The 288,358-nt window shown below is 44.0% G+C and overlaps 20 protein-coding genes across 21 annotated transcripts; 14 read left to right on the top strand and 6 right to left on the bottom strand.

Annotated features, from left to right (window-relative positions):
* Positions 1 to 245: 245 nt before the first annotated feature.
* LOC125490522 (histone H1B-like) lies at positions 246 to 1,407 on the top strand. The gene has a single exon (XM_048630017.1). It carries the CDS (start codon positions 332 to 334, stop codon positions 1,022 to 1,024), a length of 693 nt encoding a protein of 230 aa, XP_048485974.1. The 5' UTR covers positions 246 to 331; the 3' UTR covers positions 1,025 to 1,407.
* A 691-nt stretch (positions 1,408 to 2,098) lies between these two features.
* On the top strand, positions 2,099 to 2,669 carry LOC119694763 (histone H2A). Its single transcript, XM_038121869.2, has one exon. The coding sequence runs from the start codon at positions 2,200 to 2,202 to the stop codon at positions 2,572 to 2,574; it is 375 nt and encodes a 124-aa protein (XP_037977797.1). The 5' UTR covers positions 2,099 to 2,199; the 3' UTR covers positions 2,575 to 2,669.
* A 3,874-nt stretch (positions 2,670 to 6,543) lies between these two features.
* On the top strand, positions 6,544 to 7,073 carry LOC119694752 (histone H2B). The gene has a single exon (XM_038121855.2). The coding sequence runs from the start codon at positions 6,614 to 6,616 to the stop codon at positions 6,986 to 6,988; it is 375 nt and encodes a 124-aa protein (XP_037977783.2). The 5' UTR covers positions 6,544 to 6,613; the 3' UTR covers positions 6,989 to 7,073.
* Positions 7,074 to 8,393: 1,320 nt separating this feature from the next.
* LOC119690733 (histone H3) lies at positions 8,394 to 8,946 on the top strand. Its single transcript, XM_038106468.2, has one exon. It carries the CDS (start codon positions 8,465 to 8,467, stop codon positions 8,873 to 8,875), a length of 411 nt encoding a protein of 136 aa, XP_037962396.1. The 5' UTR covers positions 8,394 to 8,464; the 3' UTR covers positions 8,876 to 8,946.
* A 1,593-nt stretch (positions 8,947 to 10,539) lies between these two features.
* On the top strand, positions 10,540 to 21,188 carry LOC105388588 (histone H3). Its single transcript, XM_048630043.1, has 4 exons — positions 10,540 to 10,908; positions 17,413 to 17,434; positions 19,959 to 19,971; positions 20,698 to 21,188. The coding sequence occupies exons 1-4, from the start codon at positions 10,623 to 10,625 to the stop codon at positions 21,115 to 21,117; spliced, it is 741 nt and encodes a 246-aa protein (XP_048486000.1). The 5' UTR covers positions 10,540 to 10,622; the 3' UTR covers positions 21,118 to 21,188.
* LOC125490521 (histone H1B-like) lies at positions 12,481 to 13,543 on the top strand. Its single transcript, XM_048630016.1, has one exon. The coding sequence runs from the start codon at positions 12,573 to 12,575 to the stop codon at positions 13,263 to 13,265; it is 693 nt and encodes a 230-aa protein (XP_048485973.1). The 5' UTR covers positions 12,481 to 12,572; the 3' UTR covers positions 13,266 to 13,543.
* LOC125490534 (histone H2A) lies at positions 14,337 to 14,910 on the top strand. The gene has a single exon (XM_048630031.1). It carries the CDS (start codon positions 14,441 to 14,443, stop codon positions 14,813 to 14,815), a length of 375 nt encoding a protein of 124 aa, XP_048485988.1. The 5' UTR covers positions 14,337 to 14,440; the 3' UTR covers positions 14,816 to 14,910.
* LOC105388562 (histone H2B) lies at positions 18,791 to 19,319 on the top strand. The gene has a single exon (XM_011559501.3). The coding sequence runs from the start codon at positions 18,861 to 18,863 to the stop codon at positions 19,233 to 19,235; it is 375 nt and encodes a 124-aa protein (XP_011557803.1). The 5' UTR covers positions 18,791 to 18,860; the 3' UTR covers positions 19,236 to 19,319.
* Positions 21,189 to 22,781: 1,593 nt separating the features above from the next.
* Positions 22,782 to 23,270, top strand: LOC119690743 (histone H4). Its single transcript, XM_038106479.2, has one exon. The coding sequence runs from the start codon at positions 22,863 to 22,865 to the stop codon at positions 23,172 to 23,174; it is 312 nt and encodes a 103-aa protein (XP_037962407.1). The 5' UTR covers positions 22,782 to 22,862; the 3' UTR covers positions 23,175 to 23,270.
* Positions 23,271 to 31,034: 7,764 nt separating this feature from the next.
* LOC125490481 (WAS/WASL-interacting protein family member 3-like) lies at positions 31,035 to 31,766 on the top strand. Its single transcript, XM_048629770.1, has one exon. It carries the CDS (start codon positions 31,035 to 31,037, stop codon positions 31,764 to 31,766), a length of 732 nt encoding a protein of 243 aa, XP_048485727.1.
* A 7,639-nt stretch (positions 31,767 to 39,405) lies between these two features.
* LOC125490480 lies at positions 39,406 to 40,251 on the bottom strand. The gene has a single exon (XM_048629769.1). It carries the CDS (start codon positions 40,249 to 40,251, stop codon positions 39,406 to 39,408), a length of 846 nt encoding a protein of 281 aa, XP_048485726.1.
* Positions 40,252 to 41,183: 932 nt separating this feature from the next.
* Positions 41,184 to 53,312, top strand: LOC125490479. The gene is made up of 3 exons (XM_048629768.1): positions 41,184 to 44,345; positions 44,734 to 45,270; positions 53,025 to 53,312. Exons 1-3 carry the CDS (start codon positions 41,184 to 41,186, stop codon positions 53,310 to 53,312), a joined length of 3,987 nt encoding a protein of 1,328 aa, XP_048485725.1.
* Positions 53,313 to 85,431: 32,119 nt separating this feature from the next.
* On the top strand, positions 85,432 to 98,657 carry LOC105392829. Of its 2 annotated transcripts, none has more exons than XM_048629797.1 (8): positions 85,432 to 85,562; positions 86,302 to 86,545; positions 88,049 to 88,675; positions 89,140 to 89,240; positions 89,712 to 89,807; positions 90,747 to 91,553; positions 92,167 to 92,301; positions 94,871 to 98,657. In XM_048629797.1, exons 2-8 carry the CDS (start codon positions 86,311 to 86,313, stop codon positions 94,985 to 94,987), a joined length of 2,118 nt encoding a protein of 705 aa, XP_048485754.1. In that variant the 5' UTR covers positions 85,432 to 85,562; positions 86,302 to 86,310; the 3' UTR covers positions 94,988 to 98,657. The 2 variants fall into 2 exon arrangements, with proteins under 2 accessions (XP_048485754.1, XP_048485753.1); XM_048629796.1 differs by lacking the exon at positions 85,432 to 85,562 and adding an exon at positions 85,871 to 86,029.
* Positions 98,658 to 113,075: 14,418 nt separating this feature from the next.
* Positions 113,076 to 117,778, bottom strand: LOC119691954 (translation initiation factor IF-2). Its single transcript, XM_048629795.1, has 5 exons — positions 116,830 to 117,778; positions 116,241 to 116,422; positions 114,871 to 115,738; positions 114,340 to 114,557; positions 113,076 to 113,396 (listed from the first exon to the last, which is right to left on the bottom strand). Exons 1-5 carry the CDS (start codon positions 117,071 to 117,073, stop codon positions 113,364 to 113,366), a joined length of 1,545 nt encoding a protein of 514 aa, XP_048485752.1. The 5' UTR covers positions 117,074 to 117,778; the 3' UTR covers positions 113,076 to 113,363.
* A 6,559-nt stretch (positions 117,779 to 124,337) lies between these two features.
* Positions 124,338 to 133,048, top strand: LOC119691977 (kelch-like protein 30). Its single transcript, XM_038110886.2, has 5 exons — positions 124,338 to 124,584; positions 124,861 to 125,870; positions 126,541 to 126,893; positions 127,520 to 127,635; positions 130,414 to 133,048. Exons 1-5 carry the CDS (start codon positions 124,447 to 124,449, stop codon positions 130,549 to 130,551), a joined length of 1,755 nt encoding a protein of 584 aa, XP_037966814.2. The 5' UTR covers positions 124,338 to 124,446; the 3' UTR covers positions 130,552 to 133,048.
* Positions 133,049 to 138,400: 5,352 nt separating this feature from the next.
* On the bottom strand, positions 138,401 to 139,474 carry LOC125490514. The gene has a single exon (XM_048629949.1). The coding sequence runs from the start codon at positions 139,109 to 139,111 to the stop codon at positions 138,470 to 138,472; it is 642 nt and encodes a 213-aa protein (XP_048485906.1). The 5' UTR covers positions 139,112 to 139,474; the 3' UTR covers positions 138,401 to 138,469.
* Positions 139,475 to 146,625: 7,151 nt separating this feature from the next.
* Positions 146,626 to 162,177, top strand: LOC105395287 (nuclear pore complex protein Nup133). Its single transcript, XM_048629867.1, has 24 exons — positions 146,626 to 146,813; positions 146,894 to 147,006; positions 147,305 to 147,483; positions 147,753 to 147,948; positions 148,141 to 148,256; positions 148,720 to 148,909; positions 154,084 to 154,206; positions 154,417 to 154,554; positions 154,958 to 155,093; positions 155,398 to 155,482; positions 155,807 to 155,902; positions 156,248 to 156,357; positions 156,699 to 156,850; positions 157,077 to 157,198; positions 157,520 to 157,702; positions 157,981 to 158,132; positions 158,392 to 158,552; positions 158,794 to 158,927; positions 159,109 to 159,285; positions 159,435 to 159,512; positions 159,654 to 159,845; positions 160,328 to 160,435; positions 161,192 to 161,327; positions 161,763 to 162,177. The coding sequence occupies exons 1-24, from the start codon at positions 146,704 to 146,706 to the stop codon at positions 161,936 to 161,938; spliced, it is 3,363 nt and encodes a 1,120-aa protein (XP_048485824.1). The 5' UTR covers positions 146,626 to 146,703; the 3' UTR covers positions 161,939 to 162,177.
* Positions 162,178 to 162,357: 180 nt separating this feature from the next.
* Positions 162,358 to 256,551, bottom strand: LOC105383365 (spectrin beta chain, non-erythrocytic 5). Its single transcript, XM_048629868.1, has 86 exons — positions 256,410 to 256,551; positions 247,490 to 247,695; positions 245,821 to 245,993; positions 242,330 to 242,497; positions 237,843 to 237,959; positions 236,593 to 236,750; positions 236,237 to 236,352; positions 235,423 to 235,535; positions 234,798 to 234,985; positions 234,290 to 234,425; positions 233,967 to 234,053; positions 233,416 to 233,546; positions 232,569 to 232,791; positions 231,999 to 232,124; positions 231,526 to 231,605; positions 231,175 to 231,263; positions 230,163 to 230,316; positions 229,590 to 229,725; positions 228,927 to 229,139; positions 228,588 to 228,734; positions 228,320 to 228,490; positions 227,795 to 227,972; positions 227,236 to 227,408; positions 226,626 to 226,834; positions 226,225 to 226,404; positions 225,731 to 225,905; positions 225,252 to 225,364; positions 224,625 to 224,737; positions 224,331 to 224,455; positions 223,831 to 223,970; positions 219,017 to 219,119; positions 218,745 to 218,818; positions 218,550 to 218,643; positions 218,180 to 218,334; positions 217,632 to 217,740; positions 217,049 to 217,239; positions 216,576 to 216,798; positions 215,937 to 216,155; positions 215,448 to 215,623; positions 208,789 to 208,891; positions 208,441 to 208,586; positions 207,765 to 207,963; positions 204,408 to 204,485; positions 204,199 to 204,294; positions 203,716 to 203,835; positions 203,423 to 203,503; positions 203,135 to 203,297; positions 202,853 to 202,941; positions 202,592 to 202,705; positions 202,307 to 202,442; positions 201,830 to 202,027; positions 201,501 to 201,589; positions 201,112 to 201,386; positions 193,024 to 193,209; positions 192,597 to 192,738; positions 192,311 to 192,418; positions 191,732 to 191,890; positions 191,306 to 191,411; positions 190,810 to 190,994; positions 190,265 to 190,392; positions 188,428 to 188,540; positions 188,075 to 188,275; positions 187,511 to 187,685; positions 187,119 to 187,220; positions 186,870 to 186,980; positions 186,554 to 186,728; positions 186,125 to 186,316; positions 185,730 to 185,860; positions 185,290 to 185,429; positions 173,209 to 173,357; positions 172,815 to 173,020; positions 172,517 to 172,678; positions 172,207 to 172,355; positions 170,026 to 170,212; positions 169,683 to 169,818; positions 169,346 to 169,489; positions 169,039 to 169,155; positions 168,800 to 168,917; positions 168,022 to 168,188; positions 167,500 to 167,714; positions 167,172 to 167,296; positions 166,817 to 166,883; positions 166,535 to 166,623; positions 165,596 to 165,889; positions 163,852 to 163,939; positions 162,358 to 163,556 (listed from the first exon to the last, which is right to left on the bottom strand). The coding sequence occupies exons 2-86, from the start codon at positions 247,554 to 247,556 to the stop codon at positions 163,439 to 163,441; spliced, it is 12,315 nt and encodes a 4,104-aa protein (XP_048485825.1). The 5' UTR covers positions 247,557 to 247,695; positions 256,410 to 256,551; the 3' UTR covers positions 162,358 to 163,438.
* A 9,466-nt stretch (positions 256,552 to 266,017) lies between these two features.
* Positions 266,018 to 271,458, bottom strand: LOC105390750. The gene is made up of 6 exons (XM_048629886.1): positions 269,585 to 271,458; positions 269,164 to 269,271; positions 268,764 to 268,898; positions 268,377 to 268,491; positions 267,798 to 267,983; positions 266,018 to 267,205 (listed from the first exon to the last, which is right to left on the bottom strand). Exons 1-6 carry the CDS (start codon positions 269,903 to 269,905, stop codon positions 266,496 to 266,498), a joined length of 1,575 nt encoding a protein of 524 aa, XP_048485843.1. The 5' UTR covers positions 269,906 to 271,458; the 3' UTR covers positions 266,018 to 266,495.
* Positions 271,459 to 271,584: 126 nt separating this feature from the next.
* LOC105390751 (T-complex protein 1 subunit eta) lies at positions 271,585 to 286,831 on the bottom strand. Its single transcript, XM_048629885.1, has 14 exons — positions 286,694 to 286,831; positions 285,305 to 285,403; positions 284,874 to 284,969; positions 284,391 to 284,456; positions 283,685 to 283,760; positions 282,822 to 282,933; positions 282,008 to 282,141; positions 281,354 to 281,529; positions 280,575 to 280,729; positions 279,830 to 279,999; positions 275,149 to 275,283; positions 273,645 to 273,833; positions 273,020 to 273,144; positions 271,585 to 272,377 (listed from the first exon to the last, which is right to left on the bottom strand). Exons 1-14 carry the CDS (start codon positions 286,694 to 286,696, stop codon positions 272,276 to 272,278), a joined length of 1,638 nt encoding a protein of 545 aa, XP_048485842.1. The 5' UTR covers positions 286,697 to 286,831; the 3' UTR covers positions 271,585 to 272,275.
* Between the last annotated feature and the right edge of the window lie 1,527 nt (positions 286,832 to 288,358).

The raw sequence follows: 288,358 nt of genomic DNA, 5'->3' as shown, positions 1-288,358 counted from the left end.
AACGCGCCGCACGCGCCAACCCGCCGTACGCAAGCGTCCAACCATTAGCCCGCCCGCCCGACAAACGTATACACTACACATATATCGTATAAAAACAGTACACTGACATTGTTTTTTATTTAAAAAAATCATCATCATTCGACCATGGTTAGTGAAAACTTGGAACACATCAACTCGGAAAACGTCTCGAGGCACGCGGTCTGTCTGTGCGGCAATGCTCGAAATACGTGTCTCGAAATTTTGCTAGTGGCGACATCGTACGGTCGTTTTACGAACTACACTCCTTACTTGTTACTTACGTGTTACCTCAACCTCAATCAACTCAATCGAAATGGCTGACACCGCTGTTGCATCCGACGCGCCCGCGCCCACCACCCCCGCGAAGAAGCCGAAGGCATCCGCAGCAGCCAAGAAGCCGAAAGCGAAGCCCACGCACCCGAAGACCTCCGAGATGGTCAACAAGGCCATCAAGGACCTGAAGGAGCGCAGCGGCTCGTCTCTGCAGGCGATTAAGAAGTACATCGCCGCATCTTACAAGGTCGACGCTGAAAAGCTCGCGCCTTTCATCAGAAAGTACCTGAAGAGCGCCGTCGAGTCCGGCGCGCTGATCCAGACCAAGGGCAAGGGTGCGTCCGGTTCGTTCAAGCTCGAATCGAAAACTTCCGCAGCCAAGAAGCCAGCAGGCGCCGCCAAACCGGCCAAGAAGGCTGCCGCCGCTAAGAAGCCCGCCAAGAAGGCCGTCGCTGCGTCCTCCGCCGCCGCCAAGAAGAAGTCCGCCTCCGCTTCACCGTCTAAGCCCAAGTCTGCGGCTGCCACAAAGGACAAGAAAGCCGCCGCCGCTAAAAAGAAGCCCGCCGCGAAGGCGAAAATCGCCACACCCTCAAAGGCTAAAAGCGCCGCACCCAAGGCAAAGAAGACCGCCAAGCCGCCGACTAAGAAGCCGAAGGCGCCCAAACCGAAGAAGGCTGCCGCTCCCAAGGCGAAGCCCGCAGCTAAGAAGTCCTCCGCCGCCGGCAAGAAGTAAGCCGACGACGGTTTTTGTTGTGTTGCTTGCCGCCGCCGCCGCCGCAGTGACTACACGAAGCCATCGAACGTGCGCCATCGTGTTCGCACCGTATGTCGTCGGCACCGTTGGTGGTGTTGTTGTTGCGCTGTTGTATCATCTACTCGATACGCACGCACACGCACACAATGGGCGACTGACTACACTCGGACGACGAACACACGAGCCACGGTCGGTGAGTGCGCTAATACCGCACAACAAAAAGCCCTTTTCAGGGCTAACAAACAATTCGAGAAAACCAAATTGTTCTCTATTGTACTTTACTACGACGATTGTGTACTTACCTACGCCACGACGCAGGTAGGTACTAGGTACAAAATATATTAAATTAGGATAAGTACCTACCTACTTGTATGAAACTAATGTTGTAAGTACATAGGCCTCACCTGCCTGACTACTCTATACTATTGAAAACGAATTAAAAATCGGAGCGGAGCGTTTCATATAAGTACCTAAATACAAATAATATGTAAGGTGACATACATCATGCTTACAAAAATATTATACGCACATACATACCTAAGTAACTAAAATTCCCTCTAGCGACGGAACACTATTAGGTACCTACCTACGTAGGTATATTGAAAATGAAAATAACTTAAAAATCCCTGGGATCGAAACCTAGAGGTAGGTGCGACGACGAGCAAAGCGAGGAGGAGCGGTTAGGTGCACATGTTCGTTAAAAACTAAAGCGGAGCGCAGCGGAGCGGAGCGGAGCGTTTCATGTATAGTATGTAAAATACAAATTAGGTACATGTAAGGTAAGTAAGTACCTATACCGTATAAGTACCTACCATACAATACACCTGAGATACAGAATATGTCGAATTGTTATTTTATATTCAGTATTGTATATATCGTACTTAATATCAAAATAACCTTGTTAGTACCCATTATAAGTAATAGTAGACATATAAAATTAAAAAAAAAAAAGCACACAAGCTAACAAAAGTTAGTACACGAGCGATTTGTGACTACTCGACGCTTGTATCACCGTACACGACACCACCCGTTGATATATATATAGAGGGTCGCCGGTTGAGTAAGATACATTTCAACTCGTGAATTCGCTCGCTGCACACGTCGGCGCGCGCTCCATCTTCTGTCTCGCTCTATCAAGAAACAAACCAACAACCATGTCTGGCCGCGGCAAGGGAGGCAAGGTTAAGGGAAAGGCAAAGTCCCGTTCAAACCGTGCTGGACTCCAGTTCCCCGTCGGTCGTATCCACAGGCTGCTGCGCAAGGGTAACTACGCCGAGCGTGTCGGTGCCGGTGCGCCCGTTTACCTGGCGGCCGTCATGGAGTACCTGGCCGCTGAAGTTCTCGAGTTGGCCGGTAACGCCGCCCGTGACAACAAGAAGACCAGAATCATCCCGAGACACTTGCAGCTGGCCATCCGCAACGACGAGGAGCTGAACAAGCTGCTCTCCGGCGTGACCATCGCCCAGGGTGGTGTGCTGCCTAACATCCAGGCCGTGCTTCTGCCCAAGAAGACCGAGAAGAAGGCTTAAATCGAGTCGTCGTTCATCGGACACGCCACACTCCGCTGCTCGTGAGCTTTCACATGCACACGTCAGCGGCAAAACGGCCCTTTTCAGGGCCACAATATTATTCATGATTATTAAACACTGTTTCAACAAGACTTTACACGAACGATACATAACATTATATTAGGACTATGTAGGCATTTATATTTAGCTAGCTAGCTAGCTAGACAGACAATTCAATAATATACTACTACCTAGGTACCTGAATGTCTAATGAACTTACGATAATTACTTAAATGAAAATGAGTAAGTAAGCTTACACGTAACTTATTCGTGTTACTACGATTATATGATGTAATAAGAAATAATTTCATTACTAAGTACCTACCTAATTAGGTACTAACTTAAGTACTTACTTGCATATATTATTTTAATACTGTTAGTAGTAGATCTAACCTCCTACATACCTACTTATGTATGGTATCCTGGTAAAATAATGATTTATGAACTAAGTATTCATGTTTCAATGTTATAGATGGGTAGTTTAAGTTATGTAGCGCGATTTTCAAAGTCATAAAAATATATTATATTACTTAGGTACAGTTTACTTACTTAAATCATAATTGTAAAAATAATATACTTAAGTACCTACTTATATACCTACCAGGAGACTAAAAATAAGTAGGAGAGTTTTTTTTTTTAATTTTATGGTAAGTAATTGCGTTCATCATTAAACATAATAATAATACCTAATATATCTATTAAGTACATACCTAATATATGTAATAAGTATAGATTAACATCGTATCGGTTGTTATACTTAATAATTAAGTAATAAGTAAGTATATTACTGCTATTTTCATCTGGGGAATTATACCATAAACGTAAAAATATTATAACGAAAATGAACGCGTGCATCGATTCTGCCGTCACCGCCGCCGCCGCCGCCGCCGCCGCGTCGCTCGCTGTATACAGAATGCCGCAACGCGATTGGTCGAATGACGCGTCTGACTCATAACGAGCGCCCCTCGCCGCGCGCTCGTAATAAAATCCGACCGTCGGCCCGGTTTCAGGTAGGCCACCCTCGGTGGTACACTTATCTACTACCGTAGCGGACTTCATGTCTGTTGTGTCAATACCCCGGAGCTTGTCAGCCTCGAGGCCTCAGTGTGCAGGCTGGCTATGACCGGACATCCGGATCTGTATATTGCCTCTTGCTATCAGCCATCAGGAAAAGTAATTAAAACTGAGGACCTTAAGTCACTTTTGGATATGGGAAATAATGTCATACTTGCAGGGGATTTTAACAGTAAACATAAATCTTTTAACTGTAGAGTCAATAACCCAAACGGTTATATTCTTTTTAATTTCATGGATGAATACATGTTTGATGTGGTGGCTCCAATGGAGCCTACACATTATCCATTCAATCCTGAGCATCAGCCAGACATTTTAGACATTGCACTTTTAAAGAACATTTCTCTTTCTTTAAATAAGCTAGAGGTAATACACGAGCTTGACTCCGATCACAGACCGGTCATACTGGGTCTCGGAGATGCCAACTCCCTCTTCTCTCCTACCAAAACCATAACTAACTGGGATAGGCTTAGTCAGCGTTTAGGTTCGGCTAGTCCTTCTGACATAGCAAACTTACCTTCTCAAATTAACTCCACAGTAGAGATAGATACGGCGATCAATGCCTTGAGCGGTCACCTTCAAACAGTCATCACTGACTGCACCAGGCGGGTTCCTGCGATGACCCCTCATCGTTGGAGGTTGCCTGATGATATGAAGGCCCTGCTCAGGGCAAAGCACGCCGCCACTAGGGCACACGACCTCTTTCCAAGTAGGGAAAACAAGGATAGGCTCCGCTCTCTGCATCTCAAATGCAAATCTAGGATGAAGGCTCTACGTTCAGAGCGGTGGGATAGCCTGCTGGATGATATTAGGCCAACCCACACTGCTTTTTGGCGTCTTACACGCGCGCTTAAATCGGATACCGTAGTAGACATGCCCCCCCTGTCGAAACCTGATAACTCCCTCGCCTTCGACGACGATGAAAAGGCTGAATGTCTCGCCCTAAGTCTGGAGGCGCAATGCTCTCCTTCGGAAGAGCATCCCGATAGCACATTCATCCAAGTCGTAGACGAGGAAGTAGGACGTAGGGTTAGCTTACCTCCAGTAGATTCTCTCGACCTCGTGACGGTATCCGAAGTTAAGTTAGTCATAAAGGACCTTCATTGCAAGAAGGCTCCTGGCTCTGATGGCGTCTCCAACAGAGTCCTTAAGAACCTCTCAGCCTCGCTTATCCTCTTACTAGTAACCATATTTAATTCAGCTATGGCGAACTGCTATTTTCCAGACCTGTGGAAAATAGCAGACGTCATAGGAATACATAAAACTGGCAAAGCTAGAAATTTACCTTCTAGTTACCGCCCCATCAGTCTTTTAATTTCCCTAGGTAAGGTCTATGAGCGGCTGCTATCCGACAGGCTCAAAAAGATAGCATACGCTCAGGGACTCATCCCTAACGAACAATTTGGTTTTAGGGCCCAGCACTCTTGCGTCAACCAGGTTCATCGTATCACGGAATACATCTTAGATGGTTTCCATAGGAAGAGGCCGAAAGGCACTGCAGCTCTCTTCTTCGACATAGCGAAGGCTTTCGACAAGGTGTGGCACAACGGCCTCATCTTTAAGCTCTTCACGTTAGGCATCCCGGATCGGTTAGTGCTTATTCTCCACAGTTTCTTGCTCCACAGGTACTTCCAGTTTCGCGTCGAGGGTTCCAGATCATCTCTTCATCCGATTCGTGCAGGTGTCCCGCAAGGGTCAGTTCTAGCTCCTCTTCTTTTCTCCTTATACACAAGTGACATCCCCAGACATACGCATGTGTCGCTAGCATTATATGCTGACGACACAGCGATCTACTTAAGGGATAGGTTTAAAGGCAAAGTCCAGCACGGGCATCTCCAAAGCGCAACCAACGCCCTCGGCGAATGGTTTCGCAAATGGAGAATGGAGGTGAACCCGGAGAAAAGTACCGCAGTGTACTTTTCACGGGCTCTCCGCCGGCCCAACACTGCTCCTCAACCCAACATCACTCTGTTCGGCAAGCCTATCCCTTGGTCCGACCATGTCAAATATCTGGGTGTCACTTTCGACAGCAGACTGTCTTTTGCTAGTCATATACGTAGGGTTAGGAATAGAGCTTCTCTCTATTTAGGAAGACTAACTCCTCTGTTTCGAAGCAAAAAGCTCTCACTACGCAGCAAAGTGAGACTCTATCTAACTTGCATAAGACCCGTCATGACCTACGCTAGCGTAGTGTTTGCTCATGCTTCGAACAGATATATAAATTCTTTACAAGCAATCCAAAATAGATTTCTGCGCAGGGCGACAGGCGCGCCTTGGTACGTCCGCAATTTCAACTTGCACAAAGATTTGCAAATCCCTACTATCCGACAGTATCTCAAAGTCTCCTCAAACCGCTACTTCGACCAAGCGGTTAATCACACGAACCCACTAATTAGCAAACCGGCTAACTATCACGTTTTCCCTGAGTTCAAACAGAGGCGACGTCGTCCGAGACACGTTCTCTGTGACCCGGACGATGAGATCACTGTCCGTATTAGGGAGTTGCAAACCTTTGACTCCCCGACCCCTGCCTCGGCAACTGTCCCACTTAACTTTTACACACCCCGCCCCAGACCCGGGGGAGGGACTCACACTCGGACTCGGCCTTTTGCCGGTCCGAATCGTAGGGCTAGGATCCTTCTCCACCAAAACAGGTACTATACCCGCGTCAGGTACATTCCTGGCCGGTTCTCACCACCTCCATCTGGTGACGGGTCACTTAGGTAGGTCTCTCTTTTTAACTGGGTGAAGGCGCCTATCGGCGCCTCCCCCACAGTTAGGGTAAAACTGAATAAGTCCCTTATGGCCGACTTCAGTAAATAGGTTTCATTTAGAAAAAAAAAAAAAAAAAAAAAGGTTTCAGGTATTACGAGCTAAACACTCGCAACGTTCGCATCTCCGGTTTTGAATCCAGTTTGAAGCCACCATGCCACCCAAGACTAGCGGCAAGGCCGCCAAGAAGTCCGGCAAAGCCCAGAAGAACATCTCCAAGTCGGACAAGAAAAAGAAGAAGCACAAGAGGAAGGAGAGCTACGCCATCTACATCTACAAGGTGTTGAAGCAGGTCCACCCCGACACCGGTATCTCCTCGAAGGCCATGTCAATCATGAACTCGTTCGTGAACGACATCTTCGAGCGTATCGCCGCGGAAGCGTCTCGTCTCGCCCACTACAACAAGCGTTCGACGATCACCTCCAGGGAGGTGCAGACCTCCGTGAGGCTCCTGCTGCCCGGTGAGCTCGCCAAGCACGCCGTCAGTGAAGGTACCAAGGCGGTCACCAAGTACACCTCGTCCAAGTGAGGTGTGTGCCCCCAAACATAGCGGTGTACGGTGCCACTATGTTGTGCCTACCACCGAAACAAACGGCCCTTTTCAGGGCCACAAATATTTTCTGATGATTTACGATTGTTTCAATACTTACATACAAAAACGATTACTTACTTATATATCATAATATAAGATGATGTCAATATATAATATGTATATTGATGGTTACACTTACTTACTTGTGTTTACACACACTGTGGTAGGTACTCGCTACACTTAGGTAACGTATTAATGTGAAATATTAGGCATAATGTAAGTACTTATCTATGTAGGTACTAGGTACATACACGGACGGAGGAGCTGCGACGACGTGTTCACTGCACACGACGACGACGGATGGATTTGTATGAGTGACCCTGGAAAGGAAGAAACAAAAACGGACGTTTAGTTAAATAAAATTAAAATGTGAAAGAATGCGTGCCTACTCATTTCAGTGCACTGTATTATACTTACTTAATCTAAGTAAGCAAGTACCTACCTACATACATAATCGATAATGTTGTTTATTCTACTCTACATACTTGTGGCTTTTTAAATAAGTACATTTTCGGCAAAATACCATGGCATTATATTATTATTATTATTGATGTGACAACTTACATTTGGTTTGACATATAAGTAAGTACTTACCTACCTAAGTACTTATACAAAATTAAATACTTAAGTAAGTACTCTTACTTACAATGAATTCGTCTAGTTTGCGTTCTGGAATCTCTTATTATTTAGGTAATTAAGTACTTTACTTACTTACTAGGATTATTGTTTTCGTACCTATAAATAAGTAGGTACTTATAATTATTATATAAGTAGGTATGTTTCCCAGTCATTATGATTATACTAGGTAGGTACATACATACTTGCTTGCTTGCTTGCTTACTTACCTACCTACCTACCTAGATGTGTTATTTACAGTCCATTTAAACATAAGTAAGTACTTACTCACGTCTTGTCGTTGGGAGTGACTAGGTAGGTACCTACCTACTTACTTATGTTGAAAACATTAAATTTTAGAACATACCTAAATACTTAACTATGTACCTACCTACATAATAACATTTAAGTATAAGTATTCTTGTGATATATGCTTTTAATAAGGTGTTCATTATATATATTAAGTACTTATTATTTATATTATTTACATACTTAGGTATTTTTTTTTTTTTTAATTATATACCTAAGTAGGTACCTATACACTTACCTACTTATGCATGAGAAGGATGAAATAGATACTTACTAAGTACTTACATACTCAATAACGTAAGGATAAATTATTAGCCCGTACGTATGAGCCGAGCGGAGCGGTACCCCTCGCCCCGCGCGCCTCGACTTCGCCTTACCCCGCCGCGGAGACCGTACCGCTACTATAAATATAGCTGCACGAAACGCGATGGTTTTTATTCGTCCCCTTCTGTTCATCGCGCGCGCCCGTCGCTACGCTACGATACAACAATGGCCCGTACCAAGCAGACTGCCCGCAAGTCCACCGGAGGCAAAGCGCCCCGCAAGCAGCTCGCAACTAAGGCTGCTCGTAAGAGTGCGCCCGCCACCGGAGGTGTGAAGAAGCCCCATCGTTACAGGCCCGGTACCGTCGCTCTTCGTGAGATCCGTCGTTACCAGAAGAGCACTGAGCTTCTGATCCGCAAGCTGCCGTTCCAGCGTCTCGTGCGTGAGATCGCGCAAGACTTCAAGACTGACCTGCGTTTCCAGAGCTCCGCCGTTATGGCCCTCCAGGAGGCCAGCGAGGCGTACCTCGTCGGTCTTTTCGAAGACACTAACCTGTGCGCCATCCACGCGAAGCGTGTCACCATCATGCCGAAAGACATCCAGCTCGCTCGCCGTATCCGCGGTGAACGTGCTTAAGCGGTGGCTGCATCGTGCATTACGCGCACCTCGTTCGCTGTAACAAAACGGCCCTTTTCAGGGCCACAAAACATTCATTATTATACGCATTGTTTCTTTAAACTAAGACGAAGACGATTACTTACTCTTACTTGAGTACTTTTATCTTCGTATCTAAGTAGGTACTTACATAAGTAATTAACTAAATACATTTCTTACACCTTTTTTATGCAGTACTAGTACCTAGGTAGGTACGTACTTACTTTCGTATAAGTAGGTACAGTTTACCTATACATAAATAAATAACACACATAATAGCCTAACAAGAAAACCAATCACTAAGTAAGTACTACATAGTTTCTTTTGTGAACAACGGAGGGCGCCACATGCATGATTCAAGCAGATTACAAACTTATTTTGATTAACTGAGCACTGTTTTCACATTTAAAAATCAAAAAACTATGTAGGTACCACATCTATTCTAATCTACATAGATAGGTAGGTAGTTAAGTACTTACTTACATATTAAATTATAATAATGTTACTTACAAACGTGTTGTTGGCAAATCCTGTAGGAGCGGTACAATTACTCCAATGTAAAACACAGACACTTGTCACAGTCACCCACCACTAAGTTTTTTTCACTACTTTCTACCAAAACACAATTCACATTTCACGATAATTAAATAATTACGTATTTTTGTTCTTTTCAACACTCGCTAGCAACAGACAATGGCGCCGCAAGATGGCGGCGGCGGAAGCGTATTTATTACAATGTATGCACCTAGGTAAATACCTACCTAGACCTACTAATAATACAACTAGGTCTATCTAATTTACTCAAAAATCACTAAAAATGTTGTAGGTACGTATTATTAAGTAATAACTGAAGTATTTTATTTTTACTAAGTAGGTAGGTAGGTACTTATTTTAAATTTTGATATTGACAATTCAAATTATTGTGAATCATTGTTCATGAGAAAAAGTTAGTGGTAGGTAAATAGGTACCTAACCTAGGTAACAAGTGTGTGTGTGTTTAAGATTGGTGCTCCCTCCCTGAAGTAAGTCAGTAAAAAATAAAATATAAGTACTTAGGTAATACATAAGTAGGTACATATGTATAAAAATAAAATGTTGCGTAAGTAAATAGGTAAGTACCTATATATTATACTCTACGTTATGGTGGCAAAAGTTTTAAGTACCTACCTACCTAGGTAGGTTAGTATAAATTTCTGTAATTTGTGTCTGCTTGTTGAATGATTGTATTTAAGTAGGTACTTACTTATTTGTTTTGCATAGGTACATACATACATTTACATACATAGGTACATATTTACTTACTAGAATTGTAATTGTAATAGGTACCTACATACATACTTAGGTACCTCCTTACCATGAATAAAACTTACTTACTTACTTAACTAACTAGGTAAGTACCTAAATCTCGTCTCGTCTCGATGTCGTAATAATGTATTTATATATATAATAAACATAAATATTTAAATATTCAGACAATATAGGTAATAACTTAATATTGAAATTAATAAGAGTACAAAATCGTGTACGACACTATACTCATTCTGACCCGCTCTATCTCGCGCATCGCATCGCTTCGTCTCTGTCTGCGGCCCCGCGCCCCTTCGCTTTCCCGCTTCTCGTCCGCCGACGATATATATATCGCGCGGTGGGCCTGAATTTTTAGACAACGCTCCGGCTCCGTCGTGCGCACGCAGTTTGATCAAGAGAAAGCAGCAACAGCAAGTTCAAGATGACCGGCCGTGGAAAGGGAGGAAAGGGATTGGGAAAAGGAGGAGCGAAGCGACACAGGAAGGTTCTTCGTGATAACATCCAGGGTATCACAAAGCCGGCCATCCGTCGTCTGGCACGCCGAGGCGGTGTCAAACGTATCTCCGGTCTGATCTACGAGGAGACTCGTGGTGTGCTGAAGGTGTTCCTAGAGAACGTGATCCGTGACGCCGTCACGTACACCGAGCACGCCAAGAGGAAGACCGTCACCGCCATGGACGTCGTCTACGCGCTGAAACGTCAGGGACGCACCCTGTACGGTTTCGGCGGTTAAGTCGCTCGCACCGCACCGCGCACATCGTGTTCCGCAGCCGATACGGCTACGAGGATACCGTGTAACCAACAAAAAGGCCCTTTTCAGGGCCGCAAATTGTTCTTGTTTTACGTATAGTTTCTTCAAACTGGCAACAACGATTCATAATACCTATACTGACAATAATTATATTATTATTTATATGCATCATCATACACCTAGGTACATTATGCTTGCGTATTTACATTTACACACTGGCAGCAAAAGTACCTACCCACTTATTCTTACTTATATAGGTACCTATGAAAAATATTGGTCAGAAAAAGCGTGCGAAGCTTATAAAAGAATATATGTATGTATATAGATTTATGGGTAGGTACTTAAGTAGGTACCTACGCTATTAGTCCTCAAGAGACGACTAATAAGTACTTATAATATTTTAGTTTACCTAAATACCTCCCAAAAGACGTGGTAGGTAGGTATAATAGGTACTTACCTTTACGGTGCAATGCAACCACACGTTCGTTTTACCACGTTCATCTGCTTAGTAACCTACTACTACCTAATTAATTTTAAGTAAGTAAGCAGGTAGGTACTTACAGATGAAACTTTTTATCACACATTAATGTATTTGTACTTCCTTTTTTTTTAAAGTATTCATGTTTTTCTTGACATGGGACGACATACATAAATACTTACCTCGACTCGTGAATGAACACGAACATTGTTAGTCGTACTTACACGGTGTTCGTATTCTGCGTTTGCAGTTTTATATACTTAAGTAAGTACCTACCTACCGAATACTCTTGTGTACCTATGTATTTAGTATTTAGGCGCATATTATGTATGTACCTAGGTCATAATCTATCATACTTACGGTACCAAATGACCTATGCAGTCAAGTAGTACACCTACCTACTCGCTCTCGTTCTCTCTACCTACTTGTGTGTGTCTGTCTGTCTGTCTGTAAGTCCTTTACTTAGGTACGCACAAGTGAGTGCGATGATGCGTTTGACCATCATCTGCACGTGCACACTGCACGACCATCGGCCACCAGTCACCAGCCAGCCATCTCACAACACCGGCTGATGACTGCCTTCATGTGATGCCGCCGAGACACCGGTGTGTCCTACGACCGTTCATCTTCGACACGTCAAAAGTCCATCCGCACCCGCTTGCCGCGCCCGCAGCCGCCACCCGCCGGGAGCGCCTTCTCTTCGCCTTCACCGTGGACGTCCGCCTCACCGCCACCGTCGACACACGCCGAGATAAACGCCCACAAATCAGACCACGTACGAGCTCCTCAACGCCGTCTCCACATTTAACGCGCCGCACGCGCCAACCCGCCGTACGCAAGCGTCCAACCATTAGCCCGCCCGCCCGACAAACGTATACACTACACATATATCGTATAAAAACAGTACACTGACATTGTTTTTTATTTAAAAAAATCATCATCATTCGACCATGGTTAGTGAAAACTTGGAACACATCAACTCGGAAAACGTCTCGAGGCACGCGGTCTGTCTGTGCGGCAATGCTCGAAATACGTGTCTCGAATTTTTCTAGTAGCGACATCGTACGGTCGTTTTACGAACTACACTCCTTACTTGTTACTTACTTACGTCGTGTTACCTCAATCAACTCAACTCAATCGAAATGGCTGACACCGCTGTTGCATCCGACGCGCCCGCGCCCACCACCCCCGCGAAGAAGCCGAAGGCATCCGCAGCAGCCAAGAAGCCGAAAGCGAAGCCCACGCACCCGAAGACCTCCGAGATGGTCAACAAGGCCATCAAGGACCTGAAGGAGCGCAGCGGCTCGTCTCTGCAGGCGATTAAGAAGTACATCGCCGCATCTTACAAGGTCGACGCTGAAAAGCTCGCGCCTTTCATCAGAAAGTACCTGAAGAGCGCCGTCGAGTCCGGCGCGCTGATCCAGACCAAGGGCAAGGGTGCGTCCGGTTCGTTCAAGCTCGAGTCGAAAACTTCCGCAGCCAAGAAGCCAGCAGGCGCCGCCAAACCGGCCAAGAAGGCTGCCGCCGCTAAGAAGCCCGCCAAGAAGGCCGTCGCTGCGTCCTCCGCCGCCGCCAAGAAGAAGTCCGCCTCCGCTTCACCGTCTAAGCCCAAGTCTGCGGCCGCCACCAAGGACAAGAAAGCCGCCGCCGCTAAAAAGAAGCCCGCCGCGAAGGCGAAAATCGCCACACCCTCAAAGGCTAAAAGCGCCGCACCCAAGGCAAAGAAGACCGCCAAGCCGCCGACTAAGAAGCCGAAGGCGCCCAAACCGAAGAAGGCTGCCGCTCCCAAGGCGAAGCCCGCAGCTAAGAAGTCCTCCGCCGCCGGCAAGAAGTAAGCCGACGACGGTTTTTGTTGTGTTGCTTGCCGCCGCCGCCGCCGCAGTGACTACACGAAGCCATCGAACGTGCGCCATCGTGTTCGCGCCGTATGTCGTCGGCACCGTTGGTGGTGTTGTTGTTGCGCTGTTGTATCATCTACTCGATACGCACGCACACGCACACAATGGGCGACTGACTACACTCGGACGACGAACACACGAGCCACGGTCGGTGAGTGCGCTAATACCGCACAACAAAAAGCCCTTTTCAGGGCTAACAAACAATTCGAGAAAAACAAATTGTTCTCTATTGTACTTTACTACGACGATTGTGTACTTACCTACGCCACGACGCAGGTAGGTACTAGGTACAAAATATATTAAATTAGGATAAGTACCTACCTACTTGTATGAAACTAATGTTGTAAGTACATAGGCCTCACCCTGACTACTCTATACTATTGAAAACGACTTAAAAATCGTAGCGGAGCGTTTCATATAAGTACCTAAATACAAATAATATGTAAGGTGACATACATCATGCTTACAAAAATATTATACGCACATACATACCTAAGTAACTAAAATTCCCTCTAGCGACGGAAAACTATTAGGTACCTACCTACGTAGGTATATTGAAAACGAAAATAACTTAAAAATCCCTGGGATCGAAACCTAGAGGTAGGTGCGACGACGAGCAAAGCGAGGAGGAGCGGTTAGGTGCACATGTTCGTTAAAAACTAAAGCGGAGCGCAGCGGAGCGGAGCGGAGCGTTTCATGTATAGTATGTAAAATACAAATTAGGTACATGTAAGGTAAGTAAGTACCTATACCGTATAAGTACCTACCATACAATACACCTGAGATACAGAATATGTCGAATTGTTATTTTATATTCAGTATTGTATATATCGTACTTAATATCAAAATAACCTTGTTAGTACCCACTATAAGTAATAGTAGACATATAAAATTAAAAAAAAAAAAAAAGCACACAAGCTAACAAAAGTTAGTACACGAGCGATTTGTGACTACTCGACGCTTGTATCACCGTACACGACACCACCCGTTGATATATATATAGAGGGTCGCCGGTTGAGTAAAATACATTTCAACTCGTGAATTCGCTCGCTGCACACGTCGGCGCGCGCTCCATCTTCTGTCTCGCTCTATCAAGAAACAAACCAACAACCATGTCTGGCCGCGGCAAGGGAGGCAAGGTTAAGGGAAAGGCAAAGTCCCGTTCAAACCGTGCTGGACTCCAGTTCCCCGTCGGTCGTATCCACAGGCTGCTGCGCAAGGGTAACTACGCCGAGCGTGTCGGTGCCGGTGCGCCCGTTTACCTGGCGGCCGTCATGGAGTACCTGGCCGCTGAAGTTCTCGAGTTGGCCGGTAACGCCGCCCGTGACAACAAGAAGACCAGAATCATCCCGAGACACTTGCAGCTGGCCATCCGCAACGACGAGGAGCTGAACAAGCTGCTCTCCGGCGTGACCATCGCCCAGGGTGGTGTGCTGCCTAACATCCAGGCCGTGCTTCTGCCCAAGAAGACCGAGAAGAAGGCTTAAATCGAGTCGTCGTTCATCGGACACGCCACACTCCGCTGCTCGTGAGCTTTCACATGCACACGTCAGCGGCAAAACGGCCCTTTTCAGGGCCACAATATTATTCATGATTATTAAACACTGTTTCAACAAGACTTTACACGAACGATACATAACATTATATTAGGACTATGTAGGCATTTATATTTAGCTAGCTAGCTAGCTAGACAGACAATTCAATAATATACTACTACCTAGGTACCTGAATGTCTAATGAACTTACGATAATTACTTAAATGAAAATGAGTAAGTAAGCTTACACGTAACTTATTCGTGTTACTACGATTATATGATGTAATAAGAAATAATTTCATTACTAAGTACCTACCTAATTAGGTACTAACTTAAGTACTTACTTGCATATATTATTTTAATACTGTTAGTAGTAGATCTAACCTCCTACATACCTACTTATGTATGGTATCCTGGTAAAATAATGATTTATGAACTAAGTATTCATGTTTCAATGTTATAGATGGGTAGGTTAAGTTATGTAGCGCGATTTTCAAAGTCATAAAAATATATTATATTACTTAGGTACAGTTTACTTACTTAAATCATAATTGTAAAAATAATATACTTAAGTACCTACTTATATACCTACCAGGCGTCTAAAAATAAGTAGGAGAGTTTTTTTTTTTTTTTTTTTTTTTATGGTAAGTAATTGCGTTCATCATTAAACATAATAATAATACCTAATATATCTATTAAGTACATACCTAATATATGTAATAAGTATAGATTAACATCGTATCGGTTGTTATACTTAATAATTAAGTAATAAGTAAGTATATTACTGCTATTTTCATCTGGGGAATTATACCATAAACGTAAAAATATTATAACGAAAATGAACGCGTGCATCGATTCTGCCGTCACCGCCGCCGCCGCCGCCGCCGCCGCGTCGCTCGCTGTATACAGAATGCCGCAACGCGATTGGTCGAATGACGCGTCTGACTCATAACGAGCGCCCCTCGCCGCGCGCTCGTAATAAAATCCGACCGTCGGCCCGGTTTCAGGTAGGCCACCCTCGGTGGTACACTTATCTACTACCGTAGCGGACTTCATGTCTGTTGTGTCAATACCCCGGAGCTTGTCAGCCTCGAGGCCTCAGTGTGCAGGCTGGCTATGACCGGACATCCGGATCTGTATATTGCCTCTTGCTATCAGCCATCAGGAAAAGTAATTAAAACTGAGGACCTTAAGTCACTTTTGGATATGGGAAATAATGTCATACTTGCAGGGGATTTTAACAGTAAACATAAATCTTTTAACTGTAGAGTCAATAACCCAAACGGTTATATTCTTTTTAATTTCATGGATGAATACATGTTTGATGTGGTGGCTCCAATGGAGCCTACACATTATCCATTCAATCCTGAGCATCAGCCAGACATTTTAGACATTGCACTTTTAAAGAACATTTCTCTTTCTTTAAATAAGCTAGAGGTAATACACGAGCTTGACTCCGATCACAGACCGGTCATACTGGGTCTCGGAGATGCCAACTCCCTCTTCTCTCCTACCAAAACCATAACTAACTGGGATAGGCTTAGTCAGCGTTTAGGTTCGGCTAGTCCTTCTGACATAGCAAACTTACCTTCTCAAATTAACTCCACAGTAGAGATAGATACGGCGATCAATGCCTTGAGCGGTCACCTTCAAACAGTCATCACTGACTGCACCAGGCGGGTTCCTGCGATGACCCCTCATCGTTGGAGGTTGCCTGATGATATGAAGGCCCTGCTCAGGGCAAAGCACGCCGCCACTAGGGCACACGACCTCTTTCCAAGTAGGGAAAACAAGGATAGGCTCCGCTCTCTGCATCTCAAATGCAAATCTAGGATGAAGGCTCTACGTTCAGAGCGGTGGGATAGCCTGCTGGATGATATTAGGCCAACCCACACTGCTTTTTGGCGTCTTACACGCGCGCTTAAATCGGATACCGTAGTAGACATGCCCCCCCTGTCGAAACCTGATAACTCCCTCGCCTTCGACGACGATGAAAAGGCTGAATGTCTCGCCCTAAGTCTGGAGGCGCAATGCTCTCCTTCGGAAGAGCATCCCGATAGCACATTCATCCAAGTCGTAGACGAGGAAGTAGGACGTAGGGTTAGCTTACCTCCAGTAGATTCTCTCGACCTCGTGACGGTATCCGAAGTTAAGTTAGTCATAAAGGACCTTCATTGCAAGAAGGCTCCTGGCTCTGATGGCGTCTCCAACAGAGTCCTTAAGAACCTCTCAGCCTCGCTTATCCTCTTACTAGTAACCATATTTAATTCAGCTATGGCGAACTGCTATTTTCCAGACCTGTGGAAAATAGCAGACGTCATAGGAATACATAAAACTGGCAAAGCTAGAAATTTACCTTCTAGTTACCGCCCCATCAGTCTTTTAATTTCCCTAGGTAAGGTCTATGAGCGGCTGCTATCCGACAGGCTCAAAAAGATAGCATACGCTCAGGGACTCATCCCTAACGAACAATTTGGTTTTAGGGCCCAGCACTCTTGCGTCAACCAGGTTCATCGTATCACGGAATACATCTTAGATGGTTTCCATAGGAAGAGGCCGAAAGGCACTGCAGCTCTCTTCTTCGACATAGCGAAGGCTTTCGACAAGGTGTGGCACAACGGCCTCATCTTTAAGCTCTTCACGTTAGGCATCCCGGATCGGTTAGTGCTTATTCTCCACAGTTTCTTGCTCCACAGGTACTTCCAGTTTCGCGTCGAGGGTTCCAGATCATCTCTTCATCCGATTCGTGCAGGTGTCCCGCAAGGGTCAGTTCTAGCTCCTCTTCTTTTCTCCTTATACACAAGTGACATCCCCAGACATACGCATGTGTCGCTAGCATTATATGCTGACGACACAGCGATCTACTTAAGGGATAGGTTTAAAGGCAAAGTCCAGCACGGGCATCTCCAAAGCGCAACCAACGCCCTCGGCGAATGGTTTCGCAAATGGAGAATGGAGGTGAACCCGGAGAAAAGTACCGCAGTGTACTTTTCACGGGCTCTCCGCCGGCCCAACACTGCTCCTCAACCCAACATCACTCTGTTCGGCAAGCCTATCCCTTGGTCCGACCATGTCAAATATCTGGGTGTCACTTTCGACAGCAGACTGTCTTTTGCTAGTCATATACGTAGGGTTAGGAATAGAGCTTCTCTCTATTTAGGAAGACTAACTCCTCTGTTTCGAAGCAAAAAGCTCTCACTACGCAGCAAAGTGAGACTCTATCTAACTTGCATAAGACCCGTCATGACCTACGCTAGCGTAGTGTTTGCTCATGCTTCGAACAGATATATAAATTCTTTACAAGCAATCCAAAATAGATTTCTGCGCAGGGCGACAGGCGCGCCTTGGTACGTCCGCAATTTCAACTTGCACAAAGATTTGCAAATCCCTACTATCCGACAGTATCTCAAAGTCTCCTCAAACCGCTACTTCGACCAAGCGGTTAATCACACGAACCCACTAATTAGCAAACCGGCTAACTATCACGTTTTCCCTGAGTTCAAACAGAGGCGACGTCGTCCGAGACACGTTCTCTGTGACCCGGACGATGAGATCACTGTCCGTATTAGGGAGTTGCAAACCTTTGACTCCCCGACCCCTGCCTCGGCAACTGTCCCACTTAACTTTTACACACCCCGCCCCAGACCCGGGGGAGGGACTCACACTCGGACTCGGCCTTTTGCCGGTCCGAATCGTAGGGCTAGGATCCTTCTCCACCAAAACAGGTACTATACCCGCGTCAGGTACATTCCTGGCCGGTTCTCACCACCTCCATCTGGTGACGGGTCACTTAGGTAGGTCTCTCTTTTTAACTGGGTGAAGGCGCCTATCGGCGCCTCCCCCACAGTTAGGGTAAAACTGAATAAGTCCCTTATGGCCGACTTCAGTAAATAGGTTTCATTTAGAAAAAAAAAAAAAAAAAAAAAGGTTTCAGGTATTACGAGCTAAACACTCGCAACGTTCGCATCTCCGGTTTTGAATCCAGTTTGAAGCCACCATGCCACCCAAGACTAGCGGCAAGGCCGCCAAGAAGTCCGGCAAAGCCCAGAAGAACATCTCCAAGTCGGACAAGAAAAAGAAGAAGCACAAGAGGAAGGAGAGCTACGCCATCTACATCTACAAGGTGTTGAAGCAGGTCCACCCCGACACCGGTATCTCCTCGAAGGCCATGTCAATCATGAACTCGTTCGTGAACGACATCTTCGAGCGTATCGCCGCGGAAGCGTCTCGTCTCGCCCACTACAACAAGCGTTCGACGATCACCTCCAGGGAGGTGCAGACCTCCGTGAGGCTCCTGCTGCCCGGTGAGCTCGCCAAGCACGCCGTCAGTGAAGGTACCAAGGCGGTCACCAAGTACACCTCGTCCAAGTGAGGTGTGTGCCCCCCACATAGCGGTGTACGGTGCCACTATGTTGTGCCTACCACCGAAACAAACGGCCCTTTTCAGGGCCACAAATATTTTCTGATGATTTACGATTGTTTCAATACTTACATACAAAAACGATTACTTACTTATATATCATAATATAAGATGATGTCAATATATAATATGTATATTGATGGTTACACTTACTTACTTGTGTTTACACACACTGTGGTAGGTACTCGCTACACTTAGGTAACGTATTAATGTGAAATATTAGGCATAATGTAAGTACTTATCTATGTAGGTACTAGGTACATACACGGACGGAGGAGCTGCGACGACGTGTTCACTGCACACGACGACGACGGATGGATTTGTATGAGTGACCCTGGAAAGGAAGAAACAAAAACGGACGTTTAGTTAAATAAAATTAAAATGTGAAAGAATGCGTGCTTACTCATTTCAGTGCACTGTATTATACTTACTTAATCTAAGTAAGTACCTACCTACCTACCTACATAATCGATAATGTTGTTTATTCTACTCTACATACTTGTGGCTTTTTAAATAAGTACATTTTCGGCAAAATACCATGGCATTATATTATTATTATTATTGATGTGACAACTTACATTTGGTTTGACATATAAGTAAGTACTTACCTACCTAAGTACTTATACAAAATTAAATACTTAAGTAAGTACTCTTACTTACAATGAATTCGTCTAGTTTGCGTTCTGGAATCTCTTATTATTTAGTTAAGTAAGTACTTTACGTACTAGGATTATTGTTTTCGTACCTATAAATAAGTTGGTACTTATAATTATTATATAAGTAGGTATGTTTCCCAGTCATTATGATTATACTAGGTAGGTACATACATACTTGCTTGCTTGCTTGCTTACTTACCTACCTACCTACCTAGATGTGTTATTTACAGTCCATTTAAACATAAGTAAGTACTTACTCACGTCTTGTCGTTGGGAGTGACTAGGTAGGTACCTACCTACTTACTTATGTTGAAAACATTAAATTTTAGAACATACCTAAATACTTAACTATGTACCTACCTACATAATAACATTTAAGTATAAGTATTCTTGTGATATATGCTTTTAATAAGGTGTTCATTATATATATTAAGTACTTATTATTTATATTATTTACATACTTAGGTATTTTTTTTTTTTTTAATTATATACCTAAGTAGGTACCTATACACTTACCTACTTATGCATGAGAAGGATGAAATAGATACTTACTAAGTACTTACATACTCAATAACGTAAGGATAAATTATTAGCCCGTACGTACGAGCCGAGCGGAGCGGTACCCCTCGCCCCGCGCGCCTCGACTTCGCCTTACCCCGCCGCGGAGACCGTACCGCTACTATAAATATAGCTGCACGAAACGCGATGGTTTTTATTCGTCCCCTTCTGTTCATCGCGCGCGCCCGTCGCTACGCTACGATACAACAATGGCCCGTACCAAGCAGACTGCCCGCAAGTCCACCGGAGGCAAAGCGCCCCGCAAGCAGCTCGCAACTAAGGCTGCTCGTAAGAGTGCGCCCGCCACCGGAGGTGTGAAGAAGCCCCATCGTTACAGGCCCGGTACCGTCGCTCTTCGTGAGATCCGTCGTTACCAGAAGAGCACTGAGCTTCTGATCCGCAAGCTGCCGTTCCAGCGTCTCGTGCGTGAGATCGCGCAAGACTTCAAGACTGACCTGCGTTTCCAGAGCTCCGCCGTTATGGCCCTCCAGGAGGCCAGCGAGGCGTACCTCGTCGGTCTTTTCGAAGACACTAACCTGTGCGCCATCCACGCGAAGCGTGTCACCATCATGCCGAAAGACATCCAGCTCGCTCGCCGTATCCGCGGTGAACGTGCTTAAGCGGTGGCTGCATCGTGCATTACGCGCACCTCGTTCGCTGTAACAAAACGGCCCTTTTCAGGGCCACAAAACATTCATTATTATACGCATTGTTTCTTTAAACTAAGACGAAGACGATTACTTACTCTTACTTGAGTACTTTTATCTTCGTATCTAAGTAGGTACTTACATAAGTAATTAACTAAATACATTTCTTACACCTTTTTTATGCAGTACTAGTACCTAGGTAGGTACGTACTTACTTTCGTATAAGTAGGTACAGTTTACCTATACATAAATAAATAACACACATAATAGCCTAACAAGAAAACCAATCACTAAGTAAGTACTACATAGTTTCTTTTGTGAACAATGGAGGGCGCCACATGCATGATTCAAGCAGATTACAAACTTATTTTGATTAACTGAGCACTGTTTTCACATTTAAAAATCAAAAAACTATGTAGGTACCACATCTATTCTAATCTACATAGATAGGTAGGTAGTTAAGTACTTACTTACATATTAAATTATAATAATGTTACTTACAAACGTGTTGTTGGCAAATCCTGTAGGAGCGGTACAATTACTCCAATGTAAAACACACACACTTGTCACAGTCACCCACCACTAAGTTTTTTTCACTACTTTCTACCAAAACACAATTCACATTTCACGATAATTAAATAATTACGTATTTTTGTTCTTTTCAACACTCGCTAGCAACAGACAATGGCGCCGCAAGATGGCGGCGGCGGCGGCAGCGGAAGCGTATTTATTACAATGTATGCACCTAGGTAGATACCTACCTAGACCTACTAATAATACAACTAGGTCTATCTAATTTACTCAAAAATCACTAAAAATGTTGTAGGTACGTATTATTAAGTAATAACTGAAGTATTTTATTTTTACTAGGTAGGTAGGTACTTATTTTAAATTTTGATATTAACAATTCAAATTATTGTGAATCATTGTTCATGAGAAAAAGTTAGTGGTAGGTAAATAGGTACCTAACCTAGGTAACAAGTGTGTGTGTGTTTAAGATTGGTGCTCCCTCCCTGAAGTAAGTCAGTAAAAAATAAAATATAAGTACTTAATACATAAGTAGGTACCTATGTATAAAAATAAAATGTTGCGTAAGTAAGTAGGTAAGTACCTATATATTATACTCTACGTTATGGTGGCAAAAGTTTTAAGTACCTACCTACCTAGGTAGGTTAGTATAAATTTCTGTAATTTGTGTCTGCTTGTTGAATGATTGTATTTAAGTAGGTACTTACTTATTTGTTTTGCATAGGTACATACATACATTTACATACATAGGTACATATTTACTTACTAGAATTGTAATTGTAATAGGTACCTACATACATACTTAGGTACCTCCTTACCATGAATAAAACTTACTTACTTACTTAACTAACTAGGTAAGTACCTAAATCTCGTCTCGTCTCGATGTCGTAATAATGTATTTATATATATAATAAACATAAATATTTAAATATTCAGACAATATAGGTAATAACTTATTGAAATTAATAAGAGTACAAAATCGTGTACGACACTATACTCATTCTGACCCGCTCTATCTCGCGCATCGCATCGCTTCGTCTCTGTCTGCGGCCCCGCGCCCCTTCGCTTTCCCGCTTCTCGTCCGCCGACGATATATATATCGCGCGGTGGGCCTGAATTTTTAGACAACGCTCCGGCTCCGTCGTGCGCACGCAGTTTGATCAAGAGAAAGCAGCAACAGCAAGTTCAAGATGACCGGCCGTGGAAAGGGAGGAAAGGGATTGGGAAAAGGAGGAGCGAAGCGACACAGGAAGGTTCTTCGTGATAACATCCAGGGTATCACAAAGCCGGCCATCCGTCGTCTGGCACGCCGAGGCGGTGTCAAACGTATCTCCGGTCTGATCTACGAGGAGACTCGTGGTGTGCTGAAGGTGTTCCTAGAGAACGTGATCCGTGACGCCGTCACGTACACCGAGCACGCCAAGAGGAAGACCGTCACCGCCATGGACGTCGTCTACGCGCTGAAACGTCAGGGACGTACCCTGTACGGTTTCGGCGGTTAAGTCGCTCGCACCGCACCGCGCACATCGTGTTCCGCAGCCGATACGGCTACGAGGATACCGTGTAACCAACAAAAAGGCCCTTTTCAGGGCCGCAAATTGTTCTTGTTTTACGTATAGTTTCTTAAAACTGGCAACAACGATTCATAATACCTATACTGACAATAATTATATTATTATTTATATGCATCATCATACACCTAGGTACATTATGCTTGCGTATTTACATTTACACACTGGCAGCAAAAGTACCTACCCACTTATTCTTACTTATATAGGTACCTATGAAAAATATTGGTCAGAAAAAGCGTGCGAAGCTTATAAAAGAATATATGTATGTATATAGATTTATGGGTAGGTACTTAAGTAGGTACCTACGCTATTAGTCCTCAAGAGACGACTAATAAGTACTTATAATATTTTAGTTTACCTAAATACCTCCCAAAAGACGTGGTAGGTAGGTATAATAGGTACTTACCTTTACGGTGCAATGCAACCACACGTTCGTTTTACCACGTTCATCTGCTTAGTAACCTACTACTACCTAATTAATTTTAAGTAAGTAAGTAGGTAGGTACTTACAGATGAAACTTTTTATCACACATTAATGTATTTGTACTTACTTTTTTTTTAAAGTATTCATGTTTTTCTTGACATGGGACGACATACATAAATACTTACCTCGACTCGTGAATGAACACGAACATTGTTAGTCGTACTTACACGGTGTTCGTATTCTGCGTTTGCAGTTTTATATACTTAAGTAAGTACCTACCTACCGAATACTCTTGTGTACCTATGTATTTAGTATTTAGGCGCATATTATGTATGTACCTAGGTCATAATCTATCATACTTACGGTACCAAATGACCTATGCAGTCAAGTAGTACACCTACCTACTCGCTCTCGTTCTCTCTACCTACTTGTGTGTGTCTGTCTGTCTGTCTGTAAGTCCTTTACTTAGGTACGCACAAGTGAGTGCGATGATGCGTTTGACCATCATCTGCACGTGCACACTGCACGACCATCGGCCACCAGTCACCAGCCAGCCATCTCACAGCACCGGCTGATGACTGCCTTCATGTGATGCCGCCGAGACACCGGTGTGTCCTACGACCGTTCATCTTCGACACGTCAAAAGTCCATCCGCACCCGCTTGCCGCGCCCGCAGCCGCCACCCGCCGGGAGCGCCTTCTCTTCGCCTTCACCGTGGACGTCCGCCTCACCGCCACCGTCGACACACGCCGAGATAAACGCCCACAAATCAGACCACGTACGAGCTCCTCAACGCCGTCTCCACATTTAACGCGCCGCACGCGCCAACCCGCCGTACGCAAGCGTCCAACCATTAGCCCGCCCGCCCGACTCCCGACTCCGACTCCAGCATAATATACGTAAATTTGAGATCCTCATATTTATATGCGAGCATTGTTCAATTTCAATCATCTGTGATTGGATAACGAAGCCCTTCCCTGATTGGTTGCGTAGTTTTTGCCATACGACCAACGGCCAATCAGAACAAAACAAAATAGAAACGCTTTCCTATTGGCTGTCGGTCTCTCAGTCTCAAAGTCAAACGTCGCCGCGATAGCCGCAATAGCCCCAGTATCCTACTATCTTGGTATCGTCTAACTTCACCTTGCAAATACTATATTGAGTATAGAATAGCAGTAAGTAATTTACTAAGCAATCTGACCATTATTGCAAACATACTTCAATACCTATTACAGGAACCAGGAGAGTATAGGTACGTACTTATCTATAGAGATCATTTGCCATAAACCTTTGTATGGATTCGAATATGCTTTCAATTTCAGTCACCAAACACTATGTCACTAAAAATTCTACCATAATACAAAAATAAACGAGTCCAATATTAAGAATGTATATTTAAGTATACCTATCTCGTTAGGAAGCTAAAAGTAATTGTTAAAGTATATTTTCTAATCATGTACTTATCTGTTTTATACTTATTTTACAGCTTTAGAATTAGGGTTTGATCATAAATAATTGGGCCTTTGTTCTCCAACAGTAAGATCAAAAGATTTAATTACGTAGGTACGGAAAAACGCGGTTCGTCTGTGCGGCACTGCTGCGAGGTATATAAGTAAAATGTAGCGCTATATTTTTGTTATTTCGTTCGGACGACGACGACGCACTTCGGCTCTACTTCGCCAGTCGCAAGTTCGGCATCTCATACACCTTTACACCTGCCTATCTCAAGAAAAGCTACACAATGAAACATTGGAGTTAGTTATCAAACGACTTCAAGAAGCCTGAAATGAAAAGAAGCACAAGCAAGCAAGGAAACAGGAGACTAGTGGAAGCAAGAATTATCAGTTACTCTGTGGATGTAGCTGCTCTACTGCCAACCTCACCCACCTCATGTCAGATGCTCTGGTTACTCTTGTCATGTGACTAAATTATTTTTTGTTTCGAAACATTGCTACGATTATCTACCTACTATGGCGACCGAATGGCGTAGTGGTTAGTGACCCTGACTATATACTGAGCCGATGGTCCCGGGTTCGATTCCCGGCTGGGGCAGATATTTGTTTAAACACAGATATTTGTTCTCGGGTCTTGAATGTGCCCATAAAATGGCAATAGGCCCGCCCGCCCGCAGCCATTTGTACATTAGTACAAGGCGTGAGTGCGTGTTTATCTACCTACTATATATACATTAGGTAGTTGTAGAACATTCTGGCAAGAGAATGTCCTTGTTCCTAATGTAGGTATACTGAACAGGAAGGTGTATTGGTAAATGAACCTTAGTTACGATTACACTTTTCCCTCAGGACCTTGCATAAACATGTGCGACCAAATAAGTATCAATGGCATACCTCTGTCGAGTACACCTACATTTGTGGCGACATTGACATCATAAAAACTTGTCATCCTACTTTTGATGTGGCGACAGTGGCAGCACAAAATAACACAAATCTACCTAAACTTTGTGGCGACAGTGACAGCACAAAATCAACACATGAATCAAGTTTCATTTCATTTAAGTATTTCATGAACAATACAATACAATACTGACTAGGCATAGGTATTAGCACGGTTTCTTTTTCAGCCGACCTGCGCTGCGCTGCCCGATACCGATGCTATCCCGACTCTGCCACCCCGGCTGCCCGATCTTCTCGTCAGAAGTACCTACTTATGTTCCTTAACGAGCTTCCAAAATCTTCTACGATCCAGAGATAAGTTGCAGTCCTGACTTCCGGCCTGCGCCATCCAATCAAACATTTTTTATCATCAAGAGACGTGATAATAATTTCGTCAGAAGACTTAGAAGTAAAGTTGTGTGCTGATTTCGCTGGCAGTTTGCAACTGGCATATGTATGTACCTAACCCCCAAATTTTATTAATCTTCTGTTGCCCGTAACTTTGACTTTAACAATACCAGATATTGTACAGAGAGAAAAGAAAAGGCAGTATTTAATAATAATATTTAACAATATGCTATGTTGTTTTAGTGATCAGAGAGGTGGTCTCCACCACCATCCACTACTGCTATATTTGGGATGCATTCCTTCAGCAGGTTGGACGACCCAGGAGCCGAAGTGAATCATTGCTAATCGTTTTATACTAGGCACTAGCAAATTTAGTTTATAAATTATTTCCCGGTTTTTACAATGATGTAGGGTCGGTATTTTCATGGTATTCGTAGTCAAGATACGATAAATTAAAAGTGGAGGCAAGAGAAGAGATATAAGAGTGTAAAGGCAGACTGATAATGCCTGGTTACTTACTTTGGTGATCATGGTTTCTGTAACAATAACATGCATGAAAAGATTTAAATGGAATTAGTTAGGATGTACCTAGTGTTGTTGCCCAAGTGGATGGTACTATGTTGGGCGTTTTATTTTTCTTCCAGGACCAGGCATGAACATGTGCATTCAAGTAAGTATCAATGGCATACCTACCTTTCCTGCTCGTCAAGTAAAAACAACATGCGTGTGTGCGTTTGTATTTCCGTCAGCACCAGCAAGGTATCCGATCGACTGAGAAGGATTGTCCATTAACATCTACCATCTGGTGCTCGTGGTCGCTTCCCCGGAGCTGACGCCGGACCGCCACCTCGCCAGCTTCTACTGCTCCGAGCCCTAGTTGGGTAGGTTGGGTACAAAGACATGTATATGACACTAGATGCACCAAGCTTACTTACTGCGAGTGTCAAAAGGTTGAACTGACGATGGGACTGCGGCCTCGCCAGCTTCTGTTGCTCCGAGCCCTAGTTGGGTAGGTTGGGTATACAACACAGACAGTCATGTATGTGACATGCACCAAGATTACACGTAGGTATTTGCTGCACGTGTCAAAGGGTTGAACAAATTTTAAGCTTGACTTGTCGCCAGCGACAAATCCGCCGGATTGGTACGCCCGTGAATGTGGGCCTTTAATGTTCAACTTTAGCTGGTACTCTTACATTTATTTCCGTCCCAACCGTCATTATCCGTGTCAATAATAATAAATCATATGCGGTTTCTTGGAAATTAGTACATTTCTGGCGTCTAGAATATAACTGTGGTTGGGTAGGTAGAATTTACTCCACAGATTCACAGTGGCTGCTGGAGGTGGATGCTACGACTTCCGGGAGTAAGCGTTTGAAACGCGGCCCGCAGCCTCGGAGAACTGCATCGCTACTGGAACTTAACAAGGCAGGCGGCTATTTATGTCACCATGTTTCTATGTATCACGGTTAATACGGTTATTCATGTTGTGATCGCATTAAGAAAATACCTTTAATTTGTATGCCGCGGGAGAGACGCCACCTACCGGCAAGTAGCTAAACTAGCTGCTATACAATTTTGATCAAGAACGTCTCATTGTACGACAGCTATACTTAATAATTATGTTTCTGAATAAAGGGACTAACACTGAATTGCAGAAAGAAACTTTACGCCAATGTCGATCTCAAAATATATTGCTGCCTTGCTTTGACAGTATTATACACATAGATAGAGGCAGACAAAGATTTACTTTCTAGAACTCGGCATACACGCTGAGAGCAATAAGTTCTTTTCTCTTTTACCAGATGGCGTTACGAGTATCCTACATGGATAGTTTATTTAATAAAATTGTATGTAAAAAGACCTCATGATAATTTTATTAATTGATTTATGATAATTTTTATTTATTTGTTGTATTTTACGTTTGATTCCGTGTAATTTTAATTCTAATAACTAGTATATGTATAGTTGTGTATCATTCTATAATGCCTCACTAAAAAACAACTGCGTGTGTAAGCATTATTGGATTCAATAATAAATTTGGGCCATTTGTAAATTATAAGTCAAGTAGCTTATTCCCGAGAGCTTCGCTTAACAACCTTCCTCCTAATTTGCCTTGATTCTAGAAGTTAATCTAAAAACTGCTATAATATACTATAATAGGTACCTAATAGCCAAGTGAGGTAACAGAATTAGGTAAATATCGACTAATGTCGTTTAGTGTAGCGATCACAAATAATTCAATTTCATGCAATCGCTACGTACTTACCTATGTTGTAATTGTAATTCACTATTATAATTATATTGATAGTATCTCGCGATGTTCAACGGCGGCGGCGGCGGCCTTCTACGCTATTTCACTTATTTCTAAGGAATTCATTGATACATGGCAGGATTCGAACCCACGGCTTCATGAATGAGAGCCTTGTGCGTTACGCCACCACGACTCATAGTTGCAATAATAAATGGTAGAATCAAATTAATAATGAAAAACGAGTCCAGCGCCCCTAGCGTTCAGTAGCGAAAATAAATAACTTACGTTTGATGTTAGTTGAAGTCGTACGGACGTTTTGTGTGGAAGAGTAGGTGATAAAAATAATTAAGTAAGTAAATTAATCATAATTAACTAATACATGTAGTTACAAAACAGTTTTTTATTAAAACATTCCTATAAAATTCATGTAGGTACCTATACATTAACAATTTGTTAAGCTACCTCACAATATTCACTTTTACATTTCGATCCTTGCATTCGTTGATATTGACGCAAAATTGTCCGTATTTGTTTAAAATTGCAGTAAACTATATTATCTAGAGCAGTTGAGTGTGGATTAGCTCGTTATAAAGGTGGGTAACTAACTACGATACTTAAATCGTTTAGTTACTAACTTACAAAACGTATATAACCTATAGAAGTGAACTGTGTCGTATAATCGTTACAGCAGCTGCAACCTCGTGGTGGCCAGCAAGCAGCACCACTGCAGCCGCCACCAGCCGGCACGGTCACCGTGTGAACACGGCAGCAGCCACACATCGAAGAGAACTCCACGCTTCTGCAGTCGGCAACCCGACAGGCTCCCTGAGACGTGACAGCCAACGAGTCGCCGTCTGACCGAACACGCGGTCCCCCGGACCCAGGAGCTGGAAGGCCCTGGAGCAGCAGCCCGGGCCAGAGGGCAACCTGGCGGGCGGTGATGAGGAACCGATCTCCGACGTCCATACCCATAAAGATAAGTGCCCTAGGATCCTTCATTCCAGTTAACCTCCAAATCTATCCTATTCCTAGTCCTAGTAAATATTCCAAATTATTACCTATTTTATAAAAATTTACAAATGTAGTTAAAAGAAAATTTTCTTAACCGAATATCTAGTTCACTTGTGCATAAAATTAATAGACATTTTAATTTTTTTCCAACTACCTAAGTATATATTCAAACTTTCAAGCAATTTCGAGTTTTTTTTATCAATCATACCATTTCATAACTATAGATGCCACAGTCACATTTTATAAATTATTTCAGTTAAATGTTTCTACTAGAAATATACTTTTAATAAGTACAATAATAATAAGTCATGCTTTAAATCTACTTTATTGTGTTATTGTGTATTATCGAAATGAGATTTCTATTGTGGAATTTACATGCATGCTAGCGGTGGCTGCGCGAGCTCCAAAAGTTAATGTGAGTGCACTTAAATAGGGTACCTACATTTCATTAAGAACTATTAGCTTGAGCTGCAGATAAATGATAGGTGTAGGCTAAATTTATATTTTATGTACTTACTTATTTACACGGGCTTCGTTGGCTTGATGGGTTTGTTTTATAATATTTTCCCTCTATTTATCATACAATCATTTGCACTATTCAATCGTTAGATTAAACGGAGCGTTACTAGCAGTTGCAGTAACATTTGAAATATAGGTACTTATTGCATTATTTTTTTAAATAATTTGATTTTTGAGGACGCTCTGGGAGCTTGTTCCGTCCCGGGCTAGAATTCCGGTAGGAGCAGATATCTAGACTTCTGTACTCGGTCTGTGATATTCAATGTGTGTGATGCTCGAGTGTGTAGCTCTGAAAAAGTGCTTACTTATTTTTTTTATTAACATTTAATAATAATCTATCCAGACCGTTTTCGGTCACCGCGACTTTGAAATTTATAGTGACTTTGAAATTATTATAAGGTGGTGTTGACGACGAATGCTGAAAACAATACGCACCGCGGTAAACAATGCCAAAAACGGCCATGTTTATGCTGCGCTAAACAGATAGCGCTTGCGAGACCAATTCCGCCTGGGTCTTATTTTTTGTGAAAATTTTATTGTTTTATTTACCTTTTTGCTGTTTAAAATCATGATGATTACGTTTATTTTGTTAATGTACATAAGTTATTAACTAGTTTTAAGTTCAATAAAGAGATATTGATGATTGTGCAATGTTAGAAATTACTTAGTAAAATGTAAGGAAAATTGTTATAACTTTTTAGTTTATGTACCTAGAGTAGGTGTGTTTTATTTCCCTGCTAGATTATTTAGTAATTAAGAGTCGACTTCCACGACGAGTGAGAGCACCACTCGTCATCGTCAAGCGCGACTTGTTTGATGCAAGCAAGTCGACGCTGGTCACGATGCCCCCCCCCGTGACCCCTGCCCCGCTGCCCCCCCCGCCCATCACTACTGAAGATGCTGATGCATCAACCGGTGGTGATGTTGGGGCGCCGCAGCCGGAGCAGCGCCGTGCCGGCACCCGCCCGCGCTCACCCGACTCGTTCGAGGTCGAGAGTGAGGACAAGCGCCCGAAGGTCGCTTCCTCGTCCTCATCTCCCTCGGACGAGTCCAGCTATGAGGACAGCGTGTCGGAGTCGAGCAGTGCAGAGTTCGCTGCACTGCTCCGCCCCTCCGCTGCACCTACCTCACCCCCGCTGCCGTCCCTCGCAGAGGAACTATTGGCGGACATTGGTGTGGGCGCACTTCCGGACGTCGCGCCCACGTCCCCCGTGGGCGTGACGACTGGAATTTTTGGCCAGGGCTCCTCAAGGGACCCCCGCACCAGGCGCGCCCAACCCGCTTCACGCGCCCCGCCATCTTCCCCTCGCGCCTCACCCCCGAAGGTGCAGGGGGAAAATACTGTGTCGCCGGGTAACTCACCGGGCCCCACTCAGGCGTTTCCTGCAGCTTCAACGCCGTGGTTTGAGGCCCTGAGGTCACCGGCTCCATTTCCCCGGATGACCACCTCTCGGACCAGCCCAACTTCGCCCCCAGAAGACGCCCCCGCCGCCGCCACAAGGCGACAAGAGCACCCGCCGCTGGTGATGGAGCACCTCCCACTTCAGGGCGCTGACTCCACGTCTTACGTGTAGCTGGCGACTGGATCCTCTGGTGAGGGATCCTCCAGGAGTGCCCGCACCAGCCGCGCCCAACCCGCTCCCCCGGCGCCGCCATCTTCCCCTCGCGCCTCACCCCCGAAGGTGCAGGGGGAGAATTCTAAAAGCGAAACTTCGCCGGAGCTCACTCAGGCGCCTCCTGCGACTTCAATGTCGTGGTCTGAGGCCCTGAGGTCGCCGCCCCCGGCCCCCCGGACCACCACCCCCCGGACTAGCCCCACCCCCCCCCCCCCCCCAGCAGACGCCGCCACCGCCGCCACCAAGCGACAGGGGTACCCGCCGCTAGTGGTGGAGCGCCTACCGCAGTGGCCGCGTCATTTCGCGGCCCTGCACAAGCTGCTGGGCCACGCCCCGCACGCGCGCCCCTTCAACCAGGGGGTGCGCTTCTTCCCGCACTCGCCGGAGGAGTACCGCACCGTGCAGCGGTACCTTGAAGCGGCGAGCAAGGAGGACCAAGCTATATCCTACTATGGATATAGCTTGAAGCATGAGCTCCCGATGAAGGTCGCCATCCGAGGTATGCCAGCGGACACGCCTGCCGAGGAAATCCAGGCCGCGCTGAGGACAAAGGGCTTCCCAGTGCGGTTTGTGAGGGCCATCGCTGCTGCTAGGGGGAGGCCGGGCTGCCTCTTCCACGCGCAGTTTGAGCGGCTCTCTAAAGAGGAACTCGCGCAGCTGTACGCGGTGGACGAGCTCCTCTTCATGCCGGGCGTCACCATCGAGGCCTGGCGAGGACGAGGAGGACCACCGCAGTGCCACCGCTGCCAGACCTTCGGGCATGCGTCGGAGCACTGCCACCGCCCGCTTAAGTGCTGCTCCGGCGAGCACCGTGCCGGCGAGTGCCCCCGCCCCCGCGACCAGCCCGCTACCTGCGCCAACTGCGCGAAGCCGCACACCGCCAACGACCGGCGGTGTCCTGTCTTCAAGTGCGAGGCCAGGAAGCGCAACATAAAGCTGCCCCCGCCCGCCCCCACCGGACAGAACCCAGCAGGCCCCTCCAAGAGGAGGAGAGGACGGCGCCGAGGAAAGAAGAGGACGGCTGAGGAACCAGTCCAGTCGGCCAAACCCGCGCCGGCTGTGACGGTCTCGGCCCCCACCGCTTCCTCCGCGCCCCCTGCACCGACCCCCGCCCCCAGGAAGGCGCCCACCCTCGCGCCGCCGGCCAACAAGCCGACGGAGAGGGGCCAGCCCCTCCCCAAGAAGAAGAGGAAGAGGCGCCGCGGCAAGGCAACCCAGCCGGCCGCGGCCAGCACACCGAAGCCCGCCGAGCCCGCACTGCCGCCCTCGTCCGTCGCGACATCGTGCACGAAGAACTGGACCTGCCGGCGTTTGACACGACACGCTCAATAGGCGTGAGAGTCATCGCCGAGGGGACGGAGCTCCGCCTACGCTGCCTACCGCCCACCTGGTGACCTGCTGAACCCGAGGGACTTCCGAACGCTGTTCGACGGAGCGTCTCCTACCCTGCTCGCCGGGGATCTCAACGCCAAACACCCGGCGTGGGGGTCCCACTCCATCAACCCCGCGGGTAGGAGACTGTACGAAGATTCCGAAGATCACCCCTACGAAGTCCTCGGGCCCGGCGCACCAACGCACGTGCCGACAGACCCTCGTGCAAGGCCAGACGTGCTGGACATCGTGCTGCACCACCTCATGCCGTGGCCAGTGCACGTCGAGGTCATGTACGACGCGGACACTCAGCACGTGCCGTTGCTCATCACGGTGGGCATCAACTCGGAATTCCGCATCCAGAGGCCGCCACGCAGAACCGTGGACTGGGCTGCCTACCGCTCAACCATGGACGCACATGAAGAATCCCAACATTAGTAACTATAAAATCATACGGCATGACAGACTGTCGGCCACCCTCGGTGGTACACTTATCTACTACCGTAGTGGACTTCATGTCTGTTGTGTCAATACGCCGGAGCTTGTCAGCCTCGAGGCCTCAGTGTGCAGGCTGGCTATGACCGGACATCCGGATCTGTATATTGCCTCTTGCTATCAGCCATCAGGAAAAGTTATTAAAACTGAGGACCTTAAGTCACTTTTGGATATGGGGAATAATGTCATACTTGCAGGGGATTTTAACAGTAAACATAAATCTTTTAACTGTAGAGTCAATAACCCAAACGGTTATATTCTTTTTAATTTCATGGATGAATATATGTTTGATGTAGTGGCTCCAATGGAGCCTACACATTATCCATTCAATCCTGAGCATCAGCCAGACATTTTAGATATTGCACTTTTAAAGAACATTTCTCTTTCTTTAAGCTAGAGGTAATACACGAGCTTGACTCCGATCACAGACCGGTCATACTGGGTCTCGGAGATGCCATCTCCCTCTTCTCTCCTACCAAAACTGTTGCGGACGGCGAAGTATCCGTCCCCCTCGCACACACACTCCCTGTCTCCTTCCCACCCGTGCGATGCTCTGATTGGCCGAGCGCGGCGCTCGTTGAAACAATAGCGAGCGCCCATTGTCTCAAGCGCTCGGCCAAGTATAAAGGGAGGCCATTTTGGCTTGAAAAGTCAGTCGCAGCTCAGCAGCCACCGGAACACCTCTATAAGAAGAAGCCTCAAGAAGCCTGAAGCCGCCTGAAGCCGCCTGAAGCCACCTGAAGCCACCTCAAGGAAAAGCCGGGCAACCATCCGGCCCGCTGCAGCGCCCTCCACCGCGAATCCCGCGGAACCCGCTGACGTCACGCCGCTGCCGCCACCGCCGCCGCCGCTGACGTCACGCCGCTGCCGCCACCGCCGCTGCCGCTGACGTCACGCCGCTGCCTCCACCGCCGCCGCCGCTGACGTCACGCCGCTGCCGCCGCCGCCGCAAGCGCCCTCACCGCGGCCGCTCCACAAGTCGTTGGTCCGGGTCGAGCCGGCACCGCCGCTCCCCGGCCCCCTCTCTCGGAAGTGACAAGTGAAAAGTGAATTGAACTGTGATACAGACACTAGTGTATAGTTTTAATTCTTCGTTAACCTTTGTGATTTCCGTGTATGTGTGATTTGTGAACAATATACCCTCTCGTTGAGGAAGTAGATCGAATTGGTGTTTTTCATTTCCGCCTCAGTCCATTTCTGTCTTCAACAGTTTGGTCCTTCGAGCCGGATAGAGTCAGTGAAGTGTCAGTGAAGTTTCGTGAAGTGCAGTGAAGTTTTAAAATGGTGGTGACACGCTCGCAGAACGGTGATCGTCCGATCCCTCCATCTCGGGTGTTCGACGGCCGCCAGCTTCACCTTCCATCACCACGGACTCTGTCGCCCCATCCACGGTGGCGCCATCCGCGCCATCGTTCCTGCCAGCCGTATCCTCCACGGCTACTCCATCCACGGCCGCACCCGCGGTTTCATTCCCCCTCGCCGGGCCGTTTGACGCAACGCTCTACCGCCCTATGGTAGCCGGTCGCGAGACGAGGCCGCGAGGGACCTCCGTTGCCCCTTCCGACGTGTCCTCACGCATGCGCCTGGCCCAGATCGCTGCAGATGAGCAGCTCACCCAGCTGGCGCGAGCTAAGCTTCAGATCGAACGTAAAGAAATCGAGCTGCAAGAAGCACAAGTTCAGCGCCGCCTCGCGCTCGACATGGAAGAACTGAGCAGCCAAGGCAGTGCCCGCGGTGCGAACAGTGTTTGTGCCGCAGAGGCCTTGGACGACTGGGTGAACCAGACAACAGTTGATGTTAGTGAACGTCGTGATGCTAACTATTCGCGTCGCGACGCTGAAGTGAGTGACACAGTGAATGTTAATGTAACAGTGAGTGAAACTGAACGTCGCGACGCCAGTGCCCACTATGAGCGCCGCGACAATATTCCAATGCATGTGAACGAAAGTGAACGTCGCGACGCCAGTGCCCACTATGTGCGCCGCGACAATATTCCAGTGCATGTGAACGAAAGTGAACGTCGCGACGCCAGTGCCCACTATGTGCGCCGCGACAATATTCCAGTGCACGTGAACGAAAGTGAACGTCGCGACGCCGGTGCCCACTATGTGCGCCGCGACAATATACCCGTACTTGTGAGTAACAGTGAGCGTCATGTGACAGTGCCAGTGAATGTGCGTGAGCTTCATGATGAGTTTGGTGGCTCCCGCCCCGCCTGTGCTCCACCACTGACTCAAGCCGACGCCGGGCCCAGAATGGGCTACGCCTCCTACCCCACGTTCCCGCAAGTTTTCCCGGGTGAGTTTCCCACTTTCACTGGTAACGATGGAGCCGGAGTTGGATGGCTGCAATTCCGCGCCGCAGTCACCGACGCAGAAAGGATGTACGGGCTCACCCGGTATGAACTTATTTATTTATTTATTTATTTACTTAGAGACAAACAGTCATACAATTTATCTTTAAACATAACTAGGTAGTATATTTTAGACCTATAGTCCCATAAATAAAGTATTTATAACAATAATAAGCTTAAGATCGAAAAGTTAGTATTTAAGTTAGGCTTTAATCAGTTACATTCGGCATCTTATTAATTTTAGTGGAAACAAGTTTTTTGTACTTAGATAAAGAGGCTGCAAAAATATCTACATCAGATAACACATCGTTATAAAATTTGCACGAGCGTCTTATAAAACTATTTTGTACATAACAGGTTTTACACTTACTTATTTTGAATAAATGTTTTTTACAACATGTGCGCTCACGCCTTCGAGGTACACGAATGTTTATATTTTGTAATAGTGCGGGGGCATCGACTTTTGAGTTAATGATTTTAAAAAGAAAAATGGCATCAATATAGTCCCGGCGGTGTTTCAATAATTCTAGCTTGTATCGTTGAGCTGATGATTCGTAATCTGTATAGTTATTACCCATTCTGTAATCAAGTGACTTAACGAATTTCTTTTGTAATCGTTCAATCCTATCGATATGGTTTGCATAGAACGGGTGCCAGACAGGACACGCAAACTCTAAACGACTGCGGACATAACTATTATATAGAAGCCGGTATGTAGAAGCCTTTTTAAATGGCTTAGCAACGCGTAAGACAAAACCCATTTGTTTGTATGCTTTATTTAACATATTGTCAATATGGGGTATAAAACTTAATTTCGAGTCCATAATAATACCTAAATCGCGAATTTCATTAACTCTAGTTAGGCCCTTGTTGTTAAGCATGTAATTATAATGTAAGGGTTTTTTCTTTCTAGTGAAAGTAATAACACAACATTTATCAGTATTTAAGAATAAGTTGTTACTGCTACAAAAGAATTCAAAGTTTCTTAAATCATTTTGCAATAATATGCAGTCATTGCTATCACGTATGACTCTGAAAATTTTGGTATCATCGGCGTATAATAAAGCATGGGAATTAATAATATTTTTAGTTATATCATTTATATACAAAATAAACAACAAAGGGCCCAAATGAGAACCCTGCGGAATTCCTGAGCAAATAAACTTAAGCTCCGATGAGTAACCGCTTACAACAACTGCCTGAGTTCTGTTTTCAATGTATGATTTTATCCATCTAAAGAGATCGCCGTGTATACCGAGCTTCCATAACTTAAGCAAAAGTGTATTGTGACATATTTTATCAAATGCCTTAGCGAAATCAGTATACACAGCATCCACCTGACAGTTTTCACCCATGGAATTAAGTATGGTTTCAGTATATGTTAGCATGTTGGTTTCAACGGACCGATTTTTATAAAAACCGTGTTGATTAGGGTCAATATAACGATAAACAACAGAGGACAATTTATCAGTGACAATTTTTTCTTGTATTTTACCGAGTACACATAATTTTGAAATGGGGCGATATTTTTCTATGTCTTCACTAACATTTCCTTTAGGTATGGGGGTCACCCATGCCTCTTTCCAGATATTAGGGACACATCCTTCCTGTAAAGATTTAATATAAATTAAAGTGACTGGCAGAGCAAGGCTGGATGCACATTTATTTATGAAAATTGGATGAATCCCATCTGGTCCTGCACCTTTATTAATATTTACTGATTTTAGATGTTTGTAGACAAGCGATTGCGATATTTCAATCGAGCTTAAATCGATAACAGTATCAGAAGGGGGCTCCAGGTTATCTATATTTAGAGGTACCGATTTGGGTTTTTCAAAAACGGAGTAAAAATGGTCGCTAAATAAGTTACAGATTTGTTTCCCTTCAGTGGCAGATGTTCCTCTATAGTACATGGTTTGTGGTAACCCATTTTTTGCAAGAATAGATTTTACAAATGTCCAGAAGAATTTAGGATCATTATTGATTTTAGATTCTGAATAATTAATAAAGCTTCTATAGCAAGCCAATTCCAATTTGTTCACTCTTTTTCTTAAAATTTTATAACTTTCATAATCTAATGGATTCCCGTAATTTTTCCAACGCTTGTGATATTTACATTTTTCTTTTAATACTTTCCTTAGCGATTTACTATGCCACACTGGAAATGAATTGGAAGCACGCATCACGCGGCCGGGGATAAATTGCACAATAAGACCATTAAGTATTTTATAAAACTCAGTTATACATTCCTCTAAGTTAAGTGAAGCAAATGTTGAGTGCCAATTAATACTACTAAGTTCATTGTTAATTTCTATATATTTGCCTAATCTGAAACTACGCACAAAGGTTCTGGCTTGTTGAAGGGGTGGGATATATTTTAATTTTAGATCAATAGAAAGGGCATTGTGATGAGTAATATCTTCAGCTGTTAATGGGTCATCACTCCATGAGACGTTACAATCCACACTGCATAAAATTAGATCAAGTATATTGTTATTTTTGTTATGGATAGTGTTGCACTGTTTCAAGTTGGTCAAAGAAATAAATTCGGACAGAAGATTAACAACGTTATTACTACTAGGTAATAAATTAAACTGTCCAGTGTGAGGATCTAACCACTCTGCTTCGGAAATATTAAAGTCACCAGTAATCAAAAATGTGTCATTTGGTCTATCAATAATGATTTTTTCGGCAATGTTTATAAATGAGGTCAAAGCAGATATAAATAATGGACCGCGCGGAATATAAACACAGGCTATATGTAAATACGTAACTTCATCCTGTGGTGAGTCGTGGAGTGGTACGGAGACGTAGACACACTCGGCCGCCGCGGGGGGCGGGCACGGCCAGTCCCGGCGCAGCGGCCGCAGCGCGCTGTGCACGGCGATGGCCACGCCGCCGCCACGCTCCCGCCCACTGGCAGCTTCGGAGCGGTCGCAGCGGTACACTACATACCTACTATCAAAATACTCTCGATCGTAGAAATTAGACAGAAGCCAGCTTTCTGATATACAAATAAAGTCGTAGTTTGATTTAGCCACTTGTGAATAAAAGCCATGAGATTTAGTTCGAAGACCCCGCACATTTTGGTAATAACCGCTAAATATCTTTGTAGACATCTATGTAATCGGTTAAATAAAAGCATCTTAGATCTATTGTAACACTCGTAGACGTGATAAGCGGAGTAAAATAAATAGGTATGTTTTGATGAAAAATGCAATTATAAACTGTAAGCCAATGTGCATAGAGTACAACATAACTCGCAATAATTAAAAACAATGTGAGCGTAAAACAGTACAGTAAGCTAAGCCTATAGCAAAAACCAATAACTTTATAGCTATAGCAATGAGTTGCATGTAGAAAAAATATGTTGCAGAGTCACTTCAGTTTTTTCAAATCGCATTCATTGTTAATCACTACAACTTTTGCATTGTCACTTTTTCTCATATAAATTTTACAGTCCCTTACCCACAGGTAGGTAAAGTTTAACTCCGACTTAAGTTCCCTGGCACGCTTCAACAACAGTTTGTTGGCTGGAGTGAGGTGGTCACTCACGTACAGCTGGGCGGCGGGCCCGGGCAGGCCCAGGTCGGCGCTGGAGAGGCCGCGGCGCGCGCGCACGCCCGCCAGCAGCTGGTCCTTGGCGCGGCGCCGCGTGAACCTCACGATGATGGACGGGGGCCGCGCGTCGGGACGCTCCGCTCCACCTGCAGCACCGCCGCTCGGGAAACGACGAACACGATGTATGGAGTCCAGGTCACTATCCTGCATTGTTATGCCGACCTTGGCACAAATGGAATGCAGAATATTAATTAGGTTTTCCCCTTTGTTAACAGGGACTCCTGATATTTCTAGGTTATTCATTCGGGCATACTGGTCACGACTGTTATTTTCGATTTGGAGTTTGTTTATCGTTTCGTTGGCCGTCTTCAAATCTAGTTCCAGCTTAGAAACAGTAGCCATTTTTGTTTCCATAATGACTAAGCGATCCTCCAGGTTTGAAAATCGTGATTCCATCTCGTTCCATTTGGTGTTGAGATTCTGAATACCTATCGACGCACTAGAAATGTCGGCTTTCACGGCGGTGAATTCAGCTCTAAACGCTTTTATCTCGCTAATAAGTTCCGTGATGGCCGGCATCTCCGCGAGGGTAGACGTAGCTGGCTGCGCCGGCGCACTGCGACACGCTATGCAGCGCCACGCAGCCTTCTTCTCAGCACCCATTCTTCGATAACTGGTCTCCGCAACCCCGGCACAGTTGAAATGCAGAGTACCATGACATACCCCACACACCACAGCATCGGTCACAACATCTTTACATTTGGAGCAAATCATTGTTAATTTCTAGATGGTACGGTTCAAAATCCAACGCTAGCGATAGCGAATAATTCCGCTTAAAGAACCGGTCCGGCGACTCGCGTACACGTATGAGGATAGGACCGCTCGCGATGATTGCGAAACGCAGACTGACTATTACTAAGCTCCGCCGCTGCATACGGGGGGAGGCGAGTCGCAATATCGATTATCTGTTGCTGAAGGACGACGCTGACCCGTATGAGGTACTATCTTACCTAGAAATGGAATACGGATGTCCGGAGTTTTTCATAGATACCGCTCTGACCCGGCTACATTCCCTGCGCGCACTGAAGGCGCAGGCGTCTTCTAAGGACATTTCCTCCTTTGCATCCACCGTGTGTCGTGTAGAGCATACACTGAGAACGCAAGACAACGACCACGGCTACCTGACAAACCCTATTATGATGCAGGATGTAGTATCCAAACTAGGACCTGATTTCACCCGGCCCTGGTTCCTCTACTGCGACGCTCATCGCCATGAAGGTAAAGCGCGCTTTTCCCTGCTGGCTGAATTTCTGAAAGAGCAAGCGTCGATAACGGCGAGAAATACGGTGTCCGTGAACAACCCGTACTCGGCACTCTTCAAGGCTGCTCCACCGCGTCAGCCTACCCCAGCACGCCAGCCTGCTCCTTTCCGCCAGCCTGCTCCTTACCGCCAACCTGTCCAGTATCGCCAGCCCGCCCCGTACCACCAGTCGACGCAGCCCCGGGATTTCATCGCGGTTGCTGCAGAACAGGTACCGCGCTGTCGCTGCTGCGGTGGCAGCCACGCACTGACTAGATGCAAGAAGCTGCTGGCAATGGAAGTCCACCAGAGATGGGAGTGGATGAAGGAGTCCAATCTCTGTTTCCGATGTCTTGGTGAGAAACACACTCAAGACCAATGCAAGGCGCCGCAGTGCAACCTCGATGGCTGCACCCTTCCCCACCACCGACTCCTGCATGGAAAGTCGCGGGCGCCGCCTCCGCTGGCACCCCAGACGTCTGGCCAGACGTCAGCCCAGCCAGAGCCCCGATCACCACACTCGACATCCTCACAGTCGAGAAGGTATAGACGCCGCTCCCGTACGGGGGGAGCCACCTCCCGTGCGCCGGAGAACCAAGTCCCTGGTGTCGCCCCGACATCAGCTCCGCAGCCCGAGCAAGTAAATACTGCATGTTCCTCTTCCCTTCCAAACGTGCTGCTGAAGGTGTGCAAGGTCACCCTGACCGGACCCTCCGGCAGCGTGGACACTTATGCGCTGCAGGACGAAGGCTCCACGATCACCCTGATCGATGAAGAACTCGCCGAGGAAATCGGTGCGACCGGGCCCCAGAAGCCCCTGCGTGTTCGAGGCCTGAATGCCACCCAAGGTGACTCCAGGAGCCACCTCGTCACCTTCTCCGTACAAGGTACTTCCAACGAAAAATACCGCATAGAAGCGCGTACTTTTTCCAGGCTACAGCTGCGGAAGCAATCCGTGCCGCAAGAGGCCCTGAACTTTCCCCACCTCCGAGGCATGGATGACCTGGCCTACGAGGACGCTACACCACGCCTGCTAATAGGGATGGACCAGTGGCCGTTGATAGTTTCACATGACCTCCGCACCGGCAACAGAGACCAACCAGCCGCCTCCCTTACCCCCCTCGGCTGGATCGTCCACGGTCTTCTGCCCCGCCGTTTCCTGCAGTCAAGAGAGGACACCGTGCTGCACGTCCACACAACTTCTGAGAGTTCCTGCGGTTCCGACCTCCACCTGGAGGCGCTGGTCAGGCACCATTTCGCTGTGGACGCTCTGGGAGTTGCTGCCTTCCGAAAGAAGCTTCCCGAGCACAAGAGAGCTCGGGAGTTGTTCGAGGGGTCGGTGCGACGGGTTGGCGGACGTTTCGAGGTCGGCCTTCCCTGGCGTCGGGAGGGACAGCACATGCCGGAGAACTACCAAGCCGCCTTACGCCGACTGCGTGCGATCGAGCGAAAGATCGACCGGGATCCCGTGTTCGGGTCGGCGTATGAAAAGCAAATGGATAACCTCTTCACCAAGGGTTACGCTGTACCTGCCGATGGCTCAGAGGCCTCTCATCCCCGCAGGTGGTACCTCCCTCACTTCGCGGTGCACAATCTTAATAAGCCCCGAAAACTGCGTGTGGTGTTCGACGCCGCCGCTACCACCGGAGGGATTTCGTTAAACGATTGTCTCTTGGAAGGCCCGGACCTCTTGCTATCGCTTCCTGGAGTACTTTTCCGATTTAGAGAGCTGCCCATCGCGGTCTGTGCAGACATAGAAGAAATGTTTCTGCGCATTCAAATCCGGCCAGAGGATCAGCCTGCACAGATGTTCCTATGGAGAGGCAGCGACCGCTCGAGTCCTCCTCGGCAGTTCCGTATGACATCAATGCTTTTCGGTGCTACCAGTTCCCCGTTCCTGGCCCACAGCGTACGCAACAGGAATGCAGAAGACTTTGCGGCCAGCCACCCGTTAGCACACCGGGCCGTAACTCAGAGTCGCTACATGGACGACTTTGTAGACAGTTTTAATTCCCCCGAAGAAGCAAGAGAAGTAGTGGACCAGTTGAGGCACGTACACGCTCAAGCGGGCTTTAGCTTGAGAAGCTGGAGTAGCAGCGACCCTGCGGTGCTGAGGGACGTGCCTGAGGAGCTCCACGCACGCCAACCCGCTACGCTGCCTGTCGGTAGTAGCTGCGATTCCAAGATCCTGGGACTGCTGTGGGACGCAGCCCGGGACCAACTCGCGTTTTCCACGAGCATGTGCAGGGTGCCCACTGAAGTACGAGCCCAGACTCGCGCCCCTACCAAGAGGGAGGCGCTGAGCGCAGTTATGTCCATCTTCGATCCCCTGGGCCTACTCAGCCATTTTTCAATAACAGCTAAGATATTGCTGCAAGATCTGTGGCGCATGCGACTCGACTGGGACGAGCCGCTTCCGGAGGAGGAGGCTGCCACATTCGGGCGGTGGCTCCGTGGCCTGGACGAACTGGATGCTTTACAGATTCCAAGATGCTACGACCCAACACAGGGTCACCGGCAGCTACACGTCTTCTGTGACGCCAGTGAGGTTGCTTACGCTGCCGCCGCGTACTGGCGCGTGGAGCACCCGGATGGCAGCATCGCCGTCACTCTCGCCGCCGCTAAATCAAAGGTGGCACCCATAAAGGCGCTCAGCATTCCACGGCTGGAGCTACAAGCGGCGGTAATTGGGACCCGCCTCGCCGACATGGTGCAGAGGGAGCACCGCTGGAAGCCAGAGTCCGTCCACTACTGGACCGACTCCAGGACGGTGCTCCAGTGGATTGCCAAAGACGCCCGCCGCTATTCTCCCTTTGTGGCGCACCGACTCGGCGAGGTAGCAGAATACACGGACGCGGAGGCTTGGAGGTGGGTACCCACAGCAATGAATGTCGCCGACGACGCGACCCGTCCAAATTATTCCCCGGGCACGAACGCCAACCGGTGGTTCGTCGGCCCGGACTTCCTCCGAGGTCCAGAATCGAAATGGCCGGCCCCCATCAACAATCCAGAGGAGAGCGCGGAGACCTACGCCTGCCGAGAAATTTCCATTCCCCCGCACCTTCCTGACATCTCCCGCATATCACGGTACGAGACGCTGGTGCGGACCACTGCGGTTGTGCTCGCATTCCTGGACCGATGCCGCAAGCGGACTCGGCGAGTTGAGCTGCGCCACATCGAAAGGGCCGAGAGGCTGTGGGTGCAACAGGTGCAGGCGGAAAGTTTCGCCCCGGAAATGGAGTGCCTGCGCCACGCGAGACCAATTCCCCGCTCGAGCCGCCTGGTCCACCTGATCCCAACCCTGGAGGATGGTGTGCTGCGGCTGGACGGCCGCATCTCCGCGGCAACCGCATGCCCCGCCGCCAAGCGGCCAATCATCCTGGACGGCCGCCACCCCTTTACCGCCCTCCTCGTGCAGCGAGAGCACGAGACCGCCCAGCACGCCAACAATGAGCGGGTAATCAATAACCTGAGGCAGAAATTTTGGATTCTGCACCTGAGGCCGACGGTGAAGAGAGTCGCCCGGAGCTGCGCCCGGTGTACGGTGACGCGCTCAATCCCACAGACCCCACCAACCGGTGACCTGCCGCGTGCCAGGCTGGACCCCTTCACGCGGCCCTTCTCGAACTGTGGGGTGGACTATTTCGGCCCCATGGTGATAACCGTCGGCCGCAGACATGAGAAGAGGTGGGGAGCCCTCTTTACCTGCCTCACCACCCGCGCCGTCCATCTGGAGCTGGTGGCAAGCCTTTCGGCAGACTCCGCTATCATGGCCCTGCGACGGATGGCCGCACGACGCGGATGGCCGAAGACCCTATGCAGCGACAACGGCACCAATTTCCGAGGTGCCGACGCTGAGCTGCGCCTACGCCGACTGGGAGCCGGCCTTCCACCATGAAGCCCTACGTCACCGGACAGAGTGGCGCTTCATTCCCCCGGGCGCCCCGAACCAGGGTGGAGCTTGGGAGCGACTGGTCCGCTCCGTCAAGACCGCACTCAAGGCCGTGCTCGACCAGCAATTCCCCAAAGAAGAGCTGCTGCAGACGCTCCTGGCAGAGGTCGAGCACAGCATTAATTCCAGGCCACTCACCCACGTCTCGGTCGATCCGAGAGATCCCGAGGCGTTGACCCCCAACCATTTCCTGTTGGGGTCACCAGAAGGCCTCCCGTCCACCGGGCCCTGCCAGCCGACCGACCTGCGCGCCTTGCGACGCGTGCAAGCGCTCGCCGACTCTTTCTGGCGCCGTTGGGTACAGGAGTACCAACCCACTTTGATTCCACGCTCCTCTTCCCCATCCACGGAGCGCAACCTGCAAGTGGGAGACCTGGTTATAGTGGTGGACAATTCCCTGCCACGCAACACCTGGCCCCGAGGCAGAGTGGTAACGACGTTCCCCGGACCGGATGGTGTCGTCCGCAGCGCGGATGTGCACACGAAGGGAGGAATTTTCCGACGGCCAACCACCCGACTGGCCGTCCTTAAACTAGATACCGCACAAGATGTGAGTCCCTCGCCGTCCTCCAATTAAGGGCTCATTCCATATACGCCGGGGGAGACTGTTGCGGACGGCGAAGTATCCGTCCCCCTCGCACACACACTCCCTGTCTCCTTCCCACCCGTGCGATGCTCTGATTGGCCGAGCGCGGCGCTCGTTGAAACAATAGCGAGCGCCCATTGTCTCAAGCGCTCGGCCAAGTATAAAGGGAGGCCATTTTGGCTTGAAAAGTCAGTCGCAGCTCAGCAGCCACCGGAACACCTCTACAAGAAGAAGCCTCAAGAAGCCTGAAGCCGCCTGAAGCCGCCTGAAGCCGCCTGAAGCCGCCTGAAGCCACCTGAAGCCGCCTCAAGGAAAAGCCGGGCAACCATCCGGCCCGCTGCAGCGCGCTCCACCGCGACACCCGTCGCAGCTGCTGGGACTTCCGCGACCCCGCGGAATCTGCGACTCCCGCGACCCCGCGGAACCCGCTGACGTCACGCCGCTGCCGCCACCGCCGCCGCCGCTGACGTCACGCCGCTGCCTCCACCGCCGCCGCCGCTGACGTCACGCCGCTGCCGCCGCCGCCGCAAGCGCCCTCACCGCGGCCGCTCCACAAGTCGTTGGTCCGGGTCGAGCCGGCACCGCCGCTCCCCGGCCCCCTCTCTCGGAAGTGACAAGTGAAAAGTGAATTGAACTGTGATACAGACACTAGTGTATAGTTTTAATTCTTCGTTAACCTTTGTGATTTCCGTGTATGTGTGATTTGTGAACAATATACCCTCTCGTTGAGGAAGTAGATCGAATTGGTGTTTTTCATTTCCGCCTCAGTCCATTTCTGTCCTCAACAAAAACCATAACTAACTGGGATAGGCTTAGTCAGCGTTTAGGTTCGGCTAGTCCTTCTGACATAGCAAACTTACCTTCTCAAATTAACTCGACAGTAGAGATAGATACGGCGATCAATGCCTTGAGCGGTCACTTTCATACAGTCATCACTGACTGCACCAGGCGGGTTCCTGCGATAACCCCTCATCGTTGGAGGTTGCCTGATGATATGAAGGCCCTGCTCAGGGCAAAGCACGCCGCCACTAGGGCACACGACCTCTTTCCAAGTAGGGAAAACAAGGATAGGCTCCGCTCTCTGCATCTCAAATGCAAATCTAGGATGAAGACTCTACGTTCAGAGCGGTGGGATAGCCTGCTGGATGATATTAGGCCAACCCACACTGCTTTTTGGCGTCTTACACGCGCGCTTAAATCGGATACCGTAGTAGACATACCCCCCTGTCGAAACCTGATAACTCCCTCGCCTTCGACGACGATGAAAAGGCTGAATGTCTCGCCCTAAGTCTGGAGGCACAATGCTCTCCTTCGGAAGAGCATCCCGATAGCACATTCATCCAAGTCGTAGACGAGGAAGTAGGACGTAGGGTTAGCTTACCTCCAGTAGATTCTCTCGACCTCGTGACGGTATCCGAAGTTAAGTTAGTTATAAAGGACCTTCATTGCAAGAAGGCTCCTGGCTCTGATGGCGTCTCCAACAGAGTCCTTAAGAATCTCTCAGCCTCGCTTATCCTCTTACTAGTAACCATATTTAACTCAGCTATGACGAACTGCTATTTTCCAGACCCCTGGAAAATAGCAGACGTCATAGGAATACATAAAACTGGCAAAGCTAGAAATTTACCTTCTAGTTACCGCCCCATCAGTCTTTTAATTTCCCTAGGTAAGGTCTATGAGCGGCTGCTATCCGACAGGCTCAAAAAGATAGCATACGCTCAGGGCCTCATCCCTAACGAACAATTTGGTTTTAGGGCCCAGCACTCTTGCGTCAACCAGGTTCATCGTATCACCGAATACATCTTAGATGGTTTCCATAGGAAGAGGCCGAAAGGCACTGCAGCTCTCTTCTTCGACATAGCGAAGGCTTTCGACAAGGTGTGGCACAACGGTCTCATCTTTAAGCTCTTCACGTTAGGCATCCCGGATCGGCTAGTGCTTATTCTCCACAGTTTCTTGCTCCACAGGTACTTCCAGTTTCGCGTCGAGGGTTCCAGATCATCTCTTCATCCGATTCGTGCAGGTGTCCCGCAAGGGTCAGTTCTAGCTCCTCTTCTTTTCTCCTTATACACAAGTGACATCCCCAGACATACGCATGTGTCGATAGCAGTATATGCTGACGACACAGCGATCTACTTAAGGGATAGGTTTAAAGGCAGAGTCCAGCACGGGCATCTCCAAAGCGCAACCAACGCCTTCGGCGAATGGTTTCGCAAATGGAGAATGGAGGTGAACCCGGAGAAAAGTACCGCAGTGTACTTTTCACGGGCTCTCTGCCGGCCCAACACTGCTCCTCAACCCAACATCACTCTGTTCGGCAAGCCTGTCCCTTGGTCCAAACATGTCAAATATCTGGGTGTCACTTTTGACAGCAGACTGTCTTTTGCTAGTCATATACGTAGGGTTAGGAATAGAGCTTCTCTCTATTTAGGAAGACTAACTCCTCTGTTTCGAAGCAAAAAGCTCTCACTACGCAGCAAAGTGAGACTCTATCTAACTTGCATAAGACCCGTCATGACCTACGCTAGCGTAGTGTTTGCTCATGCTTCGAACAGATATATATCAATTCTTTACAAGCAATCCAAAATAGATTTCTGCGCAGGGCGACAGGCGAGCCTTGGTACGTCCGCAATTTCAACTTGCACAAAGATTTGCAAATCCCTACTATCCGACAGTATCTCAAAGTCTCCTCTAACCGCTACTTCGACCAAGCGGTTAGTCACACGAACCCACTAATTAGCCAACCGGCTAACTATCACGTTTTCCCCGAGTTCAAACAGAGACGACGTCGTCCGAGACACGTTCTCTGTGACCCGGACGATGAGATCACTGTCCGTATTAGGGAGTTGCAAACCTTTGACTCCCCGACCCCTGCCTCGGCAACTGTCCCACTTAACTTTTACACACCCCGCCCCAGACCCGGGGGAGGGACTCACACTCGGACTCGGCCTTTTGCCGGTCCGAATCGTAGAGCTAGGATCCTTCTCCACCAAAACAGGTACTATACCCGCACAGGTACATTCCTGGCCGGTTCTCACCACCTCCATCTGGTGACGGGTCACTTAGGTAGGTCTCTCTTTTTAACTGGGTGAAGGCGCTTATCGGCGCCTCCCCCACAGTTAGGGTAAAGCCCCTTATGGCCGACTTCATATAGTTTCATATAGAAAAAAAAAAAAACTAAAAGCCACACGCCGTTCAACGCTCCTGCCGAGCAGACGCCCCGCCGCGACGCCCCGCCGCAACGCTCCGCCGTCGCCGCCCCCGACCCCTCGTCGCGGTCGACCGGTGCCAGTCACCGCGCGCCGAGGACGGACCTCTTTGTTTCTCCACTCTTTACATACGATTCTTGGAAATCCACACCATTCTCGGGTGGTCGTATCGGCTGATACCTTGCGGTGTTTTACGAACCCGATTACGGGGCACTGACCCGGCTGCCCGATATTTCCCTTTTGGAAATATGAACTTACCGGACGAGACTGGAACCATCAGCCTTGGGGAGTCTCCTAGCTGATCTCCAGTTGTCTCCCTCCCACCCCGTCCTCATCCCTATTTCCTATTCCCATTGGGCTGTTTGGAGTCGGTCTACGGCCCGGCTTCTCGGTCCTTTGGGCTGTTAGCGTAGGGACTGTTAGGACCTGAACTCAGGTACACCGTAGGGACACTACCTGAACTCAGGTACACGCAGGTGCAGGTGCACTACTTGCACCTGCCTTACGGACTGTAAGGGTCAGTCGCAAGGCAGGGAGGTAAAAACCTTGCCAATATGCTCGACCAACTGTTAGATTGGATTAGGCGCGAGTACCCCTCTCTTTTTGAGAGGGCAACCGCAAAATTTTGACTGAGTTCGGCGTCGCCCGCACCCGCTTCACCCGCTGAGTTCCCTCTTTCGCCAGCTGAATCATTCTCAGCATCTCTTTCAGATGCACCATCACCCGCTCATCTCGCCGAGTTCTCGCCGCCGCCCGCTCCCGCTCCACCCGCCGAGTTCCCGACATCGCCCGCTGTACCTGAGCTGTTCTCCTTGTCCACAGATTCGTCGTCGCCTGCCGCCGTGTCGATGTCGCTTCCGTGCGCACAGCTAGGTAGTAGGTCGCACCCGAGGTTATGGAGGTAGCCACCATCTCCTTGGAGTCTCCCGCCTCTCCTGATGACGGTTTCACCACCGTCACCAGAGGTAAGGAAGGCCAAGTCGCCTTCGCAATCGTCTTTGCACGCCGCTAAGGCAGTCAAGCCCTCGACATCTCTTGTGTCGAGTCCCCAGGTCGCCCCAAAGGCTTTTAAGCCATATAAACCCCCTTCGCTGGCGATTCGCGACAAAGGTCAGTGGAAATCAGTTTCCCAGGCCCTTGCCGCCAGGAGGATAGGTTTTACAAAGGCCAAGAATGCCATTCTAGTGTCAGTACCAACCGCTGATGATCACCGTTCGCTTACGAAGTACCTCGATGAGCGCGGAATTGAATATTACCACTGGGAGCTTCCCGAGGATTGTCGACTTCGCGTCGTCATCCGAGGGGTCCCCAAGGAGATCGATTCCGCGCTCATCCGGGAAGAACTGCGCTCGCAGGGCATCCCGGCTCTGGAGGTACACCGTATGTACGGTCGCTCCAAGTCCAAGGTCTATGACATGGTCTTGGTCATACTCGAGCTTTCTCCGGAGGGCAAAAGGATATTCGATATACAAGCAGTATGTCAAATTTCAGGTCTTAGGATCGAGAAGCACCGCCGCCAAATGCTTGGGTTAAACCCCAACAATGACGTCGGCGGCGAAACCCCGAACGGCCAATTGAAACATTGGGTAAATATGGTATTGAGGAAATTGTAAATAAGTATACTTAGTTATATGTTTGTAAATAGTAATATTTCATTAAGTGGGTTAATGTAGTCTTAAGATGGTCTTTTTATTACACTAACATAGGTTAAGTTTAATGGGAGCTAACGCGTGTGAATTTGCCGCTAGGGGCGCTGGTGTTGACTAAGGTTAAGTGACATTTTACTTTTCATATAATTTGTTTGGCGGGCTTCGTGATAAATTATATTTTCGTTCATTTCCCTGTTGAAAAGTGATCTCTTTTCGCGAAATTATCGCAAATATGGATTATGTGCACGCTTTGAAATCTGAATTAAGGAAAAGAGGCGCATAAATAAGCGGTCTCAAAGAGCAGCTAATTCGGAGGTTAGTTTGTTTACTGTTTACAAACTTATTTTTTACGAAATGTATGCTTGTTTGCTTTGGTAACAGCTATGTTTTTTTCTTTTTACAGACACCAAGACTATGACCGTAACAGTAACTTGGTTGGAAACGTAGAGGACAGCATCATACAACAAAATGATAGTGTATACTGTTGAGTGGCCTTCAGAAACTTTGTATAGCAGTGTGAACACTAAAAATGAAACTCCAGATCTAGATATTGTCACCAATGAGTAACTACTTTGGAATTTATGTACAGTGTACATACCATCGCTCTTACGGTGAATGAAAATATCGTGATAAAACCTACATATTTAGATTTTCGAACCCACCAACCTGCAGAGGACCAGCGTGGTAGGAAATGGTCCAAGCTTAGGAGTGGAGTTTAGACCTTAAGGCGATATGCACAAAGGCTTCATTCTAGTGAGCCAGGTGCAGGTACTGACACCCCCACAAATAATAGAATACTTAGCCCCTGTTCCACAATGTCTGGTTAGTCGCTACCTGTCGGATTTATAAAATACATGCTGTCACTGTCTAAAAAATAATAACAGTAAGTGACAGCATGTATTTTATCTGTCAGGTAGCCACTAACCAGACATTGTGGAACAGACCCTTAGTATACTATACTACCATTATTTAGTTTCAACTAACAACTCAACCAGCATTCATTGTGTGGATTACTAATGTGTTATATTTTTTGTATAGCAGTGTGTTTAAACGGAAATGATAAATAAAAGTTAAATCAGTGTGTAATTCTTTTATTTTTATTGTATTTATTAAATGCCTAATCCTTATTTACATTATGTTCTTTCTGAAATTGGTTATAATGATTTTCACAAACACGAGATTGTCGGATAATAATTATTTCACAAGCCACTGTTTTAGAACTATTTTATCACTTGGTAACATATGTCCTCCTTTTCTTTCCGAACATAATGGATCTGCACAACATTGCGGCATAGTAACTCGATATGATGATAGTTATTTTATAATTAATAAGCTTATAAGATTCAAGATTTTAAAACTTTATTTCGCGCCAATTTGATAAAGTCGCCTTTGATAAGTTTGACAGCTATGGTACCTCTTGACCTCGGTCGACAGTGGCGCCAACTGGTGAGCAAAAAAACGGTAGTCCCCATTGTTACTAACACAATATGGCTTTTGCTGAAATAAAAGTTTATTATTGTTATAAAATATTAATGATTAATGAATAACTCAATAAAAAATAAAGCTTATTTCGTTATCACAAATTATTATTCGAAGACTGAAAGCATATTAGAAACAGTGCACTAGACACTACTCATTTTATTTTCTGCCTAGTCTATTATGTTTTACATAAAACAAATTCCCTCAGAAAAAACACACACACACGCACACACACACACGCAGACACGCGCGCGCGCACAAACACCATCAAAACACACACTACCTTATAATAATAAGTAAGTAGTATACTAGCCTTAGTAAGTATAGCAATGAATATTATTGAATTTTACTAGACTTGATGTTTTTAGTTATACAAATTAATGAATTACCTAAGTTTGAGCTATTCATTTATTCTGCTACAGTGGTAATTGTTATACCTACTTACCATGTTTAGCCTTCCCCGTATGGATTTCACACTAATTAATAAAATGATGGATAATTATTGGCTTACTTACACTTCTCACTTCGATGGGATCTAAAGCTAGAATTTTGATGAGAGATTAAATCCGCAAAAATTATTACAAAACGCTCTATTCTACTTTGGTTTTATTTTTTTGCACAAGTGAACGGAATTTTATATATTAACCGTCCTCCTGTCTACTTCCCTATTATCCTGCACTAACGACTAACGACTTCCTTTTCTCCTCCCCGGGGCACTTCATCAGACCAGAAGAGGAAGGCACCAAAACCTTTCACCGTTCGGGTCGAATCAACGATTCCCGAACGCTCCTACCTATGCCCGCCAGGCGCCTAGTCTGGCCCGACGTCACGCCTGACGTCATTCCCTGACGTCACACTAGAACATACTCCCTGAGACGTCGACGACCGCCACCGCGATGCCGACGCCCGCTGACGTCACGCTGCTGCTGCCGCCGCCGCTAACGTTACGCCACAGCCGCTGAAGTAACGTCGACACGGCGCTACGCCACGCCACACTGCACCGACAAAGCCCTCGCCACCCCCAAATCCAAGGTAGCTCCACTTAGACCTCCATTCCACGGCTGGAGTTGTTGGAGGACGAGGCCGCCCAGCACGCGAACAACGAGCGGATGTAAACAATCTGCCGGAACTGGATCCTGTATCTAAGACCGACGGTCATGCAGATGCTTGGTGACGCGCTGCCGAGAACCCCACAAAGGCCACCTGCTGCGTGCCAGGCTAACCCCCCTAACCCCTTCTTGCGGCCTTTTTCCAACTGTAGGGTCAATTACATGGGCCCATGGTCGGGCGCCGGCACCGACATGAGAAGAGGTGGATCGCCTGCTTCGCCTACATCTACACAGCCTGGGAGCTGAACCAGGTAACTCTGCACCACTGGATGGAGTGGTACTTCATTCCCACGGGCGCGCTGAATCAAGGTGTGGACCCTGCTGGGAGCGCCTCGCCCGCTCCGACCGCGCTCAACAAGCAATTCCGCAAGGTTAAGCTGCTGCAGACGCTCCCCGAAGAGGCTGAGCACAGCGACAGCTCGCGGCCTCTGACCCACTGACGATCCCGAGGCGTTTACCACCAAGCACTTCCTGTTGGGGTTAGCTGAGGGTCGGCCCACCACTGTCCTCAACACTGTGTGTAAAAAGTTAACTATAATATACTTATTAATATTTAGTTTTTTTTTTGATGAAGTGGTATAGTAATGTTTGTTTTTGCTAATTTATTTATTTAATTTATCGTATGGCTTCGCTGGTTACATAAAATAATTTATACAGTCACTAAAAACTACAATTATTTAAATACTTATGCATTTTTGCTAATATTGAGAGTAGATGTACATACGAGTACATGCATGTACGTAGAAACAGTTTAGTGGGAGAACCTAGGGACACTTTGTTCCATCTATTTTATTTTTCTTTGATCTCAATTAATACTTAATTGAAAGAAAATAAAGAAAGAACTTAAGTAACTTATGTACATCAAATTACTGTAAGCAACATCAAACATTAAATAATCTATGCCATTACCATTTATAAGTAACAAGCGTCCATTATAATAATAATAATAATAATTTTATTTATTTCGGATATCACAATCCATAAAATGTGTTAGTAACAATGTATCCAGACTATGTTAGTAAATTATATTCATACACATGCATGATATTATAAAATTAGTTACCTAGGTCCATTTTTTTTTTTGTAATATTAATTCAGATAATTCCTTTTTTACCATTTATAAGTAACAAGCGTCCATTATAATAATAATAATAATTTTATTTATTTCGGATATCACAATCCATAAAATGTGTTAGTAACAATGTATCCTTAGACTATGTTAGTAAATTATATTCATACACATGCATATTATAAAATTAGTTACCTAGGTCCATAATTTTTTTTTTCATTGTTTTTCACCTACTTATGTAATAATATGTAATAGATTTTATTGTTTCACATATTGTATTTACCTACCTATGGTAAAAGTATTACATATATCATCTTCTTTTTAGTTTAATTTTAATTTTATATTAGTTAGTTTTAGAGTTAGGGATTAATATTTTACCATGTATTGTATAATAATTGTTTAATTATGTTGTATACATATATTATATTACTAATGTGATAAATTAAAAAACAATTGCTGTTTAAGTTTTTAGTAAGTAAGTACAATCTCAGTTGGATATTTGTTTAGTTTTTCAGCTTTAGTTAATTTAAACTAGTTACCTAACTACCTGCAAACCTTTTAAGACTTGTTAGAATACTAAGAAATATCTTACCTAATAGTTAAAAAGTTAATATACTTAATAGTTATGTACTTTTTTTAATAAAGTAATTCATTGTTTGTTACTTATTTATTTTTTGTTTTGTTTAACTTTTTAGACTTAGATTTACAGTCAGGTAATCTTAATAATTTGAAAGCATTTGAGATTTAACGGTGGCTAAGTAAGTACATATAGGCTGCTCATTTAAGACGAGTTAATTAAGTTCATCATCATCATCATCATCAGCCAATAATCATCCACTGCTTGACATAGAGGCCTATACCCAAGAAGCGCCAAAACACTTGGGCCCTCCTCATCCAGCCACTACCGCCAGCTGCCCGGCTAAGGTCGTCGGTCCAGCGGGCAGGAGGGTGTCCCACGGTGTGTTTGCCTGTTTATGGTCTCCACTCAAGAACTCGTCTACCCCAACGGTTATCGGTTCTTATCCTATGATCAGCCCACTGCCACTTCCGCTTCGACCTTTTGACCGATGTCGGTAAACTTCAGTCCTCTGACGGATAACCTCATTCTGATACGATCCATCAGTGTTAACTAAGTTCATCATCATCATCAGCCAATAGTCGCCCACTGTTGGACATATGCTTCTCCCAAGGAGCGCCACAACACTCGGTCCTCGGCCATCCTCATCCACCACTACCGGCTACCCCTAAGGTCGTCGGTCCAGCGGGCTGGAGGGCGTCCCACGCTCCACGCATCTAACTAAGTTATTTTACTATGAAAGTTGCGGTATCGCTGGTTGTTTGGGTTCCTTCACATAGTAAGTATAATTCAAATTTTGCAGCACTTTTAAAAATGACTGAGCGATGAGTTATGTTATGGCTGAAAAACTGCTTCTTTTTTAATATTTTTTTTTTATACAATATCAAGATACATAGGATCTAAGTAGTAGCTGAATGCCGACTTTCTGCAAAATGTCTACTACTATAAAATTTGATAAAAATTATTAGGACTAAGTATGTCAACTTTCTCAAAATTAAGTAGTGATTAGAGATCTCTGCATGCAGCAGACTTTTTACAAAATTGCATTCAACTTATCGTAGGTAACTAGTTTGTTGCGATGAAAAAGTTCAGTTTTCTAGGGTCTTATAACTAAGTTTCTCTGAGTAAAAGACAGACTTTGGCAACCTGGAGTTGTCCATCCGCGCCAGTTGGCCACACATCTCAGGGGTAATTCTTCGAAATCCCATTCTTCGTCTGATTCATATGACCATTTTTTATTTCATTGTTAGCTCTATAACATGTTTTTTTATATGAAAATGGATATAGAAAATAACATATAATTGGAAATGGCACTCGTTTTTATCAAGTAGTTTTTGAATTATTGACGTTAGCTTTTTGCCATATGAATCAGAAACAGGAAAAATATCACCGTGGCAAACTATCTTTTTCTTAAACATATTTTCATTACTCGTTATTTTCTTGGATATCATCAATAGAAGAACTATACAAGATTACGCAAAATAAAATTAAAACTTAAAATATTGAGTTTTTTACTAGTGGCATGCAAAAAGCTAATCTGGGTAGACCCCAGCAGGGCAGCCCCTTATCAGCAAATTTATAAAAGTGTCAATATCTCAAAAACTATCGACATAATTAAAATTGTCATAAAGCGATATTCTGGTCACTCCTATTCTGACCCCTTAGCATGAATTTTCATCGTGAACGTGAAGTAGAATTTATCGAGTAATTTTGTATGAAAATATGAACAGCGCCCCTGGCGGTCGGTAGCAGAACTAAAATTTCCCTACAAAATTCATCGAGTAATTTCACGTCACGTTTACTATGAAAATTAATGCTAAGGGGACTGTACTATCAGCCCTCCAAGGCATGAAGTACATTTTTGGAACAAAAAAACCTCGTACAGGATAAGATGAGGTTTTTTACCGTATGAATCATATAGGTACATACGAATCAGGATTTTGCATTAAACCTTGGGTAGTTCATAATACATACACACTGTAATGTTGTATTTTTTTTATCATAAATATGTAACCCAAGAGCATTACATGAAACTCATATTGAAGAATCATACTTCGAAAATATATTTTTTACAGGAGAAATATTAATCAGAAGGGTACCTGAACCAAGACCATATGAATCAGATTTGACCTTCGTTTCACCCGGATGTAGGCATACTAGATCACCTCCATCTACTGGCTGGTCCGTTGGAGAGTTGGCTTCTAGCGAGTGAACAGCGAGCATTGACATATATACATTGGCATAAACAGGGTGTCGCAAAAGTCAACGTCATCCCTTAAAGGGCTGATAGGTCAGCTCATGAGAGGCCAGAATATCACAATATGACCTTAGTAAAAACTCGATAATTTTCGAGATATTGACACTTTTATAAATTTGCTGAAAATCGACACCTTGGATCAGTTTTTGGCGTGCCGCCGGTACAAAAATCCATATTGTTAGAATTTGTTTGGTGTTGCATCACCCTGTATTGATCGCAGTCAAAAAAAATATCGAGTAATGCTGTATGTTTAAAAAAAACACGGTGTGATGAGTGTTGTTTCGTGCTACTGACCAACAGATGGCGTTACTGGTATCGTAAATGGCTATTAGCTTCACATTTCATTAGCGGCGGTATGCCAAATAAAATGTATGAGGGTACTTCTGAGCCCTTAGCACGAACTTTCGTCGAGGACGTGAAGTAAATCTGACACGATGAATTTTGTAGGGAAATATGAACAGCGCCCCTGGCGGGCAGTAGCAGAACTAAAATCGGCAGCAGGAACTTTTCGTCGTGTAGTAACGTGTATGGTAACGTGAAGTCTTTTGCGGTTTGTATAGGAAATGGTAGCATGAATTTGATTTTGACATATCGTATCGTGAGTTTACTCGAAGATTTTCTCACTGCAAATTATTCAGTGACAACTATTTAAAATGGAAGTTAGAGCATTTATTTCTTTTGGTTTTCGTATTTTTTATTCATTACCAATATGCTACGACCACGTAGATACCCTACTAAACTAAACTAGTATTTATTACACGCAGCAAGAGACGTAGATGAGGAGGGTAGCCCAGAGGCAAAATTTACAAAAATTCATGGGAAATGTAGGGTTGTGATGTGTGTGATTGAAAATCGATGGCGCTGTTTGGAGCAAGACCATTATACAACTGTTCAGTGTGCAAAATCTGTTAAGTACAGCGTGCCGTATGTTGCATTACGTGGCCCTCGATTTTGGCGTGTCTGACCGTGATGACGTGGTGATTGAAGCTCGTGATGAATACCTACTAGACTGGAAGTGCCGAGAATCCATCGTGACGGATGAGATCCATGGCATCCATGGCACCAATAGCAGTAAGAAGTAGCAACACAGTACACAAACACCTATACTTACTCACGTTTTGCTTTGTAAGCTATAATTCGTAAAATTCTAATGTACCTAACTGTAGTTATGTGTAATTGTATTAATAAATACCATTATTGCTACTGTCTAGATGTGTTTGAACTCTACCCTCTCTAGAATAGTTAAGGACAGTTAGTTTTTGACTATAAACTTTAGTGCCAATTTCTCCATAGTCGGTTATCTAACTGACAGGGATTGATTTATTAATTATAAGTCATATCCATATAAAATTCACGAAAGATGTGTCAAAAATCAACCACTACTCCCTGGTTATGCTCAAAGCGACTACGGAGAAATTGGCACTTAACCTAACTAAAGGTAATAAGTCTCTTGGTAGGCAGGATTAATAGACTTCATTAATGATAAATCATCAACTTTCTGGGCCCACTTACTAAGGTAACTAGTTAATGCTTTTTAAAGAGTACCTAGGTATTAGGAAATCATTGAGAGACGAGGGGATAATCTGTCATGACAACCTTTTATGTTTAATGTTATGTTTCATGTTTAATTTTCTCCTTTGCTTATCACTCCTTGTCCCGTCCCTTCGCTATTGAGCTTGGCTAGTTCCTTCCACTTATTGAGGCACCACTGGCGACCTCTCCATCCGTGGGCCTTGGCGTTGGTATCCGTAGGCAAATATCACTGCGTTGAATTCAATAAAACAATAAACAAATTTAACAAATAATTATAAAAGCAGAAATTATGTCAGTGTCAATCATGTGTCAATAGATTGATAATTTGACAGATGACAGATGACAAATGTCAAAAAAAAAAATTTGGATGTGCGTTCAAATCATAGTTATCATCCATAGACAATTGTTAAAGTGCGTTTATAAGGAATCGCTGCTTACTTTGAAATTATTATGAAGGTTTTGAACTTAACAATCTCAGTGTGGTACAACCTTATTTTAACTCTGGTAACGTTGTAACGACCGGCACACGACGAAGGCTTATGCTGCCATTTCAATACGTTCAAAGTTAACGTGTAGTAATGAAATACGGAAACGATGAAATGTTCCTGCTAAGGGTACTGGTCGACCAGTGCAAAGGTACGACTAGTTAGTCATTTTGTGAGAAATTGTAACAGTATCGACATCTTTGGTGTAAGATTGATGAGATTTAAGTTTAATCAACTCTGCGTGTTGTGGTTGAATTATAGTTTTTGTGCATCTTCCGGAATAATAGGGGTAAGTTCTTAAGCATCCTTGTAGTAGACTTAGCTTAATACAAATGTTTATCATCCAATGTACTACCGTAACTTGGTGCTTAGTCCTTGTTTATTTATTTACAGCCTAAGGAAACGCCCTTATTATACACGGAGATATTATTTACGGATCTATTAAAGAAGACTTGGCCGCATATACTGTTGGACATTTTCACACGATCACTTATCAGCACAACAGCCTAGTCGGTGGAAGCTCGGACTGTGGGCCTTCGATCGGGAGTTCGAGTCCCGCGGAAGTCGGTTAGATATAGGTTTACTCCGGGTAAATGTCGGTTTCGTTAGGTTAAGGCTTTAGCAATATATACCATTGGAGTGACTGCTATATCCACTTGTATCATTTAAGAACCCCAATCATGACAATGGCGCCCAACGGGTTAATGTTTGTTTTTTGGTAGCAGTCCCTTCAATTGGTTGTTACAATATAAGGTGGTATTTTTATTGTTTATTATTTTGTATGCTTACTCTATTCATATTTATTTATTTACAATAATTCACTTTATTTGCTATCGCTTTCGACTAGAGTCAAATTGCAAAATATATTTTTTTGTGTAATAATCCGCCAATTTTTAAAGAAAAAGTAATTTTGGGTCTTTATTTTTTTTGAATGAATATAAAGTACGTTCGGCCATGGATCCCAACCAACTATTAAAAGATGAGTTAGAGTTTGAGCTAGCCTGTAGGGGCATTTACGATGTAAAAACTTGCGCACCGATGAGAAAAATATTAAAAGAAATAATTTACCAAGAGTCTTGTGGAACATCTTCCATAAAATTGAAAGTGCCTACTAATTGTGTAGAGAGGCCATTGGAGGAAATCGAAATCTGTGAAAGTAAACACCGGGCGTTAAAAGCCGCCGTTAATGAAATTCGCGATAGTCCGGATGCATATAATTTGAAACGCATCCGAACTCGGATTGAACACTTGAGCAATCGGGTAGGGTTCATCGTTCCTTCTGAAGAAATTTTAATAGACCGTCATGCCATAGTACGCAGCAACATTCGGGAACTTATGCAATCTCTAGCAGACTTACAAAGTTCTGATGACATTGAAGGCCAGGAGGAAATATCTGATGAAGTAAAAGAAATCCTACATAAGTCACTTGGAGAGGGAGCTCTAAGCATTATTCATAATATTGATCAGAAACCGTCTCCATCTTGTAATAATAGCCAAACAAACAGTAATCAAAAAAAGATAGAAAGACAAGGAAATTTTATGCGTACTTCTACCGTTGAAAAAGAAACCACAAAACGTAAACTAGTACCAATAAAGGACTGGGGTGTCAAATTTAATGGGGGCAGCAATCCAAGCATTAACGCCTTTCTCGAAAGAATCGAGGAACTAAAGGATGCTCGTAATGCTGATGATGATGATTTATACAGATATGCAATTGATTTTTTTGAGGATGAAGCCCTAATTTGGTATCGTGCCAATCGAGACATTGTGTCAAGTTGGAATGAGTTAGTAGATCTTTTGTTAGTAACATTCCAAAAACCATTTTATCAGGAGGAGTTACTTGATGAAATAAAAAATAGAACTCCGGCTAAGACTGAAAGTGTCCTCATATACGTGGCAATAATGCAAAACATGTTCAACAGATTACCGACCAAGCTCCAGGAATATCAAAAACTTGCAATTTTACAAAAAAATGTTCAGCCGTATTTTCAGCAAGCCATCTGCAGGGAACATTTTAAGTCTGTTTCTGACCTGGTTCAGGTACTCCGTGTGCTTGAAAACACCAAGCTAAATTGTGATAGGTTTAAAGAACCCATATTGAGTCATGGCTCCCTTGAGCCAGATCTAGCTTTTAAAGGGCAGGTAGGTAATGTAGAACATAGTGGACATAATAGTCATGACATTAACGTCATGGGGCATAACACTATTCAGCAGTCCAGCATATTAGCAAAACCCAACACTATGAAATGTTGGAATTGTAGATCTTCAGGTCACATCTTTAGGGAGTGTAATCAGCCGCAGCAAAGGCTATTTTGCTTTCGATGCGGTAAATTCGGGGTGACATCAAAAAATTGCCCGTGCTTGAATGTTTCACAAGCGGGAAACGAAAGAGCGGAAGACAAGCCTGCCAGTCGTCTTCCGTAAGAAAGGTAAACGATTATGAATGGCAGAGCTGGCTTAAAACCATATCTGATTTTTTCAATAAGAAAGAACTCTGCAGTTTCCATGTCAGTAAAAGCGATCAACGTTATTACGGTAAAATAACAATCTTAGGGCAAAATTTTGTAGGTTTACTGGATTCTGGTGCCACGGCCTCTGTTATTTCAAAAAACTTTTACGAAAAACTAAAATATTTCGGATTTGACACTCACATTGTCGCAAATGAGAAAATTTCAACCGCTGATGGTACCTGTCATGAAATTAACTCAATCGTTTATTTGCCCGTCCAATTTAATAACTCATATAAAGTAATTACATTTTACATCATGAGTCAATTAAATCATGACATCATCCTCGGAATGAACTTCTTCGGTGCTTTCGACTTGTGCATTGACACAAAACGAAACATAACCTCTAATGCGATTTTGAACTCAGACGTAGAAATCTCAGAAATCGACATCCGAACTTCTATTGTCCCTCGTGAGTCGTTGTTGCCTAATCAACAAGTAGTTCTTGAGTCATTGATTCAAGAAATGAAAACTGAAATAGGCACAGGTCTAGGCAGGACTCATTTACTGGAGCATAGAATAGACACTGGAGACCATTTACCAGTAAATCAACGCCAGTACCCATTTTCCCCACCAATTATGAAGGAATTGGAACAAGAAATACAGGACATGATTGAAATGGATGTTGTAGAACCTTCACACAGCTCTTGGCGATCTCCAGTACTCTTGGTAAAGAAATCAACAGGGAAAAATCGATTATGCTTAGACAGTAGACAATTAAATAAAGTAACAAAAAAAGATTCTAACCCTTTGCCAAGAGTTTCAGTTATCTTAGATAGCTTAAAAAATGCGCAATATCTGTCAACAATCGATTTAAAATCAGCATTTTGGCAAGTTCCGTTAGAGGAGGAGAGCAAGCAGAAAACGGCATTTGGCTTGGCAGGAAAAGGACTTTATCAGTTTAAGGTCATGCCCTTCGGTCTCTGCAATGCATCACAAACCCAGCAACGTCTGATGGACAGGCTGTTCCCGCCACAATTCGAGGGCAAGGTATTTTCGTATCTGGATGATATCGTCCTGGTGGATAGCAATTTTGAGAGCCACATAGCTTCATTGAAGTGGGTGCTGGAGCAATTAAAAATGGCGGGACTAACAGTCAACATGGAGAAATGTCAATTTGCTCGGTCATCGTTGAAATACTTAGGGTACATCGTGGATAAAGATGGATTAAGGACAGATCCGGATAAAGTAGGCGCCATACTAAACTACCCAAAGCCATCGACATTTACAGAACTAAAAAGATTCATTGGGCTCGCAAGCTGGTATCGGCGTTTTGTTCCGAACTTTGCCATGGTAGCCGCACCACTTCATGACATGACAAAAGGAGGTAAAAAAGGGAAGACCGTAACTTGGACGAATGAAGCTGAGAAAGCGTTCATGGACTTAAAAACGGCATTAACGTCAACGCCGGTACTTAAAGTTCCCGACTACAGTAAAGAATTCTCGATACAGTGCGATGCATCAAATTATGGGGTCGGAGCGGTACTCATTCAAGCTTTTGACGGGACAGAGATGCCTATAGCCTACACCAGTCGCAAGTTGACTGACAGGGAGTGCAAATACTCTGCCTCGGAAAGAGAGCTCCTGAGTGTCCTCCATGCCATTGAGCAGTTTCGGCCATACGTAGAGGGCAGTCACTTTAAAGTTATCACGGACCATAGTGCTCTTCAGTGGTTACACAAAAATAAAGATCCTCATGGACGATTGGCCAGATGGGCCATGTGTCTCCAACAATTCGATTATGAAGTCACACATCGAAAGGGAAGGGATAACATTGTTCCGGACGCACTTTCTAGGGCATTGCCTGAAGAAATAAGCGTCATCGAGATCACACCCTCTGATAAAGACGATTGGTATAAATCAATCGAAAAGGGCATCAGCGAAGGCAGCGCTTCATCTGATTGGGAAATAAATCAACAGCAGTTGTGGAAATATCTGCCATTGAAACAATTCCCGGACGAAAATTACAGCTGGAAACTTGTTATTCCAGAGAAGCTCCGCAACCAAGTTTTAAAGGAATGTCATGACGATCCAACTTCCGGACATCTCGGAATGAAGAAATCGATAAACAGGACTCGACAACATTACTACTGGCCATCATTAATACAGGACGTAAAAGATTATGTCAGGAAATGTCAAGTGTGTGCCAAACATAAGGTCTCTCAGCTTCCGCCATCGGGAAAGTTAGGATTACATAGAGAGGTAACGGAACCATTCCAAATGTTATCAGTTGATTTGATGGGTCCTTTTCCTCGGTCAAAGCATGGTAACACTATGCTTCTGGTGTTTTCTTGCTGGTTTAGTAAGTTTTCCTTGTTATTTCCACTTAGGAATGGTAAAACATCGTTAATAACAAAAATCTTGGAAGAACAAATATTCTTAATATACGGCACACCTAAGGTTATTATTTGTGATAACGGGAAACAGTTTACTTCAAATGAATTTAAAGATTTGGCAAATACATATGGAGTAGAACTTTGGTTCACACCATATTACCATCCTCAAGCAAATCCAACGGAAAGAGTAAACAGAGTAATAGGTACAGCTATCGCTTCGTACATCAATGACAATCACAAGGAATGGGACCATTACATTCCACACATCGGGCACGCATTAAGAACAGCGGTACATGAGGTAACTGGTAAGACACCAGCTTACTTAGTATTTGGGCGAGAAACATCCGTTCATGGCACGAAATCTAGCCATTTTGACTCCAGTAATCCAATTGATTTTAACAGAGATTCCATTGAAGACAAAATTAAACTAAGAAAGGAGATATTCGATGATGTGAATACTAGGTTAAAGAAATCATATGAAACAAATAAACAATATTATGATAAAAGGCGTAGGGTTTGTGAATATCGCGTAGGAGAAATCGTTTGGAAGCGTACCAAACATTTGTCAAATGCAAATAAAAACTTTATGGCTAAACTGTCCCCTAAATTTGAAAAAGCAGTAATTACTGAAAAAATCTCAGCAGACGTGTACAAGCTTAAAAACTTAAGAGGTAAAGATGTAGGAAAGTGGCATTCCTCGGACTTGAAGCGTCTAGGATGAATCCAGGTTGGATTCTTTTGAGGAGAGGGGATATGTGATGAGTGTTGTTTCGTGCTACTGACCAACAGATGGCGTTACTGGTATCGTAAATGGCTATTAGCTTCACATTTCATTAGCGGCGGTATGCCAAATAAAATGTATGAGGGTACTTCTGGTCGACCAGTGCAAAGGTACGACTAGTTAGTCATTTTGTGAGAAATTGTAACATTATCGACATCTTTGGTGTAAGATTGATGAGATTTAAGTTTAATCAACTCTGCGTGTTGTGGTTGAATTGTAGTTTTTGTGCATCTTCCGGAATAATAGGGGTAAGTTCTTAAGCATCCTTGTAGTAGACTTAGCTTAATACAAATGTTTATCATCCAATGTACTACCGTAACTTGGTGCTTAGTCCTTGTTTATTTATTTACAGCCTAAGGAAACGCCCTTATTATACACGGAGATATTATTTACGGATCTATTAAGGAAGACTTGGCCGCATATACTGTTGGACATTTTCACACGATCACTTATCAGCACAACAGCCTAGTCGGTGGAAGCTCGGACTGTGGGCCTTCGATCGGGAGTTCGAGTCCCGCGGAAGTCAATTCTTTTTGTTTTTTATTTTTGCCTTACAAGCATTATTTTATTTGCTCATCATTTTAAATGGTGTATTGAACGGTAATTAATAGGTTTTAGGAATTAAGTTAGATTAAGATTAGTTTTAATTAGATATAGGTTTACTCCGGGTAAATGTCGGTTTCGTTAGGTTAAGGCTTTAGCAATATATACCATTGGAGTGACTGCTATATCCACTTGTATCCTAAACAAGTTAGATATTAATCTAACTTGTTTAGGATACAATACGATATAACTCGGTAATGATTGGGGTTCTTAAATGATACATTAATATGTTTCAAAGTGTTTTTCGGTATCGTTTGGCCGTAAACGAAATCTCGCAAGTGTCTCTTACAGTATTTACACCGAAACCATTACAAGTTGTAATAAAATCAGAGATTTGGGAGTGATAATGGACACTAAGTTGATTTTTGGTCACCACATTGAGAGCGTGGTTAATAAAGCATATAGAGCTCTTGGTTTTCTTATACGGTCTTGTAAACATTTTAAACGAATGAAATCGATCAAAATGCTCTATTGTGCTTTAGTAAGAAGTCATCTCGAATATGCATGTCAAGTTTGGAACCCACACTATGAGATCTACAAATTGAAGCTGGAATCCATTCAGAAAAAGTTTATTCGGTACTTGTGTTTCAAATTTAAAATCCCTAGAATAAGTTACGAATTCCATTGTAATCAATTCCATTTACTTCCTCTTTATATTAGAAGAGATGCGTCGGACATCGCATTTCTCCTGAAGTTATGTCAGAATCTCATTGATTGTCCTGAATTATTAAATAAAATTTACATTTTAGTTCCCCAACGTCAAATCCGCCGTAAGTTAATTTTGCATGTGCCGGTGGTTCATACGAATTACCGTCGTAACTCATTTCTTTTAAGAGCATCCCACTTGTTTAACTCACTGGCAATTGAATGCAGTGATATTGATTTATTTAATAGTGATGTCAAGAGCATTTATTATTTCTTAACTGATAAGTTTAGTTCTAAGTTTGTCTAGCTTTTTTTTTTTGTGTTGCAATTATCTTACCTTTAAGAATGTAGGTTTTAGTTTTATTAAAATTTTATTCGCAATTGGTTGTACAAACAGCGGCTTCCCTGGCTTTTTTAATTTGTAAGCTATTAGTGAAAACTTTTAATTGGCTTTTTGTTTTTTACTTTTTACTATATATAATAAATGTGTTAGCTGTAAGTTTTCTTAAATAAATAAATAAATAAATAAAAAAATAAATTACAACGGTTTTCAAAGTCATAAAAGGTAATCGTATTTTTTTATAAACAAGTATGCGACGAATCGTGGGTCCATATGGATGGATGCAACAAATCGAGAAACCCTTGGATTTGGAAACGGAAATGGAGAAAGCAAATGCTTATTGACCTTGATGTATTCATTCAACAGCTTGGGATAAGTGTCCTGGCTAAGTTGAAGACTGCTGACGGTAGTATAATTGCCTCTAATCTGAAATTTCATGGGGAAATTGAAGGTTTCTACAGCTTTTAGCTTCACTTGCTCACTGATTACAGAGCTCCATTAACACGCCACCACACTAACGATTTCCTAGATGTCGACAGAGGTAAGATTAAGATAGTCCTCAAACAGCTCAAAAAGGACAAAGACGGAGATAGTACAGCGCTTTTGCAAGCTATTACTATCCTTGAACAGCCTCAGAAGCTTTTCAATTCGCTTTTTCATACTGGCACAACACTAGAGGCGTGGAGCAAGAACTTGGTGTTGTTCTTCAAGAAGGATGATAATACCTTATTAAAGAAGAATAGACCGATTTTGTTTATATAAGTTATTGTATAAGGTCATCACGAACCGTCTTTCTATCAAGTTCTTCAAGGACTATAAGAAAGCCTTTGATTACATCGAGACCTGGGCAGTTCTGGAATCCCCTCGTTATATCGAGGTGTTGAGATGAGATGCCTCCCAAGTCCAGGACCACAAAACAAGAGAAGACAGGGGGTGTTATATTATATCCCGAAGCTTTTTACCACTCACTCTCATTCTCACTCTCGATGGCTCGTTGACCCGAAGTGGATCTTGGCCTCCGCTACCAAAAGACGCCACTTCTCTCAGTTCTGCGCAAGTTCTCGCCAGTTGTCCGCTTTGAGCTCGCGCAGATCCTTCTCCACCTCATCTCTCCAGCGATACTTGGGGCGACCGACTGGCCTACGCCCAACTGGTCGCGCTTCGTATGCCATCCTAGCCGCCCGATCCTCTCCCATTCTTTCTACGTGCCCGAGCCAGCGGAGTCTTGCATCTTTAGTCTCTCCAATTATGTTGGGCTCGGCCATTCGGTTTTCGAGTTGAGCATTTCTACGGATCCTCCAGGTGCCATCATCGCGTTTCGTGGGGCCAAAGAGCTTACGTAAGATTTTACGCTCTGTGACCAGGAGTTTATTCTCTTCACTTTGAGTCAACGTCCAAACTTCGCACCCGTACATAAGGATTGGCCTTACGACTGTTTTATAGATGCGCAGTTTTGTAGTTCTTGATAGAAGTTTGGACGTGAGTACTTTGTGGAGGGCAGCAGAGCATCTCAGCGCATTTCGGACCCTAACCTCGATCTCTCTTTCTCGGGTATTGGCATCCGTTATTGTACACCCTAGGTACTTAAACCTTGCGATACCCTTGTAGGTCGAAGCCTATGGTCGAATCCTTGAAGCTTTTTACCAATGCAATGGAAATGTCTTCAAGACGATGGACCTTTCACATCGCCATTTCATGTTATCACAGTGGCAATCTGCAGAAACTCAGTAAAATGCATTGCGGCCTTAGTGTAGCAACAATATTATTATGTCTACCTTGGACAAACTATTCGACTAGGCAGAAGGAACTTCGAAAAGGAAGCTGCAAGGTGCATTCAATATGTTACTGGATTGGACTGATATGATAGGGGAAGTTTTGTCAAATTTTCACATCAAAAACCTGAAAGGCCAAGGTCTTCAGTCAGTGCGTCTTACTGGTAAGACGTGGTTGGATTGGTCCACCGATTCAAAACCGATGAGTGGGCATTAGAAAGTCCTAAGCTTGGTGGTTCTTTGAAGGACGATATCAGAAATGAGGTAGGTAATCCGTAAGAAAACTCGAGTGACCGATATAGCTCTTAGAATCAGTATGCTCACGTGGCAGTGGGCCGGCCATAGCTGCTGAAGAACCGATGACCAGTGGGGCAAACCAGCTCTAGAGTGGAGAAGACCACGAACAGGCTAGCGTAGCGGGGGATACCTTTAGCTGGACCAACGACCTTATACAGCTGGCCGGTGGCTAGATGAGGAAGATCAAGGACAGAGTGCAGTGTCACTGCTTGGGAGAGGTCCAGCAGTGGACAATTACAGACTGCTGATGATGATTGCCTTGATTTTAGTGATTTTTCTGAAAAGAAACAAGAAAGAAATGTTTACCGCACCAGTAAGTGCCAGTTACTGGTGCGTTAGAAAAATCTATGCAAATTAGTAACTGGCAACCCCGTGCCAGTTATTGAAACAAAGCTAACTAGACACTGGTGGTTTTTACAGTGCACTTTAAATCGTATTTTCTGTCGATAGAAGGCATAAAATAGCTTAAAATTACAAAACCCAAAATATTAGTAACTGGCAGGGGGTCACGTCGGTTTAGGCAGCACTGACAGCTCGCGATCTTATTGTGTACAGATACAAAATCACTGCACATTGGTTGTCATTGCACTTTTTCAACTTTTATGACACCAACATAATTTGATTTGAAATTGAGGAAGCATAATTCTTCCAGTATATTCAATACATTAAATTAAATTAGATAGTGTGCAATGTTCTCGTGACATTACAGTCTCGTAAAGGTCTGATGAGGAGCAGGAATATAGCGAATGGATCTAAGTGATGACAATACGCACGAACATTAGGTTAGGGATCAAAAATACAGTCTCTTGGTGCTGGTTGAGGTATGGTTTCGTGAGGATCTGATGAAGGCAGTAACACGGTGGTGGCTCAATTTTATTTCAAAGATGTTAATAGCTAAAGGCATCGAGTTTGGGCTATTAAGTATGTTTTTCAGAGAGAGAGTAAGAGATTTTATTTTTCCTCTGGATGTGTTAGGTTTACTGGGTTTACTAAGTTCATTCTGTTAATGGCATCAAGTTGTTATGTGTTCATAAGTAATAATTATTTATTAACAAAATGCTGTTGGTTCTCCACGAAAATGTAAAAATAAAAATAAAATAAATAAAAATAAATTCGTAACGTAAAATTGTCAGTGATGGAATTTCTTCTATAGACAGTAGCTACAAAAAAAAACAACGATAGATGGCGTGATTTGAAGATAAAGATACATTTATTCGACACATAGACAGCAACAACAAAAAATACAGATTTAAAGAAAAGAAACACATACTTATACAAAACAAAAGTATCGTAGGCGGGGACCAGCAGAGGGTTCACCATTTAGCTGAATGTTACTTAGAAAACGGCCTTGAGTGGCGGTCAAGTTTTTTTATTTGTAACTTTTTAGTTGTTTTTATTTTATGAAATTTTACGTCAGTAGTTCATGATCATTTTTTATTTCAATAATTTTGGTGTTGTTATTTAAATACCTTCAATATGCATATTTTTGTAATGTGAAAATCAAGCCTTTTCATTTGATACCTTACACGGCAAAGTTGAATTATTATTTTTTCGATCATCACGTTATGTCCTCTAGAGGGCGCTATGTACAATTTAATGGAACGTCACATAGCCTATAACCATCGCGCCATCAATACGCTTCTAACAATACCTCATACATCAAAATCTATCAAGCCGTTTAGGCTACAGGAGGGAACAAAGAAACAGACAAACATACATACATACAATCAAAAAACATTACCCTCCTCCTTCGGCAGTCGGGTAAAAAGGAGTAAGACAGGGGGTCATTCTGAACTTTTGCTCTACGAGTTTTGGAAATTAACAAAAAAAAACCTTTTTCATAGAAACTTTGTTGGACATGTGACTTTTTACCATGGAAAACGAATATTTTTTATCGCGAATTTGCAAATCTCGTAGAACAAAAGTTGTTCAGAATGAGCCCTTGAGTCATCCCCTTTTGGCTTAGTATAGCCCTTTTGCGTCACTATGTATTTACTTTGCTTTGTCGTCGGGGTTCAGTTGGCTGGAGGATGCCCGAAACTTATTATCTACACACTTTAATACTTGTAGTTACCTTTCTACAAGTAAATACCACATTTGTTTGAGAAAGCTAATCGGGTTCCGAGTGTAGAGTAAAGTGGCACCCCTATTAATTTCTACTCTTTCCTGGTGCCTACCAGTGTAAGTAAGAATTATACTTACTTACCCTAAAATCACCCAAAATGTACTTGAACATAATTGTCAATAAAGTTGGCGAGTAAAAGTTTATCGACCCACTGTGCAAACTTACATGTGTGCGTGTCACTGCGTGTGCTGTGTGAAGAGCATTGAAAACCCAAAATTGGCGCGGCACGTCACCCTGTACGGGCATATTTACTTTTATATATCATAGTGCCAGTTACTGACGCATGCCAGTTATACCACGATTTACCCTACTACTTATTTTATTTGTGAAAGGAAAACTCATTGCCCTTCGATAAAAAAAATATGTTAATAAATCAAAGGGGAAATGTGTTATGAACATTTTGTTAAAAATAGCTAGCTTTTTCCGTTTAGGAGTAATTTTATCTTCCACTAAGCATAAAGCTAAACTGCGTACTTATTGAAAAAAAATATGGTGTTGTTATCTTAATTAGGTACTTACAGCTAGAAATATACTCAACGCGGTCGAAAATCCGGTCCCTGGAGAATCACCCGTAGCTGTCCTGCCATGTACTTAATAACGTAGGCACTCCATGCCGGTCATGTCGGTGCGACGAAGAATCTCCGAGATGCATACATTCTCCCAAGTGACTCGAATTATTATAATATACTGTGTTGCAAAAAGGGTATACTAAGCCGAAACCTACATGTGCAGCATTATGGTATCTATCTATCTATCATGGCGAGTTGGCTTTCCGCATTTAGCCTCTTAGGTGTGTCATTATGCGTGAAATACTTATGGGGTGACTTTTAAAAAATTTATCATCGCCATGTCTTGTAAAATAATGTGTATTCATTGCCGTGGCCTGGTTATTAATTTCCGTGGCCAGGTTATTCATTTCCGTGACATATGTTTTCATCGCCATGGTATGTATGATTAGGCAAATAAAAATATATTTACCATCTTTTGTAATACAGGTAATACCGATCACTGGAATTACCTACAGGACTTGTCAAATTACCTCTTTTTGCAGTTCGATAAAACGGGCGCGTATCGCGATGTATAAAAACTAAATGTATAATTTATCATTAACAACAATCACAAAATAAGTATTATAATTAACGTTATGTGTAAATATGATCTGTTTTATTTCAAGCGCCCGCTTCTCATGCAAGAGATGCGGGTGCAAATCCCGGCGCTGACATGTACCAATGAGTTCTTTGAATTTAAGTACAATGTATACCATCGCTCTTACGATGAAGGAAAACATCGTGAGGAAATCTGTATATCTAGATTTAGCACATCTAGATATGTGAACCCACCGACCCGCAGTGGACCAGCGTGGTCGAAAATCATCCAAGATTAAGAAGGTAGTTTAGACCTTGGGGTATATATGTACAAAGGTTCCATTCCAGAGAGTCAGATGCAGGTACTTACACCCCCAGCAGATAATAGAATAGCATAGAATATACATCTCCGCAGGAACTCAGCTGGATGCCAAGTGGCCTAAATGCTGCTTGCCAACGTGTAGGTCTCGGTATGAACTTGGGCAAGACGAAAGTCATGTAGAATGTTCACATCAAACGGGAGCCGGTGATCGTTGGCGAGACAACTATATGTCTACCTCAAGCAGACTATTCGGCTAGGCAGAAACAATTTCGACAAGGAGGCTGAAAAGCGCATCTAAATGGGTTGGGCTTCATTTGGGAATCATCGTCACACATATGCTCCTCGGCCATTCCTCAGAGCCTGAAGACAAAGGTCTTCAACCAGTGCACCCTGCCAGTGATGACGTATGGTACAGAGACGTAAACACTGACAGTGGGACTGGTCCACCGATTTAAAGTCACTCAGCGTGCTATGGAGAGAGCTACGCTTGGGGTTTCTCTAATGGATCGTATCAGAAAAGAGGTTATCTGTCACAGGACTAAGGTTACCAACATAGCTGTCAAAATGTGCAAGCATGTAGGTAGCCGGTAGTAGCTGGATTAGGAAGGCCGAGGACCGAGTGTTGTGGCGCTCCTTGGGAGAGACCTATGTCCAGCAGTGGATGATTATGGGCTGATGATGATAAAATACATTTCATATTATTATATCAATTAAAATATACTTTCATTTAGCATAGAGCTCATAAAATATTCTATCATATCACGTAATCTGTGTAAAATTACACAACACCATCAAAACCCCTAGCACCAAAACCTTAAGATAGGTGCGGTGACGAGGAAAGCGAGGAGGAGCGGTTAAGTGCACATGCTGTGCCTCACTTCGCTGTTGACGAACATGTGCACCTAACTGCACCTATCTTTAGGTTTTGGTGCTTTTGGTGGTTTGTTCGGTGATTTGTAATTCAGCACAGATCATGTCATATCATAATGTATTTTATGAACTTTACATAAAATTAACCAATATAAAATTCTAGTGCTTCCCCGCGGACTTGACTATATCGTCTGTCCATCTCGCGGGGGGCCGCCCAACGCTGCGCGTGCCGGTACGTGGTCTCCACTCGAGGACTCTTTTGCTCCACCGACCATCAGTCCTTCGAGCAATGTGTTCGGCCCACTGCCATTTCAGCTTACTGACTCCATAGGCCATGTCGGTTACTTTGGTTCTTCTACGGATCTCTTCATTTCTGATTCGATCACGTAGAGATACGCCGAGCATAGCCCTTTCCACAGCTCGCTGGGTGACTCCGAGCCTATTTAAGAGGCCTAAAGACTACGTCTCGGCACCGTAGGTCATCAAAGGCAACATGTATAATATTATACTTTATGAAAATATAGATGTCATAATAGGTAAGGTTAATTATATGTTGTGAACGATATGAATGTGAAATTAAACATTTCGTTGTTCAACCCCATAATACTACTTAAAGAATTCCATACTACATTATTTATTATTTTATACATACTGTCGTTCTTTCTTTCGTTCCAATATCTATCCAAATATTTCTACCATACATAATCTGTCTAAGTTTGCGTTTCCCTCACAGTTTTTTTTATTGCAGTGGATTGATTCTTTTATATCCATAGCACAGTTCTTTCATTGCCGTGGACGTTAGTTTCATTGCCGTGGATGTTTTTTTCATTGCCGTGGACGCTTATTGTTCGGGACCCAGTGCCCTGCTGATGTGGTTTCCTAGTATTCCTAGTGTCCTATCGAGGGAGTCCTGGGGTTCCAGTAATGAGAGAGTGGACTGTATTTTTATGATGGTGTATTCTGGTTCACAGTAAGAGCCGCGTTACAATATTTCGGATAAGTAGATGTGTTCTGTATGAGATCCAAAAGGTAAGAGAGCGAATTTTGAATGGTTTTGAGTGAAGTTATACAAAATGAATGAATGTTACAATGCGATACAAATTGAATGAAGTAAATAGTTGAATGAATGATTATTATGAATGATTATGATGACGCGGTGCTCGAACATGCTCCCCGGGTTGAACGCTGTGTTCAAGAAGTTGGCAGCGGGCAGATGTTGTTGTAGGCTCGCTGTATGGTGCCCTTCTTGGTAAGGACGTCGACGACCCTTGTGATGCCATCAGTGCCCGGGTGGACCTTGATGATGTGTCCCAGTGGCCAGAGTAGTGGTGGCATCGTTCTGTCCTTTACTAGGACCAGCGTCCCTTCCATCAACTGCTCTGGAGAAGACCGGTGCCATTTGGTTTTCTGCTGTAGCAAAGACAAGTACTCGTTAGAGAACCGGTTCCAAAAATGTTGTCGTATCTGCTCAACCCGCTGGTATCTTGGCAGCAGCTTTATGTTGGCATCTGTGACCTGCGGATGAGGAACTGACATGAGAGACCGTCCAATGAGGAAGTGAGCGGGGGTAAGGGCTGTGAAGTCATTGGAGGGATCTGAAGGGAGCGGTGTTAGGGGACGAGAGTTTAAAATAGCCTCTATTTGACTTAAGCAAGTTGACATCTCCTCATATGTCAAGTGAGCTAGACCTAGAACTCGTCTCAAGTGGAATTTTACTGATTTGACAGCTGCCTCCCACAATCCTCCGAAATGAGGTGTATATGGTGGGATGAAGTTAAATTTGATACCGTCATCAGCAAGTTGGCCAGAGATATCATCAGAGGTATCTCTTAAAAAGCGTTGTAATTCGTTAGAAGCGCCAACAAAGCTGGTTCCCTGGTCGGAGTGAATATTCTGAGGCCGCCCGCGGCGAGCGATAAAACGAGACAGAGCAGCCATGAACGCCTCCTTTGTGAGCTCTGTAACCAGCTCTATGTGAACGGCTTTCACTGCAAGGCAAACAAACACAGCAATGTAACATTTTATTAACCTACAACCTCGACCTTTGCGATCGGCTATCAATATTGGCCCAGCATAGTCAATCGCAGTGTTAAGAAAGGGAAACTGCAAGTGAACTCGAGAATTAGGCAAGTTCCCCATTATGGGTTGTACAGTAGCAGCTTTGAATCTGCAACATTTTGCACACGCTCTGGCAGTACTCTTAGCCAGGTTTCTGCCTCCTAGTGGCCAATATGTTTGCCTTACGTTGGCTAAGAGTAACTGTGGGCCGGCGTGGTGGAGATTGATGTGATGTAATCTAAATATGAGCTTTGTTATGTGATGTTTGCTACATAAAAGAATGGGATGTTTTACATCAAATGAGTAAAATGAATTTTTAAGTCTGCCTCCCACACGAATTAAACCATCCTCATCTAAAAATGGAGAAAGAGAAAGCAATCGATTTTCTAGAGACATGAATCGGAAACCACATCATGTTCGGGACCCAGTGCCCTGCTGATGTGGTTTCCTAGTATTCCTAGTGTCCTATCGAGGGAGTCCTGGGGTTCCAGTAATGAGAGAGTGGACTGTATTTTTATGATGGTGTATTCTGGTTCACAGTAAGAGCCGCGTTACAATATTTCGGATAAGTAGATGTGTTCTGTATGAGATCCAAAAGGTAAGAGAGCGAATTTTGAATGGTTTTGAGTGAAGTTATACAAAATGAATGAATGTTACAATGCGATACAAATTGAATGAAGTAAATAGTTGAATGAATGATTATTATGAATGATTATGATGACGCGGTGCTCGAACACTTATTTCATTGCCGTGAACGCATGTGTCATCGCCGTGGCACGAAATTTTTGATCATCTGTATCTCGTTAAGTTTTTAACTTATCTGCTAGCCATTAAGTAAGAACACTAACATTAACAAAAACTTTAATATAAGCGCTTTTTCAATATAAAAAACCTAAAAATAAAAAAGTCCACGGAAATGAAGATTTTTTAGGACTTGTTGAAATCCACCCTTTTGTTTGTTTATGTAGTAGTTAAAGTATGCTTTTTTTTTTTTTTTTTTTTAATAAATGATTATCACTCCACAGACTTTATGTCCGTGCCTTTTGAAGAGTGGTAATTTTTATGAGATAGTTTTTAATTCTTTTTTCTACTTTCTACTCGGTAAGGAAGTTTAGTTTATATATATTATCTTTTATATATATTTATTTTGTCTTTAGTTTATATATTCTTTCTTTTATATATATATTGTTCTTTTTCTCTTTTTTTTTCACTGCTGGGGGAAAATCCACATGGACACCTGGGAAGAGGACCCAGGTAGTGTCGGGCGTTAACCGACTAAAAACCCCCAGCCGTGTATCTCATTATACAAGAAATGTCTTTTTTTTTTTTCCTTTTTTTTTTTTTTTTTTTTATTAATGTTTTTCAGAGTCACACTTACATTAGTAATGGCAACAAACTTAAGAAGGACAGGGCCAATGCCAGCTTTCTTCGGAGAACTTAGTAGACACCTGGCAATGGCTCGGCCCCTCAGTCGTTATAGGTCATGTTTTGCCTGATGTTAGTGTGTGACTCTGTTCTTAAAGATAACTTATTTTAATTGTTAGTTTTTATAATAATTATATAATAATCAATTTGGCCTATATTTTGAGCTCTTAACCAAAATTATATTTTATGTTTTATTCCGCCCCGTTATGCCTTCTTAACATTTCCCCAGAAAGTGCAATGACCTCTTCGTCTCGATTCTTAACTGCCATTTTTAGATTGTACTCGAGGATGCGTTTCTTTGGCGCTGTTATTGCCGTTTTAGCGAGGTTGCCGATAGCGTCCTCGGTGTCATCCGCATAGTAGGTGCAGGTGGTGGTGTGCCTCGACAGCGCCACTACTGCGTGAGGTACGCTATCATGCAGCTTTATTTTATCTTTTGTTCTAATGATAATAACGGATTCGTACGTCAATCCCTGTGCTTCGTGTATGGTTAGGACGCGTGAGCCCATTCCTTCACCATACCCTTGGCTGGTCAAGGTCTCTTTTTCTTCCTGTGTATGCACCAGGAACAGAGTGTTGGTTTGGGATTTGGGAATTACTGCGTCTGTTAACCTTTTCAGCTGCAGGGATTGGATGCGCGCTGTGGCTGCGTATATGCCTGAGTATACTTCCTTTAGGGCGTATGCAACATCCATGGGGTTTCTGTATGAGCACAACAGCTCCTGGGTGATGTTTGCTACCAGTGTTGGGCGATTGTACCTAAGCTCGAATAGGTTCTCTCTGTCGATATATGGTAGCTGATTGATGTCTCCGATCAGAGCAATATCACAGGCACGAGACAGGTGGGCGGCCATTACGATTGCCCCGAAATGGTTCATCAGGGCTTCGTCAATTATCAGGCGTTGGCATCCGACATGTTCTCTAAAGCCGTTTACCAGGACTGATGCCATCGTACGCACCCTAGTTCTGACCATGTCACCAATACGATGCGCTAGCCTGTTTCTTATGTCGATGGCCGCCTCAGTTGTTGTTGTGATAATGGTGTCTTTGCTCACATCGAAGTTATTTATCACCCAGGTTGTCTTCCCACATCCAGGTACCCCGTTCACCCAAGTGATAGTGGGCATCGTCCAGTGATTCCAGTTGGTGTTGATGGTTTCCACTTTTGCTAGGATTTTATCTTCTAGCATAATCCTGGTGCACTGGGCGACGACCACTATTTGGTTGTTGTGTGGGACAGTAAATTTTGAGGAGTTGCATTCCCAGGGTACAAATCCGCTTTCCTCGCTGTAAGCCGCCATATACGCTCCAGTCATTCTGCCTCTGAGGACTTGGCAACTACCGTTATCGTATATGCAGGCTTCGGCCTCCTCGAGTAGAATTTTTAGCCGGCCTTCGTTTTCTTGCCTGTAAGTCTGCATGATGGTTTTGCAGGACAAGAGGTTTACCTGCTTTGTGGCGGTTGTTATTGCCACAAATTCTATGACGGCATTCTCCAAATGCTCTTTAGGGGAGGTTGCTGTTTTTAGCTTCGGTGGGACCACCTGACCCATGTCGGCTCTTGTTATGGTTCTTTGGGCCGTTCTTTTTCGGATGGGGCCTTTGGGGATTTGGCGCCACTCAGGTGTCCTCTGTGGTTTCCCCATAAGGCTTTGGGCAGCTGATTTGAATGCCTGAAGGAACCCTTGTGCGCGCCCCTGCGAGATTCTGCTCTGCATCCTCATATTTATTTCCTGCTGTTCAGCAGCAGCGACGGACTCGGAAGCCATCCTCTCCTGTAGGCGTTCTGATCCGGTGACCGCTTCAGTTTGTTGGTGGTTGTTGTTCCTCACGGGTATGTGTCCACTGAGAAAGCTTAGGTCTTCACCTCTGTCCTCATACACAACTATTTCGTGTTGTTTTGAGGCTTTTAGGCAGCCCAGCTGGTCAACAATTTCACCTTTCTTATGCTCGATCACCATTGCGTCTACGCTTATTATCTTGGGGACGTTACTATCTTGTGCTCTCTCTCCAAGCATAGTGAGCCATGAGCATGCCTGGACAAACGGGGTGTCATCGGCCCATTCCAATAGTGCGATGGTCTTGTTACGGCATCGTACTAGTCTGCAGGACTGATCTCCCACTAGTGTTACCGGCAGTGCGTCATAGGCTTTACGTTTCATGGTAGCTTTGGATGTGCTTCCATTTAGGAGAGAGGCTAGGCCGGGTGATATGGCTACACGCTTTCGCGCCCCCGAGACGCAGAAGCTGATGCCGAGTCTTTCGCTGCTACTGTCCATGAACAGAGCCACACTTCGGCGTCTTAGTCCGGCTTCTCCTTTTTCGCCACAAGACAACAGCTGGTTTGTCGCTGTTGCTTTTGGAGTCACTTGTTGTGGTGCTGAGATGGTCGGGTTTGATGATTGGACTACTGATGTTGATGTTGTTGATGTTGATTGGGCTTCAGGGCGAGAAATTGTGCTGTTTCTCCTTGCTGCTACTCGGAAGATTCGATCTGCGTATGATAGGAAATGAGGTCTGTGATTGGTGTCTGCCAGAATATCTTTTAATTCCGACTCCACCAAGTTCCTGTCTATCAGTGTCTCCAGATCATGTCTTGCAGCAAGAAAACGGGGGCAGTCCAGAATGATGTGCCATACCGATTCACTGATGTTGGGGTCGCAATCACATCCAGGGCTTCCTTTAAGTTTGAATCTGTACAAATATTCTCCTATCCCCCCGTGTCCGGTCAGCATTTGTACGTGAGCGGGGGTCAATTTAGAAGTTCGCGTAATTCGGTATGCTTGGTTGACATCCGGTAGAAATTTACGCGTGACTGCTCCTGTACTCGAGGTCGCGTATCGATCTTGCCATTTTCGGACCGATTCCTCTCTGATCTTTTTTCTGACATAGGACAGGGGGACTTTGTCATAGTCGTGGGAGGTGCTGTGTAGTGCTGCTGTTTTGGCGAGCTCATCAGCTCTTTCGTTCCCGGCAGTTCCTACGTGCGCCCTCAACCAGAACGTTAAAGTATGCTTGCTTTTCGCTGAATAATGCGTTGTTGACTTGGGATTTTAATTGTTTGTAATATTCTTTGTGAGCGTCTAATTTAGTTTTTTTAAATCGGCGGTGAGCTTCATCTCGGAGTCTCATCATAAGCTTAACATTATCCGTGATCCATGGGTATTAGAATTCTTTTATTTGTACAGTTTTTTCAGGAGCATGTAGATCAAATAAACCATTAATACAGTCACTGAGAGCCTCGATCATCTTATTTACGTCCTGCAACATTTTAATGCCGTCAAAGTTAATTTCGTTAAGGTCGTTGTTAAAAATGTCTAAGACAATGTCGTTCAGTGGTCTATACTTGACCCATCTTGGAGTCGGTTTATTTTTTTTAATATGAAATTGAACCGAAATCTTTGCGTGATTGCCTAGTGATGGAACATGATCGACCTCCACAGTTCACAGTACGTACTCTGGCGTCAGTACACACAATGTCTATGAGCGATTGAGCGTGGATGAAGTTTTTGTAAAATGCGTCGGTTCTGATATTATTTGTGTAAGACTAAAACTGTGCACAAAGTCACGGAGCTGTCTGTATTTGTCAGTTGTTATATTTAACATATCAATATTAAAATCCCCAGCCAGTATAATCTTATCATATTGCGAAAAAAAAAGAGATTGATGTGCTTAGTCCGTCCAAAAAAATATTTACATTCTGTACCGGACGTCGATATGCGGTTCCTATTAAGATTTTGACCGAGTTAACCGTGCAACGGAGCCACATTTGTTCTACTGAGGGGGTTGGAGGGTGAGGACATACTCGTACGCTTAACCCTTGTCTCACGTAAAACCCTACCCCTCCTCCTCTGTCGGGGTCGCGGGTGCCGCGAGCGCGACGAGGCCGGGGCAGGTGTCGCAGACGATACCCGGGTATCACGGGGGCCTTGCCTTCCTCTTGAGCACGTAACCAAGTTTCATTAATAGCCATTACGTCCACTTTGTGTCGCTGCATTGCTACAATAAATTCATCATGTTTGGTACCTAGTGATCCCGCATTGAAAAGTCCAACTGAAAAATATTTATCTATCGGCATTTTATATTGTGTAATAAGTATGAAATTATATTGTATAGGTGGTCAAACATAGTACCTACATATTATATAACTATAATGCAAGTCAGCCCGTCTTTCCGCAATTACCACCGAGAAACAGCCACAAAGACACAAAAAGAGTAACATTTTAACAGTAGCAACACAAACATACAAATACAGATACATATAGGCAATAGTAAAACAGGTGCGATCTCGCTAGTTAACAATAATACATTTAAGTCGCATAAATAGCAACAATAGGCATACAGATCATAGACCGACATATTCAAGACACCAGGGCTGAACCAAAAACCCGTGTCAGGTCTCCCTCTGAACGAATCCAGTGACGAGCTTTGCCTTCCTCCTGCCGGGCATACACCCTACCCTGCTTCGTCCACACAAAGCGCCAGTGAAGCTCGGCTGTCCCATTTTAAAACACAGTAACAGCCATGAGACAAAATATTCAGGAGAGCCAAAAAACATTTTTGTCCCTTCATTTCAATGCCCTGGTAAAACTATGACAGATATCTGAACAAATGTAAGCTTAAAAGAAGCGGCAGAACCTAGGCTTTACATACAATACTATTTCATTTAAATATAACTAAAATTGTTGCTGTAATGCACAAAAGAAAACACTTACTAGGTTTTATATGGATTTCTCACCCTAAAACCGCCCTCACTGACCATTTCAAAACCTAGTAAGAGCCATTATTGTGTAATTTAAGACAAGTTAAGTATATTGAAATTGCAATAATTGCGTAATAATTTCATTTTTTATATGTTTGGGATCCTTCACATATTATAAATCCAATTTTGCAGCACTTTTACACGACGGCACTATAAGTATAGTGCCACAAACTTATCTGTTCCGGTGAGAGCGAACTAAATTGGTCCATATAATCTATGTCATGTCAATATGAAATTCATTAGTAAGTAATGAGGTATGGACCAATTTAGTTCGCTCTCACCGGAACAGATAAGTTTGTGGCACTATAATAGCTGAAATACGGGCATATTTTTATGTTTTTTTTTTGTTTTATGTAAATGAATTAAATAGCCATATTAAGAAGGCTCTAACATGAAAATTATTTATGGCTGCCTTCAATTAGACAATATTTCCTAAATTTCTATCTAAAAATCAGTTTTCTCTTATTTATAACTTGTTTTTTTTTTGGTTTATGCAAAATAGGGCTAGTAGAAAGGTTCTGACGAGAAAGGTCTCTATGGCTTTTATAAAGAAGACAAAATTTACTTATGTTCTACTTTTAATTCAACTCTCTAGGTCTCATTGGTGCAAAGATACAGGTTCTGAAATGTCTGATATTTTGTTCGAAAAAAGTGATAGTAATAATGTATGCCATTTGTGACTTACTAAAATTAACGGACGAAAATTGTCCTTTGCTGACCATTTCAAAACCTAGTAAGCGCCATTGACCATTTTAAAACCTAGTAAGTCATTTTCACTTACTGTGTTTTAAAATGGTTGGTGGCTCTTACTATGTTTTGAAATGGTTTTCGTGGCATTTTTTATTTCGCAGGGTGGAGTTACTAGGTTTTTAGAAATTTTATTTTCGTTTCTAAGCGGTTTTTTGATATTCTGACAATGCAGTTTTGTGCGGAATCGCCTAAAATAATATATAAATCAAAGACCCGTTTTTTTTTAAAGTTGGCGGTTACTGTGTTTTGAAATGGGACAGCCGAGCTGCTTCTTTGCTTCACGTGCCCTGTTGAAGAGAAGCCGGTTGGTTTTGGTCAGCCGGTCGTTGACGTAGAAGGGGCGGGGGGCGGCAGACAGCCCTAGGTCGGCGGTGGTGGCTTCCCGGCGGACGCGAGCGCTTTTTATTAGCTCGTCCTTGAGCGCACGCCGCGTCACTCGCACCACGAGAGGCCGAGGCCGCTCCGCTGAGCCGCCCGCCCCCGCGCCCTCCCCGCTCTCACCCGAAGCTCGGCCGGAACGATGACGCGGCCCCACTCGCTCGGCGCTGACTATATCCCGCTCATCAAGCTTGACGCCAAGTTTAGTCGCGACCAGGGCCACAATTTGCAATGGGTTCTCGCCGTTTTCTTCCGGGATTTGACTGAACTCTAGGTCGTTCAGTAGCATGTCCTGGTCTTTCTCTTGTAATTCTAATTTTAAGTCAGCTATCATTTCTTCAAGCTTCCCAGTTCCGGACTCTGCCATTTTGGTCTCTAATTCAACTACTCGGGCATCCATTTTAGTCAGCCTGCTATCTGCTTCTGACATCGCTGACCTGAGATCCGACATCTCAGTACGAAATGTTCGTATTTCCTCTCGGACTGCGCGGAGTTCGTCCCTGAAGAGGGGTATTTCAAGGCCTAGCTCGACCTTGGTCTTCTCCGTCAGGTCGCTGGCCGCGGTGTTGCCGGAGACCTCTGCAGTGTACACCATCTCATTGACGTCAGGTTCTACTTGTGAGGGAGCGCCTCTGACCGGGGTGTCCGCCCTGTTGTCCCTAGGGACATGTCGCTTGCATTCGACGCATATCCAGGTGGCGGGAAGCTTGTCCTTTTCAGTTATAGACCGAGGCAGGGCAGGTGGTAAATCACCTTGCATTTAGCGCCCCCTGTTGGCCCCATGAATTTTCCGCAACCGTCACACTTAGCCATAATTAGTTGTAGGTACAGTAGAGCGATCCGGAATAAACGCAGCACATTCTATTCGATAGTCTATTCGAAATTGCTGTCAACCTGTCAACAACAAAATGGCGGTGTATATGTCGCAGCCGGATCGTATAACCCGCCATATTACATTACGGCTGGCCGCATTACAACACAGGGCCGCTTTGTAATGCGGCGTATCAACGTTTAGCCGCATTGTCATTTCAATACGTTCTTCAATACGGCGGCCCACGTTTAGCCGCATCGTACTACTACTGAATTGTAGGGTAACCATGTCCATACTAAGCATGACATTACAGGTGAAGCATTTTTGTAATCATAATAGAGTAAATCTATCATATGGTAAGTATCAAAATACTGTTCATGGGCACTACTCGGATTGTAGGATCTTCGGAATTATTATTCTTCATCATCAACATCACTTCTGGACGTAGGCTTCTCCCAAAGCACGCCACTGGATGCGATCTACAGCTTTCCACATCCAATCATAACCAGCCACCTTTCGCAAGTCGTCACCCCATCTAGCCTGAGGGCGTCCCACACTACGTTTGCCTCGTCGCAGTCTCTTCAAGATCAAATAACCTTTGCCGGCCACATTTATATTTTTTGACCCAGTAGCATTATCTGGAAATCCGCCGACCAGCAGAATCCATGGTCACTTTAGCTGATTGATGTGCGTTATAACTTTTGTACGTTTTTCACTGTACCGCATTGATCGGAATAGAAATTATTTAATATCACGTGAAAATTGTTCTTGAAGTACTGTTTACTAGCATATTTAACACGATTTCTTCGTTTTAATCATCATCAAATATCTGTATCCAACGCCATTATTGTTGTTATGTGAAGCAGCGCCACGAGTGTTAAAAATCAAAACTAAAATCTTTCAAAGCGGCGGCTAATCTCTCGCCGTATTACATAACGGCCAGCTGTATTGAATGATGTATGATGTCGAATACAATCCGGCGCATTATCATGCAGCCGTATTCAATACGGCTAAACGTTGATCCGCCGCATTACAAAGCGGCCCTGTCTTGTAATGCGGCTAGCCGTCATGTAATACGGCGGGTTATACAATCCGGCTGCGACATATAGATTTGCGAAAGTTTGACAGCTATCATTCCATAGGTCATTGTCAGAATAATATTATGTACTCTGTGGTCATTCTTTTCGAAACTCATTCGAAAGGTAAAAAGTGTTCGAAAGTGCTGTCAAGTTGACAATAGTCGCACTCGCATTCGATTCTATTCGTTAGCTCGAATTTTCGTGATACGGGTACAGTTAAGTTGAATATAAGCGTATATTGTAGTACCGCGAGTGGATGCTAGATGGCGCCAAAATACGTCCGATGATTTACGTTATAAATAAGTATTGGGTAGACTTTGGTCACCCATGATTATTTTGTGTCAGCATTTTGTGAGTACTATTTCATTGCCCGTGAGTGTATATCTTTAGGTCGAAGTGGCGAAAGGGCACTGGTTTCCTTCCCCTTTTCTATAACTATAACTATACCGAGGCACGGCCTTTACAGTCGTGACTCGTGAGCTTATGATGTATGTAAGTATGTATAAAATTATGTAACAAGCAGACACATACGTATGTAGATCTGCAATAATTGAATAAGACGTATTAATAAGAGGTATTTATTAATAAATTTACTTATATACCTATTACTTAAGTACTTAATATATTACTTACTTATCTGAAAAGTTTAAAGTCCATGCAATAAGTAAACAAAATCATCTTCAACGGAACATTGAGTTGCCAAGACAAGTAGTTATGCTACTCACCACTAGATGGCGCTAAAAATTGTAGAGTCATCCACTGGGAAATTGTAGAGACCGTTCAAAATAAATATAGAGACACAGAGTATCAGAATAATAACTACAAATAGACTTAGCAGAGGCAACTATACATACTTAGGGCTTTCTTTATCATCTTAAAAAAATCTCTGATTTTTTCTATGCGTTAGTATTTTTATAAAAATAAAAACATTTAAAGTTTCACAATACGGGGATTCTACGGACTTTAGGACTTTTTTCCATAGTCTCAATGAGCAAAAAAAAATATGACAGGCGTCACATTAGCGTTAAGTTGCGTACACACCGGCCCAACAAAGGCCAACGAACGGGTTTCGTTGGCCTTCGTTGGTGCAATCTGGACGGATTAGCGAATGCCAACGATCGCTCGTTGGCGTGTGCCGGCGATCCGAAGCGTGGCGGCAACATCAAAGAAATCGAGCTATTTGAACGAATCCTGTTTGGACGGTCGCCGAAGGCCAACGAACGAACGCTCAGTTGAAGCAAGAGAGCGTAGCGTGCAGACGTCCAATTTGATAATTACTTGGATATTTCCCGCCATTTAGATCATGCAGAAAAACAAAGAATGGAGTAACGACGATATGTTTTCAATTATAATGATGTTGTCGTCGTCCATGATTAAATTGCGAATGAAAGAGAAAAGATCCGGAATCAAGTGCCAACGAACGTTCGTTCGAGCACTAATTGTATTTGGACGTATTAACGAACACCAACGAGCATGCGGAGGCCAACGCTAGCGAACGATAAATATCCTTAGTTGGCCGTTCGTTGGCCCGGTGTGTACGCAGCTTTAGTATGAATGAAAACACAAACTGACAAACTTTCGTTGTTGGGATGTTGAGTGGGGTGCCTCAGAATAATAACGTCCTCCTCGTTTCGGTGTTGCTGTGTGCCCGTGTGTACTTACCCTAAAGTAAAACCATAGATATATTATTTTTTCTTTTTTTGTCGAATCCTCGTCGATTGTCGTTCGTTAAGAAACTTTCTTTTTGAATCCTCGCCTCCCAACAGCAACAGTTGCAGCCACTGCAGCGATCAAATGGCGGCTCCGATTCGACATAAAAAGAGGTGAGAATAGTTTTAAAAGTGCAAATTTATACTAATAATTATATTCTTGATCTTTGTTTCATCTAATTTATGACCATAGTACCTACTTGGTAACTTTTTGCATCGAATCTTTCGGAAAAAAACGGCGAACCCACCGCCATTTTTTCTTGCTATAATTTTCTTCCTTCCTATTTTACTATTTTTGTTGATAAACATAAACTACTTCTGTACCTAATTAATCTAAACTGATTAACCTGTAATCTATCAGCATGGTAGGTACCCCATTTGTGATACTGATAGCCACCCCAACAACGCAACCAAAAAAATATTCCACGACTGTCTTTGGTAGGGACTTTACGTGGACTTTACGGGCCTGTCAGTGCTCAAAATAAAAACACATCGGTTTTTCAGGCGGCGGCGGCGACTAGAATAGAAACTAATATAAAGTTAAAAACTTTTCTATCTGCTAAGTTAGAATTTTTGTAGAAGTAAGTATTTTCTTCTCCACACTTAATATAAATTCCTTAAAAAACTTTACTCGTTGCCTAACTCAAACTAATCTTTAATGAAAACAAAGGTTATGTTCATCGAAATTTTTCTACTTAGATGGTTATGTTCATTATACAATTTATAAGGTTATTAGATACAGTCTGGGTACAGTACTTATGTCTTGTTTAAATATTGTAGTAGGATTTAAGAGAGATTGGAGCTGGACACTTCACAACTATTTCAAGTGACCAAGCCACATTTATTGTTTCAGAGCTGTCCAATGGAAGAGTCACAGAGCACATTCATTCTGTACAGAGATAGTGAAGAGAAGCTGGGTTACCCGGTGAGACTGGACGGGTTGGACGCTGGACTGCTACCGCTGCTGAGGATGCAGAGAGCCGCGGGGGACCCGGCGCTGCCAGCGGGAGGGCCCCCGGAGCTGCAGCTGTACGAGGACCAGTATCACCAGTACTGCAACTTCCAAGTTGTGGTCGACAATAACCCACAGCCCAAAGGTAAGTTTTTTATTCAAATTGATCATATAAGGACCTTGGCTTTGCATCTTGCCTTATTTCATTTACTAGACTTGGTTTTGCATATAAAAACCTTAATGTGTTCTTGAGAAATCAGACACAATTTAATATGTATATGTCTTGGAAGAATCCACTGCTGTTGCATGACATAAACATTTGCTTAGGACATGTGGGGATTGATTGATAGAGGCCAGGGCAACATTATTGGCTGAATTGTATTTAAGCAGTACCTATTTATTCCTAACTAGATTACTCATTATGAGAAACTAGGCCATCTACAACTAACTTACATCTACAATGAACAGAAAAGAAGACCATCAGACAGACAGTAAATAGATAATTTTACTAAATTTATTCATTATTAGAAACTCTTTAGTTTCTTACAAGAAAATTCTAATAACTACTACTACACTACACATTTAAAGCCGTTTGTCAGTCAACTGAGTGTTTAGCATGTGTTTTAAAGTTTAAAATAAAATCACAGTTTTATTCCTAAATTTTTATTTTTATTTATTTATTTATGGTTTTATTGCACAATTTACAAAAGTAGATGTACAATCAGGTGGACTTAATGCTAAGAGCATTCTATATACAACACAGATTTCTTAATGTCATAATTCACACGTTATGGCGTCTATATTTCAAAAATTGAGTCCATACAAAAAAAGTTTATTAGTTTCCTATGTTATAAATTTAAAATTCCAAGACGTAGCTATGAGTTTCATTGTAACCAATTCCACCTTCTTCCTCTTCAAATCAGGCGTGAAGCAGCAGATTTAATATTCCTCACTAGACTGGCTCAGAATAGTATTGATTGTCCAGATCTACTAAATAAAATCAATCTGTTAGTCCCCTCACGTCCGTTACGTCTCAAATCATTGTTGCATGTTCCACTCGTTCATACCAACTACAGGCAGAACTCGTTTCTTTTGAGAGCTTCGCGCTCTTTCAATACGCTTAGTATCGACTGTATGGACATAGACATGTTTTGTAGTAGCGCTCGTTCTATCAGCTATAATCTAACTAATAAGTTTAGCTCAATTATTTATGATTAGTAGTAACATTATTTACTTAAGGGTTATTTTATGTAATACTCATATCATATTGTAGGTATAAATAATATTTTATTTAGCTTAGTTTAGTTTCGTGTTTCCAGTTAGGTTAGTATGTTTGCATAGGTACATAGGAATCATTTGTGTATACTCTGTTATCAATTAGTGAAAACTAGTAATTGGCTTTCAACTGTTTATTTTTAGTGTTATACTGTTAAATTTTAGCTGTAAGTTTTCCATAAAATAAATAAATAAATAAATAATGAGCATAACGGCGGGATCGTATCGAATGAAGAACGAGTCAAATGTGGCTGGACCCAGTTATTTATCTTTCACTATTATTTTTCTTTGATCTTACTTTCATAACATTCACTGGCTATTTCGGTAATAATTTGGTGGCCAATACACAAAGTATCTGTAATTTTCCTTCCAGCTTCACCATCGGACACTCCCACGACATTCTGCTACATCTGCAACATTCCTGTGCCGTCTGTGCACGTGGGCGAGCACGAACAGAGCGAGATGCACGTTAACTATCTCAGACTTGCGCAAAACGGTGTTGAGAGGATCAGCAAGCAGATGGCTCAAGAGATCAGTCGGCTGTCAGCCCCGGAGCGACAGGAGCCCCCTACTGGCGACCGGGCCCGCTACTGCGCCGCGTGCAACCGCTGCGCCTGCGCCGCCGACATCACGCACCGCATCGCCGTCAAGAAGGACCGGATGGTGGCCACGTTCTACAAACTGCTCACCGACAGCTTCGTCATAGACTCCAATGTAGTCAGCACCATGAGGAGCGAAGTGAATGGGGCGACATGCAAGAGATGTCAGAAGCAGGAGGAACGGCAGGCAGTTTACAAACAGTTGAACAAGGAGTTCGTGGAGATGTTTAAAGATGCCCTCCAGATCGGGGAGGTGAAGGAGCCCAAGGTCCAGGAGAAGGAGCCCAAGGTCCAGGAGAAGGAGCCCACGGTCCAGGAAGAGGAGCCCACGGTCCAGGAGGAGGAGCCCACGGTCCAGGCAGTCGACTCGCTGGGTGACTCTGGTCAGCCGCAGTATATAGGTAAACAATTTCATCATTCATTATCACTAGCTTATAATTGTCATTATCTCCACGCTTGGCTCACCCAAGACCTGAGTACCAATCTGTCTTTAAGTATAGGTCTGCCCAGTCGGGCATCAAACTCGGGACCCTCGGCATAGCAGTCAGGGTATCTAACCAGTTAACCACTACACCATTCGGTCGCCATCCTAACGTTATTGGTAACATAATATTATACGCTTTTTTCCGAAAATGACATGGAATGCTTTCTGCGCATCATTCCATGTCAAATGTTACACATACTATATACTTTATATATTTTTACTCTATATACTCTATATATTTTTTATTCCACCTAAACTGGGACTAGCCTGTACTATTGGAGAAAATTATGTTTTTGGCTAGTGGTTACATGTAGTGTTCACAGTACAGACATGTGAGTTAATATCACCTGCGTATTAATGTTAGTGTTATTTTGCCTGCAGAGGTGTCGGTGGAGGGCGCGCGCGCGGCGGTGCCCCGGCTCGCCTGGCACGGCGTGAAAAGAGTCAACTCCACGTACTTAGACTGCTGTCTGTGCGACAAGGTCGGACACACTGTCACCTTATAACCACAGTTAAAGCTAAAGTATTGTAATGTGTACACTTCAATGTTTAATAATACTGCCTCTGGCTGGGGATTGGGGATCGAACCTGGGACCTTCGGTATTGAAAGTGTTAAAAAATCGCAGTCTTTATTTTCAAGAGTTTATAACATACATACTCACAATGGTAATGCCTGAGTAGCCAGAGGAGACTGGCAATGGCAAGCGAGCCACCCGTTTTTGCTGTACATTTGTACTCACCGGCAGTCAGGGGCGCTAACCACTACACCATATTTCGGTTCTCAAATAAACTTAATCTCTTACCCTCCATGAAAAGGTGGTCTGGCAGGGATTGCTTTTTGTGCCCTAATTAAGTAACAACTTGTTAAGTTGTTTTTTGTTTTTGTTGGTGTTTGTACACCCAAAAATAGTAAAATTAACAATTAATCCATAAAATGTGTTGTATTTCCCCAGATATGGGAGTCCACTAGCGGGGTGGAGGCGCACGTGGCGTCGCCGCGGCACGCCGGCGCGCTGCGCCATGCCGTCGACCAACACGGGCTCAGGAAGGTGAGCCATCCACATTCATTCAACACTAAACTTTGTAACATATACCACAACCCTGACAGCTGGAGACAAATCCCTCCTATACTCAGCTGTGTCGCTGTGTGTGTTGTGTTTATTTGGCAACAATTATAATTATTTTTCATTTCCGATAAGTGCTGGTCATACTCTTCTTCATTAATTTAGGTCTCTGACCACTCTCCAATAATTTTATTATATTGTACCATCTAATTCCAAGTCAGGCAGATTACGACCCGGTGGTATGTAGGTTAAGCATATCTGCAAGTCGCTTGAGGAGGCCAAACATTTACTAGGGATAATTAACCAAATACACTCAAGGTCATCGCAGCAGGGAGCGGTTGCCCCTGCAGCCGCCGCGCCGCCGCCTGCTCGCCCGGACCACGGTCGCGATATTTATAGCTACTAGTTCTGAATCAAAGAAACCATCACCAAACTTGAATTATTAGAATTATGTCATAGTTACAAATCGCAACATGATTGAAAAACTTAGCATATTGTTATGTATGTTAACACAATTTGGTAATAAATATTAAGGCGGGTACTGACCAACGTTTCGAGGTGTAATGTAACATGTTACACAGCAAGCATTTGTGCAGTCAGTACGTAGTGTTACGGGGAAATAGAACACAGCGTTGCGTAACATGCTGTGAATGTTACATTGAAGTCCGTAACGTTGGTCAGTACCCACCTAAAGGTTCGCCAAAGAATTATATCTGTTGCAATTATTAAGTTTAAACTACGGAATAGTACCTTTAACAATAAATACTGGCACAACCTTACGGACTAATTTCTTGTTAATTAAATTAAGCGGTAAAATAGCGGTACATCTACTACATACAGTGATATTTTTAACTGAAGTCTTCCCACCATTGGATTTTCACCGAAAATAAATGATGTTTAATAGTGTCTCCGACCAATTTCCAGCTGGATCGCGGCGGGTCCCACTGCGTGGTGTGCGACGAGGTGGCGATGGACGCGGGCCACGTCGCCGGCGCCGCCCACCGCGCCGCGCGAAAGCTGGCCCAGCACCGCGCCGCGCGACAGCGGGCCCAGCACTGCGCCGCGCCGCCCGCCGCCGCCTCTCCGGACCCACACCGCACCCACTCCCCCACTACTAAACCATATCAGCCGTACCATTGCGATGTGTGTAACGTTACAGTTACCAACAATGTCAAGAATGTGACCGAACACAACTCGGGGAGAACTCACAAAAACAATATGAACAAGAATTGCGTTAGTTCAGCAACAGCCAGCTCGAGCAAAACACTGCCGGCTACGGCGCCTCCCGCGAACACAAACACAGCAAGAACTGATGCGGAGGCACTGGCTAGGATCACCGGCAAATGCACCATCTGTGACGTGGAGGCCGGCATTAAGAACATTGGCGACCATCTTAAAGGAAAGCTGCATAAGCAAAAAGTTGCCAAAAATAAGGCGAAACAACTCCTTACTCAGAAGCAACAGTCGCCGCAGGGAGTCGCGCCGCGAGCTCCAGTTGCTAATAATGTGCCGAAACCGACGCCGAGCCGAGACGAAAAGGAAACAAGTGTAGCTGCGAAACATCTGGTGTTCTGTACGATATGCAAGACGACGGTGCCGAATAACTTGTACAATCTGAAGACACACTTCAACGGCGCTCGCCACAGTGCTGCAGTGAAGACGTCGCTGCCGGCGGACCGGCGTGAGAGAATGGAAGCCCTGGCGTCACAGGAGTTCAGCAATGATGTACAGGTGAATATTACTATAGAATAAGGAGTACATACCTAATTATTACTTACATTTTATTTAAATAAAAATAAAACAAATTAATTTTATTTCAGACTTAATAAATTACACACAGGTTTTTTATAGAAGTCTAGTCCAGTCAAGGACTAATGTGTAGAGTGCGTGAGCAGGTCACTAAGCGATTCCTTCAGAAACTTGTTCAGGGGGCTTATGTGTAGGTTGTTAACATACCAAAAGTCCTGACTCCTGATTTTTGAGGGTATAGCTCGAGAATGGTTAGGAATTACAAAAAAAACATAATGATATAAAAGGTTTAGATAATTTTAAGAAATCCATTTTATTGCCTAAAAATATTTCTCTCTGATGCACCGTTTTCGAGATATAAGCGAAAAACACAAAATTCGTACCTTTACTGATGAACGTCAATTTTTACAAACTAGGTACTCTAAAAAATAGACTAATGTATTTCATATTTATTTATTTCAAAACAATACAAATTGTGTAGAAAAATTCTAATAGCTAAAATAATTAAAGGCATAAACACATTGAGAAATAATTACCTAATTAAAAGTAATAAATTTATCACATTTTTTTTGTCATTGTTATGTATTGTTGTCAGTTGTCGCGGGCACTCGGCCGGGACGTGGAGGCGGCGTGCGGCGCCAGCTCCCACGTCGGCTGCGCGCTGTGCGACGCGCTCCAGCCCCGCGACCGCTTCCACCACCATCTCGCCACGAAACACCACTTCGACAAGGTACGACAAACATTTACCTATTTATATCATCATCATCACGTCCCCACTGCTGGGGCACGGGTCTCCTTCCAATGAAGGAAGGGTTTAGGCCTAGTCCACCACGCTGGCCTAGTGCGGGTTGGTGGACCCCAACACAAGCAAGCTTGTGTTGAGAGAGTTGTCGGGTAAGTAGGTAACCCGACTGTCAGATGTTTTCAAGCCGCCCGAAGGCCTCTGACTAGGCTTAGCGACTGCTGCCGAAGCAGCAACCGGGACCCACGGCTTAACGTGCCGTCCGAAGCACGGAAGCGTCTAGAAAGAACCACTTGAAGATTTATATAATCCTGCTAATATTTTAAATGCGATGGTTTGTGAGTATGTATGTATGTTTGTTACTTCTCCACATCAAAACGGCTGAACCAATTTGAACGAAATTTGGTATGGAGTTAGCTGATACCCTGGATTAACACATAGGCATTTTTATCGCGGTATTCCCACAGAAAAACCTTTTTAAGACCAAGTGAACCTCGCGGGAACAGCTAGTATAATACTATTACATCTTACACTGTACACTGTAGGCAGAGCCTGTGATATGGGCATCGCACAGCTGATACATTTACATAGATAGATACATATTTAACACCCAAGACCAAAGTACAAATATCAGCCCCGACCGGGAATCGGACCTCGGGCCCGGGACTAATAACCACTACACCATTCAGTCGTCAATTAGAAAGAAAGAAAAACTTTATTATTGTTTGTGTTTAATTAATGTCTCGTTTCCTAAGTATATTTTTTATATCTCTTGTCTCTTAGATTGTTAACCTTTTCACATTAAAGTAAAAATCGCTCAGTATTGTATACTGCATTTTTCATGCTAAATATGAAAAAATGTAGTATACATACCTACTGAGCGATTTTTGTCACGTCTTCTTTTGCGCGTCTTGCGCCCCGTGCTAAGCTGGCTGAACCGTTTACATTCAGAACAGTAGTTATCCTGATTTAGGCCAGACAGTGTTCAGGGCACCTTATATTCAGAAAGTAAATGTTTTTTTCTATTTCGTTGTCAGTCAGTAGCGGTGTTAGCTCAGTCGGGTAACCGCCCGCTTCTCACGCTAGACAGTTGGGGTCATATCCCTGCGCTGACATAATATGTAGGTACCAATAGTTCTTTGGAATTTATCGCTCTTACAGTGATTGTACTCTCACATCTAGCTGTGCATTGTATTCATTCAAAAAGTCTCGGCTCGCGACCTTTATCAAGCTGCGTACGGATTGCGCGTACCCTCACTATACGGTGCACATATGGAGTTATACGGTCACTATATGGAGCCCTCACGGTGCACTGCACTCTCAGAGGATTGAAAGTATACAAAGGGCTTTCACCAGATACTTGGCATTCACTTCTACTGGGATATCGCACAGGAACACCTACGACCAGCGTCTAAACTTTTTCTACATAAAATTATTTCTGATCTAGTATTTCTACACAAAATTATTTCAAACCAAATTAGCTGTATTCATCTTTCCGAAAAAAATCATCTATCAGTGCCATATATAATCTTTCTAGAAAACCAATAAATGAAATCTTTCATATTAGTGCTTCTAAAACAAATACTGGTCTGCACGCTCCAATTAACAGAATTTGCCAGGAGTACAACGAAATTAGTACTAAGCTTCCGAACATAGATAGATTTCTTTAGTGACAGTCTACCGAAGTTCCAAAGTGGAATACTGCAACTATTTTCAGTTTACGTTAAGTATAACTATAGTATGATATTAACTAGTACCTAATTTAAATTAACGGATTTGCAAATTTTAATTTTATTAATTTTTAAGGTTTGTTGATTAAAATGTTGTATACGCCTGTAACTGGCATATCGTATTAGATGGTCTTACCTTCTTTCAATGTATCTTTTAAAACTGTAATAATATGTATGCTGTTGGTGTATCTACCTATAATAAATAAATAAATACCCTGGTACGCATACTCAGTTTACGCGTACCTGGAACGCCTAGTCCATACCTGCAGCTACGCGTTCACTCTTGGGATACGCGTATCGCGCGAGCCACCGCCAGTCGGTTTTTGGTCGCGCGGCAAAGAGGACGCACGCGGCCAGCTACGCTATATTTCGACGGCAAAATGAATAAACACGCGTGTTCTTCGAGCTTCAATAATGAAAATATTATCAGAATGACCTTATGAATTTCACCCGGTCTTGTGGGATAGCACCCTAACTGATTATCGAAATAATGATTTACGCCAAGATGCATGGAAGGCAATTTCAAATGAACTGAAAAACCGCTAAGTTTGTCGGAGCCATGGCGAATGACTGGGGCTCGCGCGGGAGCGCTCTGGATCGATTGACCTCGCGTACAGGTTCGCGGCGGTCCGTACAGGAGCTGCACGCGTATCCAATGTACGCGTGGGCAGTGTTTGCCAACTACCCGTAAACCGGGAACGTGCTTTCCGTACGCACCTTCACGTGAATGCAAATGTAAAGCGAAAAGCGGGTGACTCGCTTGCAATTCACCTCTGACTACCCTTTCGTGCATTACAGTTATGAGCATAATTATGTATGTATTTCAGTTGTCGGAGGAGGCGTTCTACTGCCGGCTGTGCCGCGCGGCGACGCACTTCCCCTTCGCGCACGCCGCCGGACCCGAGCACGCCGCCGCCGCCGCCGCCGCCGCCGCGCCGCAGTAGCCCAGCCGGGGTACCCCAGGTATAAGACACCCCGCCAGCCAGCCGCCACCACACAGTGACAACAACCTAAAACAAATACTTGGTAAAATTTAGCATGAGCCCTATGACAGCAGCTCTCAAATGAGTACATTTTAGCTGTCATTTGTTCGTTTTCAAGTGAAAACCATTTTCATTTAAGGATCACTGTTCATCAAACGTCATAGGACTCGTGCCATATTTTACAAAGCATAGGTATACCGTAACATTCACGTAACTTTACCAATAAAAGCCAAACAGGATTGTTATTGCAAATCTTAAGACGAGGACTAAGGACTTTTTCACTCCACGCTACGGTATATTCATTCATGTATATGCTGTTGGCGCATCTTTTGTAACCGAAAAGCCGATCTCAGCTTTTGGTAAATAGAAAAATCAGAGGTAAATTAGTCAAGTTCCGTGAATGGAACATAAAAACGAATCAGATTCTTTGAAGATATATTTGTTTTTTTTTTGTAGGATTAAGAAAAAAAAGTTACATATTTTATAAGGGACATACCAGATACATTTTAAAATACAACTCATGTTTGTTAAGTAAGATTTAATTTTATATTCTCGTTACCTTGCACTAGGTCAAATAATACTATTGAATACAATACAACTGTATAGGTTTTTACAGTCTATCTATAAAGTCGATTAATTGCCTTTATTTGAGCACTTTATAGATGGGCTGTACTTACAGTAACTTACTAGAGTACTAACTTTATCCATGTTATTTTTAAGTTTAAACGGATACACGATATATTGTGATTGTGATATAGTGCCTACCCAGGTAGTATTTACGTATTACTTATTGATTTTTAGCTATTTTATACGAATGATATATGCTAGTAAAAGTCGGCTACTAGGGTTTTTTATCACAGTTTTTATAACTTTACATTTGAGTATCCAGTCGTGCGTAATATCTACATGTTCAAGCAGTCAGTGGGACTGTATACTTGTATAGGATGTTTGCAATGACAATGATGTTGTGACGCACGTCATATTTATATTTTGTTGGTATTTCAGTCTTCCTATAGTTCTAGGATTTAGGGGAATCGTATCAGCGAAATGAAAGGAGACATGAGGAAGGGACATTTTAAGGACATTCTGAAAAAAGGGGAGAAAGGGATATTATAGACCTGAAGGGAAGTGAGGTGCCCCTTACTTATTTTTCGCTACCGCTAGGTCGAAGTAGCGGTTCGCTATGTCGAAAAAGAGAGCCGCTGTACCTTTCGGCCTCTTCCTAAGGAAACCATCTAGAATGTATTCGGTGATGCGATGCACCTGGTTGACGCAAGAGTGGCGAGCCCTGAAACCAAATTGTTCATTGAGAATGAGGCCCTGAGCGTATGCTATCTTTTTGAGCCTGTCGGATAGCAGCCGCTCGTAGACCTTACCTAGGGAAATTAAGAGACTCATGGGCCGTTAACTAGAAGGTAAATTTCTAGCTTTGCCAGTTTTATGTATTCCTATGTCTATTATGTTCGCCATAGCTGAGTTAAATATGGTTACTAGTAAGAGGATAAGCGATGCTGAGAGATTCTTTTCTCGTAATTGTACGCGAATACGAGAAGTTTCTTGGTCTTATCGCGCAGATCTATGTACAGGGATTTGGTAAGATAACATTTGCCCTCGATTCTGTTCACACTTTTCGTAGCCATGTCTTTTCACGAATCTCCTTAGTTCAACTGAGTTGTTAACCGCTCCTACTCGAGTGCACACGAATTTTTAACCGGCCAATCAGTGCATCGCACGGGTGGGAAAGAGAAAGGGAGTGTGTGTGCGAGGGGGACGGGCACTTCGCCGTCCGTAACACTTGTGGAGAAGGCCAGATGGTCCAGGGCTGCGTCCCACAGCAGTCCCAGAATCCTTGAGTCGCCGCTACTGCCAACGGGCAGCGTAGCCGGCTGGCGTGCGTGGAGCTCCTGAGGCACATGTTTCAGCACTTCGGGGCTGTTACTGTACTGTTTGACTGATTTCTTCAATCGTTTGTGCTTCACTGCAGCTCACTGGAGGCTTGAGCCAATGACCTTCACGTGCCCCCAACAGTCAACTTGAACCGACGCACCGTACACGCAGATTGCCCGCAGTCGTGTTGTTGAGCTTCACTGGCCCCCCTGGTGTCTTAGAAGGTCGTAGCTCGGCGAAGGCTGACCCTATGGTCTGCACAGCCTACGACAGTCGTCCTGTGACCTCCAGGTGCCGTACTCGGTGACCCACTTCGTTCGGGAAACGAGTAGATAAAATCGGCCACCCACGCTTAGGCTTTCTTCAATTGCAGGTTCCTTTTTCAACAGGATCCGGAGATTTTAAGAATGCTAATGTTTTCATTACGTAATACATTTAGGTACTATTTAATACAGTAATCAGTCTTATTTACCGCTTTTATGGGTATTTTCAATACAAATTTCAACAAATAACTTTCTTATGTACCTAACCTTATGTATCTAACGAAACTAAGTATCAGTCTTTGTGTAGGGTGGCGTCATCTGCTACGTTCATATCTGTCTGTCTGTGATTGGATATAGCGCGGGGCTGTAGTCTGCGCGATAAACAGAAGGGAACTAATAAAATCCATATTTTTTGGTACTGGAATAATGGACGTAGTGTTGGTGGTAGTTGAAGAGGATCGCTTAGGGAATCCTATCTGTCAGCAGTGTTCAAATGAAACAAGTATACGGTTTTTGATGTTGCTGCCCCCGCAATGTTTTTATGCAGTAAAATTACTACTAACTATAGTTTCTACTAAGTACCTACTTAATTAGGTTAAAATATACATGAAAAATAAACTTGACAAAACACTTGCCCCTTATAGAATTAACATAAAATATAGTAAACTTCTTTATCATGTACTGAACTTATTATCTATTGTTGCTGTCTTGCGCTCGCAGCTCGCATTATCTATTATAATCTTACAATCTAACTTTATTGAGTCTACAATTAAACGACTTGTATTAACTATTGAAATCCCCCACAAGAATAATGTTTTTCCTTCTTATCTAAAAGTGACTTAATGTCAGTGGTGTGATGGTCGCCCAGATACACATGCCGTAGGATTGGCAGTTGTGGCACTGCGTGGGACTCGATCTTGTAGGGCTTCTCAATCCTGAGCCCAGAGATTTGGCATATGGCCGTTATGTTGAAAATCTTTTTCCCCTCAGGGGAAAGGTCAAGAATGACGAGGATCATGTCGTAAATGACCCGCTTGCCTCGCCCGTACATGCGGTGAACCTCATGCACCGGCAGAGACTGCGCCTTCAGATCCGACATGATCTCCGCAGAGTCGAGTTCCTTGGGAACTCCCCGGATCACTACCCTTAGGCGGCGGTCCTCTGGGAGCTCCCAGTGGTAGTACTCGACCTTGCGCTCGTCGAGAAGTCTGGTGAGAAGGCGATGATCGCTAGAGGTGGGCACCTGGACCAAAATACCATATCTGGTATTTTTAACCTTGGTGAACCCTGGTTTCTGACAGCTTTCGCTGCCAGATGAGGGAGCTTGGACTTCGCGTTCCGCTTGGCTCCAAATCATCCAAGAAATGAGCATTTTATTGGTCTTGGTTTCTCCTAGTAGCGGCAAATGGGCTGAGGCTATTCCTTGCCGCTCAGACCCTCTTCGGTCAAAACTGGCTTTTTTCCTGACAATTTCACACTGGTGAAAAGCCATTCGAGTGTGAAATTTGAGCTAAATATTTTTTAGCTAATCTGATTCTAAGTTAGTCCTTTTACTACTTTTTTTCCCCCGTCATTTCACACTGGTGAAAAGCCATTCGTGTGTAAAACCAAGATTCGGTGCGGTTTCCATTCAGCGGTGTTGCATTATCCACCGCGGGGGCGCGGGCACTCGCTGGTGTTCCACTAGACACTTCACACTTCTCGAGTTTGATGCCGGTGATGTGGCAAATCTCTTCCACATTGAACACCTTCTTGCCTTCCGGTGTCAACTCTAGCACGATAAGGACGAGGTCATATGGCGCCTTTCATCGACCGTTATACATCCTATGCACCTCTACCACAGGAAGGGACTTGGAGAGGAGATCCTCCTTGACCTCCTCAGAGCTGATCTCCTTCGGGAGTCCTCGGACTTCGGGAGTCAGCGAGCGACACGGGTGTTCTCTATGAGCGCGGTGCGCAGACTAGCCTTTAGGTTAAAGATCTTTTTCCCCTCAGGGGAAAGGTCAAGAATGACGAGGATTATGTCGTAAATGACCCGCTTGCCTCGCCCGTACATGCGGTGAACCTCATGCACCGGCAGAGACTGCGCCTTCAGATCCGACATGATCTCCGCAGAGTCGAGTTCCTTGGGAACTCCCCGGATCACTACCCTTAGGCGGCGGTCCTCTGGGAGCTCCCAGTGGTAGTACTCGACCTTGCGCTCGTCGAGAAGTCTGGTGAGAAGGCGATGATCGCTAGAGGTGGGCACCTGGACCAAAATACCATCTCTGGTGTTTTTGGCCTTGGTGAAACCAATTTTAATTGCGGCAAGGGCCTGGGAAATAGAGTTCCAGGAACCTTTGTCGCGGAGCATGAGAGATGGAGGGGCTCTCGCCTTCGGACCTTTCGGAACAGCGGGAGCGGGAGCAGAGGGCGAGGGAGAGGGAGTAGGAGAGGAAGGGGGGAGCTGGGTTCTGACAGCTTTCGCTGCCGGACGAGGGAGCTTGGACTTCGCCTTCCGCTTGGCTCCGACGACGGTGAAGCCGTCGTCAGGGTCAGCGGATGACGCAGAGTCCGAGAGGTCCGAAGGGGGTGAGCTACGTCCTTAGCCTCAGGTGACGACGACCTACTGTGCTGGGCACATTGGAGGGACAGAGACACGGGCGATGACGGGATGACTCGTGGCACACGGCGAGCAGGAGATGCTGAAACGAGTTCATCTGGTGATGCAGGCGAGAAGTCAGCGTCAGGAGATGATGGACATGGCTCGCCAGGTGAAACCGGAGGGCTGATAGCGGCAGGCGAAGCAGGATGGCTGGATGCAGGAGCGGCAGGCGATGCAGAACCAAGCTGAAACTTTGTGAGGACCTTCTCGAAAAGCGAAGGGTCCTCACGTTGTATAAAAAGGAGGAGCTTTTCAAACATAGAGTCCATAGTGGAATCCATGTTTGAGAAGAGGCTAAGTGTTGCCTCCCTGCCTTGCGGCAGGGGGGCAAATAGAGTACCTACTGCGTACCTACAGGTACGCGTGCCTAACTGACCCTAGCAGTCCCTACGGTTACCTGAGTTCAGGTCCTAACGGTCCCTGCACTAACAGCCCAAAGGACCGAGAAGCCGGGCCGTAGACCGTTTCCAAACAGCCGGCAGGCACGGGGACTGCAGCGGAGGCACGTGGATACGTCTGCTCGGCAGGAGCGCTGAGCGGCGAAGGAATATTTTTCCTGAATTTTAGTGACAAAATGGCCTCCCTTTATACTCAGCCGAGCGCTTGAGACAATGGGCGCTCGCTATTGTTTCAACGAGCGCCGCGCTCGGCCAATCAGTGCATCGCACGGGTGGGAGAGAGACAAGGAGTGTGTCGGGTCCAGCCTGGCACGCGGCAGCTCACCGGTTGGTGGGATCCGTGGGATAGAGCGCGTCACCATACACCGGGCACAGCTCCGGGCGACTCTCTTCACCGTCGGCCTCAGGTGCAGGATCCAGTACTTCTGCCGCAGGTTATTGATCACCCGCTCATTGTTTGCGTGCTGGGCGGTCTCGTGCTCTCGCTGCACGAGGAGGGTGGTGAAAGTGTGGCGGCCGTCCAATATGATGGGCCGCTTGGCGGCAGCGGACGCGGTTGCCGCGGAGATGCGGCCGTCCAGCCGCAGCACACCATCCTCTAGGGTTGGTCACAGGTGGATCAGGCGGCTCGAGCGGGGAATTGGTCTCGCGTGGCGCAGACATTCTATTTCTGGGGCGAAACTTTCTGCTTGCACCTGTTGCACCCACAGCCTCTCGACGTGGCGCAGCTCAACTCGCTGGGTCCGCTTGCGGCATCGGTCGAGAAATGCGAGCACGACCGCAGTTGTCCGCACCAGCGTCTCGTACCGCGACATGCGGGAGATGTCGGGAAGGTGCGGAGGAATGGAATCTGCTTGGCAGGCGTAGGTCTCCGCGCTCTCCTCTGGACTGTTGATGGGGGCCGGCCATTCCGAGTCTGGACCTCGGAGGAAGTCCGGGCCGACGAACCACCGGTTGGCGTTCGTGTCCGGGGAATAATTCGGACGGGTCGCGTCGTCGGCGACATTCATAGCCGTGGGTACCCACCTCCAAGCCTCTGCATCCGTGTACTCCGCAATCTCGCCAAGTCGGTGCGCCACGAAAGGAGAATAGCGGCGGGCGTCTTTGGCGATTCACTGGAGTACCGTCCTGGAGTCGGTCCAGTAGTGGACGGACTCTGACTTCCAGCGGTGCTCCCTCTGCACCATGTCTGCGAGGCGGGTCCCGATTACCGCCGCTTGCAGCTCCAGCCGTGGTATGCTGAGAGCCTTTATGGGCGCCACCTTTGACTTAGCGACGGCGATGCTGCCATCAGGGTGCTCTACACGCCAGTACGCGGCAGCAGCGTAAGCCACCTCACTGGCGTCACAGAAGACATGTAGTTGTCGGCGACCCTGCGTCGGGTCGTAGCATCTTGGAATTTGAAAATGATCCAGTTCGTCCAGGCCACGGAGCCATTGTCCAAACGTGGCAGCCTCCCTCTCTGGGAGCGGCTCGTCCCAGTCGAGCCGTAGGCGCCACAGATCTTGCAATAGTATTTTCGCTGTTATGGAGTAGTGGCTAAGCAGGCCCAGCGGGTCGAAGATTGACATAACGGCACTTAGTGCCTCCCTTTTGGTAGGGGCGCGAGTCTGGGTGCGCACTTCAGCAGGCACTCTACACATGCTTGTGGAAAAGGCCAGCCCGTCCAGGGCTGCGTCCCACAGTAGTCCCAGAATCCTTGAGTCGCTGCTACTGCCAGCGGGCAGCGTAGCCGGCTGGCGTGCGTGGAGCTCCTCAGGCACATGTTTCAGCACTTCGGGGCTGTTACTGCTCCAGCTTCTCAGTTTAAAATCCGCTTGGGAGTGCACGTATCTGAGCTGATCTATGACTTCTCGTGCTTCAGTGGTGGAATGAAAACTATCGACGAAATCGTCCATATAATGGCTCTGGGTTATGGCACGGTGTGCTAGCGGGTGGTTCGCCGCGAAATCCTCGGAATTCCGGTTTCGCACGCTGAGCGAGGAAGGGGGAACTGGTGGCGCCGAAGAGCATTGACGCCATGCGGAATTTCCGAGGAGGGCTTGTCCGGTCGCTGCCCCTCCACAGGAACATCTGCGCCGGCTGATCCTCCGGCCGGATCCGTATTCGCAGGAACATTTCCTGGATGTCCACGCAGACGGCGATGGGAAGCTCCCGGAAACGGAAGAGGACTCCGGGAAGTGAAAGTAGGAGGTCTGGGCCCTCCAGGAGATGGTCGTTCAGTGACGTACCTTTGGTGGAAGCGGCAGCATCGAAGACCGGTGTTCTCCCTACTTCCCGTAGGGGAAGTGGTAAATGGTTTACGGGCGGAGCCCGGTGACCATGATGTCTATTCGCCACTCGCGGACGCGGGTGGGTCGTTGGGGTTATGTGCCTCACCATTCAGGTGGGGCCAGGTGCATCGAAGACCACGCGCAGTTTCTACGGCTTGTTTGGATTCCGCACTGTGAAGTGGGGCAGGAACCACTGCCGGGGACGACGGTCCTCGGACCCATCTGCGAGCACGGCGTAACCCTTTTCGAAGAGTGCACTCATTTGTTTTTCATATGAAATCTTGAAGGCCGGGTCTCTGTCCTATCTTCTTTTCTATGGATGTCAGTCGGGTGAGGGTATACAATACAGTAAATTGGGCGGCATGCGGGAATTCTCTCTCCAGGATAGGCCGACCTCGAAACGGCTGTCAACCCGTCGTACTGATTTTTTCAAACATCTCCTGAGCTCTCTTGTACTCGGGAAGTACCTTTCGGGAGGAAGTGACTCCTAGAGCGTCCACCGCGAAGTGGTGCCGCTCCAGCGCCTCTAGGTCGAGGCAGGAATACGTCTGGGAGCTCCCAGTGGTAGTTGTCGACCTTGCGCTCGTCGAGGAGTCTAGTTAAAAAACGCTCGGTTCTTGAGATGTTGCTGCGTGAACAGGTAGTCCCTTGACTGCTGTTGCGGTGGTTGTGGTGTATGTTGAATGGGCGAGAAACGGCCGGGCACATGTTTAAATCTGGTGTAGCTGTTAGGATTCCGTTGTATGCGCCGGCGTGCAGTGTAAGGTGGTCGTGATGTGTTTGCGACTTGTTCAGTGTCTGATGTGGTGTGACTAGGTTGCCGCCTTCGTCCACGAGGACGGTGTAAGTAAAGGGGAGAGGTAAGGTGTATAAGGTCAGGATTTGTTGGGAGTGAAGCCAGTCTGATTTTAGTTGTAATGTCATCGTCCAAGAGGACATGCCGAGGTCGCCGCTGGCCTTTAGACGCTCTCGTGGTGAAGGACAATAGTCAGCCGCTATACGAATCAATAGATTCGAATGTTGGCTGGCCTTGTCGAAGAACCGACATGAAGCTTGCAATGGAGAGGTCTTTGTAAAGGTTATAATTCCACACAAACCAAGGGCACCCTGTTGCTGTACGTAGAAATCTGTTCTGCACCCTTTGCAGCGTATCCGGGTGTGACTATGCCGCGTGAGCAAAAACCACACTAGAGTACGTGAACACGGGGCGCACGCAAGCCAAGTAAAGCTTCAGCTTATTGCGCAGGGATAGTTTACTACGTGAGGAGCACCTCTTCGTTAGCACGTCAGTTCACGTCACATTAAATCGTTTGTGTGCACACCCCTTCGATTCAGCGCGTCACATTAAATCGTTTGTGAGATGTGAAACTGATCGAAGACCTAGCAAGCAGAGTTTTCAGAGTAATCTTCCTATGTAGGGCAAGGCAGGGAAGGTGCTTGAATAAGCCTATATATATTTGCGCTCTCTGCCGCGCGGGCGGTAGGAGGCGGGGTTAGAAATGCGCTGACCAATGAGAGCGCTTTGCACCATAATCGCCCTTATTGGTACTACTATCTAATCGCGGACGCGCCTATCATGCCTCCTATTGTATTTATTTATCAAATAACTTAAACTAGGTATTATTTACAAACTATCGAACTATTATACCTAATCTTATATCTAACTATAAACCTACTACAAACAATAACTTTATTATACTACCTACAAACTACTTAACTAGATAAACTTTATTAAACAAACAATTCTAATTAGAAAACAATTAAATAATCAACGAAACAGTCTTGAACAGTATCTAACGAAACTAAGTATCAGTCTTTGTGAAGGGTGGCTTCATCTGCTACGTTTATATCTGTAGATACGCATCTCCAGTCTGTGATTGGATATAGCGCGGGGCTATAGTCTGCGCGATAAACAGAAGGGAACTAATGAAATCCATATTTTTTGGTACTGGAATAATGGACGTAGTGTTCGTGGTAGTTGAAGAGGATCGGTTAGGGGTCTGGGAGCTCCCAGTGGTAGTACTCGACCTTGCGCTCGTCGAGGAGTCTTGTGAGAAGGCGATGATCGCCAGAGGTGGGCACCTGGACCAAAATACCATATCTGGTATTTTTAACCTTGGTGCGAGCGACACGGCTATTCTCTATGAGCGCGGTGCGCAGACTGGCCTTTAGGTTAAAGATCTTTTTCCCCTCAGGGGAAAGGTCAAGAATGACGAGGATCATGCCGTAAATGACCCGCTTGCACCGGCAGAGACTGCGCCTTCGGATCCGACATGATCTCCGCAGAGTCGAGTTCCTTGGGAACTCCCCGGATCACTACCCTTAGGCGGCGATCCTCTGGGAGCTCCCAGTGGTAGTACTCGACCTTGCGCTCGTCGAGGAGTCTTGTAAGAAGGCGATGATCGACAGAGGTGGGCACCTGGACCAAAATACCATCTCTGGTATTTTTTAACCTTGGTGAACCCTGGTTTCTTTCGCTGCCTGATGAGGGAGCTTGGACTTCGCGTTCCGCTTGGCTCCAAATCATCCAAGAAATGAGCATTTTATTGGTCTTGGTTTCTCCTAGTAGCGGCAAATGGGCTGAGGCTATTCCTTGCCGCTCACATCCTCTTCCGTCAAAAACGGCTTTTTTCTTGACAATTTCACACTGGTGAAAAGCCATTCGAGTGTGAAATTTGAGCTAGGTATTTTTAGCTTATCAGATTCTAATCTAGGAGTCAATTTACAACTTTTTTTGCGTCATTTCACACTGGTGAAAAGCCATTCGTGTTTATAACCAAGATTCTGTGCAGATTCCATTCCAGTTGGGTTAGGTGTTGCATTATCCACCGCGGGGGCGCGGGCACTCGCTGGTGTTCCACTAGATACTTCACACAGCGCGGCCGCCGACAACAGTTGTTGGCCGAGTGCCCGTACAGCTGGCAGTTAAAACACACACATGGCAGTAATCCTATTCGGTAAAACGCTCGGTTCTTGAGATGTTGCTGCGTGGGCGACCGGAGTCGAAGTGAGGTGCCGCTTTTTTTTTTATAATGATCATCTTTGCTGTTAGCCTGTTGGCTATAACAGCTCTACCTTGGGCTGAGGGGAACAGGTAGTCCCTGCTTCAGGTAGTTACAGCTTCAGCGTAGGCGGTGAAGCCGACCCGTCGAGGGGATTGACTGCTGTTGCGGTGGTTGTGGTGTATGTTGAATGGGCGAGAAACGGCCGGGCACATGTTTAAATCTGGTGTAGCTGTTCGGATTCCGTTGCATGCGCCGGCATGCAGTGTAAGGTGGTCGTGATGTGTTTGCGGCTTGTGCAGTGTCTGATGTGGTGTGACTAGGTTGCCGCCTTCGTCCACGAGGACGGTGTAAGTTAAGGGGAGAGGTAAGGTGTATTAAGGTAAGGATTTGTTGGGAGTGAAGTCAGTTTGATTTAAGTTGTAATGTCATCGTCCAAGGAGGACACCGCTGGCCTTGAGACGCTCTCGTGGTGAAGGACAATAGTCAGCCGCTATACGGATCAATCGCAACGCAAGGTGACAACGCGAGTCGCGACTAGCGCGTATAGAAACAAGATCGTTTGACTGATGTCTTCAATCGTTTGTGCTTCACTGGCCCACCCCGGTCTTCAGTCGCAGCTCGCCGAAGGCTGACCCTATGGTCTGCACAGCCTACGACAGTCGTCCTGTGACCTCCAGGTGCCGTACTCGGTGACCCACTTCGTTCGGGAAACGAGTAGATAAAACCGGCCACCCACGCTTAGGCTTTCTTCAATTGCATGTTCCTTTTTCAACAGGATCCGGAGATTTTAAGAATGCTAATGTTTTCATTACGTAATACCTTTAGGTACTATTTAATACAGTAATCAGTCTTATTTACCGCTTTTATGGGTATTTTCAATACAAACTCCAACAAATAACTTTCTTATGTACCTAATCTTAAGTATCTAACGAAACTAAGTATCAGTCTTAAATCGTTTGTGAGATGTGAGTGAAGCTGATCGAAGAGCAAGCAGGGATTCTTCTTTCTTCCTATTGTAGGGCAGGGCAGGTGCTTGAAATCAGAAGGCTTTTTCTTGTTGTATTAGGAGGCTTCTTTTCTTCTTGGAGGCTGCGAGCGGAATGAATTTGGCGGCCCGGACCGGCTATATTTATCTGCGCTCTCTGCCGCGCACGGGCGGTAGGAGGCGGGGTTAGAGATGCGCTGACCAATGAGAGCGCTTTGCACCATAAGCGCCCTCCGTAAATGAATATAGTTTTATATTTTTAAGTACTTACCTACTTGTTTAGTTTTAAGAAAATGTTGCTATGCCCTGCAGGGAGCTATGTTAAGGATACTTATATGTACATAGATTTAAGAACAGTGTAACACCAACATAGTTGCAATGAATAAATGATTATGAAAGTAAGACGGCTGTCGAGAGTAACCCCTAGGTACTTGACTTGTTTAGTCCAGGGAATGTCACGATCAAATAACGATATATTCGGTAAATTGCACAAGCCTCTTCGAGAGCATGAGGACCGTTGAAAAAGTATCGCTTGGGTTTTATCAGGGTTAAGTTCAAGTCGCCATTTCTTGAACCATTCCCCAATAATTGTGACCGCCTTTTGAAGTCTATTGACTACAGTGAGCCTGTCTCTACCGGAGTAGTAGAGAGCGGTGTCATCGGCGAAAAGAGCCAACTGTACGTTATGGTGCCTAGGCACATCACTAGTGAACAGTGAGAAGAGAAGGGGTGAAAGCACCGATCCTTGCGGGACGCCCGCTGAGGTCGGAGTGAGTATTCTCAACTTGAAGCGAAATTGGCGATCTCGAAGAAAATCCCTGATGATTAGGACTAATCTGTCAGGGAGACCGAGCTGGTACAGTTTGTAAATGAGACCGTTGTGCCAGACCTTATCGAAGGCCTTGGAAACGTCGAAGAAAAGGGCTCCTGTGCTCTTTGGCTTCTTGGCATTTAAACCGGTAAGGACGTGTTCCACGATCCTGTAGACCTGGTTCACACAAGAGTGACCGGTGCGGAAGCCAAATTGCTCGTCGGGAATCAGGCAGTTTTGAAATGCTGCTGAGCGGAGCCTACTATTAATGACCCTTTCATAGAGTTTGCCAATGGCTTTGAGCAGACTGATGGGACGATAGCTGGAGGGAAGGGACCTGTCCTTGTTGGGCTTATGCAGGCCAATGACGACTGCTTCTTTCCAGGAGTCCGGGAAGGAACAGTTGACTAGTGCCGCATTAAAGATGGTGATGGTGAGTAGGATGAGAAGAAGAGGATAGGACAGACTTTTTTATTATTATTATTATTTATTTATTCTTTAAAAAACATATACACATTTTTACATTTCATATACCCTGCCAAACTACTAGTAGTTTGTTGGCAGTAAGCTCTCAAAACAATATGCATTAGGTAGATAGTAAGTTTTAGCCTACGAACAGTCAGATTACTTATATATATGCACAGGACATCATAATTATTATTAAGGTTTATTACATTTTAGCACCCGGTTAGCGATGCCGTCCGCTCCGGGGGCATTTTCTGGAGTGAAGCTCCTTTATCGCCACTTTGAGCTCGGTCATGGTAACCGGGGCTATTGAGTCTTGTGGGGGAAGGGACACTCGTCTAACGACTTCTGCGTCTACGGCGACTATATGGGCTTGGTCGACTAGGTCGGTGGAGGGAGAGCATTGGGTCTCGAGGCTATCTGCAAGGCATTCCGCCTTTTCGACATCCTCGAAAGCCAATCACTTGTCCGGACGGGTTAAGGCAGGGATTTCTACGATCGTGTCGGCCTTGAGCGTGCGGGCCAGTCGCCAGTATGCCTGATGGTGTGGCGTCAACTCCTCCAGAAATTTGTCCCATTGCTGGGACCTGTGTACTCTGAGCGCGGATTTCACCTGCCTTTGCAAGTCCCCTGAGGGTTGCCCTGATTTCTTCTGAGGGAAAGAAATCTCTTGCCCTCAGTGCTGCGTTCTTGGCCCTGATGAGATCGCGAATGTGGTCAGGCATAATCCACCTGGGGTCTTCGCCTGCCACCGTCTGTGTTGTGCACTTTTTAACTGATGTCTGTAAATGGTCAGTGAAGGCGTCAATGGCCTCGTCAACGTCAAGTCTAGTGGCAATAGTAGTTGGGATTCGATTTAGTTCAGGGGTGGGGGCATTTATTTTAAATAGGTTGTGTAGTCTGTCGAAGTCTGTCTTGTTATTCATAGAGAGTGGAGGGGGATCTAAATCTTTGATCTTGGAGATCATTGTTCTGTGGGACTGATAGGCGCGCAGAACACCTACCACATCGCCGCCCTGGGCAGCCGTATCGATTTTCGACATGAACTCGTCGATCTCATCAGGGTCAAGATCCCCAAGAACCTGCATCAGGTCACGCAGCGCGTCGTGGAGCTGATGGCGTGGCTCAGGGGCGTGGGCGCATAGGGCACCCACCATAGGAGGCTGTGTGGCCAATTTTGCCACAGTTGACGCAGCCTGGTGCCTCTTGGCACTCGGCGGGGTCGCGGGGGCGCAGGCACTCGCTGGTGTTCCACTAGGCACTTGACACAGCGAGGCCGCCGACGACAATTATTGGCCGAGTGCCCGTACAGCTGGCAGTTAAAATACTGCAGCGGCCTGGTCTTACGATGTGGGTTCTCGAGTTTGATGCCGGTGATGTGGCAAATCTCTTCCACATTGAACACCTTCTTGCCTTCCGGTGTCTACTCTAGCACGATAAGGACGAGGTCATATGGCGCCTTTGATCGGCCGTTGTACATCCTGTGCACCTCTACCACAGGAAGGGACATGAAGAGGAGATCCTCCTTGACCTCCTCAGAGCTGATCTCCTTCGGGAGTCCTCGGACCACCACGCGCAACTTGCGGTCTTCGGGGAGGGTCCAGTGGTGATATTTGACCCTGTTGACGTCTAAGAACTTGGTCAAAGTCCTGTGGTCACTTAACGACGGGACCTTGACCAAAATTCCGTCCTTGAGGTTTTTTGCTTTTAAAAATTTGATCCCCTTTTCGGAAATCGCGCCGGCGATTTTGGTCCATGCACCCTTGTCGGCGATGCAGACCTGAGGGGGGGGAGGTCCCTTCGGAGTCGAGGTGGGGGGCCAATGCTGGCGCGGGGGGTAGGGACGGGTGAAGGAGTGCCCTGCACGGACGGCGGGGCCACTCTCTGCGCCTTGTTGGCGCGCTTTTTGATTCTTCTGCGCCTTCCGCTTAAGGCCAACCTCGATGAAGACCTCCTCAGACGAAGAGGGCGGCTCCGAGGCGGAGGTGTTGGAGTGGCTGCTTTGCGGGATCTCCATATCGGAGTCGCTGCATGCAGCCGCGGCCGGAGTGGCCTGCTCCAGCGGAATGACCACAGGGTCTGGAGGTGAAAAGGCGGCGTCGACGGGCGCCGGCGAGAGCGGCGATAGGTGCTCCTGAGAGAAGAAGCACTCCACGTCATGTGGGTATTATTTATTTTAAATAGGTTGTGTAGTCTGTTGAAGTCTGTCTTATTATTAATAGAGAGCGGAGGGGGATATAATTTTGGAGGAGGGGACGGGGTCGCGACGGGCTCCTGAGCTCGAAACTCAGCTGTAGAGTTTTCCTCGGCTTCATACGCCTTGTCCTTTTTCATTATGTACCTACGTCCGGATGTGCCGCTGGATTTCTTCGGTTTGTGAGCAAACTCCCTGGCTCTTTCACGGACGGTGCGGCGGGGTCAGCAGCGGCGGGCGTGTGAGGGCGACAATATATTTTCTTTCTTTACATTATAGTAGCGGCAAATGGGCTCAGGCCATTCCTTGCATCGCTTACTATTATTTTCACACCATTCGACCGGGTTCTGTTCAAGCGTAAAAAACAAGTAGATTTTTTTTTTCAGAAATGTCTTATGGCTGTTAACTTGTTGGCGATTAAAGCTCTGCCCAGAGATGAGGGGAACAATTTTCAATTTTGATCCCCGGCATATTTAGCAGTTCTGTCACCGCGTATATTGCCGGGGTCAAGTTAGGGGTACGCCGCAGTTTTGCGAACATGATGCATCCCGGTCGGCCCTTCCGTGCATGAATAGGGCGCACAAACTCGGGCTCGTAGCCCAGGGTGCGCAGGTCCGCTTCTACGGCGGTGGGTGCAGTGTCGGCTGGAAGTCCCCTGATGGCGACCTTTAGGCTTCGTTCCGAGGGGAGGGAGTCACTGAACCATGCTACTCCCTCCGTTTTTCCAATTTAGTGAGGTTTTTTTTTTTTTGTGTTGACTTTTTCTGCTGTTAGCCTGTTGGCTGTTACAGCTTTGCCTTGGGCTGAGGGGAACAGGTAGTCCCGGCCTCAGTATTTAGTGAGGTATGTCTGCGTCACTCGGTATTCCTCGTCACTTTTTGGGGAAATTTGATTCCTTTTCCGAAGGGGCTAGTGGTCGGGGCATGGCCAAGTTGGTCGCGTAGCACCTTGAAGTGGTTCGCCCACGTTGGAAGTGACTCCACTACCAGCGGTGGGTACCTCTCACCTTCTTCGGTGTCTCGACAGTTGGTACAGCTGGGGCCGGGGGTGAAGTTGTCCCAGGTGAGGGGGGGAGGAGACGCCACCACGGCATCTCTGAATGTTCTCCCCAGAGGGTGGAAAGGGCACCGTCATCCGCTGCCTTTTAGAACTCTTCTCCTCCTCGTCGCTAGACTGCCGGAGCGGGGCTGCAGTAGGTGGAGGAGGGGACGGGGCGCAGTGGGCTCCTGAGCCAACTTACTCAAGACTACATTATATATTCTTCTTAACATTATAGTAGCGGCAAATGGGCTCAGGCCATTTCTTGCATCGCTTACTGTTATTTTCATTACATTTCGACCGGGTTCTGTTCAAGCGTCAAAAGCAAGTTATTTTTTTCAGAAATGTCTTAAGGCTGTTAACTTGTTGGCAATTAAAGCTCTACCCAGAGATGAGGGGTACAAGCCTGCCTCCAAATCTGACTTTATATGTTGCGGTCCTAAGACCTTTGCAACTTTGCTTGACTGGGAAGGCGCCGCCGTAGGGCACGAAGGGTGGCGATAAACTGGGAGTTTTTTCGAAGGGATGCCAATTTGTTGCGGTTCTGTGACCTTTGCAACACTACCTAACTGTTGGGGGAAGGCGTCTTCTCCCTTCCCCTTTCTTCTGGTAAAAGATTTACCCAATTTTAGATACTATAAGAAACAATTAACAGGGTACTTAGTAATTGCGTAGCTTTGCATCTCGTCCTATTTGTATTAGTAGCGACATTTTAGTTTTCGTTATGTACATGTCTTTCATTTTTGTATTTTTAAAGGTATCGTGGTATTTCACGGTATATATGTGATTTTTTCAATTGTAAAGTTATAAAACTGTGATTAAAAATACCTGTTGTCTAGCCCACAGATCTATGTGTAATTACGTAGGTACTTACTTCCATGGTGTAGCCATATATTATTATGTCTATGTAAAATCGTGTGATAATAGTCACTAATAGTATGGGTAAAAGTTGTTCTCAAAATGTGACAGTAGTAAGAATGGTACTTATATTATGTTTTTTTTTTAATATATAAAAAACCGAGCTCTTGTTACGGACTAAATCCGTCCTGTCTACTGTTCTGTATTGTCTTGTACACTTTATTTATATTTATTTCTAGTAAGTTGTTAACTATTGATACACTTTTGGAAATTTTTACGAATTAAGTTCTTATCTGTGATTACAACTTGACTGTTTAAAAATAAGTGTACCTATTTGTTATTTTGTAATAAAAAGATGTTCATTTGGATGATATTTTTTACTTTGATTCCATATTTTCTATTCTATGTTGATATTTATAAATTCAAGTCAAACATTTTGAAAATTTATCTAATAGCTGAAGCTGGGTATAACTAAAGGCTTGCCAGCCTCTAAAAGGCAGTTTAACTTGCGGAGTTTCTTGCGTCAGTACTTCTTTGGGTTATTTTTATACCTTACTAAAATTATACTACAATTTGGCGTCAAATATGAAACTTGATCAAGTAATTTCTAATAATAACTAATTAGGTATATCTTAATTGTCGTTAGCTAGGCTATCATTTTCTTTATAATACAATTGTTCATGCTGAGATTTAATACCATTTTTTTATTTATTGCTTCATAATCTATGTCTAGGTAGGTACTTACAGTACACACACACATTGTATAAGAATCAGTAAAACACTCCTGTCAGCTTAAATTAAAAAGCCATACTAGTGAATTACGACCATCTTAATACCAACAACTAATTTAAAAAAAAACAAGTGATAATTAAACAAAAAATACATATTATTGCATTTGCAACACATATTTCTCTTATAAAGCTCAACTTTATATTAAAAAATGCGCCAAAGATATTTAAAAAAAGTTTTACCTATATCAATACATAACTGTACTTTACACGAAAATATTTCATACAATATTCCCATTATAAAGTCATAATGCAAGATATAGAACTAGGAACAAACCTAGAATAAAAAAAACCACTATCTATGATCAAATAAAGTAAGTACCTATACAATATTTTACTTAGTGCTAACATAATTATTATTTTAAAATCACATGTGATCACATCACTTTCAAATAAAAATAAAACGTTAAAAACCTTATAAATGTACTTTCATCACAATGGTTTGGTTTAAAAACTACTTGAACTAATTACTAAAATATCTACTTACTGCAGTTATTTACGACTATCAGTCTCAAAAAGCCTACCAAAGCCACTCTAATGGCCCTAAACAACTAAAAGCTAGGATGAGATCTATGAAACAGTAATATTTATGGAGCTTCGCGCACTAATATGGCTAATCATAGTCATATGAACCCACTGAGATATGCTCACTGATAAAGGTTACTTAGCTTCTGGACATTCTGGTGTTGGCGGTAGTGGGTCCATGTCAGCGCGCTGCGGTCCATCAACTAGTAGTAATTTTGGTATGAATAATAATTAATCTGAAATAAAAGAAAATTCATATAAATTCTATTGTTTTTTGACAGAGAGGGACAAAACAGTTCAATAGCTAAAGCGTCCTATAACTCCTATAACTTTTCTATGAATAAGGGGGTTTTCTATAATAAATATTTATATTTAATAGGTAGCCTATAGCTAAGGCAAAGATTATGAAATCTCGTGCCAATGAACTTTGACCCGAAGTGAGTTGTTGCACCCACTTTACTCTGTTCTACTGGATCTCTAGAAGTATTCGGTGATCATACATTTTCTGAAAATTAGCTATTGCCTCGCCCTTATTCCAACTTACAGCGTACCACCGGGGTGTGGCACCACATGAGGTGATGCATTTCACAGTAGGCCATAGTTACATTTCTCACCCTTCAGATTTCAGATATAGAAGATCCGATCCAATCTGAACATTAATAGACCAGTTTTGTATAGTGACGGTATTGGAACAAGGGAGTCATTTGGGTTTTTGTATAATAAAAAAATCCTCAAGCTTGGCTGATTCGAGTGGAAACCGCCTCGAGGCCACCGCAGAGGAGGTCGTCCCGTGCATACATGTCGGCGTCCAGTAGACGGCGAGCTGCGACCGCAAGGGCTGAGTTGAGCTGAAGCCAGGGTATTTGGCGAGGACATGACGGAGTGGCGCGCTCTTATAAAGGCCCTGAGTACCACTAGGGTACCTTAGGACAGCAACATAATAAAATCTGTTTCTATTGTAAAATATATAGCATGAGGCCTATGGCGTTAGATTGACAGTTCCTTATTACACACACACAAACACACACTCACGCCTTGTACTAATTGACACTTCTTTATTACTCGTAAATAAGATCGGATTCCTCTTAAAAATGGACAAATGTCAAATAAAATGTTAAGATTTGACAGCCGTCATAGGGCTCATGCTACATTTTACACAGTATATTGTTTGCGGCTTACCCAGGACTCGAACTCGGAGCAGAAGGGCTCGGGCAGGCCGTAGGCGGCGTGCTGGTTGAGCGCGTGCACGCGGCGCGCGTGCGGGGCGGCGCGCACGTGCGCCCACAGCGCGTCGCGGCGCCGCGGCAGCCACTCGCCGCACACGCGGCAGCAGCACGCGCCGCGCGGCGCCCGCTCCCGCTTGCCCACCCTGCCGCCGCGGTGCACCGACTGGTTGCCTAAGAACGGAATGGAACTTTAGTGAAAAGTTGCAGACATTTTTTCTATCATCATTTCCATTCAACATACTCAGATTACTCAGTTATGAAAGAAAAAAATGTAAATAGATTTTTAAAAACTAGTAGTAAACTAGCAACCTGGGCATCTTTGTATTAGCAGCAAAACTACACTTCTCTTCTCTTTAACTACATTTTCTAAAATTTCGTCTCGCCTTTCGTTTGCACTAACTAGCCTGAAAATAGGTAGCGACCAATTTCCCGTAAAAACACTATAAAATTTTTAATTTTGAGATGTAATGAGAAATAAACCGACCTTTGGGAGTGGCGGACCTCCTCGGCTGTTGCCTGGCGGTGGGGATGGGCTGCGGCTGCTGCGGCGCCACGCGGTGCACCTGCGAGGCCACGCGCCGCGCCGCCGCCGCCGCCTCCGCGGGTTGCACGCGCCGCGCCGCCGTCTCCGCGGGTTGAGGCCCCGCGCCCAGCAGCACGCGCCGAGTCGACGGCGCCTGTTGTGCTTGCGTAGTAGCCGCCTGAACCGGTGCCTTATGTACTTCGGAAGACATTTTGTTATGTTTCGGGGAGCGCAGTTTAATAATTTTCGGGGTCGGGCGCCTCGCTAGCTTCGGCGTATCCAGTCGTGGTGGTGGATAGTCCGGAGTGTACGACACTGACGCTTCCTTCTGCTCGCTCGGGGCGGGCGCGGCCGCAGCTGACGTCACACTCTGGTGCGTTGTGACGGGTGGAGTGACACCTGCAGCCGGCTCGGTCGGCGCTGGCTCGGGACTCGTCGGCTTCGCCCTTTTAGCCGCCGGCTCCTCCAGCTCCCTCGTCGTGTCATTCTCTATCCCCTCTCTCGGCTCTCTAAACGTCTTGTTGAGGCACGCATCTTGAGCTGTGTTCTTGTTGGACGCATCTTCAGCGTGCTCGCGTATGGGTGAACACGTGTTCATCTCTTCGTCCGCGGCCACTGGCTCGTGTTTGACGGGCGGCGGCTCGGCGGCGGCGGCGGCGGCGGCGGGCTCCTCCTCGTACAGCTCGAGCAGGCGCGCCAGCAGGCGCAGGCGGGCGCGCGCCAGGCGGTGCGCGGGGGACGCGTCGTGCGCGCGCCGCAGGTTGCCCCACAGCGCCAGGTTGCACGCCTCGCAGTAGTGCACGCCCGCCGGCGGGGACTCCGGCTCCGTCTGGAACACAAACACAATATAATATTAACCTTCACTTAGTAAGATAGTCATAAGTAGTTTAAAAATATTGTACCTATTACCGTAGTACTCGTTATTCTATGCTATTACTTAGGCAGATGAGACCACCCACTACCAGTACAGCTTACAGGTTTGAAGAGTACGAAAGAAAAAGAAAAAACATTTATTTCAAACACATACAGAAACAACACAACAAGAAATAAAAATTTGTAAAAAAATACTAGTGCTGAAACAGGTCCTACCTAGGCTGTGGCGCTGATTTTTTAGCTTACCACGAATAATAATAATAATATAATATGTGGGGACATCTCACACACGGCCATCCGACCCCGAACTAGGCAGAGCCTGTGATATGGGTATGGGACAGCTGATTATATCTACACAAATACATAGATAGATAAAATATAATTGAGTACATAACTCAAAATTGACAAATAAAAAGATAAACGAAGCGTCGAGAGCATAATAGTAGTGCAGCACTGGCCTGTATGAGCTGCGTGAGCTGGTGCAGCTGCTGCTGCGCGTGGTCGTGCAGGCGGCGCGCGCCGGCCAGCGCCAGCCGCAGCAGCGCCACGTGCGCGGCGCCGACGCGGTGCTGCACCAGCAGGGCCCGCGGCACCGCCAGCCGGCACACGTGGCAGTACAGACCCGCCACCGACAGCGACGCTGGAACAATACCCCTCAACGTTTGATACATAAAAATAAACCAATGACACCATGGCTGCAAAATCTACCCCAGAGGTTCTAGCTGGGCACTGGATATGGTATAGCGGCCTCCAACACGGAAATCAACAGGATGATGAACCTCCACTAGGAGACAGCAATTGGAAGAGACAAAGTTACAAAGTTCTTTGATTAATTAAAGATATATTAAAGATAAAGATAAATGATTGTCACTTATTGATAGAATAACATTGGTGTGCAGAATTAGTATGTATTTAAAAATCCAACCAACTGATTACGGTTGGCTGGTGAATAGCAGATAAACTATCAGCAGATAACAGAAGAGGAAAATGAATTAACACTGCAATCAGAAAAGCCAGACATTCAGCCCTCTTTCACTAGATACTCACCGATGCCCATCTCATGATCCCCCTCGCGCGCCTCGTCGGGCTCGCGCTTCACAGCGCCCGGCTGGTTGTTGTTGACGTCCCCCTGCTGCGGGGGCGCGGGGGCCGCGGGGGGCGAGGGGGACGCGGGCGGCTCGGTGAACCTCACCACATTGTACTTCTGCATGAGCTTGTCCATCTCCTGGTTGATGGCCTGCAGCGAGGGCGGCGCGGGGGGCGCGGAGGGCGCGGGGGCGTCGACGGGCATCACGGTTAGAGAGTCTGCACAGATGGAGTGAGTTTGTAAAGAACACTTTTATAGGTCACATCTCAACCCGGATACTCATGGCAATTAGTTTGTGTATTTAAATTGTTATTCAAGTAGTTATGGTTTATTTCTGTGCTAAGTATATTTATTAATAGTTCAACATGAAGTAAGTTTACCCTTGCCCACAGAGCCACCTCAAAATCATTTTTAACCACTCAGGTCACAACCCATTGACACAATAGAATTTCTATTGTCTCTGATATTGCTGGATGTGAGAGGTTAAACTCACCAAGTATATCTTCCATTTATCAACTAATAACATTGAAAAATTATGAAACTCAAGAGGTACTTCTTCAGTGAAAGACCATTTCAAGCCATCAGATGAAGTAAATGCCTATTTAAATTTGCAGCAATTGACCCTGATGAGGGCAGGCGGCTGAAGCTCAACTGCAAAGGCTACATTAGACCAGTAAACCAAGAATCACAACTGAAATTAAATGATGTTATGGATAGATTCTGTTTAGACAGCTAATATTAAGGGTATAGAAAAATGCATGACATGAAAACTAATACAAACACTTACCTGCTACCTATGAAGTATTTTCAGTTACACAACTTGCAACTGCACCCAGTAACATAACCTTTGAATTCCCAAGAGCAAGGTAACCTATGAATTAATGTGTAGGTATGTTGGTAGTATTTAAAAAAAACCTAACCCTACTACCCTCATTCTTTTAGTTACTCACAACCTCAGAACAATCCACTTAGCTACATTTTCATTCACATAATATTTCTAACATTAATTCAAGTGACTACTCATGAAGAATACTAAGTACTATTACAAAATTCAAAAAGTCTTACAGTGAAGGAAAACATTGTTAGGAAACCTGCACATCTAGATTTTAGATGTGGAAGTACCCTAAGTGCATTGTACTCATTCAGAAACGGCGATACGGCTCAAGGAAAAGCGGGTATTCTATCACTACCCCTTAGGGGATTACAGTCGTGAGCATAAATTTGTATGTATGATAAATGGGTTGGTCTACACCTACAGCTACACAATATAAAATTTTAGTATAAAGTCGGACTGCCCCATCATATGTACAGCTTCGATTACCTAAATAGGGGTTTTCTAATTTTATAAGGTTTATATCAAAGGATTTTATGGGATAAGGTATGTACTTACGTCGATACTAACCTATTTTTTTATTTCTCAGGTAGGATGTCTGGTTAGACTTTTAAAATAGTTTATATGAATTTCATAAATTCAAATATCCTTGAAGTAAAAACAGTTCAAATCAAAACATAATCATTTTTACAAAATAAACACAACGAGCAAGAAAACTAATTTTGGTTGTACCTTGTACCAAACTTGGAAATTTCGCGGTATTTTATTTGACGTTTAGTTCTGTCACAGACTGCCTTTTTTTTTTATATTAGGTTTAACGGCCCTGGATACGTGTCCTTTTGAGCCAACACTTGTTAGTTCACTTCACTTCACAGTTTGTTTATTGTATTTATGATGTATTTATATAGCGGTGCATAAAACTTCTGGTCAGCCAAAAGATCTTGGAGGCGTGTAGGTACTTCATCATCATCACAAACACTTTGTAGTTCAGTCACGAGTATCAGTCTGTGAACACCAAAACTTTGACAGTTAAATACGATGTGATTTAAATAAATCAGCGTTATCTTCTTCACAAAAAGTGCATTTCGTATCTTGAACTAAGTTTAACTAACCCGGACTCACCTGAAGAGATTTCTTCAGGTGAGTCCGGGTCTGGCAATGGCCAAATCTCATTCTATTTATGGTGGTAATGAATTTCCGACAATCAGCTGTTTTATTGCGGTGGTACCAAGGTTGGGCGGGCGGGCTTCCTTGGATATCAGCATACCATCTTCCCTTTTCTTTGCTCGTCTCTTTCCAATAATCATGCCACAGTAATTTCATTTTGTGCTTCAGTTGAGAGTGGTAGTCAGTAAAAGGAATCTTTAGGTCTGTGGAGTGATCTTCATTGTGTTCATTTCTGGTTGCTTGGTCAACTATCTCATTTCCAGTGAATCCTCTATGAGATGGTACCCATACAAACTCAATAGTTTTACCAGTGTTGTACAAATCGTTAATTACATTCTTAATATTAATTACTAAATAATTTACAGAATATTTAGAACAATTATTTTTTAATGCAGTTAAAACACTTAAGGAATCTGAGAAAATAATAAAGTTTTTAAATACAATATTTTTAACATACAAAAGAGCTTGATAAATGGCATAGCTTTCAGCTGTAAAAATGCTACATTTACTGTCCAACTTAAAACATTTGGTAGATTTATTTTGAGGATCATAAAATGCTGATGTTACTCTATCTGCTGACTTAGACCCATCAGTATACAGAGAATACAAGTTATTAGTATCTAAAAATTGCAGTAGCTCAGCCTGACTATTAAAATTTTGTTTATTTACAATAATACTATTAAAATGAATATTATAGCCATGTCTGTAAAATGGCCATAAAGAGTCTTTGTACATATTTACAGTAATAGACTTTAAGTGAATTATGGTACGAAGTAATTCTGGGATATTACCCAATAATAATTGAGATCTATTTAAATATGGGCCCAAGCTATTAAATGAAATATTATGTTGAGTTGGAAGAATTCTATTTAAGACACAACTATTATCTGATGCTATTATCTTAAGGCAAAAGCGTTCAGCTATTTGAAATCTTCTGAAATGCAGAGGGGGAATGCAGGTTTCACATTGCATAGCATTAATGGGGGTGGAGCACATAGCACCAGAAATTATTCTTAATGCTTTATTTTGTATGATATCCAATTTCTTTAAGGTAGTAATATTTGCATTCATATAAGCTAATGAGCTGTAGTCAAAGTGACTACGAACTATGCTTTTGTATAACATTGATAATATCTTTGGGTCAGATCCCCAATGAACTCCAGCAAGAGATTTCAATATATTCAGTCCTTTACAAGCATTTTTAATTATATAATTAATATGAGGTTGAAATGTTAGTCTTTGATCCAACCATATCCCTAAAAATTTCTTATCTTCTAACCATGGTAATGGACAATTATTATAAATAACTCTAGAGTTACATATGGTATGTTTGTTACTAAATAGCATGACTCCACTTTTATTAGGACTTATGTTCAACTTGAGTTTTCCAAAATAGAAAGAATGGACCTGTTCAAGGACATCATTTAAGTTATTTACAGCTATATTAACATTTCTATTTACAGTGTATATTAACAAATCATCGGCAAACTGCAAAAATTTTACATTTGTTAGGGTTAAGTATTTATTGATTTGTGAGGTATATATGTTATACAAGAGAGGGGAAATTGTGGCCCCTTGCATTGTCCCTTTGTACACATGTCCTGGTCCATGTATATTATTATTAAATTTGACATACATTGTCCTGTTATATAAAAAATTAAATATCCATTTACAGATATGACCTGGAATGCCTATTTCGGACAGGATTTGTATTAGTACAGATGGATTAACATTATCGAAGGCACCTTGGACATCAAGAAATGCACAAACAGTTGCTGAGTGACCATGAAAGGAATTCTTAATGTCTTCTACAAGAGAAGTGAAACTTTCTGCAGCACTACGCCCCTTTCGAAATCCAAATTGTTGTTCAGGTAATATTTTATTTGTTTCTACAAAATGATCTAATCTTGTTTTAAGCATAAATTCAAATAGTTTACCTACGCATGAAGAAAGTGCGATTGGTCTGTAGGAATTAAAATCGTTTTCTGGTTTATCTTGCTTTAAAATTGGTATTACACATTGTGTTTTCCATGTGTCAGGGATAGAATTAGATATCCAAAGCAAATTAAAAATGTTTAATAAAGTTTTCTGTGCAGTTATGTGCATGTGGCGAATAAGTTTGTATGGAATATCATCTAGGCCAGGAGAAGTATCTTTCCGTGTTTTTATTGCTGCTAAGAACTCATTGAAGGAGAATGGCTGAGAGAGAAAATCATTACTATCATAATTATTTCTATAAAAGTATTTATTTAATGAAGCTTCATCTATTTGTTTCTCAGGAGGAGATTGAGGTGCATATTTATCCAGAAAAGAGGGGATCCACTCATCATTTTTGGGTGTTTTGGGTAAGGCTACACGTTTAAATCTTCTTATATAATTCCAAATTGTACTGACTGGTGTATATCTATTGAATGACTCACATAACTTACTCCATCCATTTTTCTTTTTTTCTGCTAGTAATTTCTTTTTTAATGCGTCTAGTTTTTTATATTGAATGTAAGAATCTATTGAAGAGTTTGATCTGTACAAATTTAAGGCCTCTTTACTTTTTTGGACGGCCTCACTACATTCAGTATCCCACCAGGGAACAGGCTTTTTTAATATAAATTGTGTAGTTTTCTTAAATTTAGGTATACAAATTTCTTTGATTTCGTTTAATTTATTGCAAAATTCATTGTAACTTTCAAGAGGACAAGAATGATTTATTACTAAGTCTCCCAATTTATGTTCTGTTTCAGATAAGAACTTCAGCCAGTCAGCTTTGCTGTACACAAAACGATCAATGGGACTACCTTTTTCATATTTATGTACTGAAGTCTGTATATCAATAATAGTGGGAAAGTGATAGCTGCCCATGGAGTCATCATGAACTCTCCAGTGGCAGAGTGAAGCTAAGGATGGACTTATGCAGGATATATCTATTGCTGAGGGATTTTTATTAGGGCTACCTACTGTGGTTGGAGTTCCAGTATTTAGAATACATAAGTCGTATTCATCTATAATATTGTATATCTCACTACCTCTGGAGTTAGTGGAAAGGCAACCAAAGGCAACATGATGTGCATTAAGGTCGCCTGATAGCATAATAGGTTTAGGTAAATCATTTAAAATTTGCTTTAATCTTCTTCCTTGAAACCTACGTTGGTTGTTATTAGTAGGTGGACTGTATGCGCATAATAATGTCAGATTACCAGCATTAGTTGATAAGATTATAGCCGTGGTTTGCAAGAATTCATAAAAGGGTGTGGGAGAAACTGTATATTTTAAATGGTTTTTTACTAATATACCTACACCACATCGTCCGTCCTTACCGTTTTGGTAGACGAAGTTGTAGCTGGGTATATTAAAAGTATTTTTATCTCTAAGCCAGGTCTCATTTAATAGACAAATATCAATGTCGTTGTCATATAAATATTTTATAAACAATGGTTTTTTGTTCATAGCGCCCTCTATATTATATTGTGATATTCTAATAAAATCTTTATTCATTTTTTAGTGTTTTTGTTAAAATTTCTTTTATTACTGTTGTTGTTATCGTCCTACCACCATTGCCAATGGCCACCAACGCGGCAATCATACCCTTCAGTACAATTTCGTTTGATAAAATTTCATTTATTAAATTTTCGTTGCTTAAAATTGTTTTTTTTTTATTCTCAATAGTCTCCCTTTCGTGTACCTTAGACTTTTCCGTTATATTTTCATTAGTTTTAAGTATTGTTTTAGCTGTTGGTGTTGCAGCTGCTGGTGCTTTCATGGAAGAGGCATAGTTATGATTTCTGGCACGTGGTGCTGGAAAGTCCTTCTCATAATTTTTAAAAATGTTGTCATTTTTGTTATTTTTCATCGCCGAAGCGTATGTTTTATTTTTTAATTCATGAATTTTAGTTTGTTTTATGGGGCAGTCCCTTGAAATGGCCAGGTGCTCTCCGCTACAGTTGATACATTTGACAGCTTCATTCTTACATTCTAAATAATGATGGTCCCCGGCACATATGGAGCACCGTTGAGCCGACTTACATATTTTAGCTCCGTGATTGAATTTGAAGCACTTGAAGCACTGCAACAACGGTGCTACATACTCATGTACCTGGAACCTGAAGATGTCCAGGTAGACAGCTTCGGGCAACGAATTTGCCAAAAATGTCACACTCACAGAATTAAATGGCTTAACTTCACCATTTACCTTGCGCGTAAAGCGCCGTACTGCCACTATTTCTAATGACAACTGTAATTTCCTAAAAAGTTCCTCATTGCTTATGTTTGTGGGTACAAATCTTAAAACGCCGATTTTCTCCACAGACCTGGCTGGAATGAACGCCTTCATTTCATATTTCTGAAGGAAACTCTCGTTTTTCAGAAAATTGTTAGCAGTGTTTGTCTGAGAGAAGGTCACTCCTATTTTGCTTGCGTTGATTCGCTTTATGTTTGTGACTCCTTTAATTTCATTCCGAAATAATGTGGCCAACATCAGGGGATTCTTGTTCCCGAGCCGCTCGCCCGCCTTCGTGCTTTCTACAAATACGAGGTACTCACCGCTGCCGCTGCCGGTACTCACGTCTGGAAACACTCTCTTGTAGTTAGGTTTTGTATAGGGTATGTACATGTCGGAATAGTCCCTTGTGGATTGCAGAGACTCTTCCTCATCATTGTCCCGGCCCCTCTTCAGATTGGGCGGGGAAGCTCGATCTCCACCCCCAGGGGACCCAGCCCCCGGAGGCTCCTCCATTTTATACACCAAGTATATACAAGTTAATTACAATATATTACAGTATTAATTTACAGTGTTTAACTAAGTTTTAATAATTTTCGAAAAACTTTTGTAAAATCGCGCCTACTCTTTTCAAAAGCCCGCCAAAAAGTCCCACAGACTGCCTTAGAGATGGACTCAGAATAATAAAAGCCTCGCGCTTGGATAAGTTTAGGTTTGGTCTTCTCGTTCCTTGATTTGTTTCACAATGGTTTCAAGAAACGGTAGGTACCTCAGATATGGTTGAAGCATGGTTCAAGCCGTTCAATCATTCAATGAACTATGAACTTCTCAAGTCAAACTAGATGATTTAACAGACGTTCTCTGCCGGGCGGGATAGTCGCCCAAAAGGACGATCGATAAAAACTCTCATTTTTAACTAGAGTACCCATTTACCCACATTGGGGTGCGCCATTTTCCTGTACAGCTGTCAATGCTGGAGCGGCTAGTGGTGATGTCGATGCCTACGGGTAAAAGGCGTACGGCGTAGGGTCACCCTGAGTGAGTCGCCCAGCATCTATGAATAAAGGTTATTAAAATAAATAAGATAACGACTGTTAATCTTGCCAAAACCAACAAAATACATATTCATATTATTCATATTCATTTATTATTCGTTTACTATGAGTTCACATCAATGGGCTCAGTAAAATTATTCTGAGAACCACCAAGTGACCTAGTACCTGGCAACCCTGGTTCAAACCACAGAATAGAAAAGCACCTCCTTCCTTTTCTCCTTTCTGTTTATTTTTTGTTTGAATTTAACATCCACAACACAATAATATTTCTATTAAGTTTTTAAACATTACAAGGCATTTATCTAAAAGGACCATGAGTAAAGTTACTTTAATTGTTGACGGCCAAACATTTAAGGCTCGCAAAGATGCCCTGTGCGAGTTCAGTGATTATTTTCGGGCGATGTTCAGCGGCAACTATGTGGAAAACGAGCTGCGGGAAGTTCAAATCAATGTAAGTGGCTAATATTAAACTAAATTCTCTTATAAAATTTTAAATATTTCAGCAGCTGATGAGAGCAGAAGGTTATGGCAATATGGTAGAGGTTGGACGAGGAAGGTCGAGGGTTATTGGATGTTGTGGCGGTCCGTGGGAGAGGCCATGTCCATGCAGCATGCAACGATTGGCTGATAATTTAATGATGATGGAGCAGAGTATTGTAGTTTGTAGAAAGTAGCACTACATTCAAACTTTGAAAATATCCATAATTTAACTTTATCATTATTACAGGTTGTGGATGCATGCTCAATGAAAACAATCATAAAATATATCGATAATGGCTTAATAGACCTGACAGACTACTCTTTGAATGAGATCAATGACCTGGCAGCATCAGCAAACTTCCTGCAAATCACTGAGCTGCTGAAGCAAATTGAGTGTGTGTTGGACCTGCGGCTCAACGTCGCCAACTGCTTGCACATCATGGGCATGGCTGAGATGGCGTCGTTCCCTGCGCTGAAGAAGCTTGCAGCTTCTTATGCTCTCCTTCAGTTTAAAGAAATGAAAGCAGAGTACATTCCAAGCCTGCAGTCCCTGCACTGGTACCTCTCTCACTCCCACCTGAACACTGACTGTGAATTGTCTGTGTTTAAAATGGGATTGCAGTGGGTCATTGAGGCACACAGGTCGGCCGATGCACTTCTCATTGTCCTTGGTTGCTTAGACATAGCGGCTCTCACTGTGCAGGAGCTACAAGAAATGCAGCAGTTGTTAAAAGAATACCAGTACAGCCTGGCCTCCAAAATGGTGGATTGTCTGCATGAAATATTTGTTAGATTCTGGGACATATCAACCACAGATATTGTAAAAAATAAGCAACTTTTATGTGAACTTAACACTGAGAGAGTTTTTACTGAAGTCCTCAATCTAGTGAACTCGAGTATGAAGAGGGAGCTGAAGCTGGTGCCATGCGTGTCGCTGACGGAGAGCACGGGCTGCCACGAGAAGGGGCCACAGTTCATCTACACTTTCGATGAGTCTACAGGTTTTGAGAAGTGGCTGGAGATACCAGAGAAGAACCTGTGGGGCTGGAGCGTGGCGGCGTGGGGCGCGCACCGGCTGGTGGTGGCGGGCGGCGAGTACGGGCGCGGCTCGGGGCGCTTCCTACGCGACGTGCTGGTGTACGACACGCTGCGCGCGCGCTGGTCGCGGCTGGGCGCGCGCCTGCCCCCGCGCCGCCACGCCGGCCTGGCCGTGCGCGGGGACACGCTCTACATGGCGGGCGGGGTCGGCAGCTTCAGGTTTGTGCAAATATATAAAAAAATAATAATTAAAGCTTAATAATTATTTCTTCAATATCCACCAGCCCCTGAAACCCTATTGCATATTTTCGTAATAATTATTCTAAGGCATAACTCTTCCAGTGTTGCCACACGAATAAATTATTTTAAGAAAAATTAAAAAATATGTGGGTAGTCACTGCAAAATCTGTTTTTTTTTCTGTTTGAGTGAAAAATTCTGGTGCATTCATTTGTTTGTGTACTCAATCGAAGTTGAGATTAATTATCAATTTCAATCCGAGTTTCCAAGTGATGAAGGTGAGTTATTTGTGTTTCTAGAGCAACATACCAAGTAATTACGCATTTTAATCATTATATTTTTTGTAAATAGTAATTTTTTAAGGCTTTTTAATATTTTGGTTACAATTGAAATAAATAAAAACGCCATTGTTATCGACTCAAGAGCTGTTTATTAAGTATTGCCTACTGGGTCATAGGAGGTAATGCCACCACTATCAAAACAGGAACATTAAATTTAGCTATCTGTGTAACAAACACATCAAAGATTAAACATAACATATTTTACCCATGCGTACTTTTGTAATGATTTGTGTTAAGAATCAAATCTAAGTCCTCCTACAGTCGGCCGCACTATCCGCTCCCGCACATCACGCTTTCTCTGCAATTCCAGAATAGTGCTGAGCTGCGCCATAGCGGTCGATCTGGAGGAGCGTTCGTTCCGCAAGCTGGCGGCGCTGCCGGACGCGCTGCAGAGCCCGGCGCTGTGCGTGCACGCGGACACGCTGTACGCGGGCGGACACAAGCACGTGTACCGGCTGGCGGAGCGCGCGGACGGGGGCGAGCGCTGGGAGCAGGCCGTGGAGTCGCGCGCGCTGCGGCCCTCGTGCCTGGTGCCGCTGGGCGCGCACGTGTACATGGCGCAGAGCTACTGCAGCCACCTGCTGCGGTTCCGCCCCGGGGAGGACAAGTACGTTGACACGTACAAGAGCTTCGTGAATCCTGTTGTAGCTATGTGCACTGATGGTGAGTTTATTTTTTCCATTTGTTTTTGTACCTTTTGTTCTTAAACTTTATTAAGTGATGTTTCACCTGTTACTTCCATGTGTGCTGGACGGTCCAGCACACACTGGGTAGTCATAGTCAGTGACTGACAATTTCCTGGTAATCTGACTGGCCAATCCTGTCACCCCATTTTTAAAATATACACATAGAACACAATACACTCACACAATTTATTTTACAAGGCAGTCTTTATAATTATTGAGAACCTATAGGTATTTCCTAAACTATACAGGGTGTTGCAAAATTGGTATATTAAGCCGAAACCAGCATGTGCAGCATGTTATATCTAAGCCCGGGAAAGAAGTCAGAATCTCAAAATACGTTACCGTTTTTGAGTAATTAACGTCCAAAGTTTTACTCGAAAACTGGGTACCAACAACCCTATCGTGACACAGTGACCTACATATCAACGAGTGTCAACGACCTTATAAAATCACGTACCTATGGAAACCGATCCGTTCATTTTTAAATATTTTATTCTTTAAGCCCGCGTATTCTTTTATAGGCGGGACCAGTATGTTATGAATACCTTTTCTTTCTATTTAAATGTGCCTAAGTAGTTAAAACCCTGGTATGTTTGTGTGCAGGCAAGAGCGTGGTGGCGGTGTGCGCGGCGGCGGCGGGCGGCGAGCTGCGCGCCGTGGAGCGGTACGAGGGCGGGGAGCTGCGCCGCACCCGCGTGCTGTGGACGCAGCCGGACCAGGTACCACCACCTACTTACGCTACTCTTATTTATTTTGCACATCGTTTAACATAGTATTTTTCTTTACTTCCTGTGTCTTGACGTGTAGAAAATGTTTTCTGCATTAATTTAACAGTTTGTACACTTATTTATACATATATTTGTGGTGATATAAGTACTTAAAGGATTCAATAATAATAATATACAAAACTGATGGGTTATCTAGGGCTGCTGATAGTACCGGGTTCGATTCCCGGCAGGGGCAGATAGATGTTAAATATTTCTGTTGTGTGATATCTCCAACCCAGGTGCAGCGTGGAGATTATGGCGGTCCTCCAGTCTTGTAGGAGGCTCATATTCTGCAGTAATATGCATAGCCTAGGTGAAATGCATGTAATGAGGGTCCCGGTTCAATCCCCGCTGGGGCAGATATTAGTTTTGTCAATTTTAAATTGATTACCCACTCTAGCCCGCATACCCATTAATTGTTTCAAATCTCCCGGAGTGTGACGGGACTAAGAACATTTTAATTTCAATATAAGTTTTTTTTTTTTTTTGTTCCTTGATTGTTCTAACTTGCGATCAGTCGTTGGACCATAAGCAGTTCTTTTGAGCGGTAGAGTGACTTGCAGAACTGGCCTCTCCATTGATAGGCTGTCCTTCATTAAAATTTATTCAGTTTTATTCAACTGAATAATTGTCCCAGATGTGGCTTCGTTTAAGGCGACGGGTCATTTCTGTCTGTGTTAGACATCGCGCCAGCTCATTTTCATGATTTGTTACCCTGTCTCTGTAGGCTTTTGTGAGATGCTTAACTTCCTCTTTCACAGTAGGTATTTCTAGGTAAGCATGTATTTCATCAGTTTTTGTAAACCAGGGAGCTCTTGCTATGGTCCTCAGTGCATTATTTTGGAATCTTTGCAGTATTTCAATGTTGCTGTTTTTCGCCGTACCCCACAACTGTATACCATAAGTCCAGACGGGTTTTAAAATGGATTTGTAAATAAGCATTTTATTGTTTAGTGACAGTCTCGACTGCGGGCCGAGCAGCCATTGGAGAGATCTAAAACGGTAGTTCAGCTCATCGCGTTTTTTCTGGATGTGTTTTTTCCAAGTTTGCCTCCGGTCAAGGTGAAACCCTAGGTACTTCACTGTATCTTTATGTGGTAATCGCTCATTCCCAAATTTGACCTCCGGACAATCTTTCCTTCTTAGGGTGAAAGTGATATGATTGGATTTTGCTGCACTAGCCTTGATCTTCCAACACTTCATCCAATCATGTATCTTGTTGAGGTGTGTTTGCAAGGTCGCTGATGCTTGCTCTGGACTATCACTTGAAGCAAGTACAGCAGTATCGTCTGCAAATGTTGCAGTCATCACTGTTTCTGACACAGGAACATCACTGGTATAAATAATATACAATGTCGGCCCAAGGACTGATCCTTGCGGTACCCCCGCTTGTATATCATACATGTCGGAAACAGAGTCGTTTATTTTCACATAAAATGACCTATTTTCAATGTATGATTTCAGGAGTAGGAACATGTTATGAGGTAGGGTCTTCTTTATTTTATAGAGTAGGCCATTATGCCAGACTTTATCAAACGCCTGTTGTACGTCCAGAAATACTCCACAGCAATAAAGCTTTTTTTCCAGGGCGTTTCTCACTTTTTCACAAACTCTGTGTACTTGTTCCACTGTCGAATGATTGCTTCTGAATCCGAATTGATGTTCTGGGATTAGTTTCTTCTCTGCCATACAAGCTTTTAGCCGCACAGAAAGTACTTTCTCGAAGACTTTTGAGAGCACTGGTAACAGACTGATTGGTCGGTAGGAAGACGTAAGATGTGGGGGTTTTCCCGCTTTGAGCACCATTGTTATTTGGGACACTTTCCAGATGTTCGGAAAATACCCGGTTCTCAGTATGCTATTGAAAATAATTGTTATGAGAGTTATGACTTTCTTTGGTAGTTGTCTTAGTACTTCAGCGGTTATAAGGTCAAAACCTGGCGCCTTCTTTAATTGTAGATTCTGGATTGTTCTACGTACTTCAGAAGGGGTACAGGCAGCCAAAGGTGGACTGAGTTGGAGATCACTTTCCAGATAGTTTTTGACTTCTTCATCTACAATGTCTGATGTGAGGTCTTCATTAGGTTTAAACACATTTTTCAGAAACGCCGCGTAAGCTTCAGCTCTCTCTGTGTCTGTCCTCGCCCAACTTCCGTCTTCGGTTTTTAATGGGTATTGAGCAAGTTGAGGCTTTAGTGTTGTTTTAACAGTTTTCCATAAGGAATATTCATTATCACACATTGGGTTGAGGGACTCTAGTTTTTGTTGGAGGGTGTCATTCTCTATTTCAACTAAGAAGTCCTTTAATTCAGCTGCAGCTTTGTTAAAAGCCTTTTTGTGCTCTGGATGTCTGCTGATCTGCCATTGCCTTCGGAGTCGCCTTTTTTCCAGTACTTTTTTTCTCACTTCTTGAGGTATGTTGTACCGACCGTGATTTTTTATGGGATCTCTAGTGCCTGGAGTGTTTAGCCAAGCTGACTTTTGAATGATTTGAGTCAGATAGTTGGCTGCAGTTTCGATATCCTCTTCGGTTTTTAAAGGAATGTTGAGGTTGGTGTGATCTTCTAGGTATTGGCGATACGAATCCCAATCTGTTTTGTGATTGCATAAATATGGGCATTTTGCTCTTTCTATAACAGATGTGCTTATAGTTGTTATTACGGGTGTATGATCCGAAGAGCTGTCATAGCATCCTATATCATATAAGTAACATAGTTTTGTCCCCACCAGGCGAGTGAGCTGACAGTGAGCGCGGTGTGCGGCGCGGTGGCGCTGGCGCTGGGCGCGCCGCCGCTGCGCCCCGCGCGCTCCGCCTGGGCCGCCCAGCAGCTGCGCGCCTTCCTCGCCACGCCCCACCCGGACTACTGACGCAGCCAGCCGGAGTCAGCCGGACCACGCAGCACCCAGCCGGACCAAGCCACGCCCAGCCGGACCACGCCGTAGCAAGCCCCGCCCATCCGGACCACGCTGCACCAAGACCCACGGTGACGGAGACATTGTTGACGTTAGGTAGACTTTTAACTGACGGTAGTTCTGATTCTGATATAAACTTAATTTTGTGCTTACATGACCGTGGTAAAATACGCCACCGAGTCAATATAAACATGATTTCTGAAAGGCGCCCAGAAGGCAGGTATATTGATAATCGATTGTTATCTTTTAATTGTAACTATCTTTTGCCCGCGAGTTTTGCTGTGCCTTAAAGGGTATTCCGGAGTAAATATCAGACATCAGCCCATTTCTAGTGTAAACAAATCTAGCACATTGTACATACATACATATTGATATTGTGGGTCACAATACAAAACCTATCAAATTACTATCATTGCATTCTTATAGGGTTTGTTATTTTCATTTTGCACCAAAAGAAAACAAGTACTAGGTAGGTATATTAAAAACCGCTATTGACTACATTACACACTGTAATGTACTTTATTAGATAACACATAACTCCATATCACTCTGTATCGAAATACTTCTCAATGCCCATGTATAAACTGATTTGCATTGTACCAGATTGATCACTTTCCCCAGGAGTAAAGCAGAATATTATTATCCCGGTTTCTTCATATATGTACTTTGAGTTTTCATATATGAAAATGAAAATAAGTATCTTTATTGTAAGATATGAGGCAGGAGGGTTCTTAATCAATGCCTCTTGACATCGCGTAGCTCGTTCAGTGGCGTATTGCATTTCAAAAATGTCTTTATTTTTTTATTGACCTTTGTTGGTTGTCAAACATTAAACATGTAGTGGGTGTAGTCAGCGTGTAAATTCACAGCTTTTTTATGATGGCTATGCTATTATCCTTTTGGATATTACAGCTGAGGGGAACAGGTAGTCCCTGCTTCAGGTTATTACAGCTTCAGCGTAGGCGGCGAAGCCGACCCGTCGAGGGGTTGACTGCTGTTGCGGGTGGTTGTGGTGTATGGATGGCGAGAAACCGCCGGGCACATGTCTATATCTAGGTAGCTCTTGAGATCCGTTGTATGCGCCGGCGTGCAGTGTAAGGTGATATGAGGTGGGTTATATATCGTGATATGAGTAAATTCACACTGGTGAAAAGCCATTCCAATGTGACACTTGCAAATGTATATTTGAGACTGGGTTGACCGGCTGTCGTACGACGACGGCGACGAATCTCCGTCAGATTCGTCATGTATTGTGTCTGCTGCTAGTATGGAGCGGAGGTTAGGAGATTGGATCTCGGTAACTTATTTTTTTCCAAAATTTTATGGGCATCTTTGAGACAGCGGCAAATGGGCTTCGGCTATTCCTTGCTGCTTGCTCGGAGGTAACGGTGACGCCGGCCCGACTCGTCTCGTCACGTCGGTACACGAAGAAGTTGGGCAGATGGAGCTGGTCCGGGGGCCGGGGCCGGTGACCTCAGGGCCTCAGAGCTGCTCCGCTGAGCTCCGAGTCAGTCTTCGTCGGTGCAGAGGGCGCGCAGGTAGCGGTAGTGGCCGAGACCGTCACAGCTGGCACGGGTTTGGCCCACTGGACTGGTTCCTCAGCCGACCTCTTCTTTCCTCGGCGCCGTCCTCGCTCCTCTTAGCGGGGCCTGCGGGGTTCTGCCTGGTGGCAGTGGGCGGGGGCAAATTGATGTTTGGCTTCGTGGTCTCGCGGTAGCGGGCTGGCCGCGGGGGCACTGCGGTGGTGCTCCTCGTCCTCGCCAGGCCTCTATACCTATTGAGGAGTTCGTCCACCGCGTACAACTGAGTGAGTTCCTCCTTGGAGAGTCGCTCGAACTGCGCGTGGAAGAGGCAGCCCGGCCTCCCCCTCGCAGCAGCGATGGCTCTCACAAACCGCACTGGGAAGCCCTTTGTCCTCAGCGCGGCCTGGATCTCCTCAGCAGGCGTGTCCGCTGGCAGACCTCGGATGGCGACCTTCGACGGGAGCTCATGCTTCAAGCTATATCCATAATAGGATATAGCTTGGTCCTCCTTGCTCGCCGCTTCAAGGTACCGCTGCACGATGCGGTACTCCTCCGGCGAGTGCGGGATGAAGCGCACCGCCTGGTTGAAGGGGCGCGCGTGCGGGGCGTGGCCCAGCAGCTAGCGCGGTCACTGCGGAAGGCGTTACACCCACTAGCGGCGGCAAATGGGCGTCGGCTATTCCTTGCCGCTTGCTTAGCTTGGAGGTAACGGAGTTCTGTTCTATTCTGTTCTAGATGACGACGAGGAAGCGACCTTCGGGCACTTGTCCTCACTCTCGACCTCAAATGAGTCGGGTGAGCGCGGCTATGCCAGGAAGATCACTCGGACCGGGTCACCACCTGTCTTCAGCGCCTGCAGCACCTCGTACAGGATCTCCGTGCCGATCACCAGAAGTTCCTCCTTTCCCTCGCTTCTGGGTTTTTGTGCCCTTGGTGTAAGTTAGTGTTTTGTGTGGGCACCTGCACTGGAGGTGTGGGCCGCGGGGTGGCGGGAGTGGACCCTTTTTCCCCCTCTTCCTTTTCCTTGGTTTGTTTGAAGCTCGAGGAGTGGGCCCGTTCGCTTCGGCCATCAGGGTGGCTACGGCCGATTCCTCTACCTGTGGTTTTTCTGTGCGTGGCGGTAGGCTGTTGCCCTTGCCAGTTTTGGCCACTGTGCCCGCCTTGGTGTTCTTGGCTTCGGCTCGGTACGTGGGGCACGAGGTGTTGTTTGCCGTGTGTGCACCTCCACAGTTGGCGCACGTTGGTGGCTACTCTTTGGGGCGAGTGCACTGAGCGGCAGCATGTCCCTCTCCGCAGCGGACGCAGGCTTGGGGTCGGTGGCAGTGGTGGGAGGAGTGCCGGAACTGTTGGCAGCGGTGACAGTGCGCCGGTCCCTTCTTCCCTTTCCAATTTTCAATTTTAATCCCCAGAATATTTAGCAGTTCTGTCACTGCGTATATTGCCGGGGTCAAATGGGGGGTACGCCGCAGTTGGGTGAACATAATGCATCCTGACCTGCCCTTTCGTGCTTGTATAGAGCGCACAAAATCGGGCTCGTAGCCCAGGGTGCGCAGTACCTCCTCTACTGCGGTATCAGCTGGGAGTCCCCTGATGGCGACCTTTAGGTTTCGTTCCGAGGGGAGCGAGTAGCTAAACCATGCTACTCCCACTGATTTTTCTAGTTTAGTGAGGTATGCCTGCGTCACTCGGTATTCCTCGTCGCTCTTCGGAGAGAATTTTATTCCTTTCTCAAAGGGGCGAGAAGACGGGTCATGGCCAAGCTGGTCACGGGCACCTTGAAGGGGGTTGAGGACAGTAGTGGACTGAGCGGAATAAAACACTTCGAGTTCACTCAGCTCAACAAGAGGATTTATTTACACAAATTAACATACACTACTTTGAGACAGCGGCAAATGGGCTTCGGCTATTCCTTGCTGCTTACTCTGAGAGAGTGCGTAGCTGGGAGGCGTGGCCGGTGATGCCCCCCGGGTTCTAGTACATGACTCTAAGGGCGTAAGGCATGACTGAAACGCTCGAGGGTGGTCATTCATGTTTTAAGGACAGGCAAGAGGTCCTGTCCTGTGAATATGGCGATCGTGAGCTGCTTGACCAGCTCTAGCGGCGGCAAATGGGCTTCGACTATTCCTTGCCGCTTGCTTAGCTCGGAGATGTGCGGGCAGTTCCTCTCGTCGGTGAGACTTCTACTCCTGGATAATCGTGGTCGCTTCCTGCGCGGTCTTGATGGCTGTGGTGATCACAGAGGCCGCTGACTCGACTTCGGCGGGCGTTGTGAGTTGCCCATCGAAGGAGAACGCGTCCATGGCTGAGCGGTAGGCGGCCCAGTCCACGGTTCTGCGTGGCGGCCTCTGGATGCGGAACTCCGAGTTGATGCCCACCGTGATGAGCAACGGCACGTGCTGAGTGTCCGCGTCGTACATGACCTCGACGTGCACTGGCCACGGCATGAGGTGGTGCAGCACGATGTCCAGCACGTCTGGCCTTGCACGAGGACTTCATAGGGGTGGTCTTCGGAATCTTCGTACATTTTCCTACCCGCGGGGTTGATGGAGTGGGACCCCCACGCCGGGTGTTTGGCGTTGAGATCCCCGGCGAGCAGGGTAGGAGAGGCTCCGTTGAACAGCGTTCGGAGGTCCCTCGGGTTCAGGTTCACTTAAGCGGGCGGTGGCAATGCTCCGACGCATGCCCGAAGGTCTGCCAGCGGTGGCACTGCGGTGGTCCTCCTCGTCCTCGCCAGGCCTCGATGGTGACGCCCGGCATGAAGAGGAGCTCGTCCACCGCGTACAGCTGCGCGAGTTCTTCCTTAGAGAGCCGCTCGAGCTGCGCGTGGAAGAGACAGCCCGGCCTCCCCCTCGCAGCAGCGATGGCCCTCACAAACCGCACTGGGAAGCCCTTTGTCCTCAGCGCGGCCTGGATGTCCTCGGCAGGCGTATCCGCTGGCAGACCTCGGATGGCGACCTTCGTCGGGAGCTCATGCTTCAAGCTATATCCATAATAGGATATAGCTTGGTCCTCCTTGCTCGCCGCTTCAAGGTACCGCTGCACGATGCGGTACTCCTCCGGCGAGTGCGGGATGAAGCGCACCGCCTGGTAGAAGGGGCGCGCGTGCGCGGCGTGGCCCAGCAGCCTGCGCGGCCACTGCGGAAGGCGTTACTCCACGAGCGGCGGCAAATGGGCGTCGGCTATTCCTTGCCGCTTGCTTAGCTTGGAGGTAACGCAGTTCTGTTCTATTCTATTCTAGATGACGACGAGGAAGCGACCTTCGGGCGCTTGTCCTCACTCTCGACCTCGGATGAGTCGTGTGAGCGCGAAGATCACTCGGACCGGGTCATCACCTGTCTTCAGCGCCTGCAGCACCTCGTACAGGATCTCCGTGGCGATCACCAGAAGTTCCTCCTTTCCCTCGCTTCTGGGGTTTTGTGCTCTTGGTGGTTTTTTTTTTTTTAATTGACTTTTTTTGCTGTTAGCCTTTTGGTTTTTACAAATTTGCCTTGGGGTGAGGGGAACAGGTAGTCCCAGCCTCAGGAGTGCTCTTGGTGTAAGTTAGCTGGGCGGGTTTTGTGTGGGCACCTGCACTGGAGGTGCGGGCCGCGGGGTGGCGGCGGTGGGCGCAGCAGACGCAGCTGGTGCAGTGTAGGCCGTAGTCTTTTTCCCCATCTTCCTCTTCCTTGGTCTGTTTGCTGTTTCTTGAGTGGGCCCGTTCGCTTCAGCCATCAAGGTGGCTACGGCCGATTCCTCTACGTGTGGTTTTTCTGTGCGTGGCGGTAGGCTCTTGCCCTTGCCAGTTTTGGCCACTGTGCCCGCCTTGGTGTTTTTGGCTTCGGCTCGGTACGTGGGGCACGAGGTGTTGTTCGCCGTGTGTGCACGTCCACAGTTGGCGCACGTTGGTGGCTCCTCTTTGGGGCGAGGGCACTGAGCGGCAGCATGTCCCTCTCCGCAGCGGACGCAGGCTTGGGGTCGGTGGCAGTGGTGGGAGGAGTGCCGCAACTGTTGGCAGCGGTGACACTGCGCCGGTCCCTTCTTCCCGTTCCAATTTTAAATTTTAATCCCCAGCATATTTAGCAGTTCTGTCACTGCGTATTGCCGGGGTCAAATGGGGGGTACGCCGCAGTTGGGTGAACATAATGCATCCTGACCTGCCCTTTCGTACTTGTATAGAGCGCACAAAATCGGGCTCGTAGCCCAGACTTCGTAGGGGTGATCTTCGGAATCTTCGTACAGTCTCCAACCCGCGAGGTTGATGGAGTGGGACCCCCACGCCGGGTGTTTGGCGTTGAGATCCCCGGCGAGCAGGGTAGGAGACGCTCCGTCGAACAGCGTTCGGAAGTCCCTCGGGTTCAGCAGGTCACCAGGTGGGCGGTAGGCAGCGTATAGGCGGAGCTCCGTCCCCTCGGCGCTGACTCTCACGCCTATCGAGCGTGTCGTGTCAAACGCCGGCAGGTCCAGTTCTTCGTGCACGATGTCGCGACGGACGAGGGCGGCAGTGCCTCTGTACGGCACGCCAGCTGGACTCATCTCGTCACGTCGGTACACGAAGAAGTTGGGCAGGCGGAGCTCCGCTTTCGGTGACAGCTTCGTCTCGCCCAGGAGGACAATATGAATGTCCTGCGACTGGATGAGAGTGCGAAGCATGTCGGTGTATCCGATGATGCCCCCCGGGTTCCAGTACATGATTCAAGGGCGTGAGCCATGACTGAAACGTTGTAGGCTGGTCAGTCCTGAGGTGAGGAAAGGCGTGAGGTCCTGTCCGGTGAAGATGGCGATCGTGAGCTGCTTGACCAGCTCAACGATCGCGTGCAGCACGTCTTCTTTGATGAAGTGGGAGAGTGCAGCGAACTGAGTGGGCGCCTTCCTGGGGGCGGGGGTCGGTGCAGGGGGCGCGGAGGAAGCGGTGGGGGCCGAGACCGTCACGGCCGGCGCGGGTTTGGCCGACTGGACTGGTTCCTCAGCCGTCCTCTTCTTTCCTCGGCGCCGTCCTCGCCTCCTCTTGGAGGGGCCTGCTGGGTTCTGTCCGGTGGGGGCGGGCGGGGGCAGCTTAATGTTGCGCTTCCTGGCCTCGCGCTTAAAGACCGGACAGCGCCGGTTGTTGGCGGTGTGCGGCTTCGCGCAGTTGGCGCAGGTAGCGGGCTGGTCGCGGGGGCGGGGGCACTCGCCGGCACGGTGCTCGCCGGAGCAGCGCACGCACTTAAGCGGGCGGTGGCAATGCTCCGACGCATGCCCGAAGGTCTGGCAGCGGTGGCACTGCGGTGGTCCTCCTCGTCCTCGCCAGGCCTCGATAGTGACGCCCGGCATGTACAGGAGCTCGTCCACCGCGTACAGCTGCGCGAGTTCTTCCTTAGAGAGCCGCTCAAACTGCGCGTGGAAGAGGCAGCCCGGCCTCCCCCTCGCAGCAGCGATGGCCCTCACAAACCGCACTGGGAAGCCCTTTGTCCTCAGCGCGGCCTGGATGTCCTCGGCAGGCGTGTTCGCTGGTAGACCTCGGATGGCGACCTTCGTCGGAAGCTCATGCTTCAAGCTATATCCATAATAGGATATAGCTTATAGAGTGGCGCTCTCACTCGTCGTGGCAGTCGACTCGGGGCGGCTTACCTCCACCTTCGTCCTCCTCCATCCTCGATGGTGCAGGCAGCTACCTAGGTGCGCAGGACCCTGGATAGCACTCCTCGGCGCGTGCAGCCGACCCGGGTTGATCTCGCTGGTGAGAAGCCCAGGACAGGCGCAACAAGATTAGGTAGCTCCTGATGTCGTGAACCCAAGAGTTTTTCAACAAAAACCCTGGGTTGCACTATAGTCTATTTGCACACTGTGCGCACTACACTGCACAAACAAACAATACGTCACAAACACGGAGCGGTATCGGACCACTTTCGCGTGACACCGCCGGTTCTCGACGCAGCACAGGCTACGGAGTGGCACGGCGGGTCAGGTTACGGTGGCCGGTCGCTATGCGGAGCGAACTACGGTAGTGTGGGTAAGTACACTACGGCTCAAACTCGCGCGCGTGTGTGTGTAACGTGTCCGATGTACGTGTGATCGGTCTCGTCGTCGTCGTCGTTGGTTCTCTTCTGCGCCCGTCAGGGCGCAGGCTTCGGGCCTGTGAGGGAGCCCTCTTTGCCCGGGCTTCTTCTCCAGGGCCAACTAGCTCCTGGGTCCGGGGGGCCGCCTGTTCAGCAGGCGGCGTCTGGTTGGTCATCTGCGTCTCGGTGAGCCGCCGCATCGACTGGTTGCCGACGACAGCAGCTCACGAAGAATCGTCTGGTCCAGTGGATCGACTCAGGGAGCCCCTCTCGTCAGCTGAGTGCCAACAGCTAGGGCTCCCGAGGATCAGGTGTCTCGTCCGGTGTAGTATCGACTCAGGGAGCCACTTCGTCGGCTGGTGCCAACAGAAGGAGCTCCCGAGGATATGGTCTGCCATTGTCTGGCCGGTCGTAGGTCGGGGCGATGTCGTGGAGGTGTACGTGCGGCCCGTTGTCGGCGCGGTCGTACATTCGACGCGCCAGACGGACCACAAACTCCTCCAACGACTCGATCTTGAGGTCGCGGGCGATGACATCATTTCTGACGTACCGCCCGGCCCCGACGATGGTCCTCAGGGTCAGGTTCTGCTGCGCCTGGAGCCTGTTGCGGTTGGCCGTCGAGCATAGCGCGTACCACGCCGGAGCGGCGTAGGTGAGGCGGGAACGCACGTATGTCTTGAAGATCCCCAGCTTCGTGCGCAGGGGGAGTCGGGAGGCCAGCACGGGACGTAGCATGGCCCGTGCGGCCTTCGCCTGGTTGACGGAGTTGACCGCCTGGGCGCTCATGGTGAGCGCGCGGTCAATCGTCACCCCCAGGTACTTGACTGAGGATCTCCACTCGACGGCTTGGCCTCGCAGCTGCAGCTTCCTCGCCGGCGCGCGGTAGCGGCCGGACAGCATCGCGGCGGTCTTGCCCACATTGACCGCCATGCGCCACTTGTCCAGCCATTCCGGCAGCCGGTCCAGCAGCCGCTGCATCTTGGACACGGCCAGGTCCACCTTCCGAGATGAGGCAAAGTACGCGCTGTCGTCGGCAAAGAGTGCCAACTCAACGTCTTGCTCACCGTCGGTCAGTGTACCGGCCAGTGTCGGGATGTCGTCGGTGTAGGCCGCGTAGAGGCAGGGCGAGAGACAGCTCCCCTGAGGAACTCCGGCGCAGATCTTGCGCGGGGTGGAGTCGGCGTCCTCGACCGAAACGTAGAACCGCCGTTCATCCAGGAATGACGCCACTGTCTGCACAATCGCAAGCGGCGTGGACGTCAGAGACAGCTTGTACAGCAGTCCCGCATGCCACACACGATCGAACGCCTTCTCGATGTCGAGGAAGACGCTGACGGTGAGTCGGCCCTTGTTGCGTTCAAAGGCCATAAGATGCAGGACGCGCACAAGCTGCAGCGTGGTGGAGTGCTCACTGCGGAAACCAAACTGCTCCGCACGGTAGGGGACGTGCGGCCTCAGTCTCCGCAGGAGCACGCGCTCGTGTGATCGGTCGCGTCTCCAATGGTTGTCGTCTGCATGTAGAAGTGCCGCACAGAAAAACCTATTGTTCACAAAATGTTCCATTATAAATAAATAAATTCTTACCTTGCAGGTAGGTACTTATAATAATAATAAAAAAATAAAAAAACTTTTTTAATTCATTTCAAAAGTAGCGGCAAATGGGCTCAGGCCATTCCTTGCCACGCTTACTGTGGTGGACTGTAGTATAGGACTGTTAAGACACTGTTGTTGGTTCTGCCTGGACTGGTGTCTCTGTCACGTCACTTGGTCAGCGAGCTGAGAAGCGGCGCTTGAAGCCTGAGTCTTGAGTCTTGAGGAGGCTGCTGCAGACTTCTTGAGATTTCTTGAAGTGTTTTCCGCTTGGCTGTTGTACTGAGACTGATTTTTCTCTCGTGTTTTCCCTACTTCCCGTAAGGGAAGTGGCAAATGGTTTACGGGCGGTGCTCGGCGACCATAATTTCTTTTCGCCACTCGTGGACGCGGGTGGGTCTCTGGGGTTTTGCGCCTCTCTTTTTTGGTGCGGCCAGGTGTCGTTTTGCTGCTAGCGCGACCAGCGATCGGAGAGAGTCCGAGCGATCAGCACTAGCGTTTCAAGACCGGTGGGTGGGTTCCGTGTCATCAGTGCTAATGAAGTCGTCCAGGCTATCGATCTTCAGATCCCTCTGGATCGTGCTGTTCCTCACGTAGCGAGGGGCATCAACTACGGTCCGCAGCGACATGGCTTGTTGGGCACGGATTTTTCGGTGGTGCGTTTCAGCCACTAGCTGATACCACGCTGGAGCGGCGTGCGTGAGGTGGGGCCGGATGTACGTTTTGTATACACCGACCTTCACGCGTCCCTCTACGCGTAGCTTCGAAGACAACACTGGACGCAGCAGGTTCCTCGCGATCCTGGTTTGGGTCACCACGTTGCTGACGTGAGGGCTCATGGTTAGTCGACGGTCGATGGTCACCCCCAGGTATTTAATTTTGGGGTCCACTCGATGTCAACGCCTTGATGCCGCAGTTGGGAAGGGTGGTCGATCTGGCGGATGATCACTATCGCCTGAGTCTTCATAACGTTCACAGAGAGCCGCCACTTGGAGAGCCAGTCGGGTAGGGCGACGAGGGCACGCTGCATTATGACGGCGGCATGTTTGGATCTTATTGAAGATCAAGGAAGTGGCCTGTGCGTGAGACCCCATGGAAAAAGCGGGTCAACTTCAGGGTCAGATTCAACGAGTTTTCTTTTTTTTTACATATTATAGTAGCGGCAAATGGGCTTCGGCTATTCCTTGCCGCTTATTATCCTTCTTCTGGCGCTGTTGCGGGTGTGTGATGAACGATCCAGCAGCCGCTGCATCTTGCACAGCCAGGTGCACCTTCTGGGATGAGGCAAAGTATGCACTGTCGTCGGCAAAGAGTGACAACTCCACGTCTTGCTCACCGTCGGTCAGTGTACCGGCCACTGTTCTATAAGGCAGGTTACGCAGCGCCGTGTTTGATATAGAATCTGCGCCTGGTGCCTTTCTGGGCTTTGTGTTGCGTAGGGCACTTTGTAGTTGACCTGGGGTGAAGATTACCGGTTCCTAATCGTGTGCTATCGGTGTGTTAAAGTACTCGACAAGTCGTTGCTCGACTGCTGCGTTGTGTGCTGCATCCACGCAGGGGTTCGGTTGGAATTGGCGCTCGAGGCTCTCGGCAAAGATCTCGGCGCGGTCTTGGGCTCGGTAGCGCAAGGACCCGTCAGCGTGGATCAGAGGGCGTACTGGAGCTGGTTTCCCAGCCAGTTGTCTGCAGAGGTGGTGAATGGACGTCATGTCATCACTTGCGTCCAGAATTGGGCGTTCCCAGCTCTCAGATCTGTGGTCTGCCAACTCAGATTTGATCCTTTCCATGAGTTGGTTCAGTTCGGTCTTCTGCACAGGGCTGCGATGCCACTGCTTCCTGAGGCGCCTCTTTTCCTGCAGCATCTTTGTGATGTGTTCGAGACTGCAGCGGAGGCACGGAGATACGTCTGCTCGGTAGGAGCGCTGAGAGGCGAGTGTTTTGAATTTTGGCGGCCCGTTTTTTTTTCTGAGGGATCCTATTTGTTGCGGTCCTGTGACCTTTGCAACCTTGCCGAACGGTTGGGGAAGGCGTCATAAGGCGCCTTCTCCCGTTATAAAGCGGCTAAGTTGAGGTCACTTCAGGAGGCTTCCACCACCACCACCACCACCACCAAGGTCACCAAGACATTTGACGCACCGCGACCGAATATGGCAGTTCCTCGAGGAGTGCCCGTATGATTGGCAGTTATGACACTGGTTAGGGCTCGAGCGCTTGTACGGCTTCTCAATTCTAAGACCTGACATATCCTGGTTTGGATATCGAATATCCTTTTGCCCTCCGGAGAAAGCTCGAGTATGACCAAGACCATGTCATAGACCGTGGACTTGGAGCGACCGTACATACGGTGTACCTCCAGAGCTGGGATGCCCTGCGAACGCAGGTCATCCCGGATGAGCGCGGAATCGATCTCCTTAGGGACCCCTCGGATGACGACTTAGCTTAGGGGGTTTATATGGCTTAGGGACTCGACACGGGAGATGTCGAGGGCTGACTGCCTTAGCGGCGTGCAAAGACGATGGCGAAGGCGACTTGGCCTTACGCTTGCCCCTGGTGACGGTGGTGAAATGAAACCGTCATCAGGAGAGGCGGGAGACTCCAAGGAGATGGTGGCTACTTCCATAGCCTCGGGTGACGGCGACCTACTACCTAGCTGTGCGCACGGAAGCGACATCGACACGGCGGCGGGCGACGACGAATCTGTGGACAATGAGAATGGTGCTGCTGGCGATGGCGGGAACTCGGCGGGAGCGGGCGGCGGCGAGAACTCTGCGAGATGAGCGGGTGATGGTGTCCCTGAAAGAGATGCTGAGAATGACTCAGCTGGCGACAGAGGGAACTCAGCGGGTGACGTGGGTGCGGGCGACGCCGGACTTAGGCGAAATGATTGCCCTCTCAATAATCCAATCTAGCAGTAGGTCGAGCATGTTGTCCATGATGAAGAACAATATGCCCGAAGGGCAAGGTTTTTACCTCCCTGCCTTGCGGCAGGGGGGTAGATAGAGTACCTACTGCGTACCTGTAAACAGGTACACGTGCCTAACTGACCCTAACAGTCCCTAACGCAGGCGCAGGTAGTGCAGCTGAGTTCAGGTAGTGTCCCTACGGTGTACCTGAGTTCAGGTCCTAACGGTCCCTACACTAACATCCCAAAGGACCGAGAAGCCGGGCCGTAGACAGACTCCAAACAGCCCAATGGGAATAGAAAATACGGATGAGGAGGGGTTGGGAGGGAGACAACTGGAGATCAGCGAGGAGCACCCCCCAAGGCTGATGATTCCAGTCCCGTTCGGTTGAAGTTGATATTTCCAAAAGGGGAATATCGGGCAGCCGGGTCAGTGCAAGGTTCGTTAACACCGCAAGGTATCAGCCGATACGACCACTCAGGAATGGTGTGGATTTCCAAGAATGGTAAGTAAAGAATGAAGAAACAAAGAGGTCCGTCCTCGGCGCGCGGCGAGCGGTGACTGGCACCGGTCGACCGCGGCGAGGGGTCGGGGGCGGCGACGGCGGGGCGTCGCGGCGGGGCGGCAGGCACGGAGACTGCAGCGGAGGCACGGAGATAGTAGTCGAGAAGTGGCAAATGGTTTACAGTCGGTGACCGGCGACCATGATTTCTTTTCGCCACTCGCGGACGCGGGTGGGTCTCTGGGGTTTTGCGCCTCTCTGTTTTCATGGGTCCAGTCCAGTCTGGACCGTCCAGAATAGTCCAGATGTCGTTTTTTTATTTTAACTTTTTGTAAAAACGCTTTTGAAGAGAAGTTATGATTTTTTAAATGTTAAGAACGCTAGACAGACGCAATACATTGCCTTTCAAGAGTAGGTGCACAGTTTTTTTTTCTTCAAAAACTAGTTAGTTTCATCTGCAACAGGCGCTGTGGGCCTATTGATTAATTATGTGACGATTTAATAAATCGCGGGCGATATTGTAGATAAGAATGGATTTTCTTCGTTGGTAGCAGACTGCCTTCAGGTGCTTTTTGTTTTCTCTACCTAGTAGGTATGTTTTCTTTTGGTGTGCAATTTTTAAAAGTAAGTATTATTTACAGGCAGGACAGTTTCTATTCATATCTGTGATTTAAATGAACTGTGTATTATAAATTATACTATAAGTACTTATTGTAATAAAACAAAACTGTTCCTATACTTAGATTTTTATTTTGACATATTAAGTTGAACCTACCTTCCTTTTTTTTAAGGGTCCGACCGTAAAAAATACTATAGATAAAAAAGAGACTATTTAGAACCTATAAGACTTTTTAGGTATTCTAATTATTATAAGTCATTCAGTTATAATTTATAATAATATCCCTACTTATAATGTTGTAGTAGTCTCAACTTCGTCATACCCACTTTGCCATAAAAACCGACCGCAAAGTCGGCTGCGCGAATTGTGCCATTCTGATTTCATTTTCGGGCGTAGATATAACATGCTGCACATGTAGGTTTCGGCTTAGTATACCCTTTTTGCAACACCCTGTATATAAATTGTACGAGGTCAGTAAATCATAAATATCAACATGGCTTTGTTTCGGTTAGTAAAATAAAGCAGCAGTCATCAGCAGTGTGTGCGCACCGACGCAGAGAGCTCCTGGAGCCTGGTGTCCGGTACTAGCTGGCGTCCCGCAAGGCGGCGTACTTTCTCCTTTACTTTTCTCATTATCACCTCTATGCAGATGATCTCCAGATCTATACAAGTGTTCTTCCGGAAAACATAAACATGCCAATTAATGATATTAATAGCAACCTGGAAATCATATCCAAGTGGGTAAAGAAGTTCGGACTTTTGCTTAACCCAGATAAGTCACAGGCTATTTTATATTAGGCAGCTCAAGATTGCTAAATAAGACAAATTTGTTCATACATGGGAAGCTTACCTATGACGGCACTGAAATACACTTTATGAATGCTGTAATGTAAAGAATCTAGGCGTCATAATGGACAGCACCCTATCCTGGCTTCCCCAAGTGGAAGCAGTTAGCAAAAAAATGTTTGCATCTTTTCATTCGCTCAAGCGCATGCAGTTTATCCTTCCTCACCACACTAAAATTACGCTGGCTCAGTCTTTGCTGCTTCCCATCCTCGACTACGCAGATGTAAGCTATCTCGATTTAACTGAAGAGCTACTAAATAAACTCGAACGTCTCCAAAATTTATGTATCGGTTTTATCTTTGGATTACGTAAATATGATCATATTTCAGAGTATCGTGCTCAACTAAAGTGGCTCCCAATTCGCCTTCGAAGGAATACTCATATTTTAACTGTATTGTACAATGTCCTCAATAATCCTTCTGCTCCCCACTACTTACGGTGTAAGTTCACCTACTTGTGCTCCCACGGCCGTGCTTTGCGATCACAGGAGAATAAGATGTTGAGTGTACCGTCACATAATAGTGCCACCTACAATGATTCATTCGCGATTAAAGCGGTGAATCTATGGAATGCATTGCCTATGGATGTAAGATTATCATCATCACCTAACGCATTTTAAAATAATTTGAAAAGATATTATTTCACGACCTTAGGTTGGTAGAAATTAATAGGTATATATATATTACTAGCTGTTCCCGCGCGCTTCGCTTCGCCTTAAAAAGTTTTCCCGTGGGAATTCCGGGATAAAAAGTAGCCTATGTTCTTTCCCAGGGTCTAGACCGTATGTATACCAAATTTCATTCAAATCCGTTCAGTAGTTTTGGCGTGAAAGAGTAACAGACAGACAGACAGACACAGTTACTTTCGCATTTATAATATTAGTTAGGATTAATTGTGTAAATATATGTATATATAATTCTAAAATGTGTACCTACTTAATTGTAAATAACAATATATTTAGTTATTAAGAGTTTAGCCACTTGTGTCCTTACCTCCAGGGTTGACTGGAAGAGATCGCGTTGAGGCGCGCAAGATAAGTCTAGTTTAATTCTCTCTATTTTTTTTTATTGTTATACCTATGTATATTGTATACAATAAAGTGTTTAAATAAAATAGCTACTACTCACTAGATGGCGTGTTTTTTGGATACGATGCCGATGATCAGGTAGGTAAAAGGCACTATCGATAAGTCTATTTGCACTATTTGGTATGCTGCGGATGCAGTGCACCTATTTTTTATAGAAATTCTACTAGAGGCACAGAATAATAACAGAGGTAAGTACCTAGCGGTAACGCAAAACTAAAGCAAAGCCGCACGGTTGGTTGCGTTGGTCACGCGTAGACGCGCGAATCGCGAAGAATGCGCGCGACTTTTAAAAATCTCAGTAGCAATGTGTGCGTTATGCTGTGGAGTTAATGTTGTATTCGTAATGTTCAGTATTGAATAGACGCTTCGACTCTGTACTAGTATAAATTGACCCTAATGGGCCATGGGCGAAGAATCCTCCCTTTCCATTTAGGACACGCGTATGTTTTCATGCATCATTTAGCGCTTTTATCACCAAGCCTGGTTATTATTTTGTGATCAAACGCACATCATCATCATCATCAGCCTATGTCAACCCACTGCAGGGTATAGGGTATTGGCCTCCTCCATGTTATGCCATGCAGGTCCCACGGTCCTGTGTGTAGCATGTATGTGCTACAATCCAGTTTGGTCCAGTTACTCTCCTAATGTCACTGCCTTGGTCCATCTGCCGTCTTCCCGCCTTGCCAGATGCCCTGTCCATCTCCATTTCAGCTTTGTGATCCGTCTCCCAACGTCTTCAACCTTTGTCCTGCGTCGAATTTCTACGTTCGAGATACGGTCCGGTCCAAAATACAGGAATACGAATAGCCAAGTTGGGCAGGAACACAACTTTCTGTACAATAATTTTTCTAAATAATTATTCCGAAGAACTTTCAAACGCTGTGTTCTGTGTCGCATTATGTTAGTAGTCTGTGGCGCATATTGTCAATCGCATAATCCTCAGACCAACCACAACGTAAATAAACCGGTGGCCGCTATTTTAAATAGAGTTTAAATATTATAAAATACTTTTAAATCATCATGGATTTTTCAAACACTAGTGGCATTAAAAGCCCATTTTCTCCCCGTGTTAGACAATCAATAGCGGGACGAAGGCCTAGTGGCCCTTCGTCGGCAAAGAAAAACCAAAGGTTGCAACATAACCTATCAATAGTACATTTAAAAAGTAAATATTTGTATCAGCTTTAACCACACTTATTTTTCTTTGCAGTAAATATACGCAGGGACCACAAACGGGCGAGATAATTTACAAAACTCCATTGACTATCATAGAAACATATGGAACACCCTTGCCTGTGATGGTCACTGAAGCACTTACATTTGGTAAGAGAGAGGAAATTTGTATTATCTTGTGCCTTAAATGTGCATACAACGTAAAAAGATGCTTGTAAGTAAGTAAATTATAATCCTAAATTTTTTCCACTCCAGTAAAAATGTATGGAAGTACCGTACTTTCTAAAACAATTTAACTGCAGGAATACTAGAGCCTTGCTTTGATAAGTATTTACCAGCGTAGCTCTTCAATATCATAGTCTGGAAGCCTTTTAAGACTTTCTTATGTAAGTGAAACAAATACTTTATCTATCTATCTAGTATAGTTAACAAAGAGTGTAACTTACAGCATCTGGAGCGGTGTCGGCGCGGCTGTACGAGTGTGGGTGGTGCGTGGTGGTGCGCGGGCGCCGCGTGTTGGCGTGGCAGCGCGACGACGCACCCGCCGCCTGGGAGCTGCAGCTGCCGCAGACCGACCTTGCGCACAAGGCTGACCTTGTTGTGTTGTTCTATGAGGATGGTGCTCAGGTTATTATTAACCTATATATACTTGTTGATTTTGAAGCTTACTTGTATGTACGGTTATTGTTACTGCACCTTGCTCTTCGCTGAGAGTGGGGGTTACTTATTCTAGTATGAGGTTGATAAAACTTTAGCAGGCAAATGTAGGGATGTATGTTCAGTTACTTCTATATTTTTAAGACCAAGGTACTCAAATATTTTAGAAAATATCAGAAATTCCTCTAGCTTGTCATTTAAAACACATACTCAAACCACATTTCCACTCACTTTCCCAGATGCCATCCTGCATTGGTGTGTCCCCAGAGGGCACAGTCCGCTACTGGGCATCTGTGGCAGCACCCGGCTCATGCGTGGACACATCCTGCGAGCTGCAGGGGCAGGAGTGTGACCGCCTCACGGAGCCGCAGGCCGACCAGCTGGTGCTGGCCACCACCACTTGTACTGCCGTGCTGCTCACGCTGCAGAATGTTGGTTAGTGTTCAACATTACACCATCAGGCTACACTGCTCTACAAGGCTGTGAGAATATTGAGTGAATTTAAGGAGATGACCAAAGAATGGCTTTGTCGAGGATTGCAGTAATACTATGTATCTTACCTGATTCTCAAGCATGCGATATTTATTTATGGTGCTGACATATTGATGATGTGTGTGTTGTTTGCAGACGGGCGCGCGGGGGTGGCGTGCCGCACGCTGCGCCCGCCCTCGGGCTGGCTGGGCGGGCTCGGCCGCCGCGTCTCGCTACTGTTCTTCGGCTCCATGCCGCAACACGCCGACACTGTAACAACTTACATTACTTACCTCTCTTAAACCTACAACATAAGTGCTTTTGTTTTTCACAACATAAACCTATCTAAATGAACATAATGGTTCCTAGAAGTTTAATTTTTATATGTTAGCCCTAATTAAAAACATGCTCAAACCACTAATAAATAGTCATCAATCCTTGCAAGTAGATTAATTCTTATTTCTTATACACTCACGGGCAATGAAAAGGTTCCACTGAGAAAAGCAACAAATTACTCCTAAACGGAAAAGGCTAGCTTAATAACGCCTTCTGCAACATTGAATTACATTTAACAGAGCATCAGGATATGGCCAACAAAAAACGGCAATATTTGGTGCAAATTTTAAATAAATATTTGAAAAAATTGGATCTTTTTCACTGCCCGTCACTATAGTATACATGTTTTATTTATATATCACACTAAAGATGTAATGCACCATCCAACCCACATTGCAGAAGCTGGTGAACGTGGCGCTGGTGTCGCCGGGCCCCATCCTGTCGGAGGGCGGCGAGGGCGGGGCGGGGGCGGGCGGTGCGGGGGCGGGCGCGGGCTGCGTGGCGCTGCTCACGCACAGCGGCGTGCTGCAGCTGTGGCAGGACAAGCTCACGGAAATCGATGTGGCCGACGCAGTCATGAAAATGCCAGGTACAGCTTTTACTGTTATTGTATTATAAGAATAAGAATAAGAATAAGAATAATTTATTTGCATCAAAACAGTATACAATATAAGCTTATGTAAGGGTTTTAAAACTAGTTGTTTTATCTTTAGCTTAGCTATTACTCTAGTCACCACACTAGGATTCCCTGTGTCGTGGTGACTAGTCTCTTCCGTGGTTCTAAAAATAAAGAAAAAAAACTGTAATTGTGTACACATCATGTGAGAGTATTAAGTACTTATCGGTAATTAATGTATGTACATTAAAAAAAAAACAGAGTGTTAGTAAGCAGCAAAACAATCAAGCATCAGCACAACTTAGGATTTAGGTATAAGCAGATTTTCGGTTTGATCATAGTTAAGCGTTGATATCCAGTTAGTGATGGTTTTTTTACAAGTGTATTTTGTAGTGTTTATGATGTTAATGTTTTTGTTAAGCACTGTATATAGAAAGGGACCGAGGAATTTAAAAGACCGCTGTCCAAGTTTGGTTTTAGTGAGGGGGACGTTCCATTTCATCAATCTTTGCGATCTTGTGCTAATTGCTACTAAGGATTTGGCATTTTTATGAAATCTAAGTGCAGTGGACATGATAAATATTTGTCTTACACGCAAAACTTTGCATGTTTTGTATAGATCGTCTGTTGGATAACGGTAGGGTTTACGAAAAGCTACTTTTAGAATTGCACGTTGAGCGCGTTCTAAGGATATTAAATTTGTTTTTGTAGTAGAGCCCCAGGCTGTGATACCGTACTGTAAGACTGAGTGACATAGCGCATAATAAGTCATTTTTATTATTTCAGAGCTGGCTATATAGGATAGTCGTTTAAAAATGTACAGAAGTTTTCTAACCCGACTACATAGACACTCTATCTGTTTTGTCCAGCGTAGGTGCTCATCAATAAAAATCCCCAGGTATTTTATACTAGTTGTTTCTTCCAGAGTGCAGCAGTTACACTTTTGTACAGGATTATGGCAAGAGTGAATTTTAATTTGTAGAGGAAAATCAGGTTTTGTCCTTTTTGTTATTGCAAAAGTAACGTATTTTGTTTTCCCCGTGTTTAAAGTTAGTAGGTTGTCCTGTAGCCAACATGAAACTTTTGCCAGCCCTGTTTCCGTAGTTTTTTCAAGTGATTTCCAGTCTTTAGAATGAAAGACAACGGCGGTATCATCGGCAAAAGTGAAAATTTTGGATTGTGGAATGTCTAATGAGCACAGATCATTTATATAAATAAGGAAGAGTGTTGGCCCCAGAACACTACCCTGCGGAACACCAAATGCTACTTCCTTGTACGTACTTAATTGAGTGTTACCGTGACTGTCCTCCACCTTCACACGCTGCCTTCGATTAGTTAGATAGGATTGGAACCATTTTAATGCGACGCCTCTTATTCCTAGTAACTCCATTTTTTTCAGTAAGATTGGACGAGATACGGTATCAAAGGCCTTTGCGAGGTCTAAAAAGACCCCAATGCAGCGTGACCCTATATCCATCTTCTGAGTTACGTAGTCAACAAGACCCACAACCGCATCCTCAGTCGACTTTTTAGCTCTGAATCCGTATTGGTTTTCGGAAAGTAGGCGTTCTTTTTCTAGATACCTGAGTAATCTAACGTTTGTGATCTTTTCCAGTACTTTAGAGACTGTACTTAACAGAGATATTGGCCTGTAGTTAGAAGCGTCTAGAGTGTCACCGACTTTGAAGATAGGACAAACGTTGGCTACCTTTAGAGTATCAGGTACTATTCCTTCGGACATGCTCAAGTTGCATAGGTATGCGAGTGGAGCTGCTAGAACATTTTGACATTTTTTTAGTATATTATTACTGATTTCATCATGACCAGAAGAAGAACTAGGTTTTAAGTTAATTATTGTTTTAGAAATCTCCTTAGGATCAGTAGGAGACAAAAAGAAGGAATTTAATGGTGGCATAAAATTTTGAATTTTTAAACTATTTGCCAATTTTGTTTCAGTGGTGTTGGTATTCGATAGTATTTTAGTAGCAAGAGTGTCTCCCACAGTGGTAAAAAAGTTATTCACAATATTGAGCGATTCACTGGGGTTTTCATGCATTTTTAGGATATCTTCACTATGTGATTTACTGGCTTTTAGGTCACAAACTTTTTTTACTGCATCCCACGTCTTTTTTGTGTCACCTTGAGCTTCTGTCAGGAGGTTACGTTCGTATTCATTTTTAAGATTTTGCACTAGATTGTTACAGTAGTTGCGATAGTTTTTATAGCGTTGTTGTATTTGCAAGTCATTTTTGTTTTTTCTCGCTTTAGTATGCAGAATATCCCTTTTTCTTATGCATTTGAGCAACCCAGGCGATATCCACTGTTTATAAATAACCTGTGCGCTGCTTTTTATGCAAAGCTTTTTGTGGCTATTTATTTTGGTGGTCATAGTATTAATGAATTCTGTAAAGGCAGAAGAACAACTTTGTTGTTCATAAAGTGAGTTCCAGCTAGTTTCTTCTAGGTCTTTTAACAGTTCCTGGTAGTCAATTTTATAGGACTTTCTAGTTTTGCTCTGAATGTTGGTATGAGGCGTTTTCAGTATCCCAAATAGCACAGTATCATGATCAGTTACATCCGTTTTGCAGACTATAACTTGGCTTACCAGTTTAGATTTAATTAGAACGTGATCAAGACAGTTAGGTCCACGAGTTGGGAACTGGTGTCCAGGAATGAAACCATAGTAAGCCACAGAATTTAGATATTCATTTGCACGGGTGTCAGAGGTATCTTGCTTAATATCTATGTTTATATCTCCAACGATGGCACAATTCTCAGTACTTAACTCCTGCATTATTTTTTCTAATGATCTACAGAATATGTCAACGTTGTTAATAGAGGGAGATCTGTATAGAGCAGCGATAGTTAGTACGTTCTCAACATGTATTAGTAAGCAGTTTGCCTCTTTGAATGGTGGTTCTGATATTTGTACAGACAATGAAGATTTGGCAAAAACAACTATACCGTCATTTTGGTTTAGGTAATTTTTGGAGCAATGATAGATGTAGCCGTCTAATATAATATTTGGTGAGTATTCACTTAGACGACATTCAGTTAAAATAATTAAGTCCGGTTTAAAATTTAGCCTAGAGAGGAGAACTAGGAAGGTATCGAAATTCTTATTAATACTTCTTATGTTTTGGGTTACGATACTATATTGATTGTTAATATCACCAAGGGTTTTTAGGCAACATCCTGGGTCACTTACAACAATATTGTTTATCAATTGCGTGTTGTCTATATCATCAATTACATTCTGACTAGCCATTTGTACGACGTAAAAGAACGATGAAACCAATGTAATTATCATGACACACAGGCCGAGTGCTGTGTATGCAAAATAAGATATAGTGTTTTTTATATGTTATACGTATGTATCTGCAATACTTAACTATCGTTATTTCAATATTAAGTGATGCTTGTGTGGCTTTCTTATATCGTAACTTTTGGTTTCTGGAGTACAAGTTGGGTGGTGAGTGATGATGCTTGCTTATTATATAATTAATATGGTTAGGTTTTATACTAATCGGGTATATAAGAGGTCTTATGCTAAGAAGTGTAAGAAGGTAAGATAAGTGCACTAAGAGTCACATTTTCTTCAGATCATTAAGTTGTGATTCATTCTTTAGAAGAATATGGGGGGCTCCTTCGCTCTTGCGGAGATACACTCGTCCGTTTGCTGTCCAACAGTAAGCGTAGCTTTCGCTTTTAGCAAAATCCCTAGCGAGGAAATGTAATCTTCTTCCTTTTGGCGTTAGATGTTCGGATACGAATATCGGAAAAGCTGGACCCTCAATTCCGATATCCATGGATGAAAGTTGGGTAGAGCGATTTTTCTTATTGTAATCCTTGGTTGCGACAATAATTCTTTTCTTTGTAAGTGTGTTGGATGATTCAATTATTAATGTCCCGATTGCTTTATCATTTTTATTCGGAATGCGATAGACATCACGAATGTCACCGTTTTGTAGGGGCACATCAATTAAGTTGCATAGTTTAGCGGCCGATTGAAAAAGATTTTCCTTTGATTCAAATTTGGGCTTTGGCACATTCCGAATTTCGATGCAGGTTTTTGTACAGTTTCTCTCAATCTCTTCACATTTTTCTTCCATCGAGAATAGTTGACAGGAGATGGACTTGCGTTCTTCTTCTAATTTAGTGATTTTTTCCTCCACTGTTTTTATTTGGTCTGATACGAAGTTAACACTTTGTTCTATCTCCAAATTGGTCTTGGAAATGGAGCTAGTGGACTTTTTAACATCTGATATAAGTTTTTCCAGTGAGTCCAATCTTTTATTTTGGATGTCGGAAAAGGATTGGAACAATTCCTTCATTTCCATTTTAAACGCTGTAAGGTCGTCATGATCATTGCCAGATAGCTTCCTGCGTTTGTCCCGTTGTGTTACGATAGGGGCAATTCGAGTAGATGCAGGAAGATCTGATTCGGATAGAGTTCTTGGTGGTGAACGCTCCATCATGCCTTTTAATCAGATTAGCAGAATGCAAGAACAGGATAACTCGGTCGTCGTTTGAGCCAGTCTCCTTCGTTCAAGAAAAAAACAAAAAAGAAAAATTGTTGCGATCGTGGTTTGAACCAGTGTCTCCTTTGTTCGAGTAAAAATAGAAAAAGAATAATTGTCTCGGTAGTGATTTGAACCAGTGCCGTATGTTTCGGAACGAACAGTGAGGCTGAGGTCTTAACGAGCAGGGCTATCCGGCTGTTATTCTACTCTGCCAATTTAGCGTACACGTTCTTCAATGGCACTTGCTTCTTGCAGGTTTATGCGATCCTGGTACTTGTGAGCGAGACTGAGATTCGACGTCACTGACAGGTTCACTAGTGGGCGGGGCTTGACTTGACTTGCTGTCACCTCCACACACTTTATGCACTCCTATTATTTCTCAACTATTATTTTTGCAATTTTAGTAATTAATTATTAAATAAATATTTGCGCGTGAATTGGCTGTACGTTAGCTCACTTAGGAGGTCCGGGGGGAAGGACTTATGCATGTTGAGTATCTTTTATAAACAATATGGATAATATGATATGTCTGATTCAAAAACAAATTACGTGTGATGAAATAATGAATTAGCCTGTGTTGATCTATAACGATCTGTTTCCTATATGGTCGGTGTTTGGTTGCAGGCGGCGGCGGCGCGGGCGTGGAGCTGGTGGCGCTGGAGCTGGCGGCGCGGGCGGACGGCGCGCTGCTGGCGCTGCTGGCCGCGCTGCCGCCGCACCGCGAGCCCACCGTCAGATACGTGCTCGGTACGTATACTCATATTACTCATGCTCAACTGAAAACTTTCATTATTCTTGTTTTTTTTTTCCGGAATAGACAAAATTTGATTACATACTAATTTTTATGATTTATAATGCGATAATAAATAATAAACTTGATTTTTGAGCCAAGTATACATATAGCCTGGAAAGTAAGGTATCTGGCAAGAAAATAATGATGATAATCTGTGTGTGCAGCGACGGTGGTGGGCGGCGCGGTGGCGCGGTGCTGGTGGTGGCGCGGCGCGGGCCCGGAGCCCGACGCGCCGCCGCGCCTGCTGCTGGCCGAGCGCTCGCACGCGCTCTACACGCCCACGCGCCTCGTCAACGTCTACTGTGAGTGCCCACTGCTCTTCTTAATCCCTATCTCCGCCTCTCTACGATCTTGAGCCAGCTCAGAGACATTTGTCCTAGAAATCCCCAGCTTGGCCCATTTCCTTGTGTGCTGTTAAATTCTACTACCCTACTACTAAAATCTATAAAATCTATTAGTAACATGTATTATTATATTATGATGTAAACATGTGTCACTCAAACGACAGTTTCCATAATCAGAATACAATATCATAACTACACTTTAAAACACTGCAGTTAAAAAAAAGTTATTGACGTTATTGGTTTTTACGGTAATAGTACGTTTTTTCGTCTAACCCTTTCTTTTTCAAAAAAGCCTTTTTCTAGTTACCAAAAGGTTTTCTACTCAGCATGTGGTTATATAATGTAATGTGTTGGTGGGCAGCGTCGTCGCCGGAGCAGCAGGACGCGGTGGAGCTGGCGGCGGAGGGCGACCGGCTGCTGGCGGCGCGCGGCGCGCTGCTGCTGTCCGCGCGCCACGGCGTGCTGCGCATGCGCCACGCGCTGCAGCCGCCCGACGAGTCAGTACACACATACACTACCTAATAACACTTGCTAAGTCAAATTTCAGTATCCTGTGATTTAAGCTTGCTCCGCTTAGTGTGTTGCGTCGTCGCCTTGAATATACTAATCCACCATGTAGTAAGAGTGACGCAGGAGTGATGTTAAATAGTTAAATGCATATTTTAGAGTCCACCAGCAGTACAAAAAATACCTATAATCTTATAAACTACAATGAGACGATTCAACCAAAAGTTTGTTTGTTATGGTCTTCAAAATGTCAAAGGACTTAAAATCCTAATGCTATGTTTCACCCGGTGGCAGGTCGATGTGCGACAGCGCGCCGGGCTCGCCGGGCGCCGACATGTACGAGGGGAACCTCTCGCTCTACGAGATCGACCCGCACGAGGTCAGTCACTACTCATCTATACTAACATTCAAACGTACACTGTGGATCATGATTAAATAACTTTTAAAAACATCAGGACATCAAAAATCATTCATCAAAAAATTTATGACAAACGCCTTATAAATGTGTCATATTTTGATTGAAACACCCATTAAACAAGGTTTAATTTTTATCTACAAACGCAGTTAGTATCTATCAAAACTACATACAGGTATGAGCAAGGCAGCGCATGCTGAGTCTACCCTGTCTTGTTACATATATTATGAGCAAATATGCTGAGCCTGTCCTGTCCTGTGTAATGTTTATGTTGTTGTGTGCGTGCAGGTGAGCGCCACGTCGACGGACGCGCGCGGCAAGCTGAAGTCCGCCTTCCTGTTCCACCTGCGCCGCGACCACCACGCCGCCATGGCCATCGTGCAGGTGCGTGCCGACACACCGAAACTACACTTCCCATTTCATTCACTTATTCTTTTAGGGTAACTTGAACCAAACATTTTCTATTGCTTGCTTGCTTTGACAGTATAGTGTCAGAGAAAGACAGCAATAGATTTAAATACGTTTAAATAAATATTTTGTGCAAGCCCACCAAAGTATGAAATTCACTGCATAAATCATACTTTTTTTGTAACATCACCGAGAGTGTGTACTATTTAGTAAAGGATCAAAAATAATTTCACATGTAATAATGTTCGTTTTGTATAATTTCTTCTAATTTTCTCCGTGTCTAAGACGTCCCTACATAGTATTATTGATTGTGTGTGACAGGAGCTGAGTGGCGGCGGCGGCGGCGGCGCGGCGCGCGCGGAGGCGCTGCAGCGCACGCTGGTGGCGGTGGCGGCCGAGATCCTGGACGACGTGCCCAACGGAGACCCCAGGTCACACCAACCACACTACCTACCTACATATTGATTTACCTACTCTAAACAGTAAATATATCAGTGACACATTATGACCGCATCCACGACGCCAGCGGTACGCCCTAGTAGTAATTACTCGAGAATTTCGAACAAACCTCCGCCTTCAATAGACTAAATACTGTGTAAATTTTCAGTGAGTCAGTTTCACCCTAAAACAGAATGTTCAGCTCTGTCCGACATCCTTATGAAACTGCCAAATATTTGCAGTACTTAGTGAGCTGAATGTATCCGTGTGTGACACCTCAATGATGTACTTCTATACTATTGTATACATGACCGACAAGTACTTACCGGTGCAGATGGAAGCAGCGCGCGCGCAGCTCGGGGCGCGTGCCGCTGGGCAGCTCGTCCGCGCTGCAGGAGGCGGCGCAGGTGCGCGACAAGCAGCGCGCGCTGGCGCTGCTGCTCGCCTTCGCGCAGCGCGCCGGACTGCTGCCGCCGCCTGAACAAGGTACCATTTTTTAATACGGCAGCCCAACCCAACCGGTAGGGAAAATTGCAAGATTTCATACTTATAAAAAAAATTCCCGCCGTAACATTCAGCCTTTTTCCCCCACCAGATGTCATCACCACTGTAGTGTCAGTAGTTCGGTTAGGTTAGCCTCGTTGACTACGAACCACCACCCTGTCAAATATTGATTTGTTCGCTTAATTATATGAGATTTTGGTGCTTACAGAGGCGAGCGGGGAGGCGGCGGAGACGGCGGCGGCGCTGCTGGTGCTGTGCTGCCGCCTGGCGCTGGCCGCCGCGCTGCTGGCGCTGCCGCCCTCGCCGCTGCTGGACCGCGCCGTCAACAAGGTACAACCACTGCTCACCTTTCATGCAAAAAGTTATGTTATGCTAGAGATAATTTTATTTAATAATCTGCACTGTGAAATTATGCTGACGACTATAATCCCCGGAGGGTCTTTAGAGATCATGTGCAGCACGAGCACGACCTGGCTTTTCGCTTTAGTTTTGGTATTCACAAATCTCTCCTAGATTTATTCACGATAATCACGATGTTTTCTTCACCGTAAGCGCAATGGAAATAAATAAGATGAATAATAAGAATGCATCGAACACGGCATCTAAGGATCTGAAAATTGTAAAACCCTACAGCAATACTTACATCCGCAGGTGATGAGCAGCGCGGAGACACAGGCGGAGGAGGAAGAAGAGGTGGTGGCGGCGGTAGCGGCGGGCGTGCTGCCGGCGCGCGCCGCCGTGTTCCGCCGCGTGTCGCGCGCGCCGCGCCTGCTGCTGGCGCTGCGGGACCTGCTCGACCCCGCGCCCGCCGCCGACATCGTCAACATCTTCAATGTGAGTGCTCTCTGTCTACCAGATACCAGACTATGCCGTCAGTTTACCAGAGCCGGGAAAGTCAGCGGATCTCTTAATTCGCTTGGCTGGCGTGGTTTGCCAGGTACAAAACCTGACACACCACGCTGCTGCCTCGTGCCGCTGCCTCGCACCGCTCTGGCGGACCAGCAGACTATTGCTGTGGCAACGTATCTATGAAAAATTCAATAACATTCCATTAATTTCTCCATTACTTTCCACTTTTATTGTACGGTATACCTGTATATTGTCTCCCGCAGTCGGCGCTGGCGGCGGTGCAGCGCGCGCGCGCGGCGTGGGGCGCGCGGCTGGGCGTGGCGGCGGCGGCGGCGGCGGCGGGCGCGTCGGGGCTCGACCCCGAGCAGCGCGCGCTGCACCGCGCCGCCGTGAGCCTCGTGCAGCGCAGCCTCAGGTAATGATTACTTACCTACTTAACCATCTGTACACTGGAGTATTTAGTGCCGAAAAGAAGCATCTACTCTTGAAATCTTACCTTTGCGGGTCCTTCGGTGATCAGCATTGTAAATTTAATGCAAACCTGAAATTTAAATTGGTTGAACCACTTAGAAGGAAATCAAACCTAATGTAGCATCTTGCATGACACGTATTCGTGATATTTTTACTTAAGCTAAAATCAAGTATAATGTGTAATGATTGATTGCGTGTTGCAGTGACGGCAGCGGCGCGGGGGCGGGCGCGGGCGCGGCGGCGGCGGCGGCGGAGGGCGCGGCGCGGCTGGCGGAGCTGGTGCTGCTGGACGCGGCCGCGCTGCGCCGCGCCGCCACCGACCACCTCTACGAGGCGCTGCGCAGAGACCTCATCCTGCCATTCAGTTAGTACTTATTTTAAGATCTATAAAATTTGGCAAACCGAAAGTCCTTCAATCGTAAATACTACAATAAGAGCTCCGTATGAGTACTCAAATTAGTACAACGACTAACTTGTGAAGAAAACCAAACGGCGAAAAAACCAACTGAAACTTTGGCATCACAGTCGTGGGCAGCAAAAGGGCGACTTAAGCAACCAATTTTATTAGATCTGTAATTAGCGTTAACTTCTCCTCCCCATTGCAGTGAGCGCGGGCGAGACGGAGCGCGCGCTGGCGCTGGCGGAGAAGTTCGGCGAGTTCGAGCTGCTGATCCAGGCGTGCGTGCAGCGCGGCCAGCTGGGCCGCCTGCGGGACTACATGCACAAGTACCAGGACCAGGTACAAGCCACGACCACGTCTCATTCACTTCTGCATTACTACCAACATTAAGGCTAGCCCTATGCTGTTAGAGTCTGCCTGTACTGCTCTGCGTCCCAGCATACACTTGCCTAATGATTGCTATATATTAAAAATATGCCCAAAACCCTGAAATGAATAAATGAGTGTTGTGTTACTGCAGGGTCTCCCCGAGGCGGCGTACGCGTGGCTGGCGTCGCGCGGCGGGCGGCACGCGGCGCTGCTGGTGCGGCAGCTGGCGGGGGCAGGCGCGGGGGAGGGCGCGGGGGCGGCGCGCGCCGCGGCCTGGCTGCGCGCTGCGCCCGGACGCAAGCCGCTGCTCGCGCTGCAGCAGCTGGAGGTAACTAATAAACACTGAAGGTGTTTCTGACAATTCATGTAGTTTGTTTCCCAATCTAACGATTGTTTTAGATTGTCATTTTATTACCTCTTATGCCATGTATAAGACAATCTGTAGCCATTAAAGTCAATTATATTCTGTGTGTGTAGGTGCGCGAGCACGCGGCGGCGGCGGCGGCGCTGGCGGCCATGGCGGACGAGGAGACCGAGTCCGTCAACAGGATGACGGTGAGATCACTACCAATATTGACAGTTTTAATTACAGAACTACCAGTTATAGTCGAACGATTTAGACAGTTTATAATTTTTATGTGCTAAAATTTTTGCCGCCACTACATAAAAAATGTGAGTGACCTTGTGACATTCCAGACGATGGCGTCGCTGGCCAAGCTGTGCGCGCTGGCGGGCGACGAGGAGGCGGGCGGGGGCGCGCTGCGGCGGCGCGTGGAGGCGCGGCTGGCGCTGGGCGAGCAGCACGCCGCGCTGCCGCGCGCGCTGCGCCTGCACCACGGCCTCGACGCCGCCGACGCGCGCGTGCACGCGCCCGACGAACTCGTGCAGGTACACTGTTACATCTATGCATTAGTTTTCATTTAGTTCCTCACACATATTTACTAAATAGTGTTTTCGTTTCAAATTCTGTGAAATGTCTACTATGGTGTCCTAATATTGATACAGCGACGAACGTAGGCAGCTAATGAACCCCTGCCATAAAATATGTCTTATACAATTTGCGTGATGCTAACCGGAGCCAATACAAAGTATGACCGTTCATTTACACAGCAGAGTTCTCTCTCATATCAGAGTATACCGTGTTTCAACCGCTTTATAAAAGCTTTTACCATAAAACGGAATAGTAAGTGAATAATCCGTTTGCATTAGGTAACGAGTTAGTAGCACGAGGCGCAAAACAAGACGTGGCTAGTTTTCCATCGCGCTCGCTCTAGAGGTCGTGCGATGTGAGAGAACGCGTCGCGTCGCTTGTCACGTCTTGTGTCTTGCGCCCTGTGCTAGCTATACTACAGAGTGTTCGTTGTTTGCAGATGTACGTGCAGTGCGGCGGCGGGCTCACGGAGTACGACTACAAGAAGGCGCTGGACCTGGCGGAGAGCGTGCGCGACCCCGAGCTGCGCGACGACCTGCGCCTGCGGGTACAAGCACCTACCTTAGGGTGCTTTTCCACCAGAGATGTGCTATGCAGCTATGCTGCGAAGATGTGATATCTACGCTACGAAAATATGTGACCGTTTCCACCAATACTACGCTAGGTAGCTGTGCGAGGAAGATGCGCTACGAAGATGCGCCGCCGCAAAGTAGCTGTGCGAGAAAGATGCGCATCTCGAGCTATGCTATGTATCGATAGTAGGGAAACGACGGGGGCGGCGGCGCCATAGCTACACCACTCGCGATGGTCCATAGCACATATCCATAGCACGCATCCATAGCACACATCCATAGCACGCATCATTCCATACAAAAAACATATCTTAGTTGAATCCGTTTCCACCAGTGCTAAGCTATGTGCACCAATAATTATGATTGGTGGATATCAAACGCATCCATAGCATCGTAGCATAGCACATCTCTGGTGGAAAAGCACCCTTATCCATGCATGCTACAGACTACACCTCATTATTCTACTTTCTGTTGGGACGGACAAATAATCCTCTTTTGACATACTTAATACCTACTTATACGCCTAAATAAAAGACAAAATACAAATGAAAGTTGCTGCTGGTCACTACAATTACCTAGTGTACTCGTTATATTACCGTTATATTTCCTATCCTACACTACATAAATATTACCAAAACGACATAACTACTTACTCAGGTTCACTATGCAAGATACCTACTTAATTTATTTTTCTGTATACCTACCAACATACAAGTGCATTGTGTGTGCAGGTGTGGTGCGCGTGCATCCGGCACGACGACTGGGCGGGCGCGGCGGCGGCGGGGGCGGGGGCGGGCGCGGGGGGCGAGCGCGACGCGCTGCAGGACCGCCTGTTCTTCAAGCTCATCGACCTCGTGCACGTCATGGGTAACTACCACCTCACTGCCTCTTACCGGCTATACCGGGCTCATTAGAGTGGCCGTGACCTTTGTTAAAGCTACACTACATTGTGTTGCTGAATGCTGAGACCCTGTGTCCCTAGCACGTTATCGGTCGGAACACCTTGGACCAGTGGTGTGCAAGAATATTCTATCTGCTAGCCCCAAAAAGACTTCTTAGTCTGTCGGTGCCAACTACTACTGGTGGTTCGTCACCGTTGTGCTTGTCCTCATTTGTTGACTGCCCAGGGGACGCTGGACTTAAATAAGGAACAGTTGAAATAAGTCTAACTACACCTCATAACTTTTCGCATAAATATGCATCCATATTTATGCGAAAAAAGTTAAAAATCTTGGTTCTCGGTTATACCGTGCATTGTTTCTGTTGTGTGTCATTGTATAACGACATTGTGTGTGTGTGCAGGCGGCGACCTGGAGCTGGTGCTGCCGCCGCTGGAGGACATCCTGACGGCGCCGGAGCTGGCCGAGCTGGTGGGCGACCCGCGCACGCACTACCTCATCAAGTACGGCTACGAGTGCCTCGACGCGCGCGCCCCCGCCGCCGCCGCCACGCCCGAGCAGATGATGATCGAGGCCTGACACTCTAGTGAAGTGACTTGTGATGTGTAACACCACGGAGTTTCGCAAGTTAACTTAAATGTGATACAGACTTGGATACCTGTGGTTAATTGATGAAATCAATAATCTGTTACATACTTATTGTGAAGCTGTAGTTTGTATTGTAATGCTGGTGTTTTAGACTGATAAGAACTGTATTTTAATTATTACTCTTTAAGGTTATGTTAATATTTTTTTAATATAAATTTTGAAACGAAAAACCTTAGTATGATTTCTTTAAAAATTATGAATTATTTATTATTGATTACGTAACCCATAACATCCAACTAGGCATTTTCATCATGCATAAAAAAACCACGAATGGGTATGATGCTACCACTGATATTCTACATTATAACGCTACATCCATCTTACCCAAAAAGGTAAATAAATACGCCAAATATTATTACACAAAATAATGTATTCAATGAATCAATAGTCAAGAGTTACTCTACAATAACATACTTAAAACTACACAAGAATGTAAATACACAAGTCTGCTGAACATTTAAAAAAATAGGATAAGGTGGCGGGTTATATTACTTTAAATTAATGAATTTGTAGACAACACTGTCGAGAATAAATATAACATCGCGAGCTCAATCAAACAACAAATGTATAAACTTGTAAAAATCAACGAGTTAGTTCTATCGGAGGTGAGGGGGGAGGGGGGATACTTCACGGGGGCGTCAACAGGACACGGGGCGCCTCCGATGTTATACTTACTACTTCAACAACTATAAATATACGGCGAGATACAATGATAAAAGATTAACTAGTAAAAATGTAAAATGCTACGCTAAAATATAAACAAGATATTCCAAATAATAGCTAAAACAATTTGATTATGCATTTATACTGAAACGCTATTATGATTCTGTCGTTCTAAACATTCAATTTCTTATGTAAAATTTAATACGAAAGTACTAATTCTATATAACTAGAAAAACACATGATTTTCAATAACTCATTGGTCCCCAAAACGTCTTTTTATGTTGCTAGGTATTGGACCCATTCTATTTACTAATTATAAACCAATGTTTTGTGACGAATCTCCATGATTAAGGGAATGTATATAACAATATACTAGTAAAAATACTATCAAATATAATATGCATGCAGTCAAATATAACTAGAACATACCTAAATAGTATGGAAATAAACGAGTAACAGGGTCAAGGCACATTATTTGCATTCAGAATGCTGTTTATATTGTCACTATAATACGTTTAGTTTACGTTCCGCGGTTACAGCATCCGTGCTGAATGACGTACATATTATTATTTAATCATCTATTTTCAAATACAAAGTAATTGATTTGATACTCCCCAATATCCTGCAGTTCTATAAGTACTGTAAACTTTGCCTAACTACAATGCTATGTCGGTTGACTTGCACCAGTAGCATACCGCCCAAGGTGAAGCCTGTTCAACCTGAGCTGCATAATGCAGTGTGGCTGGTGCGGTGGCGCCGCGGCGGTGCTCAGTTGAGGTGGCTCTGCGGCCGCTTCTTGCGACTGAACAGTCCGCCGAACACGCCCTTCTTGTCCTTCTTCTCCTTGGGGTGGCCGCCCAGCGACAGCTCCGACTCACCCGACGATCTGCAAAAACAAATATTTACATATCATTTTATATACTCTTCACTATTTCAATATCGCAGACGGCCCTTTCCTACAGCCTCATGTATCGCAGGCCAGACCGCGCCCATCGTGGGTATGAATCCGATGAGGCCTGTGGTCGCCCACTCCAGACAACAGAAACGTCAGCAACCGCAAAGTATATGTAGCCTACAGGAGTGAAGCGATCGTTTCTACAGGCTGTGCGAACCCTTACGTCGTATATAGGTGTACTACAGTGAGCTAGGTGTACTATGTGTGAAGGAGCGGTGCAACTGACCTGGAGGCGGGTCGGTTGTCGAGCGCGGGCGAGCCGCCGCTGCCGGCCACGGACGCGGGCCGCGCGCCGCCGCCGCTGCCGCCGTACGCTGCGGACACAAATCACATACCATGTTATTATGGTGTTGTAGCTGTGCAGCATTAGTAATCAAGACTCTCATCTAGTTTCAGGCATCGTAAATTGTTCAAGGCCCTTATATTGTGTAGGTTTTACATTATTACCGATCGAGCAGTGAAACATAACGCAAAATTTAATGGCGCGGAGCTAGTGCAGCTACTTACCGCCATACAAAATTCACGTTTATTCGCTGCTTCCCGAATGGTACAAAACTCACACTCAAGCCCAGTGGAATATCGATGGCGGGAGTTTAGAAGCTTGGCGTTAAACAAAGCTCACCAATAAACGCCAAGGCAACTAAGTAACAAAATATTGGGTAGAATAATAAGGCCCAACAAGTATTGCCTTGTTCACTAATGCCACGCACCGTAAAGAGCAAATTAAAAAAAACACACATAAAAAATACTTCAATAAAAAACTATGAACCTCACCAGTAAATAATCTACTAGAGAATAGATTAAAAAAGCTTTAAAACATATCTGTGTATCAGAAGTATGGTGTGTTAGTGGCTAACTACAAGGAATAGTAACAAAAGATGATCCACTCATAAATATAAATAACAACTACAGACTAATCGCTTCACTGTTTAAGTAACCGGTTGAAGTAAAGCGATTGTCTATTTAGATAGTCTACTTAAAAAAATGCATAAATAAATACAACTAAAGCGTCACAAAGTAAAGCAAAGCGACAGTGAAACGTACACATTATAAACACATATTTATACATAGAGATAAACAAACGTACACTGCACTCGATGCAGCACGTACAGCAGGTGGCTGGATCCTGGACGCGTGCGCATAAAGTATCTCATACGGTACTTAAATAGGAACAGCGGCCGCTACACGAGTTCGCTAACGACGTAGATAAATGTCACTATATCGCCATTCGCCAAAACCAGTTTATTGACGTCGCTAACGAACCCTCGTAGCGGCCGCAGGTATTGGATTGAATGTAGAGAAGAAAATACAGGGTGGAGAAACAATAAAACAGTAAAACCATTACCGAGGATTCGAACTTAACCTTCTTCTCAATCACAAAGTTCTCGAGTCTGTAGGTAGGTATATGGTAAATATTTCAAACTTATGTTAGTTATAATATATTCCCAATAAATACTACATAGGACTAAAATATAATATCTTGTTTAGAAACTAACATACAAAGATACTAAATTGAGGGAAATGATGCAGAATAAGTTGTTCAATTCAGTAAGCTTGGTAAATTATTTACACAAATTGTTAGTATTCGTAAGCAGCACACGAGATCTAAAAAAGAAAAACTACATAAATCTACCTTAAGATATAATACATAAATCTTAGAATACACCAATAGATTCGTTCATAATAGAGATAAGTACTTAGATAACTCCCTGCGAAAAGAACTCCTTCTAATACAAAGCGAGAGCAAGCGATCTACTCTTATAAAAACTGTATGTATTTGCCATTATTCAAGGCAGCAGTAGCTAAGAATCTCGGATCTATGCGTCTGTGAAGTTTTAAACTGTGTCAGTCTCCGTTTCAAAGGTATGCATCCCCTCAGGTCACCAACAAGGTTCCTCGCTCATTTTGGCTCAGTACATGGAGTCGTGACTTCACAGATGCACAGAGCCGGCGGCGGCGCGGCGACTGACCGATCTCGCTGGCGGTGTAGAAGTGCGAGGTGGTCTCCACGTTCTGCCAGTTGTTGTTCTGTCTCTCGCGCTCGCTCCACGTGTGGCGCGCGTTGTTGTTGTCCACGCGCTGCTGCTGCTGCTGCTGCTGCTGGTAGCGGCTCACCAGCGCCGTCACCGACTGCTTCTCTGTGTTGTTGCGCTCGGGCACGCTCGGCCCACGCTCGGGCACACTCGGCCCGCGCTCGGGCAACTTCGGGCCTCGCTCGGGCACGGACGGCGGACCGGTGGACGGGAGCGGGGGTGCTCCGTCCGCTTATAAAATGTTACGGGTTAGAGTTGTGTTTTGTTAGATATTTTCATGTAAATAGCACTGAAGAACGAGACAAATCTATGAAACATCAAATGGCCAATCATAAAAATCAATAACTTCATACGGTGAGGGTCTGTTCAGCCAGATAAGCAGTCCAAGGAACCGATGGCAGTTGGTCTATTCCAATGGCCACTAAACTATATTCGTATCACACTGTGCTTTCTTACATGAAAATATTATAAGTTAAAATGAGTCCTGTAGATCAGAAATGTTAAGTAGTTTTTTGTAAAATGTAGGAGTTTAATTAATGTGATGTATCAATTTATATTTAGTCTTAAAAATAGGACTATCACAAGTTACAAAACAAATTGCATTTGGACGACACAATGCGTACCTAACCTTATGCATATAAGTACAATACATGTTACAGAACTATGAGTTACAGAACCCAGTACCATCTTATATATTTTTAGGCTCGTACACAAAACTGCGATGCTAGCTCGCACCACGCTGGCTACGTTCTCTGCCTACGGGGCATCTGCAAGTATGAGGGCCGTGTTTTGGCGTTGCGTGTCATCGCAGTTTTGTGTTCAGGCCCGGTACAGTGTGGCTCGAGTCCTGAAGCGCCAGCAGTGCGCGGGAGGTACCTGATCGCTGCGACTGGATGAACTCGGTGTTGATGTCGCGTCCGTTGGAGAACCGCGAGCGCCCCCACGACGGCTGCTGCTCTGAATTTCTGCACAAAAATGAAAGCTCAATAAGAATTTGCGTAATGTATCATAACATTCTGATAGGTGTAATTATCAAATAGCATATATTGAAGTCACGAAACTATCATCAGTGTTAACCAAGGAATCAATTCTACAGTTACTTAATCTGCTGAATGTGGGATTGTACATTACGTGTAGACATGCAGAGATGATTGTTACCTGAGTTGGACTTCAGTCGCCTCTTCTGACGTTTGTCGTGGCGGTAGGGACGGTAGCACCGTTGATTCTGAAACGGATAAAAAGAAAATTAGTACAAACAAGAAGAATAAACACTAGTTTACTCGGATATGCATTTACATTTCCAGCATTTGTTATGAGAGGATTCCGAGCGCATCGCCCTTGCTGTAACAGTAGATTAGAGAACAAGCGGCATAGCGCGCACCAGCATGGCGTGGTTTCGAAATGTTTGTGGTGAAATCTAATTAGAGTTAGTCCGCATTTTCGTTATGGAATTTATAAGATATGGCGGTAAGTACTGCATGTGCGTGTATGTACTGTAGGTATTGGTACGTACCGACGATCCTGTCGGGCAGGGCGCGCTGCTGGCTGCTGCGGTGCTCCTGCAGGATCTCGGCCTGCGTGCGCGCGCGCCGCGCCGGCTCCGGCGTCGGCGACTCAGACGACGACGACGACGCGTTTCTGCAACCACAACAGTTAACTATATGTAACATTTTTGTATAACCGACGTTGAGGATAGATTAAAAAAAGGCCTTTATTCCAGGTATCATGAGGGTCCCCTAAGACCTATTAAACTGAATCGGTGTTAGGTTAGGTTAGTGGTTAGACCAATGGGTCAGCGAACAAAATACACCGACAGTATTAGTTATTTGTTGTGTACGTACTCGTGCAGGCGGCGGCGCAGGTCGGCGGCGGGGTCGGGCGCGTAGGGCGTGAGCTGCAGCGGCGGCGGCAGGCGCGCGTGGAAGGCCAGCTTGTTGACCCACTCCTGCATGAGCGGCTGCGAGGGGCACGCTAGCAGGAACTCCGCGCCGTCCGCCAGCCGCACGCGCAGCACCGCGCCGCGCTTCGTGTAGTCCGTGGCCGGCTCGCAGCGCGCCTGCACACACAATACACATAAACATTACTCAATCATATCGTCTTCACACAATTTATGGAAAAATCTCGAAGGAATCTAAATGTACGCTAGATGTTTAATTAAACTGTACCCTCCTTTCAATGGTAAAACGGTGTGGATGAAAGAAGTGCCTTCCAGTGACCTGTTACTCATGTACGCCTGGCACAGTCAGCGTTTGACGCTAATCTTTGCTAATCCACGATAAACTCTCGTCTTGCTCCTCTATAGCTAGAATAGTGAACATAATTGTAACTAGTGCCGTCGTAGTCGTAAGTGAGAGTGTACATACGTTGGCGATGGCGACGGGCGGCGCGGCGGCCTTGGCCTGGTGGAAGTCGTCCTCGTCGCGGAAGAAGCACAGCAGCTGTCCGCACAGCACGCAGTAGTACTGCCGCCACGAGCGCACCGCCGCGCGCTTGCCGCCGCACCCCGCCTCCTGCTTGCGCTCCAGGAACCCTGACACACAGGAGGAACACATTATTACCAGTCGCTTTGCGGCGATGGAAGGAGCTATTCTAGACTCCAGACTACCTCAGAAGTCTAGGATATATTAGAAATTCAGAACAGCATCAGAGATTAAGCGACATGTCATAAAACATAGCTCTAATCTGAAAACAAGATTTGAAAAATTATTTTATTTCTCATTTAAACTTTATATTTCTATGTACACAATACCATCTAAATAACTAATATAAAATTAAAATTAAACTAAAAAGAAAATGCTGGCCAGATCGCTGCCACTGTCGGGTAGGGTACCCAAGACGCTGGCCGCGTTACCCCGCTGTATAGCGATGCTTAGCCTTAATCTGAAAACTGAAGTCGCTATGGATCGGTCACATCCGAAGAACCGATAACCGGTGTGGAGACCACGGATATGCGAGTAGGTATATAATGTAGACAATAGGAGTAGGTAGTGCCTGCAGGAGGAAGGGCGACAACACAGTTGGCGCTCCTTGGGAGATGCATAAGTCCAGCAGGGGATTATTAAGGACTGATGATGAAGATTGCGACTCAATTTAAATTGATATAAGAAGGCTAGCTTATGGTTGAATATTTTTCCAGTTTACCTTCGATCTCGACGGGCGGCAGGTCGGCCACGTCGGCGTGGCGGTGGCGGCGGAAGCTCTGCGTGCGGCGCCGCGTCGTGAACGACGGCGTGCGCTTCGGCGTCTTCGTCGACGACACCTGCACACGAGTTAAGGACATAGGATATAAGATTTAGGCGACAGCTGTGATCATACAAACCACTTAGTTTGCCAGTATAAAAATGTGATGTTGATACGTAATTAACAATGCATGTAGTTACCTGCATGCTCTCGGCGCGCTTGACGGCGCTGGGCAGCGCGTCGGCCTTCTGAGCCGCCTCGCTGTCCGCGGCCGGCGCCTCCACTGGGGCCGGGGGCGGCACCGCCGGGCTCTCCGCCTGTGTACAACAAGATATTTATTACTTTACAGGACTCAATTACACACAAAAACACAGTCAATAATGCTTATGTATTGAATTGAAATTCGTCAACAACTTTTAGCCATGAAACATTTTCTATCATTCTCTTGCGTTCGCTGCTCGTTCTCGCTGGTTCAGTCCAGTATATGCAGGTATGCGCGTGACTGACCTGCGTGTCGCGGCGGCGCTCGCGCGCGAGGCGCTCCACCTCCTGGCGGCGCAGGGCCTCGGCGCGCTCGGCGGCGGCGCGCGCCGCGCTCTCCCGCCGCGCCGCCTCCTCCTCCTCCTGCTGCTGCTTGAAGGCCGCCTCCACCTGTCGGGTACAAGTGCTTATGATGTCAATAAAATTGTATCAATACCGGTTAAGACTCGAAATTCACAACCTATTGTCAAATGATTGCTGGGCAGAGGGAGAGACTCTAAAACACTACAGAAAAATCCGTATTGGGCACACCTCATCCCCTCTGCAGCCGCCTTTGTAATCCTGCTAGTAGTGGTGTACTCACGAGCGTGATCCGCTTGAGCGCCTCGAAGCGGTCGCGCTGCGCCTCGATGGTCTCCTCCAGGTCGCGGTGGCGGTTGATCATCTCCTCCACCTGCGCCAGCGACTCGCCCAGCTTGCCGTCGCGCACCAGCGGCACTCTGCACAAACACGCACATTACTTGCAACTCAGAAATTAATTTCACAAATAACCACAAAATTGTCAACGCTTTCTTTGTTGCTTGGAACCTGTAATAAATATCCAGCGATGCGTGACCATCGTAGTATGTCGCATAATGCCGGCTAGTTTGACACGCAAACTTGTAACGCAAACTTGCAGCGGGTTAACGAGTGATTAGGTAGTGTACCTGGTGGAGATCCAGTGGTCGAGCGCGTCGGCGTCGCGGCGGAAGCAGAGCGCGTCGAGGTGCGTGCGGTACAGCGCGGCGCGCAGCCCCCACGTGCGCGCCAGCAGCTCGCGCCGCGCGCGCAGCCCCGCCATGCGCTCCGAGATCTCCGCCGACATAAAGTGCCCCTCCGACACCAGCTTCTCGCCTGAGGGGAAGACGCGACAATTATTAGGTTGGTTATACCGACAATAATCCACACAATGGGATACTTGATCCCCCATGCTAAATGTACAGATCCTGATAAGTCTAGCTATCATGCCATTGTTATTGCACGCTGCTTATACAGGATGTCCCAAAAGTCAACGTCATCCCTTAAAGGGCTGATAGGTCAGCTCATGAGAGGCCAGAATATCACAATATGACCTTAGTAAAAACTCGATAATTTTCGAGATATTGACACTTTTATAAATTTGCTGAAAATCGACACCTTGGATCAGTTTTTTGCGTGCCGCCGGTACAAAAATCGATATTGTTAGAATTTGTTTGGTGTTGCATCACCCTGTATAGCCCTGCTATTGATCGCAGTCAAAAAAAAATATCGAGTAATGCTGTATGTTTAAAAAAACACGGTTTTCAAAGTCATAAAAGGTAATCGTATTTTTTTATAAACAACTTTGACTCTACATACTGTAAAAACAATATACCACGCAAACCTGGCACCTTATTTGAAAAGATTGCTCATTTAATGCAGTTTCCAAAATGGTATAAAACGTTGCTATTGTTTCAATTAACAAAAAAGTTATTGCTATTTTAGTACAAAACGACCTCGATGTAAAATTGTTTGAAGGAAATTTATCTGACTGAATTTATTAAGGGTAAGTCATGTTGGAATGAGTAAAAGTAAAATAGGTGGTGTGGCCGGGAGTGGGAAAAGAGACGACGCAAAAATAGCTAAGAAAAAACTTACCAAACTCTTATAAAACATATTTTGCGTTTTTTACACCTTATTTAAAAAAAACAAACATTTATTGACTTTTATTTTTATTTCTCAAAATTATAACACCACATTATTATATAAAGTACATAATCAGCAAAAAATAATACTCATTAATGGTCATAATCATAATTTTGAGAGTTTGGTTTTGTTTAACAATAACTTTAAAATGAATAACAAGTAATTAGAGGTAATGTTAATGACAAACTGATCTGTCCCTTTTTTGGATACTGTGGGTGTACAATGTACATGTGTAAGCGTTTTACTTGTACAATAGCACACATCAGCACTACTCAGGAATGTACGTTACCATGCGCTACATTTATGGGGAATGTGGAGTTGCTATAGTCCACTTTTTTCGAGAAAGATACTCAAAATGCGTATTTTTTATTAACTGTGACAACGTTGTCTCTTTTCCCACTCCCGGCCACACCACCTATTTTACTTTTACTCATTCCAAAATGACTTACCCTTAATAAATTCAGTCAGATAAATTCCCTTCAAACAATTTTACATCGAGGTCGTTTTGTACTAAAATAGCAATAACTCTTTTGTTAATTGAAACAATAGCAACGTTTCATACCATTTTGGAAACTGCATTAAATGAGCAATCTTTTCAAATAAGGTGCCAGGTTTGCGTGGTATATTTTTTTTACAGAATGTAGAGTCAAAGTTGTTTATAAAAAAATACGATTACCTTTTATGACTTTGAAAACCGTGTTTTTTTTAAACATACAGCATTACTCGATATTTTTTTTGACTGCGATCAATAGCAGCTATACAGGGTGATGCAACACCAGACAAATTCTAACAATATGAATTTTTGTACCGGCGGTACGCAAAAAACTGATCCAAGGTGTTGATTTTCAGCAAATTTATAAAAGTGTCAATACCTCGAAAATTATCAAGTTTTTACTAAGGTCATATTGTGATATTCTGGCCTCTCATAAGCTGACCTATCAGCCCTTTAAGGGATGACGTTGACTTTTGGGACACCCTGTATAACGGAGGAATCATTAAGGCCTACGCAGACACCTACGACATGGCGAGGGATTTTGACATCCAGTCAGAGCGCACTAGCCTAGCCGCTTAGAAATCGCGACATTCCATCGCCTTTACTATGCTAGACGGTTGGTATTTTGGTTCGCTGATTTTTTTGTTGCCATCGTGGTTGGTAAATGATGACGCAAAGTGTTGTCACTGACCGTCGGCGTAGAGCGCGTTGAACTCGTCGTCCTTGGCTTTTATCTCGGCGTGGATGTCGTCGTGGCGCGCCACGAGCCGCTCCGCGCCCGCCACGTCGCGCGCCAGCTCCGGCGCCGTCACGCGCGCCAGCGTCTCGTTCGTCCACGCACTGGGGGTATACAACCAACGTCGTTAACAAAATATTTACAGAATCTAAAATTACAATAAGTCAAAGAACATTATCTTCTTCGGTATTCAAAATCTTTGCTTTGGTCGGATAATTTCTTTAGTTTTATATACGCTAAATTAGGTAGATGTAGTGGTACTCACAGCAGGTCGTGGTAGGTGGAGAAGTGCGCCTGCAGCTGCGTGGCGAGCTCGAGCTGCTGCTGCTGCTGCGCGGCGCGCTCCGCCACGCGCTGCAGCGCCGCCGACACCTGCTGCAGCTTGCACGACACGTGCGACTGCGCGTCCGGGAATAACTCGCCCAATCTATAATGCAAAAAACAGTGTTCAAGATAAAAAAAAAAATCATGCGCTTCTGTTCATTATGAGCGTTTTTTGCCTAGTGTATTTCGTGACATTTGTTTGTCTCCGAGGCGTGTGCAGCTCGCTGCTCAGTACTCACTGCTGGGCCTGGTCGGCGAGGCGGGTGTGCTGCGTGCGCACGGCGGCCAGGTCTGCGCTGAGCGCCTGCAGGCGGCGCCCGCGCGCGTGCAGCTCGCTGGCGCGCGGCGCGTCGCCCTCTAGCAGCGCCTCCTTCTCCAGCACCCACGCCAGCGTCTCGTCCGCCGAGCGGTCGAACTCGTGCACCTGCCGCGCGCCCGCCAGCGCCTGCAACACAAACAAACCCCAGTTATGTAGAGGAGATTCCGTAAGGATACGCAATATTCACATTGTTCAATGAATGAGCGAGTTCGCGTACACCCACAAAATAGACTCTTTCGGATGCCGCTGTTCTCAGGTGAACTCGTTGATACACTAGACACTATATCTGTCTAATATAGTAGTGTTGTACTGACCTCCTGGCGGGCCTGCGCCAGCTCGTTGAGGTCGTCCCACAGGCCGCGCAGGTCCTCGAGGCGCGCGCGCACGCGCTCCGCGTCGCCCGCGCCCGCCTCCAGCAGCGCCTGCCCCGCCTCGCACACGCTCTCGATGCGACCCTCGTTCGCTGCAACACACAATATGCTTTATTACGGGTTTACATTCATATTTACCTTATAGGCCATTTACTAAAATGTATCTACGTCTTGAAGTACTTTTCGCTGTAATTAATCAATGAAACATAACGATAAGGCAAGAAACATAACTAAAACATCAAACTGACAATACTGTGTACTACACAATGCATTGAAAATATTACGATAAAAGAGCAGTGAGCGCGTATAAATAGCTTAGTGACATATTCAAGATGACCTACAAATGAATCATTTCTGCGCAGTGGTATTTTAATTTTAATTTTAATTTTCTTTATTTGGAAACAAACAGCTTTATAATATTTCACTTATAAACTAACATTAAGTTTATACACAAGCCAATAAAGTTTCACAAAGAATTTAAACATTAAAACAAAACATCAGTAACTTATAGTAGGTACATATAACAACATGATTTTACTTATAATCTAAAATTACATATAGTAAGTTCACCTTTGCAAATTTTATACGTAATCAGTTTTTAAGGTAGGTACTCATTATTTTTTTCTTATAACACAATGGTTTTTCATGAAATAGATCAGCTTGCTTATGCAACTTATTATAATTCTCGCAAGCTCGTATAACAAAGCGATTCTTTGTATAATTTCTACTACAGTTCTGTATCACAAAAGCCTTTTGATGACGGGAATTGTATTTACAATATAAATATATTCTACTGAGTAGGTATGGACTATCGACGTAGTGGTTGATAATCTTGTAAAGAAACATCTGGTCTCTCATTTCACGACGGTTTTCGAGTGATAGAAAGCAACTAGTGTCAAAAAATTTAAATTTATATTTTAATCTTTTTATGAATTTATTTTGAATTCTTTCTATGTTGTATATATGATTTAGGTATTGAGGGTTCCATACCGTAGACGCGTATTCAAGAACGGATCTTACAAATGAGTTAAAAAGCAAAATAAGAGTGTTCGGTTGTTTAAAGTCTTTACTTTGTCGAGATGAACGCCTAGGTCTCTCACTTCGGTTACCCTTCTTAAACTTTTATGATTAAAATTGTAATCGTATAAAATATGGTTTTTTTTCCTAGTAAAAGATATAACGCAGCACTTATCGATATTAAGAGAAATTTTATTAAGTTCGCAGTAATTTAATAGATTGTTCAGATCTGATTGTAAATTATGACAGTCTTCTATTGACTTAACTTTAATAAATATTTTGGTGTCGTCGGCATATAATAAAGAATCTGAGTTATTTAATATATTTGTTACGTCATTAATAAAAATGTTGAAAAGAAGGGGACCTAAGTGGGAGCCCTGGGGAACGCCAGAAGAGATAGGAATGAACGACGATGTATATCCCTTAATAGAAACCGCTTGCGACCTATTTTTTAAATAAGAAACCAACCATCGCAGAAGATTACCGTGTATACCGAATAAATCTAGTTTTTTTACTAGCAGATTGTGTGATATTTTATCAAACGCCTTTGAATAATCGGTATAGACGGCATCCACCTGAAATCCTTCGTCCAAAGCATTCAATACACTATCAATATATTCACATAGATTAGATTCAGTGGATTTTCTGTTAATGAAACCATGCTGGGAGTTTATTAAATACGGTCTAACTGAGGGAAACATAACATCATATATAATTTTTTCGAACAGTTTAGGAATAACATTGAGCTTAGATATGCCTCTATAATTGCATACGTTGTGCTTATCACTGTGATGTATCTGTCGTATTACTATATCAATGTGTGGGTAGGTTGCGCCAGTCGTGAATAAATGTGCAAACGATCAACTGTGTTTTACTTCGCTAGACTTTAATAGAACATTAGAACCACTAATATATACTATTTGGCGACGATTGGAAAAAAATTGGAGTGCGTGACTGTTTTTGTCAACATGTCGATTGGGAAAATCGGGGAATTTGACGTGGAAAACGGGAATTGGTCTCTGTACTGCGAGCGGCTCCACATGTACTTTGAAGCCAACGCAATCAAAGAGGACTTGCAATTGCCGACGTTAATCGCTGTGGTGGGTGAGGCTACGTACGAGCTCATGGTCAATCTAGTGAGTCCTAAATCTCCTAGTCAACTGAAACTCGAAGAGCTGGTGAAGGTTGTTCAAGATCACCTGCAACCTACGCCTTCCATACTGGCGGAACGGTATCGATTTCGGCAAAGACGGCAAGAAAGTGGTGAGTCAGTCATACAATACGTGGCGGTGCTAAAGAAACTGTCTAGATTCTGTGACTTTGGTAGTGCGCTGGACGATAATTTAAGAGACCAGTTTGTGTGTGGTCTATCTATGGACGTAATTCGTCAAAGGCTGTTCGCGGAGGAGAAAATACAATTTTCTAAGGCAATTTTCATTTCATTTCATTTATTCTTTCACAATAATACATTGTATTTGAATGTCACACAATAAAATTACACAATGATTATAATAATGCAATACAAAACAAAATACTAAAATAATACAAATAATAAAAAAAAACAAGTCAAAATAGGTCATGCACATGCAAGTTAATAAATTCGTCAACTGAGTAGAAGCACTTTTCCAACAAGAAGGCACGTAAAGAATTCTTAAATAAAGTTATTTTGTCAATTTGTTTCAAGTCAATTGGTAGTTTATTGTATAAGAACACAGCCTGATATCGCGCACTATGTTCCGCAATTTTGAGTCTGGCGCTCAGAGAATTAATGCGAATATCTCTCCTCCTTGTTTTATTTCGCGCTTCCTTAAGATCTGCTGATTCGTATCTGGGTAGATTTTTTGATAACTTTGTGAGTAGTACAAAAATATACAAGGAAGGGGCAGTTAATATTCCTAACCTCACAAAGTGTTCCCTACACGAGTCCCAGGGTGGAATCCGGACCATTGTACGGATGGCCCGTTTCTGGATTGTAAATGCTTTTTTCATGTTGTAGTCATGACTCTGACCCCAAAACATGATGCTGTACCTCAACCTGGATTCAACTAATGCGTAATATACCATTTTAAGGTTTTCCAAAGTCAGCTCGTCTCTTAAAGTTCTGAGAGCATAGCATGCCGAGCTGATTGAACCCTCTATTGCGGTAAGTTCCTGCTTCCAGTTTAAAAACGAATCTATATTTATACCTAAGAACCTAACTGTCTCCACTAAACCTATCTGATCTCCGTCAAAATGAATATTAAGGGTGTCCTCATTCCTAGCGGTGTTTCTAAAGAGCATAGCACTAGTCTTACTTGGGTTAAGATGGAGTTTATTGCAACTAAACCACATCTTGAACGCATTTAGAGCAGCAGTAACGTTTTGGTTTAGGGTTTCAATATCGTCAGCATATAGAACAGCATTAGTGTCATCCGCAAATACCACCAGTTCTATATTTGGTATATTGTTGTGTATGTAGGTTATCAGATCGTTTGTGAAAGTTATAAAAAAGAGTGGTCCCAGAATTGATCCTTGTGGAACACCTCTTGTCACCTTACTCATGTTAGATTTAAATACCTTTTCCTCGCCAGTTTCTTCAAATTTTATTTCAACAAATTGATATCTGTTTTGAAGGTAACTTTTAAATATCTCAAGAGCTTGTCCTCTAACTCCATAGTGATCTAGTTTGTCGAGCAATATTGTGTGATCCACTGTGTCAAAAGCGGCACTCAGATCCAGGAATAGGCCAACAACCTTTTTCTTGTCATTGAGTTTTTTGACGATGTCATCTACTAGAGAGTCAATGGCATCACTTGTACCTACACCTTTTTGGTAGCCAAATTGTCTGTCATTTAATACTTTGTTCAAGTTAAGATGAACAGTCAGTCTGCTTTTCAGAAGTTTTTCATAAATCTTTGATAAGGTTGGTAGTAGCGAAATAGGCCTATACTTCTTGGGGTCAGTTTTTGATCCCTTTTTTAAAACCGGTAATATTTTCGCAATTTTCAGCTGTTCTGGGAAAATTGTATGTTCCATGCAGTTATTAAAGAAAAATGACAACGGTTCTGCCAATACATCGATATTTTCTTTCACAATATTGATTGGGATTTCATCAAATCCAAACGATTTCTTATTTTTCATGCTAGCTACTAATTTGACTAACTCTGCCGGTGTAACAGCTTTAAGATACATACAGTCTTCTGTTCTTACCGTGTTGGTTGTCAATATAGTATGAGCTGCGTTAAAATTTTCTGTGGTAGCAATTTCGCTATGATCAAAAAGTTTCGAAAATGTGTCCACTACAAGTCTTGGGTCATCAGTAATTCTATTTTCAAGTTTTAATGTCAGCTTTTTTTCATGTTTACATTTTTTTTTGTTACGATGTTTGTTAACCACGTTCCATATTGATTTCGATGAAAATTCAGTTTTTACAAGTTCTTTTATGACAGTATTCCGTTTTAGACTTCTAATAACTTTACGGTATTGGGAAATATAATTATGCTTGTAAACCAAAATAGAAGCGTCGGTATTGGATTTATTTCCAGAACTTAAAAAACGCTTCATTTTACTGGAGACCCTTATGCCTTTTGATATCCAACGATTTTTGTTCTCAATATTTGAGTTTATTTTTCTTTTACGTTTTGGAAAGCTGCAATGGAATATTTCAGTGAATTTACATAGAAAGCCATTTACACCTAATGCATGCCAGTTTTGGTTTAAAATTTTGTCTCTGAAAGTGTCTTTGTTTTTTTTACAATAAGTTCTTTGCTCTTTGTAAATACCCTGATTATTACTAAATTTACTATTGTTTGATGACACGAGTGTAGTTTTGTAGGTGCCAGAAATACCTGCATGTCCGTCAGCTAGATTATTGTGGTCAATTTCAATATTAGTTATGTCATCAGTGGGTAAATTAGTCAAAAAATTATCAATACATGATAGTGAATTATTTCGAATGAACGTTGCTTCGTCAAATAGTGGTCGAAAATTATAACATGTCAAAATATTTAAAAAATCGTTTTTGTATCTATTATTTGTCAGTAGGTCTACGTTAAAATCACCCACAAGAATAACCTTCTTGCTGAAAAAGTGTTCCAGCAGTGATTCCAGTTTAGTAATAAACTCAACAAAGTTTTTTTCAGTAGGTGTGCGGTACAAGCACAAAATTATTAAGTTTGTATCATTATCTTTTACACCACATAATTCAAAACTGTCAATTTTGTACATCTTTTTACAGATTTCTAGCTCTTCACATTTACAATTTTGGTGAGCTAATATGAGAGAGCCACCTCTAGACTTAATCCCTCTAGTATTGCATGCGGCCATATAGTAATGGTTCATGTTAAAAAGCGGTGCCGAGAATTTATTTAAAAAGTGTTCAGTCATACATACATACATAGGTTGCTTGTCTAGACCGCTAATATATAATTCAAAATCATCCTTTTTATTAGATATACTACAAACATTTTGATGAAAAATGTGAACTTCTCTATGTAACTCTTTAGAACATTTTTTAACGTTAATCATCGGCTCAGTAGTGCAAGTACTAGCGAAAAAGCTTATCACCATTGTCATTAGCACTTTCAACAATCTCATTGCAATTGGAGTCATCTAAGCTTAGAGCGTTGTTAACAGTTTGAGTACCTTTATCTGCACTACTTACATTACTAGCTGATTTAAATTCTGTGTAATTGTGATGATAACATTGTTTGAGGATTTCTCGTAACAATACTCTACATTTTATCAATTTACTATTATTCCGGATACCAGCAGCCTGGAAGTCGACAAAGGTGGCGTGGTTGAAGTTGTTACATATTAAATTTATGACGCTATTGAGCTTAGCTTCATTTAAAAACTTACTAGTACATATTTCACCAAAGATAACATTTGTATGTTGAAGCATGTTGAGGTAGTAATACAGAAAGGACTGAAGTTTCAAAGGGTTTTTGTCAATTGATTTCGTGATGATTATAATATAATCTTTTTTAGTAAAGTCTCTACAATTGTGGTCACAACCTTCCATGATTTGGTCCAAAGTAGCATTTGGTTTGAGGAATGAGCACACCTTGAATCCTCCTCCTAGCAGATTTTGTAGAAATGGTCGCATACCTCTCCCCTCCGCATCAGAGAACAGAGCAACTCTTTGCCTTGTATCAGGTTTTGGGTCCAGTGTAGGCGATTCTGTTAGACGGATAGTGGCCACGTCATCTTCGGGCCGATAAACTTTATTGTTGTGAGTAGGCATCTGTTTATCTTTAGGAGAACTTGTCTTAAATGATTTCTGTAAGATATGGTTGTTTGTTGGAGTTGCCGCTCGACAATCTGTTAGGAACTTTGCAGATCGGCACGTGAATTGATTCGGTGACGTTCTAGGGATTCCGGATTGCACATTTGTCGGTCTTATTCTTCTATACTGCGGTGATAAATATTTTGTAGGGGTGGAACTGTTTAGATCATCTATTCCCAATGATTTATATATTTTAAGTTTATTTTGGCAATCAGTTATTTATTTCTTCAGCAATGAATTTTCCAAATTTAAATTATCAATTTCTCCATTTGCAGTTTCTAGTTTTATAGTCAAGATACCAATTTTTTCTATCAAATCCGAATGTTCTTTGTTGTCATATCCCACAGTTTCGGGCAAGCTCTGATAGCTAATGTCAAGTAAGGATTCATTTCTATTAACCGTTGTATTATTTACTTGTGTCCTTCTTATAGTGATATTATCACAAGAGTTATTCATTGTAGCTATTTCTTTATACCACAAATGAATATAATATAGCACATAAAAAAAAAAAGAATGTGATCGTCAAGGAATTGAACCAGGGTCTCTTGGTTGTGAGTATGCGCTCTTAGCCAGTGCGCCACTTAAGCTGTGCAGGTTTAAGCGAAAAGCCAGTACAATATAAACCTCAGTCGGTGAGTTACTTGATCGATTAGGTAGCTGGTAGTTTCTATATAAAATAACAGATGTCACCACTGATATTTTTAAAGTCCGGATCACTTCACTTTTTGTCCGTTAAAGAATAATATTTGAAATTTTAACACATTAAAGGCTGCTTTATTGAAAACTCTTATTTTCAGTTTTTTACACTCAGGTTCCGTTATGTTTGGAGCACATTGAACGTTTTAGTTGTAAATGAATTTATCACTTTTTATGGAAAATAAGATCCACTCACTAAAATCCCTTAATTTTCTATAGTTCACTGAATTTTTGGCGTATAACGATATGTCACGATATTTAAGCCATTATAGTTGTATATATGTCACTTTAACTGATATGTAAGCACTTTTACTATTTTTAAATAAAAAATGTTTACGATGCTTTGTTTACTTGTATGCGCCCTCTGGCGGAAACCCCCAATATCATTAGCCTGTTCATTAGAGGCAGCAGAAAGTGATGCGGCAGCTGTGGAGGTCGGGTCCAGGACGCCAGGGGGCGCCGCAGCGGAGGCCGCGGTGCACAAGATGGCGGCGTCGCGCAGCGCGGGCGCCGGCTCGGGCTCGGGCCGGAGAGCGGGCGGCGGCGGGGGCGGAGACTCACAGCGGGAACGAACGTCACAGGGCACGGTTGTGTGCGCGTGTTGCGGAGGCAATAATCACGACAGTAAAGTTTGTCGCTATAAACGACTCAAGTGTGGAAGGTGCAACGTGGTGGGCCACTTACGAAAAATGTGCCCTGGAAACCAGCAAGGGGGTGGGGCATGGCGTGGTGGCGGGCCACGTGGAGAGCGCGCGGGCCATGGCAACAATGGCGGAAGGCGGGCTACATCGAGTTACGCAAATTTCGTGGCGCAAACCGATAGCGACCACTCGGAGGAAGAAGAACCGATGTTTCAAATGGCTCTGAGATCATATAAACCGGTAAGCATGCCTGTTACGGTTGATGGTAAAGAATTAATCATGGAGATCGATACGGGGTCATCTAGTTCATGCATAAGTAAACAAACTTTTGAAACAATGTTTAGTCATTTAGTGTTACAACCGAGTGATATCGTGTTTAAATTCTACGATGGAAGTCGCTTACGACCTTTAGGTATTATAAAACCCGAGGTTGAATATAATGGTTGTAAAAAGCAATTAGACTTGTTTGTTATTGAAAAGGGTGTAACGTCGTTAATAGGTAGGTCGTGGTTAACTGAACTGTCTGTAACTATACCTACTTTCGGTAATTGTAATGATCAGGTACATTTTACTAGCGAGTGTAAACAATTGAATGATATTCTCCTCAGACATAAAAACGTACTGGATGGCGGACTGGGCCGCTACACGGGCGGCACGGCGCGGCTGCGCCTGCGAGAGGGCGCCGAGCCGGTGTTCTGCCGCGCGCGGCCGCTGCCCTTCGCCATGAGGGAGAGAGTGGACCTGGAGCTCGATGCCATGCTGAGGGACGGCATCATTGAGCCCGTGGATTGTTCAGATTGGGCTACACCGTTGGTACCGATCAACAAAAGTGATGGTACATTGCGCTTATGTGCCGACTTCAAGGTAACTTTGAACCCCGTATTAATGATCGATCGATATCCAATTCCTAGGATGGAAGAGTTATTTTCATTTGTTAGTCGTATACCTCGAAATCAAAAAATCCTTGTAGCTTTTCACCTATTCGCATTTCGCCGCGATAGCGTTTTTTGTTGTAGCGTATAATATCGGTAGTATATTTTGTTACTAGCATATATTTTTAACAGATTTTTACAACAGTAGCAAATTTTTATGTAGCATGTATTATCAATAGCTTATTTATTAAGCTGCATATATTTTGAATAGCAAGTAAGTATTTTATGTCGCATCTTATTTGGGTCGCATATTGTTGTAGTGTAAAAGAAATATCGCGATATGTACCTAATAATGCATTACAAACAAATATCTATCAAGGTGAAAAGCGACTACAGTGAAGACAGGCAGGAAAGTAAATCTAATATGATTTTTTCAGACAATTGTCAGTAGCGATCAAAAATTATACTAGAAGAGTAAAAATCTATTCAGAAATTTTGATATCGCGGCGAAATGCGAATAGGTGAAAAGCTACAAGGATTTTGTGATTTCGAGGTATACGACTAACAAATGGTTATTTTCTGACCTGGCCGGAAGTGAAAAATATTCAAAAATTGATTTTTCACAGGCATATAATCAAATTTGCCTGGATGATTCTAAAGATTTAACGATTATTAATACCCATAGAGGGTTGTTTAGGTATAACCGTTTAGTTTATGGTTTAGCTTCATCACCAGGTATTTTCCAAAGGATTCTGACAAATCTTTTCAAAGATGTTCCTAATGTTAAAGTATTTTTAGACGATATTTTAATTTATGGGAAAGATCAAGAATCACATTTAAAGTCGTTAAATGCCGTGTTCGAAATATTAAGTCTTAATGGATTTAAATTGAAAAAACAGAAATGTGTTTTTATGGCGGATGAGGTGGTCTACTTAGGGTTTATCATTAACAAAAATGGGGTAAGACCGGATCCTAAGAAATTAGAAGCTATTAAAGAAATGCCCACACCTACAAATGTTACGGAAGTACGAGCGTTTCTAGGTATGGTAAATTTTTATGCGAAATTTGTAAGGAATATTAGCGACATTCTATATCCGTTGTATAGGTTGTTGAGGAAACAAATGCGTTGGTCCTGGACGGACGAGTGTGAAATGGCTTTTCGTAAGGTGAAAGAGGTCCTGTTGAGCAGTGAGGTGCTGGCACACTACGACCCGGCGCTGCCGCTGGTGCTGACGTGCGACGCCAGCGCGCGCGGCGTCGGCGGCGTGTTGTCGCAGCGGGACGCCAGGGGGCGCGAGCGCGCCGTCGCCTACGTTTCACGTAAACTCAATGACGCAGAAACTAACTATTCGCAAATACATAGGGAGGCTTTAGCTATTATATATTGTGTGCAAAAGTTTCATCAATATTTGTATGGGCGAAATTTTATTCTTAAAACGGATCATAAGCCACTGGTCAGCATATTTAGTTCGAAAATGGGTGTACCCTCGATGGCTGCCAGTCGCATGCAAAGGTGGGCAATTATTTTATCTGCGTATAACTACGAGATACAATATGTTAGAACAAACGATAATGGGGCCGACGCTCTGTCAAGGTTACCGGTTCACGATTCAATTAAAATAGTTGAATCACCTGAACAATCTTATCTTCATTTTGCGTCGGATGCGTTGCTCTTAGACAATAACGCGATTAAGAAAAATACAATACGCGATCCAATATTAAGTAGGGTACTTAGCTTCATTAGAGATGGTTGGCCTACAACAGTGGAGATAGATCAATTAAAGCCTTATTATAATAGACGGCATGAGCTATATGATGAATTAGGGTGCGTAATGTGGGGTCATCGTGTCATCATACCGCAATCGTAGACGTAGATCTAGGGGTTCAATGGTTTGCCCAGTAGAATCATGTATGGATGATACGAGAGAGGTCGAGCAGGCATCGAGCTCACAGGTTCAGCTTCCAGCAGAGGCTGGTGGGGCGCCTTCGGAGCAGGGCCCGCCGGCGAGCGAGGCTCCGGCCGCGGCGGGGGGCGCGCCGGCCGCGGGGGCAGCCGCGGGCAATGACCCGACACCTAGCAGTAGTAGGTACCCAGTCCGAACCAGGAAACCAGTAGTTAGATATGGTTGGGGTGAAATTGATTAGGCTCGCTAGTATGTACTTACAGTTAACAAATAGGTATACTTAGGTAATTAATAATAAAATGTAATCATAAACATTAGTTTCATTGTTGTTATCATGTTATAACTTTATTGTTTTCATTAAATAACAATACTTATTGTAAGACAGTGTTAAGATGTAATTTCGATCATCAGTATTAGTTAAAACGTATCTAATTAATGTACATTTAAGTTTGTTTTGTCATTAATTTAATAAGGTCTTGCCACAGACCATAACACTACGGTTTCATATTATAGTTGTTTATAAATCATGATCTAACTACTATGATCTGTCTACAATAATGTAATTTAAAATAAGTAGTTTTCTTTATTGGTATTGTACAAAGTACCTACTGTCTTATCATTGTATTCCTAACAAATCCCTTTGCGAGTAGGTAGGTATAAGTACTTACTATTGTTATTGCTGTTCATTTCAGAGATCTAAGTACTTACCTATATTTATATTATGTATACCAACCAACATGAGGATTAGTGATAACTTGATAAGTGTTATAGGTATTAGTCTTAGTAATTAGTAAATAAGGGTGAAGGAATGTGATGTATCTGTCGTATTACTATATCAATGTGTGGGTAGGTTGCGCCAGTCGTGAATAAATGTGCAAACGATCAACTGTGTTTTACTTCGCTAGACTTTAATAGAACATTAGAACCACTAATATATACTAATCACCACCTCCTTTATAAATAGGTGTTACAAGAGACTGCTTCCATTTTACTGGAACTACGCAGGTATCCAAAGACATTCTAAATAAAACAGTAATTGGGGTTGAAAGTTGACGATGGCAGCGTTGCAAAAATAATGGATGAAGACCATCAGGCCCACATCCCTTAGAGGTGTCTAGCATTTTTAAATATTTTTCAACTAGATCAATGCTTATATCCACAGAGCAAAGTATTGTGGTGTTGTTAAGATAATTCTTATTGTCAGGAATATTGTCAGCAATTTGGTCCTTTTCGAAAACTGAATGAAAGAATGTGTTAAAAATGTTAGCTATTGATTGGCCGTCTAAACCCATAGAACTTTCACCAAAGTAAATTGTGTCTGGGATTTCATTAATACTTTTTCGTGATTTTATGTATGACCAAAAATGCTTTGAATTTATTTTTATATTATCTTCCGCATTTGAAATAAATGCGTTAAAGCAATCCTTTTCTAACTTTTTTTGCATCCGGCGCAAGGAAGAGTAGTTTTCGTAGTCGGATAGCCTGTTGTATATTTTCCATTTTTTATGAATTTTATTTTTTTTGTTGATAAGGCTAATTAAAGGTTTTGAATACCACCGCGGATATTTCATTTCATTACGAACAACTCGTGGTATTCAATTACATGCTGTACAAGTAGTTATAGGTACCGTGTATCTGCTGCAGGAAGTAGTCGAAGGCCTGTTGCAGCGTCTCCACGTGCTCCACGTCCAGCCCGTAGTCCTCGCTGGCGGCCGCCGACATCTGCTCGCCGAGCCACGCCGTCGTCTCCAGGCACTCCTCCACGAACCTGCACACAGTACACAAAACGCGTCAATATACATACATACACACACATGCATATGCACTCACGACTGTAATCCTCTCGATTGAGAGGACTAGGCCTTATTCATTACGCCACCACCGCTCTACAACACTAGTATAACTTACGAAGCGATATAAAGCCGGTACTAACCAAACGTGTCGTTTAAAAGAAATCTTATTTTAGCATAAGATAAAGATAAAATACTCTTTATTGCACACAAAAAGAAACAGTATATTGGTTACTTAAAAAAATGTTTTAGTATTCATTGTAGTGGTAGGTACGTACTTGAAGTACTTGAGGCTGTGGTCGAGGCGCTGCTCGCGGCGCGCGCACAGCAGCTTCATGTCCTCGTACTCCTTCAGCACGGCCTCCGCCGCCGCCGCCGCCGCCAGCTCCTCCGCGCTCGCGTTCTCCTTCTGTTATCAACAACAATACGTTACAACAAGTACGAAAACATTGGTGCACTGGGGGGTCACTCTATATGACGAAAAAACAAGTTTCGAAGCTCTGCTGCTGCGAGCCACGACTCTACCTCGTTGTATTAAATGTGCCGATTGCATTTAAGCTTCTTCGTTCGTCAGCTCTTCGTTAAGTTCGTTCGTTGTTCGTCGGTATAGAGACTATAGAGTATAGAGTAACCCCCTATGCGGTGACGCTCTTATGTGGCTGTCGGCACTAACCTGCGCGAGCGCGGTGGCCTGCTGCTGCAGCGGCTGCAGCGCGCGCTGCTGCGCGGCCAGCAGGCGGCGGCGCGCGTCCAGCTGCGTGGCCAGCGCGTGCACGGACGCCTCGTCGCGCCCCACGTCCGCCGACTCCAGCGCCGCGCGGTGCCCGCGCAGCTGCTCCGTCGCCTCCGCGATCTCTGACATCAACTGCACGGGAAATACAGTTTTAATACATTTTTGTACATTCATGTCATTTATGTTGTAGGCTTATAAAGCTTCTCTTCTGCAAATTTACACTTCAATATCCCTCTAATACAGTAATAGTAAGTTGAGAAGCGAAGAAAAAATTGGTCTGGAAAAAGGAAAATCAGCTAGTAAATAAAAATAAAGTATTGTGTCATGAGCAATTTGTAATGATGAGAAACGGCAGACTCCGGTACAGACCTGCAGCGTGGTGAGGTGCGCGGCGAGGCGCGCGGTGCGCGTGGCGGCGCGCGTGGCGAGCGCGCGGTGCGCCAGCGTCACGCGGCGCGCCTGCTCCTCCAGCGCGGCGGCCGCGAAGTGCCCGCGCCGGACCAGCTCCGCCGCGCGCCCGCACACCGCCGACACCGACGCCTCTCTGCAACATTACACACACATAAGTTTTATTCACATATGGAAAAGCGAGACTGGTGATCATGATTATATACCTAGTGAGTAAGTTTCATGTAATATGAAAAGGAAACTCTACTAAGATAAACAATACGGTAGTACACGGTACCTGGCGTTGATCTCCGCCTCGAGCTCGAGGTGCTTCTTCTGCAGCGTCTGCGCCTCGGCCAGCGTCGCGCCGCACTCCTCGTTCATCACGGCCGGCTCACGTTCCTCCAACCTACACAATTATACAAAATACTATTAATAAACTACCATATATTTGGCCTTGGGCTCTATTCCCAACACGAATTATATATAAATGCGACTGGAAGGACTGGCTTATATCAATGTGTAGTGTGGTGGTGTAAGTACTGACCAGCGCAGCTCGTCGCCGGCGTCGCGCTCCCAGCGGTACAGCAGCGCGGCGTCCTCCAGGTTGTCCTGCCGGATCTGCAGCGGCTCCTGCAGCTGCCGGTATCTACAATACAGAAACCCCAATTAGTAACAAGTCTAGCGATCAATTGAAAACTTCTTGCTTCGAAACGTTGCCATGCTGTCGGTACGTTTCATGATGAGTCAGTCTAAAGCTGCGTACAGACCGGCCCAACGACAGCCCAACGATGGATATTTATCATACATTATACAGGGGCAGATTGCAGCAACGAAGGTCAAAGAAACCCGTTCGTTTGCGTTCGTATGGCCGGTGTGTAAGCAGCTTAAGGAGACCGTCTCCTGTATGTAAATCAGTGATTGAGGTGTATTACGCACCTGTCGTTGGCGCTGGTGGCCTGCTGCAGCAGGTCGTCGGCCATGAAGTGCTGGTCGGCGGCGAGCTGGCGCGCGTTGTCCGCGAGCTGCGCCGCCGCGTCCGCGCGCGCCGCCACCGCCTGCGCCAGCCGCGCGTGCCGCTTCAGCAGCGCCGTCACCGACGACAGGTCCTTGCCTGCACCGGAAACAGTTTTATTATCATTTGAACACATTAACAGCCTCGCATTGCTATCAAGTTACTGACAAAGCATATTTTTTTTTGCATGCTAGTTCTGAAAAGTGAGATCCATTTATGCTGCCATATTTCTAACCTATCTCCAGTGATGGCAGTCATTCATCCCCATTCAACAGAATCTCTTCTGTACTATTTTATGAGTGCACCTACACACTCTTGGACACTACAATCTATAGTAAAGATTGGGTGCAATCGTCTAAAGTCTATTCTTTCATCTCAAATACAGATTTACAAGTATAAATTCGCAGATTTTATTCAACAAGACATTTGCACTAGTCAAATTAGTATCTGAGATGAAAGAATAGAGTTTAGTGCGGTGGTACACTGACCGTGGTCCTCGCTGAGCAGCTGCGCCTCCACGTCGTCGAGCCAGGCGGTGAAGTCGTCCAGCCCGCGCAGGAACACGCGCGCCTGGTACGCCTCCTGCAGGCGCGCGCGCCGCAGCTTGCACGCCGCCTGCAGCGCGCGCCACGACGCCTCCAGCTCCTCCACGTGCCGCGCGATCTCCTCCGACGCGTAGTGCTTCGCTTCTGCAGAAATAAATAACATTTATAATAATTAGTGGGTACGGGGTGCCGCTTGTGCCCTTACACCTGTACGCGGGAGGAGCTCGTAGAAACATAAAGACATGTAAATGACGTAAAGAGATGTTTTATGACAATGGGTAATGGTCCGTTCGTACCGATGAGTTCCTCGCCGTGGTTGGCGACGTCGTCGACGCGGCCCTTGTTGGCCGCCAGCTCCGACTCAAACGCCGCGTGCTTCTGGATCTTGCTCTGGATGTTCGACAGCTCGCTGCAACAGAACAACGTCTAGATTAGTCATGAATTACTAACAACCCAGAAAACACTACGGTTCCTGTTGTCACATATTTTTAGAAGAAGAGTCTCTCATGTGTAGAATATTATTATAGACATATAAAGTTCCTCTTCCCTTAACCTCTAGAATGCCGTGTGCCAGATCTGTCCCAACCCCCCTTGTCTGCCTAGTGACAGATCTGTCCCAAGAGCACTTCATCGCGATTTTTGTGATTTTAGTTATTTATTACCATCAAATAGAGTATGAAATCACCTGTAATTTATTCTATATGAATGAAACAACCATCGACAACATTTATTGAGTCAAAAACTTCACTTGTTTACTAATTACGCGAAATTCAAATTTTGGTACCTTGAACAGTCCTTGTACTCGTGACTGTTGGTAATAAAATAGTGATTTCGTATAGAAAAAACGTCAAAAGGTAGGTAAATACTATGTTTTCTTGTTATTTATTCAATTTTGAAGGTATAGTGATAAATCAATAGTATAAAAAAATACAAAAAATCGAGTTTTTATCGATCTAAAATTGTACCGGATTATTGCCTGAAGGGTGCGTAACTTTGTAAACTGATTTCTAGACTGTTATGTAAAAACATCAATAAATAATTTATTTCATTTATACAGATAATTTTATTGATAATACGTATTTATATCGGTTTATTCAATAAATAGCCAAAATATTAGAGAAAATCAATATTTATCAAGGTGCATCCAAAATTCACACACACACATACGCAAACAAAATGGCTGCCGCTCGTGTATGTACACGAAGTGCGTTGGGTTGTTATACAGCGTGTTTTATTTTTTAGGATCATCGCTTTAGTGAACGTGAAGTTTAGGCTCTTTAGAATGATATCGATGTGTAGATGAGTATGAGAGGGTGATCACCTGTCCTATTTATATAAATAAATATATGTATTTATTTATAGTATCATATTTGTTGAAAGTAGGTTAACAAATAAGTAAATATGATTCAGTAAGTAACTTACGTTTAAGTTTTTATAATTTAGAATGCTAAAATACGAAACAATATAAAAATATTATCATTCATGTTTTATTTCATCAAAAGTGAACACCCTTGATTTGGGACAGCTCTGGCACACGGCGCACTGGACCAAGCTGTAGTCACGCACACATGCACATGTACAGAAAATTGAGTCTTTTGAAATAAAGCAAATTATAGTCAGTTTTCAAAATATAAATTATGAATCTATTTCCTCTAGAGTTTATACTTTATTGATATCAGTTGATAGCTATATAATCTCTTCAAGTAATAAGTATAAAAAACCTGGATTGAAACTAAAACTATATTGAAATAGAGGTATTTTTCTGTGATGGGTGCAGTTTCAAGTAAAAATCTGTAATCAATGACCTATAGAAATCAAATAAAACTATTATGACCAATAAAATTCATTGTAACACGTTCATTAGCTATCTGACAATAAATTACAATCGATACATTATTGAGTACCAAACAATAATACTCAAATATTCATATAAATGTGATTCCCGCGCGGGCGCGCTCTACTGTCAAAAAGCGCCGGCAGACGGCAGTTACATGTGTGCGCGGCTGCTCGGCATAGGAAAGGTTAATCCTTATTTATCTATGGAAGCGACCCTCACTTCTTGTTTTAACATTACTTCAGTGACTATCGAAGACCTTCGGGAAGCTTAGATCTATCTGGATACGGTGTAGTTACCGGTAGTTCTGGTCGTTGGCGTGCTGCATCTGCAGCGCGAGCCACTCCCGCTCCAGCGTGAGGTCGCGCATGAGCTGCTGCAGCTGCTTGGACTGCTGCAGCATGGCGCCGCGCTTGGCGCACGACTCCTGAACGACGAAACACAAACATGTCAATAAATGTTGCTGTGAGAACAAGGAGGATGACCTGACCCGTTAGCATGAATTTTCATCGTGAAAGTAAAGTAGAATTCATCGAGTAATTTTGTATGAAAATATAAACAGCGCCCCTGGCGGTCGGTAGCAGAACTAAATTTTTCCTACAAAATTCATCGAGTAATTTTACTTCACGTCCACGATGAAAATTCATGCTAAGGGGTCTGGTTTAAACGTAACCTGGAAAGGGCTATTCGTATTTTAAAAAACTAGTCTAGACGTCATCATATACATGTAGAACAGTATAACCTGTACCAGTGTTCTGGCAGAGAATATCCAGTACTATTTAACTCCCTGTATTTTAAGGTAATACCTTGTTGATAGTGTGACAGAAAAGCTGCTGGTACTCACATGTAGTTTCTCTGCGCGGGCGAGCAGATGGTCGGTGCGCGCGCGCGCGGGCGCGGCGGCGGCGTGCGCGGGCCCGTCCGCCGCCAGCACGCGCGCCGCCAGCTGCCGCAGCTCCTCCACCTTGCCCGACTGCGACTCCAGCAGCTTCGAGAACTCCGCGTGCTTGCGGATCAACGTCTCCACCGCTGACCACAAAAACAATCATTAATATGGGCGCAAAAAAACATATTTGAAACTATATCATGACTCCATAAGAACTTTGTAGGTCACTTCTCTTTTTGCTTTGGGCAACTGAATTATTCATTCACGTTATTCCAAAAGTCGTAGAACAAAGTTGGTCCTCACTCACATCGTGTAGGCTCAAGAGTGAGTGCGACGGAGAACTTTTGTTACGTCTTACTAGCGCCCTGTGCTACAGAGCCAGGAAGACCCCCTGAGTCTCTTTCGGATTAGTATAGGCAACTCCCTGGACATATGAATGCTGGTAGTGGCTTACCGTCGAGGTTCTCCCCCAGGTCGTCGTTGTTGAGGAAGGCCTCCTTGGCCGCGAGCCAGTCCTCCGTCTGCTGCAGCTGCTCCTTCAGCAACTGCAGCTGGTGCGCCTGCCGACACACAACATGGAGATTAGTATTTGCGGAAACATAACATACACTGCTGGATGAAATTAGTATATTGATTTGATTTTGTATTTTTGTGGTGGATGTGGATCGTGTCGTTCTACATGATGATGGAGGAATTTCCTTATTGACAAAATTCAGACTAGAAACAGCTGATTAGTCTGCAGAAAACATGTGGGTCACCGTGTAGCCTTCATATGAGTTGTTATAATGATGCCCTCCAGGAATATACAGATACGGCGACTGCGGCCCATTCGGAAGGTGTCTTCGGTGCGCTGGATAACTTAGTAGTGTATGAAGTATACCTGTTTGAGTTGCTTGTGCCTCGCGGTCCAGGCCTCGTCGAGCGTGGCGCTGAGCGCCTGCAGCCGCGCCAGCTTGTCCGCCAGCTGCTGCTGCTCCGACTGCGCCTGCGCCTGCGCCGCCAGCGCCGACAGCGCTTTTTGACGGCCGTCGATCTCCGCCTGCAAGCAACACATTTAGCCAAAAATAGACAAGCTAGTTTTCTACTGAGACAGTATGTGACATAAATCTAGAATCATTTAATGGTTAAAATTATCCGTTGTGTTTGTAATTATGTCGTTATTACTCCGTTATCCTAACTAATATTATAAATGCGAAAGTAACTGTGTCTGTCTGTCTGTCTGTCTGTTACTCTTTCACGCCAAAACTACTGAACGGATTTGAATGAAATTTGGTATACATATGGTCTAGACCCTGAGAAAGAACATAGGCTTCTTTTTATCCCGGAATTCCCACGGGAAAACTTTTTAAGGCGAAGCGAAGCTCGCGGGAGCAGCTAGTAGCATATAAAATCGTAAGTTAGCTTATGTGTCAACCAAACTTTAAACAACAGCAGCTACTTGGTAGTGAGCGTCACATACCTTGGTCTCGTTGTGCTGGTGCAGCGCGGCCTCGGCCTCCGCCACGCTGTCCACGGGCTCCGCGCTCGCCATGCGCTTCACCGTCTCGCTCACCCACGCCTCCAGCTCCTGAGGGACAGAGACAAATTAGTACGATAATATTTATCATAGTATCACGTTTTATGAATGGTTATTTGATAGTGGAATAGAATTCACTATTGGTGATGGGAGTCAAGGAGGAGTCACAAATCTAGGATGAAAATATTTGATCTATAAATGGATCTATTTGAAGAACACCAGTACAAACCTTGATGCTATCTTCGAACTTGTGGTGAGCAAGCGCTTCGTCGAGCAGCGCGGAGCGGCGCGCGGCCAGCGCCTCCAGCGCCGCCCAGTCCGCCTCCAGCAGCGACAGCTGCTGCTTGATCTCCTCAGCATGCTCAGGGTATCTGGACGGTGGCGTTTCAAAGGCATTAGAGATATAAATAAGAATATAAGACAAGAAGACTAAGATTAAAAATATAAATCAGTGTTGAAACTAAATACAATCCCAACTGAAACGGTTCGTATGCATCAGGATATTCAGGATCGTTCTTCTTAGCGTGTCTGTGACAGAAGAGTGCATCTAGCTTAAGTTATGTGACCTAAACGGTAAGAAGGTGAAACGATTAAAACAGAGTTAGTTTAGTTTGCTAACTGCTCAGGGTGCGTGATGCGTAGAAGCAGGTACATACTTTTCGGTGAGCTGTGCGGCGTGGTCCGCCATGGCCTTGATCTTGTCGCGCACGGCGCAGGCCTCGCTGGCGCGCGCGTCGTGCTTGCGGCGCAGCTCGTGCGCGGCCTCGAGGCATGCGCCCACGTCGCGGCTGCTGAACGCGCCCGCCTTCAGGCTGATGCGCTCCCGGGTGTCTTCCACGTCCCTGTAGATAAACATCAAATATTATGATCCTTTTCCATTAAAAAGAGAGCCTACGGAAACTATATACATAGCAAGGTAGACAGATAATTCTTTATTGCATACAAACACAGAAATTACAATAGAATATGCACAACATAGACGGTACAAATTCACACGGCTTTATAATTTTAGCTAATCACGTGGCCAAATGGGCATGGCTAACTCATTTGTCGTCCTTGTCTTTTGTAGGGAAATGTGCGACAAAGAGGGCGCTTTGCTACGTCTTCTCCCCGAATAGGGTATAGTACAAATGGCGGCCTAATTACTATGAGTAATTTTTTCCAGACTACCTCGGAGGAGAGAAATTATACAAAAGAAATTTTATATACTGTGGAAGTGATGAATTCGAGACCTTGGTCATGATTTTCATCTCATAACGACTTTAACCTCTAGAATGCCGTGTGCCAGATCTGTCCCAACCCCCCTTGTCTGCCTAGTGACAGATCTGTCCCAAGAGCACTTCATCGCGATTTTTGTGATTTTAGTTATTAATTACCACGAAATAGAGTAAGAAATCACCTGTAATTTATTCTATATGAATGAAACAACCATCGACAACATTCATTGAGTCAAAAACTTCACTTGTTTACTAGTAGCGCGAAATGCAAATTTTGGTACCTTGAACAGTCCTTGTACTCGCGACTGTTGGTAATAAAATAGTGATTTCGTATGTAAAAAACGTCAAAAGATAAGTAAATACTATGTTTTCTTGTAATTTATTCAATTGAGAAGGCATATTGATAAATCAATAAAATAAAAAATTACAAAAAATCTAGTTTTTATCGATCTAAAATTGTACCGGATTTTTGCCTGAAGGGTCCGTAACTTTGCAAACTGTTTTCTAGTCCGTTATGTAAAAACATCAATAAATAATTTATTTCATTCATAAAGATAATTTTATTGATAATTCATATTTATATCGGTTTATTCAATAAAAAGCCAAAATATTAGAGAATATCAATATTTATCAAGGGGCATCCAAAATTCACACACACACATACGCAAACAAAATGGCCGCCGCTCGTGTGTGTATGTCGCAGCCGGATCGTATAATCCGCCGTATTACATTACGGCTGGCCGCATTACAACACAGGGCCGCTTTGTAATGCGGCGTATCAACGTTTAGCCGGATTGTCATTTCAATACGTTCTTCAATACGGCGGCCCACGTTTAGCCGCATCGTACTACTACTGAATTGTAGGGTAACCATGTCCATACTTAGCATGACATAACAGGTGAAGGAATTTTGTGATCATAATAGAGTAAATATATCATATGGACTTCCAAGTATCAAAATACTGTTCATGGGTAGGTACTACTCGGATTGTAGGATCTTCGGAATTATTATTCTTCATCATCAACATCACTTCTGGACGTAGGCCTCTCCCAAAGCACGCCACTGGATGCGATCTACAGCTTTCCACATCAAATCATAACCAGCCACCTTTCGCAAGTCGTCACCCCATCTAGCCTGAGGGCGTCCCACACTACGTTTGCCTCGTCGCAGTCTCTTCAAGATCAAATAACCTTTGCCGGCCACATTTATATTTTTTGACCCAGTAGTATTATCTGGAAATCCGCCGACCAGCAGAATCCATGGTCACTTTAGCTGATTGATGTGCGTTATAACTTTTGTACGTTTTTCACTGTACCGCATTGATCGGAATAGAAATTATTTAATTTCACGTGAAAATTGTTCTTGAAGTACTGTTTACTAGCATATTTAGCGATTTCTTCGTTTTAATCATCATCAAATATCTGTATCCAACGCCATTATTGTTGTTATGTCAAGCAGCGCCACGAGTGTTACAAATCAAAACTAAAATCTTTCAATGCGGCGGCTAATCTCTCGCCGTATTACATAACGGCCAGCCGTATTGAATGACGTATGATGTCGAATACAATCCGGCGCATTTTCATTCAGCCGTATTCAATACGGCTAAACGTTGATCCGCCGCATTGCAAAGCGGCCCTGTATTGTAATGCGGCTAGGCCTCATGTAATACGGCGGGTTATACGATCCGGCTGCGACATGTACACGAAGTGCGATGGGTTGTTATACAGCGTGTTTTATTTTTTAGTATCTTCGCTCTAGTGAACGTGAAGTTTAGGCTCTTTAGAATGATATCGGTGTGTAGATGATTCTAAGATGGTGATCACCTATCCTATTTATAAATAAATATATGTATTTATATGTGTATATATTTATAGTATCATATTTGTTGAAAGTAGGTTAACAAATAAGCAAATATGATTCAGTAAGTAACTTACGTAAGCAGGGTGTCCACTCAGAATGCTCCTAAAAATTCCCTGACTTTTCCCTGACTTTCCCTGACCGTTTCAGAAAATTTCCCTGACCAAATATCAACATATAAACCAAATTTAAGTAATTTGAAGACAAAATCTTGATTTCAAAGTTTTACATTCATTTGTTTGACACTTATTATAACTTGACTGCGTAAAATATGTACACAGGGTCGGCAAAAATGGTGCATTAATAGGGAAGTATAGCACTTAAGACACACTAACGTTGTTCTACTTCTAAATATTATCCAATCTCCATGATTTTTTAGGATATTAACGACACAATAAATTATAGTTATTTTTGTTCTCTAAATTTTCTATAGATTCAAACTTATAGGCACCTCAAGCAACGCAATTTTTGTGATCAAAACTGCGCCGAATATGCCTTTGTTAAACAAAAACAATGTATTTTTTAAAGGCGAAACCTACCGTCTAAAATATATTATGCTGAAACGATTGACATCAAAATCAAAAAGAAATGTTGATATTTACTTGGTGAATAACGATTTCCCCTGAAATTTTATCAAGAAAAGTACCTTTGTTTGTCACGAGCTACATGTATGTGCTATAGCACCTGACCCCCGGGGCATGAGTGCACAAACGATAGCAAATGTTTTCCTAAATACTAATTTCTCGAAGTTCCCTCTTAAGCCTTAGGAGGTCATTCTAAACAACTTTTGTTGTGTGAGTATTGAAAATATCCGAAAAAAATCATCATCCGCATCCGCCTTGCAGCTTCCTTAGTCCATGTTGCTATACTGCCTAGTTTAATAGTCTGACAAAAATTAGATTGATTACCATAAAAGTAGAAATTGAATTCGAAATAGAAATTCAAACAGAACTTTTTTTTTTGTATGGCTCTCACCTGTCAGACAAGGTTGTTACTTAGTTGTGTTTTATGAACATTGATTAAACATGTAGTACAAAATAGAATAAAGTTTTGATCTGCTAAATTAGTAAAAAAATAGATTATTGATTAATAGATGCCGCGCGGAGGCAGCGTATGCGATCTCACTGACGCTGAGGTATAAAATAATAAGCGAATTGAGAACCTCTTCCTTTTTTCCAAGTCAATTAATGAGCGCGTCTGCACCATCAAAATGACGTTTTTATCACAAACTTCTAAAAGTCTTTAAACTAAATTTGTTTTGAATGGTGGGATGAGTCACCCTCTTTTGCATCAACCTGTATATATACGAGCTGAGTCGGGATCTAGCTAATCTTTTAGGTCCACTTGCGCAGACCTGGGTTAGCGAATTAACTCGGAGATATTTGACATAAGGAGGGTTAGATTATTAATTTGTCTGGCATCGCTGAAATATGAGCGCTAACCTTGGGATAAACTCTTAAATATTTAACCCCCCAATATTGGAGGGTTAAGACGCTAACCCGGCTTACGTCAAAAGAAAAGGTTTTTATCAATATTCTTGTATTCGTTGGAAATGTTTGATTATGATGATTAACTCATCATTCTTATATTTTTCCACTATCTAGCAAAGTAGCAAATGGTCCCACTTGTGAAATTAAGAGCACGATGGGGTGGTTAGTTACATACATATGCTCACGACTATGACTGTAATGTAGTTACTCAGAGGTGACTCACCCACTTTTCGCTGTACATTTTTGTACTCACGTGATAGGTCGCGAGCCGTATCGCCGTTTTTGAAAGAGTACAATGCACTTTAGGGTACACATCTAGATCACGATGTTTTTTTCACCGTAAGAGCTATGGTACCTATACATTTTTGGAGATATTGCGTAGAGTAGGTAGAAAATAATACTCAGAGTGGACAGAATAATAATAATTTATTTACAGAAAATAAGCCTACTTATACGCGCGGTGCTAACTTAAATACTCGTGGCGTTGGGAATGCACGGGGACTCGTTCCTTTTCTGCGCTGTCGGAGGCTCTCCTCTCCGAGCTGCCGCGGTGACGGTGGTGGTCGCTGCTGCTGCTTGCTTGAGCTTGCTGAACTGTTATTTTCGGAACTCCCTCTTTGTTTCTAGAAACAGCTCTTTTCAGGGCTATCTTTGCTGTTATCTAAAGCACAACTTGCAACCGCGATGTGTTCAATAAAATCAATACTTGCTGTTGTTATTGGTTGAGTATTGCTTGCTGGTACGGTTAGATTGAAGAGAGCTGCTTATGATAAGGTTCTTGAACGTTTTGTGGTAAGTAGAATGTGTGGTACTAAGTTGCCACACATTGTACTTAAATTCCAAAGAACTCATTGGTATGTCTGCGCTAGGATCCAAACACGCATCTTTTGTGTGAGAAGCGAGCGCGACTGAGCTACCACCGCTTCTTTTCAATTTTTTATAATTTTCGTAATGTACAAGGAAATCACAAATATGACACTTTGTAAACAAAATACAAATTACTGACAGATTGCGAAAATGGAAATAGAGAGGGATAGTTTTATCCAAAGACGTGAGGTGAGATAGAAGACAATGTTTTTTTACGGCAATAGAAACTTGGTCCCTTTCAGCCTGGAACGGGTCATAGATTCACAGAGTACAAAAAGAAACGTCAGGTTAGCTAACTCAGGGTTATTTTCCATTGGCGCAATCAAATGTCCGGGTTAAAATTTTACAAAGTTAACCCTGAGTTAGTTACCTCTGAGTTTATATTTTCAACCCTGTCTTCCACGCAAGTGGGCCTTAGAATTCCTACTATTTTTTCCAACTGTCATATTTTATTAAATCACGTAGATTTAAAAAACTTTATTGTATAAGTAATTATTATAGTATAATAGTAAGGCTGCAAGGTGCATCCAACTGGGTTGGGCTGCATTCGGGAAACTTCGTCACATATTCTCCTCGGCCATTCCTCAGAGCCTGAAGACAAAAGTCTTCAACCAGTGCGTCCTACCAGTGATGACGTATGGTGCAGAGACGTGGACACTGACGGTAGGACTGGTCCACCGATTTAAAGTCGCTCAGCGTGCTATGGAGAGAGCTATGCTTGGGGTTTCTCTGATGGATCGTATCAGAAATGAGGTTATCCGTCAGAGGACTAAGGTTACCGACATAGCTGTCAAAATATGCAAGCTGAAGTGGCAGTGGGCTGGTCATATCTGCCGAAGAACCGATAACCGTTGGGGTAGACGAGTTCTCGAGTGGAGACCACGAACAGGCAAATGCAGCGTGGGACGCCCTCCTGCCCGCTGGACTGACGACCTTAGGCGGGTGGCGGGTAGTGGTTGGATGAGGAAGGCCGAGGACCGAGTGTTGTGGCGCTCCTTGGGAGAGGCCTATGTCCAGCAGTGGATGATTATTGGCTGATGATGAATAGTAAGGATCAGTCAAAAATTCCAAAACTAAACGAGATTTTATTTTATGACTTATGTATTTTACGTAAAAAAGAAGTATTACTAGTAAAGGAAAGTACTAACAATTTTGCTAGAAAAAGGTCATTTTTTCCCTGACTTTCCAGGTGGCCCATCAATTTCACTGACTTTCCCTGACCACCTAGAGCTTCCCTGACTTTTCCCTGACTTTCCCTGACTTTCCAGATAGTGGACACCCTGGTAAGTTTTTATAATTTAGTATGCTAAAATACGAAACATTATAAAAATATTATCATTCTTTTTTTTATTTCATCAAAAGTGAACACCCTTGATTTGGGACAGATCTGTCACACGGCGCACTGGAGCAAGCTCTTGTCACGCACACACACAGGGGTATAATCGTGACAGTTCTGACATTGCGAAAAAGAGACGCTTAGCTACATTAAGCGTAAGAAAGAAACGTTAAGCTGTAAATGTTTTTTGTCCTTTTTGCTGTGGCGCCTGTTTACGTCAGTTCTCTGTGCCAAACAATGAAACAAATGAAAAATCTGTGCCAAACAAAGGCTGACAGTTACAACAAAATTTTCTAAATGCTATTTATTTTTGATTTGCTAGTGATTTGTGGGTGTTTATTAAGTTTATTAGACTATTATCATCACTTAACGAGTGTGTGACATGGGTGGGTGGATTTTGTTCGGTTGTACAGAGCATATTGAACGAAAACACGATGGAATGATGGATGAGATATATTTTCACATGTAAGTAGATACTATCAAGTTTAACAAGCTTACATTCATCATAGTACTATCTATTGGCTCGATTTTAATATAAAACGATACTAATTTTAATACTGTAAGGTCTTTTAGTATCAGTTTTAAGTAAAAATTACGAGGTACCATATCATAACAAATCACATGGTGTTGCAAGTTATTGAAAATTTATTTTACCCACAAATATTATAGTATGCAAAGAAAATACTAGAAATTGTAACGGACTCGGGTTGGGTTTACAAATGGGGCGCACGAATTCGGTTTTTGTGAAGATTGTATTTTGTAGAAGTCATTCTCCTCTTTCAAATGAGGTGCCTCTCATTGTGAGGAAACGTTCGTTTCTTTTTTTTCTTCCATGTGTGATTTCTTCTGTATAATATAAAGTTTATTGTATTGATACGAAATACGTGTTTCCTTTAAAAAAACCCCATCACATATTTGGCCCACGATTATAATGCTCATGCTCATCCATTTATCTCTTTCATAGGTTTCCGACAGAAAAAAAAATATCAAGAAAATGGATAGACATTACCGGTCGCACAAATTGGGAACCAAGGAAACATACAAAAATTGTGTTCGGCACATTTTGAAGAGGATTGTTTCGATTGGACGAAGACAATGAATTATACAATCCACTCAGTTTGTGTATATTAAATAATTATATTGAAATCAAATAAGTATGAGTAAAGTTTTTTTTCTTATATCGTCGGTTGACAGGAAAAACTCACTAAGGCTGATTTTTCAATATTCAGATAAATGTTATCTGGGTAATACAAACATTGAGAAACATTGAGACGCAACAGCATCAAAATTATTTCCCAGCAAAACTTTTGTCTAGCTATTGAAAAATTAGCCTTTAGTGTCTTTTTCCTATCAACCGACGATATACTCAAGTTTTGTTTTTGTTATTATGATAAGTTAAATTTCCCCATATTTAAGTTTTATTTTTTTGTCGGCAACATCTATGGTTTGAGTGAGAAAGAGAATAGTGCACACGGCGATTGCGAATCTATTTGTAGTTGATCTGAGCGCACACATGCAGAAAATGGAGTCTTTTGAAATGAAGCAAATTCTAATCAGTTTTCAAAATCCAAATTATGAATCTATTTCCTCTAGAGTTTATATTTTATTGATATCAGTTGATAGCTGTATAATCTCTTCGAGTAATAAATATAAAAAAACCTCAATTGAAACTAAAATTATATTGAAATAGAGGTATTTTTCTGTGACCTATAGAAATCAAATAAAACAATTATAACCAATAAAATTCATTGTAACACGTTCATTAGCTATCTGACAATAAATTACAATCGATACATTATTGAGTACCAAACAATAAAACCCAAATATTCATGTAAATGTGATTCCCGCGCGGGCGCTCTCTACTGTCAAAAAGCGCTGGCAGACGGCAGTTACATGTGTGCGCGGCTGCTCGGCATAGGAAAGGTTAAACACGGAAGAAACCAACAGTTATGTAGAAGTAAATACTCGGTAGTATACCTGTTGAAGGCGTGTATCTCGAGCGCGGCGGCGAGGTCGTCGCGGTACTTCTGCAGGTCGCCGGCCAGCGCGCGCCACTTGCCGAGGAACGCGTCTCGCCGCGCCGCCACCGACGCCGCCTGCTGCGACGGGCCCTGCTGCAGCAGCTTGTCCGCCAGCTGGCACAGCGTGGTGACGCGCGTGTCGTCCACCTGCAGGTCCGAGTCCAGGTCGTCCAGCTTGCGCAGCAACGCGCTGCAGTGCTCGTAGTCGCGGCCCAGCTCGTGCGCGCCCACCTTACAACATACACAAGGTTATTAATAAATCACAGAATATACAAAATTCTTGCAACTCCAAACATCGTTGCAATCCCGGAACTTTCACAAAGGTTTTTATAAAAATGAGCTTACCATCATTTCCTTGTCTCTAATCCAGGCTTCGATCTTGTCCAGATTCTGGTTAAACTCGAGGATGTCCTGAGCTTCTTCCAGACCACGACCTGGCACAACAAGTATCGCATTAATTCGTGATCAGAAAGCTAACGCTATTAGTGTAGCGTAACTTACATATAATAATATAAACACATTTAGCCCATGCATCCACAACAATCGGACTGCTTTCCTGTTGGATGGCAACACAGTCCGTTTGGAAGTTTGTTGCAATAACCGAGATAAGCACTCTGTTGATCCTAGAATAGTTAATCACGTTTCTGAAGTACACGAGAGAGAGAAGCTTGTACCTTTCTCCTGCGTGGCTTGCAGCAGGCGGTCCCAGTCGGCGGAGAGCGCGGCCAGCTGGCGGCGCGGGCCGGGCTGCCCCAGCTCCTCGCACAGCGCGCGCAGCTCGCGCAGCGACGCCTCGTTGGCCGCCACCTCCGCGCAGAACGCCTGGTGCTTCTGCAGCTTCTTGATCTTGTGCTCCAGGCTCGTCACTTCTCCTGTTGGTCAAGGGGGCATTTTAGTTACAAAGAATATGTTTTGACTTGGTGCACGAAATGATACCCCTGAAGCGACCTATCACCTATACCTTATAATTATATTCACCACGGTGATACACGCTAGTCTAGCTCTAGTGTTTGTCACGGACACAATAAGAAGAAGAATCTTCTGCCAGTCAATCCCATCAAGGGTCTCTTAAAGCAGCACCTAAACATCTATATCCTCTATGTCGGTTCAACACATATTCATGTTCCTGTGTATTGTGTGCGTATAGTTACCGGCGGTGGTGTCGGACTGCAGCGTGGTGAGCTTGCCGTGCACCCAGGCGCGCGCGTCCGCCACGTCGCGCGCGAACTGCGCCGCCGCCAGCGCCTTCTGCAGCGCCGCGCCTCGCTCCGCCGATGCAGCGTGGATCTGTAGAATGAACATCATATAAAATTTACTGAATAAACATATCGAAATTAATGTTATTATACTATTTATTTATATATTTATACAAATGTGTGCGTTTTGGCAAGATATTTTTTTTTCTCTAACAAAAGTTAAAGTGTTGAGTTAGTTACCTTCTTCCTGCGCGCGTTGATGGCCTGCAGCTCGTCGGCGATGCGCTGGCTCTCCACGTGGTTCTGCTGCAGCAGCTTGTCCCCGTGCGTGTTCAGCGTCGACAGCTTCTCGTCCTGTAACACACAACGCAGCTGTAGCATCATCATAGCCCGTATACCGAGTCATTTTGACAGTTGGATATGAGCCTCGCAATATTGAAAGTAAACATAAGAAGTAGACTAGTAGTAATTCTACTCTGCCTATCTTACTTGTCTACATACCTGTGTTACTAGTAGCTTTTCAAAGGCTTCATGCTTCTTCAGCAGATTCTGCACTTCTTCAACGCTCAATGTCGGTGATATTTCAGTGCCTGCAAATATTCATAAGATTTTAATTTATACTCAGAATAATATATTAATCCTATTTCGAGTGCTGTCTAAGCCATCCGTCTTTTTAACCCCTGACGCAAAAAGAGGGGATATTATATGATCACTCTTTTTTCAGTTCTCAAGCTGTTCCCCTCTTGTGCAGGAGGGTACCTCAGCAGTAGCGGGTGTACTCACTGAGCGCGGCGTCCTGCGCGGCGCACAGGTCGCGCAGCTGCGCGCAGTCGCGCAGGAAGCAGTGCAGGTCGATGAGCTGGTCCAGCGCCACCTGGCGCGCCGCCCACGCCGCGTGCAGCCGCGCGCGCTCCGCCAGCAGCGCCTCCGACTTCTCCTCCACCTCCTGCACCAAATTAACAAACAAATCGTAGATAAAGTCAAGTAAATACGCCTGAGGTGCTGGTGCATTTACAGAATGTTCATTATGATTGCAGAATGCACAATGCTTTATCCCTGCTGGTTGCCTACCTGAGCCGCGGGGTGTCCCGCTTGCACCATCTCGTCAGCCATTTGCAGAGCTTGGCGGAAGCTGTCGTCGCGGGCTTCAATCTGGAAGGGAAAAAAATACATAATGTTCTGTCGTATACATCGTAGGTAAGCTTACAAATCTTTAAAAATCTAGAGTTTTATTATACGAGACGGATATAGACCAAGATGTACTAGGAGCATAGGGAGTTTATTCCAGGCGATACGCTTCAGCTGAGGCGCTTATAGATAGTTAGAGCCACATGGGTAATAAGTATTATAAATGTATAATTTACCTCAGCCTTGACAGCATCGTGGTCTGCTCGCAGAGCCTGCGCTGTGGCGGCGTCACGCACGCGCGCCTCGCCCGCCATGCCGCCGCGCAGCGACGTCGACCAGGACGTCAGGTCACGCACCTGAGGACATCAACATTGTGACTGCTTATCATAGCCGCCGACAGTACAACACGAATGCAACAGTCCATGACACAAACCAAAATGTATTTGCTTTGTGGTTCATGAACAGTCAATTGACCTATAAAAACAAATTTTGGCGCACAATAAAACTTACGTACAAATCACGGCGAAACAATTATTTGACCAAAAATGATTTTTTTTAAATATTTTAAAATCTTTGATTGCAGTTTTCATTGATTTCAAAAATAACAGAATGTTTCCTTCGATTAAAATTGTCTACATTACTAAGAGTACTTCCCCTTAAGGTATTACAAAATTGTACCCTGTATAGTGTGTGTAGTGACAATAGACAGTGGCACAGACCTGCGTGACGAACTGGTGCAGCTGCTGCGCGCGGCGCTCGTCCTCCTGGCGCGTGGCGGCCGCCGCCTGCAGCGCCTCCCACGCCTCCGCCAGCGCCTGCAATAAACAACAACACCATATACTACAGGATACTGTACTACAATCACTGCTAGCTGTAACTAAGTAAAGGATGAATATAATTTAAATGTGATTGTAGAAATGAAATTTACCTTTTGTTGCATTTTAATTTGTTCTACATTTCCTCCGGGGTACAGTTTGATGAGACGCGTACCTTCTTCTTGTAGCACCTGAAATCAAGTTATTCGTTAATTGCGACATCGACGCCCTTCGAATACTCTCATTTTACATAAATTTATGACAACCCTTGACTTTCAGAAAACATAGACCTAACGGACGTGGCCGTGGCCTTGTTTTACCTAACGGACTGACTGGATATTTCGGTAATGGGGCGTCCCGTCCTGAGAGGGTCCATTAAGGCATTCACGCTCTAAATGCTTTTCATAACTAAATCACTGCGTTTATGTTGTGACAATTTTGGTAATAATTGTTGATCCTCCTGTACCTGTAGCTGTGCGTCGACGGCGCGCAGGTCGTGGCGCGGCGAGGGCGCGGAGAGCGGCGCGGAGGCGAGGCGGCGCGGCGGGCGCGGTGCATGTACTTACCTGTAGCTGTGCGTCGACGGCGCGCAGGTCGTGGCGCGGCGAGGGCGCGGAGGCGAGCGCGGCGCGGCGGGCGCGGTGCATGTAGTTACCTGTAGCTGTGCATCGACGGCGCGCAGGTCGTGGCGCGGCGAGGGCGCGGAGAGCGGCGCGGAGGCGAGGCGGCGCGGCGGGCGCGGTGCATGTACTTACCTGTAGCTGTGCGTCGACGGCGCGCAGGTCGTGGCGCGGCGGGGGCGCGGAGGCGAGCGCGGCGCGGCGGGCGCGGTGCATGTACTTACCTGTAGCTGTGCGTCGACGGCGCGCAGGTCGTGGCGCGGCGAGGGCGCGGAGGCGAGCGCGGCGCGGCGGGCGCGGTGCATGTAGTTACCTGTAGCTGTGCGTCGATGGCAAATGCTGGCTGACTTCTTGGAGAAGGAGGGCCTCTATATGATGAACTCCTTCTACAAGAAGAAGCCACAAAGGAAGTGGACGTGGATTAGCCCCGATGGGAAGACTAAAAACGAGATCGACTTCATATTGACGGATAAGAAGCACATATTCAATGATGTCTCAGTGATCAGTAGGGTTAAGACCGGCAGCGATCACCGACTCGTAAGAGGCACTTTGAATATAAACTGCAAAATAGAACGCTCCCGTCTAATGAAGTCCACGCTCCGTCCTACTCCTGCTCAAATCCAGGATCCCGAAAGCTTTCAGTCTGAGCTTTGCGACCGCCTGATATGTTTAGAGAATTGCGTTACAGTTGACGATTTAAACAATAGGTTTGTGGAAACTGTCCGAGAGGTAGGATCGAAATATTTTTCGTCCCGAACCAACCGAGGACCTCAAAAACTCTCAGATGGGACTCTGAGTCTCATAAGAGAACGGAGAGAAATGAGGTTGCAGTCTTCAGTTGATATGGTCGAATACAGACGTCTAAACAGACAGATCGCCAAAGCAAGACGTTGCGATATGAGACGCTACAATTGCAAGCGCATTCAAGACGCAATAGAGCAAAACAAGGGCTCCAAAGTCTTTGCTAGAGATCGATCTGTTCGGCAGACTCTGTTGACCCAACTGAAGACCGACACTGGCAACACCGTTTCATCAGTGCCCGAAATTCTGGGAGAAATTGAGAGATTCTACGGACAGTTATACACCACAACACAAAACCCTATTACCAGCGGTGCTCACGACAGCCGAGCGCCACTCACCCGACACTATACCGAAGATATTCCGGACGTCAGTCTAGACGAGATTAGTATAGCTCTCAAACAGCTAAAAAACAACAAAGCTCCGGGAGATGATGGAATAACGACAGAACTTCTGAAAGCCGGCGGTAGACCGATTTTAATAGCACTTCGGAGGCTGTTTAATTCCGTCATACTCGAAGGCACAAGCCCGGAGGCATGGAGCAGAAGTGTAGTGACTTTGTTCTTCAAGAAAGGCAACAAAGCCCTATTGAAGAATTATAGACCCATTGCACTTCTGAGCCATGTGTACAAGCTGTTTTCGAGAGTTATTACGAATCGTCTCGAGCAAAGACTCGACGACTTCCAGCCACCCGAACAAGCCGGGTTCCGAAAAGGCTATAGTACCATAGATCACATACACACGCTTCGGCAGGTTATACAGAAGACCGAGGAGTATAATCTACCTTTATGTCTAGCGTTTGTGGACTATGAGAAAGCCTTTGATTCTATTGAGCTCTGGGCGATGCTTCAATCCCTTCAGCGGTGCCATATAGACTATCGCTATATCGAGGTGTTGAGATGTATGTACAATGCTGCCACAATGTCAGTTCGATTACACGAACATAGCACAAAACCGATCCAGTTGCAAAGGGGCGTGAGACAGGGAGATGTTATTTCTCCGAAACTGTTCACCTGTGCACTGGAAGATGTTTTTAAGCTTGTAGAGTGGAAAAGACTGGGCATTAACGTCAATGGCGAATATATCTCTCATCTACGATTTGCTGATGACATAGTTATTATGGCGGAAACGCTGGAGGAGTTGGGCGAAATGCTCACAGACCTCAATGATGCCTCTAAACAAGTTGGGCTGAAAATGAACATGGACAAGACAAAGGTCATGTCGAACGAACATGTTTCATCATCGCCCGTAACTGTAGGAGGTGTCACCATCGAAGTTGTTGATCAGTATCCCTACCTAGGACAAGTGATCCGATTAGGTAAATCCAACTTCGATAAAGAGGTAGCTCGTAGAATCCAACTCGGATGGGCAGCGTTCGGGAAATTACGACACATCTTCACTGAAAACATACCTCAGTGTCTGAAAACAAAAGTTTTCAATCAGTGCGTGTTGCCAGTGATGACTTACGGAGCCGAGACGTGGTGCTTCACCAAAGGGCTTATCCACAAGCTCAGAGTTGCTCAGCGTGCTATGGAAAGGGCTATGTTAGGCGTGTCCCTGCGAGATAGGATTCGTAATGAAGAAATCCGCAGGAGAACTAAAGTTACCGACATAGCCAAAAGGATTAGCACACTGAAATGGCAATGGGCTGGCCACGTAGCCCGCAGAGCCGACGACCGCTGGAGTAGAAAGGTTCTGGAGTGGAGACCCCGTGTCGGCAAACGGCGTGTCGGTCGCCCCCCAACCCGTTGGTCTGATGATCTGCGGAAGGTAGCGGGAAGCCGCTGGATGCAGATGGCGGGTGACCGTTTGGGGTGGCGATCGTTAGGAGAGGCCTATGTCCAACAGTGGACTACGGAAGGCTGAGAGAGAGAGAGAGAGAGTGCGTCGACGGCGCGCAGGTCGTGGCGCGGCGGGGGCGCGGAGGCGAGCGCGGCGCGGCGGGCGCGGTGCATGTACTTACCTGTAGCTGTGCGTCGACGGCGCGCAGGTCGTGGCGCGGCGAGGGCGCGGAGGCGAGCGCGGCGCGGCGGGCGCGGTGCATGTAGTTACCTGTAGCTGTGCGTCGACGGCGCGCAGGTCGTGGCGCGGCGAGGGCGCGGAGAGCGGCGCGGAGGCGAGCGCGGCGCGGCGGTCGGCGGCGCGCGCCAGCAGCTCGCCCACGTCGCGGTGGAAGCGGTGGATCTCGCCGGCCGCGTGCAGCCGCGACGCGCGCGACCCGATCTGCTCCACCAGCCGCTGCCACGCCTCACTGTACAGGGGAAAGTGGGTTAGGATACAGACGTCGTAATCATCAATGCTGAACACCCCACATATTTTCGAACGAGGACCACGAAACTCAGTCCACGTCATTTCCCGGTAATATGGGCTGAGAGCCGGCGGGGCGTTCCCCGAGTAATTCCTTCGGGCTTGAAGTCGCGACACTGTGTGACGTTTTATATGGATTCCGACCTGGCGTCGCATCGCCGTCACGTCACTGCCACCGTCCCTCTCGCTCAGACCAGACTGGCTCATAGAAGATAGTCAGTAAAGTGTTTAAGTAGTGTATTATACACTTGCACCTCAGCTACCTCTACTCTCTTCCATCCAAAGGTTGTCTGGTAAAGATTGCTATAAGCAATAAGGCCACCTTTTTGTACTGTTTTTATTTTTAAGTTTTTATTTTGTATGTTGTTCTATTTTGGTGCAAATAAAGAGTATTGTATTGTATTGTAAAGCAGCGACGTACCCCAGCGCCTCCTGGCGGCGCTCGATGTCGGCGATGTAGGGCGACTCGGAGGCGAGCAGCTTCTTGGCGAGCTCCTCGCACTGGTTGAACCGCTCCGCGCCGGACTCCACGCGCAGGCGCAGCTCCTCAAACTTCGAGCGGAGCAGCTAAACAAAAGAAAAGAAAATTAGAAACTTCAATGCATTACCTAGAGTCTTAAACTATGCAGTATGTATGAAAAACTGGCTCAACTATGCGAACTAACTTAGTTTATCCGGCTGTGGACGTTCGGCTTTATGCTAGTAGAAAAGATCAATGTGAAGTATATGTGCCACAGTCATACTGCGTAACTACAAACAATACTCTTACCAATAGGTGTTCGTAGTCCTGTCCGTAGTCCTCGCTGGAGGCGGCGGCGTACTGCTCCTGGATCCACTCCTCCAGCTCCGCGCTCTCCGCCAGGTACTCGTGTCTGCAAAATAAATACACCTAAGTAAGCACAGTGTCGTAAAATACATAATTCATATTTATAGGACGGAATATCATGAAAACAATGTGACAATGAATGTGTGGAGATCATTTCGCTAAAAAGAAAAGAGCAATGTTTACATCAGTATAAACTAGTATTGCATTTAGTATCCATAAAAATAAAGACCTTCCATTTCTTGAGGTATATCACAATATCTTTAGAATATAGCAGAATTAAAATTTAAGAGGGAAGTATACCACTTGCTCGTCCATTAAAAAAAAAGAGAAAACGTTTTACTACCTCTAAATATTATCCAATCTCTATGATTTTTTAGTATGTTATTGACACAAGGAATTACTAGGTTTATAGTGTGAGATATGTATATTGTAGGTAGGTGTCAATTCTCTGTTTACCTACAATAAATCAGTTACGTTGTTGATTCGGTCTTTCATTGAAGCTGTCCCGTGTTAGCTACCTAAAAATATATAGAAATCTTACTGGCGACGAAGAAAACGGTTTTAAAGTTAGTGCGTGTACATCTATTAAGTGTTAACGTAATAAATTTGTGTTTTTCAAGGTTCTACCTTTTTTGGCCCAAGATTTATTTGCCTAATCTCGTATTGCATAGTAACGTTTGGTCAAAGTCTCGTTTCGCCGAAAATCGTATGGCATAAATCTCGATTAGTAAAAAGTTATTTCGCATTATCTTGTTTAGCCTAATAATGGTATGGCCAAATCTTGAATAGCCTAATAATAGGTTTATACAAAGTAATAATATTTGTTTGGCTTTAACTTTGACGGAGCGTCTCTCTATAGCGCAAATTGGTGCCTTGTATTGTTTCCGCTGTTTGGAAAACGCTCCGCTCCGCTTCGCTGCGCTCCGCTTTGGTTTTGATGAACATGTGCACCTAACACGCTCCTCCTCGCTTTGCTCGTCGTCGCACCTATCTTTAGGTTTCGATCTCATGGGGTTTGTAATAATTATTGTATGTGTATTATAAATGTATGTTGTATTGCTCGTTAACTTTCGATTTTTTAATCATTCAATATCGTGATTTTCGGGATGTATGAGAAAAAATACCACAATTTGTACATTTATTACATACTTAATATATTATTTATTAAGATAACATTAGGAGAAACAAGATTATACATAGGTATAGACGAACATAAATTTGAGCAAACGAAACTTAGGTGTTTAAAGATTGTGCCTAAAGAGTTTTAGACGAAACGAGCCTTATGCCACATAATTCCTGGCAAAGTGATGGTTCGGCCAAAAAAGTTTAGACCATACGAGTTATGCGAAATGAGTTTTGGTCAATAAAGATTATGCGAGATGAGGGGAACCGGTTTTTCAACCATGCCTATCGGTAAAATAGAACCTTTTGACCTAACAAGTAAAAAGTGGTCGGCGTACGTAAGGCGTGTCGAACAATTTATTACGCTTAACGAAATTAAAACTGAGCTAAAAGTGGCAACTTTAGTGACGGTTGTGGGAACTGCAACATATGAGTTAATGTGCGACTTATGTGCTCCTAAGACACCTGAGGAGAAATCATTTAAGGAATTAATTGATATTGTGGGCAGCCATCTTGAACCACAGCGGTCGGATATAGCCGAGCGGCACATGTTCCGACACCGACGACAACGTAACGGCGAATCGTTGAGCGATTATCTGCAGGCCTTGAAACATCTAGCCAGCACCTGCAATTTCAAGGACACGCTCGAAGAAAATTTGCGAGATCAGTTCGTGTCGGGGCTAGCCAGTGACGTCATGCGATCACAGCTGTTCGCAGTCACGGAACTATCTTACAAAAGAGCTATCGAGCTAGCCTTCGCTTTGGAGGCAGCGGAGCGGCATGCGGTGGCGAGCGGCTCGGGCTGCACAGCGGCGGCGGCTGGTCAGGCTGGAGGCGCGGGTGGCGCGGCGGCGGCGGCCGGCGAGCCGCTGCACCGCGTGGCGGAGCGCGGAGGCAGCAGCGGCGGCGGCGGAGGCTCGGGCGGCGGCGCCCCCGGGGCCGGCTCGGCCCGGGGCAGGCGCATGGCTGTGGGGCCCTCGCGCCCGTGTTGGCGTTGTGGCCGGGAACATCGTCCGGAGATGTGCCGGTTCAAGAATTATTCATGTGACGCGTGTGGCCAAAAAGGTCACGTTAAAGTGATGTGCAAAAATAGTGGCCGACAGGCGGGCAATAATAGTGATCGTTTTGCGCAACAAAGGGCGCATTATTACGTCGATAGTGATGACGAGTCGAACGATTTTTATAATCTAACTGTGAACGGCAAGAACGATGAACCGTACCAGGTGCCTTTGATTATTAATGAGCACAATATAACTTTTGAATTGGACACTGGCAGTAAGTTATCAACAATTAATTATGATTGTTATATGAAGTACTTTTCGAACTTAGCATTACATCATATACAGCTTAGTTTACGTTCATACACTGGAACACTAATCAAACCATGTGGATATATTTTTGTCAATGTCAGGCTAGGGGAGAACACAGCTGATAATTTAAAACTATACGTTATAAAAAATGGGGGTCCACCTTTGCTTGGTAGATCTTGGCTGACAAGTTTGAATGTTGAATGTGTCGAAATTAAAAATTTGTTGCTACACATTAATGAGACCACTTCTGAGGCAACAATTGTCGAAGAATTATCTAAGGAATTCCCATCTGTGTTCTCGCCGGGATTAGGCACTTGTACTAAAAAAATGACATTGCGATTAAAAGATGACATTCCAGTGTTTGTAAAGGCTCGCACGCTACCACTGGCATTGAGGCAGCCAGTGGAACGTGAACTTAATAGATTGGTGGCAAACGGTACAATTTACAAAGTTGACCATTCTGATTATGGCACACCCATTGTGCCGGTAATTAAGAAAAATGGCGAAATTAGGATTTGTGGTGACTATAAGGTTACTATTAATAAGAAATTAATGCGCGATCCTTACCCTTTGCCACGAATAGAGGAGTTATTTGCTGCTTTGAGCGGTGGTGAGAAATATTCTAAGATCGATCTCACAAACGCCTACCAACAGAAATTTTTGGAGGAAAGCTCCCAAGCTTGCACGGCTATAACCACGCACGTAGGTACGTTTGTCTATCGACGTACACCATACGGATTAACATGTGTGCCGGAGAAATTCCAAAAGTTTATGGAGGAGACGTTGAGAGGGTTGCGCGGGGTCGCGGTGTTCATGGACGACGTGGCGGTCACCGGGCGCGACACGGCCGAGCATGTTGCTAATCTCAAGGCATTGTTACGCAGATTAAGTGAGGTCGGGCTTAGAATAAAATTAGAGAAATGTCAATTTATGCGGGATTCCATCTCGTATGTCGGTTTTATTATTGATAAACACGGATTGCATCCGGATCCTGAGAAGGTTAAGGCCATTGTTAATGCACCAGCACCAACTGACGTATCACAGTTAAGATCATTTCTCGGACTTATTAACTACTATGCCAAATTTATCGCTGGCCTCAGTACATTGTTATGTCCATTACATAACTTACTAAAGAAGAATACCCCTTGGAAATGGACGGAGGCATGTCAAAAGGCGTTTACTGACGCAAAATGTGCATTGACTAGTGAGTCGTTGCTGGTGCACTACTCTCCCGAGCTTCCCCTCGTGTTGTCTGTAGACAGCAGCTCGTACGGCATCGGCAGCGTGCTGGCGCACCGCTACCCGGGCGGCGACGAGCGACCTATCTGTTTTTCATCTCGCACACTTAATTCGGCTGAGCGCGGGTACAGTCAGCTCGATAAGGAAGCGTTGGCAATATTTACTGGAGTAATTAAAAACCACCAGTATCTATTTGGCCGACACTTCACTATCAAAACTGACCATAAGCCGCTCACTTTTATTTTTGGGCCAAAGTTAGGACTTCCACAAACAGTTGCAAGTCGATTACAAAGGTATGCAGTACGGCTAGCAGCATATGATTTCGATATCGAGTATGTGAAGTCAGCTAGTAACAGTAATGCCGATGCATTGTCGCGACTGCCGCTGCCGACGCCGCGCGAGACTGCCGAGATCGAAAATATTATGCAATTAAATTCGAACGCTGTCACCTACATTAACTTTGTAGAAGAATCCTTCCCAATCAGTGCAAATGAAGTTGCGTTAGCTACGGAGAGAGATAAGATTCTTAAAAAGGTTGTGAGTTACGTAATTAACGGCTGGCCCTGTAATGTTGAATCCGACGATTTTAGATCGTATTTTAATAGAAGGGATTTGTTAACAGTAGACCGTGGTTGTATAATTTATAATCATCGAGTGGTTATACCGGAGGAGTTAAAAAAACAAGTCTTGAGAGAATTACATGAAGGTCACCTTGGCATTGTGAAAATGAAAAATTTGGCCCGAAATTATGTTTTCTGGCCTAGTATCGACTCTGATATTGAACAGCTGTGCAGAAATTGCGGCGCGTGTTTGCAGCAACGCGATGCACCTGCACATGTCCCCCTGCAGCCCTGGGTGTTCCCCACCCGACCTTGGCAGCGACTCCACATTGATTTTGCTCAATTTGGTGGTAAGTATTATCTGGTCACAGTGGACGCTCATAGTAAGTGGATCGAGGTACAAAAGATGGAGGGGACCAACGCACAGTCAGTGGTGAACAAACTGCGCGAGCTGTTCGCTCGGTTCGGGCTGCCGACGCAGCTGGTAAGTGAAAGAAAGAAAGAAAGAAAGAAAGAAAATTTATTTATTTCTTACACACACAGAAACAACACATACATTTAGAAGAAAAGGTTAAAAATTAAACAAAAAAAATAAGTTATTAAAAGCATGTATGTTGCTTCTCGGTGCTGAAATGGGTTCTAGTTCAGCTTGATGCTATGGCAGGTATGCTAAACCACACCATAGCGCTGGTTTTCAACGGTGACGGCGGTCCTCCGTTTACGTCACAGGATTTCGAACAATATTTAAGGTTAAACTTTATCAAACATACCGTCACCAGCCCCTACAGACCGGCTGGCAATGGAGCTGCGGAAAACGCAGTAAAGTCAGTTAAGAGAGCGATGAAAAAGGCCACGCTTGAAGGAGAGGATGTCGACGCAGCGGTAAGCAAATTTTTATTTCAATATAGAAACTGCGAGCAGGCTACCACTGGCGTACCTCCAGCCGTGTCCTTATTAGGAAGAAGGTTGCGTAGTAGGCTGGACGCGCCGCGGCCCACGACGGCGGAGGTGGTGTGCGTGGCGCAGGAGCGCGCCGTGGAGCGCGGCGGCGGCCTGGAGCGCCATCTGGAGGTGGGCGCGCGCGTGCTGGCGCGGGACTACCGGCCGCGCGCCTCGCGCTGGGCGCCCGGCGAGGTCATCGCCAGGCCCTCTCCGCGCACGTACCGACTGCGCCTCGGTGAAGGAGGTGAGTGCACGCGGCACATCGACCAACTGTTATTGGATAAGTCTTCCAACGAAAAAGATTCTCAGCCGGGGCGACCTCTGTCTCCTATGACCAGTATTGAAGAGGAGTTTGTTGATGCAATTGGGTCAGCCGATAATAACGAAACGGTACAGCAATTCCCCACTACCGATCAATCTTTAGGTCAAACTATTATGCGTCCAAAAAGAACTTGTATGTTTACTGGCAAATATGGAAAATAGACATTGTTGCCAGCGTTTTATTATTACTTTTAGATGATGTTGTCAGATACATTTATGTAAACCCTAAGTTGTAATTAATCTGTTATCTTTAACATAAAACTATACTATGCCTATACATATAATCTTATTTATACATTGGTACTTATCTAAGGTTAGTAATATAACTTCCGTTGTATGCCTAGTCAGTATGTTTATCTTGATAGGTATTAAATTGTAAACTGTTTGATTGCGGACTACTAAACTGTTTGATTATTTTTATATCCTGAACTTAATATAGCTATAACATAGTTCCTATGTATTTACGGTGGAGGTGTGAGATATGTATATTGTAGGTAGGTGTCAATTCTCTGTTTACCTACAATAAATCAGTTACGTTGTTGATTCGGTCTTTCATTGAAGCTGTCCCGTGTTAGCTACCTAAAAATATATAGAAATCTTACTTATAGCTTTTCCTTTTTTCTAAATTTTCTATTGATTCAAAATTATAGGCACCTCAAATAACATAATTTTTGTGATAAAAACTTTGTTGAATCAAACCGTTTGCTGAACAGTAACAAAGTATTTTTTTTAAAAAAAAAAGCAATATCTATAAACCTAGAATATACTATGAAGCGATTGACATCAAAATCAAAGAGATTGGTTGATATTTAGTTAGTGTAAAACGTTTTCTCCCAAAACCAGAATTTCATCAAGAAAAGTACCTATTGTCAGTCGCGAGCTGCAGTGCATCTCTATCGCACCCGTGCCAGGGGCATGAGAGTACAAGCGATAGCAAATGTTTTCCTAAATACCTATTTCGCTTGAATCGCGAGAGTATACTCTCTTCCTAAGGATTTTAAAATGTAGGTACAGTAATAAAGAAAAAAAATAAAGGCCCCTGTCTAGGGAGTTGTAATGTGAAAGAAGATATAGTAAAGTGGGCTACTGGCCTGCCTAGGGTACTGACCTGCAGACGCTGCCGACGAGCGCCTTGCGGCGCGCGGCGCACAGCTGCTGCAGCTCGTGCAGCGCGTGCGTGAGCGCGGCGTGGCGCTGCTCCAGGCGCGGCGCGGCGGCGGCGGCGGCCGCGCGGCCCATCTCCGCGATGATCGCCGCGTACGTATCCAGCTCCAGCTCCACCGCCTGCGAACCAACCCGGAAAAATGTGACCCCTCATCAATCAAATATTTCCTTTAATAAGATGATTGATGATACCCCATGCTTATTTTACAGGTCTCACAACGTGTCTGGGTCATGCCGCCTTGCCGCTACTATTGCATCGTTGTACTTAAAGCAAGACCCCATTGCTGTGGTGCGTGGGTGCGCTGCGTTGTTTATCATATATTTTTTATGTGGAAAACAAATGGAAAACAATGTTGCGCAACGACGAACAGCAGCAATGAAGCCTCGCCCTTATAGAGTGAGATTCTTGGCCAGCAGTGGACGATGGCATTACCTTGTGCTTGGTGAGGATCATGGTGGCGCGGTGCAGGTCCTGCCCCAGGTCGGTGCTGCGCAGCGCCTGCGCCTTGTCCGCCAGCCAGCCCTCCACCTCGCGCGCCTCGTGCTCGAACTGCGCCCCGCGCAGCGCGCGCTCCAGCTGCCCGTGCCGCGCCTCCGCCGCCGCACACGCCTCCGCGTACGTCGACTCCAGCGTCGCTGATAACTCCTTGATCTGAAGGGGAAGAGGTAGGTGCGATTAAAATAATGATTAAAGACACTTTGAACTTTTTTGACACCGGAAAAAAGCTGAAAGCGTCTGAAAGATTGCATCCACAATGAAGTATCCGATAGAGAAGTAAAGTCACCGACATAGCTCACCGAGTTAGTGTAAGCTTCTGTGGCAGTGGGCTGGTCACATCTGTCGAAGAACCGATAACCGATGGGGTAAACGTGTTCTGCTGTGAAGACCGCAACTAGAAAAACGTAGTGTGGGTCGCCTTCCGGCTAGATGGAGATGTAAAGGTTCTGATATATATAGATCGCATCCAGTCGCGTGCTTTGGGAGAGGCCTGCGTCCAGCAGCTAACTGCTATAGGCTGATAATGATAATGGATAAAAACTGAGCCTACATTATTATTGCAGTAAAAGTTACCTTATCGCTCTCGGGATGTTTCTCGTCCAGCAGTTCCTGTCCGCGCGCCAGCAGCTTGTCCCTGTTGGCTTGTCGCAGCGCGAGGTCGGCGCGCAGCTTGGCGTGGCGCTTGGCGGCGGCCTGCGCGGCGCCCAGCGACGCCGGCGGCTCCCCGCGCGACAGCGCCAGCCGCTCCGACAGCCAGCCCAGCTCCGCCTGCACCTCCGCCGCAAACTTGTGCAGTCTGGATGAGGATAGATAGTTTAGAAGAGGGTTTCTTCCCAAATAAAAATAACTGCAAAACAGACGATCCATTTAGCAGCTACGGCGAAGATTCGTCAGTCAGACAACTTGACACACGCATCCAGGGTGCTCAACAGGCGGAGTGCCACATCACTCTGTACTTGGCCTTCCTCATTCAAATCCCTTATAAACAATAATTATATAAAACTTCAAAATTCCATCATACTGTATATCTTAAAAAGGTGACTCACTGCAGCGAGGTGTCGAGCTGGCGGCGGCGCTCCAGCACCTTGGGCTTGAGGCCGGCGGCGGCGTCCAGCAGCGCGGCGGACTGCGCCTCGATGCCGGCCGAGTCGAAGTGCCCGCCCGACACCAGGTCGCGCCCCGCCGCCGCCACGCCGCCCGCCTTCTGCTCCCACGACACCAGCTCCTGCTCCAGCGTCTAAAGAGCAAACGAGGGACCAAGGATGAGTAATTAATTATTAAAAAGCAAGTACATTTGCTCCCCAGCGGAGATTGGGAATAAGTAAGTAAGTACATTATAATTTCAGCCTATTATATCCTGTCCATTCAACCGCCTTTCGTATTTGGCCCTCCCATATATGTAAATGATTTAGATGGTGGCGGAGACGGTTTGGCTTCTCGTCTCTATCACCGGCTGTCACACCGCAAGACGATCGCGCGCACGAAGCTGATTGACGACAAACAGGGTGTTGCAAAAGTGGTATAATAATCCGAAAGGGTGACCGCTTCAGGGGGTCATTCCTACCAACTTTTGATTATTAGCTTACTATAACCATTTCGTAACACCCTGTATAGAGTTGCAGTGGTTACCTGGTGCTTGTTGAGCAGGCGCTTGCAGCTGCGCAGGTCGGCGCCGGTCTCCTCGCTGGCCAGCGCGCGCTCCAGCTCCGCCAGCCGCGCCTTCGCGTCCTCTATCGACCTGCAGGCAAACATTATGTTCAATACTTACTCCGAGAGAATACCTACTGTTAATTAGGACCACATTGTTTTCAAAAGTACTTTGAGTAACGAGCTAAAACAAATGAAAAATCACAAGTAGTCAAGCCTGAGTAAGTGTTAATAACTGGGACATGGGTACATGGGCGTACAACGCATACGAGTCTAAACCCGCAAGATGCGTACAACATGACGTCACCAAAGTAGCTGTCACTTGCAAAGGCGCGTATCACACGATGGGAGCGACGGCGACGTAAACACCTTGTCCTATACATTTTGAATCCCATGCTATAAAATGATGGTCATGAAAACTTCTAAACTTGAAGTCACATTTTTCGAAGAAAAGCTGGAATGTTGACGTAAATGGTATAGATAGATACATATATAAATAATAATTACGAGACACAATGCTATTTATATACCTCTTATGCGCCCTCTGTGCGCGCGCCTGGCGCAGCTTGCTGCCCTTGTCGCGCGAGGCGGCGACGAGCGCGGCCCACGCGCCGCCCAGCGCCTGCAGCCGCGCCGCCACCGCCTCCGCGCGCGCCGCGTCCGACTTCTGCAGCGCTTGTCCAGCCTGGATGCAGCACAAACGTATTACTTATTTCTGTTGCTAACAAATTTTAAATATGTTCCAAATACATTCAAACTTACTGGAATTAATGGCGATTTAGATAAAATATAGATAAGAATAAACGAACACGATTAGGAGCAATGAAGCGACATGAGTACAAACAGACTCACAACTCCACCTTGAAAAAAATATAAGACTGGCTAATTAGTGTAACTTACACTTTCTAGGTTCCTAAGTTGCTTCTCGTTGGCCTGTAGTTCTCGTTCAAAAGCTTCATGCTTCTGTAGTTTTCTTTCTAAGTTTGCAAGATCTCTGTAAAAGGTTAAATGCATATTTAAGACGGTAGGTGGGTGAGCCATATATATGTAGATGATATGAAGTAATTTTACAGAATAACTAAAAATTATAATTACCTGTAGCTTTGATCCTTGGCAGTTCGTGTCTTGTCTTGTATCCACGCCTCCAGCTCCTCAGTCGATGCAATAAACTGTAAACACAAACAATACATATGTACAAAAATATAAAATGTACCTAGCTTCCGCACAGTGAATTACTTCCGAACATCTTTAAATTTTTGTTGTGACTTTTCATTTCAGAATTAATCAATTATGAAATGAACGGAATCGTCACTGATTAAATTCTATTCCTTTTTAGATAAATTGGTATATGAATTGTGTAGTGGTACCTGTTGGTGCGCCAGGCTGGCCTGCAGCGCGCGGCGCCGCTCGGCCGCCGCCTGCCGCGCCGCGTCGCGCTTCGCCACCACCGCCGCGCACCGCGCCGCTATGCTGCACACACAGGTGAATAAACGTTATTAAAACCTACGATAAATCACAATTTAAAAACATTATTCTTGGCAGTTGGAGCAGGTATGCAAAATCATAAAATAAGCAACGGATTTCTTAAGGCTGTCACTAAAGCTGGAAGAAAATCAGAATCTGTCAAATCTAGTGAGGGGGGGTTGAGGTATGCGGGGCGTTCTACGGACAATGACATGAAATTTTAACATAGTACTCGAAAACATAAAAGTGAAGACATGCCACTTTGTTAAAAATATACTAAGTAAGTAATATTGTTTTGTGATACGAAAATATTTATTTTTATTTGAAAGTATTTTTAATATTTAATAATTAATTATATATAAAGTCGTACCCGTGCCGATATTTATACAGGTTGTTGCAAAAAAGGTTTAATACTATGCCGAAACCTACGTGTGCAGCATGTTATTGATGTTATTTCTAAGCCAGGAAATGAAATCAGAATGTAAAAAAATCGCGAAAATATTATCAGAGTTTAATAGTTCAGGGTGTTGTATTAAACTCTGCCCCCGTGTGAGGTATAAGAATAGTAAATAAAAAAAGTATAGTTAGCCGAAAGGGCGTTACTCAGGCGTCACTCTGAAAAACTTTTATCCTACGTAATTTTTTATATTCGTGAAAAAAACGTTTCTTCATATAATTTTTTTTTGGTCACGTGACCTTTTAGTTAGACGACCTGTTTTTTTTTGGTGTTTCAAAAGCAGAACAGTAGTTTGCAGAACTCTGCATATACAGGGTGTCACAAAAGGTTACGTAGCTGGCAAAGGGATATGGGGAGGTCACCAGAAAAATAATAACATGTAAGTACCCCCGCAAGGGAGTACATTAGTACAAGGCGTGAGTGTGTGTGTGTGTTTTTTTTTAAGTACTTATGTGTATTTGGGATATGATAGAAATAATATTTTTGTTTCTTAAAAACCAAAAAATTTACACCTTGCTGCGCTCTTTTGCTCACTGTAAGTACACCTACAATTACTGTATTAAAAAAAACGGTTTTGTAATAACGATTATAAACAAAAGGTTATTTTCATGTCAAGGAGTCATTTACCTAATTACGATTTCACTCAACAGCAGGTGAACTGAAAAAATAAGTTCTAGTTCTATCATCACTTTAGATCGCAAACATTGTAACTCCACTTTTCTCGGCGAAAAGTACTCTTTGGTGTCAATAGAAACGTTTTTTGAATTCACATGTATTCCTCTTTATTCGAAAAAAAACTGTATTCCACATTTTACCATTTGTTTTCCTCTAAACCCCAAACCGTGATTTTTAAACAAGAAAACTTAGTAATTACCCTTTATTCTCATATACAACGTGCGATGTAGGCGAACGTGAACGAAAACTATGCAATAAGCCTTTGTTTTTATTACTACTTTAGTAAATTACAATAACATACTCAACAATGTTAATTTTTTTTTGCAATGTTATGTTGTTAAATTAAGATCTAATATTTTATTAACATGAAGTTACTTTCAACTTTTTTTTTGCATCTATGCGTCGAATCACAGCATGACGGCTGCTGCAGCTTCCTGCTGTCCTGTCCTCCAACCAATCCCACCAGTACTGCAGGTTGCGTCGAATACGAGCCATTCTCTTCGACTTGACTAGACAGGTGCTCCCGGAAGGATCATAGATCGTACGGAACCCGTACCGTATAGAGGCAACGGACTCCTTTGCAACAGCCCCCCAGATTCGGAAGTAGCCCATGCACTGCATGGCGAGCACAGCTGCAGCAATTTTTTCGTAATGAATCATTGGGATGTCATCCCCGAAGGAGGCTCTCAGCCTACCTCACGACCTGTGTGACATTAGAAAAATGCACTGTGCTAACGCCGTTTGCGAGCTTGATTTGCAGGACCGCGTTGTATGCCAAGTTCCACAGCAGAGGGGTCCAAGACCTACCGCTGTGGAACTCCGCAACTGAACTTCTTCTGTGAAAACAAACCCTCTCTTTTCGCATCCTTAATGTACTTGTTAGACACGTATGACCTCTGTCAATTTTCTGCAGATAAGAAGACAAGTGATGGTATACAAGAGCCGCCCTAAAGGTTCGCCCTCTAGGGGATAGAGTTGAACGCGGTTACTATTTTTAAGCAAACAGCCAGCGCAACAACTCGCCCGTGGTTCTTATCCTGCTCCGACAGTGAACGAACGCAAAGTATTGTACCCACTATTCGAATCCGCATTTCGGATGCCAAACTGACTGTCCGAAAGGTCGAAACCGTACCACCACAGAGGTATGACTCGTTCGAAGAGCTTATCAGGCTCTTACAGCAATCAGATGTGTCGGTACACTGAAAGATAATCTACAGGCCTGCTTTATTTATTTAGGAGCACTAATGGCCTCCTTTCAGTCATTGAGTCACTGGCACTCAGGCTGCGGTTGAACAGGAAGATAGACTGTCTAAACAAATCATTTTTAGGCTAGTTAAAAAAAACTTTATGTGGGTAGTATGATGCCAACTAGAACTACAAATAAAACAGTATTTTTGTCTCCTCTAAAATTTGGTCACGAGGAGTTACGATGATTACGATCTAAGGTGACGCTGACGATATTTTATACAAGGTATTGAAAAAAGGGTATAAAGCTTAGCCAAAAGTGGATTTAGGTGCCATTCAGATCCACTTTTCTTCTACAATTTTGAAAATTCACGTAACAAAACCTTTTACATAGAAACTTATTCGATCACGTGACTTTTTGCTATAGAGACCGAATTTATTTTTCGAGAATTTCCAAAACTTGGAGAACAAAAGTTGTTCAGAATAACCCCTGAGTCAAACCCTTTCGGCACAGTATACCCTTTTTGCAACATCCTGTATAGGTAATATCAGGTTTATAAAAGACCTGGGCCTGTAGAGTGAGACTCGGCATGGGGAGTCATAATTTATAGATCTTTTAGGTTGCAGTGGCGAATGGGCACTGGTAGCCCTGCCCTTTTCTATAACTATAGGTAATTTTATGGCAATTTAAAAATGGTATAACATTTATCTATTTGAAAAAATCATTAAAAATATACATTACCTATCACCCTAATTTAAAAAAAAAATTCAGCCCTTACTTTAAACTTATAACACCCCTCTATTTCCTTCAGGGGTTAAAAAACCTGTTTATTTAATATTTTCTTATGAGTTTTTTTTTAAATACTAGGCTCTTACATAGTTGTACATAATATTATGCGGTATTTTATTCCACTTGTAACACATAAAATTCATAGCTACAGTAAACATTTCATTTTTTTCATGGCGAGATACAGTCGCACTTAACCGCTTTTTTGCAAAGCTTGTTAAATAGATTTAAAAAATTATGTAAATATTAGATCTCCAATTTTTTAAAATACTTACTTATTTTTAACAACCTGTAGTGTACCTACAGACTACCACATCTTAAAATATATATATTTTTAATTAACTACGGTTTTTGGTTTCAAATAAAACAAATTATGAACTTACTTTTCAACACCCTGTATATGGTGTAGCTTACCTACCATACACAACCGTTAAAATAAAATAAATTACCCCTCAGAATATAAACAGGCTCGCGCTTTGGCATACTGCATTGACCGTATAGTTCTTATTCGGAGAATCTAATAAGTGTCATTATGTGCAATGTTTACCATTATCTATGCATCTGTAACTCTATAGTAAAAAATGTAAACAAATCGAAAAGGCGAAATGTTTTCTAAGAATTTTCGGCTTTTCTGCATCTAAAATGATTAGAAAATTAACTTTCCATAGCAAATGCATATGTATTATAATACTTGTAGTCATAATTTGTTGATTTAATCAGTTTTTGTGAAATATTTGATAAAAAATAAAATGGCGTGGGTATCGCTCCTAACAGGCCGCCACCAGGGCGACGACTGAAGAAATCTGAAATCTGTCACGGTGTCATCATTTTTAAACCGGAATTTATTAGTTTTTTGCAAAAAAAGTTGACTTCTGGTCCATTAAATCCAACTCTTTAAGGTAACTTTGTTAATAATTTAATTACCTACACATACATATAAGATTCCATGAAAATGGGCCCTCTGATTTCGAGGGTTTTTTCATAATAAGTCAAAAAATGGCAAAAGACATGGTGTGTTTGCAATTTTTTTTAACATACTTATTATAATCCTGCACCAATTTATAAGCAACTAACATGTTCAGTATACCCTCTGCTACAATATATATTTTTATCAATGTGATAGAAGCCACCGTTTTTCCAATCTAATCAAGTATATCAAGCCGACTTTAGCATTTTAGCTTTAGGGATCCCCTTAAGGGTGAGGCCAGACGAGCGTAATTTTTTGAGTTGTTAGTCGCGTATTCTGATGCGCGGGGACAACGGGGCGGGGAAGTTACTCGCTCCCCTCGTCCTTGCGCACATATTTCTGGCGGAATACGCGACTCACACAACTCACAAAATTACGCTCGTCTGGCCTCACCCTTAAGGAATCCTAACCCTAATACATAACGTTCATAACCATACAGTTTTGTTAACATAATTTATTTGGCAATTCAAAGTTTTGTTTTATTAGAAAGCAGACACCCTGGATTAGCATAGGCTACTTTATGTCCCGGAATTCCTACTGGAAAACTTTTAAAGATGAAGCTGAAATGCTAGTAAAGAATAAATTCCTTCTTCGAAAGGGCTGATAAAAAGAAGGGCATCATAGTAGCAATAAGACAAGAACTCACTGTTCCTTGGCGAAGTGCGGGATGTCTTGCAGTGCTCTTGCGTGCGCGGTGAAGGGCGGCAGGCGCTCGTCCTGCGCCGCCAGCCGCGCCTCCAGCTCCTCGTGCCGCTTCAGCAGCGCCTCCACCTCGTCCAGCGTCGACTGCAAGCAGAGCACGAGAGGGTTAGCTCATTGACGATGCCATGTTTTGTTTATATTTAAAGTGTCACTTATATGCATTTTGCGGCTTGGCATAGCGAGAACGTAGTCCTACTTTGAGTTGCAAATAGATTTAAATACGGCAGGAAGAAGGAAATCTATGTAAAAAGCTCGCTGTCGCTTCCATCACCATTATTTCTAAGAGTTCCAAGAAATAAACTTCTTGTGTGACGTATCAATCATCAAGCGCACTCTGGGCAGACTGACAATTAATCTGACCTTCCACTACCTACGGTGACAAAGTCGTCTCTTGTGTTGGTTACCGACACGCTAAAAGAAGGAGATCTATATGATGGTAGTTACCCCGGTGTGCGTGTAGTCGAGGTAGGCCTGGTGCGCGCCGGTGGCGGCGTCGATCTGGTCCGCCTCGCGGTTGAACGCCGCCAGCTGCACGCACTGCTTCAGGTACGCGTCCTTGTCGCGCCATTCTGACAGGCAAACACAAATATGTTACAAGATGTATATGAGAAGCTTATCAGGAAATATCATATTTAAGCAACCCTGTTACCTCCACTTGTTTAAATCTGCAAGTGGTAGGGATAAAAATGTTCGAACTAAGAACAAAGAATTTTACAGTTTGACGCTGCTAAATGTTACCTTTTTCTACGGCAGCTTGCTCTTCCTCCAGTAACTTAACTTTTTCAGCGACATCGGTGAGGGTCGGGTTGTTGGCCACCAGCTGCTTTCCCAAGCCGATCACTTCTTTGAATCTAAAAAACAACTCAATTTTGTAGATAAATGTTTATTAAAGTTTTGTACATCGTCACAATATACAGCCGCAATGTTCAGGAATGCTCATCAATAGAAAATGTTAGATAGACTCTAACTCAGAGAATCGCAATAAGAAACGCATTACATTATTCGGGTCCATTATTTAACGAAAACACTTGCTCTAACGGTAAAGTCTGCGTCCAGTAGTGGACGACAATGGTATGTATGATTACGATGGCGAAGGGTAAGGCCTGGGTCTCCTATTTTCACTGTAGGTCGCGTCCAGCGTCGCGCCGTGGGCCGCGTCACGATGCTCACTATAGAAATGTACTGATGCGGTCTCCCTCACACGCCGACGTTGGCGCGTAGACGTAGTGAGCATTGTGACGCGGCCTACGGTGTGACGCTGGACGCGATCTACGGCGCGTAATAGGAGACCCAGGCCTAACTATGAGGCCACAAAGGCGAGAGTGCTTATGTAACATTACACATGTGAGTAGTGTGGGTACGTACTCGTCCTTGTGCGTGTCGATGTCGTCGCGCGTCTCCTGGTGCTCCTTGCGCAGCGCCTCCGCCGTGGCCACGTCCTTGGCCGACGCCTCGTGCGACATCTGCTCGCGGGTTTGCTGCAAACACAGGGGAGTTCAATACATGAATGTATTATAGGACAGTTGTGGAGGAGCGAAGGCATTGTCACTTTTCCAATGAATAACAAAAATCCTTCAATAGAGCTTGATGGTTGAACTTGGCAGGCCACTGCCAGCTGCCGCTACACGGGTTCGTTATAGATGTAGATAAAAGTCACCCTATCACGATTTTCCATAAATACGGCGCTGTGATTGGAGGAACGCGTATTCAACGAGTCTATCGACGTCGATAACGAGCCCATGTAGCGGCCGCAGGTGGCTGTAGGCCCAAGTAAGAATTTGTTGGAATCCATAAATCCTGCATAATAGTGTCGAAACAAGAAGCTACTAGAGGGCAATAGTTACCTTGATCCAGGCCTGCAGCGTGGCGTCGCTGCGGCAGAAGATCTGGTGTCCCGAGGCGCTCTCGAGGCGGCGGCGGCGCTGCTCCGCCTCCTGCTGGCAGCGCGCCCACATGGCGGAGATGGCCGACAGCCGCTGCTCCACGCTGCTCGTCTCGCTCGGGTACTGCGACTTCACGCTGTTGGGGAACACGCCGTTAGTCGTTGTCAGTGACATGGTGCATTTAGGACGGATTGAGGGGGTAAAGTGCGTTGTTGGTTTAACGGTGCAATAACTTTAAAATTTAACGGTCTGTTGACATACCCATGTTTTTTACACCATTTTAAAACGCTGCATGAAACAAAAGGAACGAACTATTACAAACTATGACTCTTGAGATTGTGCTAATCGATCACAGAAATGAAATAACATAAAACGGAAGCCTGGCCAGGTCGGTCTAAAACTGGCAGCCTGTTGGTCGGAGCGCAGGTCTCACTCAGTAGTCGCCACACACTCACTTGTCGGCCAGCAGCGTGACGGTGGTGACCTTGTCCCGCAGCGGCTCCAGCTCGCGCTCCAGCTGCGCGTGCCTCCGCTGCAGCGCGCGCACGGAGCGCAGGTCCGCCGCCGGCGCCGCCTCGTCCGCCTGCAGCTGCCGCTCCTTCTCCGCCATCCAGTCCATCGCCTCGTCGCACGTTCTGAAATACCACATACAGGGTTAGATGATATTCCCTGGATTGTTCGTCGGGGCTTCCTTTTAGGCGCAGGCCACACATAAGAGACGTTAGACAAGGAAGCGTCGCGAATACAAAATTGAACCAAGTCGTGTCCGTGTTCCGTCTCCATTTCTTCTATCTGTCCTGTGCGTTAGTCGCCGACGTTAAGATCCCTTTGACATGCTAAAGAAAGTGATCCTGACCTGGCGAATAGCGCGACGCTGCTGGCGCCCTGCAGGCTCTTCTCCCGCTGCGCGCGCAGGCGCTGCAGGCGCTCCCACTGCTGCTGCAGCTGGCGCGTGCGCGCGGCGGCGCGGCCCGCCTGCCCGTGCCGCGCCGCCGCCAGCGCCGCCGACGCCGCCTCGATGCGCTCCAGCCGCGGCGTGGCGGCGAGCAGGTCCGTCACGAATTTCTGGTGGGGAGAAATCAAAATAAATTGTGAAAACGGAAGCAGATACAACATCTGCTGCGAACTGCAGAGCAATAACGCTGGTTCAAATCCTGCCCCTAAAAATAGCATTTAGATACTGGGTTGCTCTATTCCACCTGACTAAAATACCAAAGTCTACAGTCACAGAGTCTAGGTTTACGGTTTAGATAAACTTTATCTGAGGAATACAATTGTTGCTGTCACTATCTAAATACAGATATTCAGATGTGACAGCATCAGAATTATTCGTCAGATAACGTTTATCTGACCATTGAAAAATCAACCCTTAGGCGTGTAAATCTGGGTGGGCATTGTAAGAGCTTCTATTCACTGAAGTGATAAAACAATCGTTTGTGAGAATATGGCCTGTACAATCCGCTCACCTCGTACTTCCGCTTGGCGGTGGTGACGTCGTCCCCGTCCCCGTCGTGCGTGAGCACGCGCTCCTTGTCGCGGATCCACTTGTCCAGGTCGTCGCACTCCGCGAACAGCGAGTACAGCTTGATGGCGTCCTCCAGCTGCAGCCGCCGCGAGCCCGACAGCTTCAGCAGCTCGTCTGTTGGGGGTGGTTATAGTTGAGACATCGTTTACATGACTATCGCCATTTCATACAGAATATAGTATGAACCAGGGCATCTATATGCCTCACCTCAGCTGAGGGTTTTTGTCTATACCAATTGGAGTTTTAATGTATGGTATATTTCATTTTCTATAGAACTGGTATCTCTTTTATATATAATTTGTTATGTAAGCTGAAGCGGTCAAACGAACTATTCTTAACAGATGACCGATGGGATATACAAGTTGTAGTAAGGAGACAAACGTAGCATGGGCTCCTCGACGATGTGTAAGGAAAAGTCGAGGACAGAGTTTTATGGCACTCCTAACGAGACGCATATATCCAGCAGTAGACGACTCTTGTCAAAACTATAAGACACTAACCGTAGCTCTCCCGTATGGCAGCAGTGGTGGTGCTGAGCGCGGGCGGCGGCGCGGGGCGCGCGGTGCGGGAGGCGCGGCGCGGGGCGGCGGCGCGGCGCACCGGCACCACCTGCTTCACTAATACCGTCTTCTTTACACGTTGCACCGTGCGGACCTTCTCCGGACGACGGACTTGCACCTGCGGACGGGGACGTAAATATAAAAAATCACCCCACACCCACGAATGATTCGCTGCCTATAGTCGGAAGAATATAATACAAACATAAACATACATACATAATATAAACAGACACGACGTCAATTAGGCATGGGCACTATACATAATATACGGGCAATACACGGGCCCCGTACATAGAACAACACTAGCTCGCAACACACCCCTAATCACTCTCCTATGGACCACGTCGCAGTCACATCGCAGTTTTGTATGCAAGTTCTATAAAGAAACGTTTGCCCAGAAATAAGATGACATAAAGTTGTGTAATATTCGTGTAGTTGTAGGTACAAATAGTTGTATATACTAACGGGCACGACGCGCGGCTCGATCTCGCGCACGTAGTTGGCGGGCACGAAGCCGTCGCTGCGGTCCGCCTTGCGCACGCTCCACCAGTCCGGGTTCGTCTTGCTGATCAGGAACATCACCTCGCCCTTCGCCATCGAGATGCCCTGGCCGGTGAACGCGTACAGCGCCTTCACCTGTGGGATACAGAATGCTAGTTTAAGTGACTGTCAGGATGTAAGATGAATGAATCACTAATACTACACTAGTCACAGGTGCAGCTAGTGACGTCACCTGCGGCACGGAGCGCTCCTCGGTGACGGCGCGGTGCTCGAGGCGCTCCACGGGCTCCTCCTCCCACACCTCGGTGGGCACCAGCCGCGTCTCGTTCACCCACTCCTCCTCCTCCATGGCCGGCATCGCCTCCACTTCCGTCGGGAGCTGAGGAAACGATTTATAAAGTTAGTTCATTGTAATGATAACAAAATTGCAACAGACTAGTATGTATTCTTTCAGCAAAGTAAGAAGAAAACAGAATAATATACGACCTGTAGAACAACAACCCATAGTCATTTCTACGCGGAGCACCTTCTGTTTTGTTACTATTGTTGCGTTGTTACTATTGTTACTAACCTGCAGAGTATGTATCCCGTTAGCAGCCAGTTTATCAGCATGAGCACACAGCTGCTGCAGCTCGGCGTCATACGCCGTGATCTCCTCGTGCAGCGCCTTGTGTCGAGACAGCAGCGCGGCGGCGGCGGGCTCGTCGGAGCCGCAGTCCGCGCTCGCCACCAGCGGCCGCTTCTCCTTGATCCACGCCTCCGCCTCGTGCGCGTCGCCGTAGAACTGGATAGAGAGGATTAGTGTTAGTAGGAAATTACTGTAAATTTTATAAATTAAAATAATATGTTCTTGGCAATTTGCCCAATTAGGGAATGCCGTCATTACATTACAACATGCATTATGATTACGATCTATTGAAACAGAGTGTTTGTAAAAGTGGTATAGTAAGCGGAAAGGGGATGACGCAGGGGGTCGTTGTAAACAACTTTTGCTCTACAACGTTCAGCTTGTTCATAAAAAAAAAATGCTTCGCCATAGAAGTTATATTTATACTTCAAGAATTTCCTTAAGTAGAACAAAAGTTGTTTAGACTTAAATGACCCCCTGAGTCACCGCCTTTCGAATTGACTTTATAGTTCACGAATTTCCCAAGTAGAACATAAAGTTGTTTACAATATCACCCCCCTTTCGGCTTACCACTTCTGCAACACTCTGTATATGTATTAAACATACCTGGTAGACTTCAGTGGCGTCTGCGAGCTGCTTCTCGCGGTTGGCGGCGAGCTCGCGCAGGATGTCCCACTGCGTGTTGAGCGACGTCAGCCGCCGCTCGATCTCGCCGCTCTTCGGGTGCTTCGCGTCGATCAGACTGACGGAGACACGAGTTTAGTTAGGTTACATTTGAGAGATATAAAAAAACCTAAAGTAGGTACATCTACAAATGAAAACCAGTGAAAAAGACTGGTACGATCCGCGGTGAAATGTAACCTATTATATGTATTCTACTAAGCTCGTTGTAAAGTGTTATAAATACGTCTAATCGGCTATGAATGCATTCATAAATATAGAGTTTTGCAGAACTGGCACAGTAAGCCGAAAGGGGATGAGTCAAGGCGATTACAGTGTTTGTATCACTTTAGACTTTAGTCGATAGGAATTCGGTAGGCGCGTGGTCACTAGAGTTTGTATGCGTTTTATTAGTTTCTAACGGTAACAACAGACAAGCGCCCTTATCATGATGTCATACAAATCGCTATCGACTTGAGTCGACAAAATTCGTGATGCGCATCACAGAAAAACGTATACCTCTGTCCCTTGGCGCGCAGACGGAGCGACACGTGGTCGCGCGCCTTGAGCTCGTGCAGCAGCGCCGTGTGCTTGAGCCGCAGCGCCGCCACGCCGCGCAGGTCCTTCGCCGCCACCTCCGCGCGGCAGATGCGCTGCTTGTCCGTCACCCAGCCTGACCAATAACACATGTTATTTATTTATACACACTTTATTGTATACAAAACATACACACACAAAATACAAAGTTAGAAATAGTAAGTACACAAAGGCGGCCTTATTGCCAAAAAGCAACTTCTTCAAGCCAACCTTCAATGGTATGCTTTCCCACACCGGTTTTACACCTTACACAAGTCGACATAGTAAATATTTGCAGCAATTCAGTCTAATTGCCTATTGTATAAGGCAGCGTTCCCACTACGCCGGACCGGCAGATCCGCCGCGCCGGTAAATCTGCCGGAAGAGCTAGTGGCTGTACAATTTATATGAAGCTATTCACATTATCCCGGGTCCGGCATTTTTGCCGAGCCCGGCATTTCTACCGAACGTTTTGTCACTACGAATTGCCGGTAGAACGACCGGGCCCGGAGTAATGTGAACGAGTTTGTGCCGGTATCTGTCCCCCGCTCGCCCCGCTCGTGCTCCCCTCGCCCCGCCCGTGTTCCACTCACGTCATTCGGCTCGCATGTTCTGGTAAAAGTAGACGTTTAGCATGGATATTCAAGCAGAAACTTTAATAACGCTTGTCCAAGAGAGACCTGTTCTGTGGAATAAGACCGAAGACGTCTATAAAGACAAAAACATAAAGCATGGCGTGAAGTATGTTTAATACTGAAACCAAACCACCACCACATATACCACCACAACACAACAATTTCGTCGTCCATTGTGCGCGCAGGTCCAAATTCAACTGAGGACTGTCTGAATTTCTTCCGGGATCCGATGTAATGTGAACACTCTGTCCGGTGTCCGGTTTTCGGCAGATCTGCCGGTCCGGCGTAGTGGGAACGCTGCCTAAGATAGAGTAAGTTACCTTCTTCTTCGTCATGATCTTCCAGGAACTGGTACAGGTTCCTGGCGTCCTCCAATCTTGCCTTGCGGTCCTTGGCCGCTGCCACGAGGCTGTGAATTAAGATTTATGAAAATTATGCAAAAAATATATGATGCTTTTTAGAGATATAAACGCACGCAAGCACAAAATAAATTGGCATTGTTAACAATGCCAATTTATTTTATAGAAAGAAAACTGTTGGCGATGTACTTAAGCTTTAAATACCATACATAATAGTGTAGACCTTTATAGGTACAGGTGTTTTCATATACAGACTGACTGATCAAAATTATGATCAAACTCATGATATACAAATTATGATAAGTGGCTCACCTGTCATACTCGTCCTCGAGGTGCGTGAGTTGCTGCGCCAGCTGCTGCTTCGGCTGCGCGGGGCCCTCCACCGCGTTGCCCTGCGACAACAACACGTTATAATCAAGATATATGCTTCGTACAGTCAACAAAACAGTACAAAAATAAGTATGCCTCTCAAGCGCAAATAGTATGGGCATGAAGCAGAACTAATGCTATACCCGAGCAATAAAAATGGCAAAATCGACTTCTGAACTACAATTTTTGTTGCTAGGTTTAAACACCGCTTTTCATAATTATGATGTTGATAATGAGACAGATAGACCCTCCACAAGTCGCAGATGAGTCTGCGGATCTCATCTTCAGATGCGTCCTGGATTTGTGCGTCTGTTCTAGGTACTTATTTAACATTTACAGACGCATATCCCTTGCATCTGTAGGCAGGATTTCTTAAGTCTCCCTACTACAGATATATGAAAATATCAGTCTCGTACCTGTCTGACGAGCTTCCTGATGGCGTCGTCGAGCGCGCCGAGCTGCAGCTCCTGCAGCGCGTGCGCCTGCAGCAGCCGCTCCACGTCCGACAGGTGCCGACCCACCTCCTCCGAGTGGAAGGCCGCCTGGAGAACACAAGTAAAGAGATTACATGAGGAGTTATCAATGTTTATCTCGCAGAAAGTTAAAATGTTCACTATCAGGTATTACTGGATAAGGGCTCATGCAAGACGGTTTGTACAGGATCCGGATTTCTTCTAGATCGCGTTTAGGGTTTGTCAACAAACACCATCCATGGAAAAAGGATTAGCCGGTCCAAATAGCGCCAGCCTAGTCATTTCCCTTTTTAGAACGCTCCGGAGCATAAAGAAACTATCTCAAAATGCACCGTGGGGATTAGAATGACCTTCTGAGTCATCCACTGTCGGATTACCATAGGGGCCGTCCATTAATCACGTGAGGTCGTTTTTCTCATTTTTTAGAAATTTCATTTCCCCCCCTCCCCCCTGGTAAAATTTGGTGAGGTTTGGGACCGATGGTGGTGCAGCGCGTGTCACACTAGTACTGACCTTCATGTCGCGCACGGTGTTGAGGCGCGCGTCGGTCTCGCGGTGCAGCGCCATGAGGGCGGCCAGCGCGTGCAGCGCGGCGCGGTGGCGCTCCAGCAGCGCGAGCAGCGCGTGCCAGCGCGACAGCACGGACTCGGAGCACGCCTGCACGGCCGCCGCGCCGTGGTAGCGCTCGCGGACCAGCTCCGCCGCCATGTTGGATAGGTCCTCGAACCGCTCCTTCCTGGAATGTTCGAGGTTTGCATTACGTGGAAGATGTTTAGAACAAAGATTGTAATAACGGACGATTATATCAATGGACATTGGACATATATAAAAAAAAACATACAAACAAATTGAAATCCTCCGCCTTTCGAAGTCAGTAAAAAAAAAGGGACCGAAGTGCTTAAAACCGTAAAAAGGAGAAAGTTGCAGTACCTGGGACATATTATGCGCAACAGTAAATACGGTTTATTGCAACTTCTCCTACAAGGGAAAATTCAAGGCCGTCGAAGACCCGGTCGAAAAAGAACATCTTGGGTCCAAAATCTTAAAGACTGGTACAACACCGACACCACATCCTTGTTCCGAGCAGCAGTCTCGAAGGAAAGAATAAGCCAGATGATTGCCGACCTCCGATAGATGGTACCCAAAGAAGAAGAAAAAAATATTCGAAAATTATGTGATTTTATTATTAGTAAAAGTGTAAATGTTACGAATCATAAAAGGAGGTGAAAAGGAGGGTCCGTATGTTTGTATGTACTTGAGGATACAATAAATTCAAATAACCATAAACACAGACATACGAGTCAAACACAATCCTCCCTATTCCCACCGCATTTGGCTAAAAACCTCTGGTATAACATACCTGGCGAGGATGTCGGCGGAGATGGCCTCGTGCTTCTTGACGGTGGCGTCGACCTGCGCCAAGTTGGAGCCGTAGCGCGGGTCCGACAGCACCTGGATCATCTCCTTCAGGTAGCCCTTGCGCAGCACCGACTGCAACACAACACGTCATGGTTAGTAGTATTTGATCAGTTATACATAATTTTCCGTTTGTATCCGTATTTGCGGCCGCTACACGGATTCGTTATTGACGTCGATAAACTCGTTTAATGCGCGTTCCATCATTGGCAGCGCCGTATTTACGGCGAATGACGATAAATATACGTTTATCGATAAGAACCCGTGTAGCGGCAGCTGATATTACATCAATGCCATCGCTATTGCGGCAAACAGTCTCACGATGCTTACAACTAGCCTTTGCTGACTTGCCCTTGATCTCACTAAACTAGCACTATAGCAGACAAAATTGTCGTCACTTCGAATTTTGAAGGTAATATAGTGAATTTGATGGCTTGGGAATCGCTCCCATTATCTATAGAAAAGAAGACTGTACATGATGTACAACAAGCTGACCTTGGTGTTGAACTTGTAGTTGAGCTGCTCGAGCCGCTGTTGGCGCAGCAGCTCCGTGCGCAGCGCGATCTCGCGCGCGTGCTCCGCCTGTAAGTAAATAACACAAATGAGTGTAAGTAAAAGTTAAAAACAAAGTATTCAAATAATTTGCTTAACCAACAACCAACTTGGCAATCCATTGAGCAAAAACAAAATCCTTTGAGCATGGATTACCAACTTGGTAATCCATGCTCAAAGGATTTTGTTTTGAAAAGGGATCAGACGAACACGACTTCTCGAAGTGGGTGTCTTAGCTAGAGATGGACGTTGGGTCCAGCACTCACCTGCTCCAGCTGTTGCCAGGCGCGCTCCAGGTCCTGCGGCAGCTGCCCCTCCGGGCTCCACGCCTCGCCCACCAGCGACTTGTGCTGCGTGTTGATGTCGAAGAACAGCGCCTCGATCTCCGACCGCTCCTTGTATCTGGCGGGGAAATTACGTTATCAGACAACCTAGGTTTAACAATCATCATCTCATTTACATAGAGAAAGCAAAACTACTACCTAACGTTTCAAAGACTAGGTATATTTAACCGATCAATGGACTTTATTTTACGACCGCAAAAGTAGCCCAGAGGCCCAACTCTACGCTAGTTGATCCTCACTGCTCTTCGCTTTGCCCATCATCACCCACCCTGGCGTAGTTTTCACCGCTAACCTTACGTACGTATATACACCTATATTTATAACAAAACAAGGCTAACAAAAAGCTATAGATCGCATCTTTGGGAGAGGCCAGTCCAGGAGTGCTATAGGCTGATAATGATGATGATAAAGGCAACCAGAGTGTACATACTTGGGCGGTTTTTCGACAGTCCGGTACTGCTTGAAGGCGAGCAGCAGGCGCTGGATGCCGTCCAGCGAGTTGGGCAGGTCGCGGTCGCTGAGCTCCTCGATCTTCAGCCGGATCCACTCCAGCAGCGCGCTCAGCAGCCGCGAGTACTGCGCCTTGCGCGCGTCTATGTCCATGAGCTGGCCGATTATCTGGGGGAAAAATAAAGCGTTATTTAAATTAATAATGAAAATTTGTTTTTTTATTTATTTTTTAATGCTTTGCTTCAATATTACATGTTGCCCGCCTGCTTCCCTTTGCCTAGTAAAAAAATACTTGTGGCATTTCAGGCCAAAATTGGCCAAATCGCTACAACTGTTCTCGACTATTACCAAGTCGGAGACAAACACTACAGCTGGACTAAAGTTTGTCATCCTGGTGAAAGGATAAGCCAGTCAGATCAGCGAGAATAACGAACAGCCAATCTATGTTATACAGGGTGTTACAAAAGAGGAGTAAGTCGTCATTTTGAACATATATTTTTAAGTTGTAGAACAAAAGTTGTTTTGCTCCCTCAGTCACTCCTTGCCTTGCTTAAACACTCTCGTATACAAATTACAAGCTAATGTTAAGAGCCAGTAGGACTCACATTGGCGATCCGTCGGCCGCTCTTCTGTTCGTTCTTCATGCGCGCGAACGTGTGGTAGTAGCTCGCCACGTACGTCATCACAGACTTCTCGTCCGGCCGCGTCGTGTCCACATCTGCGGATTACAATATTTATATTTTAATTACTAACATAATAAAAACACACACACACACTCACGCCTTGTACTAATGTACTCCCTTGCGGGGTAGGCAGAGGTGCATTACTGCACCCACTTTTCGCCAGAGTGTCATGTTAGTCCCAATGTAATAGGGGGCGGGCCTATTGCCATTTTTACGGGCACATCCAAGACCCGAGAACAAATATCTGTGTTTAAACAAATATCTGCCCCAGCCGGGAATCGAACCCGGGACCTTCGGCTCAGTAGTCAGGGTCACTAACCACTACGCCATTCGGTCGTCAAACATAATAACAAAGCAAATTAAACACTAACTATAGTCTAACGACTACATTTTATTCTACTTATTAATTAACTTCAAACAAAGAATAAAAGTTTGTTTAGTGGTAACATCTTGAGGCGCCTTAAAGCGTCTATACGTGTATAAAAATATCGGCATTGGACTGCCCTATCCGCTGAATTCACAACACATATCCAGTAATGACGGAATGGGGAAGTCCTAGGACAGAGTGTTGTGCCCATCAGAAACGACTACCATTCACACATATTACACAGGAACATCCGGCGCAGACTGGGCAGTCAGCAACTCAAGCTATTCGGACATTTATGACTGGTCGACTATGAAGAAGCATTGAACGATTACGGGTTTCTATTAATTTTCTATAAAGATGCTCCATTACCTTCAGCGTCGAGCAGCTTGGGAATGCCGAGGTTGTTGTGCGCGACGTCGAAGGCGTGGTTCAGCGTCTCCACGTGGTCCGTGGTCGGCACCTCGTGCCAGCGGAACAGGTCCGGCCTGAGGGGAAAAGTATGTTAAAAGTTTCTGTAGAACACAATAACTTATTTTCAAGGTTTCGGAGTTTTGATAAAACTATTTGTTTCTGCTATAAATATAGGTATACCGTAAATAAACTTTTGGCGAAAGCTAGATTCACCCGATGGATAGTTCCGCTACTCGATATTAGATGGCGCCACTAGTCGAAAACACGACATATTTTATGAACAAACAGTAAGTAAACATTAGTAGAACTCTGACCTGTGTGCGTGTATGAGCGCGTTGAAGCCGAGCCCGGAGCGCCAGGAGTCGCTGAAGTTGTGTATGTGCACGCCGTGGTAGCCGCTGGTCTTGCGCTGGCACCACAGCAGCAGGGCGTCCTTGGCCGACTTCTTCTCCGAAGACTCATTCTCCTCGTCCTGGGGAAAAACATGGTGCTTTAGTTATATGATAATGAAATAGAACATAAATCGGATTGTGGCGAGTGAGCGTTACCTAAAAATTTATTGCCATGTCCGGGAATCCAACCCTGGACCAAGTAACGGTGGTAGAGTCAGGCAGTTAGTTCCAGTTGCACTATTCGATCGTAAGAAAAGGATTCCGAGGAGAAACTTGGTTACGAATTAATTCCACGTTGTTTTACATACACGTATGCAGTTAAGGTATGGATATATTTATAAAACGCTGGACTTTTTAAGAATTAATTAAGATCAAACAAAAACGTAAATCCATCGTAAAACCAATAAACGCTAACTAAAACTCAAATACGTTTATAACTTGTCAAATTAACTTACCAATATCGGTCACTCACACTGACGTTAATTAATTAATTATTTAAAAGCGACATTTAACATAACTCACACTAACAAAACAAAAATATTTTGATGTATTTTCTGAAGCGCGTCACTTTCAATTTGTGAAAAATGAAAAAAGAACCACACGGAAAAATTCAATTGTTAGTATTTTTTCTTTTTTCGCCGCGCGCCGCATGCGGCCAGGTTCAGCGGCCCGCGTGGCGCACGCGGCGACCAAGCAGGCCCGAGGTGACTATTCCTCCGAACATTAATTTTTTTTTGCACTAGTGAACTAGTAGTAATTATGAATTTATTGCATTTTTTCGGAAATGTTACATTTATATTACATAAACCCATACCTTACATTGTACGATGTGGTTTTTATAATTTATATCAATTAAATTTTAACAATGAAAATTAAAATTATGTTAATTAGGGATAATCTTTGAAAGTATTCTTATTTCTTACATGGATTTCTCCGATAGTACCTTCATTATTCGTTGTTACTTCTGTAGGTTTCTGTTCTGCTGTTATACAGGGTGTTGCAAAAGTGGTATAGTAACCCGAAAGAAGCTGACTCAGAGGGTTGATTGGACAACTTTAGTTTAAAAAATTTGGAAATTCCCAAAAAAATATGACCTCAGACTTATGGCTTACACCCTTTTTGCAGCACCCACAGTAGTGTGAATATTCGTGATATAAGTAGATGACACTCACGACATCGATCTCGATCTCCTGTATCTGGAAGCGCAGGATGATGGTCCACACGAGGCCGAGGATGAGGCGCGGGTTGCCGTCCACGATGTCCTCCGCGCCGATCGACTCCAGCCGCACCTGTAGGCAACGTGTGATATGTAGTCCCGGGCCGGGTAGGTGGGGGTACATTGTGCACTCAGTTTTCATAAGAGTCATATGTTATATAGGAAGAAATCGCTTTTAGCGATAAGGCTGCCTTTTGAGTAATATCCACTGTATTGTTATTTTTGTTCTGTTAAATAAAGGTGTGTATGAATATATGAATAATATGTAGTCTATTGCGGGGAGGTGGGCGTGCTGCACTCAGTTTTCATAGAAGTTAGTGTTATAGAAGTCATATTATTATGAGATGTAGTAGATCGACTGACTGGAAGAAAAAAAAAAAAAAAAAAAACACGCACTCACGCCTTGTACTAATGTACTCCCTTGCGGGGTAGGCAGAGGTGCATTGCTGCACCCACTTTTCGCCAGAGTGTTATGTTAGTCCCAATGTAATAGGGGGCGGGCCTATTGCCATTTTTCGGGCACATCCAAGACCCGAGAACAAATATCTGTGTTTAAACAAATATCTGCCCCAGCCGGGAATCGAACCCGGGACCATCGGCTCAGTAGTCAGGTCACTAACCACTACGCCATTCGGTCGTCATAATTTTAAATATCTTATAAAGATTTTGTAAAATGTAATAACCTATTAAATAAATAAATATCAGACGGCTGAAGGACAAAAAATGTTAAAAGTTATTTAAAAAAAAATATTAACACCGTATAGAAACAATTTGTAATACCTACTCGTGTGAAAGATGCAAAATCGCAGACTTACATTTATGTTTAGCTAAACTGTAACATTTTAACATTTAGGTTATTTACTGTTTTAACTACTTAGCAATAATGTAGACATAACAATAGAGCAGAGGCGACATGCATCATTATGTATGTGTGTGCTGTATCTTGTATTGTATATTACGTTACAGAATCGTGCGGTTGCTATGTGTTCTATCTAGACTTGTAAAAGACTTCAAAACTATAAAATGTTTCGATATTTTTTACACCAAAAACAAACTACCTTTTCGTTACCCGTTCTTGTCCTGTTGACATGCTATTAGGATAATATAATCCGCAATGGAATTATCATCATAACCCATCACGTCCCCACTGCTGGGGCACGGGTCTCTAGCTAGCCAATGAAGGAAGGGTCTTAGACCAACACGCAGGCCCATCGCAACACAAGCAAGCTTGTGCTGAGAGAGTTGTCGGGTATGTGGGCAACCCGACTGTCAGATGTTTTGAAGCTGCCCAAAGGCCTCTGACTAGGCTTAACGACTGCTACGCTGCCGAAATAGAAAATGCCCTACAGCCCTAGACAACAGGCTGGTATCTAACAGAGATACAACGTATATAACATAATTTATCGGATTATTTCTTATCTTGATCAAGAATGTAATTTGGCAAATATTATCTTTATACGATTGTAGATGGATTTCAGGTGACGTCTTTACATTGGGCAATGCTTATAGATAGACCAAATTGTGCTGCGGTGCATCACTTCTTTTTCAATAATAAGTATTTAAAAAAAAAAAATTGGGGTAAGATATTTTGCATTATGTTGATGACTGTGTCAATAAATGCTATATTTTTCACACCGACATACGACATACCGTACAATACCTTCACATAAATTATATTTTTTTCCTTAATTATTAATTCTCTACAAAAACCATGCTAATTACATTCCAGTAACCATGTCATAATGATAAACAAATGACAGCGGTGACCGCAAGCGCCGCCGCCGTCGCGCCGCCACTGGGGCCACTTCAGCTTACGAACAACTAAGATTCGGAGCGCGACTGCAGTAACCACGGCTCTACAGTCCAACTATAAAGTCCAAGTGCAACTATAAAGAAAACGGAAGTGGGTCCTAACTAATTGTTAATGACCTCATTTAATCGATCCGTTATATTTATAAAAGCACAAATCCGTTAAAAATCGTTCTTAATCGGTATTTGATTTTTAAAATGAATGTAAATGTAAGTATATTATCGAAAAAGTCTCACGCACTCTTTATTGTAAGGACTTTATAGTTGCTCTGTATCTCATTTCTTTAAACGTACCGTTTTCGAAGCAGCTGGAGTGGCCCCTCGCCGCGCCCGCATTCCGCGAAGTCCTAGCAGTGCGCGCGTTATACCTACACTCATTACTGCACTAAACTGTGCTTACTACTATACTATACTGTCTAGCGGTTGATCCACAGATCTAGTGTGTAGAGTTTCCTTTCTCTACCTAATTAGTAGGATACTAGGGAGTCCGTACCTACTAATGGGTCGATTACACCTAACGAGTACAGTGGCGAGTCAGTGTCCTCGGCAGAGCACTCGGTCACTTGCTATTGCTAGCCGTTCATTGGTCGAGGATCGGCCGAGGATAGTGTCTCACCACTGTACTCGTTAGGTGTAATCGACCCATAAGATCCGTAGTCGAGCTAGCCTCTGCGTATTGAACTTTAGCAACACTTGGAACTCCATGCACCAACCCGCACTAGGCCAGCGTGGTGGACTAGGCCTAAAACACTTCCTTCAATGGAAGGAGACCCGTGCCTCAGCATTGGGGACGTGATGGGTCGTGATGAACACTTGGAACGGTCACTCATTGGATGGGTGACCAATTTCAAGTGGTTGTTTTCTGGGCGCTTCCGAGTTTCGGACGGCACGTTATGCCTTGGGTCCCGGCTATAATGATGAATGAAATGCTATCAATATACAGCCTTCTATATCGGCTAGTGTACACGGTAGTACGTGTGACGTAGCGAGAGACAGACAGACAAGGTGGCCGCGCCCTGCCATTATGCGGTAACTGGGCCGCCGCCGCCGCCGCCGCGCGGGTCATCACTCCGCCTGTCCTAGCTTGCAGTTCTAGGTTCTAGTATTCATTTTAATTTTAGAGATATCCCATAATTAAATTCTATACATTTTGTTTATCGACTTATTTTATGAGTTGTATCCAATGAAATTTACTTAATTAATTGACACAGATTTCACAATAGTATTTGTGCGTAAATTGGAAAATTGTGAACTGTCACAGGGATCATCTTAGCTGAAACAGTGTGCGTATATAGTGGATTTATTTTTACGTTCTACGAACTTTAAATACCACTCACTAGAAACCCAATAACATGGCGACCACTAGGTGGGCCTCATTGCTAACGCTTCAATCATAATCTGTCCCGATCTGATTAGCTGTAATCTGCACCGATTCGAACCGCTTGATCACTTGATTACCTTCGTTTAATTATGTTTAGTAAGTATGTCTTCGATTGATCTTTTTTAGTTATATCTACTTAAATGCTGTGTTAGAGAGAAGTTTGACCCACACCACTTCAACCACTGAGCTCTTATTTTGAATTATCTCGGCTAGAAGGTGCGTAAAACGGTTCGACAGTAACCAACATGCGGACAGATTATTTTTGCTTTGTTTTTGTATATAACACGAATAAGACGCATTCGTATATTGTTAATCTAAGGAAGTTAGTATTGTGAACTGACATGTAATAGCAAGTCAGCAGAGAGCTCATTTGTTGCAAATTGTTGTCTATGGTTGCATACACGGTGCAAGGTGCAATCTCGTTCACTTGTTTTTTTGCCCATCGAGGTGACGATGACGCAACATGCAGATGCAATGTTAATGGGGTGCAAGACTGCGAGTGTGCGGACTGGTTTTTTCGCCATTTCGGCATTATTACCCGCCGATAGTGATCATATCATCATGATAGCGACATCGCGTCTGTGTTCTGTGGCTTGCACGTGAATGGATGTAGATGGTTACCATAAGAGCACAAGCAATCTCTACCAGACAACCTTTGGGTGGATGAGATAATGTGTAATATGTGTGTAACATATTTTGAGGTAGCTCTAGTGCATTTTTTACTATAAGTAATTTTTTTCATGATTACTCGTACTTTGACACAGCTAATAATGTGCAACATTCACTGTCCAGATAGTAGTATGCACTTAATTAGCAATGCATTAATATTATTGCCTGATATGGCGGCACAATACTTGATGTTTTATTATTAGGTATTTTATTATGATACATCGAACTTGTTTGAAGTTGATAAACATTAGAGGCGTATGCTACTGTGAAAGCATAACAATTAAAATAAGAATGGCTACAGTGTACTGTATCACTATAAGTTATTTAAACAAAGTCACTTTTACAAAACTGAAGGTACATTTCCTTGATTAAAATTTGCTAACTAGAAGATTGAAGGTAGTTTTCCTCCAGGCTTCCTATCGTAGCCTTGATGTGACTTCGATTTACAGATTTAAATTGTATTGAATGATTTATTCGTAAATGTTACATCGTTTTGACTTCGCGATAGGGCTCCTGAGCCCGTCTCTCTTTTATCTTTCCACCCTGTTCCTCTTAAACCTACATTAATGTAAAATCCCTCATACCTTAGTGTGCAGGAAGCTGAGGCTCTTGTTGACGTTCTCGATCTTGTGCACGCGCATGCGGCCGGAGTTGGGCCGCGGCAGGCGCTCGCCGCTGATGATCTCCAGCAGCTTCAGCAGCCGCCGCCCGTCCGCCAGGTCCACGAACAGGTCCTCCACCTCCATGCGCGCCTGGTACATACAAACATTGTTAATTTTCAAAATTTGTGTATAATTTAGTTTGTAAATAAGAAATGGACAAATTTAATAATAACTGGGTTGAGGGTGCACAGGTACGAAAGGTGTGGAAGATAAAAGGGGAGGCCTTTCCCCAGCATTGGAAAAACAAATAGGCTATGCTAATAAAAAAATTAAAAAAACTATTATATTGTAATATGTATGTACTAAAACCGCATCAAAATCGGTTCAGCAAATGTATTGTAAGTAGAGTTCAACAGTAAGTAGAGGAGATTTAAAAGGCCATTTTAATTATAATAAGTCAAATAGGTGTACTTATTTAATAATATGTGCATTTTTGATTGAAGGGTCACTCTAGCCATACTATACTATACTACGCTAACCATAAACCACTAACTGTAGCTAAGAGTATATCCAATATCAATTGCATGTCAATTCTCCGAAACTTAGTTTTGGTAGTAGTAGATAGTACCTAGGTATATATAAAAACGAAGGAAGTTATGTTGTTTAGTCTGGCGGCCTAAAGTGGTCTGTTACGAGCATGTCGCTAATATGAATTATGTTTAGTATAATCCCCTGATTTGGAATTCAAGAGGTTTCCATAATGTACTGTTCCATACAGTTCCATTACACCATACCAATAAACCAGTACCCAGCCGGGGTCATTACTATCACGACTACTTTATGCACCGATACAAGCGCAGCCATAATTACACGTACACATTACCTATTGCAGCTTTTAATTACCAATAATAAGGAAACTATGAAAAATATTCGCCAAACGTGCAAAACAGCGGACACCGCTGACTCACCGGTATAAATAGAACAGAATACTACGCGATCATCGCTTATCTCGTAAATAAATGCAATTAAATTAATAAACTGTATATAGATTTTATAATGTTATTTATTAGTCGTCTATGAACATAAACAGGTCAGTGTGTAGTTGATAGTAATTGAATGCAGCTTCAGCGATAGATGCAGCTATAAAGGGCTTCTTTCTAGTAAACACAGGCTACTTTACGGTCTAAGTAGGGTAATTCGGAAGAACCTTTATAATTAGCGAAAAAAACTGAATAGAATAACTCCCTTATCCATAAAAAGTTAATGGACGCTTTAGCTATTCAACTGTTTTGTCGGTGGTAGAGTAGAGTGGTAGGGGGTAGGACTTTTGGCTTACTATACTAATAATATTGCAACATACTGTATAATGGTTATCCAATAAATCATGTCTAGCAGTCAGCGATTGTTGACTGATGTTGATGATGATGCTACAGTCTTGCCACAAAAAATTTAAATACGTAAAACAGATGTGAAGTGCTGTTAAATACCTTATGCATCTGTAAAATACTGCCTATAGCTACTATAGGGCAATAATATAATGCATGTTTGCAATTTGCATGTCAATAAAATAGTCTCCGATACATAGTTTATTGGTCGATTGACCTCGGATCAGCGCGGTCTCGTGACATCATTACTCATCATCCTAACTAATATTATAAATGCGAAAGTAACTGTGTCTGTCTGTCTGTCTGTCTGTCTGTCTGTCTGTCTGTCTGTTACTCTTTCACGCAAAAACTACTGAACGGATTTGAATGAAATTTGGTATACATACGGTCTAGACCCTGGGAAAGAACATAGGCTACTTTTTATCCCGGAATTCCCACGGGAAAACTTTTTAAGGCGAAGCGAAGCGCGCGGGAACAGCTAGTTCATCATAATGATTTCGGTCATAGCCTGTCATAGTCATTGCACAAGAAGGGACGGCTTCTGACCCCTTAGCATGAATTTTCATCGTGAACGTGAAGTAAAATTACTCGATGAATTTGTAGGAAAATTATAGTTCTGCTACCGACCGCCAGGGGCGCTGTTCATATTTTCATATTACTCGATGAATTCTACTTCACGTTCACGATGAAAATTCATGCTAAAGGGTCTGGTCTCCGCTAACTCGAGTCTGCGTTGTTTTATGGTCATATTCCAAAGCCTTCTGCCTGAAACTTTATCGTTTAATAGAGCTTCGCTATATTCTACCTCCCCAGTAATGATCTCTCACCCAACTGCAAAATTCTGAAGGGACACACTCTATAGCTTCACGTAAACTCACTTTAAAACTACGTATTTTATCCACGCAAAGGAACCCCTAATCATGCAATAGGTATGTTTAATGCAACGAGATAGAGTCATGGTTAGCGCAACAGAGAGCTCCGAAACTTACCCCCTTATTCATAGAAAAGTTACAAGAGGTTTTAACTAATAAACTGTTTTGTCCCTCTCAGTCTAAGAACAAATTGTTCTTTGTCGGATAGGGACAAAACAGTTTATTAGTTAAAACGTTCTCTAACTTCTCTATGAATAAGGGGGCTAGTGTTCGTATACGAAATACTTACCCCATTATACGTTCAACGTAATTTCGCGTACTATTTATTATATGATACACAATGTACCGGACTTCTTAGATAAATATGACGGGGCAATATTAGTACAATTGAGTGTAGTCATCATACTCGTACTAGTAGTCATAGGAAATATTTGCGTGCTGAGGAAATCGTGTTCTTCATCATCATGAATGTGACTAATGCGGTTGTGACTTTTTATAGAGTTTACTTGTCGCGAGTTGATCGGTAATTGTCTCAAAAGATACAAGTATACGCCTTCCTTACACGTGTTTTCGTTTTGTACGGTAACTGATTCTGACTAAGTACATAGCTACTTATACAAATAATCTGATAATGTAAGCAATACATAATTATGCCCAATAATGAGTTAAATTACGTATCATCGAAAAGTATAAACTAAATTGGCTTTCTGCCTATACGTCACCGATTTACGGTACTCCGTATTCTGCATAGAACATGAAAGGAGCTTCCCCGAATTATGGACCACCTGTTCCTTACATACCGTTTACCGTTTGTGACCGTGGTGTGGTGAAAGAAATAGTAAGTCAAATATGTTGTCATGCTGTTGACTGTGCCGGACGTACAGGTAGTTGATACATCATTCTTGTTCTATGCAGAGTACGGATTATTTGTCAGTTTTAGACCACGTCTCCACATGGCTAACAGTTTGCCGCTGACGTCGATTCGATATATATATATATATATATATATATGCAAACTGCCATCTGCACGGAGACGCAGCTTTAGTGCCAATTTCTCCATAGTCGGTTAGAGCATAACCAGGAAGTAGTGGTTGTTTTTTGACACTTCTGTCATGAATTTTATATGGAGATGACGTTTAATTTATAAATCAATCCCGGTCGGTTAGATGGAGAAATTGGCACTTAGTGTTGGTTTCAGACTCGCTATAACACTGACCTTCTGCAAGAATGAGTTCATCCATTTCGTGAAGGTCTTCTTCTGTATGTGCAGGCGCTCCTCCTGCAGCGCGCGGATGCGGCCCTGCTCGAACTTGAGCGCGTCCTCCCGCTGCGTCATGTTGCTGCGCTGCTGCACCGCCGCCGCGTAGCCGCCCGGCTCATACTGACCCCCTGCCGACAACAAACGGGTACAAGATTAGTTTTTCTTCATATACATAAAGGGTTTTTCAATTGGCGCGGGTAGATTTTGGGGGCCCGTGGCGGCCATTTTGTTTTGGTGACAATTGTCAAATCTTTTGCTTATTATTCAGTTGCTTATGCCAAATCACCATGGCAGGTTACACGATTGAACAGCGCGTACAAATGATAAAACTTTATTATCAAAATAAGTGTTAGTGCAAACGTTGCGTGCATTGCGCCCATTTTACGGTAGACGTGGTGGCCCTTCACAGTCGACTCTTCAGCGTTTGGTGGCCAAATTTGAAACAACCGGTTCGTTAATCGATCAACCCACACCTGTACGTTCAAGAAACACAAGATCAGCCGAGAACATTGCGGCGGTCTGTCAAAGTGTACAGCAGAACCCGAGGCAGTCGATCTATGCGGAAAAGTCATTGAAAATTGGACCACTCGGATCCGTGCCACTGTGAGAAGCTGAGGCGGGCATTTGAATGATGTCATCTTCCATACTTAATGGCATATATGGGCCTTTTAAATAAATAAAAAAAATTGTTGATACCTCATACGCAGCTTGTTTAATTTCGTTTCAAAATCTACCCGCCCTTATTGAAAAACCCTTTATAACATAATATACCCAGGTAAAAAGTTTAGTTTAGTTTCATTAATTATGTTAAAATTGTCTCTTCTATCCAAAGGTTGCTTTAAGTAGAGATTGCTTTAAGCAATAAGACCGCCTTTTTGTACTTATTCTATACCTATATAATTTGTCATATTGTGTGTGTGTGTGTTCTTTAATGGTGCAAAATAAAGAGTATAATATTCTATTATATTCTAAAAACGTTGGTCACGTTACTTTACTAGGGCTAGTTAATTTATTTATTTATTGAACACTTTATTTTACAAAAAACAAAGAAAAACACAGTTAAATCATACAAGGGCGGGCTTATTGCCAAAAACATCCAGCCAACCCTTGTTGGTGGATAAAAGAGTTACATGAGAGGTACAATAATATTATTAATATAGCCTACAACCTACAATCATTGTAGCAGTTATTGTTAATATTAATTAGTTACACTCAACAGCTTCTGCTACTATCATTGAGTATGAATACCCGAGTCCGCGTTGTTTTATGGCCTTAATAACTTTTGTCAGGTATAATTAAATTACCTGATATTTGTTTTTGTGAATATCTCAAGGGAAGAGGGGGATTTTAATATGCATCAGTTTCTATACGAGTATACGTAATCGAAACACGAAATCTCGCGATCGCACTACCTATTAAAAAAACCGTCTTCAAGATGGGGAAATGATGAAGCCCAAGTTAAATTGTTCATCCATCGCTAATTAGCTAATTATATATTTTAGTGAGTGTGAGTGAGTTACCACCGTAAATTATTCGCATTTATTCAAATGTTGTGTAAAGGTAGTTTCTTGTGCTCTAACTGCTCTGATGTATTTATAAACCGCGTGATTTGCATGTTGTTTACCATATTTCCTGGAGGGCTGATAGTCCTGGTAGGAGTGGACGCTCACGTTGCTCAGCTGCCGCTGCATGGTGTCGCGACATCCGGTTCCGCCGTCGAGTCGATTTACAGATTCAAACGCGTTCTTTTTTCAAATACTTTTACTTATTATTAGATTTACTTTACACTTTGGTTTCTTTTGCGTCGGATTCTAAATACTTTTTACATTCCTTTTACATAAAATTAGATTTAGATTAGAGTGTAATTTTTTTTTACTTATGTCAAGTTGCACGAAGGTACTTTAAACTAATGTCGACCTTAAATCAAGCTTCCTTTGTGCAACTCAGCGAGTAGAAATTTTATACATAGTCTTCATTGATCAATATTGGGCATTAAAAAACATATCGATCTCTTTTACATATTTCCACGCAGCGGAATGTAAATAATGAATGACCGAACCGCTCGCGCCCACGCGCCGCGCCGCCGCCGCCGCCCGTGAACTATGGTCAGTGGGGGTTACTCTACATGAAGAAAAACGAAGCCTGCTGCGGGAGCCATAACTCTATGTCGTTGTATACGTGCACGAAAGCTCGCGTTCGTTCGTTTTTCATCAGTATAAAGTAACCCTCCTGGTCTATGGTCGTTCTCTATGGTGGCCGGGTTCATAACGGACTCAGCAGTCGCTAACAGTTACATGTGGACTTAATCACCAGCCACGCGGCGGGACCCACGCCCGGCAGCCACGAGTGCTTTATTAATAAATCTGCAATTATACGACCCGCGGCCATTGCCTCTTCACCCGGAAACGGAATAGCGAGGTTATTCTAAGCATTATCGAAAATTTCATGCTATTGGAAATTTTTGCAAGTCAGGCCTGCTCGGGAACGTTCCATATGCAATATGCATTCATATCTTGGGTTGTGATTACTATAGCAATGCAAAACATACTGGAAGGCATATTTTTCCCTATCGCAAAGTCAAAATGAAATAATATTTTAAAGTCTGCTGAGAGGGGCCAGGTTTAAGGAACTTTATTGTTTAGAAGTTTACGGTATTACCATAGTTTTAACTGTTCTCCTCGTAAATGAGAGGTCATAATAATAAGCATGCCCCACACGGAGGTGTAATTAAGCTATATCTAAGTCATATCTTGCTGTACGTTAAGCAACAAATAATAAGAGCTTACGAAACTACGGACATAGTTAAATAAAACCAATTAATTAGTTGAAGTACGAGCTCAGCAAACAGTCGGCATTGTGCACAAAACACACAACATCACTGCCATTCGCCACCGCGAGCCGGAGAGAAGAAACAAAACGACATCGCGACGCTTCCCAGGCCACTCTCTCCATACAAATACAACTGTTGATGTTGACCTAAAATCTCTTCGATCTCTATTTCCGGGAGTTGAGCTGCAGATTTCCCATGTCGTTAACGAGACCAAAAAAATGTAATATGTGGGGATATCTCACACACGGCCATCCGACCCCAAGCTAGGCAAGTATCTACACAGATAGATACATATTATTAGAGTACGTTTACACCCAAGACCCTGTGAAGTATTAAAGTGAGTCTAGAAAGGGCTACCTCCGCCGACCCAGACGAAAGCTGGAAGAGATCATTTCACCAATGTACCGAATCAGCCAGAAGTAGCATCACTATACTCATACTCAAGTCAGTCAGTGGACTACAGAGTGTTGATGTCGGTACAGTATGAAGAAGGGGACGAGCTCGCCGCACTCAAGACTGATACCAGTTATCAGCGGGCGTGTTTGCTTCTCATATCTCCAATGTTTGCACTCAAGTATCGGTGACGAATAAAGAGTTCGAACTTATTTTATTATGACTATAGAAGGTAAAGAAAAAAATGAAAATAATTTATCACCGGCCAGGCAATAGACCGAACTATTAAACCGGTAGTGATTTTCAATTCAAATATGGAAAGAAAAGAAATAACTAGTTTCGGAATCCGGTTTCGCTTGTTCTATTTACGATTAGTTGCGGGACCACATTTCGTCTGCGGTAATGTCCGCATGCGGCTATGGGTTTACTTACATTTATTATCATAGCGCACATCTGAAAATTTCACGACATTGAGTAACTCTTAAAACTCTCTCAGAACCACAAAAAATTTCGCGCTTTACGATGATAACGACGCATGTCGTCATTTTATATACTGTATGCATACCTGGCTCTCATGTACCTAATGCATGCGTTTTGAGAATTTAAGGGATTCGAATTGTGCGATGGACCGTCCGGTTGCCTGACATTAAAACTTGGATTTCCCAATCCACCCATTTTTAGGGTTCCGTAGCCAAAATGGCAAAAACGGAACCCTTATAGTTTCGTCATGTCCGTCTGTCCGTCTGTCCGTCTGTCCGTCTGTCACAGCCAATTTACTCGGAAACTATAAGTACTACAGTGATGAAATTTGATGGGAATATGTGTTGTATGAACCGCTACAAAAATATGACACTAAATAGTAAAAAAAAGAATTGGGGGTGGGGCCCCCCATACATGTAACTGAGGGATGAAATTTTTTTTTTCGATGTACATACCCGTGTGGGGTATCAATGGAAAGGTCTTTTAAAATGATATAAAGTTTTCTAAAAAACATTTTTCTTAAAGTGAACGGTTTTTGAGATATCAGCTCTCAAAGTCGTAAAAAGTATGTCCCCCCCCCTCTATTTTTATAACTACGGGGTATAAAATTCTAAAAAAAATAGAGGTGATGCATGCTAATTAACTCTTTCAACGATTTTTGGTTTGATCAAAGTATCTCTTATAGTTTTTGAGATAGGTTGATTTAACTGTAATTTGCTACGGAACCCTTTGTGCGCGAGCCCGACTCGCACTTGGCCGGTTTTTCTTAACTGTGAAAGCTAGTATATAATAATGTAGGCACACTTTCGAGCTGTTAACTTTTTAAGTACCTATTTCAATATAGCACTAAACTTTTTACGATTAAGAACACGCTCTCTGAACAATGCTGATAATAGGTATGTTATGAAGAAATCATAGCAGCACGCAGTTGCGCCTGCGCCGGTGCTCGCGTCGCCGTGGAGGACCAAGTGCATCTCATTATCAAACGCACTGACATCGAAAGGAAAACATCATTTGCATCCTTTGAATTATTAATTAGGGCTCGCTGATTAGATCCCATTTGAATTTCTATCCGTTTGCATATAATATATTATGCGTCTCTACACTTCCTCTAATGGCAGTAAGAGTTCACGTAAGAGTGAACTGAAGCCCGTCGCTGCTACAGTTACCTACCTCAATACAAAATTATCCAGGCTCTTCCTTAAATGTCAATCTATTTTTCTAATAAACATTGTTTAGTTCATGTCACTAAAATTCCATATTTCATCTTATATGCTAAGTGCCAATTTCTCCATTCTCGGTTAGAGCATTATAACCAGGGAGTATTGGTTAACTTTAGACACATCTGTCATGAATTTTATATGAAGATGACGTTTAATTATAAATCTATCCCTGTCGGTTAGATAACCGACAATGGAGAAATTGGCACTAAGTCATCCAGGTAACGTTCTGATTCTGACTAGAGTGTGCAATGTCGCACCATGTTTAGCGACCGCTTTATTTATTAGTACACTTCATTGTCGCACCTCTACCTTGAGAATACTCTTTATTATATAAAATGTTCATAAAAATTGGCTATTCAAAGATTTTAATGTGACAACAGGGTCTATAGGGGTTGCCAGGGAGATTAGCTACATTTAAATAATCCTGCTCTCTCATCAGCTAAAACGTTATAGCAATTTGCTAAAAACATGGTTCACTATACCTAGTTTATTCAAAGAGGAGCCGAAATCTTTGTAAACAAACAAAAAATGGTAATTCAAGGACACTCTTTGCGACTCACATGAGACTTTAGCAATAGTCATTGTACGTTAAAATGCTACTTTTATTATTTACTAGCTGTTCCCGCGAGCTTCGCATCGCCTTAAAAAGTTTTCTCGTGGGTATTCCGGGATAAAAAGTAGTCTATGTTCTTTCTCAGGGTCTAGACCAATGTATACCAAATTTCATTCAAATCCGTTCATTACTGTTCACGCGCGCTTGCCTTCGCCTTAAAAAGTTTTCCCGTGGGAATTCCGGGATAAAAGTAGCCTAGATGTTCTTTCTCAGGGTTTAGACCATATGTGGGTGATTCTCAAATGACGCGATTTAGGTATGTCCAAGCCATAAAATATATGAAATTGATAGTTTTATACCAGGATGTATTTTTTTTAAATAATGTATCTTGTGACCGTTTTTATACATTAGTAATGTAATGCATAAATTTATAAAGAAAGCGACAATGATTTTTTAAAACTCAATATCATAAGTTCTTTGGCGCGTCCTTCACTTGATTTTATTTTTAGGTCAAGAAAAACTCACTTTTTAAAGTAAAATAAACTTATGATTTATATGTTATCATTATAACAGATACTTATGGTAATTGTAAATTAGGTTTCTATTCACTCTTAGGTTTAGTTTTCAAAAATATAACGCATTCAATTTTGTCCGAGAAAAAAAACTAACTTCTTTGGCGTAACGATACCGTCTTCCTACTCTGCGTTTAAACGATCACCGGACATAATCACCATGCGTCCCTCACTGTTCAGTCCCCCACTATCTTCGACCAGGAGCATAAGAGCGTAAGTTTACGGAGTATGACGAAAATATTTATTTTTTGCGCCGTAACGGGTTTTGGTCAGGTAAGTGCCTAATTTCTTCGATTGTTACTTTCATGCTATTATTTGATATTGTTGCATACATATTTTTGTCCACGTATGTCTATTCAAACAGTATGCACGTGTCAATAAGAGGTTCCAATTGTACATCAGCTTTCTGTAAAAATAAATTTTAAGTGATGATTTCTAATTTCATTGGCAATAATTTCTTTGGATTTCTTTGGCATTCTGCGCCAACGAAATTAGTTTTGATACAAAGAAATTAGTATTGAGTATGAAACACCATTAATAACGCTAACTTTATGCATTCAATGTCTATTATGGTTAATTCTCTCATGATCATCATCAGCCAATAATCATCCACTGGACATAGGCCTCTCCCAATAAGCGCCACAACACTCGGTTCTCGGCCTTCCTCATCCAACTACTACCGGCTACCCGCCTAAGGACGTCAGTCCAGCGGGCAGGAGGGCGTCCCACGCTGCGGTTGCCTGTTCGTGGTCTCCACTCGAGAACTCGTCTACCCCAACGGTTATCGGTTCTTCGGCAGATTTGACCAGCCCACTGCCACTTCTGGTTGCATATTATGACAGCTATGTTGGTAACCTTAGTCCTCTGACGGATAACCTCATTTCTGATACGATCCATCAGAGAGTTATGCTTGGGGTTTCTATGGAGAGCCATAGCACGCTGAGCGACTTTAAATCGGTGGACCAGTCCTACCGTCAGTGTCTACGTCTCAGCACCATACGTCATCACTAGCAGGACGCACTGGTTCCATTCTGGACATCCAGTGAATTGGTGAACTGTTTCGGAGATATCACATCCCCCTGTCTCACTCCACGTTTCAGTTGGATAGGTCTTGTCTTGTGGTCCTGTACTTAGACAGTCATAGTAGCGGCATTGTACAGACACCTCAACACTTCGATATAGCGCCAGTCGATTTGGCATCTCTTCAAGGATTCCAAAACTGCTTAGGTCTCGATGTAGTCGAAGGCTTTTTCATAGTCCACAAAGGCTAGATACAGAGGCTGATTATACTCTTCGGTCTTCTGTATAATCTACCTTACTGTGTGGATGTGGTCTATTGTACTAAAGCCTTTTTGAAACCCAGCCTGCTCCGGGTGCTGAAACTCGTCTAACTTTTGGGCAAGACCATTCGTGATAACCCTTGAGAACAGCTTGTATAAATGGCTTAAAAGCGAGATCGGTCTATAGTTCTTCAGAAGGGTTTGGTCACCCTTCTGAAGAACTGTAGTCCTCTCTAGAAGCTGGTGTTAACAGCTCCAATTTGGTGCAGTGTGGGACGAAGGGTCGACTTCACCAGACATCTCCTCTCCAGCTTGAAGTTGATATTCAGAGTGTCTCGGAGAAGTCGGTGATCACTCCCTGTTTTAAACCTATTGATCACTGGGACATAAATCTGAAAATGTGCAGCTTGTCAGTCATAATGAAGTCTTTTTCGTTTTTCGTCCTACCATCGGGGATTGCCCATGTCCACTCCGATTCTCAAAGAAAGAATTCATCAGAAAGAAAGCCCCTCCCTTTCGAGGAAGTCTACAATCATTTGCCCTCTCTGGTTTCTGCTACCAAAGCCATGATGTCCTACCCTCGATTCGTCGCATTCTTGTACTTGGGACAGTTGGTCGCCCTCCTGATGGTAGAACATGTGGCCGGACTCCAGTGACATCGTGTCCTCGTCCTCTTTACACTTTTTTATACCGGTGACGCTGCTGCCCATCGCCGGCCTATGGGATTTAGAGTAGCTGTTTTTGGATGGTTATACTGCCATCATCCGGTCGCCAGAGCCTCGTCTGTTATTTAGCAGAGTGCACCACGGGCAGGTGAGGTTGGCAATTGGTTCATTCGGATGTTTAGAACCCTTGCACCCTTACGTGATCAGGTAATTATGTTAAAAACAAATAAAGATATGCGTGATTTTTTGTTTTGTTGTGTATTATATGCAATCTACGTATAAAACTAATTTCTTTAAAACAATTTCTAATTTCTTTGTTCTTAAAACTAACTTCTTTGGGACCTTTTATAATTTCTTTGGTGTGTTTTCTAATTTCATTGGTGCCTATCTAATTTCATTGGCCCAAAATTGTTTAAAATCGCTGTAACTTTGAATCGGCTCGATAGATTTCAGGGCCAATAAGAGATAACTAAAGAGGTCTAAAGCCTCTATAATATGTGGGGTATAATATTCAAACAACATGAAAAAAAAAATGCGCCAAAGAAATTATGCTTTTGGAGCCATTTTTTGAGAATCACCCATGTATAACAAATTTCATTAAAATCCGTTCAGTACTGTTCCCGCGCGCTTCCCTTCGCCTTAAAAAGTTTTCCCGTGGGAATTCCGGGATAAAAAATAGCCTATGTTCTTTCCCAGGGTCCAGACCGTATGCATACCAAATTTCATTCAAATCCGTTCAGTAGTTTTGGCGTGAAAGAGTAACAGACAGACAGACAGACAGACAGACAGACACAGTTACTTTCGCATTTATAATATTAGTTAGGAAGTTAGGATTAGGATTATTTGTAACTATTTAACAAACGAGTATTGTTGCCGTTGTAGCCGGCATCTTAACTCCAGCCATTGATAAAGACGAATGACCTCTGCCAGGCGTGCGAGGAACATAACGTCCGCAAGTCCAAGGCCACTTAGCTCGCAGTTTATACGTTATAGTCTCGCATGAGCTTACACTTTATACTTAGAAATCCACCGTTTCGATTTACAATCACAAACATCCCGGAGACGTCCCGGAGCTTGATGTTGGTGCGAACTTTAGGTACTTACTTCTTGTCAGTTTAGTGTCGAGATCCGGTCTTTTAAGTTATCATGAGACAACCAGTCCTAATCTACTAACCAAATACCACACCAGTGGACTACGCGTCTTATCAGCAATCGACAATACCGGCGTACGCTTTCGGAAATTTGAGCGGTATTCCAAATATGAAAGTGGAATTCCTCGGAAGTTTACCTCGCCCGATATCTGCAGACGAAACGAGGAATGTCGAACACAGGGTGCGTCATCGTCCGACCGGCCATGATTAAACCAAACAATTAACAAATTGCCAGAGCAATTATTAATAAACTTATGGATGTTTTGATAATCACCGACATACCTGTCTTGTGCCGAATCAAAATATTTAATTTAACATTTGTTTTAACTTTGGATACGAATAGAAAGTAAGCAATAAGGGGCTGAGCCTTTGGACACGTCATTATGATGTCCTATTCCTACCCTGATAACTACATCAATCCTAATCTTGTAAATTTGTCGCAGAATGACTTTGCTTGTACATATTTAGGTACGTTCACTAAATACGAGAAATAGGATACTATTAAAACAACTAATTAAAATCCTGGGGCACCGCAGGGAATCGTCCTTAGCCCTGCGCTGTTTGTGTAGTCGGTGGCCGCACCAGCAAGCCAACATTGTTTAAATTGCAGACGCAAGTTCTGACCTTGCTGCTAAGGATATTAGTTTCATAGCGTAAAATTATGATTATGATATTGTGTCACAAAAATATTTTCAGATAACACTTATCTTGAGGCAGATAAAGCTGATATTTGCATAAACCTACGAAGTGGCGAGTTGCTTGTATATTTGAATTTTTACATTTTCATTTCAAATCCATTGAAAAGCTATTCATAATTTTTACAACTAGGTACCAATTTTAAATAAGATCGTTCAGTTAAGGATTCATTTGTGAAGTTACCTTGTTATTATCTTCTATCAGATATTGTGATAACATGATAAGTACACACAAATGTGATTGTCAACAATTATAACTACCTAAATTGTATGTTCTTGATTATTAATTTAACAAGTATGGTTATCTTATCTATTCTTTAGGACTGCGAAATAACCAAAACCTTAAATAGGTAGACCAACAAGAAGATTCATTAAAGTTTAAGGCAAAATGCTATCGCTATACACAACTTTGAATGTTGTTTTAACAGGTGTACAAATAAAATTAAAGATTATGATTCAAATATAAATTATTGGATTAAGTATGCCAATTTCAGACTTCAATTAAGAGTAGAAAAATATGCAAAAAGGGTTTAGAATCCGAGCAAGTTTCGATTGAAACATTACAATGCACAGCGCGGCGGGGAAAGCGCTGCGAATGTTGCAATATGTGAATTTCTCGTCACACGCCGACGACCAATGGGTATTCCAATTTCACTGCACTGACACAAACACTCAATCACACCAAAATACCACAAAAATCACCTCCAACCCGACAGAACTGGCCTAAAATCACAAACCCGAAAAAAATAAAAAGACAAAAGCCGGTACGATTTTCGGATTAAAAAAAAGAACGCGCGCGCTTCGCGGCCGTCAGTCGCGCACTGTTCGCATGTGCCGTATATGGTCTGCTATTTCCGTCATAGGCGGAGATAAAATAATCTTTTTTAGAGATCCACGGGTAGTTTAGACAAGCCTGTTTGTTATTGTTATCGTCTAGTGACGTCACTGTAAAACTGCCTCTTCGTGGACAACGTATACTTTATCGGATAGAGGAAATCTATATAGGATTGTGGTAATATTAGCAATCGATTTTTGAAATAAATTTATTTAGGTACTATTTATTTTTCGTATAATGCCTTATCAACAGTATCCAATTTCGTCTAGTGATTGTCCCAACCCAACATCCCAAAAATATGGAAATGATAAGCTTTCTTTCAAATCCAATATACTATATTTAGGCAGGCTATCCTTATGTTATGTGTTATCCTGCATAATTTTCCGAAATTCTAATGTCATGCAATTAGCTGATGTCGAAGAGAGTTCAAAAAGGAAGTCGTCCATTTTCACATCAGCTCATCAACATACAATGCGCCCGATCACATCACAATGCTGGCCGCGCCACATGTCACACAATTTCTTTTTATTGCTAAAGCCATTTAGCCTGGATTTCATTTAACATTGTTAAGTTACAGGTAGGACAAAATGTAAATGACTTAGGAAATATATTTTATAAGAGCTAGACAGAACCCCACAAAAACAATTAGGAGAAACCATCAGTTACTACCTAACTACTCAGCACATGCTAAAGAATTTGACAAAACTCAGCTGTTCCATGTGCACGCCAGATGTCGTTACTGATTCACTCATCTTTAATCATGAAAACAACCGTATGTTACTACGGATAGGCATTAAAATCGCAAACTTTAGCATTTCCACATTCAATTTTGGACAGACAATCGTCGCGGTGTGGTTGAGTCATCGTCTAAATTATAGTTTACATATATTATTTAGTTAAATTTCCAGCTGATTTATATTTCCATTCAATGCTTAAATGGCTTTAAATTAAAAACCTTAGCTGTTTTTTGAGATGTGAGATTAGTAATTTCTCATATGAAGTACTGGGACATAGGCGCAATTTTTTATTTTCCGCGGTGTTTCTTTAAGTCCTACAGGAGGACGGAATAAACAAACCCCTTGACAGCTGGGCGCTTCTGGACGTGCTGGGGTACACACCGCACCCCTTGGCTGAAGGGTTTATATTGGGCACTGAACAGGCCTTATTTTAATATGGTGTCATACCGACACAGTAACTATACTTAAAGTGACTAAATTTAGATTTTATGCGGACTTTTTATCAACTCTACTACCCTAATCTTAGGTAGTTAAAATGTAATTGATAAAATTATTATCAGTCCAAAATCCAATTACAACATAAAAAATCCATTCATGTAATAAGTAGGTACCCATTGCAATAATGTTTTGAACTAAACTTGAACCAATTAACATGATAAAGTTGTTATCCAAAGCTAAACTATCCCTTTCTAATGACACAAAAGCCTAGAGAGAGAAAGAGACGGAGGCTTCGCTAACAGGTGTCGCCTGCGCTGCGCGTGCGCCGCATTTAGGACACGAGTTCAAGATCACGCGCAGCTTTTATTTAGTCGGCGTCAAGTTACGTCGACTTGAGCCACACAATGGAACAGATAAGTCTAAAGTCAGACTCCGGTCGTGAGGCTGGCTGGGTTCGTACACAGGCCGTCTGCAGTAAAAACAAACTGGTATCTAATTAATTCAATTTTCGGCAGTTAAGAATACGTTGTAGTGCGGTCGAGTGGTATTTAGATATGTGTTATGCGTCATCCATATATCAGGAACCAAAACATATCTTTCAACTCAAATTTTAACGCCAGGATACGAATACGGGATACGAATTTAGTTTGTATCTCATATTAAGTATACCAACTTGGAAAATGCAATGGTAGTAAACCAGAATACATAATAATTGAGAACTTATGTTGTTTTTTCAAGTTTATATTGTCCGATGACGTAATGGCCAACCGTCTTAGTTTTTTTTCAAATAAGCACGCACCAAGCTCACACTAAGGACCTTCAACGTTACTTTTTCTTGTTTTTTTATTATTTTAAATATAGAACAAAAGGTGGCCAGTGTTGTAGAACTATGGAACAAACGAGTGTTAGGTATCACAAAAGAACGTTAACCCAGTTTTTATGAACCATATATTATTTAGACTTTCGTGCCCAACGCGTAGAAAAAACGATATCCTATAATGGCTTTTGTTCTGAGCACCTCCTGTTCTGACCACTCTGACACACTCAGCTTTTGTACTCTCCAAAACAGATGAATAAATGAGCTAAAGCACAAATATTTGCATTCCAGTTCTAGTGTCATTCCGTTACAAGTCTCTCGTACTTCGAGCCGAAATCCTTCCGTTTACAAATAAAATAGCTACACACCGAAAAATCTAAAAGCATCAATCGAGAGTTCCGAGTCGCAACCGCTTTCTTTCATGTCTGTAATATATGGTCATCATAGTCACCTTGCCTTGTTAATGTGGCTTATCTGTTGAATGTAGTTTATCAGCTCACACAAACACTCAGCACCTCACGGCCAGCGAGCGCTACCCGATGCATCTATTTAGATATAAATACCTCGCCACTTTAGACATGCTATATGAGAACATCAAGAGGATCGGACATTTAAGGGTTCGTAGAGTGGAGACTCGGAGAGTGTTTTAGGGAAAGTTAACAGTATAATATAATTATTATTTTAAGACCTCGTCGTTAGGATGACTTATCTCTACTGCACTAAACCTTTTATAGAAGGAACCAATAAAGAAATGCATTAAGGATAGGATCCATCATGCTTTTATTTTGAAAGTGTGGATTTAAATTACTTCTCATCTCAGGAGTGATGATGAGTGTCGACCGAACACAGACCGTAATGGAAGACAAGAAGAATTCTGTTATCATTATAAATACAATAAATTATTACTGTTATATTTAATTATTCTGCGATTATGAAAAATATGAGCAAAATGTTTTGTATGTGTATTGAAGGGTATATAGTGGCATTTTGATAAACAATGTGTAAGCAATAAATTAGCAGTCACCCACGAGGGCAAAACAAACATTTTTATCAAGGCAGTAAGGAGGTATAGGTACTTCAAAAGGTTACATGTGAAATCATCGCAAGTTTAAATGATGTCATGGATCCGTGATGATGCATAGCAGGAAGGAAGGACGCTGGAGTGTTGGCACACATTATTACCTTAGTAGTCGCCACTGTTGTAATTTTGAAGATAACAGTTTGGCATCTTTGGCCTAAAATTGAGCGAGCGATATTTAAAGAGGGGTGGGAGTCTGAAAGAGATACATCGAGGAGGAATCAAGAAAATGTGGCCGCAATCCATATTTTTAAAATGTGTGCCTTCAGAATCGTTACTTACTATATTTATTTATGCTGAATGGAGGTTTCACACACCCTCTTTCAGTACTCGTATTACTCGATTTTATGTTGTATTGTGAGTGAAATCGTGACAGAATGCGGTGCGCGCGCGCAGGCTCCGCGGCGGCGGCGGCGAGTTGGCGGGAAAAGCAAACAAAGATGGCGGCGGCGGGGAAACGGTTGACACGAGCTCAAGGTCGCGCTGATCTCATCCCGCCCGATAAAGTGTGTTTGCTCACTTTGCTACATATTTTTCTAGACTTTGTTTAGAGTCTTTGGTACACAGCCTGATTTGTGGCGTGTTTGGTAAGAAGAAGCCGCGTCGAAACGGATAAGCGACGCGAAAGCGTATTAGCCACGCCGGTAATCGCGGGGGACGACGTCGGCATAAACCGCCTTTTAAAGTCGTTTCAATGATAACATCACTTTGTAGGTTCTCCTTTCCCACGATGACGTGTGCAGCGGTTTTCGCAGGAATTACCTCCGGGCTGTTACTAACGGTACTTTTTAAAAGTTCGATTCGAAATTGTAATCGCCGATGCTCATTATTACAAACTTCCTTCAGGAATTTAAGTACGAACTTAGGTATTTAAGTTTATCACACATATATAAAAAAAAACTGTAAGCAGATTGTTGTATTGTTTCTTGATTTCGAACAACCCTCCAATATCACGTAAGGCTTCATAGAGCAGGGACATAAGTTGATTGTTCGTTGTTCGGTCTCTACCACGCATCTTCACCTATTACAGCCTACACACTTCGTTTGACTTCGCACAACACGCCAAGGATGGGCAACCAGATTCTGTAGACTGTGTGTCCCGCAAATCTCCCCCGTTCCTCTCGGAACTGGTTGTGTCTCCGGCGGCGGCGGCGTGGGACAGGAGGCTCGCGGTCTGGGAAGTGGACCGCCAGCGCCTGCACGTTGCGGCCAGGGAATGAGCGTTATATTTTTTTACCGATAAGATTTGTACATTGGTTTTCACTAATATTGTAAAGGAATTTTAATTATTTTATTGTATTGAATAGGCTCCGACACTGCCTCCGAAAATATATTATTTATGCATTATCATTATCTATCCCTGAGCATTATCTACATATGTATAGCCATTTTTCATCCCGACCGAATTCGCACGGGAATTGTAACTCGCCAGTGAACAAGCGGGTGGAGTGACTGCCAGCGAGTCCCTGGGTCGAGCCACGACAAACGTGCCGCTCGTACGGCAGCTTCCTTCGTTTTTCGTCAGTATAGAGTAACCCTCGTGGACCCACGCCGTGGCCCGAGGCTGCGGCGGCGGCGGCGGCGGGTGTAGCATGGCGCGACCGACTGCCCCGTTACTCGCCGGCTAATTAGACTGAGACAAATACATGTGATTACCTCCAGCGCACGCCGTTCGAAAGCCTATTCAGATTACCAGCTGGGAATTATTATGTATAAACAGTCTTAAGAAGCGATTCACGCGGAACGATGTTTTTTTTTCTCTTGGTGAATGGTGTATTGCGCTTTCATTGTAATTATATGTATCACACACATTCTCGGCTCTTCAGGCGCGAAATCGGCTGAGCTTGGATTTATACAAATAAGTATGTATATTTTATAAAAATATCTTCCCAATATACATACTCACATACTTAATTTATTCTTACTTACTGTGTGTAATATGCCTACTTAAATGTTATGTGGTAAATGAACAGGGCCCCAAGTCTGCTAAAGAATGGCGGCATAGTTGTGTGTCAGCAGCATGGGTTTCGCACTGTAGGTATTCATTATCTGCGTTTTAGGAAACATTTATTGCATTTAAAGAACTAACGTTAATAAACAGTAATAAGTGTTAAGTGTTTCATATTGCACTACTGGGAGTCACTAACCAAGAGAAAACAGATACCTAAAGTCGGAAAACCATTCAGACGACACAGCATTGAGCCACCATTCATTAGCAGACTTGAGGCCCATCTATGGGGCATAGGTATTTTATAAAATGTCTAATACAAGTAAGTTAATAATTATATGATATGTTATGAGGACAAGCTTAATCCATATTATATCAGAGCAGATTCATGGACATCTATAAATTCTGTGGGTTGACCATGTTCATGGAATTATGCTTCTACTTCAACTAAACATTTTAATGTAAAGTTGAGTATTTTGTGCCCTTTGAGTTGAGATTTGATGACATAATGCCCTAAGCTCATTACAACAATGGTCACAAGCTACTAATAGAATATTATGCAACACTACATTATTATAAAATTAAGCAGTGTTGTTGGAAGTAGGTTATTGCTCAATAAGTAAAGCCTTCTTTAGTGTAATGATGACGCCTTCAATTAATGATAGCTTCTTGAGACTGTTACTGCTGACTTGCCCTTTCTGATCATTTGAAAGACCTCACACAAAGATTAACTATTTATTGAGTATGATTTATCCACAGTTGTAAGAGCTTGTAATGAATTACCATCATTTGAATTTATCTAAAATGTGAATTGTAAGGGACTGTGGGCGGCTAGATGTGGACAGTATGTGGTTTTGTATAATAAAATGACAAGGTAATGAGGGCAACACACCCAACATGTTTTTTTTGTACATAAATGGTTAAATAAGTAATGACGACCGAATGGCGTAGTGGTTAGTGACCCTGACTACTGAGCCGAAGGTCCCGGGTTCGATTCCCGGCTGGGGCAGATATTTGTTTAAAGACAAATATTTGTACTCGGGTCTTGGGTGTTGATATTTATATTTAATATTTATCTATCTATGTATTTATGTAGATATATCAGCTGTCCGACACCCATAATACAGGCTCTGCCTAGCTTGGGGTCGGATGGCCATGTGTGAGATGTCCCCACATATTTATTTATTTATTTAATAAGTGTGTACATTAATTTTAATACGATTTTAATTATGAGAGATTCATTTGAGGGCAATCAATCTTATACATTTTTATCACAAAATTCAATTGGGGATACCAACAAACCTTTTTCTTAGCATGTTGTTGACTAAGACTCAAGCTGGTCTAGGGTTTTCAGAGGTGGAAGGATTAGCCAGTCAGAATGGCATCAGTTACCGTACTGATTGCACTGCCTTGTTCATATTTAAATTTAATACATCACTTGGGGAGGCTTCTCATAAACAGTATAAATTGTATAAGGTCTATAGTTGGGAGGCAACAATTAGAGCAGTGTGCAGACTGTTCACTGCAGTAACTCTGCGGGTTCCACATGACAACAATGATCGGTGGTCACAGTCACAACTGTTCCTCTTTCTTGTCAGAGAAAAACAATATTCCAGCTATTATTATTAAAATGCTTACTTTGCTGGTATTCTGCTGGCACTGAATGGTGCAGTGGGCAAGCATCCATCACAAAAGTATAAGATACAAACTACTAAACACATGTACACAGAAGAACTTGTTACTTTTTCTTTGGGCTAAAAGTATTTTTCCAAAAAACACATGTGTATTTTCTATAATATTAAATGGGTAGATAGGTATACCATGTAGCTACAAATTACCAAGTAGCACAAATTAATCAAAGTACTGCACCCACCACGCCGTGCAACATTACCGGTATCGGAGGGGCCAGTTATTACTGTGTTTATAAACAGATCTAGGTAAGTAATTAAATGATATCGGTTACAATACCTTAATAGCATATTTTAATAAGAACAATAGAGAAAATCTTATAAACTGATAGCTTAACTTACCTTACAAGGGGCAAGAACTTTGTCTTTTTAGCAAATTCCAGTTATTTAGGAAATCCACGTCTCACATTCACTTGTAGAGTTAACTTTATTTAACAGTCGCCACTAATAAAACACTATAACACTAAACTGAATACACTGAAACCTATGCTGACGCGGGCATTCTATATTAAATTAGGTACGCGTCGAATGGCGCGACGCGAAAATATTATTTTACGCTAAAAACCAGACCACGTAACTTGAAGCGAAGCAAAAACTTGAACGAAAAGTTAGCAAGTTGAGTTTGACAGTTTGTTTTGCTGGCAAGTGCGTCAACGTTCCGATTTCCGCATAAAACTAGCGCAAAAACGGAAACAAAAATAGCATTTCAAAAATGAAATAGAAGCATATATACTTATTATGAAAAAAAAACAAAAATAAGAATGTGTTACGATGTTTTGATCAAGTTTTGATAGACTTTTTTATAGGAACGGTTCGGCACTTAATAAAGTGTATAATTATTTAAAGAATCGGAACGTGTCCTACAGCATACTTGACATTCCAATCATTCCAAGTTCCCGCCGTAAGCGGATTCGTTCGCATGGAAGTGGAAACCGGTTTCACCTAACTTACCTAAATATTTTCCTACTTTACTGAAAAAAAATATCTTCACGTAGACGCTACCTCATTATATTATTTTGTTAATAATTAAGCTTTTTATATCAAATTGTTTTAATAATATTTATCACATTGGCAGCGTTTAGCGCCATCTGTTGTCGAGTAGCATATGTATCATACTTATATGTACGCGCGGTAGGTAGGATGCTCCCACTTCCTCTTCCTCTCTATGTTTGATGAAAAAATATAACTTATGTACCTAAAATTATTGTAATTTTTTTATACAATTATATGTAATAGGTATCTACATAGAGTTAGCTATTCCATACAGTGGACTAATGCAGGCTCATGATGATGATGATGTCATACAGGTAGGGAATACAAGCCCGGGATCCCGCTCCCCGGGATCCCGGGATCCCGGTCATTTTCCAGTCCCGAAATTTTTGGGATTAAATTTTGCCAATCCCGGGATTTTCGGGATTGACAAAAAAGGGTAAATTAGTATGTAAAGGTATTCAAATGTGGCTGACACCGTTTTCGCCTGTTTATGTGTTCGCCTCACCTGTGCTTTTGACAAATAAAGGAGAATGGCAATTTCTCTATAGCGCCATGACCCAGAGCGGCCATTGATGAAACATACACTGATGTGTAGTCCGTGACTACAGTATATACTGGTATTAATTTTATTATTATGAGGCATGGGAGAACGAAGATATAAGTGCCGAAAGATCAAGTCTTTCTACTGTACTAGATGTTACCCTTGAGCTAAAAATAGTTTTTAAAAGTGTTCCCGTGGGAATTCCTGGATAAAAAGTATTCTATGTTACTTCGGGATAACGGGAACTTGAATAGAATGAAATATTTTTTGAAATTGATCTCTTTATAAAAATAGGTTTCCGAGTGTGAAATGTGCCAAAATAATCTTGATATTACTTGCAGAAATAAAATCATGTAATACATTTTGTGATGCACTATGTATTGGGAATCTCATGATTTAGATTATAAAATTTGTTTATGCGTGTACTATTCATCAAAAACTTATTTAACGAAAAAAAAAATATATTAATTAATTTACTTTTGAACCCTAATATCTCAAAAACCCCATGGTTTAGATTTTTTTAAATATTTTTCCCTGATAGTAGACATTTTTATCAATAACTTAAAATAGGTTTGCTTAGTGGCTGCTAACTTACGCAAAGCGGGTCAGGTTTCGCCATTCTTCTTTATTTTGATTTTGATTTTGATTTATGAAAAGTAGAACTTTTAAGTTAAAGTTTTGCAATTGGCAAGGTCCAAAAAAATAATAGATTATTTTGTTTGGTCTAATAGAGCAATTATTAATCATATTATTAGACCTACTTTAAAAAAGAGTCAAGTAGTCTATTGTTTATATTTTTTTAAGAAGTATATTTTTTTTCAACTAAGTATGGTCTGACAAAGTTAAATTATAAATACTGTGTCTCCAATAAACCTAAACTTTGATTCGTGAGAGGTGTTTTTGTTTGTGACCTTAATCCCGGGACTACCCCGGGATCCCGGGATTCTCTTCATCCAGTCCCGAAATCCCGGGATCCCAAATAAAGGCCGGGATTGTATTCCCTACATACAGGGCACTACAAGTATGTGGGAATTTTTGAAGAATCCTTTACGTATGAAATAAAAAATTAATATTTTATCCCACATAATTGTAAACGTTTTTATACGGACGACTATGAAACAAAAACTAAAGCCGAACGTCCACTGCCGGCTAAGTAGATTAGCTCATTCAGTCTATGGTTTAGCTCGCAGTGGACGTTCTTCTTAATTATTCTAAGTAAAATTTTATTTCGTAGGATGTATTTTTAGATAAATAAAATTATGAGGGTTGATCCTTTCTAACACATTTATAAAAAATATATAACTTAAGTCTAGCCTACACAAAATAGTATTTTTTTCAAACATAGGTGAGATACCGTAAGCTCCTTTCTCCTTAGTGATTTACATTAGACAAATTATTGTAAAATTTTACATCGATTATATGTAGGTATAATTAATGAACCCCATTGCTTAAAAATACTGATTGATCTCCTACAAGTTAACAACATAGGTACGAGCTTTACAAATACAAAAAAGCACATTAATTTAATGATGTACCTACCTACTCAGTTGTTATGTTATATCAAAATGATTAGCTTCGCACAATTGGAAAGCTTTTAGACGGGTGCTGTATAAAAGAAATACAAGAAAGGCACAGTATAGTTACGGCAAGCGTATGTCCGCAATATCATTGAGAAATATCTACTTCTAACCATAAATTAATACTGAATAAATTCTAGCTCGCCTCTGCCAAACTCCTGAGCAGGCCGGAGCTGAGATGGTCGAAGTTGGCGGGGTTGTAGTTGGAGCCGTAGCGGCGGATGACCTCGGGGTTGCCGGTGCGGAAGATGCGCTCGAGGCCCAGCCGCACCTGCGCCGCCTGCACGGGATCGGGGTTCAGCTCCGTGCCCTTCTTGTTCTTCACGTAGTAGCTGATGTCCTGCAGCGGGTCCTCGGGCACGCGCGCTCTTGCGCGGCTTCTGTAGGAGCGCTTTGTTAACACTTTAGCCTGCCTTCCTTGATTGACAACACCCTGAGCAGCTTTCCTCAAATCCTCCATGTTGTGGCTCGTGACATCTTCTTTAACTGCTTTGAGAGTTGCTGATCTCTTTGAACGTTTGACCCGCAATTCATTGTGGTCTTCAAACTCGTGCTGTAAAGGTTTACCTTCTATGGGATTCGCATTGGTCCAAGCTTTATACTTGGCATAGAATTTAGCGAATTCTTCAATGGGATTTTCATTGGGTGCTGAGCGTTTCCGGATGGATTTGGCGGGAGTGTCAGCAGCAGCGGGTGAAGCTGTCAGCAGTTTGGACATGAGTAGCGACTGGGAAGTGTCGAGGTCGGGGCGGGTGCTGGCTGCGGCGGGGGACGCGGGGGGCGCGGCAGGTAGCACCGACTGACTGCTTCTGAAGTTCATTGAACTGTTTTGAGCTGAGTTGTCATCTGTGAAGGAGAGTTGTTGTTTAGTAGCAATAAATTAAGTAAATGATGCGACTCTAGACTTTATAATTATAGCCAGCGGTAGACATGGCTGAGATACACGACTGATAGACACTATTCGGAATTTTCTGCCCAATTTTTGGGTTGATAAACACGCAAATTGTAGCTTTTATGAAAAACACGAGCTTTTACTAAATTTTCGTGATTATCATAGAAACTCGAAAAAGCACCACCTGGTAACGAATAGCAGAACCATGAGAAACCGTAGCCACCTATTCTTACCACGGAGTATTGACGGTTACCGATAGATGGCATTAAATAGGAATACCCAGACCTTGTAATAAGTTCTGGTTTTCTTCACTAGATGGCGCTATTTCAAGTTTCTATGATATTAGAAAATTGTGTAAAAGTACCATCTAGTGGCATACATGAAGAACTATACAAATCTGCAGTGTCCTGTATTTACAACCAAGAAGTATTAACGATCACCGACAGATGGCAGTAAATGGAAATACGGAGAACTTTTAGTAAAAATAATAATTTAGTTCTGCTACTCCACACTGGATAGCGCTATTACATTTTTCTAGTAACTTACTGGTCATGTTCAGCGATTCCATCATGGTTCCCGGCAGCGGCAGCGGGTACTTGCAGCGCTCGGTGGCGGGCACGGATGTGTCGTCGTTGTTCAGACAGTTCATCATCATCAGCTTCACGTCTTCTGGGACCGATATGTTCATCACGTTGAATGGAGATGTCGCCACTGGCGCTTGTGTTGTTGGCTCTACACAGAATGAGGAATTACAATAAAAAAAATATTATTACTTATATCTTTATGTAGGTTACATGATTAAATATCAAATATAACTGTGCGATTGTAGCGCGTAATGAAAGCGTAACTCGTTGTAGGTCAATACCGTTCAAGGGCGAGTTTCTAAACGCAAGAGTTCGTTGCTCGGCAGGATTTCAATGTTATGTAAGTTACTACAATACTTAATTGTTTTAGATATCAATAAATTCCTATCGTAAAGTACCGTACCTATACTAATATTCAACTATAGTGTAGGTATATAGCTTCATAAAGATGTATTATGATCTATCTGACTTTTTGACTCTTGCTTCCTTCGACAGAGAACTAAATACCTACTATTAATATACATGAGTATAGTATATATACCGGGCGTGGTGGTGAGGTGCGGCGCGAGGTCGGGCTCGAAGCCCGTGAGCTCCGTGAGCTTGTCGAGGAAGAACGCCAGCCGCAGCAGCAGCGCGCGGTCCTCGAACAACTCCTCCTGCGGACACCCGAGTGAGATTTCAGAGATGCAGATGCACAACTATAGCTAGATACTGAATGATATTCTAATTCTAAATGAATCGGATTGGTAGCAAAAGTAACAACATAATTTAAGTTGAATCAATCCTCGGGGCTTAGGGTAAGTCAGCTTCATTCATGAAATGTAGAGCCATATACAGTCTTTGTGTAGAGCTTTGTAAAAGTCTTGTCGTTAAAAAGCTCAAACTCCACTCTGACCGTCACACCTGACGGTCCCACACTAGCTCCTACCTGCTCGTGTCCCCGTGCGTAGTCCCTGTCCCGCAGCAGCCCCGCCGTGTGTAGAGCGAGCTGGGCCACGCGCCGCACGTGCTCGCCGCGCTCTGTGATGCGCGCGCAGGAGGAGTAGCGCCCCGACGCCACCAGCTGCGGGGGAACGAAGGTATGAGGAAGTGCAGACATAGGAGACATAATCTAACCACCATCATCTAATGAGCTGGGGGGTCGCTCTATATGGCGAAAAACGAAGTGCTGCTGCGCGAGCTACGGCTCTATTGCACGAGAAATCTCGTTCGCAATTATTTTGGTAGTATGAAGTAAGTGGAGTAACCCTCTGTCACAGGTTTTTGTGTTCGCATCCGTAGGTTTTACTGTTATTCAATCGACAAAAATGCCTGTGGCATGTACTGACCGTGGTATAATTAGCGGAGCTGCAGTCCTCCAGCCGGCGCGTGAACTCCTCGATGGCTCGCTGCAGCGCCTCGAGGTACAGGCTGCCGCTGTGCACTATGTTGTGCACCTGGGGACAGACCACACTTATATCTGTAGCAGTAGACTTCAGCGGAATGTTCCTGGGAGTTTACACTAACGTTAATTTAGGTACTTAGGTTTATTGGCTATAAGTAGGTATCAACAAATTATCATAACGTATTCCGGCATTCGTAATATCTCCCGATTACTCCCGAAAGAGGGTAGACGTGTTTTTGAGTACACGTCCGGTCTTCCGCGAGGACTGCCCACTTGGGACAGGAAGCCGGCAGTATAGGCACTTTTATAAGGAGGTATTGTTGTTCCTTGGGATAATTTAATTTCAAATAAAGAGTTTTACTTACTTTCTTCTCCATGTAAGACTGGTACTCATACTCCTCCGCGTACTTCTCCCCTCCATTAAAATGTTTATTTTCTCCTTCGTAAATGCTCTGCAAGTCCCCTATGGGCCCCTGGTACCCAGGGTTGTGCTCGTGATGTTCACTGTTGCTATGGAAGTTGTTGTAGATATACTCATCATTCTTCAACTCCACTTTAGTGGTATCGTCGAAGTTATTTCCGTATTTGCTAAAATAGTACTGTCGGACTTCCGGCAAGTCTATAGTCCACGCGGCGAGATTCGTAAATGCACTCGCGAAAAACAAAAACAACGTTACAGCGGACATTTTGAAAACTTTTCGCGCTTTTTTTATTTGTATTTATTTATCAGCAGAATACGCGTACGATCATTGCAAATATTTAACAATACTGTAAGTATTAAAACAATGTTGGGAAACGAGGCTTCAACGCACGGTTTTTATTGTATAATTGTTGGTTTCCAGTATCAATAGGATATTGTTTGTAATGTTGGCCAACACTGCCGCTCATAGCACAAGGCTCACTATAATATACACTGGTTGAAAGTTACCAAATTAATATAGGTACCTAATCGGGATAAAGTTAAGCGGTGATTCCCGGACTCCGACAAAATTGAATGTGTTTTTCCTAAGTAATTAATTACTAACTTTGGCAATTACTATAATTAATGACGAACTGGTAAAATTTTATAGTTTGCTTTATGGTCTAGTGATGGACACCTGTGTGTACGAATGAGACATTAATGAATGGAAATCATCCCTTGTAGATTATTTCTATTGTTCAAGAGATATTCTTAATATTTCCACAATACTTCTTTGTTTGTAGTAAACTATAATAATGTATATAAATATGCTAAGAATCTGCCACAGGTCACGGCCACGCAGGCATCACGCACGCATCTATGTGAGAATAAATTAATTGCCATTACATATTGTATGAAACAAACCGTATTGTATCGAATATTGGAAAATAACATATTAACACACAAATATTGGGACGAACATAACACTCTGGCGAAAAGTGGGTGCAGCAATGCACCTGTGCCTACCCCGCAAAGGGTACTCCCAGTATTAGTACAAGGCGTGAGTGCGTGGTTTTTTTTTTTTTAGTGGAAAATGGTAAAAATTATGACAATCAGCTATGTTTTGTTCACGTTTTTAACATGAAATCATCATCACATAATGGGCAATAGAAATTGTAATATGGAATGCATTATATGAATATAATTAATGCAAATTTGAGTCTCTGTGATACAATTATTTAATTGGCATTCGTTACATTTGTTACATTTGTAAACACGAGAGTACCCGAGCGTGAACCGTCCTTGACTGCGTTTCCACGCACTGTGCCTCATATCATCATCAAATGTTAGACAAATACTGATAATTTTCTGTTAAATCATCGCTTGTAATAGTAATAATACAAAAATGCAAGTACAGGTTAGCTTCATAAGTATCTACACACTTTTTTACCTTGTCAAACTCACTCGTATAATGTTGCTCGACTAGAAAATGGGAGTTTCTTTACTGTAGCCCTAATCGTACGTCAGTTTTGGTTGGTTAGGTTAGTTTACAACGGCATATATCTACTTATAGCTGATTGTACGTAACATTCGGAGCCTAGAATGGGTGTTATTCCTCCAAAGATGTTCTATGCTAGTGCTATGCTATGAGCACCAATTAATTTATGATTGGTGGATATCAAACGCATCGATGGCAACGTAGCATGTCCCAACTCTGGTGGTAAAGCACCCCTATCTATTCTATTCTATTCTGAGAGGGGGCGAAGTTCCTGTACGTGGCTCTCTCGAGTGGAACCTTTGTACATATTCCTTGATTTTAGCTCAGCCAGCCTAACTCCCTCCCTCCTCCTCCCTGGGTGTTCCAATAGCTGAGATAGGCGCTCTGTTGGTCCACGAATAGATAATCTTGTTTCTGTAGTACCCCAATCTAAACTCACACTAATATGTTGAAAATAACAAAACATGTTAAGTGTTTAGTAAATTTATTACAGTAAATATCTAAAATAACTTATCCACTATCTAAGTGTTTGTGAAAGCAAAATGCATAACATTCATTAATTAATTAAGGCGTGTTTAATATAAAGTTAGAAACTACAGTTTCTGGAGTCTGCCCCGCTGATCGGACATATTGTATTGTAAAAATAATATTATAATACTAGATATTAGATCTGTCGGCACTTGTGGACCTCCGTGGACTAAAATATAAAGAACTAGCGTTTCTATTCGGATGCACGCATTAAAATTAGGCATGGATTGTTTAACAGTAGATTTTGTTCAACATTTTCGGATTTAATAAATGCAAATAGCATACAATGCCTCATAACCATAAACGAAAAATACATTTAACAAAAACATCCATAAAGTCAGCGACCAGAGTCCACGGGTACCGCTGCTCCGTTAAAGCATAGATATTAAAATGTTGGATACAACTAACTAAGCCCGTTGTATGATACAAGCGAGCCAGCTCTATAGTACCAGTGAGCCAGTATGTATGTTACATTGCGCCAGCTGCATTTATTTATTTATTTATTTATTGTGCATGGTACAAGTGAGCCGGCGATATGTTACAACTGAACTGCATGGTACAAGTGAGCTGGCTGTATGGTACAAGTGAGCCCAGCTCTATGGTACAAGTGAGCCGGCGGTATGGTACAAGTTAGCCCATGCGCGGGCGGCCCATGCCGCGGCCGGGCATGCCGCCCATCTGCGGCGCGTCGCCCGCCTTCACGTTCTTGATGGTCTCGTCGATGGACAGGATCTGTGGGGAAAGAGCAGGGTTAGACTACTGTGAGTAGGAGCAGGCTGGTGTGTGTGTGTGTGTGTGTGTGTGTGTGTGTGTGTGTGTGTGTGTGTGTGTGTGTGTGTGTGTGTGTGTGTGTGTGTGTGTGTGTGTGTGTGTGTGTGTGTGTGTGTGTGTGTGTGTGTGTGTGTGTGTGTGTGTGTGTGTGTGTGTGTGTGTGTGTAGGGTCCTCATCAACAGTTGATCCTCACGGTTTGTTCAGTAATTGGATCCGTTGTGTTTAATCATTGGGAGAGCATCGTAAAGCTAGAGCTGGCTAGATGCTGCTATGTGGTTGTAGTACCTATAATATGAAACGATATGCATCTCGGCCTCTGATAATTATTCAGACACCACTAAATATCCCAAATAAAACCTAAACATTGGTTACGCGTTTCAAACTCTCCAAATGAAAATCCTTCAAAATCAAATCCTTTTAGCATTACGATTGACATGATGATTCAAAAACGTTAAAAGCTGCAATAACTTGGTGTTAGTTAGCCCTATGGCTGCTCTAACCTTCATAACATTACACCACATAACAACGGTGCGTTGAGTGTTTATAGATATTTTTACCATTATATTTTCATAATTGTAATGTGTGTGTGTGTGTGTGTATACCTGCGCGGCGGCCTCGCAGGCGGCGGTGATGGCGTTGATCTTGACGACGGCGGGCTCCCACACGCACGACGCGAAGTTGTCCGCGATGTCCTCCTTCTGGATGTCGATGCCGTACCAGATCTCACCTAATAAGGAATATAATTAAATTTTATGACAGTTTCATTTAGGCGGCATAGTTCAAACTGTGGAGCCGGGGGTTCAAGCGGCTTAGGGGATATTTGCGTTATCATATCTCCAACTAGATTTCTAAGCGTACCAAAAGCCGTTCTCTACTAGTCTTGGAGGAGACTCATGTCAGTGGTCACGGACAGACGGGTAGATTAAAACGACTGAAACGGCTTTTTACTGAAATTTGCTGACACTGCTGCTGACACCCCGGATTCATACATAGCAACTTTTTATCCCGGAATTCGAGCACTTTTTAAGGGTCTCAGTCACATATTATTACAAGCGTAACGTAAAGAGATCGCCTTTTTTTTCTGTCAACCAGGCGTTCGAAAATCAGAAGAAAAAGAGGTGATCTTAGCGAGGCTTATATGTGCAGTGACCTTAAGACAAACCGGAAATCGATACAACATCTACTATCGTCACATTTCATCAACTCAAGTCACGTTGACGCCCTTACCCTGATGATGTTTCTGCCGGAGTTTGTTGAGCAGGTTGGTGGCATCAAACCCGGCGTTGTCGCACAGCTGCCGGGGCACGGCCTCGAGCGCGCGCGCCGCGGCCGCCAGCAGCAGCTGCTCCTTGCCCATCACAGACTTGGAGTATTCGCGCAGGTACTTGGAGAGTTCCATGTCGATCGCGCCGCCGCCTGCGGGGGAGGGGGTGTTAGTGTCAATGTTTCATTAATTTACATCGGGGCAACACAATACGGCATTGCGACATGCCACAAGGGCTAAGGCTACGTCCGCACAGACAGGAGGCTTGTATAGCACCTAGATTCTAGCGACTCACTTAGCGAGTAGCTTAGTATAACAAACGTTCTCAAAACTTTACGACATGCCGCATTGAGCGCTTAGCGCCTGGATAGTCGCTTAGCGTCGTGTATTACTGCGGCCGTTCACGAATATTCTAAAACGTTCGTTTTACTGAGCTACTCGCTTCATGACTCGCTAGGCGCTAAGCAAACCTTCTGCTTGTGCGTAGAGAGCCTAACTGTTAACTTGATCAGCCACATTCTATGGTGTATCCCCTCGATCTTGACCATATAAGTTTATGGATTGTTTCTGGTCTGTCTACATACTTGATTGACCGAATATGACTGATCATGTAACTTTAGCTCTTGTGGCAACTCCACCTCATATCTATTATTGTGATCCTCATAGAGCAGTCAGAAATTGGATCCGTTGTTTATAATCATTGGTGGAGACAAATATGTACCTGTGAGCCCCTTCGACACGACTAACAACTAACACGAATTCCGGATGGTACGAATCTAAAAGAAAACACCAGTATTACTATCACTATTCACTTCGAGGATCTCTGGAGATGTTCACTATTCGAGCTTACTATTAGAACTGAACTGTTCGACTGTTACTATTAAACTGAACTTAATGTGCGCCAGACACCTCGCTTTATATAGGCCGGCGAGCGATCTTCCCGAAAGTTCCAGAGATACTCGAGGTCACATTATTTATTATTATTATTACTAAGTAGGTATAAACAATCCATACTTTTCTACTAACTATAAGTACCTAACTTAGCATCTAGAAAGTTCGCGGACGTTGTGGAACATTCCCTAACTATTGTTCTAGAAGCTTCCAGACTATTGTAGATCTATTGAATACATACTTATCTTTCTAGAACATTATCGAAACTACTGGAAAGTGATGGAATGTTCCAGAACCTTCACGAATGATCTATTCGATCTAGCGATTGTCGCGAACAGTACCACTTATATCATCATATGATATAGGATACATAATGACCGCTAACGGCGGTATCGACACGCTAAGAAGAAGATCCATTCAGGTCAAGTGACCTTAGACCGCTTAGACGGCCAACTGGTGTAGTGGTTAATGACTCTGACCTCTATGCCGAAGTATAGAGTTCTCCAAAACCCATATTTCAGGCTCTGTCTAGCTTGGGGTCGGGTGGGCGTGTGTGAGACGTCCCCACATACGTACCGGCGACGACGGCGTCGTTCTTGATGGTGCGGCGCACGATCATGATGGCGTCGTGCAGCGATCGCTCCGTCTCCTCGAGGAACTGCTCGGCGCCGCCGCGCAGGATCAGCGTGCACGTCTTCGCCGCCGGGCAGCCTAAGGGCAGAAGGGGGGTTAGTGACTCGTGTAGCAAGTGAAGTCCACAAAGCTAATAATATTTGCTAAATACATGTTTTTGAAACCTGTTTCTTAATAAATTAGCTTTGTCGGGTATATTTAGTAACTAATCTACACGTAGAGTAGTATTGTGAGCTAGAAAAACTAAATTTTCCTGTAAATTTATCTACGGATGGCTAAAACTAAATATTCCAGCAGGAACATTGTATATTGAGGATAGATAATAAATTAAATGGGCTATAATGTGGCTATACTCCTATCCTTCGCATGATTTACTTAGAAAGGACACCACCGATACGAACTTTTTCATAATAATGAACACTCATAATCTATTTCAGGATAAATGGGCAGCTAAAAGGATGCGTCTAACCATAGAATAACTAAGTACTACAGAATGACAATGTCATAGTACGGAATCGTAGCCATAAAAAAGCTTGAAAATTTAAGCAGTTTCCAGATGGCGCTATACGTTTCGTTAAGCGGTTTCTAGGTGGCACCACTATCTATGGATGAATGCAATGACATCTAACTATTCGATGGTCGTCGTAATATTGGAAACGGCCAATAGATGGCATTTTAAGCATAAAATATAAATCTTTAAATTTAATATTATTCTCTTCATCTAACGTGCATGCAGTTTGGTAAATATTGCACTCATAAACTTATGGAAACAAAATAATGCTGTACCTACTTAGGTACTATATCATTGTCAACTTTGTAAGAAGATATTTATTTTGCTCGTACCTACGAGAGTCAACTTGAGACCCGCTACCTATACCCGTCTCTTTCACTCTCACGTGATAATAGAATGGAGTGAAAGGGATAGGACCATTTTTCAAGTGTCAAGTTAACTAGCGTAAGTATACTTTGCTCGCTTCGCTTATGTGCGCGGTCGCCGCCCTCGCACCATCGAGTCAATATTGTATCATAGAACGAGTAGGTACCTACATGGTACCTACTTAATGTATTTTGGTAAATTAAGTATTAAGTTATCATCATCATCAACATCAACAGCCAACGCACGTCCATTGCTGACCATAGGCCTCACCCAAAGCACGCCACAAAACTGTCACATTCGCCCCGAATTTCATAATTTTGATAAGGTTCATTTTTGTCATGGAAGTAGTTTTTTTCTACTTCCATGATTTTTGTTTATGTTTTTTCCGTATCTCAAAGTACAAACGACAGAAAAGGTTTTTGCATTTCTTAATTGATTGCATATAAAGTGATTATCACTTAACTTTTAGAAATATGTTGACTAAAATGATTATTATTTCATAGAATAGTATAACTAGCCAAAGTTTAACCTCAGTAACAGTGAAAAGTAATTTACCCTTCTCATTGTTTTAGCTCTTACCTGGAACTGAAATAAACGGTTTATCGATGTACTTATACTTACTATACTAGTACCTACTCGTTATTCTATGATACCATTTGTTGAAAATATTACTTATTCATTACCATAGAATAACGAGTAGGTACCTTCTTAAGAGGAGAGTATACATACCTTTGCGATTCTAGCGAAATAGTTAGGTATTTAAGAAAACATTTGCTATCGCTTGTACTCTCATGCCCCGGCACGGGTGCGACAGAGATATACTGCAGCTCGCGACAGTCGCGACTGACAATAGGTAAGTACCTACTTTTCTGAATGAAATTCTGGTTTTGGGAGAAAACGTTTTACACTAACTAAATACTTACTTTTTGTATGGACTTTTTTCTAAGAAAAAGTTTTCCGTTTTAAGTGGTGTACTTCCCTCTTAATGTATTTTGGTAAATTAAGTACCTAGTTATCATCACTATCATCAACAACCAACGCACGTTAACTGCTGAACATTAGTGGGTAATAATTTAATTCATAAATATAAAATAATAATTAAAAAAATTAAAAAACCGACTTCAAAAAACGACTAAAATGTAAGAAATAATTTAAGGTTTACACAAATTCTACTCGTATGAGACAGTACAAATATACCTAAGCAGGAACTGTTCTTTTTTGATGTTGGTGCGGTGACAAAGTAATCTGAAGAAATATGGCACCAACTTCAAAAAAGAACAGTTCCTGCTTAGGTATATTTGTACTGTCTCATACGAGTAGAATTTGTGTAAACCTTAAATTATTTCTTACATTTTAGTCGTTTTTTGAAGTCGGTTTTTTAATTTTTTTAATTATTATTTTATTTAATAGTTTTTAGTTTATTTGTAATAATTTTCAATCAAAAGTAAGGTGCAAATGATACCAAAAAGTCCTACTAATCAATACGAATCATTCAAGCCTAAACACGAAGTAGTTGCTATATACCGTTGAGGAGTTCCCCTGACTGCCTTCCGTTTCCATCATCAGATCAGCTCAAGGTCACCATCATATTTTTTTGTTATAAGAACTATATTTACGTTCTTAATTTCATTAGAATCGGTTAATATGTGCCCAAAATGGAAATTCATACCCTGTTTTTACCCCTTTACCCACCCTTGGGGGTGAGATAAAATTCTGAAAAAAAAATGGGACCACCTGGGAGCTCAACCCAATACAACAAAAAAAGAATTTTCAAAATCGGTTCATAAACGGCGGAGTAATCGGTGAACATACATAAAAAAAAATATAAAAAAAAAAAAAAAGATCCCGACGAATTGAGAACCTCCTCCTTTTTTTGAAGTCGGTTAAAAAGCATTTCATCGCAAGGAAACCAAAGAACGCATAAAAATTGTTTTTTCAAACCTACCTACGCATCGAGCATTATTACGTTCTGTTTTAAGCTGTTTGTTCCTTTTGTAATTTTACATATTATATTCATTGTTTCCATTTCAATTGACTAAGTAACTTTTTACTAATATACTAGGAAGGAAAATAGTGTCCAATAATATAAAAATCTTTTTTTTTTTTAAATAAATATGTGGGGACATCTCACACACGGCCATCCGACCCCAAGCTAGGCAGAACCTGTGTTATGGGTGTCGGACAGCTGATATATCTACACAAATACATAGATAGATAGATACTAAATATAAATATCAACACCCAAGACCCGAGTACAAATATCTGTCTTTAAACAAATATCTGCCCCAGCCGGGAATCGAACCCGGGACCTTCGGCATAGCAGTCAGGGCCACTAACCACTACGCCATTCGACCGTCTACGATATTCACACGTTCCCAACTAATGGCGCTCACTATTGCCATCTAGTGATTATTCGTTAGTACTACTACGTTAGCAAGTAAACTCGCAACGTCTTCTTTCAAAATGGATTATGCAATAATTTAAGATTTCGACGAAATTCTACCACTAACGACATCTTACGGATGATTCAAAACTAAACTATCTAGTTACAATCGGGCTAAGGAGATTGTCATTCTTTAGTACTTAGTTATTCTATGGTCTAACTAAATTAAAACTAACTAAGTTATTTTGACTAAGTCAAACCTTCCGGTGCAACTTCTCTATCATACACTAGAAGAGAAACAAGAAAAAGCATTATGAAGGTGCCTACAGCCATGTGTTCCCCTATTATAATATGAACTTACTTTCTTGTAAACGGAAGTACAGATTGGGAAAAACCTGCCTAGCCATCGTTGCTACACATTTCCATACACGCTGCGCTCCGCTTTGCTTTTGACGAAAATATGCACCTAACACGCTCCTCCTCGCTTTGCTCGTCGTCGCACCTATCTTTAGGTTTCGATCACATGGGGTTTAATGGTGTTTGTAATAATTATAATGGTCTATAACTTTCGAAATTTTGATAATACAATATCGTGATTTTCGGGGTGTAGGAGAAAAATACCACAATTTGTACATTTACAACATACTTAATATATGATTTATTAAGATAATATTAGGAGAAACAAGATTATACCTATACGAACAATTTGAGCAAACGAGACTTATGTGTTTCAAGATTGTGCCAAAAGAGTTTTAGACATAACGAGTCTTCTGCCACTTAAGATTTTGCAAAGTGATGATTCGACCAAAAAAGTTTAGACCTTACGAGTTATGCGAAACGAGTTTTGTGCAATAAAGATTAGGCGAGATGAGGGGAACCCGATTCAATCACTGGGGGTTCACTTTTTTTTACAAATAGATGAACGATAAATAAGGAATGGTTTGTCTCCACCTCATTCTAACTGTGATCCTCAATGAAATTCAGAAATTGGATCCGTGGTTTTAATCATTGGTGGAGACCATAGGAAAATTAACTAGGCCTTCATGTAGGACATGCATGGCAATATGGCTATCTACTACAGAAACGAGATAAACTATTCTTGGATCAACAGAGCGCCTGTCTTGGCTATTATAAAATGAACACCCAGGGAAGCTGCTCCAATTTAAAGGCTGAATCTTAGGGGATATGTTTAATTATGTACGGATCCACTTCGCCTCCTATCAGATTAAAAATATGTATGTCAAAAATACAATATAATCACAATACCACATTAAAAAAATATGTGTGTATTTTGCCACCAAAAGGGTTCTTACTCAGCATGTGCTGTACATAAATTCTCCGAACATATCGTCACCATCACTCACCAGTGAAGATGTTGTACCGCTCGCCGCCGACCTGCCGCTCGGTGAAGCTCTGGCAGCGGCCGAGCGCGGCGGGCGCCAGCTCGCGCACCGACGACAGCACGGCGCCGCCGCACGCGCGCTGCGTGCGCCGCAAGTCCTCGTCCGGCACGCGCCCCGCGCAGAACATGTCGCTGGAGAGGGAATGTAGCGGTAAGGGCAAGTTTCATATCATAGTGATCGATATAAGACTGTCTGCTGTACAGCGAAATAACCGTAGATTTTGACGAAGAAAAAAGTGTGTCAGCAGAAGTCTTAAACTGATACCCTCAAATTCATAGAACGTATTGTAAGATTACAATAAGGTTAAAATTGTCTTTGAAAAACACGAGTTTCGAGAGTGAAAAAATTGAAATTCGTATATCACAACGTCAATTTTAAACCTATTGTAAAGTGTCAAAAAGCTCTATGAATTTGGGGGATAGTCTTTACAGCTGTGTAAAAGCATTTGTCACACAAAGCTGGCTACTGTCGACCTTACAGTGTTATCTCTATGGAACCCTAGCAGGTCAGGTAAAGGTGTATTGCCATGTTATCAAGGACCACATGGCTTTGCACTGTTGATCTTGAGTAGGCATATCTGCCGTCCATATTGGTTAGCACGAAGACAATGGCGTGGCAAAGGTCTACTCTTCGAGCGCTATGTCCCTGAATAAGCCGGAGCGGGGGGGCGTGGGGCACAGGGGCACGGGGGCACGGGGGCACTCACCGGTCGGCGAAGTACTGCGTGGCCACGTCGCCGATGGGCAGCTTGCTGAGCACCACGGAGGCGCCGGACTTGTGCAGCGCCTCCAGCTTCTCGTACAGGATGCGCCACTCCGCGTCCACCACCTTCTGGTACTCCACCACGTTGTCCACGCGCACCTTTATACGGCGAAAAAAAAATATATTTAATAGTACATACTTCGAAGTTAACTTCATGGCATACAGTTTAAAATATAGTGGCTTTCAGCCTGCAAGAGTTATTGGACTGTCACAACGTGCATTATCATTAGAAATAGTAAAATGAATTTGGATGCCACAAGAGCGCGAGCCTTGTGTAACGGGTCCAGAAGTTGAAACAGTGGAGCGAGCGGCACGTATTTTTGGTAACCAGCTAAGGGCGTTCATCTGCCACTTTCAGCGATGAAATCACGCTGTTGCGAGGACGCAGCTCAGCTACAACGCCCGTGTATCACTCATCATTCTAATATCTTCTACTTCCTAGCCTTTTCCTTATTTGGCTTTGTGCGTCATGTCACGCCATTTCACCCTATCGTCTGTCATATCCTCATTCACTCCACACTCTCTCATATTTTCTTTCACACAAACCACGTTTTTCTCGCACTACCAATCACTATCTCGACATCGTGATGTCGAGATAGGGGAGTGTTGGGTGGCATTCTCTACCAGTTATTAATTCTACGCGGGCTCTAGTAGCATTAAGTTCGCCTTTGTACAATATTTTTTTATGTGCAATAAAGAATTTATAATAATAATGTTCCTCACCTCAGCGTTGTCCCTCTCAGCCTTCAGCTCGAGCTCGATGTTGAGCAGCGCGATGGTGCAGTCTGTGTAGGTCTTGGGCTGCATCTCGAAGCCGGCGTACGAGAAGGTCTTCTTGAAGGCCACGCCCGCCACCAGGAAGCTGTCCTCCAGCGCGCCGCCCGACACCTTCTTGATGCCTGCATTATTGCACTTTATTTTAACCAACTTTCCACTACTGTGCCTTAATCAGTTGAATACCGTCAAATCAGATTTATTCAATCAATTTTTATTCGGATGGTTAAAGGTTAAACGCCACACCCACATAGAAAATTAATGAATTTAAAACGGTTCGTTGCCGAAATATTCAAAATTACCACATAAAGTTTTTGAGATTTGTCTATTTTTAATATTTCTATACAATAGGTTTATATTTTTATATATAATAGGTCGGATGAAAGGCGATACGGTGACGATCCGTTTACATTACGTTTATTTGTACTGTGACCTTAAGGGTTTAGCACATATAAGCGTAACGTAAACGGATCGCCTTTTTTATTCTGTCAACAAGGCGTTCACGAACTCTCGTTGTACTGGTTGACAGAAGAAAAAGAGGCGATCCCTTTACGTTACGGTCCTGCACATAGGACCATAAAGCGGCAGCGTGACAACACGAACCGATCATATCCAGCGGCAGCAGCGGCGCGTCCAGCGACAGCACGGCGTCCACCACCATCTTGGAGAAGTGCCCCTTCTGTTGGTGGATCAGCTTCGACGACATCGCCGTCACCGCGCACTTCTGCAGTAGGTCCCTGAAAAAAAAGATTTTTTTACTTATGACAATTTGTTTGTTCGCACTAAATGTAGCGAAGTGACGCTTAAGACGTTTTGCCTCATAATCACATGTGGTCCTCAAAGACTGTTCAGAAATTGGATCCGTGTTTATAATCATTGGCGAAAATGGTATTAAGGTACGGTCAGCTGCATAAGTAGCTAAACGCTTCTGTACCTTGTCAAGTTAACGAACGGTCAATGTTTCAATGAATTGATAGACGGTTTCAGATTGACAAGGTACAAAAGTGTATAGCTACTTATGCAGCTGATTGTACATCCGACCCTAGTAACTCTCCTGTATTATAATTTCTCTCCTCCAAGGTAGTGTGGTAGAAATTGCTCTTAGTACCGTATTTTTGTGTCTGGCGTCTTGTCGTGTATTTATTTTGTAATGTCTGCAGGAGCAGTAGTGACGTAATGGATAAGGCCTCATCCTCTCAATCGAGAGGCCGTGGGTTCAAATCCTGGCCTGTACCAATGAATTCTTTCAATTGTGTTTTCAATTTAGGAATTTAAGTACAATAATACCACGTGCACTTACGGTGATGGAAAACATCGTGAGGAAACCTGCACATCTAGTTCTAGATGTGTATCCTAAGTGCATTGTACTTATTATTTATGTAATGTGTGTGTGCATGTGTGTATGCAGTATACGCACCTCTGTTCCTCGGGCGACTTGTTGTCGATGCGCACGGCGAGCTCGCGCACGCGCTCCACGGCGAGCCGCGACGCCGTGCGCACCGCGCGCGCGATGATGCGCGGGTGCACGCCTGCAACACCAAGTTAAACACTATTATTGCACGCAAAATACAAGACAAAAGTTAAAAAAAACACCGATATTCAACGCTAAAAGTCGCGTAACTTTTGAACGGTTTAAGTGCCAATTTCGCCATAGTGGATTAGAGCATAACCAGGGATTATTGCTAGACTTTTGACACATCTATCACGAATTTAATATGAAGATGACATATAATTGATCAACCTTTCTCTGGTTACGATCTAACCGACTATGGAGAAATTGGGGCTAAATCTGACTGCACTCAGAGTTTTATTATCCCTTAAAAAACAAAAAGAATATCGGCTTAGAAGTTGTAAGCTACTGTGCCTATAACAGCCTGATAGTGATCAGTTCTATTTCTACCAAAGAGAAAGATAATAGCAGCCATTCTTATAGTGCGACAAACTTATCTGTTCTGGTGAGACCGAACTAAATTGATCCATATCTCATAACTTACCAATGAATAGTATATTCATATTGATTAGATGGGTTTATTAAAACCGCAAGGGTGAATTACCACTACGGGCAAACTTAAAATGTTATAGAATCAAGAAATATTAGACATTTACATGAGCTCTCACCCGAACTGATAAGTTAGTGGCATTATTTATTATTATGCCTCGCCTCATGTCTACTATCATGATCCACACAGCGCATTCAGTAATTGGATCCGTTGTTTATAATCATTGGCGAGGACAACTTTTACACGCAAACTATAATGAACATGTGAAAGTGAACCTTACCCTCTTCAACAAAAGGCTTCAATCTCTTGAGCAGCTCTCCGGCCAGGATCACTACTGACGTGGTGCCGTCGCCGACCTGAAAGGAACGATTTTCATTTTATCTCTCTCATTCATATCATTATTATCATTATGTAAAAAAACTATCCTACTAATGGAGAGCTACATGACATGCCCTTACAGTGAAAGAAAATATCGTGAGGCAACAATCTGCCTGCACATCTAGATTGTACTATTTCTTTTCTATGTTTGTGAAACTGTTTCTGTTTGTGTGCAATAAAGAGTATTTTATCTTTATCTAGATGCGTAACAAACTAGCAGTGGACCAGCGTGGTGGGAAGTTGTCCAACCTTTGGGACGCAGTTTAGTCTCGTTCCCGTGGGAATTTTGCAATATCCAGTTGTAACTAAGCTTTAAGTTTACTAAGTTACCTGCATGCCAAATTTCAAGCATATAACTTTAGTGGTTTAGATTTTTCAAACAAAAAGTTTTCACCGAATTTCGGGATTTCCTCTTAGTGCACCTCTACGGTACCTGTACCTAAGCTACTTCGTCGCTTCCGAATTTCAAGTGCCTATGATTAGCCGTTTAGGCCTTGCGTTGATATGTCAGTCAGTCAGATTAGTCTAGCATCCTGTGCTAGATATGCATATAGTGGACTAAGCCCTATTGTTTATCATCAAATTACTTTGAAGAAGAAGACACATACCTCAGCGTCCTGCGACTTGGCGATGTCCACGAGGGTCTTGGCGGCGGGATGAACAATGTCCAGCAACTGAAAACATCAAATTTATATTTACTTCAGTGTAAAGTCAAGCCTAGATAGACTAGGTACTTGTTGGGTTGAATTTTCATCATAATTGTAGGTCTTCCTCAACGCTAGTTAGGAAATTGGATCCGTGTTTATAATCATTTGGTCACGAAAATAATGAAATAAATATTATTTTATAGTAAAATTATTAATTGCCGATTGTAAAATCAAAATCTGCAGTTCGGCTACACGGGTTCGTTATCGACGTCAATAAACTTGTTTAATGAGGGTTCCATAAATCACAACGCCGTATTTATGGCGAATCGCGATATAGTGACGTTTATCTGCGACGATAGAGCACATAGTACGGTATGGTAGCTGATCCTATAACTTATACTAAACTTTTGAGGTATGGAACCCTGCAAATGCCGGGAGACTGACCTTCATGATGGTGGCTCCGTCGTTGGAGATGACGGCCTTGCCCTGGTGGTCCACAATGAGCTTGTCCATGCCGCGCGGGCCCAGCGTCGTGCGCACCTGCGACACACAGCATCAGGTACCTTAGTAAACTTAAACCTTAGTTACAACAGAGTTAGTGAGGAGTTAGTGAGAAAACAAATTTTTATGAAAAAAATTGACGGAATGGGAAAAAAATGCTTAGGGACGAGAGAACTTCTTCATGGGAATGAAAACATTCTAAGGCAATGCAGAGCTTGTGGTGGGTCAGCTAGTTTAGATATAAGACTATTGGAAAAATCAGCCCTTATTGTTTATACACAAAATCAATTTCTTCCATCCAAGACATGATTGGTGGAGAACCAAGGTAAATTTTACAATCTAAGATACATAATAGGATAGAATAAGGTACTAACCGCATCGACAACGAGCTGGCAGGCATTGATGTTAGAGATGAGCTGCGGCTTGCCTTGCGACGAGTCCGTGCCCTCCTTCAGAACTAGGATCTGCGGTTGCTGAAGAAAATATTAAATTCATTAAAAATTTTTAAAAAAAATGGTTTTTCTGGATATCAGGCCAAGTAAACATTTGTATTTTTATATTACACTGCCGGGCAATGAAAAAGTTCCACTCACAAAATTCCGGCAACAAACGACCCCAAGTTTTTCAAAGATTTAATTTAATATTGGAACAAAATATTACCAATTTAAGTTGGTAATATCCTGATGCTCAGATAAATGTACTTCAATGTTGCAGAAGACGGCATTAAGATAGCCTTTTCCGTTTAGAAGTAATTTATATATCATAGCCTTGCCATATAGAATGCTATTTTCATGTTGTACTAATGATTTCAAACTAGCAATCATAACACATGCCAAAGTGATCATATGAGGAACTGATATTGTAAATGGAATGATACAAATATGGAGCCAGCCTTACATGTACCTCATGCAAGTTTATTTATAAGAAAAGTAAGAAGCATAAAATTCAAATTTTATCACAGAACTGAAAACATAGATAAAAGGTGGTCTATAGTAAACAGTTAAAATCCTTTAATAAATAGATAATGATGATGTGGATGGATAAATACAGCTTCACACAAAGCTTGGGCCCCATTTGGATCGGGATAATAAACATAAACAAAATTTTGATTTGAAAGTGATGGTTCACTTTTTGGGGCAACTTTGGGAATATTTTTACCCAGGTATAGTATAATATAAGGCACATAAATTTGACCCCTCTCAGAAGCATTGTTAAACAAGAGAACAATGATTGTTACTATTAGAGGGGGTTCAGGTTTCCAAGACATGACCATACCTATTTCAAACATTATTATGGTTAATAGCTAGTTTTCAATGTACCAAGATAGTATGTATCGGTAGCTATCACTAATTATGCATATTTTACGAGAAATGTAACTTTCAAGAAACATACGGCGAATCACATGAAAAATGAATCATAGACAATACCATTACGATGTTCTCACTTTTCTTAAATTTTTTGTATCGAATACTTTACCAAAATTTCAAGTTACGTTGAAAGTGGCTAGAATAATTAATGCATGAATTGCATGATGTAATTCATAGTGATTGCAAATTGCAATAGATTTTCACTCAAAAATCACTGAAAAATGTCTTGAACAATTTTAACCTCTAGCACTTTTCGGTATTCAATTTCTCATTAAAATCCACACAATTGTAAATAATATGGGCACTACAATAATATTTCAAGAAAGCACTTCAGAGTTTTATAATAAAACATCGATAAAGTAGAATGATTTTAGCGCAAATCTCAGATTAAATTACCATTTTGTATATTTCCGCACAAACAAATATATATTTGAAATTAAATTTATTAAATGTCAAAACAAATCTGACATTGACAGTTGACAGTTCGTATCGAAACTTGACATGACAATGACAGCTCGGCAGGAGGAACTACAGGGTTACCAGTAAATAAAATAATATAAAATTGTTTTTTTTTAAAACATGTTGGATTATTGGCCTACTCACTACCGGTAAGGTGAGGTAAAGTTACATTACATATTACAATATTTGGTTCCAAATATATTTTTTATTTCATAAATTAACGAATGATTTTTTTTTTGTATGACTGCAAAGTCAAAAAATCGGCAAGAGCGTGTCGGGCACGCACATGAAAAGGTTCCGTAGCCATATAGAATTCTATACATTAGACCTATTTTTAACTTTGTATTAATAATATATCTCGAGACCGGTTTGATCGATGATGATTCGAATCACCTTTTCACTCTATGGGAGGTGGGGGGTAATAATAATAATACAATTGTAATTGTATATTTAAAATAAATAAATTTGGATTATCAGTTTACATCTATCCGCCATTTTTTGTGGCAATCGGTGCAGACAGACAGACGGACAGACATTTAGACATGACGAAACTATAAGGGTTCCTAGTAGACTTACGGAACCCTAAAAAAACTTATGATATGACGTCTACACTTTAAATCCCCGGCCATAGACAATAACAAAATTTATAGAGTTATAGTATTTAAAACAGACTATAATATTATGTCAGAATACATAACTTTGAACTTTATGTCAAGCAGATAGGTGTTAATTTTAAGATGATACCAATTTAAGTTATTTCTTTTTGTCACGAGATTTGCGTTGAGACGAGAGTAATATTATCGGTTTTTTAGCTGATATCTAGTTTACGTACTGACCGCTATACAGGTTTGCAAAAACAAGATAATCTTACGTCCTTAGCATCCTTTTGAAATCATTGCCAACAAAGAAGAAAATGGAGTACAATTTTCTTGTAAAACATTCAGAGTCTCAAGTGAAATGTACTTTATGTCAAGTGTTTATACCGAACCATGAGCGAGTGATTGAGACTCACATCGACGGAGGACCACACTCGAATAGATACCTGAAGAGGCTGCAGACTAAGAACAACATCGTCGTCAACGAATATGAAGACTGCGATCAGGTTGTATGCGTAATTTGTGACCAGTACTTTTCCAACTCCAACGATATAAGTTCGGTGCAGCAACATATCGCTACGGACCAACACAAGCGATCGATGGAAGAGGTCCAAGATGCTATTGAAGGCCATTTCATGGACCTGCCAGTCGACGGCAGCAGGCAAGTGCATTGCACAATATGCAAATCTAAAGTTGGATTCACACTGAGTTGCATCGAGGAACACACGGATGGAGGTAGACACAGGAAGGCTTTGGCAGTTGCCGTACAAAAATACAATGGTATCTTCGAGTATGAAATTACTGACGAAGAGTTATGGTGCAAGATCTGCGATATTTCTATTGACAATGACGTTGATTCGATCCTGGACCATGTTGATAATGATGCAGACCACAAAGCTAAATGTGAAGAGCTTGAAAATCTGGTGGAAGATGAGGAGATCTCTATTGAGAAGTATCTCTCTGACGTGGGTACACATTCAGCCCACTGCAAGAGGTGTGATGTGGA

Source organism: Plutella xylostella, chromosome 24, assembly GCF_932276165.1.
Source record: "Plutella xylostella chromosome 24, ilPluXylo3.1, whole genome shotgun sequence".
Taxonomy (NCBI): domain Eukaryota; kingdom Metazoa; phylum Arthropoda; class Insecta; order Lepidoptera; family Plutellidae; genus Plutella; species Plutella xylostella.
Note: the sequence above shows the minus strand (reverse complement) of the source record. Positions and strands in the feature narration are given on the sequence as shown.

Coding starts and splice junctions, on each gene's coding strand:
- LOC125490481 (XM_048629770.1), top strand. CDS start 31,035: ATGCCCCCCCCCGTGACCCCTGCCCCGCTGCCCCCCCCGCCCATCACT.
- LOC119691977 (XM_038110886.2), top strand. CDS start 124,447: ATGAGTAAAGTTACTTTAATTGTTGACGGCCAAACATTTAAGGCTCGC. Junction 124,585..124,860: donor TGCGGGAAGTTCAAATCAAT/GTAAGTGGCTAA, acceptor TCATTATTACAG/GTTGTGGATGCATGCTCAAT. Junction 126,894..127,519: donor TGTAGCTATGTGCACTGATG/GTGAGTTTATTT, acceptor GTTTGTGTGCAG/GCAAGAGCGTGGTGGCGGTG.
- LOC125490521 (XM_048630016.1), top strand. CDS start 12,573: ATGGCTGACACCGCTGTTGCATCCGACGCGCCCGCGCCCACCACCCCC.
- LOC119694752 (XM_038121855.2), top strand. CDS start 6,614: ATGCCACCCAAGACTAGCGGCAAGGCCGCCAAGAAGTCCGGCAAAGCC.
- LOC119690743 (XM_038106479.2), top strand. CDS start 22,863: ATGACCGGCCGTGGAAAGGGAGGAAAGGGATTGGGAAAAGGAGGAGCG.
- LOC119691954 (XM_048629795.1), bottom strand. CDS start 117,073: ATGCCCGTCGACGCCCCCGCGCCCTCCGCGCCCCCCGCGCCGCCCTCG. Junction 115,739..116,240: donor AGCTCACGCAGCTCATACAG/GCCAGTGCTGCA, acceptor TTTGTGTTCCAG/ACGGAGCCGGAGTCCCCGCC. Junction 113,397..114,339: donor GCTCCGAGTTCGAGTCCTGG/GTAAGCCGCAAA, acceptor CTTTTATTTCAG/ATTAATTATTATTCATACCA.
- LOC125490479 (XM_048629768.1), top strand. CDS start 41,184: ATGGAAGTCCACCAGAGATGGGAGTGGATGAAGGAGTCCAATCTCTGT. Junction 44,346..44,733: donor AGCACGCCAACAATGAGCGG/GTAATCAATAAC, acceptor CCAATTTCCGAG/GTGCCGACGCTGAGCTGCGC. Junction 45,271..53,024: donor CCTGGCCCCGAGGCAGAGTG/GTAACGACGTTC, acceptor TTCCAACTGTAG/GGTCAATTACATGGGCCCAT.
- LOC119690733 (XM_038106468.2), top strand. CDS start 8,465: ATGGCCCGTACCAAGCAGACTGCCCGCAAGTCCACCGGAGGCAAAGCG.
- LOC105390750 (XM_048629886.1), bottom strand. CDS start 269,905: ATGTCCGCTGTAACGTTGTTTTTGTTTTTCGCGAGTGCATTTACGAAT. Junction 267,984..268,376: donor GCACCTCACCACCACGCCCG/GTATATATACTA, acceptor CATTCTGTGTAG/AGCCAACAACACAAGCGCCA. Junction 267,206..267,797: donor GGAATCGCTGAACATGACCA/GTAAGTTACTAG, acceptor TCTCCTTCACAG/ATGACAACTCAGCTCAAAAC.
- LOC125490534 (XM_048630031.1), top strand. CDS start 14,441: ATGTCTGGCCGCGGCAAGGGAGGCAAGGTTAAGGGAAAGGCAAAGTCC.
- LOC105383365 (XM_048629868.1), bottom strand. CDS start 247,556: ATGCAGCGGCAGCTGAGCAACGTGAGCGTCCACTCCTACCAGGACTAT. Junction 229,140..229,589: donor ACGCCACTGAAGTCTACCAG/GTATGTTTAATA, acceptor CTCTCTATCCAG/TTCTACGGCGACGCGCACGA. Junction 216,799..217,048: donor CAGCTCGACACCTCGCTGCA/GTGAGTCACCTT, acceptor ATCCTCATCCAG/ACTGCACAAGTTTGCGGCGG.
- LOC125490514 (XM_048629949.1), bottom strand. CDS start 139,111: ATGCAGCGGCTGCTGGACCGGCTGCCGGAATGGCTGGACAAGTGGCGC.
- LOC105388588 (XM_048630043.1), top strand. CDS start 10,623: ATGACCGGCCGTGGAAAGGGAGGAAAGGGATTGGGAAAAGGAGGAGCG. Junction 10,909..17,412: donor CGCGCTGAAACGTCAGGGAC/GCACCCTGTACG, acceptor TGGTTTCCATAG/GAAGAGGCCGAAAGGCACTG.
- LOC119694763 (XM_038121869.2), top strand. CDS start 2,200: ATGTCTGGCCGCGGCAAGGGAGGCAAGGTTAAGGGAAAGGCAAAGTCC.
- LOC105392829 (XM_048629797.1), top strand. CDS start 86,311: ATGGAAGAGTCACAGAGCACATTCATTCTGTACAGAGATAGTGAAGAG. Junction 86,546..88,048: donor CAATAACCCACAGCCCAAAG/GTAAGTTTTTTA, acceptor TTTTCCTTCCAG/CTTCACCATCGGACACTCCC. Junction 89,241..89,711: donor ACTGCTGTCTGTGCGACAAG/GTCGGACACACT, acceptor GTATTTCCCCAG/ATATGGGAGTCCACTAGCGG.
- LOC125490480 (XM_048629769.1), bottom strand. CDS start 40,251: ATGGGTGCTGAGAAGAAGGCTGCGTGGCGCTGCATAGCGTGTCGCAGT.
- LOC105390751 (XM_048629885.1), bottom strand. Junction 284,457..284,873: donor ACGGAGCCACCATCATGAAG/GTCAGTCTCCCG, acceptor TGATGTTTTCAG/TTGCTGGACATTGTTCATCC. Junction 282,142..282,821: donor AAGTCGCCCGAGGAACAGAG/GTGCGTATACTG, acceptor CTTTTTTTTCAG/GGACCTACTGCAGAAGTGCG.
- LOC125490522 (XM_048630017.1), top strand. CDS start 332: ATGGCTGACACCGCTGTTGCATCCGACGCGCCCGCGCCCACCACCCCC.
- LOC105395287 (XM_048629867.1), top strand. CDS start 146,704: ATGGATTTTTCAAACACTAGTGGCATTAAAAGCCCATTTTCTCCCCGT. Junction 159,513..159,653: donor AGTCCGTCAACAGGATGACG/GTGAGATCACTA, acceptor GTGACATTCCAG/ACGATGGCGTCGCTGGCCAA. Junction 160,436..161,191: donor GCGACGACCTGCGCCTGCGG/GTACAAGCACCT, acceptor TTGTGTGTGCAG/GTGTGGTGCGCGTGCATCCG.
- LOC105388562 (XM_011559501.3), top strand. CDS start 18,861: ATGCCACCCAAGACTAGCGGCAAGGCCGCCAAGAAGTCCGGCAAAGCC.